At 44.9% G+C, this 204813-nt stretch overlaps 2 protein-coding genes across 3 annotated transcripts; both read right to left on the reverse strand.

Moving 5' to 3' along the window:
* Window positions 1-12654: 12654 nt before the first annotated feature.
* On the reverse strand, window positions 12655-16157 carry zfp36l2 (zinc finger protein 36, C3H type-like 2). Of its 2 annotated transcripts, none has more exons than XM_084338685.1 (2): window positions 15863-16157; window positions 12655-15584 (listed from the first exon to the last, which is right to left on the reverse strand). In XM_084338685.1, exons 1-2 carry the CDS (start codon window positions 15950-15952, stop codon window positions 14349-14351), a joined length of 1326 nt encoding a protein of 441 aa, XP_084194811.1. In that variant the 5' UTR covers window positions 15953-16157; the 3' UTR covers window positions 12655-14348. The 2 variants fall into 2 exon arrangements, with proteins under 2 accessions (XP_084194811.1, XP_084194810.1); XM_084338684.1 differs by having other exon boundaries at window positions 12655-15587.
* Window positions 16158-18489: 2332 nt separating this feature from the next.
* Window positions 18490-183684, reverse strand: LOC311247672 (tRNA (32-2'-O)-methyltransferase regulator THADA-like; the record flags this gene model as incomplete). Its single annotated transcript, XM_084338686.1, has 12 exons — window positions 18490-19258; window positions 19682-19857; window positions 36757-36879; window positions 37732-37882; window positions 46612-46684; window positions 57219-57343; window positions 65210-65742; window positions 82307-82389; window positions 114593-114696; window positions 156002-156170; window positions 168583-168714; window positions 183596-183684. The coding sequence occupies 12 exons, from the start codon at window positions 183682-183684 to the stop codon at window positions 18938-18940; spliced, it is 2079 nt and encodes a 692-aa protein (XP_084194812.1). The 3' UTR covers window positions 18490-18937.
* Window positions 183685-204813: the final 21129 nt, after the last annotated feature.

Consider the following 204813-nt stretch of genomic DNA (forward strand, 5'->3'; position numbering starts at 1 on the left):
AAATTTTGGCCAATCATAGTTGACCATCCAAATCCTTAGTCGGGGACAGCCCTACAAACAACCAATGCATATTCCCTGCTCAGTAAGGAGGCTGTGCGATTTGCGAAGACATGAATGGCAGAATGCAAGGATATGTTATAGACCAATCATTCAAATAAACATTAGGCTGTTTGTAAAATGAAATCTATATATTTCTTTTTTACAGTAAACAGAAGTGTGAGTGTGCATAGTGAAAGATGCACACACACACACACACACACACACACAACACACACACACACACACACACACACACACACACACACACACACACACACACACACACACACACACACACAATCCACAGTTGAGTGAAGGAGCCGTGTTTGCTTGTTCCCTGGTAGTGTGTGAGTAAGCAAGTGCAGCAAGCACTGTGCAGTGTGTGTGTGTGTGTGTGTGTGTGTGTGTGTGTGTGTGTGTGTGTGTGTGTGTGTGTGTGTGTGTGTGTGTGTGTGTGTGTGTGTGTGTGTGTGTGCGTGTGCGTGTGCGTGTGTGTGTGTGTGTGTGCTAAGCAGTAATGAATGAGTGTCCTGAGAGCAGGGGATAAAGGTTGTTCTGTGGACCTGCTCCACTGACCCTTAAAGAGGGCATTGATGGAACGACTGCAGGCCTCACATCAGTAGAACGACCTGCCTGCTGCTGCTGACGACTGCAGGCCTCACATCAGTAGAACGACCTGCCTGCTGCTGCTGACGACTGCAGGCCTCACATCAGTAGAACGACCTGTTGTATTAATTCTATTTGCCCTTATTTTGTGGCTGTAACATTGGAATTATTTGTAAAGAGTGGAGTAAAAATGTGTTATGATGGGTTAGCAAAGTTCCACAGTTTATTTTCCATTTACAGAAAAAACCCTTCAGGGATATGGATCCCACATTCATATGGTCAAACAAATCACACATTGAGCCGTTACATTTAACATACATAAGATTCACATATTTCAGAGGTTCAATGTAGTTTTATACGTGCGTGCGTGCGTGCACACACACACACACACACACACACACACACACACACACACACACACACACACACACACAGGGGGGGGGGGGGGGGTGTACAGATATGGGCAGGGTAATAGACAATAAAAATAGGTAATTGAATTTGAATATGCATATAAAGTATGAATAAAAGTGAACGGTAGACAAAAGGGTGCAGATGAGGGTCTGTATATCCTATAGCCACCGTTAGTTCTCCAGCTGCTTGCAGCGGTCCATGCCTCCGGTATGAGTCTGTGGCTGAACGTGCCTGGCTAGCTCCTCATAGAGAGGTGGGAGGGGTTCTCCTGGATAGCGTCCAGCTGCTTTCTCATCCTCCTCTCTACGACCACCTCTAGTTTGACCAGTTTGACTCGGAGCTATAGCCTTCCTCACCGACTTGTTCAGTTTGTTGGTGTCTCTTGAGTTGATGTTACCCCCCCCCCCCCTCCAGCCTCTCTCCCTCTCTCTCTCTCTTTCTCTCTCTCTCTCTCTCCCCCCCCCCCATGGCTCATTGCGACATGGCCAAGCCGGACCCATGCTGTCCTCATTGAGCAATAACTCCAAACTCACATCAGAGTTAATTCCTTGACCTTAGCGGCCTTTCACCGAGCAGGAATGATGGAACCCCGCGTGGCCGGGCCAAGACAGAATAGGAACGTGGGTTCTGTCCAGAGATGACCCAGTAAATGAGTGGGAAAACCGCAGAGCGTTAAAGAAAGAGAAATAGAAACATCATTAGTGACACAAACACTCATTTCCTGCGGCCCGGCTAGGAGATTGTATCAACACAGAGCTTTGTTTGAAAGCCCCCAGATATGAAATATGGACGTGAGTAAGAGCACTGCAGGAATCCAGCCCACCCTCCCCTGTCAACACACACACACACACACACACACGAACATGCTGTACACATACAGACATGATGTACACACTCACATATACATACCCGCTGACATACACATGTACGCTCAGGGACATAAATGGCTGCTTTTTTTTTTTGACATACACGTACACAGACACACGTGTAACGGGGAAGTCCGTGGGTATGTCCACAGTCACTGAAACAGGTGTGTTGACGGGTGACTGTGGCAGTGCGGGCTGGTAAATTAAACTCACTTCCCCATAACAGGGTTAATAGACGCATAGGTACGGTAGTTAGGAGTGGATCCACTTCTTAGTGCAGCGGTCTGTGTCGTCGCCCGCGGACGCGGGAGCCCCCTGTTCGACTCCCCCTCGGGACATTCTCATTTAACATTTAACATCAAACACAACGCAGACCCAGTATGATCCGTCACAGTGGTGCCCAGTGACCCGGATGTCCTGAGGGGCGTGAGTTTAGGGAGGTGAGTGTAACGGGGAAGTCCGTGGGTATGTCCACAGTCACTGAAACAGGTGTGTTGACGGGTGACTGTGGCAGTGCGGGCTGGTAAATTAAACTCACTTCCCCATAACAGGGTTAATAGACGCATAGGTACGGTAGTTAGGAGTGGATCCACTTCTTAGTGCAGCGGTCTGTGTCGTCGCCCGCGGACGCGGGAGCCCCCTGTTCGACTCCCCCTCGGGACATTCTCATTTAACATTTAACATCAAACACAACGCAGACCCAGTATGATCCGTCACACACGCTCACTCAAGAACGCTGACTTAAGCATGGACAGATTGACACACACACAGACACACACACACACATCTGCTTATCAAATCACATATGCATAGGGTTCAAATATTACAGAGAGGTTCAATATGCTATTAAGGACTGGGTTATATGGATACAAAAAGCATCTTCTCAGCCACACTGTCTGGCCATCTACAAATATGTAACAGTAGAGATGGAACAACATCTTGGCACATTTATGAACATGTCCGAGGCTGCCAAGGATCCAGATGAATATATATACAGTTATAGCCAAGGCCTCTGACATGTGCCTATTATTCATTGCTTATACTTGGCCAGTTTGTCCAAGAGGGCCTGTTGCATATCTGCTGCGTGCACACACACACACACACACACACACACACACACACACACACACACACACACATGCACACTCACGCACGCATGCATGCACGCAAAAACTCATGACAATACCGATATTACCGGTGACACCAGACATTTTACAAAAGGACACTCATTCTGTAGAGCGCTTACTTTGATCTTTAACGTTATGCGGCTACATTGATCCACTGTGTCTGTTCGTCTAAATCTGCTTTTAATTTGTTTTCAATGACTGGTATCCATTTGTTGGACAGACAGAGTTGACGGTAGGTTCTAATTTGAAAAATAAACTAACAGACAGTAAAACCTTCCATCAATTTTCTATCCATTCATTGGCGGATCAATGATGGATCACTGTGGCTGCAGCCTGATTTAGCCTCATAAACATACTGTTGGTGGTCTGGACATGTCCTCAGCTTCTCTCCAGTCAAGCTGCTGTTCTAAATATTGCCAAATCCTCCACTATCATTGTGTCCTTTTTCTCCTTCATGCAAAGTTAAATCTACTCTCTATGTGAAAGTGAGCTAACTTAAGTATTGATAACACGCTTAGTATTTTACAAATACAGGTTCTTTATTTGATGAATGTGGGCACTGATTTGCAAAAATTAACCCCACTCCAGGACCACTCCAGGCCCCTCTTCAGCACCCCTTCAGGACCTCTCCAAGACCTCTCCAAGACCTCTCCAGGACCTCTCCAGGCCCCTCTTCAGGACCCCTTCAGGACCTCTCCAAGACCTCTCCAAGACCTCTCCAGGACCTCTCCAGGCCCCTCTTCAGGACCCCTTCAGAACCTCTCCAGGCCCCTCTTCAGGACCCCTTCAGGACCTCTCCAAGACCTCTCCAAGACCTCTCCAGGACCTCTCCAGGACCTCTCCAAGACCTCTCCAGGACCTCTCCAGGCCCTCTCTAAGACCTCTCCAAGACCTCTCCAGGACCTCTCCAGGACCTCTCCAGGCCCTCTCCAGAACTTCTCCAGGCCCTCTCCAGGCCCTCTCCAGGCCCTCTCCAGCACCTTTCCAGAACTTCTCCAGCCCCTCTCCGGGACCTCTCCAGGCCGCTTGAAGCCTTTTTACAACGCATCGCCGTTCCCGGGTTCCCGTTTTGCGCTCTGATTGGCCAGGTCATGTGACATGAGCGCCAATCGTGGGACGGCAAGTTTCTACACTGGTTAAGCTTAGGCACTCTTCGAAGTTGGTTAAGGTTAGAGTTTGTCTTAGAGCGTGACGGCAAGTTCTTTCGCCGGTTAAGCTTAGGCACTAATTTCGAAGTTGGTTAAGGTTAGAGTTTGTCTTAGAGCATGGCGATAGAACGCCAGGTAGTTTGCAGGCTGTTTGACGCGGAAATGGGCAAACACGCTATTGGGCGCACATGTCACATGACCTGGCCAATCAGAGCGCCGGAAATGCGGATGCGTTGTAAAAAGGCTACACGCCTCCAGGCCCCTCTTTCAGGGGCCTCTCTCTGTGGAGAAGACCTTTCCAGCTGCATGACAATCCCTGGCTGTGCATGGTAATCATTGAGCAGCCAGGCTCATTCACAACGTTATACCCTGCCGCACAGCCATTCAGTCAGCATAGTTATGCTATTTGTACAGTATAAACATTTTGGATGATTATATGTAATTACTCAGTGGTGCATGGACACGCTTACATAAGGCAGGATGGACAGAGAGACACACACACACACACACATATAAACATGCATGCGCACAGGCTGACCTCAAGGATTCTGTTCCATGCTGAAAAGTGTTTACTGAGTAATAACGCAAATGAAAAGACTCTTGGACATCCACACTGCCAAGACCCCCCCCCCCCCCTCACCCCCCTCCAAATAAACACTCCCATTAAACATTTTCGAGTCTCTCTCCCACTTATTGCCATACTCCATAATTTGACTCTGTGTGTGTGCCTGTGTGTGTATACGCATTCGTTTCCGAGCATGCTCTCTCAAACCGCAGCAGCGATCGTAAAGGTTCATTCATCACAACCGCATTCATTACAGAAATCTCATGTGTGGCTCTCTCTGTTAACACTATTGGTCCAAACCTGCAAGTAGGCCAAACGCACATCAACAAACTCCTAACGCTAGCCTCTCACCTCACAGACACTTCCTTATCACCCGCCCAGCTCGGTTGTCAATCACGTGTGAGACCACAGCCAATCTAAGTCCAGCCCCAGTAAACTAGATAGGCCATGTCAAATATTACAGGCCCAACTCCAAATACCCCAGCATATAGACTTTGACCCCACCCACCCTTTCCCCTGTGTGAGATTCACACAGCCGTCATGCTAAGCTGTAAATGCTACATGTATTAAGGTGACACATATAGCACAGAGATAGCGGGTTATTTTCGGGTTCCTATGTAATTGAGTCTCTATATACAGCGAGACACAGTGTCTCAGTCACAAGAGGCTGTGTGTAATCTAGACTGTTAGCTAATCTGGAGTATGGCGGTAAGGTTGGTGGCTTTGTGGCTACTAGCTGACAATCCAATGTCAGTAAAAGTCTACTGGCTGAGCCTCTGATCTGTTTTTTCTTGCTATGTGTAGAGCTTTGGGCCTAATTCCATCTCTGTTTGTTGAGCAATCGGACTGATTCTATTCTGCATGTTGAGCTGTGGGCCTGGTTCTATTTCCATTTCTATATCTTGAGCTGTGGGCCTGTTTCTATTCTACATGTTGAGCTGTGGGCCTAGTTCTATTTCTATATGTTGAGCTGTGGGCCTGATTCTATTCTACATGTTGAGCTGTGGGCTTGGTTCTATTTCTATATGTTGAGCTGTGGGCCTGGTTCTATTCTACATGTTGAGCTGTGGGCCTGGTTCTATTCTACATGTTGAGCTGTAGGCCTGGTTCTATTTCTATATCTTGAGCTGTGGGCCTGATTCTATTCTGCATGTTGAGCTGTGGGCCTGATTCTATTCTGCATGTTGAGCTGTGGGCCTGGTTCTATTTCTATATGTTGAGCTGTGGGCCTGGTTCTATTTCTATATGTTGAGCTGTGGGCCTGGTTCTATTTCTATATGTTGAGCTGTGGGCCTGGTTCTATTCTATATGTTGAGCTGTGGGCCTGGTTCTATTCTACATGTTGAGCTGTGGGCTTGGTTCTATTTCTATATGTTGAGCTGTAGGCCTGGTTCTATTTCTATATCTTGAGCTGTGGGCCTGGTTCTATTCTACATGTTGAGCTGTGGGCCTGGTTCTATTTCTATATGTTGAGCTGTGGGCCTGGTTCTATTTCTATATGTTGAGCTGTGGGCCTAGTTCTATTTCTATATGTTGAGCTGTGGGCCTGGTTCTATTCTACATGTTGAGCTGTGGGCCTGGTTCTATTTCTATATGTTGAGCTGTGGGCCTGGTTCTATTCTACATGTTGAGCTGTGGGCCTGGTTCTATTCTACATGTTGAGCTGTGGGCCTGTTTCTATTCTACATGTTGAGCTGTGGGCCTGGTTCTATTCTACATGTTGAGCTGTGGGCCTGGTTCTATTCTACATGTTGAGCTGTGGGCCTGATTCTATTCTACATGTTGAGCTGTGGGCCTGGTTCTATTCTACATGTTGAGCTGTGGGCCTGGTTCTATTCTACATGTTGAGCTGTGGGCCTGTTTCTATTCTACATGTTGAGCTGTGGGCCTGTTTCTATTCTACATGTTGAGCTGTGGGCCTGTTTCTATTCTACATGTTGAGCTGTGGGCCTGTTTCTATTCTACATGTTGAGCTGTGGGCCTGTTTCTATTCTACATGTTGAGCTGTGGGCCTGTTTCTATTCTACATGTTGAGCTGTGGGCCTGTATCTATTTCTATATGTTGAGCTGTGGGCCTGTTTCTATTCTACATGTTGAGCTGTGGGCCTGTTTCTATTCTACATGTTGAGCTGTGGGCCTGGTTCTATTCTACATGTTGAGCTGTGGGCCTGGTTCTATTCTGCATGTTGAGCTGTGGGCCTGTTTCTATTCTACATGTTGAGCTGTGGGCCTGGTTCTATTCTACATGTTGAGCTGTGGGCCTGTTTCTATTTCTATATGTCGAGCTGTGGGCCTGATTCTATTCTACATGTTGAGCTGTGGGCCTGGTTCTATTTCTATATGTTGAGCTGTGGGCCTGGTTCTATTCTACATGTTGAGCTGTGGGCCTGGTTCTATTCTACATGTTGAGCTGTGGGCCTGGTTCTATTTCTATATGTTGAGCTGTGGGCCTGGTTCTATTTCTATATGTTGAGCTGTGGGCCTGGTTCTATTCTACATGTTGAGCTGTGGGCCTGATTCTATTTCTATATGTTGAGCTGTGGGCCTGGTTCTATTCTACATGTTGAGCTGTGGGCCTGGTTCTATTCTACATGTTGAGCTGTGGGCCTGGTTCTATTCTACATGTTGAGCTGTGGGCCTGGTTCTATTCTACATGTTGAGCTGTGGGCCTGGTTCTATTTCTATATCTTGAGCTGTGGGCCTGGTTCTATTCTACATGTTGAGCTGTGGGCCTGGTTCTATTTCTACATGTTGAGCTGTGGGCCTGGTTCTATTCTACATGTTGAGCTGTGGGCCTGGTTCTATTTCTATATGTTGAGCTGTGGGCCTGTTTCTATTCTACATGTTGAGCTGTGGGCCTGGTTCTATTCTACATGTTGAGCTGTGGGCCTGGTTCTATTTCTATATGTTGAGCTGTGGGCCTGGTTCTATTTCTATATGTTGAGCTGTGGGCCTGATTCTATTCTACATGTTGAGCTGTGGGCCTGGTTCTATTCTATATGTTGAGCTGTGGGCCTGGTTCTATTTCTATATGTTGAGCTGTGGGCCTGGTTCTATTCTACATGTTGAGCTGTGGGCCTGGTTCTATTTCTATATGTTGAGCTGTGGGCCTGGTTCTATTCTACATGTTGAGCTGTGGGCCTGGTTCTATTCTATATGTTGAGCTGTGGGCCTGGTTCTATTTCTACATGTTGAGCTGTGGGCCTGGTTCTATTCTATATGTTGAGCTGTGGGCCTGGTTCTATTCTATATGTTGAGCTGTGGGCCTGATTCTATTCTACATGTTGAGCTGTGGGCCTGGTTCTATTCTATATGTTGAGCTGTGGGCCTGGTTCTATTCTACATGTTGAGCTGTGGGCCTGGTTCTATTTCTATATGTTGAGCTGTGGGCCTGGTTCTATTTCTATATGTTAAGCTGTGGGCCTGGTTCTATTTCTATATGTTGAGCTGTGGGCCTGGTTCTATTTCTATATGTTGAGCTGTGGGCCTGGTTCTATTCTACATGTTGAGCTGTGGGCCTGGTTCTATTCTACATGTTGAGCTGTGGGCCTGATTCTATTCTACATGTTGAGCTGTGGGCCTGGTTCTATTCTACATGTTGAGCTGTGGGCCTGATTCTATTCTACATGTTGAGCTGTGGGCCTGGTTCTATTCTACATGTTGAGCTGTGGGCCTGGTTCTATTCTACATGTTGAGCTGTGGGCCTGGTTCTATTTCTACATGTTGAGCTGTGGGCCTGGTTCTATTCTACATGTTGAGCTGTGGGCCTGGTTCTATTCTACATGTTGAGCTGTGGGCCTGTTTCTATTCTACATGTTGAGCTGTGGGCCTGGTTCTATTCTACATGTTGAGCTGTGGGCCTGGTTCTATTCTACATGTTGAGCTGTGGGCCTGGTTACATGACATTTACACATTTAAGAAGAGAAGATGGTCTCAGGGAAATTAGTTTAGCAGGGGAAGAGAGGGTTACAGACACAGAGGGAGAGAGATGGCACAGGTGGGGGGGTGGAATCCTGGCCGAGTCGGGTAACAACTCATAGATGGGTTTGAGAGTCGGCTGCCTCACAGGGTGCCACGCCATCTTGGAGAGCGGGCAGGAATGTTGTAAGGTAAGGGGAGAGGAGGAATGGAAGCAGCTCATGGCGCTGCTGTGCCTCGTTAACCGTGCGGCCCACACACTCTCCAAGAAACATCCATACAGCAGATCCTGTCTAAAAATGGCCACCGCCGTATAGGATTTACACCATGCGTATTATTTACATTCTGAAAAGAGTAAAGAAAACACCAGTTTGTGAGAACGTTCCACCCGCAGAGACGTGATGTCAGTGCCGCATGGCTGTATACAGGGAGGGACAAGGTAAACAAACACTCCCCCCCCCCCCCCCCCCCCACCCAAAATCTTCTCTTTCCTTCTTTCTCTCTCTTTCTCTCTCAGCCATGCCATTCTTTCCCCCTGACGGCCATGACTGTTGATTCATAGACCCACTGGAGCTGAGAGTCGGGGCCTGACGAGGGCCTAGGACCAATGTTAGTAAACTGTGGAGTGACCAAGGGAAGTAATCTCATCCGACACACACACACATATATATACACAAGGGTGCACACGCACACGCGCACACACATGCATGCACGCACACACATCTACACACACACACACACACACACAGAGAGTGCTGGGTTTACTCTGGCATCTGTGCATGTCGTCAGTGTCGGGGCGGAGCGGCAGCCATTGGCGGTAAACACTCGGGCCTCTCACAAGATGCTCTGTAAATATTTACAGTTAGGCAGACGGCGGGGGGGGGGGGGGGACACTGCACCTCCTCCCTCCCCGTCGCTGTACTTCCAGGTCTAGTACTGTAAAATATCTATAAATCTATCTATCTATCTATCTATCTATCTATCTATCTATCTATCTATCTATCTATCTATCTATCTATCTATCTATCTATCTATATATATTTATATCTATTGTAAAAGGACTATGAAACAGTGTCTACAATATGCCATATCTACTGTTGAGGTTCAATGGTAACCGGCATTCCATTTGTAGGCCGACCTTGAGAGTTCTCTCTCTCTCTCTCTGTCGAGGGAGCGCCAGGAACTCCTACGTGTTGCTATATATGACAGACTCACTGGACAGACGGGAGCTTCTTGAGGCGAACTGCTGGACAGCTAACTGGACCCACCAGTCTCTGTGTGGCATTTCGTCTTAGGGACTCACTGGCTCGAGAATATATTCGGTTGTCTTTTATTCTTTCTGCATCAACTGCTCTGTTATTCTTATTACTTGTGTATGATTAAACTATAAAAGAAATCCACATCTGAATGGAACTCAATTATTTGTCGCGACGGATCCCCCTCTTTCAAAGAGGATCTGGGCACGGTCGGAATCCCCAACAGTACTGGGAAAGCAACAGGACTTTATTCAGCGTCTGTAGAGACACCTGAGCTCACTGCTTACACAGCGTGCACTGGCCATGGAGGTTATATCTTCTTAGACAATATTCTGTCTGATATCCTGACACATCACATGGAGGTTATGCTTATAGCTTCCGAACTATCATAAGAAAAGAGAAGAATCGCTGCTCTAGAGATGGCATAGTGGTTACCCCCCCCCCCCCCCCACACACAAGTGACACACCTGCTCACCTGTGTCTCCCCCTCATTTGCATTGCTGCACTATACACTATTCCATCCATTGCAAGCCAACGCCCCCCCCCCCCCCCCCCCCCTAGCCATTAACTCAACTGGACTGTCACTGTACTATTTACTATTTATTTGCACTAGCACTATTGCACTTGGGACATTGATGTTATATTATTATTATTGATATTATTATTTTGCACATGCTATATTCAGTATGTTTGTATGCCAGTGGTGATGCTCTAAACCCAATTTCCTTGTACCAACAATGACAATAAAGATTCTATTCTATTCTCAACCACATTCTACTGTCTCAATGAAGATAAGATACTGAAGAGAGTATTTAAAACAAATCAGAAGAGGGAAAGAGGTCCAAAGCTACATTAATTGAGTGAATATATGGGGGGGGGGGGGGGGAGAGTAACTCTGTGACCCTCGGATTGTGACATCTCTCTCAGGTCCACTGACCGCTGCCGGCCGACTGCTGGTAAAAGAGACTCTTGGACAGCCACACCTTACCGGGCAGCGTGGCAAAACAATGCCGGTGACGAGCCAAGCTTCCCAAGCATTGCAGTGGAACACAAATAGTCACTTCTAGATGGCGGCAGCGGCGAGGAGAGCGGGGGAAACAGCAGGAGAAGAGGTGGAAATGGGTGGTAGCGAGGAACCGGGGCTCTTCCTGCTCTAATCACAAGTCTGAGTATTTCCTGTCATTGTGGAACCTCCAGACCATTAGCCAGCAAAAACTCCACACATACACCACCATCACACACAATGAAAATACACATCCTTTTAGACATTAGTGCTATACTGTATATGGGGTTTCATACACTCCATCAAAGCTTGCATCTGTTTCTGTGTCGATTAACATATTGAGGCATGCATACTAATATTCCATCTCTAATTCTCTCCCTCTCTCACACACACACACACACACAGACGTCGGTTTGTGGATATAAGTTGGCAAGGACCGCTGCATTGTGTAGCCATTTGGCTCAGATCTGATAAACACTTCATTATGAAATCCAGAGGACACTGTAAATATTTGCAGGCCGCTTATCTGCCTGCCTTATCTTGGCGTGAACTCTCAGCACCACATGGCTCCTATGGGGCCTTTATTTTCTTAATGACTTTCAGCCCTTGATAACTTCACAGAGGGGCCGGGCCGCCCATTGAAAACAGGTCCCTGACAGGCTCCTGGATAACACAAAATGCAGCTTAAAAAACAGCTTGAGATGTCTTCACACTCTCTCTCTGTTTGAGCTAAAGGTACCACTTTCTAACCAACCAACAAGTTAGCAGTTGTCAACAGTAAACACATGAGCTGCATGAATAAGACACACCTAAATAGTGCAATCCATATAAAATACCAATTTAATCATCAATTAACATCCAGTCCGCAGATTTCTACTGACAATCAAAACCATATCCAAATTATATGGAAGATGATTCATTCCATGGGACATTCATTTATGGTACTGGTGAACAGGCGATGCAGCTGTAAGTCCTTATCTATGCGTAAGCCTGTGTAACACATGGTTTCATATCCATCAGGACCTGAGGCATAATCATTCACCCTGACATACATCTCAACACTGACTTCCAGTGTTTACTAGGTCAGGGAGAATGATAATGCATGACTTATCCAAAGAGTATTCCTTATCCTCATGGCAAGAGGCCAGCCAGACGTGCAGTACAGCTTCAGTCTCACCAGACCAGTCAAGTCAAACTACTTTCACCTCCCCTGTGTCGTTTTGTAGTCTTGGGTTGTTCCTCCCTATAGGATAAGGAGGAGGGGGGAGAGCTGTAACTATTCTCTGGAAACCAACTGAAAGCACTGCTGGATGGTCCTCAGTGGAAGCCAAGGACCCATCCAGGCTACATGGTCCTGAGGGCCCCTAGCCAAGTACTGTCAGAGGGCGGCCGAGGCCCCTGAGTGGTCAACGACCAGGGATACAAAGTGTGCAGTGCACACACAAACAAACCTCAAGGCTTTTTCCACTTTGGGGAGGGAAATTATTGTTTTCCAACTGCTAGCTGGATTGTGCGAGGAACATGACGAAGTAGAACTGTCAGTTAGGAGTAGAAATAGCTTCTCGTGTCAAACCAGTACTGTGCATTTCAAACCGTTTCTAAAAGTGACACTTGTTGATTGTACTCCCAAAGCCCAACAACAGGTATTCATCTCACAACCAGCTCATTATCAACTCTCGCCTCGCAGGAAAAACACCCCAGAACAAGCACACAAATCTTTTTTGAAAATGATTTTTATTGGGAGAACTACAAAAAAAATAGTACAGTACAAAGTTAACAGTCTCACACTCAATTTGTAGTGAACTGACTCCCGGAAAAATATTTATATTACAACTCATGTTGTCTTTTTGTCCGTTTTTCTTTTTTGTTACATTCAAAAAGCTTTACTTCTGATAAAAGTAGTCAAAAAGTACATAGTGCGATCCCGATCCCCTGTACCTACTATGTACAAACCAAACGTCTTCAACCACTTCCCCAATCCAGCTAATTCTCAAGACTAGACTAGATTCAATCTCAAAGAGGGGGAAAAAAGCATAGTAGAAAAAGAAAAAAAAGTGAAGGACTGGGGACTTAGAAAAAAAGGTATGGTTGTTGCTCCAGAGTTGTCTTTTTTACAAGTGGTAACAACCTTCAAAAAAATTAAAAGGAAAATTCAGAATCCAACACTACATTCAGTTCAACTTGTGTAATAAAAAGATAAGATGTAGGAAAATACTTTATTTGGTTAATCTTAAGGCATGTCAAGATGGTGAACCCCATAGGTACTACACAATAATACTGGGGCACAAGGGATTGCTACATTCTTTAGCACGTGGCTGGTATCACAGTGTGACCTCGTGCAAACAGAGGGGAAAAACAAATACTTTTTTGGTTAATTTATTGACTTGGGTTCTTTGTCACTGAAGTCAGATCTAGGTAATAAAAAGAAAAAAGTAAGGTTTGGACGGTCTGTACAACCACATTGTTTATACATTCTACAGAAACATTGAAGTAGGGATTCTCAAAAACGCCTTCCACAGCTCTGACAACAACCTCAGGAACAACATCAGCAATCACGCAAACTTTTAATAAACGTAAACAAGGAAACAAAAGAATTAATGAAATAAATATCACATACGTTCTCTTAAATTAAGATTTCTTTTTTTAACTCATTTACAATAAAAATAACCGAGTGAAGTTACAAAAAGGAGAAAAAACCAAAATATATATATTACTGTGAAAAGAACATACACTCCACTTTATGCAGATTAATAATGGCGATCATAATTTAAACATAAAAGAATATAGATCTATTGCTTCATCATACTTGATAAATACAGTATGGACACAAAATTACCAATGTAGCCTATACTTTTCACAAGATAATAAATAAGTTAAATAGTCCATAGCCAGTTATGCACCGCTATGTAATCACTCAAAACAGCTAAAAAAATATATATTCAACCATCAGCAGTGATTTCCCCAAACAAACCAAACTCAAGAGCGCTTTTAACCAAGCAACAAACTAGACTAACCAACCGAACCACTGAGTGGCGCTGTGAGACAGAGTACATACAGTTCTGGAATGGAAGTTGAAGCTTTCAGAAAAACATACTTTGAAAAAAAGGGGGAAAAAAATGTTACTTTGTGTCAAGGCATATTCTTGGCAGGATGGAGGAAATCTGAAACCGCTTACAGTCTCTTCTTGTCAAGTCATGTTACACATCAATCCTGGGAAAGAGTGGCTTGCCTGAGAGCACAGCGGCTGCCATGAATTGCAGCCCATTGGGCAAGTCACTGGTGGAATGCCTTCTGTTGCTATCTACTTTTATACAGCTATCATATTACATAAGAGAAAAAAAAACTAATGCCAGGTCAAGGATACCTTTCATCCGTTGTAAATAGCATGGAGAGAAAAAAAATGATGATTTTAGTCATCTGAAATCGACAGCCTGCTGAAGATTGGCAAACGCCTTCCAGCATCCAAACTAGGAGACTCGGAGCCGCTCAGACTCCCGGACGAGCTGAGGGACCCGCTGGCGTAGCTCTCCCGGTCAGAGAGGGAGCCGGGCGGGCTGGGGGGCGGCTCGAACACCGGGGACTCGTTCAGGCGGCGCTGCAGAGACTGCAAGTGGCTCATGTTGTAGGATGGGGGCGACGGGGGACACACGTTGTTCCCCTGAATAATGTTCCCATAGTAGGCACCGTTGGAGGACTGCAGGTTGGCGTAGCCGTGCGGAGTGTTGTGCACGGCCAGGGGGGCCAGCAAGGCCTTTAAGTCCTGCCCGGGGAAAGAGAAGGCACTGTTGACGCAGGACAGGGAGTTGGGAGACAGCAGCGCGTCCTCGTAGAAGTTGGGCGAGCAGGAGGAGTTGGAGGAGGGCGGCGGGGTGCGGGACGTGGGGCTCTCGAGCAGGGGGGACTCCAGGCCGTGGTGAGTGGAGAAGCCGGAGAAACTCAGGCTGTGGTGGAGCTTTGGTCTGTTGTCGCCCCCCCTCTGGCTGCTGTACCCACCGCCCTGCTGCTGCGGCGCGCCGTCCCCCCGCTGACCGTAGCCGCCGGACCGGGGCTGCTGCTGCTCCCCGCCCGGCACGTTGGCGTTGCTGCTGCTGGGCGCGGGTCGGCGCTCGTCGGCGTTGTGGATGAAGTGGCAGCGGGGGCCGTACGGGCAGAAGCCGATGGTGTGGAAGGTGCGGCAGGGCTCCGTTTTGTACTTGGGGTGGCGAGACAAGCTGCGCAGCTCGTGGTAGCCGTGCGCGAACTGGCACTTCTCGCCGTACTTGCAGGCGCCGTTCTCCTCGAAGGGCCGGCAGAGCTCAGTCTTGTAGCGGGTGGAGTTGATCTGCGAGGCGGGCTTCTGCTGCTGCCCCCGCTGGTCCCCCTCGCTGTAGGCGAGGTCTCGGAACTTGTTCTCCTTGTTCATGAGGGCAGTGGAGCTCGGCGAGCTCTCCTTTAAGTTACTGTAGGAGGAACTCACGGAGGAGTACTTGTTGCTGTTGTTCATTGAGTCCATGTTGCTGGTGGAATTTCGGCGGAAAAATCCCCCCGGCGTGAAGGAGCTGCTGCTGCTGTTGGAGGAGCCGCCCGTCGACAGCGGAGCGCCCACCGCCTTCTTGTCCAGCAGGCTGTTGATGTGGATCGCGTTCATGTTCATGCTTTTCTCTTGCTGCTGTGGACAGAGATCACAACGTTAACGTTAGTAATGCACTTGTAGAGACACAACGGATCATTCTGCATGCATGCAGTTTAGGTACTTAGGACAAACTGCATGCCGTTGCAGGTCAACAGGTTGGTGAATGAGTCAGTTAGTGCAGCTTGTGCACTAACTAATGTCAATCAATGCTGTTCAATATTCAAACTGGCAATCAAGCAATCCAGCTGCGGAGAAAAGTTAAGTCTCCCAAATGCAAACAATTAAAATATTTTCCCATCAGTGAAAGTTACCTTATATAGCATGTCGATATCGTAGAAAGCGGACAAGATAGTCGCAGACATCTCTCTTCCCGAAGTTTGCTGTGGCACTATGTCTCTCATGGAGGACCGAGCAGAATCCCTGGATGCACGAAGTGACTGGAGTAGATTGTGCCACGACTGGTTTTTTGGAAAAAGTTTTTAAAAGTTCCAAAAAAAGTTCATGTGCAAATTCCTGTGGTGGTGGCGGCGAGAGCAGAGGCACAAAAAAAAGGGGGAAAGCAGTTTTTATATTGTTGTGTCGCTCCCCTGGAGAAGCTGAGGCAGAGTGCTTCACTGACTCCTCCGCTGCTGCACACAGATTATATAAACTGCTCCGCGGCGGCTCCGCGACGAGGGGGCGTGGTCACGCTGGATCAAACTTTTAAAGACCACGCCCCTTTACTGTAAAGTCTTCCGTTCACTGGCTGGCCGCCTATTATTACACCACGCCTTGAAACCCTCCCCCATGCCCCTCCCCTCCTCCAAAACATTATCACAACGAATTTGTAAAAGTTTTTTTTGCTTTTTTGGTGGGTGTGCGGTTGGGTGGCTATTACTTTGGAAAGAGTATTACTTTGGAAAGAGTACAATTTGATGTTCACCTTTCGGTAAAAAAAAAAATTAACTCAATTCAAGCATACTCTCTCGGTGTGTGTGTGCGTGTGTGTGTGCGTGCGTGTGTGTGTGTGAGAGAGGGGAGCGACCACAAGTATGGAGAGAGAGAGGAGTACAGACTGAGGGCAGTGCACTTTATAGATTCCAGTGGTTGCATAATCAACTTCCACATGGAAATGTAACCTATTCCAGTATACTATGGGGGGGGGGGGGGGGAGGAGTGACCTACTTTAATCTAGTTTAATTTACACTAAATGAGAAACTGTGATATTTCATATAATAGGTTAAGTTGTGTATCATTCAACCCCACATAGCTAAATTTACTTGTTAAAACACACTTTTTTCTTCTTCAAATCACTTCAAACCACTCTTCCAAGTTGTCTATAACTTGTTTTCCTGCAGCCAGCCAGCCAGCCGCAGCAGCAGACTAAAGGAATGTGGTTCCTTGAAAAAGCGGTGCAACACTGCCCCCTAGAGAGCAAGCTCTGAAACTGATTTGTCAGGCTGGAGCGCCACCTGTTGAGCCAAGGGTGGTGGTTAAGATCTAAAGGTGCACTCTACCACCATGTTCACATTCAAATCATTCCTCTATTCTTCATGCATTCAGTCAGCGAGGAGGGCTTTCAACATGATTGCAATAAGCTACCGTGTCCCTCAGCGTGACGTATCCTTCCAGGATGGCAAAGGTTTCACAGGGAAATGTCAAACTACTCTAAACTTGGAGTTATGACAAGTTCTAAAGCCACAGTGGAAAGATTGCAGAGTTGGCAGAGAAGCGCAGAGCTATATTAGTGCTCCACAAGGCAGATATTTTGGTTAGGAGCATGTAAAATCGCTGCACGACACATATATCGCCATAAATTGCTGGTTTCTGCGACACTATATCTGGAAGAATGCTCTCATAAGAAAAAAATCAAAACTATCCTATTTCTCTTCCCGTCGCATGATTCAATATTCTCTCAAGAGTCGAGCTGCTGAGCTCCAGTGAGAAAGACAGAAAAAAGAAAAAAATAGCAACAGTCAAAAAAACAAATGACATAAGGGCCTGGAATCTACTACTACCAACCCTAAAATTAGTGCCGGGGCTGCCCTCAGCCCGTGTGCTCGTGATGAATAGTTTAATGTCAAGGACGGACAAAAGGCGAGGCTCGTCGCTCCAGAAATCCCTAGAACACGTCCTTCTTCCACAGAAACCGCTCTCTCCAGAGTCCCGACACACAGCTCTGTTTTTACCGTTCAGCCGTTCCAAAACATTACCTCATTTTTACTGTAACAGGGAACACAAGCTAGCAGGGGGGGAGTGGCGCTGTCTCAGAGGGTCTCACGCACATAAGCACATACACATGAACACAAAATAGGCACAGTACATAATACATATATACAGGCACGTGTGCAGACGCAAGCAAACACACACACGAGACACTGGCCCATTGTGCTGTCCTCCTAATTACGTAACCAAGGAAACCAGGGGGAAGCATAAAACCCTGTCCAATGGGAAGAGTCCTCCAGTAAATTAAATATGACATGAAAATAACTCGCATATACAGGAGAAGAGAGATGTGCGTTGAAATAGAACTTCTGTGACGGACGGACGCTGGATGGACTCAAAGGTCTCTCTTCTCCCTCTTCAATTACACTGGCGAGGTTTAAAGCGTCAGATGGCACATTGTTTGGTCCAAAAACCAAAGAGTCAAATGTAAAACATAGTGGACTAGTAGGTAGGAGTCCTCATGTTGAATCTAAACACAAGTTTTGATGCGACACTCTGGTTAACAGAACAGTGCACCAAGTGTTATTTTTCACACGCAGGGCTAAATTAATACTATGCCTCCACACTGTGGCTCAAGACCCTGCTGGCTCTGCTATTGTTGAGGTGCTATGGACGGACGGGGGGGCGCGCGCGCACACGCACGCACACACACGCACGCACACACACACACACACACACACACACACACTCTATTGTCTTTAATTAAATGTAAAAAATGTATAACCTGAGCATAAATGGTGAGATGATCAACTTAAGTCTTTACTTCGTAAAGCATTTGGAATATAAAAAAAACATGCACATACTATCCCTTCTAAATGAAATCAATGTACAATTACAACAATTTTAAAGAAGGGAGGCATGATAACTCAAATCAAAACAACTCCTTGGCATCTACCGGGACAGTGTGTACAATAAGACATACAGTATGTGGCGGCCGTATGGATGAACTAACACAAAGTCAACAACATATTTCTTCTCATTCAGTCAACAAAGTAGGGAAACACTGTATTACAAATGCAGTGTACAGACTCAGGACATGGCTCTGTGATGAGGTTGTTCTTGACAGTTTTTTTTAGCATTTGTTTTGTCGAAAGCCTTAATACTCAGGCTGATGGGAAGCCATTCGTGATTAGCATCGACTTTGGCGGAGCAGTTACCCACTTTCTGGTCCTTTAATTCAACTACCTCAGCTTCCCCAGTACATCCAAAGCCAGAGTGGCCCTCTGGTGGCTGAGAGCCAAGCGAGCGTGCTCCATGGTGCAGGAGAACTGGGGCAGGGCTGGGAGGCCCTCCAGAGCCTGTTGTGAGTCCAGAGCCTGGGCCTCTGCCTGGGCTAACAGTCTGTGGTGGTGGGCCTGATCCAGCTCTATTCTCCCCTGGGTCTGGTTCTGGACGAGGGTCTGAGTGAGCGAGCTGAGGTGTCCGTGTAGCATCCTCACCCACTGGCCGGGCTCAGCCCACAGGTTCAACTCCCCCTTCTCAAACAGGAACTCCTCTTCATCCTGCTCAAAAGTGAAAGTGAAATGAACACGTTATAATGCTGAGTGATTTAAGAACGGTTCATCAGAATCGGAAAGGTCTTATTTATTGCCAAGTAGTTTACACATACAAGGAATTTGATGTGGTCGCATTTGGTGCGACATTAACGGAAAGACAATTAAGGTAGAATAAAATAAAAGGTAGAATAAAATCAAATGGAATTTAAACTACATTTAAATAGAAGTACAATAGAATAGAATAGAATTATAAAATAAAATAGGCCAGGGCTGTACAATTGTGCACAATGTGGTAGAGTATATACACTACTTAGAATAAAAATAACAATACAGTGGGATGGAATATTGAACAATATTAATTGGTATAGGTGACAAATATACGAAGCCTTCTGTGTGACGAAACGATGCTGGTCATGACTAGATTCTCACCAGGGCGGTAGGCTCGGCTGTGTACATCTCACTGTCCCTCTCTCCCTCTCCCAGTAGCCACTCTGCCAGGGTGAGGAGGCCGGCGGGCACCTGCCCCCAGAGATGAAACAGCTGGCACAGAAGCCCTACGCCCATATCCAGAGCTACCGTAGGGCACGCAGACACACCAGACACACCTGGAGACACAAGAATAATTAATCAACCACAGGAAAAATAATTCTATTGGCCATTGGTATGAAAATGCATCAAAACAATTCACTCTTGCAGAGTGGACTCATTAGAACTGGTGTCCTAACAGAAAAGTTCATTAGTATCGTCTCTGAAATAAACCACATGTACGCGGATGAACGGAACTATTTAAACTAGAAACAGCAGGGAAAGTGCTGTAGATACAAAAAAAAAATAAATAAACTGGAAGCGTTTAGACAATGTGTTAGAGAAGTATATTACAACACGACGTCTTGGGTTGTATGTGAATCTGGCTCTCCCACTCTGTGTTTACAGCCTCTGACCCTGGGAACAATACAAGTCGACAAGAGACCGTATGAAGGCGAGCTGCCGGGGCGTACGAATCTGCACCCAATCTGCCGTCTTCCGGCTGGATCAGTGTCAACTTCAGACACGAGGAGTGATGTATGACCGTCTTTACGTTCCAGACTCTGTGTGTGTGTTCCCCTCTGGGTTTGGAAGCCATTCTGGGAAACAAAACTATAACTCATGCAACCGAGCACCATCAAGGGTGTGTGTGTGTGTGTGTATGGAAAAGCATTCTCTTGCGAGCACACACGCAACAGATTTGTCATGCTCGTGTGTGGTACGCACACTTACATGTTTAAACACGTGTACACACACACACACGCGCACACACACACACACACACACACACACACACACACACACACACACACACACACACACACACACACACACACACACACACACACACACACACACACACACACACACACACACACACACACACACACACACACACACACACACACACACACACACACACACACACACACAGACAGAGAGAGAGAAGAAGAGGAGCCATCTTGGGCTCGTACCGTGGTAGGGTTGTATAATGTTTTATACAACAATACATTTAACACCATGGTAGTGTTAAATAATCTAGGGCTGCAACTAACAACTGTTTTGATAATCAATTAATCTGTCAATAATTCATTTGATTATTCAGATAAAAAGAAAAGGAACAAAGTTATTCCATACAACGCTCTTTCAAACTACTTGGAAACATAAATCAAGAGTGCAAAATGTATCCCTTTATAAACAATAAAAAACAATGTTTAAATAATGATGAAGAAAAACCTAAAACACAAACTAAGTGTTAACAGGCTTTAACTGACTTCAACAACAGGCCATGGAGGTGCATCACAAGTTCAGCATAGACCAAACTAATCCATTATAAACTATTCTCATAATCCATTAGTTGTTGATTAGTTGGCGCAGTCCTAATGCAAAATGGGGACATGAGAGTGCGAGGGCACTAGGGCTGTCCCCGACTAAGGATTTGGATGGTCGACTATGATTGGCCAAAATTTGCCGTTAGTCGACTATTGGTAGACAAAAAAAAATGTATCATTCCATTTGGGCTGTGGGGGTGCTTAACACATTCCCTGCCACGCTTATATCCATCAATGTTTGATCACTGCCACCAGTCTAAGCCTATGGAGATGTTTACCTTCTTTGCAGGGCTATAACTTTTTAAATTGTATTGCTAAATTGACATTACTATGGCCCATTCAACATCAATTATCTATCGTTCAGGATGTAGGAACGTTTTACTTTTTCATTCACAGGTTCATACGAAAATACCGTCTAGAATATAAATGTTTTAATCGTTTTCTGCAGTAATTCCTAAACGTGAGATATAGGCATAAACGCATATATAGATGATCAAATGCCGTTTGTTGGCGTTACACGCTATATTAAAAATGTCAACTGTACATGATCCTAAACGTTATGACTGATCATGCGCGGGTGAACGGGGGGGGGGGTCGTTTATAATTCCGTGATCGTTGGTAGATGCTTTATGTAGTATGGGTGATATATTGATCGGAGCAGTTTGCATGGATAATAATAAACAAACAGGCTGAAAGTAACGTCAGCGTCCTCTTACCGTTGGGCGATGAGACTGGAGCAAAAACATCCCACTTATTTGACGGCGATCGCCTAAATCCATTTCCGGTTTGTATAATCATAATACACGGCCAAATCGTATCGATTATTGCGTTATGGCAGCGATCGCTACACAGGGACGTGTGTATACAGTCCCGCAACAATAAGCGAGTGGCCGGACGCATTTCGGAGACGCACCGAGATCCAACCGGCCATTTCCGGTTTGGCAACTCACAGATCATCCACCAGGGGGCAGTATTGAAGCGTTGCAGAGTTGTGCCGGCTCACACAGCATCAGACCAGGCTCCGTGAGGGAAATATGAATACCATGGCGAAAAAATGAAATATGATCAAAATAACGTTGTACGCCGTGGAATGGCAGAATTAGCATGAACTTGAATCACGTTATACGACGTTTTTGGCGCAGGATGTGTTAATGTCTGAAGGAGTCGACTGAAGGCTTCTTGTCCTCTGCAAAAGCATGCAATTGGTCCACTGATGGATACATCTTGATATTTGTCGACTACGGCTCCTTTCGAACGATCGACTAATAGGGGTCAGCCCTAGAGGGAGAACACCTCAAACAGAGGGAGAACACCTCAAGTTTCAAGTTTCTTTAATAGTTGTCATACAGAAGTACAGAATACTTTCATACAAAATGCTTCTTACTGTTTACGCTCCAGAGACTGTGCTAGACAAGATAGTATCAAATAACATAGTATAGCATGTAATTTAGAAGTAGAAAATGAGGTCACAGTGTTCAGTATAGACATATGTACAATGTTCGATGCAGAATAGAACCTGGAACAGAGGGAGAACACCTGGAACAGAGGGAGAACACCTCGAATAGAGGGAGAACACCTGGAACAGAGGGAGAACACCTGGAACAGAGGGAGAACACCTGGAACAGAGGGAGAACACCTCGAATAGAGGGAGAACACCTCAAAACACCTCGAATAGAGGGAGAACACCTCGAAACACCTCGAATAGAGGGAGAACACGACTGCTTTTAATGGCTCCAGTTGTCCATCAGCAACTATGTGAGACACACTGTGTGTGTGAATATGTTGTTCTCCCGCCTTGACCACCCTCACCACAGCTGACACCCAGATAACACCAGAGACTTCAAAAGTCTTTGAGACCAACCAGTCAAAACATTACCATTACCAGCACACACCACACACACACACACACACACACACACACGCACACACACACACACAAGGAAAGCAGATTGTTTTTCTCTACAGAGAGGAGGCGTAAAATCTGAGCAGAGCCTGAAGTCTGAGCGGGGAGGGGGAGAGCCAGCCTGTGAACATTAGAAGCTGTTGATTGTACAGCATTAGTGGAGATTTGGGACGTTGGAAGCCTGAGTGGCATGTTCCTTTCTTTACCAAAAGCTGCCTCTCTTCGGGACAGCCCCGCCTCTGATGTCAGACCAGCCATTTGTCCTAGAGAGGATGGGCCGGTGGCCTTAACTGCTGGCCCCAGGCCAGCCCTCGCAAAACAACACCACAACATTAAGGGAGATAATAGGAAACGTAAGCTGCATTCAAATGCTCTACTTTTTTTTTTCTTTTTTGGAGGTTTCACACTTCATTTAACATGATTTACCTCTGGGCTTTCAGGGTGCAGAACTGCCTTTCTCAAGGGGATTGTCTTTCACAGTGTTATTGGTATTTGTGTTTGGTGTGTATTGTGTGTGTGTGTGTGCGTGTGCGTGTGTGTGTGTGTGTGTGTGTGTACAGGCATGGGTGTCTGTGTAAGTGGCTATTGTTTCTGTTAAGTAGCTGCGTGTATCAGACAATCTTATTTCTGCTGATGACAATGGCAGCAGTGGCAATGTCTTCCAGTCGGTGAATGAATGGCTCGTGGGCAGGACGGTGGGCGCACATTTGGAATTCCGTACGTTGGCACACAATGTGCCCACTGGCACTATTTTTTAAGAATAGAATGGACCCGGGGCAGGGCAGGAGCGTGATGGGCCCGATGTAACCTTGGCAGTGCCTTGCAGCAATTTCACTTCGAGGAATAATAATACAGTATGCTATTGTGTAATGATGACTTCATTCAATAAAAAAAAAGGACTTCAAAGACCATTGGGGCCGAGTGTCCCGCTCCCCGGTCACATCAGAGGTATGCTGGCTGGAGAGACGTTCCCTCCGCCTCGTCTTCTTCTCCAGATGGCTTGATGGCACACGGGGCCCGCTGCCACAACATAGAGGGATGTTTCTGCATGACAGGCAGGCCAGATTCCGGCGGGAAGGGAGGTTGGCTAATTCCCGACATCGATCTGTGGGAGACGTGGACTGGAACTAATTAAAAACTTTTTAAAAATAGGGGGGGGGGGGGGGGGGCATAGAGAGAGAGAGAGAGAGAGAGAGGGGGGGGGGGTAGAGGAGACCTTTGGTGCTCAGTAAAGCCTGGCTTGAGCTTCTGCAGCTGGGAGGTGTCAGATGTCCCATTGAGAGTGTGTGTGTGTGTGTGTGGGGGGGGGGGGGGGGGGGTATTTTTGTGGGCTGTCAGGGCAGTGAATGAAAGAAATCCCCCCCCCCCCCCCCCCCCTCTTCCTTTTGCTGGTCTCATCCTGTTCAGTAGAGAAGTGGGAGGTTTAGCTGCCCCCCCGCTCCAGATCTGATTCTTTCGGAATTGTCAGAGAGTAGAGAGTCAAATCAGAATGATTTAAATGGTAATTTCCTGGTCGGCCACTACAGACTAGCGCTGCCCCAGTGCCCCCCCCCAAACTAACACATAATGAACAACAAAGCACATGACACCACAGACCAGCCAAATAGTGTCCAATAACAGGTTATTAATATATCAAAACCATAGTAATATCCTGTAAGACTTTATTTATTGTTCAAATAACTTTCAGTCAAATTAAGTAGGTTTAATATTTTGCTGAACTGGATGTATTTCCCCAACACAAATTGCCATGATTATGGGTCTTGCTTTCACATCTAAACTAAACTGTTGTTAGATAAGTTTGTAAAATATCCATGAACTCCAAAAAATGGCTTGCAAAGGTCTTTGGGATTGGCCCGTTAACATCCATGAGCCAGGCTACTCTATTATAGCCATGCATCCACTCCACCGCATTCAGTAGCATCGCTCAGCGAGCGATTCTTTGCGAACGGTTCAGCGAGTGATTCTTTGGAGTGATTTGGGGAGGCAGGGTCCGTTGAATCCCTTCACTCTGTTCACTAGTGGCGAATCAAACCGAGAGATTTCAATTCACCGCCAGTGAATGAAATGAAGGGACTGAAATCACTCAATAGTATGCTCCGCCAACACCTGACTCAATTAACTGCTTGTCCTTGGCCAGTACAGAGAGACTCAAAAGGAGCGTCTATTCTAGTTATTATGTTTATTTTTAATACTTATTTTTATAAAAACCACGCTGGCATGGACGTCATACTTCACCATGGACTTATGGTTTAGGTCACGTATGGGCTTAAACTCCGGACTGAAAGAGGAGTTTAACGACACTTTTAGTCAAGATTGGCCATCGGAGATAAGACGAGACAAGGACAAAGACAAAGACGGGGACAATGGAAAAGGCGGAGCGATCAAACGGAAGCACAGAGGACGGAGGAGTGGAATCAGAATCAGGCTAAATAGTTCTGCTTACCGGGCCCGCGATCCCATCGATTCTGTTGGAGAATAAGATGGATGATCTCCGTGCAGCAAGGATTAGATTCCAACGGGACGTGAGGGACTGCAAAATCCTATACTTTTACAGAGACATGGTTGAAGCCATTAACACCGGATCACAAGCTCCAGTGACGTCAGTGAATATGCGGATGTTGTAGTCAGTTTCATAACGTTAGCTGACAACATTGTCCCCACGAAGAAGGTGCAGGTTTTCCCAAACCAGAAACCGTGGGTGGACAGCTCCATCCGAGTGGCCCTGAATGCTCGTGCCGCTGCTTACAACTCGGGCAGAGCATCGGGGAGTATGGAAGAGTACAAGGTAGCAGCCTATATGCTACGCAAAGAGGTTTGGGCTGCAAAACGGCGATATGCGAACAAGATGGAGACACAGATGGCACAGAACGACACGAGAGGCTTATGGCGGGGAGTACGAACGATAACTGATTATAAAGTCAGTCCCCCCTCAATAGTGAGTGCCGATGCCTCTCTCGCGGATGAACTCAACTCCTTTGACGCCAGGTTTGGGGCGAGCAGTGGCGACGTTAGCTCACCGGCTAACGGCGCCACTGACGTGCCGGCTGCTGCGGGGAGGGGGGGGTTCATCCACGGGGGGGGGGACACACACTCTCATTGACAGAACACAGTGTGAGATTAGCGTTCATGGGAGTAAATACTAGGAAAGCTGCAGGCCCAGATGGGACAACAGGACGAATACTAAAGTCCTGTGCAAATCAGCTGGCCCCAGTATTTACATCCATATTCAATCTATCCCTGGCTGAGTCCGTGGTCCCTGCCTGCTTCAAAATGTCCACTATAATCCCTGTACCAAAAAACTCCAGCAGGCCTAAATGACTACAGACCGGTGGCACTCACCTCTGTGGTCATGAAATGGTTTGAGAGGCTGGTCAAGGACCACATCTGTGCCTCTCTCCCTAGTAACATGGACCCACTGCAGTTCGCATACAGGACAAACAGGTCCACTGACGATGCGGTCTCCCAAGTACTACACAACACACTATCTCACCTTGACAGTCAGAAGGGGGGCTATGTGAGATTGCTGTGTTCATTGACTATAGTTCAGCTTTCAACACCATAGTCCCCACCAAACTGGTTGACAAGCTGATCGATCTGGGTCTGAGCTCCGCCATGAGCGCCTGGATCCTGGACTTTCTAAGTGACAGGCCCCAGGCGGTCAGGGTGGGGGGGGTCATACCTCCAGCAAAATCACCCTGAGTATCGGGTACCTGGGAGTCCACATCACAGAGGACCTGACATGGTCAACAGTCACACATAGATTCTGTGGTGAAAAAGGCGAAACAGCGCCTCTATCACCTGAGACAGCTAAGGAAGTTCAGAGTATCGGGGAAGATATTCCACTCCTTCTATACCGGGGCTGTAGAGAGCATTCTGACTGGAAACATCACTGCCTGGTTTGGAAACAGCACGGCACAGGACAGGAAGGCACTCCAGAGAGTGGTGCGCTCAGCAGAGAGTGGTGCGCTCAGCATAGCGTACTACGGGTATTGCACTACCACCCCTGCAGGACTTAGGGCCCTTTCTCACTCACTGCTCTGTGTCGAATCAGACCAGGCTTGCATCAGAAAAGGGTGTGTCTGTCTGAGTGAGAACGCTGTCCCCCGTCCCCGCCCCCCGCTGATTCGTCCCCGGGGGCGCTGAACCTGGACCGCTGAAATAGGTGGTCTCAGGCGCGCACCCGTGGTCGACCAGTAGATCAATGACATTCAATATAATGCATATAATCGATGCAGCAATGTTACTAGTAAAAGCTAACTAGCGTTTAGCCGTTAGCTTAGCGCTATCGTTAAAACGCTCAAAAGCGGACTCTACAACACCATCCATTCGTGATAAAATGGGGTGGGTTATATTGACAAGGCTTGACAACAGAGGTTCAAATATAACTTCATATTTATTAGTTATTTGTTTCTTTATATCAGAATCCATTCTCCAGTCTCCGTGTTAACACTTCCTGTGTTTACATTTCGAGCGTGACATCATCGACTACGGCAAGCTTACAAGCTCAAAACGCAAACCGTAAACAAAACCCAGAGCGCACCCAGACTGAAGTGTGTACACAAACTAGAGGGGGGAGAGGGGGAGGGGGAGTTCGCATCAGATCTCGGAACGGCAGGGCTGTACGTTAACTTTTTTTGCACATAGCACTGGTGCTACAGAGGTTGATAGTTTTGTAGCACAGGCCAAAATCTTGTAGCACAAGTATAAAACGTGTTATATTTGTAACAGTCACAAATGTGCCTATTGTATTTGTGTTATTTAGTTGCAGTGCCATGTTTGGCTGTCATTTAGTATATCGCCATGTGTTATTATTACTATGATACTCTCATATGCTATTTTAAATTAATATCATAAACAACATAAGGAATATTAGCATAATTTTGAGTGGACTGAAGGAATGAGTCAGTGTTAATAGTTTTAAATGCAAATAATTTATTGAAACATAGAAGTGGGGTCGGTTGGGACACACACACACACACACAATGGGGGACCCTGATGTAAACAAGACAAACGTCTTTCTCTGGTCTGCATCCCCTTAACAATTGTGTGTATTGAGCCGTACTGTACCCATTCTGCAATCTGTTAAATAAAGTTTTCATTCATTCACACACACTGTTTCAACTCACCACCCCCGCATCATATTGTAGTCTAGTCTGTCTTCAAACTTCCACTCCTCTCGAAACTTGTATTTGAATATCATCATTATCTGTCCATCCTCAGTTTACTATAATATACTCCTGTCCTGAGTCTTGACTAGTGACTTCATCGTCTTTCCAAACGCACGCACGCACACACACACAGGGAAGGGGAGAGAGTGCCCCCCCATTTCCCTTTCCACACTGTGTCTGCTGGCTCTGCCTGTGATCAGGATTAGCTTGTTAGCTTGCTAACGTTGTAGTGATTGTAATGGTACATAAACGTTAATTTCGGGCGATGTGCGCATAAAGGAATGGCGACGGTGCAAAGCATGTAGATGCATTTGACCCGTTGCGAGAAAGAAAAAACACCACAGACTTATTTCGGGACGTGTAGGCGCACTGCTGTGTTAACGTGCACCAACCGACCAACGCGCTGCTCTGCTTGCAGAAGCAGTGGCACGGATAGGGCGGATACGACTCGTCGAGTTGTCACAAGAGTTTTTTCAAAATAAGAGTATCATATGCACCTGAACGTTGCTAGCTTTCGGAGCCTAGCTGGAGCTGCGCGTGGGCAGAAATGAGACCCGCTACAGGATTTTCAAAATAAGAGTATCTATATGAACCGAATCCCTATCGCACCAGTGCTACTGAAGTTAATCCATCCATCGCACAGACAGCTGTTGCTGTAGCACGTGCGAGATATATGTCGCACTGTACACCCCTGCGGAACGGGCAGAACGGAACGAAATAGAAACGAATAGGGTGAGTGAGAAAGGGCCCTTATATAACAGGAGGTGCAAATCCAGAGCCTGTTGAATAATGAAAGACCCCCACCATCCCAACAACAGCCTGTTCAAGCTGCTGCGGTCAGGCAAGTGCCTCCTACGTACACACACTGCGAGAACAGAGAGACTCCGGCTCAGCTTCTTCCCCCAGGCCATCAGAACACTGAACTCTCCACTCACAAGTACACATGAGCACACACAGACACACAGACACATGCGGCAACCGCTAAAACAATCACTTTAAACAAAATGTCACTTTAAATAATGGAAGTCACTTTAAGGAAGGAGGTATTGTATAGTATAGTTTAGATACATTAAGAGTTAAAATTGTAAATTATATATTGTATAGTAGTGTACATAGGGACCAGTTTCTCAGGAACTTAGCATGTCTTTTTTTATCATGTATATCTTGTGTCTTACCTATTTAATTTATTTCTATGCCTATTTTTATTATTGTATTTCCCCCCCCCCCCCCAATGCGGGCATGACCACCCGCATTTCACTGTATGCCCTGGTATGTATGTGACAAATACATTTTTATTCTTGATTCTATCCCCAGGCCATCAGGATGCTCAATGACTATGAATCACTAACCTAACCAACCATCTTCATTCATTGCACACACACCCACTCACTTTAAACAAGCAGTCACCTTTAACATTCACTTAGACACGTTTAACACATTTTGTACTTCAGTTTGTATATTGTATATTTTGTATAGTGTTTGGACTAAAATAGCTGCCTTGTAATAATTCTGCTATGTCAGTATGGAGTGACATGAGACAAAATGATGGCGTTCATATTGAGTAAACCGGAAACACTGTTCTGGGGCCTGTGTTTTCGAGGGGGCTTTCTCACTAGCCATCCGGGATCGAATCCGAGCACGATCACACCAAAATAAGTGTGATGAGAATGAGAACGCTCCCCCGTCACCGGGGACGCCGATTCGCTCCAAGAAAAGGTGGTTTCGGGTGCGAACCAGTGTCCCCGACAACGGAACGGAGCGTGGTGTGTGCAAGCAAACCTGTAATGATTTCATGCTTGCTTGAATTTTGGGCAGATAATAAAAACATACAGCAACAACTGGACAATACCCACAAAAAAACTACGATATTTATGGGCAATTTGGCGAGTATTTGCGTGCGTGCATGGGTGGGTACAACAGATCAGTCAACAATGTCGAGCTAAAAGTGAAGAAGATAAGGCTTCAATATCTTAAAGTACGGGATGCAGTGCACAAATCAGGCAGCTCATCGGATGACAAGGACACATTTCCGTGGTTTGATGCAGTGGATAAGCATAATCGGCCAAAAACCAACCAGTGATCCCTCCGTTGTTTACTCACTACCCACAGTAACGTGGCCGACGACGGAGCGATCGCAGGTGTGCAAACAAACTGTGCCAAACACGGAGGCGGCTTGCTGTAACAAGTGGTTCTGTTGGTGCTAACCTGCTTGCCCAGAATAGAGTTGTATTCATACTTCAATTTTAAAATATTATTTAGGTCCGTTTGGGATTGTAGTGTAAAACCTGCTCCAACGAGGGAAGCTGTGTTGCAATTTAGCCGAGCGCTCTCTCTCTCTCTCTGTCAAGACACACACACATGAAAACACACAGACACGCACACACAAATTGGCCAGGCTGCGTGTGTCTGTGAGAGAGAGAGAGAGACAAACACAGACAGACATCAGGGCGCAGGGAGCGCTTATTGTTACGTTATCTATTATTAACTCGCTAAACTCTATCGATCTCATTTGATCGCGAAATGCTTTATCCGAGAGCAAGAAGGGTTTAAACCCCAGCTGTAGCAAACCAACTAGGTGCATACGCCACCTGCTGTATTGGAGTGTTGCTCTCCTCAATTGTGCTTGGGAACTAAACGAGGCTGTAGTGTGTACACAGACCAGAGGGGGGCGTGGGAGGGGGGGGGCTATCGCTCTCGAGGACGGAGCGGACCTACCGTGCCTAATGAGAAAACGTCCCAAGTCTACTCCCAGCCAGCGAGGACACACACAGACTTCACTCTCTCTCACACACACACACACACACACACACACACACACACACACACACACACACACACACACACACACAGTCAGAGGAGGGAGACGGTACAGAGGAGCCGAGTGACAGGAAGCATGGAGGTGTGAGATTGAGGGGTGGGTGGGAGTTTAAGGTGTGAAATAAAAACACGCTTTTTACAGCGTTGACTTCCTCCTGGTGGTTGGCGAGAACCAGGGAGAGTGGAGACAGAGGCTGGCCCTACCAGATAGCTCCACTCCATCCATTCAATAACAACCATGGTTAACATTACCATAAAAACGTCAAAGGTTTATGGTCAAAGTTGATGTACTTGAGTACCCTGAAGTCATTGTAATGGTAGTTTTCCTAGAGCCCAGTCGGTGGATCCTATTGTAAGTCAATAGATCAATGGATTAAGTCAATGGATACTCCACAGGGGGGGCTATCGTGGCTGTTCTGAGATCTGTCAGATGCTGGAGACTGCTACCTCTCAAATCTGTGGATTCATGCTAAATCTGATACGGAGGCTTAAATGTTTTTAAAGCAACACAGTGTAGCCTATCCGTTTCATACTGACCTACAGTATGTGTACCACTACCTAGTTACTGGTTTGGAAGATGCTCGTTGACATTCTTCCAAACCCAGGTCCACCAATAACGGTGGATGTATAAATATAAGCCAAGATAGTTCACACGAGTTTGGCTCCGTTTTGCCCTGTGGTGTCAAACAACCACGGCACCAAATTGGATCCAACAAACCCAATAGTTTAAAAAAAAACACACACACAGACAAAAAAACAACAAATGGCTGATTCTGGGCTTGACAACAGCCATGTGTGCTAGATTCACCCAGCAACACTGACCCAGGTTTAACGGGTGAGGGGATCTCTGAGCTAAAAGAGGACACCGTCCGTTTAATGAGTGACCGGTCGGTTTGGTCAGAGCGTCCGCCTCCATTCATCTGGTTCAACCACTGTAAACGAACGAGCCGGGGGGACAGGGCATCATGAATGGCGCATTCAGTCGGGGGCATTTTGTGTTGAGAGTACAGCAGGGTGTAATAGAAGGTTAAAGTGGTTGATGGTTCATTGAAAATGGCCTGGAAAAGAAAAAAGCAAGGGGGACCGGGCAGCAGCAGACAGACGGTCATTAGTAAGACCACTACTGTGTACATTTAACCCTTTCACTACCACACTACATAAGGTTAACCCTTTACTATCACACTAACCATCTGTAGTGGGATAGTAAAGGGTTAACCTTCTGTAGTGTGGTAGTGAAAGGGTTAACACTTTGTCACGTGGCAGTGAAAGGGTTAACCTTCTGTATTGTCGCAGTGAAAGGGTTAACCATTTGGTAGTGCAGTAGTGAAAGGGTTAAACTGCAAATCCGCATGAAAATGCTTTTTCTAGTCCGGGTTTTAAACAAAGATTACCGTCTCGCCCCAACTCATTTAGCATTCTGCCGAGCGTACCCGCATTCCTGTCTTCATACCTGTTAAGTCTGTGGGCCTGTGTTGATGTACAAAGAGAGGGCAGCGAGTGGACTTCTTGTCAACACATCATCTAGCACTCTCCTGGTGTCTTCGCCGTGAAGATTGGAGATTCCCCAACAGCCACACCACCAATCAACCCCACCACACGCACAGTCCTGTCCCTTTGGTCGGCTCTATGTGAGGTTATTCCCTATCCCATCTCTCAGTCACGGTCGCAAAGCCTGCTTATTATAAGAGATCTTGGGCTTGTTTTTCCTGTATGGTCGCTTACAAATATTGGTAGCCGCGGGTTGCGTTTTTTGGGGCTTGTTGATGTAGTTGCTTAGTTGGGCCCAACGTAGACTGTTCCATACATTTTGTGGCCCATTCAGTGACCACTCCTCTGTTGTTAGGAGCCAGACAAGCATGTTTGTGTGCACATTGTCCACTTTACTCCGACTGCCGGTGTGAACCACAGCTATCTGTGAATATTTATTACAGGACTTTTGAGTGTTTGCTGCATGGTGTGTTTTCCTAAATATGCATGTAATGACCGATGAACCAGTGGCTACACATACATTAATTGAGATGGCCAGTCAATTGTTAAAAAGAAAAATGTAGAATTACAAGTTACAAGATAGTTTCAAATGGTTGCAAATACACAATAAATTCATACACACACATATATAAATATAAAAATATATATAAATTGATCAAGTGGCCTCTCTTTCTCAAATTGTGGTATATAAGATTGCCTGTTTCGGGCTCTTTTTTTGGAGAGCCAAGTCGCTTCTTTTGGGTTTGATTCCATAGACCTGGTTGCTTGTTTCTCTCGCGAGATCTGGCAACACTGCTCTCTGCCTGAGTGTGGAAGTCCAGTGGGGGTGAGTAGAGTTTGATTTCAGGCCAAATTAGTGTGGAGTTATTTGGGTGGTGGTGGTATGGTTGGGAGGGGGCGGTTGGGATTGGGGGGGGGGGGTAGATTTGCTCTTCCCGTCCGGGACAATGGCTCCACTGTGGTTCACAGCCTGGCGGTGGTTAACTCACGGATGCACATTGGAACGGACGCACACACACACAAACATACGTTTAGGCACGTGCATGCACACATACACGCACACACACACACGCACGCAAATGTACACACACACACAAACACTTTTGTTTACACTCACAAGGCTGTTAAAGTGTATGTTCTCTGAGAGAGGATGCCTTTAGCCAATTGTACACTTTTATTACACACCACTGATTGTCTATACAGCACTTTAATCCTGTCACACTCCACTGTCAAACAGGAAGTATACTAACTGGTGCTAACTACACTCCTACTGTTTTCCAATATATTGAATAAATAATATAATATTATTGTATTATAGCATCTGTGCAGCCTTGTTTATTCACTGTGTCCATGGAAATGACGATGAACGTAAGGTAAGGTTTCCTTACACAGAAAAGATAGTCTATTTACTTTCCATAACACTACATAACTATGCAACTCATAAATGTTAAGAAAAGCATCGTTTTTGGTTATTACTTATTAGTGATAATCTGTATAAATGCAATTAAAAGTTATTGCAACATTTTCTTTCAAAGTTATTTGGTCGGAGAGGTCCGGATTTGGTAGTTATAAGGCACGTAGCTGCTCTGCGTAGGAGTGTGTTCTATTATTGTTGACCACGAACCAGTGTTTCTTAAACCAAGGCTCAGGACCCGTTTCTGTTGGTTGCTGACATGAAAAGAGTCGTTAAAGAACCCAGGGCGCCTATCGCAAAGAGTAGGGGGTTCCCCCGACATCCTGGCCAAATTCCCAATTCTCTGACGTCAAGGCCACCTAATCATCCCTCCCCCCTTAATTGGCTGATATCAATCCCCGTCTCCTGAGCCGTTCAGCCATTGTGTAGTGTGATGGTGCCAGTGTATGGCAGCCATTGAGCCTGCATAGCCCAATGTTGGGTGCTACTAGTGGTGGTGAAGGAGGCAATTTCCACCCTACATTGTGGGGAGCGCTTTGAGTGTCTAGAAAAGCGCTATATAAATGTAATTCATTCATTCATTCAAGAGCACTAGCATGACATACAATAGGACAATTTATCATCTTTCAATGGGATCATATCGTGACAATATCCTAATATCGACATATCGTGATAGACAATTATGTTGTCTAAATTGATAATAACAAGCACATATTAACTACAATTTCTTTAAATATACTTGAGTATTAAAAAATAGCAGTTTTGGTTTCATGTCACACTTTACCCGTTACCAGTACAATGAGATTACCATCATCAACTGGACTACATAACCCGTGATTTACATAACCCATAGATATCTGGAACGAGTTGCCTCCCCACATTAGGCTGGCCCAAACGCTCCCAATATTTAACCCCCCCCCCCCCCCCCCCAAAACACTGTTCTCCCTAGCATTTAAAAAAATTTTACAGTCTACTGCCGTAATCTGTTTGTAGTTCTGTGTGCATTGTATTGTGATTAGTCTATGTGTTTTTTACTGTATTGATTGATTGTGAAGCACTTTGGTCAACTTTGTTGTTTTTAAACGTGCTATATAAATAAAAGTTGGATTGGATCGTGATGAATCTCCCCAGCCTTAGTCCAAATGGAACACAACCTTTATGGAACCAGTACATACTAGTCCAAGACTACTCTAGAGACCAAGACTATGCTTAAGCTAAACCTATAGCTGTATCTTGGCCCGTATCAGTCAAAGCCGAGCTGTCTTCCAGATCAGAGCTTCTCACCTCTCTGCCAGGACATACATATCAAAGGCAGCCGACACCTCAGCTACTTCACTCACGCAGTTCCAGGTCGTAAAACAATAGCCCCCCACCCTGCTGAAGACACACATGCTGGTCTGGAGCAGGGGACACAGACACAGGGACACACGTGCGTGCCGTGCGCGCACACACACAAATGTTTGTGCAAAATAAATATTCTCTGGGAATTACAGAATTTTTTACATGCAGACAGACAAAGCTACACTACAAACCTATGCTGGGTGTTGCAAGTGTTAATGCTTGTATGTCAGCAGAGCCTAATTTCCTATGTGAGGACCTGTGTCCAGGAGGAAATGAGGCTGTCTTACTGTAAGTTCCAGCCTGTCTGCCTCCCACACGTGTGCACGCGCACACACACACACCTCCAATTGTGTGGTAAAAATGGACAAAGGGGGATCCCCCAGTCTCTCTCACTCACTCACTCACACACACACACGCACACACACACACTATTCAGAGATGAAAACCCAATAATCACACGCAAACATAATCACACACATGCATGACCATAATCGCATACATATGCGCACTCAAAAATAAACAATCACACACATACTCACACACACACACACACGCGCACACACACGCACACACACACACAGTCTCTAATTATACGTATTGTGCTCTCTTCCTGTTCAGAAGAACAGCTCAGTCTTGGTCATTGCTGTTTCTATCCTATCTGATGTGTAGCTGACAGCTTATCGCCCTATCTCACCTGACTCGGCCCTGTGTACATAAACACACCTTAGCGTATGGGTATTGGAGAGAGCAGTAAGGGGGGAGATACCATCGGCGGAGACAATACTCAAGACACAATAAGGGTGTCTCCCTGGAAGAGGCCTGGGAGAGTACAGGAAGTGTGTGTGTCTGTTCTTCTGTTGTTGTTGTTGTTGTTGTTGTTGTTGTTGTTGTTGTTGTTGTTGTTGTTGTTGCTGTGGGTGTTGTTGCTGTGGGTGTTGTTGTTGTAGTAGTAGTAGTAGCTGCTGCTGTGGAGACACTTGAGATGGATGAACAGATGTCAGTCTTCTGATGGTGAGTGTGTGTGAGAGAGAGAGAGAGAGAGAGAGAGAGAGAGGGGGTGAGAGAGAGAGAGAGAGAGAAAGAGAGAGGGTGAGAACATGACCATAGTATGTGTTTCTAGTGAGCTCAGATTGCCGTGGGTGAGGGGAGAGTTTGTGTGATTGTGTGTGTGATTGTGCGTGATTGTGTGCATGATTGTATGTGTGATTGTGTGTGTGATTGTGTGTGTGTTGCGCAAATGCATGCGTGTTTAAAAGGCTGTTTAATTGCGAATCCATTTCTTGAGAACTGGCGTCACCAAATACTTTACCAAACAAACAACGCTTCATCCCAATGACACATTACCACACATGCACGCGCGCACACCAAAGCCCATGTTCCCCCACTGTCAACCTGTTTCTCAACCCTGGTGAGAAACAACGTCACCGTCCCTCCATAACTCCAACATGTGTTTGTGTGTAAGTTATTTATGCTGACTAGTACTACATGCATTTTTGTGTGTGTGTGTGTGTCTGTACCTGTGTTGAGCAGATGTGACGGTGCGTTGGAGATGAAGTCAGAAGCGGCATCTCTAACGTCCTGGTCTTCATCCTGCAGCAAGGTGAACACACTCCTCCACAGAGACATCGTGGCAGGCAGGCCTGAGAGAGAGAGAGACACACATACACACACGCACACGCACACACACACACTCAACTCAGCATGTCTTAAATAACTTGTCTAGCCCACGCTGCGCTCCACTACCACAACAACGGCACGCTAAATAAACAACATCATGGTTTTCTCCACTGCATCATGGTACCATCATAGTGTATTCTCTTTTAGAACGCAATACAGTCCAGATGTAGAGAACAACAGCTGGATGCATTTCAAATGATAGGAAAAAAAAAGTAAAAAAAACACAGATAATTCATCTTCATCTACAAGGAGTTTAATTTTGACGCAATTTAATTTGCCTGGGATGTTATAACACGCATTATAACATTCCTCCTGTGTAGCTCATTGGGTAGAGTGCTTGGCACTCTTAGCATTGCGTTAACCCTTCCAGGGTTAGGGGTTCGATTCCTCCTGGGGCCATGCGGTATGTGCAGGCATGCGTTCGTCATGGGACGGGGTTGCACTCCGTGCAGGGTCAGATAAGTACTCGCTATAAGTACCCACCTGGGCTACTTTGCATATCAATATAGCGCCGGTCGTCAGGTGTGTTAAATACGTTCTCAGATACATTCACACCTAACTTGTTGTGAATGACATGTGTTACATTCCATTCGTAGAGGCAATTAGGCACTGTCTGTAGTCTGTGCTCAAGCGAGGGGATATTTATGCGCCGGGAGCGCGCGTGCACATGGCGCTATTAGGTGCGTGCAACCCCAGTTGATTTCAGGAACGCACGCCTGGGTATGTGCTCTGTGTTGTAAGGCTGGTGGGGACTCACCCAGAGGCAGGCTGGGGCTGGGTATGTGCTCTGTGTTGTAAGGCTGGTGGGGACTCACCCAGAGGCAGGCTGGGGCTGGTGAGTAGAGCGGCCGTACCTCTGACCAGCACCTCAGCAGTCATCAGCTTGACCTCCGCAGGCTGCTCCTCACCGCAGCACGAACTCACTAGCGCCCCCCACTGGGTCAGGCAACCCTCTGCGTGCACACCCTGGACAACAAAGGCCAATTTCGTCACACTTACACAGATAGGCCAAGATATTACAATTATTAAAAGGTACATTTACAAGATTTTTCCTGAAGTTGATCGTTCATGAGAAGGACAAGTGATGATTGGACATAAAACAGGATATAAAGCCTACCAAGAAGCTCAGCCAGAGAAGCCAGATTTCCAGAAACATAACATGTCGGTAGGGTTTATGTCTGATTATCACATGTCCTCCTCACAACAGAATGATAGGTAAAAAAAGGCAAAAAAGGAAATCAAGGAAATGTCGCTTTAAGACAGTCTGATATGTACCGTCTCTTTAAGACAGTCTGAGTCTGAGATGTAATGTCTCTTTAACACTTTGCATGCCACGCCCGAGATTTCTCGGGTTTACCCCCCGCGGGTTGAATGCCCACTCACGAGAATTCTCTATTTTTTTTTTTATCAATCTGAAATCATATTTCATCAACCGTGTCTACTGTTGGCAATTCAGCTACCTCAGGCGCTCAGATGTGAAGAAAGCGCCCCCTATCGTCTCCCAGGTGGTAATTTACCCTTTTGGATTGAACTCAATGAAAATGAATGAGAAAAAAAAACCCGCACTCCACATTTTACTTCTCACTCACGCAGCCGGCATCTACCAGCTTCATGCTGGACTCCCGGAGCCGCGGGGAATATGTGTTTTACTGTATACACGGTGAATCAATAAAAAGATCGATTTTTTCGAATGGCGATCAGGAATTGGAATAATCCATTTGGATACCATCTGATCTCAGGTAAGGAATCTATGTTACAAGTCTAAGGATAATCAGACTCGTTTTCACGGATATATAAGCTTTTATGTGATTATGTGATATCGCTGTTTGACTGTGCACGCCGTCAGGAAATAGGAGAAGCGATTTTCAGCGCACGCCACGAGTGTGCATGCGTACACATCGATAATCGATAATCTAGCGTTTATTTGAAAACGATTCATAAATAGGCCGAACAATGACAACGTTCTAGAATATTCCAGTAAAAGGCGATTATCATGGAAACCGTTTTTTTCTCCGTGAAAACGAGGGGTTTTCTAAATGCTATGAAACGGAAATTAACCGATAAAAAAACAATCTGCTTCGACAATGTTGACTGGAAATAGGTCATTGATAATGCGACGGGCAGATTAGACACATAGCCATAATTTAAAACATAGATTAGGCGATATTAACGTTAACATTGGAGTGGATGTGGGCATTCAAGGGGGTAAAAAGGAAAACACGGCTGGCTCTCAAAATGTTAAGACAGTCTGATATGTTTAGACGGAGCCGAGTAATTCGCTTCATCCGAGCACTTCCAAACACATCTGGCACACTCGATCCATAAGTTGTGCCAAATTATGTCCGGGACCAGATGGACACCAATACTGGAAATCGCGATCAGACAATTGGAATATTCTTTTTGGAATACCACAGACCACAGGTAAGGACTATCTGACATCAATTAACCATCCAGCTGATCGGCTTCTGTGGTGTTCAACACGAATGCCGTTACTGGTCATCAAAGCATAAAAAAACTACCCCCCCCCTTTCATGCATTCATGATGAAACATAAGACCTATTATATACATTTGATTTGGAAATAGTAGCGTGTCCAGGCAAGAAATGCAAACGCTTATAGTAGAATTCACATTGCGCCCTATTACTCGCTTCCCAGGAATTATCCCGGATCACTCTGAAATTATACTTATATTCACCACGGGATAACGCGTGAACGTATGCATGAACAAATAATCTCTTTTTTGCATCTTGGACGGAAGAAAGTCAGTGTCAAATGACCATAGTATTGTCCCCATAGCTATAATATAGAATATAGATATAGCTCTACAAACAAGGTGACGCACTCCTATCTTTAAAGCGTGGCATAGCTACAACGGGACCGGCTAATCCCTGGCGCTGAATGAGTTAAGACAGTCAGAGACGTAATGTCTCTTTAAGACAGTCAGAGACGTAATGTCTCTTTAAGACAGTCTGAGATGTAATGTCTCTTTAAGACAGTCTGAGATGTAATGTCTCTTTAACCTCTCCGTCAGTGAACCGCAAATGACATCACGTCATAAATCAACCTCTCCAGACTGTCTGACAAAATTATAGTTTTTTTTCTCAAACGTATTCAAGTATAATCAGTGTATTCTCTTCCAGAGGACTCCATATCACTCATCTCAACGTAAGAAGCTTAATCAATAAAATGGACGAAATCAGAATAATGTTTGGAAATAGCAAAGCCGCAATACTAACTTTCTCTGAAACAATGCTGGACAGTTCCATAAACGACTCTGAGATTGAAATAGAAAATTACACTGTCATACGTAAAGACAGAAATAGAAATGGGGGGGGTGTATGTGTTTATGTCCGAGCGGACATTTGTTTTAACATGAGGCCCGAGTTAAATCACAATGATATCGAAGCAGTGTGGCTTGATATCATTTTTCCTAAAACAAAACCTCTCTTAATCGGTGTCCTCTACAGACCTCCAACTCAAAATTCATTTTATGATTTACTGGAAGAGAGCTCAGTGGATCTTTGTAAATCTGAGGTGATTTTGATTGGAGATTTTAATACCAACACTCTTAAAAAAGATGCACCAATCTTTAAATCATTCAGAAATTACTGCAACCTACATGACTTAAATCAGCTGATCACTCAAGTCACAAGAGTCTGCTCTTCCACACAAACCATCATTGATCTAATTCTGACATCAGACCAGACCAAGATCTCTAGAAGTGGCGTGATAGAGTGCAGTCTAAGTGACCATCACATCATTTTCTGCACTCGTAAAATTCACAGACCTGTAATAAATTGTCACAACACAATCAGATTCAGATCTCTGAAAAACTACACAAGTGAAGCCTTAAGAACAGCTCTGGACAAAGTAGATTGGACAAATGTACTAAACTGCACATCGACAGAAAAAGCTTGGTCATGCTTTAAAACCACCTTCCTTTCAGTTATTGACACGCTTGCACCCTCAAAGGTGACCAGGGTCAAAGCTAGAACAGAGCCCTGGGTCACTGCCGAGATTCTAAAAGCCATTAGAGTGAGAAATGAGAGCTTCTCTAAATACAGAAAAACTAAAAATGAACAGCTCTTTGAGACCTGTAAAACACTAAGAAATGGAGTAACTAATATGATCAAAAAAGCAAAACGGAACTCTTTTAACGAAAAAATTGAGGAAAATAAAAATAATCCTCAAAAACTGTGGAAGTCTTTAAAAACACTGGGTCACAAGACTAAAACCACAAATCTCAACCTGAAAATAGATAACACGATCATCTCTGACAAATTGAGCGTGGCAAATTGTTTAAACACCTTCTTCACAACTGTTGCTACCACTTTGGTGAACAAACTGCCGATCCACTCTGGCCGATATGGCATACAGCACATCCAGGCCTTTTATAAGGAACTGGGTGTACGTGAAAATGATTTTAAATTGACTGAAGTAACTACTGAAGAGGTTATGAAAAAGCTCAGTATGCTGCAGCCAACAAAAGCCACAGGCCATGACAATATTCCCACCAGATTTCTCAGAGACTCTGCTTCCATCATAGCTCCCATTGTAGCCCATATCACCAACCTCTCCATCAATCAGGGTCACATCCCGCAAGAACTCAAGCTTGCTAGGGTAACCCCTCTATTTAAAAAAGGAAACAAACTAGATCCAGGTAACTACCGCCCCGTTTCTATCCTTTGTTCCATATCAAAGGTAATTGAGAGGCTGGTATATGAGCAGATAGACAACTACCTGACTGAACATAGACTACTGTACCAGTTCCAATCAGGTTTCAGAAAATCACACTCCACTGACACCTGTTTACTGTACCTGACCGATTATATAAAACGGGAGATGGACAAGGGGAACTACTGCGGGATGGTAATGTTGGACTTGCAAAAGGCGTTTGACACGGTCAACCACTCCATCCTACTAGAAATATTGAGAGCGATAGGCTTTGATAGCAAGTCAGCCAAATGGGTCAAGTCCTACCTGGAGGGAAGAGAACAGGTGGTAGACATCAATGGCACCTTGTCCTCGTCCCTTCCAGTGACATGTGGGGTCCCCCAAGGAAGCATTTTGGAGCCTCAACTGTTTTTAATATATATTAATGACATGAAATCGGCATGCAATTGCAACCTGTTCCTGTTTGCTGACGACTCGGCACTCCTGGGCCCTCATTCATCAACGTGTCTTACGCACAGATTTGTGCTTACCCTGTGCGTACGATAATTTCTAAGCAAAGAGTGGGATTCATCAGTTTCAACTTGAACTTGACTCCGTGCTTACGTGTACGCACAGGTCAGAGCACACTTAGCTGACGCCCAGTGGTAGAATATCGTTACTACGCACAAGCGCTCCTCAGTACATGCATTCGTTCCAACGCGGAAATAAAGACACTGGCCGTGTTCTGTATGAGTCTGACCCCGTAATTCATTATAGTTCATTGTGAAATAGCGATATTAGTGTAATTATTGTCAAACCCTAAATAGCATGTGGAATAGGTCTTTCTCTCCGAATGAATGCAGGTTTATATATATAGTGTTATGGGGTGCACTGACTGCGCTCGCAGGAACTGTTTTCAGAGATAGCATCAGATAGGGATGAATGAGGGGCAGTCTAATTGCAGAGAGAACATAATATTAACTAGAGTCCACTACCCGAGACACCTCCTTCATTTGTACCGCAATTTGGGACCCAAATTGGAGCTACGAGCTTAAAAGCTTTTCCGTGCTTATTTGATCAAGGTCCAGCTGCAGAGCCGGAGAGACAGACAGCAGAGAGACAGACAGACAGACAGATAGACAATGTTCCACAGTGTGTGTGTGTGACCACTAGTCTCCTAGTAGAGACCCCCCCCTCTGGACCACCTCCCAGTAGAGACCCCCCCCCCTCTGGACCACCTCCTAGTAGAGACAAGTTTTCTGAAATTTATGTTTATATATGCAAATGAGGCACTTCCCCATTAAATATGTGGACATTTATGGATGCAATAAGGCAAAATGAAGTAAAATGAACAACTAAATGTGTGTTATTGACGTTTTATTGTCACTAGTTTCATAGAAGACATGTTTAGGAAGCAAAATATAACAGAATCTCAAAATCAACAAAAAAGGTATATTTGCCTATTCACCTGCAGTGTCTCGCCTTAATCCTCATCTTCTTCCTAGAGAAGTCTCTACTAGGAGGTGGTCCAGAGGGGGGGGGGGGGGGGGCTGAGTCTCTACTATTAGACTAGTAGTCACACACACACACACACACACACACACACACACACACACACACACACACACACACACACACACACACACACACACACACACACACACACACACTGTGGAACAGTGTCTGTCTGTCTGTCTCTCTGCTGTCTGTCTCTCTGCTGTCTCTCTCAAAATAGTATAAGTGCTATCTTGGCCCTGAGAGTTGCTCTCCGGCTCTGCAGCTGGACCCTCTCAAATCAGCACGAAAAAAGCTATAAGCTTATAAAACGATTTAATATGCTAAACTTCGTTTTAAATTCCTTAATTCACTTTTGTTTATTTCATAAAGATTTTCCCGACATAATGATACCTGCCCCGACCAGATCCGTGACTCTGTTGGATACAGATGAATTATCTACTCAGAAAGCTTATAAAACAATTTAATATGCTAAACTTTGTTTTTAAATTCTTTAATTCACTTTTGTTTATTTCATAAGGATTTTCCCGACATAATGATACCTGCCCCGACCAGATCCGTGACTCTGTTGCGATACAGATGAATTATCTACTCAGAATAGTATTATAAAGTGGCTATCTTTTATGCTGTAGATCACTGCTGGTATATGTGCGTGCAGAACCTTTATTTCAGCGGGGACTGTAGTATTTATTTGACGTTACTGTACAATATATGTGTATTAAAAGACGGAGCTGTCTTTTATTGTATTATAATAATTAATATTAAAAATAGATTAAGAAAGGCATTCTTATTCCAGCATGCATTAATGACACTAACGGGCAACGGCAAAACAGTGGTTAATGGTCTTTATTAGTGTTTGCGGTGTCCAGGCAGCAATGGTCTTTTAGGAAGTTAATAGGTATAATATCCGACAGTGTACAACACCCTCGGTTTAGTCCATTCTTCCACATTTCATGGGGGTGTCCATTACCGTATATGGTTAATCGGGGCGGTTTTGGTATGCAAATACGTGAAAGTGTGCACGAGCCTCGGCGCAGGGCCAAGGTGAGATTCATCATGACAGGTGTGCGTAGAACCTGCGTACGCACGTGTGGTGAATCCCGATTTTCCTGTGCGTACACTCATTCTACATTCTGTGCTTACGTGTGGAAATAGAACATGTTCTACGCACACGTTGATGAATGAGGGCCCAGGTCTCTGACAGGGATAAGTCTAAAGTGGAAAGTGTCCTGAGCAGTGAAATGAAAAAGATCTGCTCTTGGCTCAGTGACAATAAATTGTCTCTACATCTGGGAAAAACAGAGGCTATACTCTTTGGGTCAAACGCCAACCTAAAGAAATCCCAGGGTTTTAAAATTAGAGTAGGTGAAAACGTTATTGAGGATAAAGAGGAGGTCACCTACCTGGGCTTTATTTTAAATAACAAACTTTCTAATGAAAAAATGGCACAAAAAGTTATTACTAAGGTCAATCAAAAAACCAAATTTTTATTTAGAATTTCCTCATTCATAAATAGAATCGCTCTCAGGACCCTAGCTGGAGCCCTCATCCAATGTCACTTTGACTATGCTTGCACTTCATGGTACAGCAACATATCAAAACAAATGAAGACAAAGCTCCAGACCTCCCAAAACAAACTAGTGAGACTCCTGCACAACCTTCACTTTAGGACTCACCTAACGCCAGCCCACTTTAGCAGTCTGGGATGGCTTAGGGTTGAAGAAAGGGTACACCAGCTTAAAATGCTACTGGTTTTTAAAGTACTGAAAGAAACGGTCCCCAAGTACCTAGTAAATTATTTTAATAAAGTAGGAGATGTCCACAAACACGCCACAAGAGGAAGCCCCACGGACCTGGTTCCGCCGAGAGTCAGGACATGCATGGGGAAAGATGCATTTTTTTACTCGGCTACGGTAATGTGGAATGCCCTGCCAACATTCATAAAACTCCTGAACTCCCCTCTCGGATTTAAATCCGCCCTAAAAACATGGCTCAGCAGCAACTCAAATTGGTCTTAAAATGTTTTTTATCTCTTTTATCATAACTTGGCTTTTATTTCTTTTATCATGAGTTGCTTTTAAGGGTTTGCGGATTTTCTTTTAACATTAGTTAACTGTATGAGTTGTCAGGTTAGGTGTTTTTATACACATTTTTAGGATGTATCCTGTCTAGTGTACATGTCCATTTGTGTTTCTGTGCCTTTTTATGTTCCATGTATGGACCACAATGGAAACAAGCCTTGGCTTTATTGTGTTTTATCCATTTTTGACCAGCGTTGTTGACACTGTTATTGTCTTGTCTTTTAAAATGTTTTTTTGTCCTACGATTTGTGTCAAAATAAAGTATTCAATTCAATTAAATTCAATAAACAGCATAACCATGTCACAACAGCAGTTATAATGTATATTATCATCAATACGTTAGTTTACCAATAGGTTAAAGTGTTATTAGATAGATAGTTTTCGTTTTTTCTGTTTAATTTGCTAAAGTCGGCCATTTTGAAAAAAAAATAGCAGAGAATTGTAGTTTTTTTTGCCATTTTGAAGAGGACACCGAGAGCTTTCAATGAGCGTTGGAATTTTTCCGAATGACACTTCCCAAAAGCCTCTATGGGGCTTCAAGCTAATTACTTCTGTATGCATTTTTATAATTTTTTTTTACTTCTGTATGCACTCTTATTACTCGGGATAATAAACCACAAAAAATAACGTTATTGACATATATTGGAGCGCAGTTAGTTTGTCTCCCCTATTTTTAGCATGTAGCAACAATCAGATTTGAAATTAGTTTCAAAATGGCGGCACTCTGGCCAGTATAATAAACCTACTGTACATACAGTAGATTTCATTATTTGTTCTTATGCACGCCTGGTGATACTAAATCCAAATTGAACTCGGGCATTTGAAAGATAAGATTTGGCACAATCCATGTACACGTGATCTCAAGAAGGTACTGAACGAGATCAGTGGCAGTTTTTCATGTCTGGTCATTTTTAGCATGGTGTTATTCACTGTTAAAGATGCAAAGAAAAATCATAATTCATATTCTCCTTTGTTTCATCACAATTTAAGCAAGCCTAGTAATAGACACAATATTTCTGACACTGGTAATACATTCACTGAGGTCCATAGATGTCCCTAGATACCAATAACATGCAAATTGACCTTGTAGAAGTGGAGCAATATTCCATTTACTTAGGTATGTATTTTAGGCGAAACATTTTCAGAAAATAGGGCTTCGGGACAGTCTGAGACGTAATGTCTCTTTAAGACAGTCTGAGACGTAATGTCTCTTTATCTCCACCACACTAATCTCACAAACACAATTAAGTACAATTTCTCACTTGAACTTTGCCATTTCGGTTCTGGGAAGAAAGTAGCAGAAATGCATGCTTGATTAAGGGTTTCCATGGCCACGGCCCTAAGAAGTGCAAGTTAGAAATGAAAGTCGCCAGAGATAATTGTACCCATTGGCTGCGTGTCAACATGGATGGGTGGTTAGGGGAGGTTATCAGTAGCAGTCTTTACCTGGGTGTCAGAGCTGACTAGTTTAACCACCAGCTGAGAGGCCAAGGTCACAGCAGCACAGAACAGCTCCACACTGAAACACAAGACACATTAAATACTTTATTTCAGTCCACAGATCATATATCACACACGTACAAACACATGGGATTCATGGGAACAGTCTCCATCACAGTGCCTGGCTACCCATTAACGGCAGAGATCCAACTAAATCTTGCCAGCTGCTGGTCTCTCCTCCCTAACAGGGCTGCAGTCTAGTGGTAAACCCATATATTGGCAGACGGTTGGTATCAGTGGATACTAGGGCTGACCTTTGAAGCTTTTTATGGCAATCGAAGCTTCGGGGCTTCGAGATAAAAAAATTAATTAATTAATAATAATAATAATTTTAATTTTAATTTTTTTAAGCTTATGTTGTGGGACTTGTACAGCACTTTGGTCAACCTTGTTGTTTTTAAATGTGCTCTATAAATAAAGTGGATTGGATTGGATTAATTAATTAAATTAATTAATAATGAGTCGGGCGGCCTCATTTACGGCTCTCCGTTACACAGCCAACAACATTACATTACATAATTATGTTGCAACCTGCGGCACGGTGGTGTAGTGGTCAAACACTGTCGCCTCACAGCAAGAAGGTCCAGGGTTCGATTCCCGCTTGGGGACCAGGTTTCCGTGTTGCCAGTTACCCAGGTGGGGTATCTCCCAGGCCTTTCTGTGTGGAGTTTGCATGTTCTCCCCGTGCTCGCAAGGGTTTCCCCCCCGATAAGATAAACCCAATGGAAAAACATGCACAACAACAAGATCGCTAACGCTGTGGCGTCCTTGACGAAGACGGACAGGAGCACTTGGATTGGTCCCCTGGCGTGGCTCACGTTGATGCCTGTCTGCTCCCGGCTGCCCTTGGGGGGAAGGACGACGGGATGGGTTAATCGCAGAGACGAATCGCATGCATGCATCGCATGCGTGCCGATTGATGACCTCTGAGCAGGTCCTAAATTATTATTATTATTATTACCTTCGTTAGTTGCATTGGAGGCGGAAGATTTTGCATTTTTTTTTTAAATATATATTCAAATGTTATTTTCCCGTTCGAATCCCATGCCCATCGAACGAAGCTTCGAAACTTCGAAGTATTTAAGACAGCCCTAGTGGATACACGCTTTAAAAAGCACAATTGGTATCGACCTGGTTTTATTTTTTCAGATGATTTGGCCAATTGTGGAATTAGCATTTTTACATTTAGTCATGTAGCTGACGCTTTTATCCAAAGCGACTTACAAGTTCTATACGACAAGTCAGCAGGAAGGGCACAACTCTGGCAGCTAAGGGTAAGTAACATTGTTCGTCAAACAGTGTCGAACTTGAGTGCTACAGACTTGAGTGCATATTAGCATAGTAGGTAATAATATAGGCAAAGTAGATTGCTTGGTAGCAGTACAATGGTTATTATAATAAATTTTTTTGATCCACTTTTTCTCAATTTTTTTCTATTTTTCTCCCATCCCAATTCCACTGTGCCAATTCTTCCCTCCCCTGTCTTGAACGTTGCTCGCATATGCCCCCCACTGGCCGGTTGTAGGGAGGATAGAAGCCTTGCATCACGTGTCCCCTCCGATACACGAGGAGGCAGCCTGTCACATCTTTTTACCTGCCAGCGCGGACTCTCATTGGCGAGGTGTAACGCATGGGAGGCTCACACTACCCCCGCCATTTCCTGTCTCTGCTGTGCAGGCGTCCCCAACGCGTGTATCACTTCCGCAACGGATTTAGTCGGAGTTCGGTTTCCGGGTTCGCCTGATTGGCCACTAAGCCCACGTGACCCTACGCTAGCACGCCCCCCTTGCCCCGCTTACGCCTGAGAGTCACACACAGCTAGCGGCAGCCAGAGAGCCTTGCTACTTCTAGCCGAGTGATGACTGAAGCTCTATCTGTTTCACCTAACAGCACTATTGCTCCGTGATCATAGCCATCCATCTCTAAAGCTAACCACTATTTGTAAAAGCCACAACCATGTTACCATATGTAATAATGTAAATCATTGTGTCGTTGTACATATTGTGTATACACCGTTAGAAGCTAACGTAGCTTAGCTTGGTAGCTGCTGTTGTGCTAACGCCATACCACGACACCCAGCTTGTTAGCCAGCATGAATGCCGATGTAGAAGGCATAGACGCAGGTCGCTTGTTGGCCGGCATGAGTGCCTGATTTGGGGTGGTTCTCTCCTCTTTGTGTGCCTTTGTCCTTGCGGGTGTTCTGCCGGGGGAGCTTGTGGACGCGACAATAGTGGTGGTTGTAGGGTGTTTGAGCTTGTAGCGCTAGTTAGCTCATAGCTACCCAGCTTGTTAGCCAGCATGAATACCCGATTTAAAATGGTTCTCTCCTCCTTGTATACCCTTGTCCTCACAAGTATTCTGCCAGGGAACTTATGGACATGACAATAGTATTTATAAGGTGTTTGATCATTGTGTCGTTGTACATATTGTGTATACACAGTTAGAAGCTAACGATAGCTATGCGCTAACTAGCGCTACAAGCTCAAACACCCTACAACCACCACTATTGTCGCGTTCCACAAGCTCCCCCGGCAGAACACCCGCAAGGACAAAGGCACACAAAGAGGAGAGAACCACCCCAAATCGGGCACTCATGCCGGCCAACAAGCGACCTGCGTCTATGCCTTCTACAGATGAACTCAATGGTACACTGGTTGAAGAAACATGGCTTGGTTTCAAAACCAAATCCTCAACAATACTAAACGACATGGCCCCCTAAGAACCACCAGGGTAAAAAATCGCGCTGAGCCGTGGATGCACTCCGAAATACTGGCCGCTATGAAAACCAGAGACAAAAAATGCTCTGAGTTTCGTAAAAGTCAGTCAAAGCTTACTAAAAGCACGAGCAGTGAACTCCAAGCCCACGTGACTGAACTCAAACTAGAAAGAAACAGACTAAGAAACGACGTAAACTCCATGATCAAAACTGCAAAAAAGAATTTCATCAATGACAAAACTGAGGAAAACAAAAACAAACCATGTGAACTTTGGAAATTACTCAATAATCAACTAGGATGCAGTAAAAAACTTAAAACCAGATTCTCAAACATAAACATAAAAACGGACAACAGGCTCATCACAGACAAGCTGGATGTAGCCAATTACTTAAACATTTTCTTCACAAACATAGCCACAACACTGGTAAACAAACTACCCTCCCACTCAGGGCTTTATGGGGTAGAACACATAGTAGCTTACTACAAAAACCTAGGGGTCCGCAAGGACGACTTCAAGCTGGAAATGGTAACAACAGATGAGGTACTCAATAAACTGAGCGCCCTCCAACCTAACAAGGCCACTGGCCATGACAACATCCCCTCCAAATTCCTCAGAGACTCAGCAGCCGCCATCACCCCAATCATCACACACATAATAAACCTCTCCATAAAACAGGGACACGTCCCCAAGGACTTCAAAATTGCGAGGGTGACCCCTCTGCACAAAAAGGGCAGCAAATTAGACCCAGGCAACTACCGCCCTGTTTCTATTCTCACCTCCATCTCGAAAGTCATGGAAAAAATAGTCTACGAACAGGTCGAAAAGTACCTAGCGGAAAAAATCTAATCTACGAATTCCAATCTGGCTTCAGAACATCCCACTCCACTGACACATGCCTTCTCTATTTGAATGACCACATCAAACAAGAGGTGGACGCAGGCAAATACTGCGGCATGGTCATGCTGGACCTACAAAAGGCCTTTGACACGGTCAATCACTCCATTCTGATTGACAAGCTAAAAGCAATTGGTTTTGATAGTCTATCAGTGAGCTGGATGCAATCCTACCTTGAGGGGAGGGAACAGATGGTGGAGGTAAACGGTACACTATCCCCCCCCCTCACAGTGAGCTGTGGTGTTCCACAAGGAAGCATACTAGGACCGCTACTGTTCCTAATTTATGCAAATGACATGTCGTCAGCTTGTGACTGCAACTTGTTCCTGTTTGCGGACGACTCAGCCCTGCTGGTCTCTGACAAGAACAAGTTACAGGTTGAAAAAACCCTCAGCTCGGAACTAGGCAGAATCTGCATATGGCTCGCTGATAACAAACTATCATTACACATGGGCAAAACAGAGTCCATTCTCTTCGGTTCAAATAACAAACTCAGCAAGACCGACGGCTTCTCAGTTACAGTGGGTGACAATATTGTCACAAGGAAAGATGAAATTACCTACCTGGGTTCCATCCTAGAGGCTAATCTCTCCTGTGACAAAATGGCATCCAATGTAATAAAAAAAGTCAACCAACGAACTCGATTCTTGTACCGGATCTCCTCTCTGGTAAACAAGAATACCCTGAAGACTCTGGCAGGAGCACTCATTCAGGGGTACTACGACTATGCTTGCACCTCATGGTACCAAAGCACCTCAAAGGCGCTAAAAACAAAATTACAAACATCTCAAAACAAACTGGTCAGACTACTGCTTGACCTTACTCCTAGAACCCACCTCACCCCTGCCCACTTTGACAACCTAGGATGGCTTAGAGTAGACGACAGAGTACAGCAACTTGCAATGGGCCTGGTCTACAAGATACACTACACGACCAAGGTACCCATGTACATGGCAAAATACTTCCCAAAGGTCAGTGAATACCACGATCACAACACCAGAGGGAGCTCCACAAATCATGTTAAACCCAGATTCGGCTCAAATAAGGGACTAAACACGTTTAGCAATTATGCCACATCAATGTGGAACGCCCTACCCAAAGCTGTAAAGGAATGTGGATCACTACCCACTTTCAAAACCTCTCTCAAGGGACACCTACGGGAGACTGCAATTCAACACTGGCCCCTGTAAATATCCTAACCCAACCCCCTCCAATGTACAGTCATTTACCTAGTATGGTTTTGTCAATAGTCCAATGTACAATTTTGTTTGTTTGTACAGTGTCTCCCCCCCCCCCCCCCCCTCAATGTACAGTTTTGCCAATGTACAGTAATTTACCTAGTATGGTTGTCAATAGTCCAATGTACAATTTTGTTTGTTTGTACAGTGTCTCCCCCCCCCCCCCCCTCAATGTACAGTTTTGCTTGTTTATACAGTGTGCCCCCCCCCCCCCAACCACCTCCAATGTAGATTACCCAGTATGGTTGTCAATATCCCAGTGTACCCAACCCCCCCCCACCCAACCTCCTCCAATGTACAGTTTCTACGTCAAATGTATATACTCCCTTTTCCTGACTCCTTCTGTATCACAAACAGTACTGTATTTGCAAATCTGGTATGTCATAAATGTATAGATGTAGCAGTACTGACTATCTGTATGTCATGTATGTCATATATGTCCTGATGAATTGAAAATGGGGGACCCTGATGTAAACAAGACGAAAGTCTTTCTCTGGTCTGCATCCCCTTAACAATTGTGTGTATTGAGCTGTACTGTATTGTACCCATTCTGCAATCTGTTAATAAAGTTTTCAATCAATCAATCAATCAAACATCGGGCATTCATGCTGGCTAACAAGCTGGGTGTCGTGGTATGGCGTTAGCACAACAATAGCTACCAAGCTAAGCTACGTTAGCTTCTAACGGTGTATACACAATATGTACAACGACACAATGATTTACATTATTACATTATGGTAACGTGGTTGTGGCTTTTACAAATAGTGGTTAGCTTTAGAGATGGATGGCTATGATCACGGAGCAATAGTGCTGTTAGGTGAAACAGATAGAGCTTCATTCATCACTCGGCTAGTAGTAGCAAGGCTCTCTGGCTGCCGCTAGCTGTGTGTGACTCTCAGGTGTAAGCGGGGTAAGGGGGGCGTGCTAGCGGTCACGTGGGCTTAGTGGCCAATTAGGCGAACCCGGAAACCGAAATCCGACTAAATCCGTTGCGGAAGTGATACACGCGTCCCCAACCGACCTGTAGGAGTTGCTGTTTACAACGTCCAGATTACCACCCATCGACTTCCACCCGCTAACTCTGCCAATTGAGTTAGTATGACGGCTGGCCCAAGCCGGAGGCAACGGCGACAGCCGGAGTCGAACCCGGTGTCTCTTGCGTTGGTGACGAGCGCAATGTCCGCTGCGCCACCCAGCCGCCCACAATGGTTATTATTATTGTAATTTTTCATTTCATATTTATATTGAAGAAGTGTGTTTTTAGTCGACAGCGGAACATTAGTCGGGTTCCAGCCGTCCTGACTGTGGTGGGAAGTCCCTTCCACCCTTGTAGAGCGAGGACCGCTTTTTGTTACCTTTATACAGGTAGAGCTTTGCTTAATTCACGTGTCTAGTGAACAAAAGTTCTGAACACAAACATTTATTTCAGTCAATTTCCCCTTTAAAAACCACATCGGTGCATCAATACTGCAGAGCTTGTCGTAGAAAATAGCATCATGTCATTATAGATCTGTGTTGAGATATCATTTTATTCGACTGTTCCTTTAAGGACTCCGGACTCCAGAGAGAGGATGACTTTTGACCTAATCAGTTAGGAACATTGTGAACATCACCGCCTAGCCAAGGTTGATTCTCCTAACTGGGCCATTTTATACTTTCAGCCATATCTGTTACGTCTATTTCTGTGTATTAATGTACGTTCTGCCAAGACCTCTTGGTCACTTTGCTGGTCAGACTCTTATGTGCGAACATGAGGTCTCTGATTGTAAACTGAACTTTCATTTGTGGCCACAGATGAAATAAACTATGTTTTCTATTTTTAATAACGACTCAGAATGATTTATACAAACGGCTCATCTTTTGTCCTTTAACATTTTCCATAACACGCTCAAACCACCAACTTAAAGTCTACAGACTTAATATCAGGACTCGTCATAGCCAAGGCTGCCGACATGTGTTGACACACACACGCATAACACACCCACACCCACACGCACACACAACACATCCACCTACACATCCATCCATCAACTGTATTGACTTACATTCCACAAAGGACGTGTGCTGGTACTCAACACTACAGTGTGCATCACAATAGACGAGCTGCCATTCAGCCACACGGGAGACAGAGGCAGGCAGCAACCCAATCTCTGTCCTAGCAGACTCTAATCATAACCTTGGGGCCGCTCCAAAGGGAAAGCAGATCCCGGGCCCTGAGATTGTGACCGGCACCAGGGCTTTACCCCGGGCTCAGAGGCCTTTGTAATCCAAACCTTATTCAAGCCGGCTTTCTCTTATCCGGGGCGAGAGAAGCACAGTGGTGGCCTGTCAGACGGAGGTGTGCGTCTTTGTCACTAGGTGTCACGAGGGCCCACACTACACCCACACACAAGTACAATGTGCCGAATAGGTGTATGTGTATGGTTCTCGTGTGACACAGGCTCTATAATGAATTGTACGCACATACGGTATGTGGACACGCACGTGTGTATATATATACATGAAGAGGCCAGTGCTACACACCTGTGCCCAGGTGTGGGGTGAAGGTGAGCCCTAGTAAAACAATATCTCTCCTCCACGGGCGCTGGCTCTGAATACAGGCCTGACAGCCTGCCTGCCACCGCTATGTGAGGGTCCTTTCATGGACAGAAGGAGCCCGAGAGTAATGGAGGGAGAGAGTGTGGTTGCACCTTGCCCTCCTGTACATTCACGTCTCTCCCCATCAATCAAAGCTAATGGGGGGGGGGGGGGGGGGGGGGGATAGCTTTGGGGCTGTTTTGGCAGCCGTCTTTTTGCAGGTGAGGACGGCCATTTTGGGGTCATGCGGTTGCCTCCCCTTCATGCATTTGACTTGAAACTCAATACCTGCATTTGACTTGAAACCCAATAACATAGGAACCGTAATGGACATTCCCCTCCTGAATGCTAGGCTGATCATAGGGGCTGGGGTCAGGGGGAAGCGTTTTTGGATGGAAAAGGGTGGATGTTATTAAGTAGTCGGTGTAACTTAGGAGGGAAAGGGGCATCTGGTTGGTGAAGAGGTAAGCGCACTTCCCGGTAGTGGCACTTCTAGCTCGGTCAAGACGTTCCAATGAAACCCCTCGCCGTCAGGTGAAAAGGTGGTGTAGTGGTTAACACATGTCGCCTCACAGCTAGAAGGTCCTGGGTTTGATTCCCGCTTGGGGACCAGGTTGCCGTGTTGCCAGGTACCCAGGTGGGGTATCTCCCGGGCCTTTCTGTGTGGAGTTTGCATGTTCTCCCCGTGCTCGCAAGGGTGTCCCCTCCCGATAAGAAAAACCCAATGGAAAAACATGCACAACAGATCACTAATGCTGTTGCGTCCCTGATGAAGACGGATAGGAGCACTTGGATTGGTCCCCGGGCGCGGCCCAACGCCGCAGCCCTTGTCTGCTCCCGGCTGCCCTTGGGGGGGGAAGGATGACGGGATGGGAGGTGCAGAGAACATTTCATTCAGCGACTCAGTGCATGTGTGTGTTCCTGTGGGTCGCTCATCGCATGTGTGTGTGTCAAAATCAGCATGACAAATAAAGACTTCTTCTTCTTCTTCTTCTTCTTCTTCTTCTTCAAAAGAAGACGCGGCCGGCGACTCCACATGTATCAGAGCCAGAGGAGAAGGCCAGAAGGAGAGCGCAGCGACCAGGGCCGTGACACACATAGGGAATTGGCACAACGATCAGATCAGTCGTTGAGGTATGCTTTTTGTATCTCTTGTGGCGCAACAGGATCGTAGAAACCGTTCAGCTCATGTGATATCCCATCATACAGATGACCACTAACATCAGGGACTCATCTAAGTATATCAGAAGCAGGCGGAGCGCATTTCCCAACACATTAGATTAGATTAAAATGTATTGTCATTATTTACCATGACAATAACATTCAAGACGTTTTCACAGCGTGTGCAATGCTGTGTTGTTGGTGTAGAGAGAAGGGGATATGATTCAAATGTACAGTATGGTTAATAACACGTACGTTATGGCCCGTTTCACAGCTGTATCCAATCGCTTGCTATAGCAAGTAGCGTATATGCATATAACATTGTTTAGAAACCTATTTTGTCGAGATGTACTCCGTGGATGACATGCTAACATCACGTTACCGTTTACACAATGTCTTGTGGTCTGTAACTTGGCAACAAAGAGAGCTGCTATTGGTCGAGCACAAAATACGTGACCGAACTCGCACCAATTACATAAAATAAAACTCTGTGGTGACAAAGTATCCGTTCGCGGGAAAGATCTAGTCCCGACTTTAAAATTATGATTGCGCAAAACGGGCAGGATTGTAAATGAAGAACCTTTTATCATAACGTGTATAATTCCAACTTGACTTCATCTGTAAATCTGGCACAGTCATAATCACAGTATGTGAAATTGACTTGTGTTTTAGTGCAGACTAAATTTCCATTCCTGTTGGTATTCTTAATCCACTTCTGGTGAATATCTTGCGTCATCTGCACAAAGAATTGTGTCCTCTATCGACGCAGATGAGTCTCTCTCTCTCTTTCTCTCTCTCGCTCGTGTGTCGCAATGACGACTCCAATGTTGGTTCGCTGTTATCGCCCAAAGGACATTTAATAAAACGAGGCATTACAGTACATGTACTGTATTTAGCCAAACACGTTGCCAGAACACCACCATTTCATTTTATAAATGAATTATATAAAAAAAAATGGGATTCAAACCCAATTCACCAGGTTATGAGACATGGCTTAGACTCGGAGACGGGGATAATCCTGCTAAGCCACGGTCTCACACAGAAAATGCATTGAGAATCTATAATGTTATATTACACTAATAACTGGTAAACAAACGTGATGCTGAAAATATACATGTTGACTACTGATTTGACAGGTTTTAACTCTTTAATTATTTTATTCAGCAACATTGCGTGTTTAAACAAACTTATTGTTACCAAAAAGCATTACAATAACAGCGTTGTGATCGCTCCTCGTGATGAATGAACAGACAGGTGCGCGTCGGGCCGTCTAATGAAGTTAACAGACTTTGCGCCTCCTGGCGGGCATATAACAGAACAGAAACCTGGTTTCCTAATTAATTGCCATGCCGTTAGACCACTGTGCGCTCGTCACGGCAAAATGGTTAGGAAAATGAATGGCTGCATCTGTACAGCACAAGTACAGTGCAACGGAAATAAGTTTGGAATCCAACCAGAGTGCAAATGTAACAAATGTAAAGTGCAATAGTAAAATGCAATATACAGGTGATTAAACTGGGTATAAAATATAAATTAATACAACTGAGTGTAGTGCTAATCAGATGTACTGTATGTACAGAGTTGTAATATTAATATGTACAGTGATACAGGTATAAACAGTATGGTAGTAGTCATACTGGCCGGCAGCGTAACTAGTAAGAGTAGGTAAGGTATATGTACAGATAGATATAGTATCTACAGATATGTAAAAGGATACATAGCTAGCACATACTGTACAAAGCTAGTGATCACATGTATGGTGAAGAATTTCCATTCTGATTGGGAATGGTCTCTTCCACACTGTGCACACCTATTCATTGATTGGTTTGACTATCATGGACACCAGATATCCAGCCAACAGCTGCGCCACGACCACCATCACCACCACCACACTGATAGTGTAGCGGGCCTCTGTGAATGATGCCAGGGGGAAGTAGTGGTGTTTGTGTGTCTGTGGGGTCTGACCTGTGGGTGGACTTGAGAGCCAGGGACAGGAGGTGGGTCAGAACCTCTTCATGGGACAGAACCTGATCCTCATCACTCCACCTCAGCTCTCCACTGGAGCCCAATACACACAACACCTTCAGTACCTAGAGAGGAGAGAGAGAGGGAAAGAGAGAGAGGGGGGGGGGGGGGAGGAAAGAGAGATGGAGAGAGGTACATAGAGGGAGGGAGAGGATACAGGGAGAAGGAAGTGAGGGGGAGAGAGAGAAAGGAGAGAAAGAGAGTGAGAGAAGATAAAGAAGGGGCGGGGGAGAGAAAGAAGGTGAGAGGTTAATCAGAAAGGATATTACCACACAGATAGATTCATTCTTTCTTTCTCCACGTCTCTCTTACACACACCCACCCCAGCACAGCTAGTGAGGGAGGGATGCTCAGGTCCATCAATCAACACAGCCTTGGTGTCCTCTCTCTGGTCAGGAACTGGCACGGTGCCACAGGAGGTATTTTTATCATGCTGTGCCATGCCGTTCAGATCCTCCCTACACACCCTAACCACGAGCACACAGCTGCCTCACTCTCTCACTCTCTCACTCTCACACACACACACACACACACACACACACACACACACACACACACACACACACACACACACACACACAGAGATCAGAACATACACATGGGTGCTAAGATGGGTATAAGCACCGTCCATCCGTCCGTCCGTCCATCCATCCATTTAGGTCTTATATTAACTCATTCTGCGCCAAACCCGAGATAGTTCGGGTTTAGAATCCAAGCGTTGAACGCCAAACACGAGATAGTTCGGGTTTAGATCCTTTTTTATTTTCCCATTTAAAACACTTGCGCGGACCTGCCTGTGTCTCCCTGGCACCACTGCCTACGGTAAAATTGCAATGATGATCGAATCCCGACAGGTGGCAGTATTGCCGACCTTTTGAACTGGGTCTCTCAGTTGTCTATCAGTGCCTCGGGCTGCAGGAACCCCCTCCCCCTCAAAGTTAGCAGCACACCGATTTGCTACTGGGATTATTCATTTTGGAGTACCTTCTGACAAAGGTAAGGTCTATTTTAGGTCTATTTTACCGAACCTAAAACATGCTTTTGCGCAGCTTCGTAAAACGATCCCCCCCCCACCCCCTTGATGACTTTGTGTGGAAACATCTATATGGTATATGGTATACATCTATATGGAAATAATATAGGTTTCAGGCGAGTAACCCAAACGATTTGCGCATATGCATATAAGACATCATATCTCACAATCTAGAAAACGAGACTGGATTATTTTGCAACGGGGAGATTAATATACATTATAACTGCTGTTGTGACATGGTTATGATGTTTATACTTGAATACGTTTGACAAAAAAAACGATACTTTTGTCAGACAGTCTGGAGAGGTTGATTTATGACGTGATGTCATGTTAGGACCGGTACCGTCGGGCTTAAGAGGTTAAGGTGGTATTGAGAGAGCACATTATATATATTTTTTTTTTGTATTTTATTTTTTTATTATTTTTTAAACAAACATAAACAAACATGACAACACACGATAAGATATACAAGCATTAATTGTCAGGGCACATCCAATGAGATCACCTTTTAGTTAGTTGTTTTATATAAGATATACCCATAATACCTGTTATCTAAAAAAAAAAACTACACACATATGCTCAGCTCGAACCCCCCCCTCCCGGACCCCACCTTGAGAAGTACCTCCACTATCCCTCGCACCTAACCAGACACTACCATTATAAGCTAGCTTTTATTCTCTCCACCACTTCTAACCACATTGACATTTTGGATTCATTGAGACCCAGAATTCTTGCTGTAGATATTTCATGGTAAATTACATCGAGATATGTAAGAAACCAAACTTTACGGCACATTTTTTCCGGTTGAAACCAGCGTGATGCGATCAACTTTTTGGCTACTGTGATACCCGATAAAACCAATCTCTTTAGCTGTGGATTCACTGCAAACTCAAAAACATCATTCAACAGCAATACCGAGGGGTGTACAGGTATATTCCAAGATACGAGTTTTGATATTTGTTGGGTCACATCTTTCCAGAATGCCTTAACTGGTGAGCAGTCCCAATACATGTGCATAAATGTCCCTTCGTCCCCATTTGTACATTGGGTGCATTTGGAATCTTGTTTGAGCCCCATTCGGCACAGTCTTATAGGAGTCAAGTATGTCCTGTGAATATAGTTAAGATTGATTTGTTGATGATCCGGGTTCCTTGATGTAAGTCGGACATTTGCCCAGGCTCCTTGCCAATCAAAGTCATTTTCCAGGTCTGGTATATCCCTCCTCCAGACAGAGTCAAGTTGGAGGGTTTCATACGAGGACGTTAGTAATTGATGATAAAATTCTGAAACAAAACCTCTCGATGTCTCTCTTGAGTAGAAGAATTTGTGGTATCTGTGGTGTTCAATTGGTCTGTCTAATGGAACACCGTGAGACTTCAAACATAGCTCTAACTGTTTGTGAAAAAGCCATGTGGACTTGGTGAGATTACATTTTTTGCGTATTTCTTTATCACTACAAAAACCCTGTTTGTTAAAAACATCCCCTAATGAGTGTATGCCTTGCTCTTCCCATATAGGGAATCTTATAGGTCGTTTTCCAATTAAGAGAGCATTGTTATTGAATAAGGGAGTATGATTGTGCCATTCTTGTGGGTTAGGATTTCTTTTGTGTGATTCACGCCATATCCGGATCGCATGAGTAATTATGGGGCCAAATTTTCGTTCACAGTGCTTGATTGGTAGTTTAGTGTATGCTATGTCCTTCAGTCTATGTGGGGCTACTATGTTTTCTTCTATTTTTCTCCAAGATGCTAATGCTTGGGAGTCAAACCATGTTGTCAATGGACTTAATGAGTACGCCTTAAAATATAGGAAAAAATCTGGAAATGCCATGCCACCATCTGCTTTATTTCTCTGTGCGGTGGATCTTTTTATACGTGGTGGTTTGTTATTCCAAATAAATTTGTATGTGGAGGAGTGTAATCTTTTCCAGTAACCCTCTGGAGGGGGTAACGGTAGCATTGAACAGAAGAAGTTGATTTTAGGTAGTACATCCATCTTAACTATTGATATCCGTGCTTGTACTGTGTTTTTAAGTTTTGCCCATCTATCAAGGTCGTCTTTGATTTTGTTTTGGATTTTTGTGTAGTTGTGCTTCACCGTTTGTCTTATGGTAGGGAATATTTCCACTCCCAAGCATCTGAAATGTTTTACCATCGGTATCTGTCCTGGGAGGGTTGTATCTTTTTTTGCAGGGGTGTTAAGTGGAAGGAAAGCCGACTTCGGCCAATTTATCTTAAATCCCGATAAATCACCAAAGTCCTCAATCAACTTGAGCAGATGAGGCAATGTGGTGTTGGGGTTTTTCATGAACAATATTACATCGTCCGCATATAAACAAATTTTTTGTTGTGTGCCCTTGATTACGATAGGTTCTATGGATTGGGATTGTCTTATATATTGTGCTAAAGGCTCTAATGAATCCACTTTTTCTCCCCATTTTCTATTTTTCTCCCATCCCAATTTCGTATTATCCAATTCTTCCCTCCCCTGTCTTGAACGTTGCTAGACTATGCCTCCCACTGGTCGGTTGTAGTGAGGACAGAAGCCTTGCATCACGTGTCCCCTCCGGTACACAAGGAGGCAGCCTGTCGCATCTTTTCACCGCAGCAGCTCGAACTCTGTGGCGAGGAGTAACGCGTGGGAGGCTCACGCTGCCCCCGCTACTTCCTGCTTCCGCCGCACCGGCGTCACCAAACCGACCTGTAGGAGTCGCTGTCCACAACGTCCAATCCCCACCCACCGGCTTTCCCACCCTCTAACACTTGCCAATTGTGTTAGTATGAACGACCGGCCAGCCGGTAGCAACGCCGAGAGCTGGGCTCGAACCGAGAGCACATTATATCTTATCATAAAATATAATGTGCCCTCTCAATACCACCTTAACACATTCGGGGCCATTGGGATTAGACTGAGGTCAGCTTGAGTTTCTGTTTCCGATTATTGATTACCAATAACAGCATTTGTTATTGCAACATCATACGCTGACCGGGTGGATGGCTATGAGAACAAGGCCCAATCAGACTGAAATTGACGTCAAATCGCTCTTACCTGTGGCCGGTTGGATTCCAAAAAGAATTTCCCAGTTATTTGATCGCCATCTGGTAGATCGATATGTCCATTGGCTGATGCTATATTCCTTTACTGCATACTGAATTCGGCGTCGCAAAAAGTATTCCAGGCGATCTGGTGAAGCCATAGCTTTAGGCTAACAGAAAAGCTAACCCGGAGCGAAAAAAATTTGACACTCGGTCTGCAACAGGGGAAACTGCATTCTCGAGACAGCGCCAATACCAGGATCTGGCCGGTACTGCACTTTCGGAGTCCCAATATGCCTTTTCCAGCCAAAATACAGCTCTGTGACAACATCCGGGATATTAAAATGGAATAAAAACAAAAACAAGCTTATCATGTATATATACTGTACGTGGTTGGCCGTCAAGCGCTGGCTCCCAATCACATATATATACGTGGTTGGCCGCAAATCGGTTAAGGCTCTCTTCATTCTCACATGCTTCTCCGTCTCTGTGTGTATGCGTGTGCGTGTTGGGCGAGTGTGTGCCTGAGAGGGAGAGATGATAGCGCTGCCGGTAAAGCACGTCATTCTATCTCATTTGACCCGAAATGCTTTATCCGAGAGCAAGAAGGGTTGAAACGCTAGCTATAGCAAACCAACTAGGTATGGCATACGCAACCTGCTGTCCTGCTCTCCTCTTGTGCTTGGGAACGAAACGAGATTGTAGTGTGAAAGCAGGCCAGAGGGGGGGCTATCGCTCTCGAGGACGGAGCGGACCAACCGTTCCTAATGAGAAAACGCCCTTAATCTCAGTGAGATTTACCTGGTTAAATAAAGGACAGGTACAATTTCTCTTCATTTACTGTCCATCTCTGCTGCTGGTCCATCAGGACTCTACTTCTCTCTACCTCCATCCCTCTCTTTCTACATCCTCCTCCCTCTCTTCTCTACCTCCCTCCCTCCCTCTCTACCTCCTCCATCTCTCCTCTACCTTCCTCCCTCCCCCAATCCCTCTCTATCTCCCTCCATCCCTCTCTTTCTACCTCCTCCTCCCTCCATCCCTATCTTTCTACCTCCTCCTCCCCCCATCCCTCTCTCTTTCTACCTCCTCCTCCCTCTACCTCCCTCCCTCCCTCTCTCCTTCTACCTCCTCCCCCTCTCTCCTCTACCTCCCTCTCTATCTCCCTCCATCCCTCTCTTTCTACATCCTCCTCCCTCTCTCCTCTACCTCCCTCTCTCCCTCCTGTTTTGCTTTCCTCGTCACACCTTCAGCGAGGGAGTCGGTTGAGTGAGTCTGAGGAGGAAGGAGTTGTTTTTTCTTCTAAAACACACACAGCCAGCCCAGTGCACATGTTGACATTCTTTCTACATATTTCAATGATTATTATTTCTTTAAAAGCCCCCAGCCTGTTATTAGAGCTTTCAAATAAGCCTGTTTTATAGGCCCGGATCTGTGCGTGTGTGTATGTGCGTGCATATGTAAACAACTGTGATGGAGAGTGTGTGTGTGTGTGTGTGTGTGTGCGCGCGTGCGTGTGTGTATTTGTGCACGTGATCGGTAAAGAGTCGAGCTCTAGCTGGTGATATTAAACCGGTAGCTAGGACTACAGCAGCTGGTCTCGCTGTACCGAGGCTGCAAGACAGCTTTTACTGGCTTCTTTAATGAGTGCCTGTCTTACAATATAGACACACACGCACACACCAACACACAGACTCAAATAACACAGGCACGTGCATACAGGGCAAAGACAGGCATACACACACACAGACCTTCCTAGCCAAAACACGCAAAACTGATAACAATGTTGTCTCACACATACAAACAAGCGTGGATGAATGTTTTTGCGTGCACACTCACATGCACATCCACGTACAATACTTAGTTAATTATATTGATTTGTTATATTGTTTACACTGCTTTTTTACTACCTGTACCCCCCCCCCGCTCCCCATGCTGCTATGATGCCTGAATTTCCCCAAGGGGACCAATAAAGGAATACCGTATCTTATCTTAATACATGGATCTGCTTCCTGCTTCCTCACAGAAGCCCAGACGGCACGCATCAGAGCGGCGCAGTGCTGTGTGTTTTTCATCGGGACTGGGGGGGTGGTTGGTCTCCTATGGACTTAAAAGGCCTCTTTAAAAGGGCACCAGGGCAGCTCACACTAAAGCCTGACCCACTGAGGAATCCACACCCACTCCTGCTCCTCACTCTCCCAGCATGCTTTAGTGAAGCCCTCGGCTCACCATGGCAACAAGCCCGTTGGTGTGTCCTTGGCACCGGGAGGCACGGCTTAACGGGCCGACGCTTAAACATTAACGGCTGGCCTATAAAGCAGGGCTTGGTGCACACACACACGCACGCACACACACGTAGACAGACATACATGCAGAGTATAAACACCAACGTTACTCCTTTAAATGCACACACAATAATAATACACTAGTGTACATTAGGGATGGGTACCTTTCACATTTGAATCGATACCGGTACCCAACGGTACCTTTTTTCGGTACTTTAGTCTCAAGAAATGTAATTTACCTACCTCAGTCGTAAAAAAAAAAATCCAAACTTCAAATAACTACAATTTCGACAGTTTTCGGCTTGTCATTGCTCCGACTGCTTTGTTGTTGAATCAAGTAAAATCCTAGGTAAGCATATATTGTGCTGTGAACGTTGACATGAAAAAAAAAAAGTAAAAAAAAAAAAAAAAAAAAAGTAAAAAAAAAAAAATTTAATAAAAAAGTTATTTTTGTATTTTTTTTTTATTTTTTTTTCGGTTTCTCACTTGATTCGATACTCGGTAGTACCGACGTGTTTCGGTTCGGTACCTCAAACGTACCGAATTCGGTACCCATCCCTAGTGTACATAGACACAGAAATCACACACATGCACGTTCAGATGCTAATGTACTACACACCAGCACACACACACACGGTACAACCAGACACACGCATCTACACAATGATGCCCATGCATGCACGCGCGCGCACACACACACACACACACACACGCCCGCCTATTCCCAGCAGCGCTGACTCCTGTCAGTTTTGGAACAGTGTTAATGACAGGAGGGGCAGAGCGGGGCAGAGGAGAGGAGAGCAGGGAGCTAGCGGTTGGCTGTCCTGCTTTCATGAACACATTGAAATAAGACCCACTGCCCTAAACAGGAAATACAAGACTGACTTTACTCTCCAAAACCTGCCCCCAGTGGAAACTTACCAAACCTCTTGTGTGAATGTGTGATTGAGTGGAACAGAGAGAGAGAGAGGGGGGGGGGGGGGGAGAAGAGAATCAGGGTTTGGCGTGCCTTCCTAGCATCGATTAGTCTCTCACGCGAGCCTTCTGCAATATGGATATGGATGTGTAATGTGCAATCAATTTACAGCAATTGTCATTGTGGCTGAGAGTGATTGCGATGAATGGAGTCCATTTGCTACGGCTCTTCGCCGCGCGATGAAAGGCTCTGGAGACCGTGCTGCTTACGGCCTGCGGTTCTGACGGCTTAGATGGAAGAGATGGAGACATCAGTCAAGGCTTTGCACGGCTGTCACACACACACACACACACACACACACAGAGCAACGCCACACAGGAGATTATCTATGCACGCACATTCACCCATAAACACACCAGACACGTACATAGGCAGTAAAAAAAACTAACAAAGGTCCCCCCATATTGTGTGTGTGTGTGTGTGTATGTATGTGTGTGTGTGTGTGTGTGTGTGTGTGTGTGTGTGTGTGTGTGTGTGTGTGTGTGTGTGTGTGTGTGTGTGTGTGTGTGTGTGTGTAGTGTGTGTGTGTGTGCGTGTGTGTGTGTGTGTGTGTGTGTGTGTGTGTAGTGTGTGTGTAGTGTGTGTGTGGTGTGTGGTCCCACCTTGGCCAGACACTGGGGGTGCATCTCATGAAGAGCCAGACTGGTGAGGCTAGCCAGGGTGGTCTCGTCAAGCCACAGAGGTCTCCTCGTGCCCTCCTCCTCCCTCTCCTCCTGCAGTCTCCTCAGGAGCCCCTCCAGTGCCCGCTCCCTCACCTCGTAGTGCGGGCACCGCAGCAGATGCCCCAAGAGCCGGGGTCCCGGCTGAGGGGCACCCCAGAGATGCGGGAGCTCCACACCGGCACTGAGGGCCAGCCGGGCCAGGCTGAGCAGGTACTGGGTGCTGCCGGGGCCCAGGGCGCTGGAGACAGGGGCACCGGGGGTCAGGGTGCTGGAGACAGGGGCACCGGGGGTCAGGGCGCTGGAGACAGGGGCACCGGGGGTCAGGGCGCTGGAGACAGGGGCACCGGGGGTCAGGGCGCTGGAGACAGGGGCACCGGGGGTCAGGGCGCTGGAGACAGGGGCACCGGGGGCCACCAGCTCAGAGGTCATCAGCACGGCTAGCGTCTCTTTACGGAGATGACCCAGCTCGGAGTCTGAGGAAGGTCAGAGGAACGGTCAGAGGAACAGGTTGAAGAACTGATACAGGCAGCAGGACAAACCCACGGAGACGGATTATCGCAGACACAACTGAAGAATCTCGTACTTTTTTGTGGTTTTTCTATTTTGACTTTTATTGGAGCATCTGGCTAAATGTCTGGAAATGCCCCAGACTGCGGCAACTAAGCAGAGGCCACCTGTGAACTTGACACCCTGGTGAGCGGTGAAGACACAAATAAACAGTAACATGTAGGCCTGTCACGATAACACATTTTGCTGGGCGATTAATTGTCCCAGAAATTATTGCGATAAGTGATATTATTGCGGTTTTGAGAGAAATAATTTTTTTGAGAAATGTATTTCCCAAAAGTTTTCAATAAACTTTTTTTTTTTTTACTAATATAATGATAATAGCATAATAATGCAAGGAAACCGTTTCAAAGTGCAATAAACCTTTATTTAACATTGGAAGACATTTTAAATATCCTAAATTACTACCTAACCAATCAGATATGAGGTAGCGTCAGAAGCAGAGTAACCTCGTTCCCAGTTTTATCTCCGTGAGAGCAATGATAAAACGAGCAGAGCAATGTGTGTGGACAAGAGGCAGGTTGCTACGTTTACTGTAGGAAGGGGCTTTTAGACCCATGTTTTTATTTTTTGCTTCGAAAAGAGGGACGTGGGACATTAGGTAAAATGGCTGTGCAGTATACAACCAAAAGCGGGACACCTGGTCACCCTAATTGTGGCTCACGTTTGTTTACTGTGGCTCGCGGATTATGTGATGGGCAAGCTACTTGGAAAATGTAGTAAGCTACACTGCCCTGTCAAGGCAGACCGCAGTAACTTCAAAAAAGTGAAACTGAGAAAAATGGCTTTAAAGTTTTTTGACTTGCCATCCAAAATGTGTTATAGGTAGATAGATGATAGTACCCAGATTTAACATGTATTAATGAAGTAATCTTTAGGCATACAAAAATATGACATAATTATTTTAATTAACCCCCAAAAAGCAGATACTGCACTCTGCTGCACAGTTCCCTTAAATAATTATACAGGTAATGTACAGGCAAAGTGCAGTAACTTCAAATACAATGTTGTTTTCCCTCCAGCTTTCATAACTTAACCTAGCCATTTTATTTGGATCATCATCATTCCAATATATTCAGGTGTTAAATTTCATTTTCAAAATGGCTAGGTTAAGTTATGAAAGCTGGTGGGAAAACAACATTGTATTTGAAGTTACTGCACTTTGCCTGTACATTACCTGTATAATTATTTGAGGGAACTGTGCAGCAGAGTGCAGTATCTGCTTTTTGGGGGTTAATTAAAATAATTATGTCATATTTTTGTATGCCTAAAGATTACTTCATTAATACATGTTAAATCTGGGTACTATCATCTATCTACCTATAACACATTTTGGATGGCAAGTCAAAACACTTTAAAGCCATTTTTCACTGTTTGGAATTTACTGCGGTCTGCCTGGTTTTTGAGTGTGATTTTGTAGTTACTGCAGTTTTTAAAACCCCATATCTCCAAAACTGTGCGACATTAACATCTGAAACTTGGTCACAAGATAAAACATTTATTGACAAGTTCAATTTCACTCATAACTCAATTTTGACTTTTTTTGAGTTACTGCAGTCTGCCTTGACAGGGCAGTACAGTACCAGTTACTCTCGATTAAAATATAGCTCAACAATAATCAAATAAACACAAATATATACTATCTCTATTGGAATGGAGACTTTTCAGCACAGGATAAACTAGGGATGGGCAAAAAAAAACAGATCGATTGATCACATGATGTACTTGAGTACTCGTGGAGGAAAACGCTGTACAAAATAAACATCTTTTCCGGTGTTTTAGACTTTGCTCTTTTATTTTGAAACCCACCGACCGGAAGTATTGTTGTTATTATCCTAGCAGAACCTATGAGCGGACAACTTGTGTCGTCCGGTTCTGTGTTTTTGAGCTAATGATAAAACAAATGTTGAGATTGTTGGTGAACAACTAACTTTAGGTTAGTTTTAACGTTAGCTACTAACGTTAGATGCAGCTACTACAGGCAATCAACGATGAGGAGGAAGCGTCATAGCATCAACGCTAGATCTTTAATCTTTATTTAGCAGTCCAGTTTCTCCAGGCAGTAGCGTATAGCGTTTGTTCACGCTACATCACTACTTGGGTCTAAAAATAGCTACACTACAAAGAACGCTACTTGGTTCAAAAGGAGCGACGCTACCATCACGCTACTGAGAAATGTAGTTAAGCTATGTAGCGTTGCTACTGCCCAACATACGCATGGTGCTCACAGGAGCTCCCGTGCTGTACTCTGTAGTAACGTCAGCGGCCCGCCTCCCCACACGGAGAGGTACTGGTTCCCGCCTCATTAAAACAAACACGCAAATAGCAATTAATTGCGCCCGTCAAAATCATTGCATTCATTTTCATTATTGCGCGATAAATTGATTTATTGCTTATTGCAACAGGCCTAGTAACATGCATGCACACGTGCACACACACACACACTTTCCTCTGAAATATAAGCATAATCCAGTGCTGGGGCAGTTATTGAGTAATCCAAGAACATTCTAAAGTCCCACTCCACCCTGCAGCACTGCTCCAAGACTCCTCACAGCCAACTCAATTAGTCCAACACACGCACACGCACATGCACACGCACACACACACACACACACACACACACATACACATACACATACACACACACGGCTTAAGAAACCCAGTGCAACTCAATCTGGCCCCCGAGCAGCACTCAACACGGGCCCAACAAAAGAGCGGGAAATGCCGCATTCCCCCGGAGATGGGCCGGGTTACCGTGGAGACGGGCCAGGTTACTATGGAACCGGATCCTCAAAGGGGGTCTGGCGAGCCACATTGAACGCAGCCTAATGGTCATAATGGTGGGGAGGACAGTAATAACAGTAATGATGGAAGGAGGAGAGAGAGGGAGAGAGAGGGAGAGAGAGAGATGAGGATGACTGGAGAAGAATGGGAGTGTCAGAGGCAGAGAGTGGGGTCTCTGTCAAGCTAAAATGAAGGGAAAATGAAAAAAGAGTGGTGTGTGCGTGTGTTTATTATTATCGTCATCGTAATTATTATTAGGGAGAAAGGACAGTGTGCCCCTATTGGTTATTGAGTTATACACTGTGTGCCATAGTTAAAAACAGAAATTAAGTCTTGCTTTTCTAACATTTCATACCTTTATTTAAACTCGAAAGGCAACTGAGGTTTCCCTCATTTACAGTCACATCGAGTGTCCATACAGAAAGTTAACCAAAAAAACAACAACATATAAATCATAACAATAAGACAACAAGGCAAGGCAAAAAGTAAGGATAACAATTAAAACACGTACAACTTTATTGACAAAGGTTGGAGGATCAAGGATTTAAACTCTGCAACAGAGGGGAGAATCTCACACTTTAAGGACTGTTGGGAGTTCAATCCCATGAGCTAAGGCAGTGCTTCTCAAACTTTTTCTGTCAGGCCCCCGTTCGGCGGACCAAAATATTTTGCCCCCCCCCCCCGCCCCAACAAAATAGTCATGAAATGGGCCATGTTTAAATTGATTGAAATAACACCAATATCGTGACCTTTAAAATTGACAACACCTTCCCTCGCGAGAGACACCTTGCCTCGCTGTGAAACAGCACTGCAGAATGGTCAGCTCCCATCTCCTCACACAGTGCAGAGAACAGGCGCGCTTTCAGGGGTCGGGTTTTGATGAAATTTACCACGTTTATAACTTCTGTCAAAACCTCATTCAGCTCAGGGCTAAGCTGTCTTGACGCTGGCGCCTCTCTGTGAATTTACAGTGCGTCCATTGCGCGTTTGGCGAGACCCCCTTGATGAGCGCCTGTAGCCCCCTCCTTTTCCCTGCCATGGCCTGCGCACCGTCAGAGCAAAAGCCCACACACTTCTCCCATTTCAGTCCATGTTCTGTCAGGTAACTGTCAATAATTTTGAAGAGCTCATCAGCTGTCGCTCTGTTTTTGACATATTTGCAAAACAGCAGATCTTCACTCAGTGACTGGGAATTTACAAAGCGAACATAGGAAATAAGCAAACAGTCTTTATTGCTGCCAGTCTTTGACAAGGCAACACGCATGTCATCCTCAAGGCTCAACTAGGCCCTATATTTTGTTTTCAGATGGATGAAAAGCCAGCTTCACACAGATATGTGGTGCTGAATGGTATCAACATCTTAACTGCTGCATCATGAGATACTTGGTACTCAGCACCACACTCTGGAACTAGCTCTCCAGGTGGTATCAGATGAGATTTCAATGAGTTCTTCCAAGAGTTTGGATGGAGATGTGTCAGGAAGCTTTGTCTCAATGTTGTCTGTAAATTTTTTTTTAATCCAGAGTAACTTGGTGATCCTTTTCTGTGTTTTATTAAATAATGATTTTCAGATTTTGAGAAATGGTCAAACTTATCCAAATATGGTATTTTCATGGAGAACAGTGCAGCTGCAACAGATAGCACTTTAGTGATAATTTTCTGTAATCCAATTTTTTATTTATTTTTTTATCTCAAGGCCCCCCCTGTCATGCCTCTGCGCCCCCTCTGGGGGGCGCGCCCCACACTTTGAGAAACACTGAGCTAAGGGTATCATACACACACACCTACACACACAAGTTTGCATGCACACGCACACACAACTTAATTCATTGGGAGCCAATGACAAAAAAAGTCGGGTTAACTCGCCATTGCTTGAACACCAATCACGAGAAAAGTCGGGTTTTAATCGTTATTTCTTTTATTCGCTATTGCCATTCATAATTCATCGAGGCAGGCTGTGCATACTGTTCTGAATGTGTCTGAGTTGGCAGACGGTCAATACTGGCCTCTAACGCCTTCGGCCGCTATTGCACTCCATTTGAAACGATGTAGTTTGTTTTCTGGGCCGAGCTGAGCCGGGCGGGGGTTTAAATACTCCGGCAGGACCAGTGTTTACAACGATGCATCAACTAGCCCCCCCCCCCCCTAGTTCATATGCAATGCAGACCTCCGCGACCAGTAGGTACTTGGAATGGCAATCAGATAATTGGATCTTTTTTTTTCATTACATCAGAGACAAGGTAAGAACACTATATATCCAATCTTGCGTTGATCTGATATTTCTTTCTCCCGTGATTGAAGCTGTCTGTGTGTATGTGCTGTTTACCGTTGGTGGCGGTGGGGGGGGGGGGGGGGGGTCCAAGCCCCATTTCATGGGTGCATGAGGAAGGATAATAACGATAATATAGCATTGATTTCAGGAAGATTCGATAATCAGGCGAAAAATTACAACGTGATAACTGGATTTCACTAAAGGGCTATTATCGCATATTTTCCTGCGATTACAAAAAATCACCCAAACTATACTATTCAAAACGGTATAAAACGGAAATGTACGGATGAAAAAAACAATAAGTTTTTTGCATGTTGACCAGAAGCAACTCACTGACAATCGACAGTGTTATTAGATCCATAGCTATAATATTTCATATATTTTAAGCACTCGCAAGTTTCGCAGTCTCCCCATTGACTTACAGCGATGGCGTTTTACCCAGAAGGTATGAGTTAAGAGCACCAGAGCGAAGTCAGCGGCAACAGGAGGAGAGGGAGGTGAAGGAAGAGACGAGACTAACAAGGAGAAACCTACACTCAACTTTGCTCCTCCGTATACACTCATTAGAGAGATGCAGACACACAGAGAGGAGAGAGGGAGAGAGAGGCAAGGAGAGGGGAGAGGGAGAGAGAGAGGGAAGGGGAGAGGGAGAGAGGGGGAGAAAGAGTGGGAGGGACAAAATCATTAATGAGAAAACAGGCTTTTATAAAAGTAGCAGAATTTGAGCAGTTGAGAGAGAGAGAGAGAGAGAGAGAGAGAGAGAGAGAGAGAGAGAGAGAGAGAGAGAGAGAGAGAGAGAGAGAGAGAGAGAGAGAGAGAGAGAGAGAGAGAGAGAGAGAGAGAGGCCATGGTGATGCAGTTAGGAAATTAAATGTTCTGTGTGTGTGCATGTGTGTGTGTGTGTGTGTGAGTGTGAGTGTGAGTGTGAGATGTGAGTGTGAGTGTGTGTGTGTGTGAGTGTGAGTGTGAGTGTGTGTGTGTGTGTGTGTGTGTGTGTGTGTGTGTGTGTGTGTGTGTAAGAAACTGTGTATTGAGGAAGATAGTAGTCCTGTGCTTGTGTGTGTACCCTTCATGCCAGCAAGTCCTCTCAAACCATTGTGAAAACATGGGACGAATTCCAGTAAATCTGTTTAGATTTTTGTAGATCAATTCGAAAATTATAAAGCCAGAGCCTCTTCATCCCACCAGACACCCATCCACCCACCCACACACACACTACATGCCCTGTGAGCTGACACACAGACACAGCAGCACCCAAGATAATGAACTACTAAATACTACACTTCCCATCATGCAGTTATTTAAAAAATATATTATACCACAGTCTAACAAAAACATATCTGAAAATACTATTCAAAAATAAAATAAATAATAATTTGACTCTCCTATGGTTATATGTTGTACATCATTGTGTGTGTATGCGCACACAGTATGTATGTGCATGCATGCATATATGAGAGAGAGAGAGAGAGAGAGAGAGAGGAGAGAGAGAGAGAGAGAGAGAGAGAGAGAGAGAGAGAGAGAGAGAGAGAGAGAGAGAGAGTGAAAGAGAGAGAGAGAGAGAGAGCATGTGAGCCTTGTATGTGAGAGGACCTTATTCCAAACACAGGTCAAATATTTAAACAAAATGAAACCACAACATTTGGTTTAAATAAACCAGCCCTGGCCTCCGCGGGACGGCTTTTGGGAGGTGTGTATTCACTCCTCCTGCTGTATTTGGACGGAGGGTCAACAAACAGGGCTTTTGGGCAGACTTAATTATCCTATCCGAGATGTAGCGTAACAGCCAAGGGCAGGCCAAGACCACAAGCATTTCCTTCCTTAGTTCTTAAAAGTGTCTGAGAGAGAGAGAGAGAGAGAGAGAGAGGGATAGAGAGAATAGAGAGGATATAGAGAGGGAGAGAGAGAGAGAGTGCGAGAGAGAGAGAGAGAGAGAGAGGAGTGAGAGAGGGAGAGAGAGCCAGGAGAGAGCACGCCTGTGTGACTGTCAGAGTGTGTGAGTCTGAGGTTTGTGTGTGTTTGTTATGCTATGAAGTGTAGTGGAACAGGTGTGTGTGTGTGTGTGTGTGTGTGTGTGTGTGTGTGTGTGTGTGTGTGTGTGTGTGTATGAGCCTCCGTATGTATGTGAGGACGTATGTACGTGTGTCTTTGTGTGTGCGTATGTGTGAGTGTAGTGTATACATTAGGGGCTTGGTTAGACATGTTCTGATGTGTAAGGCCATGTCCAGACGAAAAAGATTTAGATCTTTTTAGTTTTCATTTCGTTTTCATTTAAAAAATGTTTTCCGTAAAAACGAAATTGTCTCAAGAAATAAGTGCGTGCCACAAATGTACAAAATAAATGTCTTTCCTGTTTTAGACATCGCTCATTTATTTTGAAACCCCCCGACCGGAAGTGTTATCGTTGTTTTAACTAGCGGAACAACTTGTGTCATCCGGTTCTGTGCTTTTGAGCTCACGCTAGTTTTCCAAAGGAGAGGAGAGAGAGACCGCGGCTCACACGCGCAAAATGCAGCTACAAGCAATCGATGATGAGGATTTTAATCGGCAGGAGAGAGAGAGCGTGTCAAAGCCGTATATAATATGGTGCGGTCGTAGCCACGACAGCACAGCTCGAACTACCTGTTGTATTACATTTATTGATTGATGTTTAACTTGTCCCTGTGTCCAGTCCTTTCGACTAGCAAACGTTGTCTGTATTTAACGTCACCTCAGGATACCACTGTCTTATTGTAGCAAAAGTTGTCTGTATTTAACGTTACCTCAGGATACCACTGTCTATTGTATTTAGTTGGTTAGCTATTTAGCTAATGTTGATAGCATTGAATAGCATCAACACTAGCTGGCTGGCTACAGCTGGCATCGTAAATCTCAACACCAGCCATGGGAATACTATTTACTAAATTATGGAGGCTTTTTAATCGTCGAGGTAAGAGAGGATTTGTCATGATCAACTGAAGGCGTATGCTATGGAACAGTATGTGCTTGGCTACTACTTGGGTTTTCAGAAAAAGGCCCGCGGGGCTGTACACTGCGATGATCTCGTCGCAAATTGCCCCTTAATTTGGCCGTTGCGAGTTGGAAATATTATTTGGGAGCAACGTTGCGAGTTGTGATTTCAACCCTTCATTCGCATTTCACTCCTAAATTAATCCATACAAATTGGATACATTTAAAAAAAAAACATTAGCCTACAACCAAGGCTGTACAGTGCGACACAATGTCGTGGTGCTATGAAAGAATCTGTCGGCAATGAATGAACTTACTGCGATCACCGATAGCCTGAGTGAAAAAAAAGATTTGCGTGTGGAGTGAATCTGGGTCACGCTATATACTTGGTACTTGTAGTCTATCGTGCGATTAAAGACCATGTCACTATCTGCGTAGTCTATACATCCAACACCAAATCCCATAATTCCTAGCAAAACGAAACTGAATGTGGCCTCTCTTCCTTTCAATATGGACTATTGCATCGCCAAAGAAGCACCTCATTTCAATACATTTAAGACGCAAATTTTGCTCTGCAAGAACAACGGAGTGGATATCAGTCCATCTTATGACAACCACGTCCGATGTGGAGAGATGATAAGATGATGATGATTGACGTGATGATGTGAGACGGGGACACGGACACTTCTAACGTTCAGGTTCAGCTATGCATTAGGTGAGTAGTCCTACCGTAAGAGCCTCATACGGGTCAATTAAACCTTTTTGATTAGTCTTTCCTTCCAGCTAAGTTGGACTGAACATTTCACTGTCAAAAGCGCAAATGTAAATAAGGTTGCGTCGCAACACGGTTTTCAAAATAAAGGTCACATATACAAATACCTCTCAATTCTTATTAAAAAAAGTCCCGGATATACATAAACATTAATTGGCATAGATCTCTATAAACGGCCCAACACATTGATCACTTTAGGCACACACTGAAACCAGTAACATCACAAATATGAAGCAGGTAATTACCCATACAAATAATAAACCTTTCATGGGGTTATTTACAATAATAATTCATTTGATTTCTAAAGCACTTTTCATTGTGAAACAAATGTATGCAGAGTTTCTTGTCCTCCTGATTAATGCAATGGTGTGTGTGTGTTGTGGTGATCTCATTCAAGGAGCACTACACAAGCGCGCGCACACACACACACACAGTTTGTTGTTTTTGTTCTATTAGTGATTTACACACTTTCTCAGTTGGTTCATTATAAAAGATACAAACCTGAAAACAAACGCACTTAAATGTTAAATAAAAGGACCACAGTAATGAGGCAGGAGGAACATATTTTTTTAATAATGGTAAAATTGTTATTAAAAAATGTGCCCCTAAAAAATATTTTTTGCCCCTAAATTTCTCATTTAGGGGCAAGTGTGCCCCTAGTGAAAAAGCTTAGCGTACAGCCCTGGCCCGCTATGTGACGCTAACCTCTAGCTAGTATCGTATCGTGTATTTCATCACAGTAGCCTCCCGGTGTTTAATAAACACTTCTAGCCAGGACATATCTGGACATATAAGACATATATGTATCATGTTTATTTTTGTTGGCTGGGTTTGCGCATACGGATTAAGGGAGATGTCAATCTGTTGTCAACGGTGGTAGTACAGGCGCAGTACATTTAGCTGTTAAATCAAAATCAAGCTCAATAGCTTCTGTAACACAAATGCAACTACTCTGTACGATGCCATTGTTGTTGTGATGTTGGCTGAGTTTGCACATGCGGGTTAAGGGAGAGGTGGGCTATCGCGTCATCGGTTCAGGAAAATATGCGTATAGGCTTGTAAAGATGGCAACGCAAGGGGGGCGTCTTCAGATTTGCCCACTCTGGGAGCCGGTTTCAGAAAATAGCGTATTCAGGCCCCCAGAACGCAGTTCCGTGTGGATGAAAGGTGCATACAATAAAATACTTTGACTGATACGACCGAAATCGGTTTGGTCTGGATATGGCCTAAGTCATGCTGCTGACGCACTGAAAAGCCCCATCGTGTGTGTGTGTGTGTGGCCACTTAAACATATTTCAACAATGGCATCATCAGCGGGCATACATACATATATATATATATATATATATATATATGACATACTAAAACAAGAGTTTACCATAGCTCACTAAAGGATGACAGTGAAAGTATACTTTGCCATGTCAAATACACATTACGCAAACAGAGTAGACAGACACGCGCATGCACACACACATATGTGCATATACACACACACGTGCACATACACAGCTGGAATTTACATCAGGTTCCACCACGAAAAACAAATCCCAGACGCTACGTGTGTGTGTGTGTGTGTGTGTGTGTGTGTGTGTGTGTGTGTGTGTGTGTGTGTGTGTGTGTGTGTGTGTGTGTGTGTGTGTGTGTGTGTGTGTGTTGCAGATGTGAGTTGAGCAGCTTGACTCAGCCTTGTTCCTGTGGTGGAGCTTCACTATTAGCACGAGTCCTCCTTCTAATTACCTTAAAAACCGTGTGTGTGTGTGTGTGTGTGTGTGTGTGTGTGTGTGTGTGTGTGTGTGTATGTTTGTGTATGCACCCAGTCCAATCCTCAGTCACATCCAGTAATAATGGTGTTTGATTTAACTTCAGGATTACGCTGCTAACAAACACATGTTCTCTCTCTCTCTCTCTCTCTCTCTCTCTCTCTTCTCTCTCTCTCTCTCTCTCTCTCTCTCTCTCTCTCTCTCTCTCTCTCTCTCTCTCTCTCTCTCTCTCTCTCTCTCTCTCTCTCTCTCTCTCTCTCTCTCTCTCTCTCTCTCTCTCTCTCTCTCTCTCTCTCTCTCTCTCTCTCTCTCTCTCTCTCTCTCTCTCTCTCTCTCTCTCTCTCTCTCTCTCTCTCTCTCTCTCTCTCTCTCTCTCTCTCTCTCTCTCTCTCTCTCTCTCTCTCTCTCTCTCTCTCTCTCTCTCTCTCTATCTCTCAACTCTCAGCCCCAACTGCTATTTTTACTGGCCTGGCTGGTAAGCAGCAAGAGGAGGAATGATGGAGGGAGAGATGGAGGGGGGTGGAGGTGGGGATTGGGATTTTTACGACTTTGGAAGGATCAAATGGGCCGCCGCAGAGAAATACATGTGGGGAGGAGACCCCACCCCCCAAACACACACACACACACACGCACATGCACACACACACAGCCTCAGAGACTGGTGCTCAGTACCGGGAATGTCTGGAGGAAACTGGCCAATAAATAAGTTCCTACTTAGTGCATGATGCCAGTTAAAAAGAGGAGGGGGAAAAAACAAGAAAGAGGGAAAAAGAGAATTAACAGAGGGAAGCAATAGTTGTGATTGGAGGATCAATAAATTAGGACGGGGCTTGAATTAGGTCCATTATTGTTCACCTCTTTTCCCACTGGTGTATATATGCTATGTATATGTATATACGCTTTAAACCCTGCTGCTTACAATAGGACTGGGGAAAGACAGACTTTTACGTGGTTTGTTTGAGACATTGAGATTCATCTGTAGGACAGATTTGATTTGATTTTATTACCCATTAGCTGGTGCCATGGCAACCAGCTAGTCCTCCTGGGGTCCACACAAAACATACAAAAACAATTACAAAACAGAATTATTAAAAGTCAGTACTCAACACACAATGCACAACGAAACTAACAATTAAGATGGCTAGAATTACATGCAAGCAAAGAAACAGAAAACAAAAAAAACAAAAGAAAATACTTTCCAGTGTTAAATACAATTTAAGATTGTTTTTAAAAGTGAATCTTTTTAAGAATTGCTTTCAAAATGCTCATCAATGTTACTAAAACATCAATTTCACCATACCTTTTAAAAAGAAAAAGAAAACACAAAGTAAACAGAAGGAAGACAGGACAGAGAGGCACTGAAAGACAGATCAGAGAGTGAGAGAGACAGGGTGATAGAGAGTGCAGGAGAGAGACACAGTGATGGAGTGATACGAGTGATAGAGAGGGACAAAAAGACTAAGTGAGAGACAGTGATAGAGAGAGACACAGTGATGGAGTGATACGAGTGATAGAGAGGGACAAAAAGACTAAGTGAGAGACAGTGATAGAGAGAGACACAGTGATGGAGTGATACGAGTGATAGAGACAAAAATACTAAGTGAGAGACAGTGATAGATAGAGACAGAAAGACTAAGTGAGAGACAGACCAACAGAGAGACAGAGTGATAGCGACAGACCAGAAGACAAAGTGAGAGACAGAGTGACAGAGACAGTGATAGAGAGAGGCAGGACACTACAGTGATAAGAGTGATAGAGAGATAGACAGACAGACAGAGACAGAGTGATAGAGACAGAGCTACAGACCAATAGAGACAGAATGACAAAGACAGAGCGACATAGACAGAATGACAGAGACTGAGTGACAGAGAGAGACAGAGACAGAAGGACAGAGACCAAGTGACAGAGAGTGACAGAAGAACAGACAGAGTGACAGAGAGTGACAGAGAGACAGAAGAACAGACAGAGAGTGACAGAGACAGAGAGACAGAGACCGAGTGACAGAGAGACAGAAGGACAGAGACAGAGTGACAGAGACAGAGAGACAGAAGGACAGAAACAGAGAGACAGAGACAGAGAGACAGAAGGACAGAGACAGAGAGACAGAGACAGAGAGACAGAAGGACAGAGACAGAGAGACAGAGACAGAGAGACAGAAGGACAGAGACAGAGAGACAGAGACAGAGAGACAGAAGGACAGAGACAGAGTGACCGATAGTGACAGAGACAGAGAGACAGAGACCGAGTGACAGAGAGACAGAAGGACAGAGACAGAGAGACAGAGACAGAGAGACAGAAGGACAGAGACAGAGAGACAGAGACAGAGAGACAGAAGGACAGAGACAGAGACAGAGTGACAGAGACAGAGAGACAGAAGGACAGAGACAGAGAGACAGAGACAGAGAGACAGAAGGACAGAGACAGAGAGACAGAGACAGAGAGACAGAAGGACAGAGACAGAGTGACAGAGACAGAGAGACAGAAGGACAGAGACAGAGAGACAGAGACAGAGAGACAGAAGGACAGAGACAGAGAGACAGAAGGACAGAGACAGAGAGACAGAAGGACAGAGACAGAGAGACAGAGACAGAGAGACAGAAGGACAGAGACCGAGTGACAGAGAGACAGAAGCACAGAGACAGAGACCGAGTGACAGAGAGACAGAAGGACAGAGACAGAGAGACAGAAGGACAGAGAGACAGAAGGACAGAGACAGAGAGACAGAAGGACAGAGACAGAGTGACAGAGACAGAGAGACAGAAGGACAGAGACAGAGAGACAGAAGGACAGAGACAGAGTGACAGAGACAGAGACAGAGTGACAGAGACAGAGAGACAGAAGGACAGAGACAGAGTGACAGAGAGAGACAGAAGGACAGAGACAGATAGACAGAAGGACAGAGAGACAGAGACCGAGTGACAGAGAGAGACAGAGCAACGGAGAGAGAGAGAGAGAGAGAGAGAGAGACAGAGCGACAGAGAGAGACAGAGTGATAGAGAATGTGTGTGTAAGCATGCAGGGAGCGTTTGGTGTGAGTTTGTTATGTAAGGGCCAAGAGGGCCGGCCCTGAATGTAGGAGCTTGTTTTAAGAAAAGCCCAAAATGTTTCCACTGCCGACTGGAGCATGTGTTCAGCACATGGTCAGCCAAACATGCAGCCCCCACCCCTCTCTGTGTGTCTCTCTCTCTCTGTCACTCTCTCTCTCTCTCTCTCTCTCTCTCTCCGTCTATATCGCTCCTCCTTTAACTGGGTCATAGGCACAATCGCACCATCTGTCAGAAAGAGCGTTCGCCTTTGGTTTCACATTCTTCCACTCTGGAGACCCCTAACCGCCCTGCACGCACACACACGCGCACACCGCACACGCACGCACGCACGCACGCACGCACACACACACACACAGAACTACACTAGACATGCAGCCAACTTGTGTCAACAGTCCAAACAGAAAGCGCGGGACAGCCTCTCTCAGTGGGGCCTGTTGGGAGCTTATGCTCCTATTGCTCCTCAGCAACTGGTAGAAAACACACTGGCTACATAGTGAGAAGACAGACCTAACAGCAGGTGATCAGGATGGCTCTAGTACAGTGGTTCCTCATCCCAAGGACGCCAGACTGATAGGTGATAGGCCGTGGATGCCCATTTCATAATGTTTTGTCGCAGCGACCCGCCTCAAGATATCAGTTGTTAGACACAATTTCATCATTCGTCCTTCGGATGAGACGTTAAACCGATGTCCCTTAAATTGATAAAGCAGATGATGATTCAAAATCTTGCTATGCATTTTCTGAACCTAACCAATATAAATTGCTGCACCATGTCTTCTCACATAACATTGGCATGTGTTTCAAAAAGCTCATTTTCACCAGATAAGGGACACCACTACACTACATAGGACTACACCCCACCATGGCAGCGATGCTGATTGAGGACATACATAGAGATTGTATGACAGCGCCACTCTAATTACCATATTCACAAGGCGGCCATTCTCCCCTTTAATGGTCATGCTCAGGTTGGGATTCATAAAAGGGATCCCAACCTGAGCAATACATGAGAGCAAAATTTCCGCTGTGTGAATATGGTCACTTCTAACAAAGAACATGACAGTGAAATGAAACTGTTCCCTGTTATGATAAGGATCCTGGGGTCCCCAGGCCCCACGTTAACACATTCAGTGCCAGGCAGTAGATGGGTCCCGTTGTAGCAATGCCACGCTTTAAAAGATAGGAGTGCGTCACCTTGTTTGTAGAGCAGCTATAACTATATTCTATATTATAGCTATGGATACAATACTATGGCCCATTTGACATCAACTATCTATCGTTCAATATGTGAAAAAGAATACATTTTTTCATCCATACATTCCCGTGTTATACCGTGGTGAATATAAGTATAGTTTTAGAATGGTCTGGGGTAATTCCCGAAATGCTGAGCTAGAGCCTTATACGTGATACATACTATAAGTGTTGCCGTTTCTTGCCTGGACACGCTACTATTCCCAAATCAAATGTATACAATAGGTATTATGTTTAATCATGAATGCATGAAGGGGGGGGGGGGGTCGTTTCTGATTATTTGATTGCCAGTAACGGCATTCGTATTAAACACTAAAAACGCTTATCAGCCCGATCGGTATAAGCATTGCACGATCAAGCTAAAATTGACCTCAGATAGTCCTTACCTGTGATCGGAAGTATTCCAAAAATAATATTCCAATTGTTTGATCGCCATCTGGTATATCCGATGTCCATTTGGTCCACGACATAACCCACCACAACATATGGATCGAGGATATTTGACGCGCTTCAATGCAACCGAGAGAACCGCTCCACTCGCCCGACCCAGAAAACTGCACCCGGAGACATTTGAGGGCAAGATATAAGGTTTCAAAGGGTGCTCGATACCGCCGTCTAGCTGGATGCGGCCGGTATTGCACTTTGGCGATCTCAGACTCATTCCCTATGGTAACACCAAGGTCCCTGGATGAATAATGAATACAAATATTGAAAAAAAGAAAAAACAATCCAAAAACGACGTTTTACGTTTTTGGCACTGAAAGCCAAATGAACATTGGAAAGGTTTCCATTTTTGCACAAAATGAGTTCCCTTCTATCACTAACATTATTGTTTAAGCATTTTTGGTTGAAATGAAATTCGACGTAATTATTTTACAATTAATTGCGAATATTTTCATGTTGAGCTATAGATTGTGGATGAATACGCACAGAAAGGTACACCATGCAAATGTTCATGCTTTATTTGTTTTAAACGAGACGATTTAGAAATGGGCAATGGGGAAATACGTTGCAATTTTGCGAGGTGGACCGGCCGGAAACCGCAATGATGTAACCACTACACCTCCCTATAGTGGACCAGTTTTCATGAACAGAACTATTCACTGAAAATATCCTACTGTGGGACTGAAGTCATTGACTGGCAATGGTTTCTACCCTGGTCCTTACCAGGACATTTCTCTGAAAAGAAGAGACATTTCACATCCACTGGTTGTAAGAAAAGTCTTGCTCGCTAATTAATCCCCATTTCCAACCCCGCCTGCATCCTCCATTGGCACCTAAGTCTGGCAGCTAGCGAGGCCCAGGCTGACCGCTGTTTTCCATGGCCTCATTGGTTCCTAATGAAGGGCTAAGGACACATTTCCTTCGACCACTTTTATTGCAGTGTGCTAGTCACCCTGTACTTCCAAAGGTAGAGTATGGCACCGACAATGCTTGGGTTAGCGGTTTGATTCCCTGTGTAGCGCAATAGGTAGAGCATGGCACCAACTTGACCAGGTTTAGGGGTTCCCACTAGGGCCACCCAAACAAATAAACAAACAAATAAAACACTACGAACTGAGGGCACAATAAAAAAGTCTCCCACAAATTATATGTATGTTACAGTATATATATTATATATATAAGTGCACCCACCAGTGAGAAGGCCTGTCAATGGTCCACACAGAATGACCAGGACATCCAGATAGGCCCCTCTGGTCACCACACAGCTGTTCTGCCTGAGAGAGAGAGAGAGAGAGAGAGAGAGAGAGAGAGAGAGAGAGAGAGAGAGAGAGAGAGAGAGAGAGAGAGAGAGAAAGAGAGAAAGAGAGAGAGAGAGAGAGAGAGAGAGAGAGAGAGAGAGAGAGAGAGAGAGAGATTTTGTTTGATTTTAGAAAAACATTTATTTACATATTTCTCATTACAATGTACAATGTAATTGTATGTCAATACAATTAAAAACAACTAACTACACATTATATCGGGCAACATATGTCCCCATCACACTTAAAACCACATGAGATCTCACAATAAAAAAAATGCTAAAATACACCTGTCCGTCTGCAACACAACAAAAAAAACATTGAAGCTCCACCCAAACAAAAAAATATCCATACTCCCATTCAACACATAATATGTCATCAAGAACAACATATGAGCAACCCAAAAAGGTCCCGTCAGTCCATTTGTGTCAGTTTTTATATCCAGCTCATGAAAAAAAAGATCCCCTTCATCAGGACCTTCCGTTCCACCGAAATAATCCTGCAACAGGTATTGTTCCCCGACGCTCCGCGCTTCAGTCCAATCGTCCAGACAGACCCTGTTGTGACAGGCCGTCCTCAGCCCCAATAAAGAAGCCACTTCCTCTGACCCGGCTACATTCACAACATCTTTCAGTGTCATTGTCCCAACTGCTTGCAGACACTGTCCAAGCCCAGGTCTACTCCCTTCCTGAATGTCCAGCCGGGCTCCACACATCAGAAGCTCCATTATCATGGTAACACTATATTATCCATTTTTCTGAGCTTCTGCACAATCTTTCTTAGTCTAAAAACTTCCTGGGAAGTGTACCCCCCACAGTTCTTCGACCTCATTTGAGTCCTTGCTGAAAAAATAAACATCTCCAAATCTTCAAAAAAATCTTCCACTTTGACACTTCTCAAATTTTTTGTTGTGTGCAGGAACTTCTGTATCTGCCTGACTGCATAACATTTTTTCCGTTGTGAATCAGACACTTGAGAAGCATTTGGGAACTCATCTTCCTCAACACTTGAGATGTCATCCCCCCATTGTTTTTCAACTTCATCCTCGTCCATACTGGACTGAGAGGAACCTGTGCCTTCTATGACCAAACTTGTCACTCTTTTTTTATCCTGAGAGCCCACCCCTCCATCACTTCCCACCACGCCATCCACTGTCTGACCGTGTACATTGTCCACCACATTCAAATGTTCCCCTATTACTTCACTCGTCAAATTTGTTTGATTCCTTTTTTTACCCTGACGCGGTGTTGGGCTTGGGGGGACAAAAAAACCTCTGCTCTCCTCTGTTACCTCGCCACTTGTTGAAGGGGGGGCAGCATCTCTGATTCCCACCTCCTTACCTACACAACCACTGGTTGAGGGGGGAACAGCGTCTCCCACCCCACCCTCCTCTGTACCTGCACCACCCGCACCACCCCCTGTTATCCCACAGTCGCCACTAGTTGAGGGGGGGGCAGCTTCCCTCACTCCTCCCTCCTCTGTACCAAGGCTCTGCTTCGTACCTGCTACACCGGTTCTGTGGCCCTGCAGCTGAATACTATCTGCTGCGCTACTGTCGGTCTGCAAAAGGACTCTATTTACATTGCTGCCGTTCTGCAGCGGGACCCTGTTGTCGTCACCGCTCTCTGCTGCGCGCTGCACCACTCCCCCCTCCTCTGTACCACTACCTGCGCTGATCTCAGCCCCGCGCTCCTCTTGGGGCTGAAGCGGAGATCGCCTTGCCCCTCTCCCCGCACAATCGCGGGAGATATGACCGAGTTCCCCGCATTTGAAACACTTCCCCGAATTACCAGAACTCACAAAAACCACATAATCAAACTCATCAACCTTTATCTTAAAAACCAACTCAAGCTCCTCTCCGCTGTTGTTTAGAATCATTAAAACCTGTCGCCTGTGTGAGACAACATGCTTTAAAAGCGGAGATCTACATCCCGACGACATTTTTCTTATAGGGGAAATTATCTTCCCATGTCGTGCTAGTTGACTTCTCAATAGTTCATCACTGATGAACGGCGGAACGTTGGAAATAAAGACATTTCTGCCTGGTGTGGAGAGCGGCTCTACAGAAAGAAAAGCCCCGTCAACACTTATCCCCGATTGAACCAGTGTGTGCACCTTGTCCAACGAGTCAAGAAAAATCACTACTCCTTGATTCATCTTCGCAGCTGATTTAATGCTTTTATGTCCAACAATACTTCCAACTGCCAAACTGCAGTCCTCTACTGATACATTAGGAACAGATATCTTAATACCATGCTTTCTACCAATTTTGGAAAAGTCCATATTGGCGTCTGACGTCATCCAGCAGCACAGCCTGGCCGATGCGGCCAAACAAACAAAACACTCCCACTTAACCCTATACACACCAAAACACACAGCAAACCAACACTACCCTTATAATACAATATCCCATAAACAAATTAACAAAATAGACAGATAAAGATAGAAAAAAAAAACTCACTACACCTCCAACCTCTCCAACCTCATTCCCAGCATGCACCGAGAGAGAGAGGAGAGAGAGAGAGAGAGAGAGAGAGAGAGAGAGAGAGAGAGAGAGAGAGAGAGAGAGAGAGAGAGAGAGAGAGAGAGAGAGAGAGAGAGAGAGAGAGAGAAAAAAACCTCAATAAGTACTCGTTAGGGCTGGACGGTATGGTCTAAAATGTATATCACGGTATAATTTGAAGCATAGACGTAACGGTATATATCACAGTATATTAACTTATCTTAAAATGTCTATATAAATGCTTCTGAAGGGGTAAAACACTGGTATGGCAGCTATTACTGTACTCTTGTATTACTAGGACATATTTCACATAGTACAGAGGTATTTTAAGAACATTTATTGTGCAAAACTGCAATAGAAAAATGCAAAACCTTTTCTCAAGTGTCTGCAGGCAGGTAACGTAACGCGTATCTTGGATCCAGTGCTTTGACCATTACATGTCTTTAAAGCCCTTTCTATCCACAGTTTGAAAAGGAACCATGTCATTACACAAGTAAACAGTGACAGTGTTTGTTATGTCGTTTAACTTAACTTAAAACGTAAATAATCAAAAATAATACAATTATTCTGTTACAGCTGCTGAGCTATACTATAGCTAATGGCAATCAATATCTTCCTTTTGAATGAAATAGGTTTAAGAATCGAATCAGTAGCAGAGAGAGAGAGAGGGATGGGGAGACAGAGTGAGAGAGAGAGGGAGGGAGAGAGGGGGCTGCTGCTAGAGTGGAGCTAACGTTGGCTTGCTGAATCTACATCAACAGGCTGCTAGGAGTGGAGCTAACGTTAGTTTTCTGAAGGCTACATCAACAGTTAAGGTTTTAGCGAGACGTGGGCATTCCAGAATGGCGAGGATGCAAAGCATGTTAGACGATTGGACCCGTCGCAGAGTTTACATTACACATTAGGGCTGCAACGATTAGTCGACATAATCGACGATGTCGATTATAAAAAATCGTCGACGAGAAATTGTTGCGTCGATTAGTCATTAAAATTTTTTTTTTTTTTTCTTTTTTTTTTTTTTTTTTTTGGTGCTCTACCTATCTTTGTGAGAGTGGCTTCTCAGGGTTCCAGACAACATCATAACATGATGATCCCATAGCAAATTTTGGACATTGAAAACATTGTTCCCCTGCAGGAGATGATGATCAGACTAGACACACAATACATTACACACGCACTCCTCTCACTCACACACAGCGATCAGAGTAAGACACACACATACACACTCCTCTCACTCACACACAGCGATCAGAGTAAGACACACACACATACACACTCCTCTCACTCACACACAGCGATCAGAGTAAGACACACACACATACACACTCCTCTCACTCACACACAGCGATCAGAGTAAGACACACACACATTCACACTCCTCTCTCTCACACACAGCGATCAGAGTAAGACACACACACATTCACACTCCTCTCACTCACACACAGCGATCAGAGTAAGACACACACACATACACAAATTACACAGTACACACCTCTCACTCACACAGCGATCAGAGTAAGACACACACACAAATTACACAGTACACACACTCCTCTCACTCACACAGCGATCAGAGTAAGACACACACACATACACACACACACGGACTCCTCTCACACACAGCAAACAAAAGTTATTTAAAGTACACTTCCACTTTAATTTGTATTATTTAATTTATTTATCTTGTTATGAGTGATTGCTGTATTGTTCTTCAAATACATTTTCATTTAAAGTGGCTTAAAGATCCAAATTCAAATGTTTCATGAGTCATTATTTTAATTTGCTATGGGATCATCATGTTATGATGTTGTTGTTTGGTCCTGACAAGAGTCTCAAAGTCTGGGGTGATGGTAGACAAGCAACTCTGAGGTCATGCTCAATGTCCAATCTGTTCCTCTGCTCTGTCTTCAGCTGGACCAGAGCTGAGAAGCCACTTTCACAAAGATAGGTAATTAAAAAAAAAAAAAGAAAAAAAAAAAAAAAATTTTGTTGTTGTTTACATTGGTTTTCGATTAGTCGACTAATCGAAAAAATAATCGGCAGATTATTCGACTACCAAATTAGTCATTAGTTGCAGCCCTATAACATAGAAACTGCGCGACTCGGGAGAGAAGTTGTCACACAGCTGTGTGCAACGCAGGGCTAGTTCGCTTCTAGAATTGAAGGTCCGCTCTGTTCCGTGTCTATTATGTAAGGGATAATGTATAGCTACGAGGTCATTGTCGCAAAATAATTGACCGACACAGAGTTTAGAACACAGAGGCGCCTCGCAGAGGTGTTCTTTAAACGTAGTGAAGGTAAATTATTTTGCGACAATGACCGAGTATAGGCTATACATTATCCCGCTTATTACATGGCTAACTTACTAACAATATACCTAATTCATTTTACACCATCGACGAGACGAGATCAAATGCTGACGCAGTTCTGTTCTGTCTCTTCGCTGTCATCGCCGGCAGCTTCGCCAGCAGCCGGCAGGTGTGTCTGATTGGCTGCACTGATGCAGTGTGTGTCAGTGGGCTTGATTGCTACAGCTGCGCACAGTGGTCATTATTGCTCGGCAGAGGTCCGTTATCGAGTAATAACGGACCTCTGACGAGCGCTATTGACGAATCACAATCAAGCATTTCGGCGAATGTTAAAACGCCATGTAATAAGAAATGATAATTGCGCGTTGACACGCCCACTACGCAAAGCCTCTGTGCTCCTAAATAATGTTTCCAGTTCGCACATATCTATTTTGCGAGTGAAATAGTCACACTGTAGAGCCCTGCCTCAGCAAGCTAACGTTAGCTCCACTTAGCAGCCCCCTCCCTCCACACTGTGGTTACGTCATTGCTACTTTAGAGTTGCTCTACCGGTCACAAGGTATTATAGTCAAAATTCATACCGTAGCCGTTTATACAGTCCACCCCTAGTACTCGTATTGTAAGTTAGTATGCTGCTCTTCTTTCATAGACCTTTTCAAACTTGACAATGTAAACATTATAAATGGGCCCAAATGTATTTCTTGTTGCAGTGTTTGTTAATACAACAGCTGACAGACCACTGCACTTCCACGTTACATTGAGCTCATGGAGGAGAGAGCATGGGGAGAAAATGTATGAATGTGGATGAGAGCCGACATTAATTCAGTTTCAGTTTCAGTTTAAACTGTATTTGAACAGGGACAGCACACATTAATGAACATAAAGTAAATGTGTGAGACAGTGTTAGCCTAAGCTCATTTTCAACTGTGGTCCCTGGGCCTGGTGTTAAAAAGCCGCTACTAGCTAGTTGTAGCTAGCTAGTAGCTACGGGTGTGGGGGTGCTGGAGACATGATCCAATAGACTTTTATACGCATGAGTCTCCTGAACACGGAGTGACCAATCCCAAGTTGATCGGCACTTTCTCGGCCAAGCTATAGTAACTTTTTCACACCTACTCCCGAACTACGCATGCGCAGATTGATGAACCTAGACTTCGTGGGCAATCTGCGCATGCATAGTTCGGAAGTAGGTGCGGAAAAGTGAGAAAGTGCCGATCGACTTTGGATTGGTCGCTCCGTGTTCAGGATCCCCACAGCCGTAGCTACTGTACAACCACTTAACACATTGAGTGCCAACGACGAGAAATCTCGTTATTTAATCGTAAAAAAATCTATTAGCGATTTCCATAAATCTTTCATCAATCTAGCCTCACGTTACCATTGGGGATCTATCTGAGCTCGAACAGGGAAAATACCGCCCCCTATCGTCTCTCCGGATGGTATTGCACCCATTGGATTGGACTGAATGAAATGGATGGGAAAAAAAGAGTCCAGAATCCACATTTGACTTGTCAGGCATGTAACCGGAGACGATCCCATTCATTGCCGAGCTGCCGAACAGCGTGGAATATGCGTTTCCAGTACCCAGCGTTGGATCAATAAACGCGATCGATATTTGGAATGGCGATCAGGAATTGGAATAATATTTTTGGAGAACATCTGATCTGAGGTGTCCCATATGTGTGTGTGTGTGTGCTGATCAGGAAATAAGATAATAGATTTTTCAGCCGGCTTCTCTAGCGTGCATAAGTACACATATACTATCGATAATCTAGCGTTTATTTGAAAACGATTCATAAATAGGCCGAAAAATTACAACATGTTTTGTGTATTCCACTAAAGCGCGATTCCTGCAGAATCACCTTCTTTTCTGGAAGTTTCCAAAAACGAAAGTTTTTCAAAATGGTATAAAACGGAAATGTACCGATTAAAAAACAATCCGTTTCGACAATGTTGACTGCAAACAAGTCATTGATAAGCGACAGGCGTATTAAGTGGTCCGCACACGGTGGGCGATTTTTGCCAGGCGACCGATTTTTTAAGCGACGCGACCGACAGAATTATATCGCCTCCATTGTTATGAATGAGAGAAGCCACACGGCAGGAGATTCTGAAGCGACGGTCGCGCAGCTATTTCTGTGGCCTGGCTAAAAATCGCTTCGATCCTATTTTTTTTGACGACAGCAGGCGACACAGCAAGGACAATGAGGAAATAACATGACTTCTACAGTAGAAGTAGTACAGAAGTTCTACTGGTGTATCATTTGTACACCATTAATTTATCAATACATTCATTGATCAATAACCTACGTATTATTACAATGCTACTTATGTTCATTATTATTAACAGGAACAATTTAAATAAATAACGTTAGTTGGAGAAGCTATAGTGGCCGCTTGTCATTAACTAATAAATGAACAATGCGCCACGATGCACCTACTAGTGTTTTTGTACTCGGGTAACAAAATAAGTTGTGGGTGTTGACAGAGTTTAATGTCCAGGCTGCAGCTGATGTAGTTTATAAGGTTTATTGTCCAAAGAAAATGATGGTTGAGAACAGAACAGTTTGCGTCTTCAGTGAAAAAACATTCTCTCTCAGCAGGTGCATAATACTTGTCCCATCGGTGCCTAGTTGAACGTATTGTAGCGATCAGTCATGCAGTAATGTCAGGAAGAATGAGGAGAGGTTGTATTCGTATATATATGGTGGTTTAATTCCAGCTCAATATGGGTTTTACAAGTTAATACTTCCCTCGTAAAGCACAACACAGCTACCTGCTAATACGCTAGCTTCAACCTAACATCCGGTCCGTCCTCCTATATCTCCCTCCGGGGGGAAACAAGTAACCACACCCCCAGCTAGACAGAGCGACACATTATTATACCTGTGAACGGTCGCCTCTGGTGTAGGGGGCCAGGCGATTGTTGTTGAGCGACAGACGATCGCATCGCCGTGTGCGGACCACTTTAGACACATAGCCATAATTTAAGATATAGTTTATGCGTTCGCAAATGTGCTCGCCCTCCCATTGACTACAGCGCCGGCACTCAAGCGCTAAATCGTGCGCCCCCTGCTGGCACTCAAAGTGTTAATGGCAAGGCTCTCATCCACATTCATTCATTTTCTCCCCCCGCTCTCGCTCCCATGATTTCAGAATACCAGAAGTGTTGCGGTGGTCTATAATACCATGAACTAAATACCTCCACCTTCATACTCTACTATGAACTAATGACCTCCACCTTCATACTCTACGATGAACTCAAGACCTCCACCTTCATACTCTACTATGAACTAAAGACCTCCACCTTCATACTCTACTATGAACTAAAGACCTCCACCTTCATACTCTACGATAAACTCAAGACCTCCACCTTCATACTCTACTATGAACTAATGACCTCCACCTTCATACTGTACTATGAACTAATGACCTCCACCTTCATACTCTACTATGAACTCAAGACCTCCACCTTCATACTCTATGATGAACTCAAGACCTCCACCTTCATACTCTACTATGAACTAAAGACCTCCACCTTCATACTCTACGATAAACTCAAGACCTCCACCTTCATACTCTACTATGAACTAATGACCTCCACCTTCATACTGTACTATGAACTAATGACCTCCACCTTCATACTCTACTATGAACTCAAGACCTCCACCTTCATACTCTACTATGAACTAAAGACCTCCACCTTCATACTCTATGATGAACTAAAGACATCCACCTTCATACTCTACTATGAACTAAAGACATCCACCTTCATACTCTACTATGAACTAAAGACCTCCACCTTCATACTCTACTATGAACTAAAGACCTCCACCTTCATACTCTACGATGAACTCAAGACCTCCACCTTCATACTCTACTATGAACTAAAGACCTCCACATTCATACTCGACGATGAACTAATGACCTCCACCTTCATACTCTACGATGAACTAAAGACCTCCACCTTCATACTCTATGATGAACTCAAGACCTCCACCTTCATACTCTACTATGAACTAAAGACCTCCACCTTCATACTCTACGATAAACTCAAGACCTCCACCTTCATACTCTACTATGAACTAATGACCTCCACCTTCATACTGTACTATGAACTAATGACCTCCACCTTCATACTCTACTATGAACTCAAGACCTCCACCTTCATACTCTACTATGAACTAAAGACCTCCACCTTCATACTCTATGATGAACTAAAGACATCCACCTTCATACTCTACTATGAACTAAAGACATCCACCTTCATACTCTACTATGAACTAAAGACCTCCACCTTCATACTCTACTATGAACTAAAGACCTCCACCTTCATACTCTACGATGAACTCAAGACCTCCACCTTCATACTCTACTATGAACTAAAGACCTCCACATTCATACTCGACGATGAACTAATGACCTCCACCTTCATACTCTACGATGAACTAAAGACCTCCACCTTCATACTCTACCATGAACTAATGACCTCCACCTTCATACTCTACCATTAACTCAAGACCTCCACCTTCATACTCTACTATGAACTAAAGACCTCCACCTTCATACTCTACTATGAACTAAAGACCTCCACCTTCATACTCTACTATGAACTAAAGACCTCCACCTTCATACTCTACTATGAACTAAAGACCTCCACCTTCATACTCTACTATGAACTAAATACCTCCACCTTCATACTCTACCATTAACTAAAGACCTCCACCTTCATACTCTACTATGAACTAAAGACCTCCACCTTCATACTCTACTATGAACTCAAGACCTCCACCGTCATACTCTACTATGAACTAAAGACCTCCACCTTCATACTCTACTATGAACTAAAGACCTCCACCTTCATACTCTACGATGAACTAAAGACCTCCACCTTCATACTCTACGATGAACTCAAGACCTCCACCTTCATACTCTACGATGAACTAATGACCTCCACCTTCATACTCTACGATGAACTAAAGACCTCCACCTTCATACTCTACGATGAACTCAAGACCTCCACCTTCATACTCTACTATGAACTAAATACCTCCACCTTCATACTCTACGATGAACTAAAGACCTCCACCTTCATACTCTACGATGAACTAAAGACCTCCACCTTCATACTCTACTATGAACTAAAGACATCCACCTTCATACTCTACTATGAACTAAAGACCTCCACCTTCATACTCTACTATGAACTAAATACCTCCACCTTCATACTCTACTATGAACTCAAGACCTCCACCTTCATACTCTACGATGAACGCAAGACATCCACCTTCATACTCTACGATGAACTCAAGACCTCCACCTTCATACTCTACGATGAACTCAAGACCTCCACCTTCATACTCTACGATGAATTAAAGACCTCCACCTTCATACTCTACTATGAACTAAAGACATCCACCTTCATACTCTACTATGAACTAAAGACCTCCACCTTCATACTCTACTATGAACTCAAGCCCTCCACCTTCATACTCTACTATGAACTAAAGACCTCCACCTTCATACTCTACTATGAACTCAAGACCTCCACCTTCATACTCTACTATGAACTAAAGACCTCCACCTTCATACTCTACGATGAACTAAAGACCTGCACCTTCATACTCTACTATGAACTAAAGACCTCCACCTTCATACTCTACTATGAACTAAAGACCTCCACCTTCATACTCTACGACTAAAGACCTCCACCTTCATACTGTACTATGAACTAAAGACCTCCACCTTCATACTCTACTATGAACTAAAGACCTCCACCTTCATACTCTATGATGAACTAAAGACCTCCACCTTCATACTCTACGATGAACTAAAGACCTCCACCTTCATACTCTACTATGAACTAAAGACCTCCACCTTCATACTCTACGATGAACTAAAGACCTGCACCTTCATACTCTACTATGAACTAAAGACCTCCACCTTCATACTCTACTATGAACTAAAGACCTCCACCTTCATACTCTATGATGAACTAAAGACATCCACCTTCATACTCTACTATGAACTAAAGACCTCCACCTTCATACTCTACTATGAACTAAAGACCTCCACCTTCATACTCTACTATGAACTAAAGACCTCCACCTTCATACTCTACGATGAACTCAAGACCTCCACCTTCATACTCTACTATGAACTAAAGACCTCCACCTTCATACTCTACGATGAACTCAAGACCTCCACCTTCATACTCGACGATGAACTAATGACCTCCACCTTCATACTCTACTATGAACTAAAGACCTCCACCTTCATACTCTATGATGAACTCAAGACCTCCACCTTCATACTCTACGATGAACTCAAGACCTCAACCTTCATACTCTACTATGAACTAAAGACATCCACCTTCATACTCTACTATGAACTAAAGACCTCCACCTTCATACTCTACGACTAAAGACCTCCACCTTCATACTGTACTATGAACTAAAGACCTCCACCTTCATACTCTACTATGAACTAAAGACCTCCACCTTCATACTCTACGATGAACTAAAGACATCCACCTTCATACTCTACTATGAACTAAAGACCTCCACCTTCATACTCTACTATGAACTAAATACCTCCACCTTCATACTCTACGATGAACTAAAGACCTCCACCTTCATACTCTACGATGAACTAAAGACATCCACCTTCATACTCTACTATGAACTAAAGACCTCCACCTTCATACTCTACTATGAACTAAAGACCTCCACCTTCATACTCTACGATGAACTAAAGACCTGCACCTTCATACTCTACTATGAACTAAAGACCTCCACCTTCATACTCTACTATGAACTAAAGACCTCCACCTTCATACTCTACTATGAACTAAAGACCTCCACCTTCATACTCTACGATGAACTAAAGACCTGCACCTTCATACTCTACTATGAACTAAAGACCTCCACCTTCATACTCTACTATGAACTAAAGACCTCCACCTTCATACTCTACTATGAACTAAAGACCTGCACCTTCATACTCTATGATGAACTAAAGACATCCACCTTCATACTCTACTATGAACTAAAGACATCCACCTTCATACTCTACTATGAACTAAAGACCTCCACATTCATACTCGACGATGAACTAATGACCTCCACCTTCATACTCTACGATGAACTCAAGACCTCCACCTTCATACTCTACGATGAACTAAAGACCTCCACCTTCATACTCTACGATGAACTAAAGACATCCACCTTCATACTCTACTATGAACTAAAGACCTCCACCTTCATACTCTACTATGAACTAAAGACCTCCACCTTCATACTCTACGATGAACTAAAGACCTGCACCTTCATACTCTACTATGAACTAAAGACCTCCACCTTCATACTCTACTATGAACTAAAGACCTCCACCTTCATACTCTACCATTAACTAAAGACCTCCACCTTCATACTCTACTATGAACTAAAGACCTCCACCGTCATACTCTACTATGAACTCAAGACCTCCACCGTCATACTCTACTATGAACTAATGACCTCCACCTTCATACTCTACGATGAACTAAAGACCTCCACCTTCATACTCTACGATGAACTCAAGACCTCCACCTTCATACTCTACGATGAACTAATGACCTCCACCTTCATACTCTACGATGAACTCAAGACCTCCACCTTCATACTCTACTATGAACTAAAGACATCCACCTTCATACTCTACTATGAACTAAAGACCTCCACCTTCATACTCTACTATGAACTAATGACCTCCACCTTCACACTCTACTATGAACTAAATACCTCCACATTCATACTCGACGATGAACTAATGACCTCCACCTTCATACTCTACGATGAACTCAAGACCTCCACCTTCATACTCTACTATGAACTAAAGACATCCACCTTCATACTCTACTATGAACTAAAGACCTCCACCTTCATACTCTACCATGAACTAATGACCTCCACCTTCATACTCTACTATGAACTAAAGACCTCCACCTACATACTCTACTATGAACTAAAGACCTCCACCTTCATACTCTACTATGAACTAAAGACATCCACCTTCATACTCTACTATGAACTAAAGACCTCCACCTTCATACTCTACCATGAACTAATGACCTCCACCTTCATACTCTACTATGAACTAAAGACCTCCACCTACATACTCTACTATGAACTAAAGACCTCCACCTTCATACTCTACCATTAACTAAAGACCTCCACCTTCATACTCTACTATGAACTAAAGACCTCCACCTTCATACTCTACTATGAACTAAAGACCTCCACCTTCATACTCTACTATGAACTAAAGACCTCCACCTTCATACTCTACTATGAACTAAAGACCTCCACCTTCATACTCTACTATGAACTAAAGACCTCCACCTTCATACTCTACTATGAACTCAAGACCTCCACCGTCATACTCTACTATGAACTAAAGACCTCCACCTTCATACTCTACGATGAACTCAAGACCTCCACCTTCATACTCTACTATGAACTAAAGACCTCCACATTCATACTCGACGATGAACTAATGACCTCCACCTTCATACTCTACCATGAACTAATGACCTCCACCTTCATACTCTACTATGAACTAAAGACCTCCACCTTCATACTCTACTATGAACTAAAGACATCCACCTTCATACTCTACTATGAACTAAAGACCTCCACCTTCATACTCTACCATGAACTAATGACCTCCACCTTCATACTCTACTATGAACTAAAGACCTCCACCTTCATACTCTACTATGAACTAAAGACCTCCACCTTCATACTCTACTATGAACTAAAGACCTCCACCTTCATACTCTACCATTAACTAAAGACCTCCACCTTCATACTCTACTATGAACTAAAGACCTCCACCTTCATACTCTACTATGAACTAAAGACCTCCACCTTCATACTCTACTATGAACTAAAGACCTCCACCTTCATACTCTACTATGAACTCAAGACCTCCACCGTCATACTCTACTATGAACTAAAGACCTCCACCTTCATACTCTACGATGAACTAAAGACCTCCACCTTCACACTCTACTATGAACTAATGACCTCCACCTTCATACTCTACGATGAACTAAATACCTCCACCTTCATACTCTACGATGAACTCAAGACCTCCACCTTCATACTCTACGATGAACTAATGACCTCCACCTTCATACTCTACTATGAACTAAAGACCTCCACCTTCATACTCTACTATGAACTAAAGACCTCCACCTTCATACTCTACTATGAACTAAAGACCTCCACCTTCATACTCTACGATGAACTAAAGACCTCCACCTTCACACTCTACTATGAACTAATGACCTCCACCTTCATACTCTACGATGAACTAAAGACCTCCACCTTCATACTCTACGATGAACTCAAGACCTCCACCTTCATACTCTACGATGAACTCAAGACCTCCACCTTCATACTCTACGATGAACTAAAGACCTCCACCTTCATACTCTACGATGAACTCAAGACCTCCACCTTCATACTCTACTATGAACTAAATACCTCCACCTTCATACTCTACGATGAACTAAAGACCTCCACCTTCATACTCTACTATGAACTAAAGACCTCCACCTTCATACTCTACTATGAACTCAAGACCTCCACCTTCATACTCTACGATGAACTCAAGACATCCACCTTCATACTCTACTATGAACTCAAGACCTCCACCTTCATACTCTACGATGAACTCAAGACCTCCACCTTCATACTCTACGATGAACTCAAGACCTCCACCTTCATACTCTATGATGAACTAAAGACCTCCACCTTCATACTCTACTATGAACACAAGACCTCCACCTTCATACTCTACAATGAACTCAAGACCTCCACCTTCATACTATACTATGAACTAAATACCTCCACCTTCATACTCTACTATGAACTAAAGACCTCCACCTTCATACTCTACTATGAACACAAGACCTCCACCTTCATACTCTACGATGAACTCAAGACCTCCACCTTCATACTCTACGATGAACTAAAGACCTCCACCTTCATACCCTACTATGAACCAAAGACCTCCACCTTCATACTCTACTATGATCCAATGACCTCCACCTCAATACTCTACTATGACTCAGACATCCACCTTCATACTGTGCTCACATTATCAAGAGGTTTATTTGTCACATACATAGTGAAATGCGGGTGGTCTTGCCCGCATTGATTGTGCAAAATACAATATAAAATAGGCATAGAAAAAATTAAATAGATAAGACACAAGATATGCATGGTAAAAAAAAGACATGCTAAGTTCCTGAGAAACTGGTTCTTATATACACTACTATGCAATATACAATTTACAATGTTAACTCTTACTGTATCTAAACTATACAGTACCTCCTTCTTTTAAAGTGTTTAAAGTGACATTTTGTTTAAAGTGATTTTTTTAGCGGTTGCCGCATGAGTGGTGTGTGTGTGTGTCTGTGTGTGTGTGCTGTGAGGGAAAATTATTTATGTATGATATCTCATTTATAAATGTACAAAATTCACAATTAGATATATTTCATCTCAGAGTATAAACTGACTGTCTGTCCCAAAAACCTAGTGCAAAGGTTCGCTTATGCAAACAAGCCATTGTTTGCACAAGCTGACTGGCCCCAAATCGTACACTGCCCCCCACCTTTGTGTTATCATGTGCCGAAGTAATTTCTATAAACCCTGTCTGCCCGTCCTCAGAATCATACCACTATTGTCACTGCCTTTGTCATCATGACCTCAAGATGACATGACACACTTGTACCCCCCTGTACTGGCCCTGTGTAAACATTACACCACTGCTCCCCTTGGATGGGACTTCTTTAACGTGCATGTATTGGATTGGATGAACCACTATAATCTATGTGATTGGATGAAACAATATCATATCATCCTTGCCCACTTTTACCCTATATAAGCTGTATTCAAATGTTCATTCAAGTGTACAACTCGGGGGAGAGCATTTTGTGTGCTCTGCTTTGACTTGTCACCATTTTGTATTCTGCAGAATATGATAAATAAATCACTTTTGACTGTGAAGACTCTGTATCCAAAGCCATATTCATTTCATGCATTTCAAGAGTTTATGACGACTTTTTATTCCACAACAGTGCTCATGTGTATTTGTGAATGGAGAGTTCAGTGTTCAGTGTTCTGATGGCCTGGGGGAAGAAGCTGAGTCGGAGTCTCTCTGTTCTTGCAGCGTGTGACCGTAGGCGCTTGCCTGACCGCAGCAGCTTAAACAGGCTGTTGTTGGGGTGGTGAGGGTCTTTCATAATTCTGCAGGCTCTGGATTTGCACCTCCTGTTATACAAGTCCTGCAGGGGTGGTAGTGCAATACCGTACGCTCAGCTGAGCGCACCACTCTCTGGAGTGCATTCCTGTCCTGTGCCGTGCTGTTTCCAAACCAGGAAGTGATGTTTCCAGTCAGAATGCTCTCTACAGCCCCGGAGTAGAAGGAGTGGAGTATCTTCCCTGATACTCTGAACTTCCTTAGCTGTCTCAGGTGATAGAGGCGCTGTTTCGCCTTTTTCACCACAGAATCTATGTGTGTTGACCATGTCAGGTCCTCTGTGATGTGGACTCCCAGGTACTTGAAACTGCTCACCCTGTCCACGATAGCCCCGTTTATCCACAGCGGTGTGTGTGTCCCCTGCTGTACTCTCCTAAAATCGACGATCAGCTCTTTGGTTTTACCAATGTTCAGGAGTAGGCTGTTGTCCCGGCACCAGTGTGCCAGTTCATCAACCTCCTCCCGATAGGCCTTCTCGTCATTGTTAGAGTTCAGCCCCACCACCACGTGTCGTCCGCAAACTTCACTATGGAGTTGGAGCTAAACCTGGCCACACAGTCATGAGTTATGAGTTGATTAACACATTATGTGCCACGCCTCTTCCGGGAAACGGCTATGCTCATGCCACCCATTAAACCAATGTAGTCCGTCACCTTGTTTGAAGAGCTATAACTATATTATAGCTATGGATGCAATACTATAGTCATTTGACACTGGGTTTCTTCCGGTCAAGATGCAAAAAAGAAAAAAAATTCGATCCATACGTTCCCGTTTTATACCGTGGTGAATATGACTATAGTTTCAGAATAATCCTGTCTAATAACAGAAAACGACGCTATGCAGCAATACGTGCAATTCACTAAAAACGTTGTCGTTTCTTTCATGGACTAGCTAGTAGCTACTATTCTCAAATAAAATCTAGATTATAGGTATTATGTTTCATCATGAATGCATGAAAGGGGGGGTCGTTTTTTTTATGCTTTGAACGTCACCAACGGAATACGTTACACAGTACATTACACACATACGCTCCGATCGCAATGAAGGAATTCTTGGATCAACGCAAGATTGATATCATATAGTCCTTACCTTCACTAGGATGTACCCCAAAAAGAATATTCCAATTATCTGATCGAGATTCCAAGTATTGGTGTCCATCATGTCGCCAACATAATCCACCACACATCATGCATCGGGAGCATTTGACGCTTCTCAATCCGATCGTTATAACCGCTCCGCTCGCCCGACAAAGAAAAGTGAGCCGGGAGACATTTGGCCATTACACAGGCCAAGATACAAGGTTCCAAAGGGTGCTCGATACCGCCGTCTAGCTGGATGCGGCCGGTATTGCACTTTGGCGATCTCAGACTCATTCCCTATGGTAACACCAAGGTCTCTGGATGAATAATGAATACAAATATAGAATAAAAGAATAAACGACCAAAACCCGAGATATCTCGGGTCTGGCAGCCAACGCATGTCGAGTTAACCCGACTTATCTCGGGTTTGGCAATTAATGAGTTAATTACAACAACACGGTTATAGGTGAAATATTTTTAAATGGAACAGGTGAGCCAAGGTGTAAACCTGGCCTCACTTACATTTCATATCAAAATGATAATATTTGAAAATCTAATTCAAGCCTATTCCTCAAGATGAAAAGAGCCAATAATTCAACAACAACCGCATTGGCGATGATGACAGAGTTTGTAACCCAACTCGGGCGCAGAGAGAATGACTTGCACTCCAAACAATCTACAAAGCCACTGTTACGTGTGGGTGTGTTTGTACCCTGATCAGGTGTTCCCCAGTGTGATGTGTGATGTCTGGTTGTAGTCCCCTGTCCTGGTCTTGTAGTTCTTTGTCGTTTCCCTCCCAGGTGTATCAATTTGTAATCAGCCCAGGTGTTTCTTGTCTCATCATCCCCTTGTGCATAATGTGTTCTGTTCTCCCCTGTGTGTGGTGGCTGATCCTGTCTGTACAGTCCTGTCCATTGTTTCCTATTATTTTGATGTTATCCCCTCACCTTTAAAACCATGGTAATTATAATTAAACATCTTTTTGTTACTTTGGCTACCGTTTCATATTATGTTTCATTGACAAGACAACGAGCACTTGATAGTAGTCAATGGTAATGTAATGTTCTTTGCATCTTTGACAGTGAATAACACCATGCTAAAAATGACCAGACATGGAAAACTGCCACTGATCTCATTCAGTACCTTCTTGAGATAATGTGTACAAAAAATCTAAGGAAATGAATAAAGGGAAGATGATTAAACAGAAGGTTTTGTAGATACAGTACTGAATTCTTCCATCCGGACCAATGCAATTTGAAATATTATTATAGAATATAGAATAGCAGGCTTATAAATTACCTTATTATAGCCAATTCGCACATTTATGGATTGTGCCAAATCTTATATTTCAAATGCCAGAATTCAATTTGGATTTAGTGTCACGAGGCGTGCATAAGAACAGATAATGAAATCTACTGTATTTATGCCAATAACGTTAAGTTCTGTGGTTTATTATCCCGAGTAATAAGAGATATTAAAAAGATTCATACAGAAGTAATTTGCTTGAAGCCCCATAGAGGCCTTTGGGAAGTGTCGTTCGGAAAAATTCCAACGCTCATCAAAAGCTCTCGGTGTCCTCTTCAATATGGCGTACAAATAATACAATTCCCGATGTTAAATTCTTCCAAAATGGTCGACTTTCGCGACCAAAACAATAGAAAAACGAAAACGAAAACCTATCTAATAACACTTTAACCTATTGGTAAACTAACGTATTGATGATAATATACATTATAACTGCTGTTGTGACATTATGATGTTTATACTTGAATACATTTGAAAAATAAAACAATAGTTTTGTCAGACAGTCTAGACAGATTGATTTATGACATGTCATTTGCGGTCCACCGATGGACCGCACGGGTGGAAGAGCTTAAACAGAGCGCAATCCACATTTTTAAATACGGTTGACAGTTTGTGTGTGCAGCCCATGTTTTAGACCCTTCTTGTTAAAAGGTGATCTCCAATACGGAGTGTTTCCAGCCAGCTAGGGCAGCTGGGCTATTTTTGCGTAGACCCTTCCTTCGCCTGGTAGGCACACCAGATGCTGGTCGGGGTGTTATGAGACCCTGTCAGGAGCCATCTCCTAGGCCGGTGTGTGTCAGTGGTAGTTATATATGGGGTACATAGTGAGGGATGGAAACATTAAAGGGATAGGTTTGTAGTGAAACACACAGTATTTGTTGATCTTTGCGAGTATTTTGAAATGTGGATGCTTAAGAATGTTAGTGACTGTGCAATTGTAATTGTATAGTGAGTAATGTTGAGTGGGTGTTCAACTAAGGACCCTAAACATTACAGTAGTGAAACGGTGGCCAGAGTTGTTAAAAGCAGGCTGTGCAGACGGTTATGGTGAAGCCCATTGTTATATATATTTTATTTTTGTCCCATGTTGGGTACGTTTATCATAATTTGTTTATTTTTTCTCTTTCCTTATTGTCTGATTTGTGCAACTACACTAGGACAATAATGCCTCTTAACTTGGAGGATTTTGTAGCCAAACCAATGGTTGCCAAGTTAAGTTTATGCACTAAAGAGGACTTATTGGTAATAGTGGGTGACTATGGGATAAAAATTATCCCAAGTACAAGGAAGCAGCAGCAGAAACTAGAGCTGATTGAGGCTTTAATTAAAAAAGAGGTTCTTGAGTCTTCTGCTCGTGATCTTCCAGACAAGGAGGAGGTCGCAGGTGAACTTGTTTCTTCTAATCAGCTGGAGCTCAGAAGGTTTGAGCTAGAGTTTGAAAATAGGAAATTAGAGCGAGAGCATGAGGTTCGTGAGGCTGAGCGTGTGCGCGCTCAGGAGACTGAGCAGGCTGAGTGTGCGGCTCGTGTGCGCGCTCAGGAGACTGAGCAGGCTGAGCGTGCGGCTCGTGTGCGCGCTCAGGAGGCTGGTGAGCAGGCTGAGCGTGCATGTGAACGCGAGCATGAGCTTGAAATGAGAAGAATTGGGTGGGTAGGGCGCCCAGAACAACATGAAGATAGGTTTGATGTTGCCAAGCACATGCGTCTTGTTCCCCAATTCTTAGAGAAGGATGTTGATGAATATTTCTTGGAAATACTACGAGTCATCTGGCCTTGTGTGAGCGGCCAGCGCACTGTGTGGTCTGTTGCAAGTTCCTGTTCAATGCGAAAACCAATATATGGCAAAAAAAGTATGCAGGGAACATTGATTGGTTCATTTACCCGTGATCACAAAGATCTGATGAGAGAAAATTGCCCTTCATGTTCTAGTATATTGAGACACTGGAGACCTTTTTCATACGTCAGTAGACTATCTTCACGGATGAATGAATGAATGAATGAAAACTTTATTTAACAGATTGCAGAATGGGTACAATACAGCACGGCTCAATACATACAATTGTTAAGGGGATGCAGACCTGAGAAAGACGTTTGTCTTGTTTCCATCAGGGTCCCCCATTTTCAATTCATATAGACATATATGACATACATGACATACAGATAGTCAGTACTGCTACATCTATACATTTATGACATACCAGATTTGCAAATACAGTACTGTTTGTGATACAGAAGGAGTCAAGAAAAGGGAGTATATACATTTGACGTAGAAACTGTACATTGGAGGTTGGGTGGGGGGGGTTGGGTACATTGGGATATTGACAACCATACTGGGTAATTTACATTGGAGGTGGTTGGGGGGGGGGGGGGGGGGCGGGGGGCACACTGTATAAACAAGTAACACTGTACATTGAGGGGGGGGGGGAGGAGACACTGTACAAACAAACACAATTGTACATTGAACTATTGACAAAACCATACTAGGTAAGTGACTGTACATTGGAGGGGGTTGGAATGATTGGGTTAGGATATTTACAGGGGCCAGTGTTGAATTGCAGTCTCCCGTAGGTGTCCCTTGAGAGAGGTTTTGAAAGTGGGTAGTGATCCACATTCCTTTACAGCTTTGGGTAGGGCGTTCCACATTGATGTGGCATAATTGCGAAACGTGTTTAGTCCCTTATTTGAGCCGAATCTGGGTTTGACATGATTTGTGGAGCTCCCTCTGGTGTTGTGATCGTGGTATTCACTGACCTTTGGGAAGTATTTTGACATGTACATGGGTACCTTGGTCGTGTAGTGTATCTTGTAGACCAGGCCCATTGCAAGTTGTTGTACTCTGTCGTCTACTCTAAGCCATCCTAGGTTGTCGAAGTGGGCAGGGGTGAGGTGGGTTCTAGGAGTAAGGTCAAGCAGTAGTCTGACCAGTTTGTTTTGAGATGTTTGTAATTTTGTTTTTAGCGCCTTTGAGGTGCTTTGGTACCATGAGGTGCAAGCATAGTCGTAGTACCCCTGAATGAGTGCTCCTGCCAGAGTCTTCAGGGTGTTCTTGTTTACCAGAGAGGAGATCCGGTACAAGAATCGAGTTCGTTGGTTGACTTTTTTTATTACATTGGATGCCATTTTGTCACAGGAGAGATTAGCCTCTAGGATGGACCCCAGGTAGGTAATTTCATCTTTCCTTGTGACAATATTGTCACCCACTGTAACTGAGAAGCCGTCGGTCTTGCTGAGTTTGTTATTTGAACCGAAGAGAATGGACTCTGTTTTGCCCATGTGTAATGATAGTTTGTTATCAGCGAGCCATATGCAGATTCTGCCTAGTTCCGAGCTGAGGGTTTTTTCAACCTGTAACTTGTTCTTGTCAGAGACCAGCAGGGCTGAGTCGTCCGCAAACAGGAACAAGTTGCAGTCACAAGCTGACGACATGTCATTTGCATAAATTAGGAACAGTAGCGGTCCTAGTATGCTTCCTTGTGGAACACCACAGCTCACTGTGAGGGGGGGGGATAGGGTACCGTTTACCTCCACCATCTGTTCCCTCCCCTCAAGGTAGGATTGCATCCAGCTCACTGATAGACTATCAAAACCAATTGCTTTTAGCTTGTCAATCAGAATGGAGTGATTGACCGTGTCAAAGGCCTTTTGTAGGTCCAGCATGACCATGCCGCAGTATTTGCCTGCGTCCACCTCTTGTTTGATGTGGTCATTCAAATAGAGAAGGCATGTGTCAGTGGAGTGGGATGTTCTGAAGCCAGATTGGAATTCGTAGATTAGATTTTTTTCCGCTAGGTACTTTTCGACCTGTTCGTAGACTATTTTTTCCATGACTTTCGAGATGGATCTTTAGACCGCAGTGGAAACGCAGACAACAATGGGACGAACAAACCTTTTAATTCCTCGAAATGTAGCTCCTGGAACTAAGCATTCAGGGCAGTTTGGGTCCAAACGGGGCAAAAGACAGATGAAGATCTGCCTTAGACATGTGCTTATCTTATGCCACATTACACATTTTCCATTAAGCGGTTCCCGGTGCTTAGATTTACGTCCTCAATAGGTAAATTTGGTGTGCAGCATGAAACAGTTTCACGTCAACAGCCATTCTGTTAACACATTCCCTGCCACGCTTCTATCCATCAATGTAGGATCACTGCCACCAGTCTAAGCCTATGGAGATGTTCACCTTCTTTGCAGGGCTATAACTTTTTAAATTGTATTGCTAAATTGACATTACTATGGCCCATTCAACATCGATTATCTATCGTTCAGGATGTAGGAACGTTATACTTTTTCATTCATAGATTCTTCCAAAAATACCTTCTAGAATATAAGTGTTTTTATCGTTTTCTGCAGTAATTCATAGAACGTGAGTTATAGGCATAAACACATATATAGATTATCAACTGCGGTTTATTGCCGATACACGCTATATTAAAAAAATCAACTGTACATGATCGTATACGTTATGATTCATCATGCACGGATGAAAGGGGGGGGGGGTATGTGACTGCCGGACGGATTTCCCAGATGCACCGAGATCACCAGATCCACTTCCGGTTGTAACTCGCCCGATCATCCACCAGGCGGCGGTATTGAGGCGTTGCACTGTTGTGCATGGTCCCACTGTATCACCAGAGGCTGGGTGGCGGAATTATGAATGCCATGGCTAAAAAATTAAATATGATCTCAATAACGTCGTACAGCGTGGTCTGGCAGAATTAGCATGGCCAGCAAACACGTCGTAAGCCGTTTTTGGCGGTCAATGTGTTAATAGACGCATCACACAGTAAGAGACACCCCATGCTGTGTAATAATACATCTATTTTATATAGCGCTTTTCCAGGTGCTCAAAGACGCTTTACATGGGTAGAAGAGACAAAACTATGGCAAAACAAAAACAGAACAAAAATAATACATGACAAAATAAAATAAAACTGACAGAATTAGAGGTCAAAAGCAAGATTGAAAAGGTGGGTTTTGAGGACTGATTTAAAAGATGTCAGGGTGTTTGCATCACGGATATGGCTAGGGAGGGCATTCCAGAGGGAGGGGGCAGCAGCAGCAAAGGCCCTGTCACCTCAGGTCCGGAGCTTGGTCGTGGGAGGTGTTAGGAGGTTGGCATCAGCAGACCTAAGGCGACGGGTGGGCGTGTGGAGGTCGGACAGGTAGGGAGGGGCAAGGTTGTTGAGGGCTTTAAATGTGATGAGAAGTATTTTAAATTGTATCCTGTATTTGATCGGAAGCCAATGGAGGTTGTGGAGAACAGGGGTGATGTGATCAGAGCGACGTGTGGAGGTGAGCATGCGGGCAGCAGAGTTTTGGACATATTGGAGTTTATTGAGAATAGTGTTTGGTGAGCCGTAGAGGATGCTGTTACAGTAATCCAGTCTTGATGAAATGAATGCATGAACCAGTGTTTCAGCAGCGGAGAGTGATAGGGAGGGGCGGAGACGAGCAATGTTCCGGAGGTGGTAGAAGGCCGTTTTGGTTATGTGGTTCACATGGGGGAGGAAAGAAAGGGTGGAGTCCAGGATGATGCCAAGGTTACGGACGTGAGTGGAGGGGGTGACAATGGAACCATCAATATTTAGGGAGAAATCCTGGGTGTGGCTGGTGAGGGATTTTGGACCGATAATGATGATTTCTGATTTATTGCAGTTTAGTTTGAGAAAGTTATTTTGCATCCATGTTTTGATATCTGTGAGGCAGGTGGTGAGGGTGGAGAGAGTGGCTGGAGTGATAGTCTTGGTGGAGAGGTAGAGCTGAGTGTCGTCTGCATAACAATGGAAGCGGAGGCCATGTTGGCGGAGAATCAGACCAAGTGGAAGGATGTAGAGGATGAAGAGCAGGGGACCAAGTACTGAGCCTTGGGGGACACCATGAGTGATGGGGGCAGTGGGGGATTTGCAATTGTTGATGGAGATGAATTGATGCCTGTATGAGAGGTATGATTGGAGCAAGGTGAGTTCAAGTTCAAGTTTCAAGTTTCTTTAATAGTTGTCATACAGAAGTACAGAATACTTTTATACAAAATGCTTCTTACTGTTACGCTCCAGAGACTGTGCTAGACAAGATAAGTATCAAATAACATAGTATAGCATGTAAATTAGAAGTAGAAAATGAGGTCACAATGTTCAGTATAGACATATGTACAATGTTCGATGCAGAATAGACGTAACTGAGTTACCATATAATCAGTGGTGCAGTGCTGGGCAACCACGTTGGCCTCCGCCCATATTACGACTGCACCCCTGCATATAATATACAATATACTATGCAGTGTACTAATTAAGCATTACATCACGCGCAGGAGTGGTTTGTGAACAATAAACCATGCCTAGGGGTGGTCGTTAGACCCCCCTAGGCATGGTTTATTGTTCACAAATCACGACTGCAAGTGGTGTAAAGCTTTTATACAACTGCCAGATTCATCCAACCTTATTGCTATACAATAAACACACATTAATCGAAGATTTATTGAAAAAACCATCCGCCAGAAAAAGTAGTTCCCACAACTACAAAAAAGACAATTTGCCTCCATGTGGAAGCAGCTCGGAAGTGCATCCAACCAACTAACACATCCAACTGTGTATTATTGGAATGATTGAGAGAAGTTGCCTCATGTGGAAGCAGCTCGGAAGTGCATCCAACCAACTAACACATCCAACTGTGTATTATTGGAATGATTGATTGAACATTTTATTACCAGATGCAGAATGGGTACAATACAGTACGGCTCAATACACACAATTGTTAAGGGGATGCAGACCTACTTTCTATAGAACTTCATTCTTAGATGCTTCTATAGAAAGTAGGTAAAACAAATTAAAAAGTTTTCTTTGCCCTATAGGAAAAAAAAGTTTTCTTCGCCCTATTTTTAGCAATCAATCAATCAATCAACTCAATAGGCCATGCTCACTTAGAACAGCGCAGCACCCAGCTCTCTCTCAGTCTGACTATCCCCCGCATTGCAGACAGGAGTGTGTGTGTGTGTGTGCGTGTGTGTGAGTGTGTGTGTGTGTGTGTGTGTGCGTGTGTGTGTGTGTGTGTGTGTGTGTGCTTGGGGTGGGTGGAGACTGAGCCAGCGTCGGACAGTGTGAGAGTGAGGGCTGCAGTCAGAGAGAAGGGAAAAGAAATTGAAAAAAAAATTGCAAATTAATCAATCAATCCGCGATTTTTCTTTTGTTACACAATGATTCAAGACCCATCAATTACATCATCCAACATTGTTTAAAGGACTAAGACATTCGCTGTGACAGAATCGCTTGATATTTAGTCGTTTAGTCGTTATCATCATATCCATTTGTTAAATTATTGTCCGGCATCTTGTGATCCGGCGGAGTGATGTGATATGATTCGGTTGTGGGCGGGTCCTGGGCCAGCAGCGTGGAATTGTGAAGAATAAACACGTGTAAAATGACTGTTTCAGCCAATCAGAATCGAGAAATTTGCATGCCGTTGTATAATATACAATACTATATAGTGCAAACTATAGTGAGGGGGATTCCGGAGATGCCAACAGAGGACTGGAGACGAGTGATGAGGATGGGGTGACTGATGGTGTCAAAAGCAGCACTGAGGTCTAGGAGGATGAGGATGGAGAGGGAACCAGAGTCGGCAGAGAGGAGTATGTCATTGGTGACCTTTAGAAGAACAGTTTCGGTGCTGTGTCTAGTGCGGGATACGGATTGAAAGGTATCATAAAGGTTATTGTTGTCGAGGTAGGATTTTAATTGGAATTAATAAATGACCTTTATTTATATAGCACCCTTCACAGCACGAATGCACAGGGTGCTTTACACTACAGCTTAATATAAAAAACAAAATAAAACAAAATCAGAAATAAATGACTACAACAGACAGCAGTTAAAAACAGTGAAACCAGATAGAAAAAGTAGAATAAAAGAATTTGGATAAAATCAATGGCTCGCTCAATGATTCTTGAGAGGAAGGGGAGGTTGGAAATGGGGCGGAAATTATCAAGGGTTTCAGGTAGGGATGTCCGATATTATCGGCCTACCGATATTATCGGCCGATATTGGCATTAAAATGTGATATCGGAAAATATCGGTATCGGTTTTCAATTTCTTTTTATTATTATTATTATTATTATTATTTTTTTTTTTACATTTCTATAACCTTTATTTACCCAGGCAAGCAAGTAAGAACAAATTCTGATTTTATTTATTGTCAAAAGCATGCATAATGTTATGTTAATTCCACAACAAGACATATGTAATGTTAATTACCTGAAATTATTCAGTTTTTTGGGGGGGGAAACCCTGCATATATCGGTATCGGTTGATCGAAAATTAAGAGTTGGACAATATCGGTATAGGTAAAAAAGCCAATATATCGAACATCCCTAGTTTCAGGGTTTTAGTAAGGGGGTGACAGAAGCAATTTTGAGGGTGGGGGGAAATAGGCCAGTGGTCAGAGAGGAGTTTACGATGGAGGTGATTAGGGGAGAAAGGGCAGGGAGACAAGCCTTGACTAGGATGGAGGGGATAGGGTCCAGGATGCAGGTTGAAGTTTTCATTGTAGAGAGAATGGAGGATAGGTCCGATGCAGTGATTTCAGTGAAGGATGTAAAAGGGGAGTTGGGCGGTGGAGGGGGGTTTGAATCCGGAGGGGAGACAGTGTTGGCGGAGGCATTTGTTAGTTGGGTGTGGATTTTGTCAATTTTTGTTTGGAGATGTGACAGATAGGAGACGCATTTACTGACAGTGAAGGAATAGGAGATTGTGTCAGAGGGTTTAAGAAGTGTGTTGATGGTGGAAAACACAGTGTAAAACAGCCTCAGATATAAAGTGTGTTGTGTCATAATACTGTGGTTAAATCACGCAGTATAAAAGGTGTATTTGGTAGGTTTTGTTCACATGAATCCAACCTGTACCAGGGGTTTTCGGATGCCAGCATGGAAACCCTGTTGACTTTCTCTCCATATTCTTCTGACAGAACAGGGTGGGGAGTTGGGGAAAGCTGCAACTCCTCAAGCAAATCTAAATGTACGGGAGGGACTGTATAAACGTGAGTCTAGGCGCAGTGCTGATTAGAAACAACAACACGTTCGGGGCCGGCAGAAGAGTTCACTGCCATTGTAGTTGTATAATGTGCATGTGACAAATAAAATACTTCAACTTGACCTTCGAAGACATGGTCGCCTCTAAAATGTCGATCTTTATGCACAGCCAATCAAAATGTTATCATGCAAAAGCCAATCAAAATGTCACCGCTGGAGTCCAGCAGCCAGGAAACAACAAATCAGAGAAGTTGGAAGTCTCCAGACCTGTGATTTGGGTCTGGCTAATATTGACCTGGCTTATTGCCAGCAGTCTGTTCAAAGTTTTTCCAACAAGTGTTTGGTTTGTCTGGGCATCTGAACCTGGGTCAGTGGCAATCTGGTCTGCTCAGTTCAAGTCAAGAAAAGGTGAACCAAGTCTCTCTGCTGCGCAGTGAGCATCAATAATTTAAAGGGATATTTTTTTAAGTTGTCAGGTTCCAGCAGTCTTACCCCCGGACCTATGGACTTTTTCAGGAATTCAGTGCTTTTGCACCGCAGGGACCAGGGGTCTAAGTAGAAGTTCTGGGAGATTATTTCCCCCCCCAAAAGACCCTGCTTTGGGAAATAGGACTTTTCCGAAATAAAAATAAATGTTTTCTTAACTCATTCAGCGCCAGACCCGATGATAGTCGGGTTATCTCGCCAGCGGTTGAGCGCCATACCAGAGTATAGTCGGGTTTTCATAGTTTTTTCTTTTATTCGATTTTTTTATTCTATGCAATGTCACGGACCTCTGTGTTACCATAGGAAATCATTCTGAGATCGCTAGAGTGCGAATACCGGCCACATCCTGCTAGGTGGCAGTATCGCCCACCCTTTGAAACCTTTTTTCACACTGGGTGTTACATCTAATTTCTTCCGGGCGCAGCATTTTGGTTCAGGCAAGTCTAGCGGTTCACCCGATCACATTGAAACACGTCCATGGCCGCTCGATGCATGTGTTGTGCCGGATTATGTCGGGGACCCGATGGACACCAATACTGGAAATCTCGATCAGACAATTGGAATATTCTTTTTGGGATACCTCCTAGTAAAGGTAAGGACTATATGACATCAATCCTACTTTGATCCAACCATGATTTCACATCGATCGCAACGATCATATGTAACATACTCTAAAGCGTATGCTGTTGCTGACGATCAAAGCATCAAAGAACGACCCCCCCCCCCTTTCATGTATTCATGATGAAACATAATACCTATTATATACCTTTCAATTGGAAATAGTAGCGTGTCCAGGCGAACAACGCGAACGCTTGTAGAAAAATTCACATATTGCTCCATAGCGCCGTTTTCAGGAATTAGCTATACAATATTCACCACGGTATAAGTAAGGGATAATGTATAGCTACGAGGTCATTGTCGCAAAATAATTTTAGAACACAGAGGCGCCGCGCCGAGAAATAGTTCCTTTACTGATCATTAGAAAATGGCAACTTTAGCAATTTTTTTAAAAAAGCAAGTACCTTTGACACAGAAAAATATATTACACAGAATAATATTGCTGTATAGTTTGTTTATAGTGTGATATTTAGACTTGGTCCTCAAAATGTATGGAAGTGAATGAGGAGCCGGACACCTGGGAGGAATGGTGGTGTTGACAGCAGTGGTCGCTAGCTTACTTGTAGATGACTTTAGATAGAGGTAAGACTGCAGAACTTTGAAGTTCTACTAAAGTGAAATATCCCTTTAAGCATGTTCCCCATTTTATTTTCTTGCGTGACTTTAGCACTGCCACAGCGGCAGACCAGACCGTAGCTCAGAATAGCACTTTTCTCAATAAAAAGTCAAGTGTAATTAAAGCACGATAGTGTGATTCACAACCAACAAGTTCCATTTCCAGAGGAAGTGAATGTGTTGCTGTTCCCTCTCGAAGATGAGGGACTTGGTGTCGCAAAACAAAGCTAGTTACCTTGAATAGACAAATCCATTATTCATAAAGTCCTGCACATTAAAATGTGTAGATATGGTGTACATAAAAACCCTGGAAATAATTTTTCGTGCTAAGAGTAAAAGCCTACCAGTTTGTATTCAATGTCTCTTTCAACCAAGAGAAGGAAAGTATAATTTAAGAGGGTTATGTATTCTTAAAACATGTAAAAAGGTAAGAACTAATGTAAAAGCTAGATGTGTTTCAATTTTGAGAGTTAAATTATGGAATAGCCTTAGTGACAGGTTGAAGTTGTGTACTTCTCAGGGGAGATTTAAAAAAAGCCTTAAAGGATAAAATAATTCAGGAGTACAGTTTTGAGTAAAACATCAAACATTTGTTTTTTTCTTTCAAAAAAATTATATCTTGCAGCATATTTTAAGTTTTTCTTTCTTATTTTAAAATATATTTAGTTTTTAAGAATTTGTAAGGGATAGGCAAACATAAGCATTCCTTTTTCGGTCGTTGATTTTGGATTTTGTGTGTGAGCTTGCCTTGAATATGTACATTTGTGATTTTCTTTTCTTTTTCTTTTGTAAGTCAACACCGCTGTGTTTGATTCGTCTGTAAACAAGACCGAAAAATAAACTTCATTCATTCATTCATTGTTGTCAATGATGAGCAGATCATTTACATTTGGTGCTTTGTACTATGAGACATATGATGTAATTAAAGCAGGAGAGTAGACTACCATCTTTACTTACGCAGCTCATCCTGTGAACACTATGCCAGAGGAAAACAACAAACCTCAGTCTCATGAATGGGCCCACAGCTGAATAAGACGTGTGTACATGTGTGCTTTTGTGTGTGTGTGTGTGTGTGTGTGTGTGTGTGTGTGTGTGTGTGTGTGTGTGTGTGTGTGTGTGTGTGTGTGTGTGCCCGTGTGTGTGCGTGTGTGTGTGTGTGTGTGTGTGTGTGTGTGTGTGTGTGTGTGTGTGTGTGTGTGTGCCCGTGTGTGTGCCTGTGTACTTTTGTCGATGGCGCATTCTACAATTTGGGACAGTCACATGAAATGCCCGCGGCTTTACGATAACACATGTGAATATTTCACTCATACACACACACACACGGTAGGAACGGGCCCTGCTATACTGCAGCCGACGTGTGTTTGTGTATGTACGCTAACACGGTTCTGTGACATCATTAAAGAGCAGTGTGTGTAAATATACATGTGCGTAAGTGCGAGTGTGTCTGCCTGTATAATCTGTGAGCATAAGAGACACCACGGTGTGTGGGCACGGGGAGCGTGTGTGTGTATATGTGTGTATATGTGTGTTCACGCAAGCGTGTTGAGCACAACGCTGGGAAAGGCCACAAGCCTGTGTGTAAGAACAAGGGAGACAGTGTGTGAGGTTGACGTCACACTTTCATCACTCAGATATTAATAACTAACACACGCACGCACACGCACGCACACACACACACACACACGCACATGGGGCATGAAAAGAGGCCTGGGGGAGGGAGGGAGGGTGTGTGTGTGTGTGCGTGCGTGTGTGTGGTTTAAGTGAGAACAGACTTGCTCAGGGATGAGCCCTCGCAATTCAACCTGGCTGTGGGAATACACTATGTATGTGTGTGATTGTGTGTGTATGTGTGTGTGTGTGTGTGTGTGTGTGTGTGTGTGTGTGTGTGTGTGTGTGTGTGTGTGTGTGTGTACAGTATGTGTGTGTGTGTGTGCGGTGAAATTATAAAAACAGGCCTCAAGAACTGTAGCTCATCAGATCTCAATCCAAACAATACACTGGAGAGCATTCTAATAGGCTGGTGTGGACCCGTTATAACCGCCGCGGGCCAAGATCAACTCCATTGAGCTATGCGAGCGCAGACGGCCATCTTTATAGCGCGGACTCACCCGGGGAGCCAGGAAAAGTCCACAGTGACACAGAGCAGAAACAGCGCGAGAAGCCAAAAGCCCTGCGCCGACTGACTCACTCACTCACAGGCACAGCAGACAGAACAATGCATTCCGTCCCTCTGGAAGAGGTGGCTCCGCTTCAAATTAGTGGTGTTTTGGAGAGAGGACGCTTTCTCTTTTTCTAGACAAAGATTCTCTGACCGGCGGTGTCCTCAGACGTGGGCGACTCCGAGGCGGTGTGTGATCAAACGAGACAAGACGCCGGGGGGGGGGGGGGGGGGCGCGCGCTCTGGCGAGCAGGAATTCACCTGGTCATCTTAATAAAGGCTCATCAGTGAAGCCGAGCGGATCTAGCCAGGGTTAGCGTGCTAACCCCCACCCCACCCCGCGCCTTATCTGCCGTGTGTCTCGCCGAAGGAGGCCAAGGAGCTGGGAGTTACCTCCGCCAGGCAGGGGGTTGTCAGGGGTAATCTCTGCCCCATCTCTGGGGCCTTGGACTGGGGCGGGAGGGCCAGGAGGTAGGCAGGTGGGGGGTCCGGGGGCCGAAACAGCGGGCGGTAAGCTTTGAAATGGAAGCCTGCGCGGGGCGTGGAGCGGAGGTGAGCGGGGAGGGGACGGACGGTGGGACAAGGAGCTATTCTTCTGCCGAGGGAGGCTGAGGAGAGGAGTGGATGCTTATCTAGGTCCCACTGTGTGTGTGTGTGTGTGTGTGTGTGTGTGTGTGTGTGTGTGTGTGTGCGTGTGTGCGTGTGTGTGTGTGTGTGTGTGTGTGTGTGTGTGTGTGTGTGTGCGTGTGTGCGTGTGCGCACAAGCAGCTCCAATTACCTAGAGGCGATCCACATGCGCTGGCATAGGGCCTTGCTGATGTCACTTCCTGCTGGCAGGGGTCTGTGCGAGTCCGTCTGGTAGGATCGCAGCAGGAAGAGCACCTACACGCAAACACGCGCACACACACACACACACACACACACACACACGGTAGAAGAACAAGTTAGCACATAATATGCACTAGCAGGTATGACAGAATCGCCAAGGAGGGAATAAATTCAAAACAATATCAACCCTTTTCTCAACACCATACATGTTTGTGTTGTGTTGGGCCCGGGAGAGAGAGAGAGAGAGAGAGAAGGGGAAAGGCATTACGTCTGAGAGCCTTCTTTCACTCACACTTTCCTTTCTGCCTTATGTAATAGTAGGTATGACAGAGAGCTACTGAGTCTGATTGTAGCAGGTGGAATGGTGGCTGGAATCTTCTGGGGCCAGGACTCGGGCAGGCTGGCTGGCTGGCTGGCTGGCTGGCTGGCTGGCTGGGGTGTGTATTCTGGGCCTGGGTAAGTATACTCTTTACGCCGGGGCCACGGCCACAGGCCAGGAGGAAGCCATTCATTACGCCGTACAGGGAAGGCAACATGGGGGAAAACCAGGCCGACCACGTAGCACCAACCCTGGCCACTGTGTTCTGGCCTGCCCCTCTCTTCTCCTTCAGCCTCCACGCCCAGGCAACACCCACTGGCTCACACAAACCTGTGTGTGTGTGTCTCTCTCTCTCTCTCTCGCTCTCTCTCTCTCTCTCTCTCTCTCTCGCTCTCTCTCCATCCCTGCCCCCCCAGTAGCTCTGGCTGGGAAGTCCCTTCTTGGGAGTCTCAGCCGGCTTGATCCAGCCCGGCATGAAGGAAAAGGGAATATTTATAGAAAACGATTTATAGAAAGCCTCCCTGTTCCTCCTCCCAAAGACAGGCCGTGGAGCAACACCCGGTGTGGGAGGAGATGAGACGGAGCTAAAATGAATGGAAGAAGATGATTTCCACAGTCCTTACATTCTCACTAATCCAATTCCAAGACTGCTCCATTACATATAGCACCGTTTGCATGACCAATATCTGCCAGTATCCAGGTTTCAAAGTTTCTCCTCTCTCTCTCTCCTCTCTCCTTTTCCCTCTATATCTCTTCTCTTTGCTCCTCTATATCTCTTCTCTTTGCTCCTCTATATCTCTCCTCTTCGTTTCCCCTCTATATCTCTCCTCTCTTTTCTCCTCTATATCTCTTCTCTTTGCTCCTCTATATCTCTCTTCTCTTTGCCCCTCCATATCTCTCCTCTTTGCACCTCTATATCTCTTCTCTTTGCCCCTCTATATCTCTTCTCTTTGCCCCTCTATATCTCTCCTCTCTTTTCTCCTCTATATCTCTCTTCTCTTTGCCCCTCTATATCTCTCCTATTTGCTCCTCTATATCTCTCCTCTTTTCTCCTCTATATATCTCCTATTTGCTCCTCTATATCTCTCCTATTTGCTCCTCTATATCTCTCCTCTTTGCTCCTCTATATCTCTCCTCTTTGCTCCTCTATATCTCCCCTATCTCCTCTTTGCACCTCTATATCTCTTATCTTTGCTCCTCTATATCTCTCCTCTTTGCCCCTCTATATCTCTTCTCTCTTTTCTCCTCTATATCTCTCCTCTTTGCTCCTCTATATCTCCCCTCTCTCCTCTTTGCTCCTCTATATCTCTCCTATTTGCTCCTCTATATCTCTCCTATTTGCTCCTCTATATCTCTCCTCTTTGCTCCTCTATATCTCTCTCCTCTCTCCTCCCCTATATCTCTCCTCTCTTCTCTTTGCTCCTCTATATCTCTTCTCTTTGCTCCTCTATATCTATCCTCTCTTCTCCTCTATATCTCTCCTCTCTTCTCTTTGCTCCTCTATATCTCACCTCTTTGCTCCTCTATATCTCTCATCTTTGCTCCTCTATATCTCTTCTCTTTGCTCCCCTATATCTCTCCTCTCTTCTCTTTGCCCCTCTATATCTCTCTTCTCTTTGCTCCCCTATATCTCTTCTCTTTGCTCCTCTATATCTCTCCTCTTTGCTCGTCTATATCTCTTCTCTTTGCTCCTCTATATCTCTCCTCTCTTCTCTTTGCACCTCTATATCTATCTTCTCTTTGCTCCCCTATATCTCTCCTCTCTTCTCTTTGCCCCTCTATATCTCTCTTCTCTTTGCTCCCCTATATCTCTCCTCTCTTATCTTTGCTCCCCTATATCTCTCCTCTCTTATCTTTGCTCCCCTATATCTCTCTTCTCTTTGCTCCCATGTATCTCTCCTCTCTTCTCTTTGCTCCTCTATATCTCTCCTCTTTGCTCCCTTATATCTCTCCTCTTTGCTCCCTTATATCTCTCCTCTCTCCTCTTTGCTCCCCTATATCTCTCCTCTCTCCTATTTTCTCCCTTATATCTCTCCTCTCTTCTCTTTGCTCCTCTATATCTCTCCTCTTTGCTCCTCTATATCTCTCCTCTCTTCTCTTTGCTCCTCTATATCTCTCCTCTCTTCTCTTTGCTCCTCTATATCTCTCCTCTTTGCTCCTCTATATCTCTCCTCTCTTCTCTTTGCTCCTCTATATCTCTCCTCTCTTCTCTTTGCTCCTCTATATCTCTCCTCTCTTCTTTGCCCCTCTATCTCTCCTCTTAGTTTTTCCCTCTATCTCTCCTCTATTATTTTCTCCTCTATCGCTCCTCTCCTTCACCTTTTTCTATTTCTGAATATCTTATTTGAATGTCCCAGGTTTATATTTGGTGAACTAAAACAAACACAGTGGGACTTATATATAGTTATATATATATAGTAAGGAAATGTGTTATTTGGGTTTTTTATATATTTCCTCCATAAGTAAATAGATCTACCAGCAGCCAAGCCCGACATTTAAAGCACTTAACCGGCTGAAAACGCATTACGTAAAAAGAAATTTGGGCAATCTATTATTTTCCAAAATATTTCCAATGTGTGGAAAAAACACATTTCCAGGTTGTGTTCATGTCCCCCGGGAACGTGACAGAACACACAGACTGTAGAGAACATGACAGAACACACAGACTGTAGGGAACGTGACAGAACACACAGACTGTAGAGAACGTGACAGAACACAGACTGTAGGGAACCTGACAGAACACACAGACTGTAGAGAACGTGACAGAACACAGACTGTAGGGAACCTGACAGAACACACAGACTGTAGAGAACCTGACAGAACACACAGACTGTAGAGAACCTGACAGAACACACAGACTGTAGAGAACCTGACAGAACACACAGACTGTAGAGAACCTGACAGAACACACAGACTGTAGAGAACGTGACAGAACACACAGACTGTAGGGAACGTGACAGAACACACAGACTGTAGAGAACCTGACAGAACACACAGACTGTAGAGAACCTGACAGAACACACAGACTGTAGAGAACCTGACAGAACACACAGACTGTAGAGAACCTGACAGAACACACAGACTGTAGAGAACCTGACAGAACACACAGACTGTAGAGAACCTGACAGAACACAGACTGTAGAGAACCTGACAGAACACAGACTGTAGAGAACCTGACAGAACACACAGACTGTAGAGAACCTGACAGAACACACAGACTGTAGAGAACCTGACAGAACACACAGACTGTAGAGAACCTGACAGAACACACAGACTGTAGAGAACCTGACAGAACACACAGACTGTAGAGAACGTGACAGAACACACAGACTGTAGGGAACCTGACAGAACACACAGACTGTAGAGAACCTGACAGAACACACAGACTGTAGAGAACCTGACAGAACACACAGACTGTAGAGAACCTGACAGAACACACAGACTGTAGAGAACCTGACAGAACACACAGACTGTAGAGAACGTGACAGAACACACAGACTGTAGAGAACCTGACAGAACACACAGACTGTAGAGAACCTGACAGAACACAGACTGTAGAGAACCTGACAGAACACACAGACTGTAGAGAACGTGACAGAACACACAGACTGTAGAGAACCTGACAGAACACAGACTGTAGAGAACCTGACAGAACACACAGACTGTAGAGAACCTGACAGAACACACAGACTGTAGAGAACCTGACAGAACACACAGACTGTAGAGAACGTGACAGAACACAGACTGTAGGGAACGTGACAGAACACACAGACTGTAGAGAACCTGACAGAACACACAGACTGTAGAGAACCTGACAGAACACACAGACTGTAGAGAACCTGACAGAACACACAGACTGTAGAGAACCTGACAGAACACAGACTGTAGAGAACCTGACAGAACACAGACTGTAGAGAACCTGACAGAACACACAGACTGTAGAGAACCTGACAGAACACACAGACTGTAGAGAACCTGACAGAACACACAGACTGTAGAGAACCTGACAGAACACACAGACTGTAGAGAACCTGACAGAACACACAGACTGTAGAGAACGTGACAGAACACACAGACTGTAGGGAACCTGACAGAACACACAGACTGTAGAGAACCTGACAGAACACACAGACTGTAGAGAACCTGACAGAACACACAGACTGTAGAGAACCTGACAGAACACACAGACTGTAGAGAACCTGACAGAACACACAGTCTGTAGAGAACCTGACAGAACACAGACTGTAGAGAACCTGACAGAACACACAGACTGTAGAGAACCTGACAGAACACACAGACTGTAGAGAACCTGACAGAACACACAGACTGTAGAGAACCTGACAGAACACACAGACTGTAGAGAACCTGACAGAACACACAGACTGTAGAGAACCTGACAGAACACAGACTGTAGAGAACCTGACAGAACACACAGACTGTAGAGAACCTGACAGAACACACAGACTGTAGAGAACCTGACAGAACACACAGACTGTAGAGAACCTGACAGAACACACAGACTGTAGAGAACCTGACAGAACACACAGACTGTAGAGAACCTGACAGAACACACAAACTGTAGAGAACCTGACAGAACACACAGACTCTAGGGAACCTGACAGAACACAGACTGTAGAGAACCTGACAGAACACAGACTGTAGAGAACCTGACAGAACACAGACTGTACAGAACCTGACAGAACACAGACTGTAGAGAACCTGACAGAACACACAGACTGTAGAGAACCTGACAGAACACAGACTGTAGAGAACCTGACAGAACACACAGACTGTAGAGAACCTGACAGAACACACAGACTGTAGAGAACCTGACAGAACACACAGACTGTAGAGAACCTGACAGAACACACAGACTGTAGAGAACCTGACAGAACACACAGTCTGTAGAGAACCTGACAGAACACACAGACTGTAGAGAACCTGACAGAACACACAGACTGTAGAGAACCTGACAGAACACACAGACTGTAGAGAACCTGACAGAACACAGACTGTAGGGAACCTGACAGAACACACAGACTGTAGAGAACCTGACAGAACACACAGACTGTAGAGAACCTGACAGAACACACAGACTGTAGAGAACCTGACAGAACACACAGACTGTAGAGAACCTGACAGAACACACAGACTGTAGAGAACCTGACAGAACACAGACTGTAGAGAACCTGACAGAACACACAGACTGTACAGAACCTGACAGAACACACAGACTGTAGAGAACCTGACAGAACACAGACTGTAGAGAACCTGACAGAACACAGACTGTAGAGAACCTGACAGAACACATAGACTGTAGAGAACCTGACAGAACACATAGACTGTAGAGAACCTGACAGAACACACAGACTGTAGAGAACCTGACAGAACACAGACTGTAGGGAACCTGACAGAACACACAGACTGTAGAGAACCTGACAGAACACATAGACTGTAGAGAACCTGACAGAACACACAGACTGTAGAGAACCTGACAGAACACACAGACTGTAGGGAACCTGACAGAACACACAGACTGTAGAGAACCTGACAGAACACACAGACTGTAGAGAACCTGACAGAACACATAGACTGTAGAGAACCTGACAGAACACACAGACTGTAGAGAACCTGACAGAACACACAGACTGTAGAGAACCTGACAGAACACAGACTGTAGAGAACCTGACAGAACACACAGACTGTAGAGAACCTGACAGAACACACAGACTGTAGAGAACCTGACAGAACACACAGACTGTAGAGAACCTGACAGAACACACAGACTGTAGAGAACCTGACAGAACACAGACTGTAGAGAACCTGACAGAACACACAGACTGTAGAGAACCTGACAGAACACACAGACTGTAGAGAACCTGACAGAACACACAGACTGTAGAGAACCTGACAGAACACACAGACTGTAGAGAACCTGACAGAACACACAGACTGTAGAGAACCTGACAGAACACAGACTGTACAGAACCTGACAGAACACACAGACTGTAGAGAACCTGACAGAACACACAGACTGTAGAGAACCTGACAGAACACACAGACTGTAGAGAACCTGACAGAACACAGACTGTAGAGAACCTGACAGAACACACAGACTGTAGAGAACCTGACAGAACACACAGACTGTAGAGAACCTGACAGAACACACAGACTGTAGAGAACCTGACAGAACACATACTGTAGAGAACCTGACAGAACACACAGACTGTAGAGAACCTGACAGAACACACAGACTGTAGAGAACCTGACAGAACACACAGACTGTAGAGAACCTGACAGAACACACAGACTGTAGAGAACCTGACAGAACACAGACTGTAGAGAACCTGACAGAACACACAGACTGTAGGGAACCTGACAGAACACACAGACTGTAGAGAACCTGACAGAACACACAGTCTGTAGAGAACCTGACAGAACACACAGACTGTAGAGAACCTGACAGAACACACAGACTGTAGAGAACCTGACAGAACACACAGACTGTAGAGAACCTGACAGAACACAGACTGTAGAGAACCTGACAGAACACACAGACTGTAGAGAACCTGACAGAACACAGACTGTAGAGAACCTGACAGAACACACAGACTGTAGAGAACCTGACAGAACACACAGACTGTAGAGAACCTGACAGAACACACAGACTGTAGAGAACCTGACAGAACACACAGACTGTAGAGAACCTGACAGAACACAGACTGTAGAGAACCTGACAGAACACACAGACTGTAGAGAACCTGACAGAACACACAGACTGTAGAGAACCTGACAGAACACAGACTGTAGAGAACCTGACAGAACACACAGACTGTAGAGAACCTGACAGAACACACAGACTGTAGAGAACCTGACAGAACACAGACTGTAGGGAACCTGACAGAACACACAGACTGTAGAGAACCTGACAGAACACAGACTGTAGGGAACCTGACAGAACACAGACTGTAGAGAACCTGACAGAACACAGACTGTAGAGAACCTGACAGAACACACAGACTGTAGAGAACCTGACAGAACACACAGACTGTAGGGAACCTGACAAAACACAGACTGTAGAGAACCTGACAGAACACACAGACTGTAGAGAACCTGACAGAACACACAGACTGTAGGGAACCTGACAGAACACAGACTGTAGAGAACCTGACAGAACACAGACTGTAGAGAACCTGACAGAACACACAGACTGTAGAGAACCTGACAGAACACAGACTGTAGAGAACCTGACAGAACACACAGACTCTAGAGAACCTGACAGAACACAGACTGTAGAGAACCTGACAGAACACACAGACTCTAGGGACAACACAGCAACAGCAACAGAGTGCGGGGTGCAGCTTTATGAGGACAGGGCAGTGCTAAATGTGAAACAAATCAAATTCTATTTGTATGGCTTTTTTTTTACTGGGCCGTTTAACGGCCTGTGTTGCGTGCGTGTGTGTGTGTGTGTGCGTGTGCGCGCGTAACGAGCGTCGCTCCTTTTGGGCCTGGTAAAAATAGTGGTGGTGTATATGAGGGCCTGTTAGACTCTGTTATCAGGCTGCCCTGCTGTCCCTCCCACTGCCACAACCACAGCACTGACTGACCACACACACACACACACACACACACACACACACACACACACACACACACACACACACACACACACACACACACACACACACACACACACACACACACACACAGTCCAGTGAGTCAACTGAGTCTACCGACACACGGGCAGCACACATACTACACTGTAGGATCACACAAGCACAAAGGCACACTCAAAAAGGTAATTTATGCATAAACAACGTTCAGGGTCTTAAAACACAGAAACAACTAATCCTGTTTCAGTCTATATAACCTTGCTCTCACACAAACAACAATATACAACTCCAGACACGTGCTTGGAGACAAACAAGCCATTTAGTGGTGTGTGTGTGTTTGTGTACGTATGTTTGTGTACATGTGTTTGTGTACGTGTGTTTGTGTACGTGTGTTTGTGTACGTGTGGGGTGGTGAGGGGGGGAGGGGGTGTAATGACATCCTGGACCAACTGAACTGTCCCCCAGGGACTTGTCCTGGGGAGGGACATTTATATATTTGTATTGGTGAATGTGACCGACGTGTGGATTCATGCTGCTAGCAGCAGGACATTGTTCAGTCGTGTCGACCGCAGCGCTGAGGACACGTTGCTATCTGTGCTCTTGAAACGGATGCTGCCTTTATCTATTTATGTAGACGGGGTCTTTTAACCCTTTCACTGCCACACTACAGAAGGTTAACCCTTTACTATCAACCGTCGGTAGTGTGATAGTAAAGGGTTAACCTTCTGTAGTGTGGCAGTGACAGGGTTAACCGCCTGTTGTGTGGCAGTGAAAGGGTTAACCTTCTGTGTATTGGCGCAGAAACAGATGCTTACGACACATCCTGGGAATCTACTGGCCAAACACCATCACAAACGAACAGCTCTGGCAAACCACTCAACAAGAACCACTTGAAACCCTAATCAAACGCAGGAAATGGGGCTGGATTGGACACACCCTGAGAAAACCATCCTCCAACACAACCAGGCAGGCCTTAACCTGGAACCCACAGGGGAAGAGAAAGCCAGGAAGACCCAGAAACAGCTGGAGAAGGTCTGTCAAGGCGGATCTCAAGGAAGAAAGAACATCATGGAAGGAAGTAGAGAAAATCGCCCAACACCGAACCAGCTGGAGAGATTTCATGAATGACCTATGGTCCCCAAAGAGCAAAAGGGTTTAAGTAAGTAAGTATTGTCGCAGTGAAAGGGTTAACCGTTTGGTAGTGTGCGGCAGTGAAGGGGTTAATATCCAACTGCGTTTACCCATTGCCAGGTTTTGGAATTGTATGTGCAAATAAAGAAATGGTTTAAATCAGGGGTCTCAAACTCAATTTACCTGGGGGCCGCTGGAGGTAGAGTCTGGGTGAGGCTGGGCCGCATCAAATATTCCACAAAAAAAAGGGTTTCAAGTATTCAAAAAAAAAGTACAACTGATCCAATCTTCTCAATCTTTAGCAATAACATTTCAGAACATGAACAGTTCTTCAGAACATGAACGGTTCTTCAGGCTTCTCAGTGGTGTCAGTGGACTCATCCACAGCTATGGAAATGCACTGTGCATTTTTTTTAATTCTATCACAAAGCTGTTTAATCAAATCACCAGCCAGTATTTCAGTTATTCTGGTTGCTGTGCGATCTGAGGGGGATTTGCTTTTGTGGGGGGGGGGGGGGGGGGGGGGGACACTATTATTATCTTTTTATTAATATGGTTTTATTATTATCCTAAAGTAAGTTAATGTAGATGACTCAAAAGTATAATTGCCTGTATTATAAAAAAATAGGTAGAAACCATATTATGCGTTTTCATCAATAAATAAATGCCCCAAATCTTTTTATAGATTGGGGGCCCCACATTTTTTAATAGATTGGGGGCCCACAAATTGATTCTTTCATGGGGCCCAGAATCTCCAGCTACGCCCCTGGCTGGGATTCAGGATGAACGCATCTTTTTCCGTCCATTCACCTTTGAATTGCAGTCGACTTTTCTTTTACTGACCATCTTTGAAAATACCATATTTTTCTGCTGGCTGCCTGCTGGCGAAAATAGGCTAATAGCTACATTTATCTCACAGAGATAAAACTGGGAGTGAGTTTACTGTAGATGCGCTGTCAACTCTGCTCCGACTTGAACTGAAAGTAGACGACATGCAGTCCGTGAAGACCCGCCCTACTCCCCTACTCTGCCTCTGATTCGCAGACTGTGGGTGAGGGGGAAAAACGCTGACGGGACGCGTATGTGATTGGACCAGACTCGTACACCGACAGACAGTGGCAGTGCAGCGGGACATGCAGAGCACTGCTCGCAGTCAGAGGAGCGAGGATGCATTTGCTTCCACTTTACTTAATATCACTCCGGAATCACGTTTCAACCAAGTCACTAACATAACGTTGCTGTCATGAGCCTGCGCTATGGTAGTCTACAAGTGATAAAACTTCCAACTCTCGCGCAACGACTCGGCAAACAGTTGCGCGCGGGCCGCATTAACACTACACTTTGATGTCCAGTAGGGGGCCGCAAAATATCATCCCGCGGGCCGCAATTGGCCCGCGGGCCGTGAGTTTGAGACCCCTGGTTTAAATGTTTGTGTGTGTGAGGGGTGAACCATGGGGACAATGAACTCCAAATAACTAAGTTATACCTTATTGCTAATAATATCACTACTGTGCTACTTTCTGTAGCATAGCGCTGAGTCCAAGTATCTATGGCAAGAAAGAGCTACGGAGCTATGGGCTGGAAGCTACCACTTAGGGCGGCACGGTGGTGCAGTGGTTAGCGCTGTTGGCTCACAGCAAGAGGAGTCCTGGGTTCAAATCCCAGCAGGGGTTTGACCAGCAGGTGGCCTTTCTGTTCTCATGTTCTCCCCGTGTTTGCGCGGGTTTCCTCCGGGTACTCCGTTTTCCTCCCACACCAAAAGGTTTCCTTGACCAAGGTACTCTGGCATCATAACTGGAGTGGGTCCACCGGGCACTGCACTATGTGCGGCTGCCCACTGCTCCTAAATAGTTAGGATGGGCCAAATGCGGAGGAGGGATTTCCCCCACAATGATTAATGAAGGTTCGACTAACTAAGGCTACCACCACAGCTGCTTCGCTATAATGTTAGTATATTATAGTTCTGAGGTGTACCAGTCGACAAGTTAAAGTAAGCTTTGAAAAAGAAAATAAGGTCCAAGGCGCTTGTCTGGCAAAGCCTTTATTGACATGGCCACTTAGTACATTTGAATCTAATCTAAGTGGCCATGTTAATAAAGGCTTTACTGTTACATTTGCACTCTGGTTGGATACCAAACTTATTTTAGTTGTACTGTACATTATACAGCACAACATTATACTGTACATTATACAGCACAACGAAAATAAGTTCCAACCAGAGTGCAAATGTAACAGTAAAGTGCAACAGCAATATACAATGGTTCAACTGGGTACAAAATATACAAATTAGTACTACTGAGTGTAGTGCTAATCAGATGTACAGTACAGAGTTGTAGTGAATGAATGAATGAATGACTTTATTTGACAATATAAAAAATAAACATGTGACAGAAGAGCACAGTCGGGATATACTGCCAAGGATGAAACACAAAAAAGCTCAGAGCTTATTTCCATTGTGGTCCTTGTAGGGGGGTGGGGGAATGTGATGCTTAACACATGCATCATACAAAACGTGACATCACAACACATCACATATACCATTTAACATTTATATACATACAGACTCATACAACATGCAAGGGTGCCTTAAGCTAAGTCTCTAGGTATAGTCCCTTTTGAGCCATGTCTTCAGGCTGGACTTGAATCTAACGGCACTGTCTATGGTTTTCAGTTCACTGGGCAGACTATTCCAAAAGACAGCTGCTGAATATAAAAATGACTCCTAGTAATAACACTATGACACTACCGGCCAGCAGCATACTAGAAAGAGTAGAATATGTACAGGACTATGTGCAGGTAAGTACAGGCAGGTGAGGATAGGTATATATGCAGTGAGAATAAATATATGTATATATATATACAGTATATGTATATACAGCATTATAGTACATGCAATCATACAGAGATATAGAGGGTTATGTGCAGGTGTACAAGCAAGTATATAGGGGGGTTATATGCAGGTATATTCAGACAAATATGGGTATATTAGGGCTGCAACTAACGATTATTTTGGTAGTCGACTAATCTGTCGATAATTTTTTCGATTAGTCAACTAATCTAACGATTATTTCTGTCACACCCTCCATCTCCGCTTCCTGTGGGCGCGGCTCCTTTTCCGGGCTCTTAGCAGACTTCTTAGTTTAACATAACAGACCGACAGTAAGTTTGGGGGAACTAATGGGATAACTGGGGTTGCAACAAAAGTGCAACTAGGGCTAAAAACACAATGAAATAAAATAAAATAAAATAATAATAATAATAATAATAATAATAATAATAATAATAATAATAATAATAATAATAATAAAAAATATATATATATATATATATATATATATTTTTTTTAAACGACGCATCGACGCAAATATTCCGCGCCGACGAGTTTTTATGATCGACGTCGTCGATTATGTCGACTAATCGTTGCAGCCCTAGGGTATATATAAATATAATACAAAATATATAAATGTAAATGTGCTGTATATACAGCACTGTTGTACATTCTATCATACAGAGTATATGGGTAGACCGTGAAAGTAGTAGGTAGGCAATGGAGTCAGAGTTCAGAGTTTATTCATGGTGAAACTAGATATAGACACGAGTTGTGCATGTTAAAACAGAACTGGGTTACAACTTACAACCCACGTGCAGCGGCACAAGCCTTCTTCTCCAGGGCGTTAAAATAAGGTTGTTGTTGGGTTTTTTTGGGACCGAATTCATCCTAAGAAGAATGTAGTGGATTTCCGATCAGCACTGAATCATAGGGGAGAAAGCAGGGGATTAAAGGAGCGTTGACGGCTGTGGTCTGAGACTAAAAGAAAACTAGCTAATTACAAACTGATCACCCTGAGACCTTCATAAGCCAATCTACAGCGTGTAGCCCTTTGATGCTGTCTACAGTTACATAAACACAATTACACTGGATATTATCATCTATTACCAACCATGCATTGCACTAAGCTAATAAGAACATCTTACCCTTAAAAAAGGAAAAGCTGTCGACAGGAAATCATGCCATTGTTGTTGGCCTCATTTAACTACACTCTTAGAAAGGCCACCCCCCCCCCCCCCCCACTCTTGGAGGGAGGCGACTATAACAGTACTTCCCAAGGAGGGTAAAGATAAGGAATTATGTAGCTCGTTTAGACCAATATTGATTGTTAACGTGGATTATAAACTGTACGCCTCCATTATCACGAAAAGATTAGCAAGCAAGAATAAAAGTAAACGTCGCTTAACAAATCCAATCACCTAGAGCGCGGTACACGCCAAGGATGTCCATGTAGCCCCGCCCTGTTCGCGATTTTCATTGAACCGCTAGCCCAAGCAATTAGGGAAGACCCCAATATATCAGGTATTAATATAAAAGAAACAGAGCATAAGATAACATTATATGCGGATGATGACTTAATTTACTTAAAAAACCCTAGTCTGAGTCTCCCTAGACTAATGGACCTTATTGAAACATATGGTCAACATTCGGGATACTAAATAGAAAATAATCCAGTCTTTTTTCCTAGATCGCGATATATGACGTGTTATATGCATTATGCCCAAATCGTTCGTGTTGCTCGCCTGAAACTCCAAATATTTCCAAATCAAAAGGTATATACCATAATGTGTCTTCACAAAATCGGGGGGTCGTTTTACCTCGAAACTGCGATCGTTACCAAAAGCATGTTTTAGGTTTGGTAAAATACGACACTGATCGGTACAAAAGCATGTTTTAGGTTAAAAAAAAAACAGCAGGTTACCTAAAATAGACCTTACCTCAGTCAGAAGGTACTCCAAAATGAATAAATCCCAGTCGTCCCATCGCGATCGCAATTACTTCTGTATATTGGGCATGGCTATCATACGGGAAACAATAGGTTTGAGGCATCAAATCTCCGACCGATTGCTATGTCCTGATTCACTTTGAGGGGGAAGCAGCCGGAGGTAACTCAGTACTGGAAGACAACTGATATCCCCAGTTCAAAAGGTAGGTGATACTGCCACATGGCGGGATTCGATCGTTGTTGCAATTTTAACGTAGGCAGCTGTGCCAGGGAGACACAGGCAGTTCCAAGCGAGTGTTTAGAATGGGGATCAAAGGAAAAATATCAAAGGATCTAAAAACGAGAAAACGAGTTTTTTTGGCGCTCAAGCATTGGCGACGACACACGAGTATACTCGTTTTTGGCGCCCAATGAGTTAACAGCTAGCCAAGCTGCTCGTGTAGCGACAGCTTCCATGAAGCAGTAAAGGAGATATCAGCCCTTTCTGAGAAGAGCTCAATTATAAGTGGTGTTGCCAGCTCTCTCAGATTGGCAGGGAGGCTCCTGGATTCAGCCTCCGTCTCCTACAAACTAAGAAATCCAATCCACAATGTAAAAAAATAAATAAAAGAAAATGAAAAGTGACCTAATCCAATCACGTGTGCTGTCAGACTGCGTGGTTCACATCCTCAACGTGTTCTCTCCCCACAGATCCAGAGAAAGAACATGTGTGACTGTGAGTTGATGCAATGTGACTAAATAAAACCACACAAGGTTTGGATCATAGCAAGGTGTGTGTTCGTGGTTTTACAAAGTCTGAGTAGCCAGTGCAATTTCCTGCACGTGTAACTATAAAGATAAGTCAAAGCAATAACCTACAATCCTCAACCCTGGGATTTTATAGCACTGTGTGAGTTGGCAACGGTAACCTTCATTGTAAGAGAAAAGCTACTTCTACAGACCACTTTGAGCTTGATTTTAAAACATCTTGATCCAAAACAATAGTTTTCTATGATGAAAATGAATGGCACTCTGCATCACATTTTATGAGATATTTGGGGTAAATCTGGTGTATTTTAATAATTATTTGGAATTTGGAATAATATTTTATATTATAATAATAATAATAATAATTTGGATAACTTGTAAAAATCGAAATGCTAATGCCCTAAAGAATGCAAATTCCTTGCCATCAGGTGCTAACATCACCTACTGCTAAAGGAGTAAACAAATTAAAAATCTTCCCAAAAACTAAAGAAATAGGCTGCAAAATGTAATACTCAAGTCATAAATGAAGCTACCTAGCCACACACCTCGAAGGTATTGATAGTTTGAAATCTCATAAATGTTTCCATCGACTACAGATAAAGTGGGAATTTGGATACGGCACTCCAAATATGGTCAGATTCAAGTGCATTCCTGCTGCAACTTCTCAGGGGTCTATGCAAACACTACCCTCACGGCTCCTCTAAAGACCGCCCTCCATCCAGCAGATCTGGGTAGGTTTACACTACTTCAGTGTAACACCAGGACAAACACTAATAATGACACTAATGCTATGGCCGATCCAAAGCAATGGTTCATAAAACTAGCATCACAACCGGCTTGTCTGAGCCTCACATTCCTCTGCGCTTTCAGCTTGGACTGTTATCTCAGAAGGCTGAGCCTGACCGCTGGCAAGACACAGCAGATGAAACGGCGGATAAAGGAGGGGATCAGCCGAGGAGAGAAGAGCAGGAAGAGGACTCCGGCATCGCTGCTTCCATTATTAACTTGAAAGAGGGAGGGAGAAATAAAGAGATGGTCTACAGACGAGCCTACTCGTCCTCCTTGGCCCCCATTTAGCTTGTGTTGTGGAAATACACAAAGGATTACTTCCCGTTAAATGAGCCCCTCAAAAACACTACGGGCTGGAGGCCTTCATACGTCGGCCCCCAAGCCGCGCATTGCAGGCCGGTGGTGCCGCCGCTGGCGCGTGTCGTGAGAGGAGTCCGGTGTCGGGTTCTGTTAGTGCTGGTCTGTCTGGCGGGCTCGTTAGGCCCGGTTCAGGTTGTGTCAACAGAGGTTTGGGGCAGGGTGGTTCCGAGCTGGCTCCCGGAGTGGTTAGTGGGTCTGCTATGAATGATGAGGATCTCACCTCTATAGCTACTGGTGCATGGTACTGGGGAGGGACAGTATCTACTGGTGCATGGTACTGGAGGGGGGACAGTATCTACTGGTGCATGGTACTGGGGAGGGACAGTATACTGGTGCATGGTACTGGGGAGGGGGGACAGTATCTACTGGTGCATGGTACTGGGGAGGGGACAGTATCTACTGGTGCATGGTACTGGGGAGGGGACAGTATCTACTGGTGCATGGTACTGGGGGGGGACAGTATCTACTGGTGCATGGTACTGGGGAGGGACAGTATCTACTGGTGCATGGTACTGGGGAGGGGGACAGTATACTGGTGCATGGTACTGGGGAGGGACAGTATCTACTGGTGCATGGTACTGGGGGGGGGACAGTATACTGGTGCATGGTACTGGGGAGGGGGACAGTATACTGGTGCATGGTACTGGGGAGGGACAGTATCTACTGGTGCATGGTACTGGGGAGGGACAGTATCTACTGGTGCATGGTACTGGGGGGGGACAGTATCTACTGGTGCATGGTACTGGGGGGGGGGACAGTATCTACTGGTGCATGGTACTGGGGAGGGACAGTATCTACTGGTGCATGGTACTGGGGGGGGGGACAGTATCTACTGGTGCATGGTACTGGGGGGGGGGACAGTATCTACTGGTGCATGGTACTGGGGGGGGGGACAGTATCTACTGGTGCATGGTACTGGGGGGGGACAGTATCTACTGGTGCATGGTACTGGGGGGGGGGCAGTATACTGGTGCATGGTACTGGGGAGGGGGGACAGTATCTACTGGTGCATGGTACTGGGGAGGGGGGACAGTATCTACTGGTGCATGGTACTGGGGGGGGGACAGTATCTACTGGTGCATGGTACTGGGGGGGGGGGGACAGTATCTACTGGTGCATGGTACTGGGGGGGGACAGTATACTGGTGCATGGTACTGGGGAGGGACAGTATCTACTGGTGCATGGTACTGGGGGGGGGACAGTATCTACTGGTGCATGGTACTGGGGGGGGGACAGTATCTACTGGTGCATGGTACTGGGGGGGGGGGGACAGTATCTACTGGTGCATGGTACTGGGGGGGGGGGGACAGTATCTACTGGTGCATGGTACTGGGGAGGGACAGTATACTGGTGCATGGTACTGGGGGGGGGACAGTATCTACTGGTGCATGGTACTGGGGAGGGACAGTATCTACTGGTGCATGGTACTGGGGGGGGACAGTATCTACTGGTGCATGGTACTGGGGGGGGGGACAGTATACTGGTGCATGGTACTGGGGGGGGGACAGTATATACTGGTGCATGGTACTGGGGGGGGGACAGTATCTACTGGTGCATGGTACTGGGGGGGGGGACAGTATCTACTGGTGCATGGTACTGGGGGGGGGGGACAGTATACTGGTGCATGGTACTGGGGGGGGGACAGTATATACTGGTGCATGGTACTGGGGGGGGGACAGTATCTACTGGTGCATGGTACTGGGGGGGGGACAGTATCTACTGGTGCATGGTACTGGGGGGGGGGACAGTATACTGGTGCATGGTACTGGGGAGGGACAGTATCTACTGGTGCATGGTACTGGGGGGGGGGACAGTATCTACTGGTGCATGGTACTGGGGAGGGGGGACAGTATCTACTGGTGCATGGTACTGGGGGGGGGACAGTATCTACTGGTGCATGGTACTGGGGGGGGGACAGTATCTACTGGTGCATGGTACTGGGGGGGGGACAGTATCTACTGGTGCATGGTACTGGGGGGGGACAGTATCTACTGGTGCATGGTACTGGGGGGGGGGGACAGTATCTACTGGTGCATGGTACTGGGGGGGGACAGTATCTACTGGTGCATGGTACTGGGGGGGGACAGTATCTACTGGTGCATGGTACTGGGGGGGGACAGTATCTACTGGTGCATGGTACTGGGGGGGGACAGTATCTACTGGTGCATGGTACTGGGGAGGGACAGTATCTACTGGTGCATGGTACTGGGGAGGGACAGTATACTGGTGCATGGTACTGGGGGGGGACAGTATACTGGTGCATGGTACTGGGGGGGGGACAGTATACTGGTGCATGGTACTGGGGGGGGACAGTATACTGGTGCATGGTACTGGGGGGGGACAGTATCTACTGGTGCATGGTACTGGGGGGGGACAGTATACTGGTGCATGGTACTGGGGGGGGGGGCAGTATCTACTGGTGCATGGTACTGGGGGGGGGGGCAGTATACTGGTGCATGGTACTGGGGGGGGGGACAGTATACTGGTGCATGGTACTGGGGGGGGACAGTATCTACTGGTGCATGGTACTGGGGGGGGGACAGTATCTACTGGTGCATGGTACTGGGGAGGGACAGTATCTACTGGTGCATGGTACTGGGGGGGGGACAGTATCTACTGGTGCATGGTACTGGGGAGGGACAGTATCTACTGGTGCATGGTACTGGGGAGGGACAGTATCTACTGGTGCATGGTACTGGGGGGGGGACAGTATCTACTGGTGCATGGTACTGGGGAGGGACAGTATCTACTGGTGCATGGTACTGGGGAGGGACAGTATCTACTGGTGCATGGTACTGGGGGGGGACAGTATCTACTGGTGCATGGTACTGGGGGGAGGGACAGTATCTACTGGTGCATGGTACTGGGGGGGGGGACAGTATACTGGTGCATGGTACTGGGGGGGGGGACAGTATACTGGTGCATGGTACTGGGGAGGGACAGTATACTGGTGCATGGTACTGGGGGGGGGACAGTATCTACTGGTGCATGGTACTGGGAGGGGGGACAGTATCTACTGGTGCATGGTACTGGGGAGGGACAGTATACTGGTGCATGGTACTGGGGGGGGGGCAGTATCTACTGGTGCATGGTACTGGGGAGGGACAGTATACTGGTGCATGGTACTGGGGGGGGACAGTATACTGGTGCATGGTACTGGGGGGGGACAGTATACTGGTGCATGGTACTGGGGGGGGGGACAGTATCTACTGGTGCATGGTACTGGGGGGGGGGGCAGTATACTGGTGCATGGTACTGGGGGGGGACAGTATACTGGTGCATGGTACTGGGGGGGGGGACAGTATCTACTGGTGCATGGTACTGGGGGGGGGGGCAGTATACTGGTGCATGGTACTGGGGGGGGGACAGTATCTACTGGTGCATGGTACTGGGGGGGGACAGTATCTACTGGTGCATGGTACTGGGGGGGGGGACAGTATCTACTGGTGCATGGTACTGGGGGGGGACAGTATCTACTGGTGCATGGTACTGGGGAGGGACAGTATCTACTGGTGCATGGTACTGGGGGGGGGGACAGTATCTACTGGTGCATGGTACTGGGGGGGGGGACAGTATACTGGTGCATGGTACTGGGGAGGGACAGTATCTACTGGTGCATGGTACTGGGGGGGGGGACAGTATCTACTGGTGCATGGTACTGGGGGGGGACAGTATCTACTGGTGCATGGTACTGGGGAGGGACAGTATCTACTGGTGCATGGTACTGGGGAGGGACAGTATCTACTGGTGCATGGTACTGGGGAGGGACAGTATCTACTGGTGCATGGTACTGGGGAGGGGGGACAGTATACTGGTGCATGGTACTGGGGGGGGACAGTATCTACTGGTGCATGGTACTGGGGGGGGGACAGTATCTACTGGTGCATGGTACTGGGGAGGGACAGTATCTACTGGTGCATGGTACTGGGGAGGGACAGTATACTGGTGCATGGTACTGGGGGGGGACAGTATCTACTGGTGCATGGTACTGGGGAGGGACAGTATACTGGTGCATGGTACTGGGGGGGGACAGTATACTGGTGCATGGTACTGGGGAGGGACAGTATCTACTGGTGCATGGTACTGGGGAGGGACAGTATACTGGTGCATGGTACTGGGGGGGGGACAGTATACTGGTGCATGGTACTGGGGAGGGACAGTATACTGGTGCATGGTACTGGGGGGGGGGACAGTATACTGGTGCATGGTACTGGGGGGGGGGACAGTATCTACTGGTGCATGGTACTGGGGAGGGACAGTATCTACTGGTGCATGGTACTGGGGAGGGACAGTATACTGGTGCATGGTACTGGGGGGGGGACAGTATCTACTGGTGCATGGTACTGGGGGGGGACAGTATCTACTGGTGCATGGTACTGGGGGGGGGGACAGTATCTACTGGTGCATGGTACTGGGGAGGGGGACAGTATCTACTGGTGCATGGTACTGGGGAGGGACAGTATACTGGTGCATGGTACTGGGGGGGGACAGTATCTACTGGTGCATGGTACTGGGGAGGGACAGTATACTGGTGCATGGTACTGGGGGGGGGACAGTATACTGGTGCATGGTACTGGGGAGGGACAGTATACTGGTGCATGGTACTGGGGGGGGGACAGTATACTGGTGCATGGTACTGGGGGGGGACAGTATACTGGTGCATGGTACTGTACTGGGGAGGGGGTTCTGAGGACAGTATCTACAGCAAACACAAGTGTGTGTTAGGAAATTCACTTTTTATTTTTTTGTCCATGTGAACTACATGATACCGTCAGTACAAAATGCATTTTAAATCAAATGTAAACTAAATGTAGCTTTTTTTAATTATTATTATTTATTTTTTACCCAAGGAAGATTTCCTGAGCATGTATACTTTTTGCTTGCGGCACTCTCTTAGCCTATGTTCGAAGCTAGTAGTAGTAGTAGTTTATTCAGTCATCACACAATACAATAATATGCACAATCATTTAAAGGATAACTACAACATTTTGGGAAATTAGCTTATTTAACATCTTCCCTGGAGTTAGACAAGAAGATACATACCTTTTTTGTCTCTGTGCGTGCATTTAGCTTTGGGAACAGACGCTCCGTTAGCATAGCTTAGCTTCATCACTGGAAGTGAGGCGGGACAGTACCCTGACGTTCCCTACAGGTTTGTTGATATTCTCATTCCTTCAAAGGATCTGAACCGATTGAAGTTTATGGATACCATGACTTAAAATCCTCTTACCTTGACGATTAAAAGCCTCCCCAATTTAGAAAACAGTAATCCAATGGCTGGTATTGATAATGTACTACTAACTACTGGACGCTCGGAGCTAACCGGAGATAACGCAGAACATGATGTGTAAAGCAAATATAATGACTTCCTTTCTGGGGTTTTCAAAATAAAAGTGCAACGTTTATAGCAGCGGAAAACGTTTATTTTGTACATTATCTAACGTTAACACAAACCTAAACTAACGTTACAACTAACCTAAAGTTAGTTTGAGAAGCCACTTTCACAAAGATAGGTAGTAAAAAGAAAAGAAAAATAATAATAATAATTTTTTTTGTTTACGACCCATCAACGCAAAAATTCTGCGTCGACGAGTTTTTATGATCGACGCCGTCGATTATGTCGACTAATCGTTGCAGCCCTAGTCTGGACAAAGCTTTAGTTATGAAACACAACTGGGAGCTTTATACCCTGTACAACCAGTCCTGCTGGCCACTGAGAAACTCCACTAGAGCGGTTGGGAGTTAACTGCCTTGTCCAAGGGCACTGCAGTGGCAGTTGATGGGGGAAGGCAGAGGGTTATTCATTCACTTCCCCTTCTCAGATTGTACTCTCTGCAAGCAAACTGGCCAACGTGTGGCCTTTTCTAATCTGTACTCTACAGCTGTGTCAACAATCCATTCCTTCATGGTCCCGGAGCTGTCCAGTACAGCATTGGTCTGTCTGTCCGTCTGTCTGAAATTTCACCAATCAGTGATCACAGCTGATGATTTCACTGACATCACACACTGACGTGTAGACTCATTAGAGCTGATTATGTCACCGACACTCACATGCTGAAACAGCTAGCCCAGCCAGCAAGCCATGACAAGAATTAATTCCATTCACAGATACAAATGTATCTGACAATCTTTGTGTATGCCAGGAACCAAGCTACATTCACCAGGCAGCAACACACAGGAGCAGGGACGTAGACCGACATTTGGAGGGGCTATTGCTCTAAACTTGAAAAAGGGCACCCCCCCTTATATATAAAAAGAATCTCACCCTTTAGTGTGAAATGTTTCAACCGTGGGGGCTCTCCAGAGGGGCAACTCAGCCAATCAGAGTAAATGGGCTGTTGCGAATCTGCAATAGCTGCAACCACATACGTGCACTGGTGCACACATTCACACACACACACTTGACCTCCATGCCAAATGTAAAAATAAAACTGTGGCCACTAGAGGGTGGGGACACCTTTGCAGACAAACATTCACTGACATTAACTAAGTTAATCACGATTAGCTTTAACGTTTTTTCCTTTCAAGGATATGGCAGCTAGCAAGTTTATTTAATGTATGCTTCATTACATTGATTGCCTACCATCTCTACGCCATTGTTAAGACTATCGGTCTTGTTTTACTTTCAGGCAAATCTTTGCCCCTAGATCCTCTGTTAATTTCTTACCCTGTGTGTGTGTGTGTGTGTGTGTGTGTGTGTGTGTGTGTGTGTGTGTGTGTGTGTGTGTGTGTGTGTGTGTGTGTGTATGTGTGTGTGTGTGTGTGCGTGCGTGCGTGCGTGCGTGTGTGTTTATGTATAATGCGTGTGTATGTATGTATACAGTATGTGTGTGTGTGTGTATGCCAGTGTGCCTCTATGAATGTGTATATGTATGTGCATGTGTGTGGGGTGGCTACGTGGCGTAGTGGGCAAGGCGCTCGCCACGAATGACGGAGACGCTGGGCTTGCCTGTTCGAGCCCAGCGCTCCACATTGCTTTCAGTTTAGCTGGCCGTCCATACTAATACACATTGGCCGTATTAGGGGGTGGGAAACTGATGGGTGGGGATCGGGCATTGTGGACAGCGACTCCTACAGGTCGGTTGGTGCGCCTGCGCAGTAGAATCAGGAAGTGTCGGGGGCAGCGTGAGCCTCCCACGCGTTACTCCTCGCCACTGAGAGATCGAGCTGCGCAGGTGAAAAGATGCGACTGCTGTTACCTCAAGTACCGGAGGGGACTTGTGCTATGTATGACTTAGTCCACATTGCAGCCGGCTTGTGGGAGGCAAGAAACAGCGTTCGTGACAGGGGAGGGTTGAATTGGATGATACGAAATTGGGATGGGAGAAAATATAGAAATGGGAGAAAAAGTGGATAAAAAAAAAATGTATGTGCATGTGTGTGTGTGGCGCGTGTGTGTGTGCGTGTGTGTAGGTGTGTGTGTGTGTAGGTGTGTGTGTAGGTGTGTGTGTGTCTGTGTGTGTGTCTGTGTGTGTGTGTGTGTGTGTGTGTGTGTGTGTGTGTGTGTGTGTGTGTGTGTGCGTGCATGCGTGTGCATGTGCGTGTGTGTGTGAGAGACAGTAAAGTAGGACTGCTTGCCTCGAAGTCTCTGATGGTTCCCAGCTCCCACATTTAGTCTACCTCTCTGTTGTTCTCTGTTGGGGAATAATAGGGGAAGCCATTTCTCCCCAAAGCAAAACATCTGCGACCTGTTACATGTACACACACACACACACAACACTGGACAGAGTACATTAACATACACTAGACAAGCCCCGCAGCCGAACACACTGTCCTCATCATCTCAGTGTATAAACAGGCCTTCAGTATGCAGCGAGTGCACACATGCAAAAAAACACACACGTGGATGAAAATGTGAGACAAAAAAAATGTCATTATAAAAACAAAAAAGGCACAAACCCGTCAAGGCCCGGGGAAGTTTAGAGAACTTTGGGCCCAATCGGGTTCAGGCGGGTTCTTTCTGGTGCCACGTCTGTCTCCTGACCTCTCTCTGTCACCTAAGACTGTACACACAGTCCATAGCATGCAGACTGATCCATATCTCCTCCAGCAGTTGCTTCATCGTACAGTGTGATGCTCCACTCCACACGTCGTACACTGAGTGATTCTCGTCCCGAAGAGCCAACATACCATCCTCCTGCTAACAGCCCTACCACCGGCCCTCCTCTCCTCCCCCACACGGCCCAAAAACTCTATCTGACTCCAGCATCTCCACAACACTCCCACGTGGCGATGGTGGTCTCCTGCTCCATCTGACTCCAGCATCTCCACAACACTCCCACGTGGTGATGGTGGTCTCCTGCTCCATCTGACTCCAGCATCTCCACAACACTCCCACATGGCGATGGTGGTCTCCTACTTTATCTGATTCCAGCATCTCCACAACACTCCCACGTGGTGATGGTGGTCTCCTGCTCCATCTGACTCCAGCATCTCAACACTCCCACGTGGTGATGGTGGTCTCCTACTCTATCTGACTCCAGCATCTCCACAACACTCCCACGTGGTGATGGTGGTCTCCTGCTCTATCTGACTCCAGCATCTCCACAACACTCCCACGTGGCGACGGTGGGTCTCCTACTCTATCTGACTCCAGCATCTCCACAACACTCCCACGTGGTGATGGTGGTCTCCTGCTCCATCTGACTCCAGCATCTCCACAACACTCCCACGTGGTGATGGTGGTCTCCTACTCTATCTGACTCCAGCGTCTCCACAACACTCCCACGTGGTGATGGTGGTCTCCTGCTCCATCTGACTCCAGCATCTCCACAACACTCCCACGTGGTGATGGTGGTCTCCTACTCTATCTGACTCCAGCATCTCCACAACACTCCCACGTGGTGATGGTGGTCTCCTGCTCTATCTGACTCCAGCATCTCCACAACACTCCCACGTGGTGATGGTGGTCTCCTGCTCTATCTGACTCCAGCATCTCCACAACACTCCCACGTGGTGATGGTGGTCTCCTACTCTATCTGACTCCAGCGTCTCCACAACACTCCCACGTGGTGATGGTGGTCTCCTACTCTATCTGACTCCAGCGTCTCCACAACACTCCCACGTGGTGATGGTGGGTCTCCTGCTCCATCTGACTCCAGCATCTCCACAACACTCCCACGTGGTGATGGTGGTCTCCTGCTCTATCTGACTCCAGCATCTCCACAACACTCCCACGTGGTGATGGTGGTCTCCTGCTCTATCTGACTCCAGCATCTCCACAACACTCCCACGTGGTGATGGTGGTCTCCTACTCTATCTGACTCCAGCATCTCCACAACACTCCCACGTGGTGATGGTGGTCTCCTACTCTATCTGACTCCAGCATCTCCACAACACTCCCACGTGGCGATGGTGGGTCTCCTGCTCTATCTGACTCCAGCGTCTCCACAACACTCCCACGTGGCGACGGTGGGTCTCCTGCTCTATCTGACTCCAGCATCTCCACAACACTCCCACGTGGTGATGGTGGTCTCCTACTCTATCTGACTCCAGCATCTCCACAACACTCCCACGTGGCGATGGTGGTCTCCTGCTCCATCTGACTCCAGCATCTCCACAACACTCCCACGTGGTGATGGTGGTCTCCTGCTCCATCTGACTCCAGCATCTCCACAACACTCCCACGTGGCGACGGTGGGTCTCCTACTCTATCTGACTCCAGCATCTCCACAACACTCCCACGTGGTGATGGTGGTCTCCTACTCTATCTGACTCCAGCATCTCCACAACACTCCCACGTGGCGATGGTGGGTCTCCTGCTCTATCTGACTCCAGCATCTCCACAACACTCCCACGTGGTGATGGTGGTCTCCTACTCTATCTGACTCCAGCATCTCCACAACACTCCCACGTGGTGATGGTGGTCTCCTACTCTATCTGACTCCAGCGTCTCCACAACACTCCCACGTGGTGATGGTGGGTCTCCTGCTCCATCTGACTCCAGCATCTCCACAACACTCCCACGTGGTGATGGTGGTCTCCTGCTCTATCTGACTCCAGCATCTCCATAACACTCCCACGTGGTGATGGTGGTCTCCTGCTCTATCTGACTCCAGCATCTCCACAACACTCCCACGTGGTGATGGTGGTCTCCTACTCTATCTGACTCCAGCATCTCCACAACACTCCCACGTGGTGATGGTGGTCTCCTACTCTATCTGACTCCAGCATCTCCACAACACTCCCACGTGGCGACGGTGGGTCTCCTGCTCTATCTGACTCCAGCATCTCCACAACACTCCCACGTGGTGATGGTGGTCTCCTACTCTATCTGACTCCAGCATCTCCACAACACTCCCACGTGGCGATGGTGGTCTCCTGCTCCATCTGACTCCAGCATCTCCACAACACTCCCACGTGGTGATGGTGGTCTCCTGCTCCATCTGACTCCAGCATCTCCACAACACTCCCACGTGGTGATGGTGGTCTCCTGCTCTATCTGACTCCAGCATCTCCACAACACTCCCCACGTGGTGATGGTGGTCTCCTGCTCTATCTGACTCCAGCATCTCCACAACACTCCCACGTGGTGATGGTGGTCTCCTACTTTATCTGATTCCAGCATCTCCACAACACTCCCACGTGGTGATGGTGGTCTCCTACTTTATCTGATTCCAGCATCTCCACAACACTCCCCACGTGGTGATGGTGGTCTCCTGCTCTATCTGACTCCAGCATCTCCACAACACTCCCACGTGGTGATGGTGGTCTCCTACTCTATCTGACTCCAGCATCTCCACAACACTCCCACGTGGTGATGGTGGTCTCCTGCTCTATCTGACTCCAGCGTCTCCACAACACTCCCACGTGGTGATGGTGGTCTCCTGCTCTATCTGACTCCAGCGTCTCCACAACACTCCCACGTGGTGACGGTGGGTCTCCTGCTCTATCTGACTCCAGCATCTCCACAACACTCCCACGTGGTGATGGTGGTCTCCTACTCTATCTGACTCCAGCGTCTCCACAACACTCCCACGTGGCGATGGTGGGTCTCCTACTCTATCTGACTCCAGCATCTCCACAACACTCCCACGTGGTGATGGTGGTCTCCTACTCTATCTGACTCCAGCGTCTCCACAACACTCCCACGTGGTGATGGTGGTCTCCTGCTCCATCTGACTCCAGCATCTCCACAACACTCCCACGTGGCGATGGTGGTCTCCTGCTCTATCTGACTCCAGCATCTCCACAACACTCCCCACGTGGTGATGGTGGTCTCCTGCTCTATCTGACTCCAGCATCTCCACAACACTCCCACGTGGTGATGGTGGTCTCCTACTTTATCTGATTCCAGCATCTCCACAACACTCCCCACGTGGTGATGGTGGTCTCCTGCTCTATCTGACTCCAGCATCTCCACAACACTCCCACGTGGTGATGGTGGTCTCCTGCTCTATCTGACTCCAGCATCTCCACAACACTCCCACGTGGTGATGGTGGTCTCCTGCTCTATCTGACTCCAGCGTCTCCACAACACTCCCACGTGGTGATGGTGGGTCTCCTGCTCTATCTGACTCCAGCATCTCCACAACACTCCCACGTGGTGATGGTGGTCTCCTACTCTATCTGACTCCAGCGTCTCCACAACACTCCCACGTGGTGATGGTGGTCTCCTGCTCCATCTGACTCCAGCATCTCCACAACACTCCCCACGTGGTGATGGTGGTCTCCTGCTCCATCTGACTCCAGCGTCTCCACAACACTCCCACGTGGTGATGGTGGTCTCCTACTTTATCTGACTCCAGCATCTCCACAACACTCCCACGTGGTGATGGTGGTCTCCTGCTCTATCTGACTCCAGCATCTCCACAACACTCCCACGTGGTGATGGTGGGTCTCCTACTCTATCTGACTCCAGCGTCTCCACAACACTCCCACGTGGTGATGGTGGGTCTCCTGCTCTATCTGACTCCAGCATCTCCACAACACTCCCCACGTGGTGATGGTGGTCTCCTGCTCTATCTGACTCCAGCATCTCCACAACACTCCCACGTGGTGATGGTGGGTCGCCTACTCTATCTGACTCCAGCATCTCCACAACACTCCCACGTGGTGATGGTGGTCTCCTACTCTATCTGACTCCAGCGTCTCCACAACACTCCCACGTGGTGATGGTGGTCTCCTGCTCCATCTGACTCCAGCATCTCCACAACACTCCCACGTGGCGATGGTGGTCTCCTGCTCTATCTGACTCCAGCATCTCCACAACACTCCCCACGTGGTGATGGTGGTCTCCTGCTCTATCTGACTCCAGCATCTCCACAACACTCCCACGTGGTGATGGTGGTCTCCTACTTTATCTGATTCCAGCATCTCCACAACACTCCCCACGTGGTGATGGTGGTCTCCTGCTCTATCTGACTCCAGCATCTCCACAACACTCCCACGTGGTGATGGTGGTCTCCTGCTCTATCTGACTCCAGCATCTCCACAACACTCCCACGTGGTGATGGTGGTCTCCTGCTCTATCTGACTCCAGCGTCTCCACAACACTCCCACGTGGTGATGGTGGGTCTCCTGCTCTATCTGACTCCAGCATCTCCACAACACTCCCACGTGGTGATGGTGGTCTCCTACTCTATCTGACTCCAGCGTCTCCACAACACTCCCACGTGGTGATGGTGGTCTCCTGCTCCATCTGACTCCAGCATCTCCACAACACTCCCCACGTGGTGATGGTGGTCTCCTGCTCCATCTGACTCCAGCGTCTCCACAACACTCCCACGTGGTGATGGTGGTCTCCTACTTTATCTGACTCCAGCATCTCCACAACACTCCCACGTGGTGATGGTGGTCTCCTGCTCTATCTGACTCCAGCATCTCCACAACACTCCCACGTGGTGATGGTGGGTCTCCTACTCTATCTGACTCCAGCGTCTCCACAACACTCCCACGTGGTGATGGTGGGTCTCCTGCTCTATCTGACTCCAGCATCTCCACAACACTCCCCACGTGGTGATGGTGGTCTCCTGCTCTATCTGACTCCAGCATCTCCACAACACTCCCACGTGGTGATGGTGGGTCGCCTACTCTATCTGACTCCAGCATCTCCACAACACTCCCACGTGGTGATGGTGGTCTCCTACTCTATCTGACTCCAGCATCTCCACAACACTCCCACGTGGTGATGGTGGTCTCCTACTCTATCTGACTCCAGCATCTCCACAACACTCCCCACGTGGTGATGGTGGTCTCCTGCTCCATCTGACTCCAGCATCTCCACAACACTCCCACGTGGTGATGGTGGGTCTCCTACTCTATCTGACTCCAGCGTCTCCACAACACTCCCACGTGGTGATGGTGGTCTCCTGCTCTATCTGACTCCAGCATCTCCACAACACTCCCACGTGGTGATGGTGGGTCTCCTGCTCCATCTGACTCCAGCATCTCCACAACACTCGGCGGCATTATCGCAGGTCCATCGGGGGGTGGGGTGGGTGTTTTCATAGTCAAAACTCGTTGGTACACTGCTGTCCTGATTTTCCAGCCTAATCGGGATACGACAAGTCATTGTTCTTGGTTTTGCTTTAGATTCCACTGCTTTAGATTCCGTGGCTTTTCCATGAACGCTCCGCGGCGATGATTGATTTGAACGTTCCAGGCGCTATTTTGGCCAGCAGCCACAGGAATCACTTGCAACTTGTTACTTAAGTAATCAGTCATTTAAGGAATCGACAACAATACGTTATTTGGATTACTGTTCCTTCTGAATTTACCAACAGACACGCTTGATAATTTGAACATGTGAAAACAAGATGAACAACAAATTCCATGACTTTTTCACATCTTCTATGACCGTAGGAACCTTGCTATTATGCTTAATGTACTTTATTGCCAGCTTATCACGTTATATTTCAGGAATTGTGCCTGTGCTCTATAATGTTCACAAACTATCTTGTGCTTTCTATGCTTCCGAGTCTGCTAGTCCTGTCGACAGCACCCCAGGACGTGTAGGGCTTTCTAACATGTGTTCGTTGTGTTTCAAAATAATTACTTGTATAAGTGACCAATTGGTTTGCCTCCTTTTGATTGACAACTGCGGACTACCACTCATGTCTATGCGTTGTCCGTGACACCAACACTCAGTTGAGACCATCAAGAAGTGCACATAGCCTTGGCAAAGAGCCTCTACACCCTACGGGGAGAGCCACAATGCCTCATGTACAGCTCTATGCAGAGCTGGTTTAATGTATCACATAAACCAGTTCAGTATAACTGGTCTGCCTCACTGGTCTAATCAGGGTGTCTACATGTATCTGCAAGTACAATTTAAGATGCCTTTTAATGCCACCTTTTAATTCAATTTAAGGCCAATTCTGCAATAGAAATAAGCACCAAATGTGAAAATATAGACATTGTCTTTTGAGTAAATAATATGCATATTGTCAGTTTAAAACGAGATTTGGCTTTAATTATATGAATCACTACTAATAGCCAAGAGCCAGGGTCTGAAATTAATGTTTTGGCTCACCTGCCAAGGGCTCCTGTATGCCTATTTTCCCACAACAGTGTATTGGGCTACTTGTAATACTACTGTGGTTTGTTGAGTTGAACTTGTGTAGGCAGATATACAGATACAGCCTGACACCACTACAACACATGGAGACAAATTCATTATCAAAGAAAATATTATTTCAAATTGTACTCTTTCCCCAAAGAAATAAGTACGACGCTGTGGTCAACATAGGACCTGCTGAAGCCTGGCTCTGTATCTTGTCACTGGTACTGTAGGCTTGTTTATTGCTCACCTCTTGGCAATAGCACTGTGGACTACATGATTACAGATATGGACCCAGCCTCTTGTAGTGCATTCAGTCAGCCCCCCCCCCCCCCCATCACCTTTGTCTGACCATAGCCAGATCGCTTCTTGTTAAAAGGTACACTATGCAATTTCAGAGGAGGGGGATTTGTTTGCTGGGCCTGCAAGACATTTAGTGCAATTCTTAGAATTATTCTATCTTATGTTATCATAAATGAAAACAATAGATTTTAGGCACGGTGAACCAAGCATAAGCTTTGAATATGTTTGTTAACAATTGTGCGCCCTGCCTTTGTAAAGGACAGCCAGGAAATAGTAACTTTTCCGGTATAGCTTTCTAGCTTCAAACAGTGTTCCGGGGATCCACTGTTTCCTCCGAGGACAGTTTGTTTATTCGGTTATGAAAATAAACCTTAGTAATGATTCACTTCTGACTAACAAAACTACCTAGTGCACCTTTAACTATGACAATTAAATTACCCTTCAATACCGGAGATGACAATTACCCTTCAATACTGCAAGGCTCTAATCTAACATGTTATAAGAACGCCCTTGGGGCTAAAATGTTTAAATACACCAATGACAGATTGAGTTTAATTGAAGAGTCCATAAAGTCCAACTCCTTCTGGGATTACTGGAACTCCCTTTCAACACCCAAACCAGCAGAACCAATGATCTCTTTGAAAATCCCTGTAGACACAACACCAGAGACCATCACAATTAAAGATATATTACAAATACTGGAAGCAATAGTAAAGGATAATCAAAACCCACACGACACCAACATTACAATACAAGGGCCAAGAAAGGAAAACTCCTTGAAAAGGGAATAAGGCATGTGGTCACTCTCCTACACAGAGAGCTGGACGACGTTCCACTGGCAAACATCTATGTCCAAACAGGAAGTAAACTAACCAGTGCTACTTTTACTCGTAATATTATATTATTGCCCCCCCCCACCCATATTTTTGTCTCTTTTATAAATATGAACCGAAAATGTGTTATATAATTTAATGTCACAGCGCCTGTGCAGCCTTGTTTATTCCCTGTTCGGCAACAATGAACGCAGCCATAAACGTATGATTTCCTTACACAGAAAAGACATAGCACTATAGTACGTCTGATAGATACATCACTGCATAACTCGTAAATGTTCAGTCAAGTAAAATTGTTGGTCGTTAGTGATATATCAACATTGTAGTCGTATTTTCTTTCAAACAAACCTTGATGCCGTATGTCCCGATTTGGTACACATTTCTGCCCTCTTGGGCAGAAGACGTGTTTCAAAGGTTGTGACGTAAAGGCACAGAGACAGCTATGCATAGGAGTGTGGGATGTGGTGCAGATGGCATTCCAAATAACATTCTTAAGCACTGCACAGGCAAATGTCAATTGGTGATTTTACAATTATACAATGCTTCCTAACATAGGATACTCGTGAGATCTGGAATAGGCGACTCATTATTCCCAGACACAAGAGTGGGGACAAATTTCACCCTCAAAATTACAGAGGCATTTGTGTAAACAGCAATCTGGGCAAGGTTTGTTTACTAATTCGAGAATTATCGTGAGGTTCTGAACCCGAGTCAAATTGGATTCTTGTCCAAATTCTACTGACCACATCCATACCTTAACAACCCTAAATGACACCCATGTGCACGGAAACAAAAAGAAAATGTACTCCTGCTTTGTTGACTTTCAAAAAAGCAATCGACTATATTTTTGGTATGAGGGCCTCCTATACACATGAATAGATAGCGGTGTGGGTGGAAGAAACATATGATTGTATAAGATCTATGTATACAAATAATGAATGTGTTAGAATTGGACAACAAAGAACTGAATATATACCACCACATTGTGGGGTTAGGCAGGGCTGTAGCCTCAGCCAGACTTTATTCAATATTTATATCAATGAACTTGCCCAAAAATTACAAGAATCCACAGCTCCTGGTCCCGCTCTCCTTGATAGAGAAGTACAATTCCGTATGTATGCAGATGATTTAACCCTCCTGTCAACCACTAAAGAAGGTTTGCAGGAGCAACTAAATATTCTTAACGACTTCTGCCAGACCAGGCGCCTCATTTATCAAAATGTTCTTTGGCTTTATCTTCTTCACTATTTTTCATTCGTACGATCATTTAAAAGAATATGATATATATTGGAATGAGGATTATATATGTAGCATTCATACTTTGGGTAATGATAGAAAATAGCTTGTACTGTATCACAGAAATTGGCGAAAGTTCAAATACAGTTCAGATCTTGACATCAAGATGACTTATTAAGTTATTAATAAATAACAACTTTGACTTGGAGTTGGTTGTAAGCGCTAAATTTGTGCATAAAAGCTTTTCTTATAAATGTGGCCCCAGGACACAGAGTCAATTTGAATAAAACTAAAGTAAAGATTTTCCAAAAAAGATCCACCTCTCACCTCTCCTACCATTATAAAGCCCTTCAGTGCAAAGAGCTGATCCTGGGGTTCACATCATACCTGTACATACATCTGATTAGCACGACACTCAGTAGTACTCATTTGTATATTTTGTGCCCAGTTTAACCACCTGTACATTAATAATAATTCATTTATTTTGTATAGCGCTTTTCAAAGACCCAAAGTCGCTGACAATAGGCAAAAAAGAAACAAAGAAAACAAAGAAACATAGAACCACAGGGAAACGGAGAACAATAAGAATACACAGGAACATAAAACCATGAGTAACAGATAACAAATAGGGGAGTGAGTAGGGGAGACAGTCGGGAGGAGAGTAAGGGAAAACCAAGGGGGGTGGGGGGGGGCAGGAGAGGACAGAACGTAGGGCAGGGGAAAATGGTGGTGGGTTGGAGGAGGGTGGTTATGGGTAAGGAAGGTTGAATGCTAGGGAGAACAGGTAGGTTTTGAGTCTGGATTTGAAGGTGGAGAGTGAGGGAGAGTCTCTGATGGTCTGAGGGAGGGAGTTCCAGAGTCGGGGTGCAGCTCGTGAGAATGCTCAAGCATTATTGTTGTTGCACTTTACTGCTACATTTGCACTCTGGTTGGACGCCAAACCTCTTTTCGTTGTACTGTACTTGTGCTGTATAATGACAATACATTTGAAGCTAATCTAATCTAAACCACTAGGCCTCAGGACAGCCATCGGTTCATCTGGCCCAACCGAATTATAACATTATACTATATGAAACATAGTGGAAAGTGGATTACTTGTATGTGTTATATGTATATTACCCTTGCTTTGGCAATAAGTACTTTGGTATTTCATGCCAATAAAGCCTATTTTATTAATAGAATGTCATTTTTTGTTGAACATTCTGCAATCTGTTAATAAAGTTTTCAATCAATCAATCAACCAATCAATATCTTGAATCTAATTGGCAACAGCCAATCCCACGACAGTGGACGGTAGTCATTAGGGACAAAGTTTGAGAACACGAATAGCAAAGACCAAAGACGATGCTTTCAAACTCTTGTTGATTTCACCAAAGATACATTTTACCGGCATTTGGCGTGTGACGTTAATTTTGGATCCTGCTTACAGTGTTCAATATATACTAGGGATGCTCGATATTGGCTTTTTTACCGATACCGATATACCGATATTGTCCAACTCTTAATTTCCGATACCGATATCAACCGATATCAACCGATACCGATATATGCAGGGTCCCCCCCCCCAAAAAATGGAATAATTTTAGGTAATTAACATTACATATCTCTTCTTGTGGAATTAACACAACATTATGCATACTTTTGACAATAAATAAAATCAGAATTTGTTCTTACTTGCTTTTCTGGGTAAATAAAGGTTATAGAAATGTAAAAAAGAAAAAAAAATACAAAAAAAAATTGAAAACCGATACCGATATTTTCCGATATCACATTTTAATGCCGATATCGGCCGATAATATCGGTAGGCCGATAATATCGGACATCCCTAATATATACATATGTAAGACCTTTTCAACCAGAATGTCGCAAGCTAAGGGACCTCCCCCCGGCCTCCAGCAAGACCGAAGTACTGGCCCCCTTTTTAGAAATCAGACTAAATGTTGGGAATATGACAGTGTGAGCTCCATGCTCTCCACTCGTCCCGGCTACCCCAAACTTTTAAAGCACCCACCCTACTAATGCACTACTGGAGACTCACTTCAAACCTCTCCACAGCTGCCGTCGTCACAGAGACGCCGTCTGATCCAATGTGAACCATGCTGTAGATAATTTAGTCCTTGTCTTATAATGTGGGGAAGGAGACTGGTGTGTCAATGGGATTCAGTGCAAACAGAGAGACAGCGTGTGTACTGGGAGAGACAAGACAGAGAGTCTGTGTGTACTGGGAGAGACAAGACAGAGAGTCTGTGTGTACTGGGAGAGACAAGACAGAGAGTCTGTGTGTACTGGGAGAGACAAGACAGAGAGTCTGTGTGTGTGAGAGAGAGAGGGGTACACTGGGACGGACAGACAGACAGACAGACAGACAGACAGACAGACAGACAGACAGACAGACAGACAGACAGACAGACAGACAGACAGACAGACAGACAGACAGACAGACAGACAGACAGACAGACAGACAGACAGACAGACAGACAGACAGACAGACAGACAGACAGACAGACAGACAGACAGACAGACAGACAGACAGACAGACAGACAGACAGACAGACAGACAGACAGACAGACAGACAGACAGACAGACAGACAGACAGACAGACAGACAGACAGACAGACAGACAGACAGACAGACAGACAGACAGACAGACAGACAGACAGACAGACAGACAGACAGACAGACAGACAGACAGACAGACAGACAGACAGACAGACAGACAGACAGACAGACAGACAGACAGACAGACAGACAGACAGACAGACAGACAGACAGACAGACAGACAGACAGACAGACAGACAGACAGACAGACAGACAGACAGACAGACAGACAGACAGACAGACAGACAGACAGACAGACAGACAGACAGACAGACAGACAGACAGACAGACAGACAGACAGACAGACAGACAGACAGACAGACAGACAGACAGACAGACAGACAGACAGACAGACAGACAGACAGACAGACAGACAGACAGACAGACAGACAGACAGACAGACAGACAGACAGACAGACAGACAGACAGACAGACAGACAGACAGACAGACAGACAGACAGACAGACAGACAGACAGACAGACAGACAGACAGACAGACAGACAGACAGACAGACAGACAGACAGACAGACAGACAGACAGACAGACAGACAGACAGACGAGGAAGTGAAATGGCCGCAGGGCAGTAGGTGTCAGCGTCACTATAGGATAGGGGGCAGGTATTAATAAGAATTTATTCTTCTTCCTGCTCCTTTTCGCTTATGGGTGTATTTGATTATTATAATAACTAAATGAATTATAGGAATTTGTAATGAACTGTAATACACTACCATGTGTAGCCGGTTCAACGCTGAACCTGCCACTACTTCCCAGGTGGGGTATCCCCCAGGCCTTTCTGTGTGGAGTTTGCATGTTCTCCCCGTGCTCGCAAGGGTTTCCCCCCCGATAAGATAAACCCAATGGAAAAACATGCACAACAACAAGATCGCTAACGCTGTGGCGTCCTTGACGAAGACGGACAGGAGCACTTGGATTGGTCCCCTGGCGCGGCTCACGTTGTGCCTGTCTGCTCCCGGCTGCCCTTGGGGGGGAAGGACGACGGGATGGGTTAATCGCAGATACGAATTGCATGCATGCATCGCATGTGTGCCAATTGATGACCTCGGAGCAGGTCCTAAATTATTATATTAAATTATATTATTTATTACTTCGACCATGGCTTGAGTGGGAGTCGAACCCCGGGCGTCCGCACCGGGGCCAGCATCGCAAACCGCTGCGCCAAGAAAGGAATTCCCTCCTAAGCGCTCAGTTTGGATGCCTCTGGGGAGTGAGTTTTACTTCCATGTACCGTAGTCACACTATCGCGGTACATTTCCGTTACACATGTGCGAAACAAAATTAAATGAAATTAAATGAAACTATCTCCCAAACATACAACATTAACTAACGGTTTCCTATCATCATCTCTCTCTCGCTCTCCTTCTACCTAGAACACAGACGGTCTGCTCTGTACTCCTCTCCCTGAGAGAGAGGGAGAGCAACAGAGAAATAGAAAGGGACAAAGAGAGAGGTAGAGAAACAGAAAGAGATGATGATATATAGATAAATAATAGCAGAGGGGGAGAGACAGGATGACAGAGAGAGAGAGATACAGAGAGAGACAGACACACAGACAGAAGGGGGGACAGACATAGAGAGAAATAGAGAGAAATAGAGAGACAGACAGACAGACAGACAGAGAGACAGAAAGAGAGACAGACAGACAGACAGACAGACAGACAGACAGACAGACAGAAAGAGAGAGAGAGACACACACACACATATCTGGGGAAGCTCTACACATGGCAGCCATGACAGGAAAGCAAACAAAACCCTGCTCCTCCAGAGTCTCCCCTAAGCCTTTGAGAGCCACCCCCCCCCCCCGCCCCTACAGTAGACATCTCTGCAGACCAGACCAGACCGCTATCAAACCATAAGTGCTTCATCAAGGCGGGAGAGAGATCCTGAATAAACCGGTTGGTTCTTGGGGCTGACCCCCGGGCTCCGGGCGGCCTGTGTTCCAGCCCACTTGCTCCCACCGGCACCATTCAATAAGAGGCCTGGGTAGTGGAGTCTCCCCTCCTCCCCCTGGACGTGTTGATATAACCGGGACACTGTTTGGTTGTGTGCGCTGACAGAACCAAACACTCGTGTTTACCCAGCGCCCGTCACACACCGCGATTATGGCCTTGTCTAGAGAGAGGCTGTGTGTGGAGGCTGGAGTGAGAGAGATGACTGTGCGTGTGTATGTGCATGTGTATGTGTGTGTGTGTCAGATTAAGTATCAAAGCTATGGACACCATGATCTATATGTTTGTATGACAACTAGGGCTGTCGTGGTAACCGCATCAGTCAGTGTGTCAAGGCACCCGCGGGATGGAGAACAGACAACCGCGGCAACCAAAAAAAAAAAAAAGGGGGGCGTGATAATATTTTTTTTTATCCACTTTTTCTCCCATTTTCTATTTTTCTCCCATCCCAATTTCGTATTATCCAATTCAACCCTCCCCTGTCTCGAACGCTGTTTCTTGCCTCCCACAAGCCGGCTGCAATGTGGACTAAAGGCCTCTACATGCTACAGCAAATTCAAAGCAACTTCAACACAACATCGGCGCGATTTCAGCGCGCTTGTTGCAGACAGTCTTGTAGACTGTGTTGCGAGGACGTTGCGTACCTGTCTCCAAAATCTAATCTAAAGACCCGTTGCGTTGGTATTGCGTAGCAGTGATTGGTTGGTAGTGAATGGGGGCGGGGCTGTCTGTCACTTCTAGTGTTTTCCTGGCTCGAGACCAAAAGAAAACTTTCTGACAGGAGCTCGAGACCAAAAGAAAACTTTCTGACAGGAGCTCGATAGCTAGTGTATTGTTTCATTACACTTGTTTAATTGTTTGTTTAAAATGAATCAAATGCAGGAACGTATTGCAGAGGAGGTCCGAAAGTACCAACATTTATATAATAGCGGGTCTAAAGACTACAAGGATAGCATTATGACGATGAATCCGTGGAAGGAGATTGGGGAAACAATGGGGATGGACTGGGTTGATGTGGCGATATAACTATATTACACTATATACAAGAACACAAGCGAAAACAAACATAAACAGGGCTATTATTATACTAACGATGTATGGTTGAGAAGGGAAATCCGTTTGTAATTGCTAGAGTGCGCACCTTCGGCTGCCCAAAGTATTCAGGCGGGCTGGGCGCGCTCGAGCCGCACATCCGGGGTACATTTTGTTGCATCATAGGCTGCGCGTTGATTTTGCAGAAGCATAAAGGTAATGTGTCTGCAACACCGTTGCTTTGTCGATGTTGTGTTGAAGTTGCTTTGAAGTTTCTGTAGCATGCAGAGGCCTTAAGTCATACATAGCACGAGTCCCCTCCCGATACTCGAGGTAACAGCAGTCGCATCTTTTCACCTGCGCGGCGTGATCTTTCAGCGTCAGGGGTCTGCGCTTTGGAGGGGCGCCGCCCCCATCGCTTCCTGATTCTACTGCGCAGGCGCACCAACCGACCTGTAGGAGTCGCTGTCCACAACGCCCGATCCCCACCCATCAGTTTCCCACCCCCTAATACTGCCAATGTGTATTAGTACGGACGACCAGCTAAACTGAAAGCAATGTGGAGCGCTGGGCTCAAACAGGCGAACCCAGCGTCTCCAGTATTCGTGGTGAGCGCCTTGCCCACGGCACCACGTAGCCGCCCGTGGGGTGTGATCATTTTAAACTCGGTTAATTTAATGACGAGACGTCCGTTTTCCAGTAGCATGAGCTAACTTCACGTTTCCATAGTTTACAACTCACAGATGAAAGGATTTATTTTCATATCCCGGACTCGAGCCCCCAATGTATAAGGTATTCCTGTATTAATCTGAACCGTAGTAAAGTACAGGGGAGCGTTCTCCCTCCCGGGCCGAAGTGTACAGGGGAGCGTTCTCCCTCCCGGGCCGAAGTGTACAGGGGAGCGTTCTCCCTCCCGGGCCGAAGTGTACAGGGGAGCGTTCTCCCTCCCGGGCCGAAGTGTACAGGGGAGCGTTCTCCCTCCCGGGCCGAAGTGTACAGGGGAGCGTTCTCCCTCCCGGGCCGAAGTGTACAGGGGAGCGTTCTCCCTCCCGGGCCGAAGTGTACAGGGGAGCGTTCTCCCTCCCGGGCCGAAGTGTATTAACCTGAACCGTAGTAAAGTACAGGGGAGCGTTCTCCCTCCCGGGCCGAAGTGCCGGTCATGTAACTTGCTCAATGTTATTGACTAACGTAACGTTACACGCAAATGTAGCGCTGCCTCTCTCTACCGACCCCGCTACACTCTGACTAACCCCTACGCTCACTTCGTTAATGTTATCATAGCTATTATGATCTGTAATGTCAACTGGATAACGTTAGCTTTGTTTGCAAACGTTAGCGTTCGCTATCTATGATGTTAGCTATAGGCTAGCTATCTATGACGTTAGCTATTAGGCTAGCTATCTATGACGTTAGCTATAGGCTAGCTATCTATAACATTAGCTATTAGGCTAGCTATCTATGATGTTAGCTATAGGCTAGCTATCTATAACGTTAGCTATTAGGCTAGCTATCTATGACGTTAGCTATAGGCTAGCTATCTATAACGTTAGCTATTAGGCTAGCTATCTATGATGTTAGCTATTGGCTAGTTTCCCCCAATGATTGATGACACAAGTTGTGATATTTAACTAGCTATGTATGTGCATTCAAATTCACTAACGTTAAAATAGTGTTATAATAACGTTAAATGTTCGCTCAAATAACGTTAGTTTTAAGTTGGAGAAGGGATGTGTGACTGCTTGCTGCTTGCGTAGACCTACAGTATTATATCCCACAACGCATCACTCTTAAAGGAGCAGGCAACACCCTACTACTTTTATCACATTTCAGAACGTTGAGGGACAAATGGATAGATTATCAAACATGTTTAAAATAGTTTCGGGTAAACTTGCATGTCTTAATAATAAAAAATATATATACAGGTATATTAAAAAATAATACAATTTAATTTGTTTTAATAGAAGTGCGGTACCACCGCATCCTGCGGTGATTAGCCACACACACAACCGTGGTGAGAAAATGTCATACCGCGACAGCCCTAATGACAACATGATCTATATGTTTGTATTTTTTACATACATGTGTGTGCATGTTTATCACAACCATATCCATCCATTGCATCTACCAAGCATGATAGAATGTTGTGTGTGTTGTGTATGTAGATACTGCAAATCTTATCTCTGAATGGCTGTCATGTTCATCTTTATGCAGATGACACTGTTATGTATTTTAGATGCACTTATTAGTCTCAAATTGGTGCTAAATGCTAGTAAAATAAAATGTATGTTGTTCTCTAGAGCCACATATATAGTTTACAATGAATGTGATCTACTGTGAATGTGTCTGACGTTGAAAGAGTCACAGAATACAAATACCTTGGCTTGATGAAAGATTTACATTTAAATACTATGTGGGTATTCTTGCCAGTAGATTGCGGCAAAAGATTGGATTTTTATTCAGGAACAGAGCCATATTCCAAATCATTAGCAGAGAAAGAGTTGTTGAAGAAGCTTTCCTGTCTGTTTTGCATTATGGAGATGTAATTTATAGCCATGCGGCAGCTTCCCTTAAGCCCTTAAGACTCCGTATATCATTCAGCCATCAGATTTATCACCGGTGATAGCTACAGTATATTATACAGTAGGATTGGATGGTCCTCTCTGGTGGAGAGACGAGATTGGCATCTGCATCTATATCAAGCCATAATTGGAGATTGTCCAAATTATATTACTTCTTTATTGGAATTTACCAATGGATCCCATGGTACACGAACCAATGAATGGTGGAACGCCCTGCAGGGGACGTTGAAATGAGGTGCACTAGTGTCCATCGGTCGATTTAGAGCACTGGTGACCAAGTTTGTACAGTTTGATTTATTCATTTACTTATGTACTTTGTATAACATTTATGATGATTATGTGAATGTAAATGCTCGACGACAATGAACATGAGGGCTGTCCCTCAGTATAATCTTCAAGATTATTAATTATGAAAGATTGAATTGAATGAAATTCTCATTCATACCACGCATCTACCCCAAAAAGTGTGTAGTGTGTGTGTATGTGTACAGTATGTGTGCGTGTATGTGTACAGTATGTGTGTGTGTGTGTGTGTGTGTGTGTGTGTGTGTGTGTGTGTGTGGTACTGCACCTGCAGCAGCGTTCCATGGATGTGGTTGTGTTGCCTGGTGGCACCAGGCTCCAGGGGCAGCTCCTGCAGCAGTGTGTGGACAGTGGAGGGGATCTGCGTCACCAGGACGAATGGGACCAGAGCACGGGCCGCCATCTCCCTGGTACGGTACACTGCAGAGCGACCACACCTGGAATACACACACACACACACACACCATAAACATTAGGGCTGACCTTCGATTTTTTTTTGGAATTCGAAGCTTCGGGGCCAAGATTCGATTTTAATTCGAAGCTTCGAAATAAAAATAAAAGAAAATTTAAAAAAAAATTAAAAAGATTATATATTTGTTTATGTTGTGGGACTTGTACAGCACGTTGTTCAACTTTGTCAGTGCTGTAAAGTTTAAACCTTTTTAAATCTTAGACAAACAAAACACTTTGCTTTCATGAAATATTGTAAGCCGTCATTTGAGGCTTTATAAAAGCAGTACAATGAACACAAATCTGTCAGTGCCGAGTCCGACCTCATCTTAAATAACAAACAGCATTGCTTGTTGTAGTTAACAAAGAGAGGCAGAGTTGATTTTGCAATTTTTTTTAAAGAATAATAATAATAATAATAATAATAATAATATTCATATTATTATTATTATTATTTTTTTTTTATATAATAGAATTTTATTTTCATATTCGAATCCCATGCCCATTGAACGAAGCTTCGAAGTATTTAAGACAGCCCTAATAAACATTAAGAAAATCCACTACAGGAAAATGTTTACGACAAAAAAAAGAAAAGCTAGAATGGCACTCATATGCTCAGATGCTACACCCACTACAGCACAGCTAGACCCGCCCACCAGTCGTGATTGACATAAGTAAGAGAATACCAGGAGACTGAAGAAGACTTGTTATAATATTGTGTAGTCAGAGTAGACTTCAATGGCTAAAACTTTAACCTTGACCATTGCCATCACACATTTGTCGATTCAAAAGAAGAAAAACATCCATGGCTGATTGTCAACCTATCCACCTAGTTTGAGAGAAATCAAGCAAATGAGAAATGTGCGAGTTACTGTGGTTAAGGATGGATGGACACGGACGGACGGACGGACGGACGGACGGACGGACGGACGGACGGACGGACGGACGGACGCACGCACGCCCCCAGCCAAAACAGACTGAAGTAAACTAATTACTTCAAACTATTCAAATCATTCTCCAACACTTAAGAGTGAGCATATCCTGTTTCAATTAAGCTCACAGAGATTAAATAGACACCAACACACAGTAAATTCCAGTACGCAGGGGTGAGAATGCGGCCAGTCACTCTAGGCGGAGGTTAAAATTAGTCTTGTTTACAAGCTGATAGTGTTTCCGCCTCCAGTGTCATAACACGACCATGGCAGCCACGAGGGAGAGACGTGACCGAGACATGAATGAGACCAGGGAGGGAGGGAGGGGGGAGAGAGAGAGAGAGAGGGAGAGCTAAAGAGAGAGGGAGCTATAGAGAGCTAGAGGCTATCAGACAGACAGAGCTGTTGACTCCTCTCTCCCATCTAACTCTCCCTCCTCCTGGATGCCCTGGAGGCCCATGACCAACCATATCCACAGGAACTGTTTATACACACACACACACACACACACACACACACACACACACACACACACACACACACACACACACACACACACACACACACACACACACACAAATGGAAGAAAAGGGCAAAGGAAGATGGGGAGATGATGCTAAAACATAAAGAGGGGCAGAAGGAGGAATGGTATGCGTGCGTGTGTGTGTGTGTGTGTGTGTGTGTGTGTGTGTGTGTGTGTGTGTGTGTGTGTGTGTGTGTGTGTGTGTGTGTGTGTGTGTGTGTGTGTGTGTGTGTGTGAGAGAGAGAGAGAGAGTCAGGACTGTTTGGTTGGGGAGAGGGGCTGGACATGACGGCAGTGAAGCAGGGTAGTTTAGTGGAGGCGCTCTGCTCTGTGGTGGAAAGAATCCTACGAAAAGGTTCCAGAGCAACGAGGGAACGTCCATCCATCACCCCAATGGAATGCAGAGATGAGGAGAGAGAGAGAGAGAGAGAGAGAGAGAGAGAGAGAGAGAGAGAGAGAGAGAGAGAGAGAGAGAGAGAGAGAGAGAGAGAGATGATGGAAGAGAGAGGGTTAAAAGCAATAGGAAGAGGACAAAGTCGTGGCTGTTTGAATGAACATGTAAATGGACTGCATTTGTACGTCAACTGTCAACAAATGCTCCTCCACCTGCTGTCACATAGCTCCATGGCGGAGAGACAGACAGACAGACAGACAGACAGACAGACAGACAGACATACAGACAGACAGACAGACAGATGGACAGACAGACAGACAGACAGACAGACAGACAGACAGACAGACAGACAGACAGATGGACAGACACACACAGAGACAAACAGAGAGACAGCCAAAAGTTAACAGCATACTTCCATTCTCAACTGTGAATGTACATGCACACATGTGAACATATGCGGATCTGGGCAGGCACAGGCACACAAACACACACACAAACACACAAACACACAAACACACAAACAAACATGCACCTCTAATGACCAATCCCTATGTCGGCCCCTCCGCCATGCACAGCCCCCACCCCTAGCCTCATTTGGGCCCCATATGTTAACTATCAGTGCTAATTTGTCCCATTAAAACTCTTTGGAGAGGAAATGACAGTTTGGAAGGGTGTAATTTTAGAAACAGGGCCGTCCCCTGGCCATCCCCATGGGGTCAGGACACAGACTGGGGACTGAGAGGGCGGGGGCTCATATGGGCCTCATTTTGTGGGCCTGGCGGCGCAGTTTCCTCCAATCCGACTCCTCAGTGCGTTAGCTAAACAAGCCGACGCCGAACGGAGTCTGTCGCTGAGGAATGCGGGTGGCTAGCGGAGTAGCGACGCGTTCAAATGAAGTGAGTAGCCTATGGGTGATCCCGATGGAGAGATGAGGTAGAGAGAGAGAGAGAGAGAGAGAGAGAGAGAGAGAGAGAGAGAGAGAGAGAGAGAGAGAGAGAGAGAGAGAGAGAGAGAGAGAGAGAGAGAGAGAGAGAGATATATAGAGAGAGAGAGAGAGAGAGAGACTGGAGAGAGACGCTGGTTCTGGATAAGAGGAGATAAGTTATTATCAAAAGACCCTGAGGATGAATGAATGAATGAATGAAAACTTTATTTAACAGATTGCAGAATGGGTACAATACAGTACGGCTCAATACATACAATTGTTAAGGGGATGCAGACCTGAGAAAGACGTTTGTCTTGTTTCCATCAGGGTCCCCCATTTTCAATTCATATAGATATCTATTGGCACTGCCAATAGAGGAAAAGAGAAAGAGATATACAGAGGGGGAGAGAGAAAGTAGGAGAGAAAGTTAAAAGATAAATTAACATTAAAAGGAAGGGGAAAGAGAGCAAGACAGGTAAGAGTCGAGCTCAGCTCCAACCAAATGTGACAAATGTGTCTAGTCATACTCCTCCTCGTCCTCCTCCTCATCACTGTCGTCATCTTCCTCATCAAAGGGTGCAGGTATGGAGCAGGATAGCGGCTGAGCCCGTGAAAGAATGCAAGAGATCATAGAGGGAAAGGTTGACACAAAGACAAAGTGAACGGCGTGATGCGAGGGAGAGGGGGGGGGGGGGGGGGGGTATCTGTAAGGGTGCATCTTGCTAAAGTAGGAAGAGCTAAGTAAAATCCTGCAGACGCTGGGAAGAGGCGGAGGAGGCGGTGGGTGATGGTGAGCGACCTCCCCAGACACGTCCACACGCGCGCAGGGAGGATTGAGGAGGGGGGCGGAGAACCAGGGCTCGGGCCAAAGCAGCCAGGGCCTTGCTATTTTTAACATCCGCGACATATGGGCTTCATTTGGTGGTGGACATGCAGCGCTGCATACCTCCACTGATGGGGAGGGGCCGGTCAGTCAGTGCTCAGCCCTGGGCCTGTTAGCTTCAGCTCTCACTTCCTAGGATACTCTGCTGACGGTATGTCTACCACTGAAGAGAGTGGAGTATTGTAGTGATATTGTAGTAGTATTACTACGGCGTTCATATATAAATCAATTAAATATATTTATATCAAAAAACGACATATGATTTTAATGATAAAAATCATTAGCAAAAAACTATTTGACCATATACATTTAATTTTGGCTGTATATACGTTGAATCTGAAAGAGTTTGACTTGTTTATGATTATACATGTGAACACAACTTAAACAGCATCACAATGCGTTCAAAAAACTGTTCACTCTCAAATCAAGGCAATACGAAGATGAGAAGAAATCTCTCCAGTCCCATGGTTTGGATTTCAGAAGCGGGGGGGGGGGGAGGCCACCCATGTTTAGATTTAGAGTTAAATTATTTACTCATAATGGTGTAGCGAAGAGAGAGAGAGAGAGAGAGAGAGAGAGAGAGAGAGAGAGAGAGAGAGAGAGAGAGAGAGAGAGAGAGAGAGAGAGAGAGAGAGAGATAGAGAGATAGAGAGATAGAGAGATAGAGAGATGCAGACAGTTTTGGGGAGCAAGGTGCCCCTTCTTAATAAACATACTGGTAAATGCAAATTTTTGGAAGACAACTTTTAGCGTGATTACATTAATGTGGAACACTGGAAAGTAAATTGTAAAGCTAACAGGAAGGCTAACTCCCACAGTTCATTTTACCAGGTTTGAATGATGTTTGATTGTCTTGTTTTCAGGGTAACAGTAAGCTACTTATTCTATTATTATCTTCACAATGGCCTTCTTCTGTGTATGCAAAGGCAATTCTACTCAAATATAAGGTTTGCCAAAACTCGATATTCAACAGAGCATAGCTGTCTGGACACACGAGAACAAAGGAATGAGGGTTTTGTGCGAAAGCCGTCATTCTCCTCTTTCCAACGGTGTAAAAAAAAAAACTTGTTAAAAGAATTAAAAACCTTTCAGAGGGCGAGCAAGCCTGAAGATAATATCTTATACAACAACAGTAACACATGCCAAGGAGCCTGATGTACATCATCTTTTCTGTGAGCGGAGGGGGAACGCTGACGGCTCTGCAGCAAGGCCTCACTAGGGAGAGAGGAATGTACACAAAAGTCACTTCAGATCAGTCAGGACGTCTTTTCCCATAAACACACATGAGCTGCATTGGCCAGGGCCGAGGCTGGGATGGTGAAACCATTAGACTGCCTCTATTCCTTCTGTGGTTAGCACGGACACATGGACACACGCACGCACACACACACAGATAAGCACACACACACATATACAGAGATAGTCACAGACACAAACACACACCACTCAAGTGCTTTGAGTGCCGTTATCTAGACCGTCACAGAGCATTCCAACCTCAAGGTCCTCTCTCTCGTTATTATAATTACGTGCCATCGCACAAATAAAGTGACCATTTATTGAATTGAAGATCATTTTGAATACCTATCTTATCAAGTTAAAGGAACAGGCCAACTTTTTGGGAAATAAGCTTATTTGCCATCTACCCTGGAGATTAGGGCTGTCTTAAATACTTCGAAGCTTCGAAGCTTCGTGCGATGGCACAAGCTTCGAACATAAAAAAAAAATCGAAGTAAAAAAAAAAAAACATTTTTTTTTTCAATTTTTTTTTTTTTTACTTCGATTTGTGTGTGTGTGTGTGTGTGAACTACCCATCCCAGTTAGGACAGCCGAATCCCGTCCAATCTTTCGCCGTCGACTAAAGACTCACTTCTTCAACCATTATCTGAAATGATAAAAAAATAAATAAAAATCTAACCGTGACTAACCTTACTGTCATGCACTTGTCCTAATAAACTAACCTACACTGTAACACGCAACACTTTGATGAACATTGTTACTCAGCTGATAGAGTTGTACCCTTCTTGCTGTCTTGTCGTACAGAACTTGTAAGTCGCTTTGGATAAAAGCGTCAGCTAAATGACTAAATGTAAGTGTGTGTGTGTGTGTGTGCGCGCGCCTTGTAGAATTCCACACATAAGAAAGAAAGATACTGGGATGAATAAACAAAATAGGAAATAAAATGTAGAAATGCATGCAATACATAAATAAATATGAATCTCCATATATGAAATATAACATTTAGATAAGGTGCTACTGAGATGTTTTGGTGAGTTCTTTGTTTTTTTGTGGAAGTTGCCCTTCTTAAAAATGCATGAACATTCACTGATAATTGGTCTGTAGTGGAGTCTACAAGGTCTACATTGCCGGACCATGTAGAATCCGGACCTTGTAGACTGACATAATTCTGTGCATAGTTTAGTCTACACAGGCCATATTTCAAATAATCAAAATCTTACTTCATTCATCTTAAACATTCTTGATTTGGGGGATTGGTAGTTCCCATAAAATCTGAAGTTGTTCAAACGACAACAGCGATCCACCTTGAATTAAATCACACAGCCGAGTGAAACCTTGTTGGATGCGTCACAGTCACGAAAGGGGCTACTTAATTAATTAATCCAACCCACTTTATTTATAGAGCACATTTAAAAACAACAAAGTTTACGAAAGTGCTGTACAAGTCCCACAACATAAGATAAACAAATAAAAATAAAAAAATATTAAAAAAAAAATATTAATTTTTTTTTCTTTTTTTTTTTTTTTCCGAAACTTCGAATTAAAATCGAAGCTCGGCCCCGAAGCTTCGATTGCCAAAAAAAGCTTCGAAGGTCAGCCCTACTGGAGATACTTACACTTTTCTTCTCTGTGCATGCATTAGGCTTTGGGAACAGCCGCGCCGTTAGCCTAGCTTAGCATCATTCACTGGAAGTAGGTATGCCAGTGTAGCCTAGTTCCCCAACAGTCACGAAATGCACTCCAAATACAACTCAAACTTTCCTGTAAACATGTTGTGACCTGTGTATTTACCACGTGGAGAAGATTTTTTTTGTGACATTTTCGTTTTCTAAGCAGATATATACTATATTTTGTTTGCAGTCACCACAAAACCACAGTTTTTCAAAAATCAACAGGGCTTTTGAGGTGATGAAATCACTGCGCCCAGGCAGCAGTGGTTCGGCAAAAAAATATTCGGAGTATATATCTGCTTAGAAAATGAAAATGTCGAATTATTAAAAAAAAAAAAATTCCACGTGGTAAATACACAGCTCACAACATGTTTACAGGAATGTTTTGGAGTTATATTTGGAGAGTATTTTGTGACTGTTGGGGACTAGGCTACGCTGGCACACCTACTTCCAGTGAATGACGCTAAGCTAGGCTAACAGTGCGGCTGTTCCCTAAGCCTAATGCATGCACAGAGAAGAAAAGGGTAAGTATCTGCTTGTCTCCAGGGTAGATGGCAAATAAGCTAATTTCCCAAAAAGTTGGCATGTTCCTTTAACAACAACAACAACAACAACAACTGGGTTGAGCAAGGGGCCAGAAAGAGGACACGTGCACACAGATGGTGTTAGGACCATGGGGTACCACCTCCGCCAGGAAAAACCCTGTTGGTCGTCAGTAATTCAATATTCCTTCCGAGGTGATACTTTTTCCAGTTCCCCCTCACAGTCCATTGAATGAAAAGCAAATAGCATTATGTAACATTATGTATAGCGTCTGCACATGGCATTTGCTTAAATAGAACAATTAAATAAAAAATGTTTGGGTAAATCTGTAGTTGAACTAGAAAGATTGCAAAAGCCAATCATTTTGAAGCTTTTTGGCATGTTTTGATACCTTTTGGCTACTGTACGTTCAGACTGCAGGCAAAAGTCCAAATCAGATTTCTTCATAACAGTGATAGGCCTACTGCAGTCCTACTTCAGATACAGGTCAGATTTTTTACAATGCAACCTCAGTCATTTCGAAATTGATGCAACCTTTACCTCACTGTAGATTGACATTAGTAGCAATTATTTGCTGGTGGGAGTCACTCGGTGAATACAAACAGCTGTGATGGAGGTGGTCAGTGGAGGGACAGGGAGGTGTTTACCTTGTAAGTATTTGGGGGCGATACTTCTATACAAGCAAAACATGAGGGGATGTATCATAACCGGTCCGTGTTTGAAAGTACAGTATATTGAAAAAAACAAATGGCTATCTTTCACCTCCTCCTCGCCCCCATTATCATCTGCTCACAAATTAACTGGCCTCCACTGCACATCAACTTGTAAATTAAACCATAAACTGGGAATCCAGCGTCCTCCATGTTTACTTCCAGTTCAGGAGCTGAGAAATGAATCAGAATTGAGCTATTATGTCTTGCAGTGTAAATGTAGCATTTGAAACCTTACAATTGACACTGGTATCCATCCCTGCATGTGCACACAGGCCCACACACACACACACACACACTCTCTTTAATGCTAAACTATCTGGTGTAGTGCGTCATCCTCTGTATTTTTCCTCTCATGGCCTTGTTATGAGAATGATACTTCCCTGTCACTCCGCTCCACATAATCTGCTCCAGTGAGACTTACCTAGCCAGGGGACAGGACGTTCCATTTCTGGGGGTGCACATAATCGGTGTGCGAGTGTGTGTGTGTGTCTGGGGGTTCATGTGTGTATGTGTTTATTCTATATGTTTAGATAAATGAATGTACAGTATAACCTTGGAGATGTTTGTTATTATTATACAGTGTGGTGAAAGCTATAGTGTACAAAGATATAAACCTTTGTATGTGTAAGGGATACACATACAGTACAGAATAAGATCTGTACCGTGCGTGTGCGTGTGTGTGTGTGTGTGTGTGTGTGTGTGTTTGTGTGTGTGTGTGTGTGCGTGTGTGTGTGTGAAGGGGTGTGTTATGGGACGAGCAGGTCCTATCGCAGGTGCAGTGGAGGAACACGTTCCAATAATATTTGTGTGTTTCTCCTGCTCAGCAATGTGAAAAATGTGTGCCGTTAACCGTAGTTTCCCATCCGTCTGCCCTGGTAACTCCCCCAGAGCGGAGAAGCCAAAGACAGGGATTCTAGGAAATGCAGGGAGACACGCAAACATATATATGGTACTCAGATACACAGACGTAGACACACAAACGCAGGGTAGAGAGACAAGAGACACAAGCAAACACACGGATCCGCTAACAAACAGACGCCAAGCGTGCTTTTGAGATTACAAAGGTGTTTGGTGTTGTTGGCCCATGAAAACACATACGGACTAACAAACCCCCACTGAGCCACTAACTCCCCTTCCACACACAACACACACACACACACAGTCACAAAGATGCTTTGGCTACACTTTTGAGTTTCGTCTTGGTGGCCCACAGAATTACATAGACTCACAACCTCTTTCCCTCTCGCTCTTCACCTACCAAACACACACACAGTGCTTAGACTACATGTATTGTCTTGGTAATTAAAGGTATCCAACTGCATTTGTTATGTTCCAACTGGCTTTTATGTTCATATTTCCACTCAAATTGACATTTATTTTATTATCCTACCTCATAATATAACCTTTGCAAAAGTAAATTTTCGACATTTTCTTTGCTCTCGCAATGTTTACATCCCATCCATGCCTCCTTTGATTGACAGGCAGTTAGCGTGTTAGATTTGTGCCGGAAGATACACAATTCTCTGGGGACCCCTTTTCTTTTCTACTGTGCTCTGTAGCAGCAAGTTATACATCGTCAAAATGGCCCTTTGTCTTTGTCACAGCCCAACTATGTCACAGGATGACTGGGCCTGTTTTGTTAAAGGCATTTTGTAAATAATTGATAGCTTGGTCATGGTGTATACTGCCCTGTCAAGGCTAACCACAGTAACTCGAAAAAAGTCAAAATTGAGTTATGAGTGAAATTGAACTTGTCAATAAATGTTTTATCTTGTGACCAAGTTTCAGATGTTAATGTCGCTCAGTTTTGGAGATATGGGGTTTTAAAAACTGCAGTAACTACAAAATCACACTCAAAACCCAGGCAGACCGCAGTAACTTCCAAACAGTGAAAAATGGCTTTAAAGTGTTTTGACTTGCCATCCAAAATGTGTTATAGGTAGATAGATGATAGTACCCAGATTTAACATGTATTAATGAAGTAATCTTTAGGCATACAAAAATATGACGTAATTATTTTAATTAACCCCCAAAAAGCAGATACTGCACTCTGCTGTACGATTTCCTTAAATAATTATACAGGTAATGTACAGGCAAAGTGCAGTAACTTCAAATACAATGTTGTTTTCCCTCCAGCTTTCATAACTTAACCTAGCCATTTTGAAAATTTCATAAATAATCCTTAAATAATTCGATTTCGCTATGGCTTTCTCAGAAGCAGTTTTCAACCATGTTCTCCGGATGTCCACAGGCCAAGGAAAAACACAAGAGGAGTGTGTAGCGACTGTGAAAGTGAGTGGTTCACACAGAGAGAGTGTATATTGCATCTTATATATTAGATATTGACAGGCTGAGTTTGTCTGTGAAGATTGCGAGACACGACTGCTTGTATCTTCTGTTGCTGTGGATCATGGTACAGTGTGTTAATTGAACACATTTGCTGTTGTTCTCTGCCATGCTCATGGGCAGGACCAAACAACATGGACCACACTGTGCTCAAGTGCAATATCAATACGTTTTTCAAAGCCTGGATTTTGAACTAAATTAGATCAGAGTCCACTTGTTAAAGGACCATACAAGTCTTTTTGACATGTGGGTTCCAAGTCATTCTTGCCTTGATACAATAATACATGTTTTGTGGTGGTTATGTTTTGCCAATTCACCACTGCCATAGGCTTAAAGTGTGTTTGAAAATGAAATTTAACACCTGAATATATTGGAATGATGATGATCCAAATAAAATGACTAGGTTAAGTTATGAAAACTGGAGGGAAAACAACATTGTATTTGAAGTTACTGCACTTTGCCTGTACATTACCTGTATAATTATTTAAGGAAATCGTGCAGCAGAGTGCAGTATCTGCTTTTTGGGGGTTAATTAAAATAATTACGTCATATTTTTGTATGCGTAAAGATTACTTCATTAATACATGTTAAATCTGGGTACTATCATCTATCTACCTATAACACATTTTGGATGGCAAGTCAAAAAACTTTAAAGCCATTTTTCTCAGTTTCACTGTTTGGAAGTTACTGCGGTCTGCCTTGACAGGGCAGTATATGTCTGTGCTGCTCATTTGTTGATAATACATATTTAAGTATTTAGGTACAGGTGTGTGTGTGTGTGTGTGTGTGTGTGTGTGTGTGTGTGTGTGTGTGTGTGTCTACATGAACTTTTGTGTTCGTCTGTGACTGTGTGCATGTTTCCGTCTGAGGTGTTTGGTCTTGTTTGCCGGGTACAGATACTGACTGCTGAAATGTAATTTGTTCAAATCAAATGAAACATTTTATGTAATGTCTAATATAACATGCTCTCGCCCCTCCCACTCTACAAACCCACACCGTTTCATAATCGCAAATGTATTATCATACTCGATACTCCTAATCTTGGGTATAGCAGCTTTTATTCTTGTGAAATAATGATAATCGACCCACCTCCAATTGTTAATCAAGTTAAATAGCCTGACATGCAGTGGTGGAGGAAATACACAGTTCCTTTACTTAAGAAAAAGTAGAATGAGGAGGCGGCTGGGTGGCACAGCGGACATTGCACTCGTCACCAACGCAAGAGACACCAGGGTTGCCTCCGGCTTGGGCCGGCTGTCATACTAACTCAATTGGCAGAGTTAGCGGGTGGAAGTCGATGGGTGGTAATCTGGACGTTGTGGACAGCGACTCCTACAGGTCGGTTGGGGACGCCTGCACAGCAGAGACAGGAAATGGCGGGGGTAGTGTGAGCCTCCCACACGTTACACCTCGCCAATGAGAGTCCGCGCTGGCAGGTGAAAAGATGTGACAGGCTGCCTCCACATGTATCGGAGGGGACATGTGATGCAAGGCTTCAAAAAAATAGAAAAAGGGTAGGAAGATTGGATAAAAAAAAATTTAGAATGAGTACTCTGGTAAAAGTCCTCCATTCAAATTCTACAAGTACTTGCTATTGAATGTACTTAAGTATCTAAAGTAAAAGTATGCAAGTATCTAAAGTAAAAGTATGCATTCTACATGATGTTTGTGTATTTCAGTGATTGGGAACATTCAACCCTCGATCCATTTACCTATACAGGTTATGTTGTGGTATGTGGTCCAGTTATGCTCCTCTGATTATGTCCTTTAGAAGTTGACAGGCTTCAAATGTGAAAGTATCCATTTTTGCCACGTTTTCTCTGCAAAACCATTTTCTTAAAACGAACTACTAACTGATGGGTTCAGATAAATGTAGTGGAGTAAAAAGTTAAATATTCCCTTTGAAATGTAGGAGTAAGTTCCTTAAAATAATACAAGTAGCTCGAAATTGTACTTAAGTACAGTACTTAATACAAATACTTGTCCACTTCTGACATGGGAAAGTAAAAAAAAGTACTTTCAAAGAAGTTTAGAAGTTCTGTTCAAAGAAGTAAAGACGTTTACCCTCCTGTCTGTGTTCAACTATGTCGGGGTGGTGGTGAGCAGGCATCCCTCTGTTTCTAGGGGTCACAAACCAAAAGGGTTGAGAACCAGTGTTCTATGTAGGTGCAGCTCAGGAGGGGCACCTCTCTCAGTCGGGGATGTCTCTGTGCAGCAACGCATGCCTCACCCACCTGATGATGAATGGCATGAACGGTGCCAGTCCCAGGGGAGAGGAGGAGCCATCCATGGGGGAGGGGTACAGTCGGCCCAGGACCAGCAGCAGCAGGAACAAGCTGGGATGTAGCTTCACCTGACCACTGTCACTACAGCGGGGGCACACACACGCACACACGCACACACGCACACACACACACACGCACACACACACACACACACACAGAACATAATCAGAATGGTCTTTATTGCCAAGTATACTTTACACATACAAGGAATTTGCTTTGGACGTTACTGGTGCGACATTAGCGGACGGACATTAACAGACAGGTAATATAATAAAGTGGTGGAGTAAAGTAAAATGAAATATGAGCTAAGTTAAGCACAATAGAATAATATATTTATGAAATAAAATATAGGCCAGGGCTGTACGACTGTATAATAGGTTGAATAAAATTATGTGCGATATAAACTAAGTTAAATATAGCTCAATAGATAGATAGGCCAGGGCTGTGTAACTGGGCAGTGGTCAATTATACAATTATATACACTAATTAGAATGAAGTAACAATACAGTGGGCAAGTATATAGTCCAGTAGGGGTGTGTTAATGTAACACAGTGGGGGGGGGGGTGTCAGTGAGGGTCCCGAGCCTTGTTGATGAGGCTCACTGCAGAGGGGAAGAAACTGTTCTTGTGGCGTGAGGTTTTGCCACAATGGTAATGAGCACTAAAGCAGCACAATGAACGCTCCTACACAGGGATGGCACTTTAAGACATTTAGAATGTTGGTTTCAATGTGGAATGTGGGAAACCTTCCATTTTAGGTGAAACTAAAATGCCACTTTCTCCCAAAAATAGGACAAGGTGAAAAACAATAACCAACTGAGATTATCTTCATGCAGCCCAAACACATTCCGCCTAGGAAGGACAGTTTGACATTAGTCTGGCCCTACATCTCTTGAATAAAATCATAACATTATGGAATAAAAAAAAAAGGGCAGATGCAAGCTACTGAGATCAGGCTAGTGGGCTAGAACTGACCACAGACTAGAACTCACCACAGACTAGAACTGACCACAGACTAGAACTGACCACAGGCTAGAACTGACCACAGACTAGAACTCACCACAGGCTAGAACTGACCACAGGCTAGAACTCACCACAGGCTAGAACTGACCACAGGCTAGAACTGACCACAGGCTAGAACTGACCACAGGCTAGAACTGACCACAGACTAGAACTCACCACAGGCTAGAACTGACCACATGCTAGAACTGACCACAGACTAGAACTGACCACAGACTAGAACTCACCACAGGCTAGAACTCACCACAGACTAGAACTGACCACAGACTAGAACTGACCACAGGCTAGAACTCACCACAGGCTAGAACTGACCACAGACTAGAACTGACCACAGACTAGAACTCACCACAGGCTAGAACTGACCACAGGCTAGAGGACTAGAACTGACCACAGGCTAGAACTCACCACAGACTAGAACTGACCACAGGCTAGAACTGACCACAGACTAGAACTGACCACAGACTAGAACTGACCACAGACTAGAACTGACCACAGACTAGAACTCACCACAGGCTAGAACTCACCAATAGCAGGCTAGAACTGACTACTCCTCACTCCTAAAACCCACCTCACCCCTGCCCACTTTGACAACCTAGGATGGCTTAGAGTAGACGACAGAGTACAGCAACTTGCAATGGGCCTGGTCTACAAGATACACTACACCACGAAGGTACCCATGTACATGTCAAAATACTTCCCAAAGGTCAGTGAATACCACGATCACAACACCAGAGGGAGCTCCACAAATCATGTTCAACCCAGATTCGGCTCAAACAAGGGACTAAACACGTTTCGCAATTATGCCACAATAATGTGGAACGCCCTACCTAAAGCTGTAAAGGAATGTGAATCACTACCCACTTTCAAAACCACTCTCAAAGAACACCTACAGGAGGCTGCAATTCTAAACTGGCTCCTGTAAATGTCCAAACCCAAACCCCTACAATGTACAGTCCCCCCCCCCCACCCCACCTACCCAACCCCCTCCAATGTACAGTTCCCCCCCCCCCCACCCCACCTACCCAACCCCCTCCAATGTACAGTTTCTTCCCCCCCCCACCCCACCTACAGTTCCCCCCCCCACCCCACCTACCCAACCTCCTCCAATGTACATTTTTTTCCCCCTCAAATGTATATACTCTCAAATGTATAATGTATATACTCTCTTTTTAGAAACTCTGTCTATTAATCAGAGTTTCCGACACCAGGGTCTATATGACAGGCGTTGTACTCATTTGTAGATCTGGTATGTCATAAATGTCTGGATGTAACAGTCTATATGAATTGAAAATGGGGGACCCTGATGGAAACAAGACAAACGTCTTTCTCTGGTCTGCATCCCCTTAACAATTGTGTGTATTGAGCCGTACTGTATTGTACCCATTCTGCAATCTGTTAAATAAAGTTTTCATTCATTCATGCATTCATTCATTCATTCATTCATTCATTCATTCATTCATTCATTCATGTATGTCACGTTAGGGCTGGGCGATATGGAAAAAAATCATATCGCGATAACGATATGATAATGTTATCATATTTCTCGATATCGATAATTATCGAATTGTTATAAGTATTAAAAAAAAATATATATAGCTGGTCGTCCGTACTAATACACATTGGCCGTATTAGGGGGTGGGAAACTGATGGGTGGGGATCGGGCGGTGTGGACAGCGACTCCTACAGGTCGGTTGGTGCGCCTGCGCAGTAGAATCAGGAAGTGTCGGGGGCAGCATGAGCCTCCCACGCGTTACTCCTCGACACTGAGAGATCGAGCTGCGCAGGTGAAAAGATGCGACTGCTGTTACCTCAAGTATCGGAGGGGACTTGTGCTATGTATGACTTAGTCCACATTGCAGCCGGCTTGTGGGAGGCAAGAAACAGCGTTCGTGACAAGGGAGGGTTGAATTGGATGATACGAAATTGGGATGGGAGAAAATATAGAAAATGGGAGAAAAAAAGTGGATAAAAAAAAAATATATATATATATATATATATATATATATATTAGTGCTGTCAGGCGATTAAAAAAATTAATCTAATTAATTACAGGATTTGTAATTAATTAATCTAATTAATCGCATTTTAATCGCATAACCATTTTATGCCTGATATTCCATATTCTATAATCATATTTCAAATTGCATGTGTCCGGATGGCAGAATTCAGTACTGTATCTACAAAACCTTCTGTTTAATCATCTTCCATCTATTAATTTGCTTAGATTTTTCAGGTCTGGTCAATTTGAGCATAGTGTTATTCACAGTCAAAGATAAAAAAAAAAATTGATATTCTCATTTGGTTCATTACAATTTACTCAAGCCTAGTAACAGACACAGTATTTCTGACACTGGGAATACATTCCCTGAGATCCATAGATGTCCCTAGAATCAGATACCAAGAACATGCAAATGGACCATATAAAAAAAGTCTGTAATGTGTATTCTACGTTCTTATGGAATGAATGAGATAAAAAAAAAAGTTATTAAAAAAAAAAAAAAAAAAAATCTTTTTTTTTGTAATTAATTTTGAGTTAATTTTCATAACGCGATAATTTGCTGTGTAATTAATTAATCTAATTAACGCGATAAACTGACAGCCCTAATATATATATATATATATATATATATATATATATATATATATATATATATATATATATATATATATATATTTTTTTTAGCAACAGATGTATGTTTATTTTGCAGCAATTCTTTGTCATTGCCACCATCTTTAGTGTTACATCCCCTCACACTCCGATTCTCAGGCTGCAGCTGGTTTAAAAGCTAAAGTAAACCAGCTTCTCTGCTGGTTGTGGCTCCAGGGGAGTTGAACAGTTCTGGCTCTACTAGTTTATTTTCGATCTTTTGGCGCTTTTTTGGTGGACAAACCACCGCACATGTGCACCGTGACTCGTGACTGGAGTCTAGTTCTGCTAGCACACATAGCCTACTGTGTACAGACGGTTTCAAACTGTATTTTAAATTAGAAGGCAAACAAAATAAATGGACAAGAGAAAAATAAATCTCAATTTGGTCAGTATTGTCATTTGGACAAGCAAAGCAAAAAACTGACCACAGGCTAGCGGGCTAGAACTGACCACAGGCTAGAACTGACCACAGGCTAGAAGGCTAGAACTGACCACAGACTAGAACTGACCACAGGCTAGAGGACTAGAACTGACCACAGGCTAGCAGGCTAGAACTGACCACAGGCTAGAGGACTAGAACTGACCACAGGCTAGCAGGCTAGAACTGACCACAGGCTAGAACTGACCACAGGCTAGAACTGACCACAGGCTAGAACTGACCACAGGCTAGAACTGACCACAGACTAGAACTGACCACATGCTAGCGGGCTAGAACTGACCACAGGCTAGAACTGACCACAGGCTAGAACTGACCACAGGCTAGAACTGACCACAGGCTAGAACTGACCACAGACTAGAACTGACCACATGCTAGCGGGCTAGAACTGACCACAGGCTAGAACTGACCACAGGCTAGAACTGACCACAGGCTAGAACTGACCACAGGCTAGAACTGACCACAGGCTAGAACTGACCACAGGCTAGAACTGACCACAGACTAGAACTGACCACAGGCTAGAACTGACCACAGGCTAGAACTGACCACAGGCTAGAACTGACCACAGGCTAGAACTGACCACATGCTAGAACTGACCACAGGCTAGAACTGACCACATGCTAGAACTGACCACAGGCTAGAACTGACCACAGGCTAGAACTGACCACAGGCTAGAACTGACCACAGGCTAGAACTGACCACAGACTAGAACTGACCACATGCTAGCGGGCTAGAACTGACCACAGGCTAGAACTGACCACAGGCTAGCGGGCTAGAACTGACCACAGGCTAGAACTGACCACAGGCTAGTGGGCTAGAACTGACCACAGACTAGAACTGACCACAGGCTAGAACTGACCACAGGCTAGTGGGCTAGAACTGACCACAGGCTAGAACTGACCACAGACTAGAACTGACCACAGGCTAGAACTGACCACAGGCTAGAACTGACCACAGGCTAGAACTGACCACAGGCTAGAACTGACCAGAGGACTAGAACTGACCACAGGCTAGAACTGACCACAGGCTAGAACTGACCAGAGGCTAGAACTGACCACAGGCTAGAACTGACCACAGACTAGAACTGACCACAGGCTAGAACTGACCAGAGGCTAGAACTGACCACAGGCTAGAGGACTAGAACTGACCACAGGCTAGAACTGACCACAGGCTAGAACTGACCACAGGCTAGAACTGACCACAGGCTAGAACTGACCACAGGCTAGAACTGACCACAGGCTAGCGGGCTAGAACTGACCACAGGCTAGAGGACTAGAACTGACCACAGACTAGAACTGACCACAGGCTAGAACTGACCACAGGCTAGAACTGACCACAGGCTAGAACTGACCACAGACTAGAACTGACCACAGGCTAGAACTGACCACAGACTAGAACTGACCACAGACTAGAGGACTAGAACTGACCACAGGCTAGCGGGCTAGAACTGACCACAGGCTAGCGGGCTAGGGACTTGTCCATCTCCTATATCATCTCATCCTATTGCAGCAAACTCCAGTCATTCATAATGGATCTCCAAGTTAGCCTCCAAAGAGCAGTAAATAAAAAGCTTTTACAGCATTGAAGGAAGACGGGAGAAACTTCATAAAGTGGGGATTAGGATAGGAGGAAGACAGAATTGAATAAATTCAACTGAAATGTATAAACTACTCAACTACAGTGGAAAAACAAGCAGAGAGAGAGAGAGAGAGAGAGAGAGAGAGAGAGATGCCTAAGTACTGAAGGTAATGTAATAAAGTGACTAATGTCTGACTCATCTGGAGCGACCAGGCAGGTTTACTGTATATATGTGTTTAGATCACCTGGATCACATAGGAACATTGGAACACCTGGTGGGGAAATAATATCATAGGGTTCTGAATACTTTGCCGATGATGTCAATTGTCAATCTGTGTAGAGTCCTTTCTCAGTCCAACCTCGGCCCTGAAACAAACACCTACTCCACACATTGCACTCAAAGTAGGCGACCCGGTATGACATGGATTGTGCCCAGAAGAACACTAACCCATCCATTCTACATCCATTGCACACACATCCACATGCACACACTCACATTTAGACACTTTAAACACTTTTTAACACTACACCATATACCATATTTAATCTATTTATTATAAAAATATTTGCACTACCTCTCTACCTCTGTTTAGCATTTTGTATATTTTGTATAGTGTTTGGTCTTTATTCTTTTACTTTTTGTACTGTATGAAGCACATTTTAGGATGTTCACTGTAATGTATGTGTACCTTATATGTGACAAATAAAACAAAACTTGAACTTAAAGTCATTGGTAGAAACATTTTTAAATAGGGCCAAGGGGTTCAGAATTGTGAACTTTCCCTTTAAGAGTCCAGATGGTCATAAGAGTGTTCCTCCACACGCACATGTACCGTTCATCCCCATAGATTCTTCTATCGTGTGACACATATTTCAGATCCTAAACCACCCACAGGTCCTGTCCAGCAGCCCTCCCCTCATCTGTCTTTCGTTTTAGCTTTTCACCTCCATCCTTCTCTCTCTCACTCCAACTCAATATCCCTCCCTCCATCCATCTATCTATCGCTGACTCCCTCCCTGACTCACTCGGAATGGAAACTACATCTTGCTGCCAGCGGCTTCACAGTTTCATGCTTTGCTGTGTCCTTTTGACACACTCCCAAGGAGGAAGGGAGGGAGGAAGGGAGAAAGGGACGGAGGGAAAAGGAAAAGAAAGACGGAGAGAAAAGTTTTATCAAGGCTATATCAGAGACAGTGGATCTCTCTGTGTGTGTGTGTCTGTGTGTGAGAAAGAGATTATGTGCATGTGTTTACATGCATGTCAGTGTACACTTGTGTGCAATTAGAGGCTGCTGATTCATGCGAGATATATATATATAGAGAGAGAGAGAGAGAGAGAGAGAGAGAGAGAGAGAGAGAGAGAGAGAGAGAGAGAGAGAGAGAGAGAGAGAGAGAGAGAGAGAGAGAGAGAGAGAGAGAGATAGAGTGAGTGTGTATGTGTGTATGTGTGTGTGCGTGCGTGCGTCAGTGCACACTTGTGTGTATATTGGGATTGCAGTGAATTAATGTAGAGTGTATGGTGTAGTGTGCGTGTGTGTGTGTGTGTGTGTGTGTGTGTGTGACGGCAGCAGGACTTGCTCAGGGCCCTTCCATAGTCATGAGGATCTCATAGAGCAGCAGAGGGAGATCAGACCTCCTGCCAAAACAGCTTGTGCTTTTCATTATTCCATTCTAAAATACACACACACACACACACACACACACACACACACACACACACACACACACACACACACACACACACACACACACACACACACACACACACACACACACACACACACACACACACACACACACACACACACACACACACACACACACACACACACACACACACACACACACACACACACACACACACACACACACACACACACACACACACACACACACGTAGAACAACCCGCTGGGACGGGCGTGCGATCGGCGAGATGGGGAAATGTAATAGCAGCCTAATTAGGAGCCGGTCTAATGTGCTTAGCGTCCCAATTTAGTCACGACGACACAGGCCGGCCAGGATGTGATGTCATAGAAGCACCCGGGAGGGAGGGAGGGAGGGAGGGAGGGAGGGAGGGAGGGAGGGAGGGAGGAGAGAGGCGGGCGGGGGGGGGGAATTGCTAACATATGAGGCTTTGCATGAGATGGAACTGGAGACGGGGCGAGGGAGATGGAGATGGAGGGATGAAGAGATGGAGAGACAGAGGAGAGAGAGGAGGAGAGATACGACAGATAGACAGTGATTAAGTGTTGAGACGTGAGTGGTGGAGGTGCAGGTGGAGAGAAGAGGTGGAGAGAGGAGGTGTAGAGGGAGGAGGAAGTCACAGATCGGAGGAACAGAGCTCCACATGTCCACCTCCTGGGCTGAACGATGGAGGGAAAACATTTAATTACAATTCATCTGACAAATATTGCACTTTGGATACAATTCTCAATATTAGACGGAATTATATTTTTGAGTCATTGTTTAAGCCTTTCACGACCACACTACAAAGGGTTAACACGTTCACTACCACACTACAGACGGTTAACCCTTTCACAACCACACTACAAAGGGTTAACCCTTTCACTACCACACTACAAAGGGTTAACCATTTCACTACCACACTACAAAGGGTTAACACGTTCACTACCACACTACATACGATTAACCCTTTCACTACCACACTACAAAGGGTTAACCCTTTCACTACCACACTACAAAGGGTTAACACGTTCACTACCACACTACAGACGGTTAACCCTTTCACTACCACACTAAAGACGGTTAACCCTTTCACTACCACACTACAAAGGGTTAACACGTTCACTACCACACTACAGACGGTTCTGTATCGTTAGTGGCTTAGCTTGGCATCACTACTGCACTATCTCGCGTACGTGCACGCGTACTGAATAAACCACAAATGTACCTCTAATACCAGTATTAGTCTGACCACACCCCTCATCAGCTTACCTTCATAAGCAGGTGTGTGGTCACCTGCTCTCCTCCTTCTCGCTTTCACCACAAGGAAGAAGTGCCTCGGTAGATCCCCACACTTGACACCATGATGGAAGAAATTGGATTAGGAACAGCTTGGGAAACAAGGATACGTTGACATCATATCTTTATTTTCTCTCTCACTATTTTCGAGAAAATACGGCGATATTGTCTTCGTACTGGAGTGTCTAGAAGATGATGATCATTCTAAAAACCCTCCACCGGTTTTCGTATTGGGAGCACGCCGCTGCATGCTTCTCAACTGCAGTTCCTTGCTGTGTTTGTTGGGGTGAAACCTGTCAGGCCACAGCTGAACTGTCGGACATGCCGCTGTTGTGAGGAGCGGTGCGTTCCAGGTTGGGTGAGTAGTGTTTGCTGGCGGGCTCCACTTGTCTGTTAGTGCTATGGGGGCTACTTGACAAAGTTTATGGAAACCGGCCCCAGGCTAGGGTCCTTTGTTTAGCCGCCTAGGCGACAGAAGACCTTGGTCTGGAGACCATTATAGTTTTAACTAGTGGGCCGCGACCATTGACACTGGTGATCCCTGTGTGTTCTGGACGAGTGGATTCTCTCTGTCACCGTGTTAAGGCCCCATCTTTCATATCCAAATGAGAGTATTCCTTCACGAGGGGATATGTGCATGTAATGTGCGATAGCGGCAGATTCATGTTCAAAGTCAGCTATACAGGCCAGTTGGTACTGTGCTGATTCCGCCGGACGTGGTAATGTCACCGTTGTGAAGCGGTGTTGACGTCTTGTTTTCTCTTTTCTCTTAAAAAGTGAGGAGAGGTTCAGAACGGCGGCCTGTCTGGGTGAGTGTTATGTCATTGTTTACATGTTCATAGCTTACGGTTAGCCGGTCAGTGGCCTGGCGCGGGGTAGCTTAGCTTCTCGCGCGCCGCCGGGAGCTCGCTTCTGATCGCGTGCGTCGTTAGATCGGCGTCTCGCGAGCGGAAGCAATAGCACCCGAACGGTTGGAGCAGCCGTTAGCTTGATGCTATTCTGTTGAACGTGCTTTGATTTTAACATGTTTTACACTCTTGACCACGACGTCATCCTTGACAGGGGATGTTCGTCGACCCTGCCCTGAGCCTGGACGGGGATTGCGTCAACAAAGAGGACTGTAGCGACTGGTTGGAGCGGCGACGCTGCCCGGATCGAACAACACAGGACGGCTGTGTTCTACGGTGTCTTGTGACTGCACTTCGCTGATCTGCGTTCCGGGTAGGTACGGGGTTGGCCAGACCTCATAACACGTCTTCTGGTTTTACTTTGCTAAATGTATTGTGAATAACGGTGTTTTTTCCCAAAACGTGTGTTGTTGCAATGCATTTGGGATACGTTGCGGGTTATGTGTGAGCTGTTTTTGTCACTGGCAGTTAGCTTCTCCGTGCAGATCGTGATGTATTGATCTGGTTGTTGTGTGAGAAACATCATGGTGTTTATGTGTACCGTGTACTCACTACTAAGGCAACTAACCTATGAAGCTATGCTTGGTGACAAGTGAGTAAAAGAATGTTCTTTCTCAGACTGTAATGACAATGAACAGTGAGTTCACACATTAACAGGTTTTCCTGTTTTAACTGGCCGTATTGAGGGTAAAATAGGAGGATTGTGTTTTCCCCCCCGGTTCCCTGGGGACTTTATCACCTCCTATCAGACATGTTGTGCATTAATTGTGTCTTTTGTGTGGTAGGGATACGATGTAACTCTTAGCTTGATTGCTGAGGTTGTGCTAAATCAGCTGGAGAAACTTATTTCCTAAAGGGAAATTGGTTTGGTTGCTGTCATGTGTGCTTAGCAAGGCCTGTGGTCGATACTAATCAAGAATGATGTATTCTCTCATTGTGGAAAAAAACGGCGTTCCTCTGTTGAGTGTTTTTGCCATTTTTTGTAGGTGATGATGGGTTGTGTGTGTCATGTGACCTACAACTGGGTTGTACTGGCCACAGAAGCACATGTGTATGTTGGACCGGGGTTCTTAGAGCCCTCTCTATTCTGTGTTTTTCCTTAGTAAAAATCAGATAGCAGGTTAGCTCATGCGCTGTGTGGAGCTGTGAAACGCTTCATAGAGCTGACTATGACTGTGTCATATTCTCTTTTTGTCGTTACGTCGTATCATGGGTGTGGGGTCGTAAAGGGGTGAACTGGTAACCTCTCCCCATTGTTCTGTCGGTCAGGGGTACACACCCCTGTCCTTCAAGGTTCCCGTCACGTGGCGGTTCGGCACGGTACGGGGGGGGGGGGGGGGGGGGGGGGGGGAGGGAGTTCCTGGTCCCACGGCCTGGTATATTGGGCGTGTGCACCGCAGGAATTCCCCCGCCATAGAGTACGTCACCGTGCGCGTCTCTGTTGGTAGGACTTCCGTGTGCTGTTCAGGTCCATGTGATGGATCTGTTTTCAGGGGGGGTGGTCAGGGCTCCTCCTCACCAAGCGCCTATTCAGGCCTTCTGTGAGTTCGGACTCCTTCTTCCATGTGAGGAAGCCTCCATCAGAGTACAGAGCCTTCCTCCTCAGATTGTCAAAGTGAGTGGACCCTCTAGAAGGGTCCTTTTCTATTGTATGTATATTCGATTCAATTCGTTTATTGAGTGTGTATGGGTTCAGTGCCTCTTCCCCGGAGGCCCTAAAACCAGTTTTTTACATGGCTCAAGGTGCAATATATTCTTTTCAATCTGTACAGCTCGCGTGGGAAGTCTCTCTGGGGATCCCCGTCTCTTTCCTATGGGAGGGTGGTGGGATGTAAAAATGTGAACATTTTTTACCCCGGCTGTGTTGTGTAGACTGGGATACATACTGTTGATGCTTCCTTCTTTCTATTCCAGAAGTGTTGGAGTTAGGGAGTGTCACACCCCTCTTGTCGTTCCCCTGGGCGCCTTGGGGATTCAATGACAGGTCTAAATAGCCTGTTCATTGATGGGGGTGTGTCCCGACGCACGTATAGTGCTAGCTCGCTGTAAACAGGCGATTGACTGGCACGCCTTGGTTGCTTGTGGTTGAAACAGCGTTTTTATAAAGCAACTGAGATGGGGGTTTTTCCTCTTCCGACGACCACATCCCATGACCTGGGTGGGTTGTCGACGGATTCTCGTTCATGTCTGGGGGATGATGACGGGATGGATCTGAACATATGTAGTGGGGTCTCACGCCCTTGGGGTGGGCCACCAGGCGCGGTTCGTCCGAACGTCTGGGTGGCGCCTTCTTTTCATGTTAAGATCAACACGCATATCTGCCCTTCTCCTGGAGTAGGCATGTCGGCGTGGTTAGGGCACGGGACTGGTTCTGGTCACGCTGGTCCAGATCAGTTGAACCCGTTGTCCGCCGGGGATGCAGATCTGCTGTTCTGGTACCCTGAGGGACTTGGGCTTTTTTCAGGGGGGAAAATGCCAGGTCGGTCTGGGTGTCACAGGGTTAAGCGCTATGGAGACCCTGGTTGGGTATGTTTTTACTCAGCACTGTCGTCATGGCTTACAGCCATGCCATTCTGTACGCGCTCGATCTCGTCGGATCTCGGCCGCTACACAGGTTGGTCCTGGTTAGTACTTGGTTGGGAGACCGCCGGGGAATACCAGGTACGGTGTGCTTAGGGGCTGGTTCTCCATTATTTTTCGCTCCTCTCTCACGCATGGCGAAGAGGGGCCTGTGGGGGTGGTTTTTTGACCTCCTCTGGTGACCCTGTGCTTCCCGTACCGCCAGGCCCGGTCCGAAGTGATGTTTGCGACCCGTAGGCCTGGGTTAACCCTTTTTGGAAACTGGAACACTTGTACTGCGGTATAGCCGGTGTATACCCGCAGGTGTGTTTTGGAGTTTTTTCTTGAGGGGTTATAGGAACAGCCACCGCATTGGGTAACACCGAGGTGGTTGATTCCCTGGTGTGTTGGGGCAGTGTCAACTCCCGGGTTCACCGTTTGAGGGTGCCCCTGCACGTTCATGACGTCTGCCAATCGTGTCAGCCTTCTCTGCCTCGACCCCTCTGGGTGGGGGTTGTTAAATGGAGGCTTGGTCATGCAACACCGCCAGCTTACGCTCCTTCCGCCGGGGCGGCTGTGTTCAGCTGTCCCCTCTGGCGCCTGTCTCGTCCGCAGTCTCCAGGCTAGGGTTAACAGCCTGTTGCCTGGTTTTCCCCGGTGCGCTGCCTGCTTCCGTTGGTTAACCTTTTTTGTGTGCTTACGGCCATGCTGACTGCCTGTTCTGCAGGGTCAGTGTGCCAGGCGGTGTACTATTGGGGGGACGGGGCCCGCTCGGCTTACGGCCATACCGACCTGAACACGCCCGATCTCGTCCGATCTCGGAAGCTGGGCAGGTTCTGGCCTGGTTGGTTCCGCCTGGGAATACCAGGTGCAGTAACTGAGGGGCCTTTGTCCGAATACGCTGGCGATGTGGGGGGCGGGGCACTACGTGCCCACCTGGTGGGGTCTTGATGCTGGCATCATGGACTTCTCCGGGCCCCCATTCTAGGGAGTCCAGTCCTTTTGGTGGGTCTGGGTCTTCCTTCGTGCTCCGCTGCTACGGCCTTGCCACGGGGTTGGGTTTGCCCTTGACCCCGTGATTCTGGGGGCAGTAACGAGGTTGTTCCTCCGTTCGTTCCCGGGTGGCATGCGGGTTGTGCGTGTGTGTAGTCGTGGGGTCAAGCCACGGTCTGCTCACCCTGTGCGTTGAGTTGCTTGAGTGCCTCTTCGCACGGTCGGGTCCGTTGCCCTCCCGTGACGTCCCTAATAGGGGGGCTACCCTCCATTAGGGGGGGTCGGGGGGGCTCGGCCCTCCCTGTTCTGATGGTTTTGGGGGGCTGTCAGCGGGGTGTATTTGTCAGCCAAGTGGCTCCGCTTGGCCTCCCTTGTGCAGTAGTGATGCCAAGCTAAGCCACTAACGATACAGAACGTTAGGTTATGACTATAACCAAGTTCTGTTAGTTAGGGGCGATGCTTGGCATCAGACGGCCGCTGCAGCCCTTGTCCTCACCTTGTGGTGAAGCTTGGGAAGGAGGAGAGCAGGTGACCACACACCTGCTTATGAAGGTAAGCTGATGAGGGGTGTGGTCAGACTAATACTGGTATTAGAGGTACATTTGTGGTTTATTCAGTACGCGTGCACGTACGCGAGATAGTGCAGTAGTGATGCCAAGCATCGCCCCTAACTAACAGAACTTGGTTATAGTCAACCCTTTCACTACCACACTACAAAGGGTTAACACGTTCACTACCACACTACAAAGGGTTAACGCTTTCACTACCACACTACATACGGTTAACCTCGGCTAACCTCATTGCTCGACTAACGTGATTCTGAGTCTATTAATAGCCATAGTCAATAGTTTTGTCAACTGACTGACGGGTTGATTTGATTGGCTGAACTGTAACATTTTGTTTGCCACATATCTGCATATTCCTTCCGCAGATGAAGGCGCTTGTGCGGGAGAACGTCTTCAAATCCAATGCTTATTCAAAGGCCAAAGAATATTATTTTGCGAATATCATTGCGATGCCGGAAGATACGCTTATCACTTCCCCAGAAATTACTCGTAAGTCATTCAGCATTAAAAACAAACAAACCGAAACAACTCGTATACTAAATAATCAGACTAGACTAACCCGACCAGTGGGTAGCACTGTGTGTAAAACATACAGCAGAGAGGTTGCATGAGAGAAGGGTGAGGGTTGTGTACAACTTGCGCTGTAGGCTTGAACCACAAAGTGCTACTTCCACCCCGGCGGTGCTCTGCCCTACGGTGGCGCGCGGTGCGGTCGGGCCGTTTGGGTGGTGAGACACACCATCTGTGAAGCGACTAGGAACGTGTTCCCTGGGAATCTGGTTAACTTTTTTAAGAAGAGGGGGCAAAGGGAAGAGAGGAAGTGTGAGAGAGAGAGAGAGAGAGAGAGAGAGAGAGAGAGAGAGAGAGAGAGAGAGAGAGAGAGAGAGAGAGAGAGAGAGAGAGAGAGAGAGAGAGAGAGAGAGAGAGAAAAGCATTCAATTAATTGGATTCCGATTAAGATAGGGTTGACTGGGGAGCGATTGTAAAGTCCAAAAGCTTTTAAAAGAGGAGTTAAGAGCTCAATTGAGCGAGATAACAAGGACAATGAACTCCTCCCCATCGCTCCATCTCTCCCAGGAAACTGTTCATCACGGCACCGGCTTAACCAGTTTAATGAAGCCGTTCCCATTGGTTTTAATCTACCAGGAGCCAGGAGGAACCAGAGGAGGCTGAGAAAGGATTCTGTGTGTGTGTGTGTGTACGTACGTGCATGTGTGTGTGTGTGTGTGCGTGTGCGTGGTGTGCGTGTATGTGTGTGTAGCCATATCACCTGTCCACCGTGGCAGCGGCCTCCTCCAGCTGACTCAAGAGGAAAGGATAGAGTGCTGGAAAACGAGTGAAGAACTCACGGCCTGTCATCCTGAGAGAGAGAGAGAGAGAGAGAGAGAGAGAGAGAGAGAGAGAGAGAGAGAGAGAGAGAGAGAGAGAAAGAGAGAGAGATCATTTTCATTATTCTTCTAGTCCTAGCATAGTATATCTACTAGTATAATGTACTCATTATCCTGTCCCCTTTTCTTCCCCTTTCAGACTTTTTTTGTTTGCAAAACATTACATTTCTTTATAAAAAAAATTAAGAAAAAAGAAAAGATGAATAAATTAGTGTGCTCAGAGAGAGAGGGTGAGAGGGGGGGGGCAGGAATGGGTTAGATTCCATACAGTAAAAGCATGCATGCTGTAGATCTGATGACATAAGCTACATGATTCAGTGCCATCAGAACAGTGGGAAACAAACTCTAACTATTTCCACTACAACATCAGCTGCACTTGGCTCCGTTAACCATTTGTAATTACACCGCTTCCTCTGTGTGCCAAAAGGCAAAGAGAGAGAGAGGGGGGGGGGCAGGAAAACAAGCTGTTAGACCACTTCCTGTGTATCAAAGTATTGTTGCACGGCTGGATAGACCTCATTAGGGGGGGGGGGGGGGGGGGGGGGGGTCTCAGGGGCAGCTCAGCCAAATTATACCGAACGATAACAGAACCATTACCAAAGTAGAAGAGTGTGCAAGTATCCTGGTATCCTAGTATCGTGGTATCCTAGTATCGTGGTATCCTAGTATCCTGGTATCCTAGTATCGTGGTATCGTGGTATCCTGGTATCCTAGTATCGTGGTATCCTAGTATCCTGGTATCCTAGTATCGTGGTATCCTAGTATCGTGGTATCCTAGTATCCTGGTATCCTAGTATCGTGGTATCCTAGTATCCTGGTATCCTAGTATCGTGGTATCCTAGTATCCTGGTATCCTAGTATCCTGGTATCCTAGTATCGTGGTATCCTAGTATCGTGGTATCCTAGTATCCTGGTATCCTAGTATCCTGGTATCCTAGTATCGTGGTATCCTAGTATCGTGGTATCCTAGTATCGTGGTATCCTAGTATCGTGGTATCCTAGTATCGTGGTATCCTAGTATCCTGGTATCCTAGTATCGTGGTATCCTAGTATCCTGGTATCCTAGTATCGTGGTATCCTAGTATCCTGGTATCCTAGTATCCTGGTATCCTAGTATCGTGGTATCCTAGTATCGTGGTATCCTAGTATCCTGGTATCCTAGTATCGTGGTATCCTAGTATCGTGGTATCCTAGTATCGTGGTATCCTAGTATCCTGGTATCCTAGTATCCTGGTATCCTAGTATCCTGGTATCCTAGTATCCTGGTATCCTAGTATCCTGGTATCCTAGTATCGTGGTATCCTAGTATCCTGGTATCCTAGTATCCTGGTATCCTAGTATCCTGGTATCCTAGTATCCTGGTATCCTAGTATCCTGGTATCCTAGTATCCTGGTATCCTAGTATCCTGGTATCCTAGTGACCTACCGTGGGCTACTAAGAATGCCAAATTGGTCCAATATGCAGATGACTCCACCTTGTATTATGCTTCTCCATCAAATGGTATGCTTAACCAGGGGGCGAAATTAAAGCCTGCCGCCCGCCAGGGGCGCTCAGTTTTTACCTTTGGCGCTTGCCACTGAGAGCCCTGCCCGCCGTGTGGCGTGCGGACGTGTAGTTCATAACGATACTCTTATTTTGAAAATCTGTGCGGGTCTCATTTCCGGCCCAAGCGCAGCTAGAGTCATAATATCGATGGCTCCGGCAGTTAGTAGCATTCGGTTCGTATGATATTCTTATTTTGAAAAAAAACGTGGCAACGAGTCATATCCGCCCAGCCGGGCCAGCCCTGCAGCGGGATACTATTGGCTTCTGCTCGTATCAACACAGAGCGGCCCGCAGCTCTAGTGCCACTGCTAACGTTAAGCTCTCAGAATGGTAGCAGCTCGCCCGCAGCATCTAGTGCTAACGTTAAGCTCTCAGAATGGTAGCAGCTCGCCCGCAGAATCTAGTGCTAACGTTAAGCTCTCAGAATGGTAGCAGCTCGCCCGCAGCTCTAGTGCTAACGTTAAGCTCTCAGAATGGTAGCAGCTCGCCCGCAGCTCTAGTGCTAACGTTAAGCTCTCAGAATGGTAGCAGTCTGCTCTAGTCTAGATCGGACCTCCATGAGCTGCATAATACCTCCGTTCCCTCGTTAGCTAGCTCGCGTTAGCTAGCTCACGTTAGATCGACCTGTCCCAGTAAACTAAATTGTCTTAACGTTATCTACCGGGCTAGCAGTAGCTACAGATAGCTCCTGATATCAATGTCTTATAACATTAATTGAATGCGTATTCTAGCTGAGGGCATGTTGAATGTGATTTGACAAAATAACCGTAACGTTAAAAATAGGGTCCAGCTGCATCACCGGAGCATCCTTGCATGCTGAATGTAGGGTCTAGCTGAATATAGGGTCTAGCTGCAGGGCCGGAGAATCCTTGCTGGAGCTGGAGGCTACTCAAGTATACACACAGACAGTGGAGCTGTTTGCAGATAGCAAGCATTTTGACTTATTGCGTGGTGGCGATGTCTCGCAGATAATACAACTACAAGTATGATTATATAATATATATTTTATTTAAAAAAAATTTTTATATAAAATATATATATATATATATATATATATATTTTTTTTTATATTTTATTGTGTCAAAGAAAAACATTTTACATTTAGGTATAGTAAGTGTACCCACATACACATACACAACTGCACCTGTCCATACTTACATACGTACATACACACACAAATGTACATACGCATATTGCAATCTTTTTTTTACCCATCACCCATACAAAAAACAAGAGACAAAAACACAAACAAAGGGGCGAGCACCAGCATAGATCCCGGACCGGCACACATCCAACATCCATCCCTACCCGTCCCCACACACACACACACAAGAAAAACAACAAACAACAACAACAATAATAACAGCAAACAAAATAAGAAATTAATAGAAAAAAGAAACCAACCAAAAAACTAAAAATTTTAATAAAATAATAATAATAATAATAATAATAATAATAATAATAATAATAATAATAATAATAATAATAATAATAATAATAATAATAATAATAATAATAAGTAAAAGGCTTGAATTTTCATTGTAGGTATAGCTGTAGGCCTAAGGGGTGTTCCCCAGCAATTTATCAGTAGATCATCACTGTTTCATGTTACTTAAAATCTTCCTTAAAGACTGATCTGTCTGTCAACTAGTACCCCTCCATAGTTTAAAGAGACCCCATCTTTTTCCCAGCATATTTTCATTCTTATTGATTTTGTAGGTTACCTTTTCCATACTATATATGTCCTCTACAGTTTCTAACAATTTGTTTACTTTCGGGGGTTCAAGTTTTTTCCAAGCTCTTGTAATTTGTTTAAGTGCTGCAGCTCTCAAAATAAAAAAAGGTATAGTTCTTCTTTTTGTAGGTTTTTGGGGCGTGTTCCTAAGAGTATATCATGTTTTTCTATACCCACTTCTCAAACATCTGTTCCATTATGTCTAGAATATCTGACCAGTAGATTTGAATTTTTTTACATGTAAAGAAAATATGTGTATGGTCAGCATTCTTCTCCCCACACTCCCTCCAGCAGCCGGGATCATTTTGTGCGTATTTGGACATACTCGATGGTGTTCTAAAGTACCTCATATTTATTTTCCAAGCATACTCCTGCCAAAAGGGTGATTTTATGTAATGGAAGATATCTTTAAAGCTTTGATTCCACTCCTTATCTGGTATGTTTGTTTTCAGTTCCTTCTCCCATTTATTTTTAATATCGCTTAAATCTTCAATTTTGTTTTCTTGGAGCATTTTGTAGATTTGTCCAGTTGTGTTTTTGAGGTTATGGCTTTGTTGAGTCTTTATCATGTATTTCAGTAGGGGGTGGAGATCTTCAAGAGTTTTAATTTGGACTTTTTCTCTTAAGTAGCTTCTTACTTGCAGGTATCGGTGAAAGTGATTACTAGGACAGGCATATTTATTAGCTACATTTTCAAAATAATCCACTCCTTCATTGTACATTTGATAGAAACGTATGAGGCCCTTAGCTTCCCATGTCTTAAAAAAACCGTCAATACTGTTTGGAGAAAAATCTGGGTCCCATGCTATTTGTCTTAAGCAGATCATTTCTTGTTCCTTAATTTTATTTATTTTACATATTTCCCTCCAGATTTTAAATGTGTTATATATAGAGTAATTGTGTATTTTGATCTGTGCTTTTTTATATCTGGAGAAGATCAATGTGCTGAGTGATTCCACTAGATTCAACTCAATTGACTTCCATTTGGGTCTCATCTCGTTTTTCATCCATATTAGAATCGGTTTTACCTGTGCTGCGTAATAATAATTAATTAAATTTGGTAATGCTAGTCCCCCTCCTTCTTTTTTTTGTTGCAAGATTTTGAGTTTGACTCTAGGTTTCTTTTCATCCCATATAAATTTTCTCAGCAGCCCCTCCCAAACTTTGAAACATTTAGGTGTTATGTATGTTTTGGAATAAAAATAGAAAACGTGGCAAGATGTTCATTTTAATAATATTAATTTTTTCAAATAAAGTGAGAGGTACAATTTTCCACCTATTCAGATCTTCCTTTACAGAGTTCTCCAAACTTCCATAATTACACTGATGTAGATTGTCTAGGTTATTAGGTATAGTTATTCCCAGATATCTCACTTTGTTCCGGTCCCATTTAAAGTTAAACTGTTTTTTGAAGTCTTTCTCCAAGTGGTCACCTACTTCCATAGCTTCAGTTTTATTTAAATTAAGCTTATATCCAGACAGAACTCCATAGTTTGTAATTTCATTGAGTAACTCCGGTAGTGAAATATATATATCTGTAAGATACACTATGATGTCGTCCGCGTACAGTGCTAGTTTATGTTCATCTTCCTTTATTGTGAGACCTTTTATCCTCATATTTTTCCTTATGCTTTCGGCTAAGGGTTCTATGCATAAGGCAAATATTTGGGGCGATAATGGGTCCCCTTGCCTTGTCCCCCTTTTTAAAATAATTTCGTAGGGAGTGTCCCATTCACTCTTACTCTTGCGTTAGGTTCTTTATATATTCCCTTAATCAATTTAATAAAAGTTTGGTGGAATCCAAAATTCTCACATACTCCAAATATGAAGGGCCATGACACCCGATCAAAGGCTTTTTCAGCATCTAATGTCAATGTCAGCATTTGTTGCTTTGTTTGTACTGCATAATCAATGATATTAAGAGTACGCCGCACATTGTCGCTTAGGAGACGATCTTTAACGAATCCCGTTTGGTCCAAGTTAATTATATTAGGTAGTATATGTGAGAGTCTGGTTGCTATAATTGATGTGAATAATTTTTGATCTACATTTAAGAGCGATATTGGTCTATACGATGCACAGTCTGTCGGGTCTTTTCCTTCTTTAGGTATAACAGTAATGATTGCAGAGTTCCATGTGTCCGGCCAGTTTCCTGTTTGTAGGATCTCATTAAAAACTCTACATAAGATGGGAGTAACTAGGTATCTAAACTCCCTGTAGAATTCGTAAGTAAATCCATCACTTCCAGGACTTTTTCCCGGTTTACCCTTCTGGATGACCTTTAGGATTTCTGTCTCTACTATTGGTTGTACTAATTCATTATTTTGTTTAACGGACACTGTGGGAAGGTTTAAAATATCTAGGTATTGTTTAATTTTCTGTGGGTCCACACCTATTACTTCTGGAGTGTAGAGGTTTTGATAATAATCCTTAAAACATAATGCTATTTTCGATTTCCCCCTCTTATATGTGGAGTTGTTATCCATGATAGTGGCTATTGCAGTTTTTTCTTTCTGTTTCTTTAGTTTAAATGCTAATATTTTCAGTGCTTTTGGGCTGTTGTCATAATATGTTTGCCTACAGAGCATGAGATTCTTTTCAATGTCATGTATTTCTATAGTTTCCAATGCTTTTTTAGCTACGTTCAATTGTATCTGTACTTCTTTGTTCCTCCCTTTCTCATGTTCTTCTTGTAGTTTTTTTTACTTTGTTTTCCAGTACCATATTTTCTCTATCTCTTTGCTTCTTTTTCCAGGATGAATATGCTATGATTTCTCCTCGTATTGTTGCTTTTGCAGCTTCCCACAGTATTGTGGATGTCACTTCTCCATTGTCATTGATCTCAAAGTAAGACTTCATGCTATGTTTTATTTTCTCCTTGAAGTCCTGGTCGCCAAATAGGGAGTTGTTTAACCTCCAAATCGTTTCCCCTCGTTCCATCTTCAAGTTTAATTCCATTATGATTGTCTGATGGTCTGCTATAGTTATAGGTGATATTTCACATTTTGTGACCTTTGAAATCTCATTTTTAAACATAAAGAAGTAATCTAGTCTTGAATAGACCTTATGTGCATTGGAATAAAAGGTGAAGGCCTTGCCTTGGGGATGTAGACAACGCCAAACATCCAAAAGTCCCAACTCTATTTGGGTTTTTCTTAATAACACTGCCGCTTGTTCCGATTTATGTTTTATTCTACTTTGGGTGTCTACCTTCTGATTCATCACCAAGTTGAGGTCTCCCCCCATTATGAGTGTTCCCTTCACCTCTGTCATTATCAAGGATATGATTATTTTCATTAGATCTGCTCCTTTTCCAGGCGGATTGTAGACATTAATCAAAGTTATTTGTTGTTCTTCTATTTCCCCCGTAACCAAAACATATCTTCCTTCCTTATCTCTGATACATTTTTCTTTATTAAAAGTGAGGTTATTTTTTATGAGGATTGCCACTCCTCTTTTTGCTGATGTGTGAGAGGAGAAGAATACTTGGGCTGAGGCTAATTTCTCCAACTTTGCATGTTCCACTTTGGTCAAGTGTGTTTCCTGAAGGAAGATTATTTCTCCTCCTTCCTTCTTAAGTTTTTGCAGTATCCTCTTCCTTTTTATTGGGTTATTTAGGCCATTTGTATTGAGAGAGATTAATTTAAGTGTCCCCATTGCACTGCTTTTGAGGCTCTTTTCTTATATATGTATTCAAAACCTTTAACCAAAAAAATAAAAATAAAAAAAATGTAGATAACTGAAACTTTGTGTACAAGAACACAAACATAAAACACAAACATAACACCCAACAGTGAACTTCCAATTTCTGCAACCTCTAACCGGTTACAGGAGATATTCCACATTATTAAGGTTATGTGGAAAGAGGGGTTATCATTAAGTAACCCCTGCCACAAGGTGGTGAGTGTGGCTATAGTTATGGGACAAAAGGTTGCCATATCTGCATGGTAGACGGCATATATATATTTTTTTTTAATCAAAAAAATGTTGGCAGGTAAGAAATATGCTTGGCGGGTAGACTCTTCCCATCTACCCGCCACTGGCCTGTGAGTCAAAAAGTTAATTTCGCTCCCTGTGCTTAACCCTTTATCTGCCAGGGATTATTCTGATCTTATACAGTCCTCTGCCAGCTCTATTTGTCTATGGAGATGTTCCCCTTCTTTGCAGGGCTATAACTTTTTAAATTGTATTGCTAAATCGACATTACTATGGCCCATTCAACATCAAGTATCTATCGTTTAGGATGTAGCAACGTTCTACTTTTTCATTCACACATTCATACTAAAATATGGTCTAAAGTATAAATATGTTTTTATCGTTTTCTGCAGCATTCCATAAAACGTGAGTTATAGCCACAAATACATATATTAGCTCATCAAATGTAGTTTGATACCGATTGATGTCAGATAAAAAATTTCAATTGTACAAGGTCCTAATCGTCATGCCTCATCATCTGCTGGTGACCGGAGGGGGGGGGGGGGGGGGGTTTATAAGTCTATGGCCGACGTTAAATGATTCATGTACTATGGGTGATATGTTGATCGGAGCAGTGTGTATGTTTAATAATAATCAAACACGCTGAAACTCACCGCGGCTTCCTCTGACCGTTGGGTGATCAGCGTGGAGCAGAAATATCGCTATTATGGGATGTTGTTATATGCGATCCATTTCCAGGTTGTATACTACTATATACGTCCAAATCATGTTGTTTATCGAGTTATTGGCAACGGATCGCTATCCAGTGTATCAAGCTGGAGTCCCGCTAACGATAGCGAGTGGCCGGACGAAATATGGGTGAGCACCACTTCCGGCGCGTCACTTCCGGTTTTGGCGATTCGCCGATCGGCCACCAGATGGCGGTCTTGAACCGTTGGAGAGTTGAGAGGAGATCAACAGCAAGTCTCAAGTCTCCGTGGGTGAAATATGATTGCCATAACAGATTTTTGAAATATTGATCTCAAAGACGCTGTACAACGTCATTGGCAGATTACGCATGGCGAAGAATGACGTGTTAAGTCGTCCTTGGCGATTAAAGGGTTAATGAGGTCCTGAGCAGAGAACTTAATGATGTGAATGATTGGATAGTAGCTAACAGGCTTGTACTGAACATCTCTAAGACAAAAAGCATGGTGTTTGGATCGAGGCACGGGTTGTCTTGTAACCCAAAGCTTATTTTAAATTCATGTAACTCTATCGTTAAGCAAGTTGAAAGCGTTAAGCTCCTTGGAATGACACTGGATAGTACTCTATCTTGGTCAAACCACATCACTAACATTGGCTCAAAGATGGGAAGAGCTGTAGGCATTGTTAGAAAATGTGCTTCTTTTGTTGATCGTCACAAACCACCATTGACCTCATTTTGACCTCTGACAAGTCCATGATCTCCAATAAAGGTGTGATAGCATGCGGGTTAAGTGATCATTATATGATTTTCTGTACCCGCAAAAAGCTAAAACAGAAGGCCGGCTGTCACAAAACAGTCACATCTAGAGACCTCAAAACTTACTCTAGATAGGCCTTTAACCTAGAACTGGGGAGCTTGGACTGGTCAGATGAACTCAGTGGTACACAGGTTGAAGAAACATGGCTTGGATTCAAAACCAAATTCACAACAATACTCAACAACATGGCACCCCTAAGAACCACCAGGGTTAAAATGGATGCACACTGAAATACTGGCCGCTATGAAAACCAGAGACAAAAAATGCTCTGAACTTCATAAAAGTCAGACAAAGCTTTCCAAAAGCTCAAACAGTGAACTCCAAGCCCACATGGTTGAACTAAAAATTCAAAGAAACAGACTAAGAAATGACGTAAACACCATGATCAAAACCGCAAAAATAAATTTCATCAACGACAAAACTGAGGAAAACAAAAACAAACCCCGCGAACTTTGGAAATGACTCAATAATCAACTAGGCTGCAGTAAAAAACTTAAAACCAGATTCTCAAACATAAACATAAAGACGGACAACACGCTCATCACAGACAAGCTGGATGTAGCCAATTACTTAAACATCTTCTTCACAAACATAGCCACAACACTGGTAAACAAACTACCCTCCCACTCAGGGCATTATGGGGTAGAACACATAGTAGCATACTACAAAAACCTAGGGGTCCACAAAGACGACTTCAAACTTGAAATGGTAACAACCGATGAGGTACTCAAAAAATTGAGCGCCCTCCAACCTAACAAGGCCACTGGCCATGACAACATCCCCTCCAAATTCCTCAGAGACTCAGCAGCCGCCATCACCCCAGTCATCACACACATAATAAACCTCTCTATAAAACAGGGACACGTCCAGGGAGCAAAATTAACTTTTTGACTCACAGGCCAGTGGCGGGTAGATGGGAAGAGTCTACCCGCCAAGCATATTTCTTACCTGCCAACATTTTTTTGATTAAAAAAATATATATATATATTTTATATAAAAAAAATATATATACATTTACATTTAGTCATTTAGCTGACGCTTTTATCCAAAGCGACTTACAAGTTCTGTACGACAAGCCATCAGGAAGGGCACAACTCTATCAGCTGAGCAACAATGTTCATCAAAGTGTTGAGTGCTACAGTGTAGGTTAGTTTATTAGGACAAGTGCATGACAGTACGGTTAGTTAGGGTTAGATTTTTTTTTTTTTTTTTTTTTTTTTTTTTTTTTTAATTCAGATAATGGTTGAAGAAGTGCGTCTTTAGTCGACGGCGAAAGATTGGACGTGATTCGGCTGTCCTAACTGGGGTGGGTAGTTCATTCCACCATTGTGGGGCAAGGACTGAGAATAGGCGACTTCTCTTTGATGACCCTCCCGGAGCTTGGATAGGAGTAGGTCTGAGGCGGCCAGAAGATGCAGAGCGTAGGGGTCTTGAGGGTGTGTAGTTAGAGACCATTGACCGGAGGTAGGCGGGAGCGGTTCCCTTTGCCGCACGGTATGCTAGGTCGAGGGCCTTGAAGCGGATTCGTGCAGCAATGGGGAGCCAGTGCAGGTCCCTAAGAAGTGGGGTGACATGGGCCGACTTCGGTAGGTTTGAGATCAGGCGGGCCGCTGCGTTCTGAATGAGTTGAAGAGGCTTAGTGGCAGTGGCCGGGAGGCCAGCGAGCAGTGCATTGCAGTAGTCGAGGCGGGAGATGACTGTTGATTGGACGAGGAGTTGGGTGGCTTCTTTTGTCAGGAAGGGGCGTATCCTTCTGACGTTGCTCAGGAGGAATCGGCAGGTTCTGGTCGTCGCTGCGATGTGAGCAGAGAAGTTCAACTGGTCGTCGAGGACAACACCAAGGTTCTTGGCGGTCGGGGACGCAGTCACAGCTGCATTCTCGACTGTGATTGAAAGGTCGGTTAGGGGGGAGGATTTGGCCGGCAGGTGGAGCAATTCTGTTTTGCTTAGGTTCAGTTTGAGGTGGTTGGACGTCATCCAGGCTGAGATGTCGGACAGACAGGCCGAGATCCGCACAGAGACGTGGATATCTGAGGGAGGGAAGGAGAGGAAGAGTTGAGTATCGTCGGCATAACAATGGTAGGAGAAGCCATGAGACGTGATAATGTTACCCAGTGATTTAGTGTAGAGGGAGAAGAGAAGGGGTCCTAAAACCGAGCCCTGGGGGACACCCGTCCGCAGGGGGCGGGTGGCCGACAGGGTCCCTCTCCATGACACTTGGTAGGAGCGGTCATTGAGGTATGATGACAGCCATGTCAGCGCAGAGCCAGCCACTCCCATTCCTGCGAGGGCCGCAAGGAGGATCTGGTGGTTGACTGTGTCGAAGGCTGCAGATAGATCTAGGAGAATCAGGACAGAGGAGAGGCCTTTCGCTTTTGCTAAGTGTATAATATATATATATTATATAATCATACTTGTAGTTGTATTATCTGCGAGACATCGCCACCACGCAATAAGTCAAAATGCTTGCTATCTGCAAACAGCTCCACTGTCTGTGTATACTTGAGTAGCCTCCAGCTCCAGCAAGGATTCTCCGGCCCTGCAGCTAGACCCTATATTCAGCTAGACCCTACATTCAGCATGCAAGGATGCTCCGGCGATGCAGCTGGACCCTATTTTTAACGTTACGGTTATTTTGTCAAATCACATTCAACATGCCCTCAGCTAGAATACGCATTCAATCAATGTTATAAGACATTGATATCAGGAGCTATCTGTAGCTACTGCTAGCCCGGTAGATAACGTTAAGACAATTTAGTTTACTGGGACAGGTCGATCTAACGTGAGATAGCTAACGCAAGCTAGCTAACGAGGGAACGGAGGTATTATGCAGCTCATGGAGGTCCGATCTAGACTAGAGCAGACTGCTACCATTCAGAGAGCTTAACGTTAGCACTAGAGCTGCGGGCGAGCTGCTACCATTCTGAGAGCTTAACGTTAGCACTAGATGCTGCGGGCGAGCTGCTACCATTCTGAGAGCTTAACGTTAGCAGTGGCACTAGAGCTGCGGGCCGCTCTGTGTTGATACGAGCAGAAGCCAATAGTATCCCGCTGCAGGGCTGGCCCGGCTGGGCGGATATGACTCGTTGCCACGTTTTTTTTCAAAATAAGAATATCATACGAACCGAATGCTGCTAACTGCCGGAGCCATCGATATTATGACTCTAGCTGCGCTTGGGCCGGAAATGAGACCAGCACAGATTTTCAAAATAAGAGTATCGTTATGAACTACACGTCCACACGCCACACGGCGGGCAGGGCTCTCAGTGGCAAGCGCCAAAGGTAAAAACTGAGCGCCCCTGGCGGGCGGCGGGCTTTAATTTCGCCCCCTGGACACGTCCCCAAGGACTTCAAAATTGCGAGAGTGACCCCTCTGCACAAAAAGGGCAGCAAATTAGACCCAGGCAACTACCTCCCTGTTTCTATTCTTACCTCCATCTCGAAAGTCATGGAGAAAATAGTCTACGAACAGGTCGAAAAGTATCTGGCGGAAAAAAATCTAATCTACGAATTCCAATCTGGCTTCAGAACGTCCCACTCCACTGACACATGCCTCCTCTATTTGAACGACCACATCAAACAAGAGGTTGACGCGGGCAAATACTGCGGCATGGTCATGCTGGACCTACAAAAGGCCTTCGACACTGTCAATTACTCCATTCTGATTGACAAGCTAAAAGCAATTGGTTTTGATAGTTTATCAGTGAGCTGGATGCAATCCTACCTGGAGGGGGGAGAGAACAGATGGTAGAGGTAAACGGTACTCTACCCCCCCCCCCCCCTCACAGTGAGCTGTGGTGTTCCACAAGGAAGCATACTAGGACCGCTACTCTTCCTAATTTATGCAAATGACATGTCGTCAGCCTGTGACTGCAACTTGTTCCTGTTTGCGGACGACTCAGCCCTGCTGGTCTCTGACAAGAACAAGTTGCAGGTTGAAAAAACCCTCAGCTCGGAACTAGGCAAAATCTGCATATGGCTCGCTGATAACAAACTATCATTACACATGGGCAAAACAGAGTCCATTCTCTTCGGTTCAAATAACAAATTCAGCAAGACCGACAGCTTCTCAGTTACAGTGGGTGACAATATTGTCACAAGGAAAGACGAAATTACCTACCTGGGTTCCATCCTAGAGGCAAATCTTTCCTGTGACAAAATGGCATCCAATGTAATAAAAAAAGTCAACCAACAAACTAGATTCTTGTACCGGATCTCCTCTCTGGTAAACAAGAATACCCTGAAGACTCTGGCAGGAGCACTCATTCAAGGGTACTACGACTATGCGTGCCTATTAGCCTACAAGTTCTCATTTTGTATCTTTAAAAATTGATATTTATTGTATGTTTTAGTTAATTATTTTTTTTTTTTTTTCTATAGCATCTGTGAAAGTAGCTTATTTGCTATATCCTAAATCGTTGTTTTTATCTTTTGTATTGATCTATGCATTAACTGTAAAAAAGTCAACCAACGAACTAGATTCTTGTACCGGATCTCCTCTCTGGTAAACAAGAATACCCTGAAGACTCTGGCAGGAGCACTCATTCAAGGGTAGTACGACTATGCGTGCCTATTAGCCTACAAGTTCTAATTTTTTATCTTTAAAAATGGATATTTATTGTATGTTTTAGTTAATTATTTTTTTTTCTATAGCATCTGTGAAAGTAGCTTATTTGCTATATACTAAATCCTTGTTTTTATCTTTTGTATTGATCTATGCATTAACTGTAAAAAAGTCAACCAACAAACTAGATTCTTGTACCGGATCTCCTCTCTGGTAAACAAGAATACCCTGAAGACTCTGGCAGGAGCACTCATTCAAGGGTACTACGACTATGCGTGCACCTCATGGTACCAAAGCACCTCAAAGGCGCTTAAAACAAGATTACAAACATCACAAAACAAACTGGTCAGACTACTACTTGACCTTACCCCCAGAACCCACCTCACCCCTGCCCACTTTGACAACCTAGGATGGCTTAGAGTAGACGACAGAGTACAGCAACTTGCAATGGGCCTGGTCTACAAGATACACTATACGACTAAGGTACCCATGTACATGTCAAAATACTTCCCAAAGGTCAGTGAATACCACAACCACTACACCAGAGGAAGCTCAACAAATCATGTTAAACCCAGATTCGGCTCACACAAGGGACTAAACACGCTTCGCAATTATGCCACATCAATGTGGACCGCCCTACCCAAAGCTGTAAAGGAATGTGAATCCCTACCCACATTCAAAACCGCTCTTAAAGAGCACCTACGGGAGGCTGCAATTCGAAACTGGCCTCCGTAAATGCCCAAAACCCCCACCACCTCCTAATAGACAGTCTCCTCCCCACCGCATGTATATATTCCCTCCCCGCCGTATGTATATTTCTCTCCCACCCACCCACCCCCTCCTAATGTACAGTCCCCTCCCCATCATATGTATATACTCTGTCAGGATCTAGGGGTAACAGTACTGTATATTTGAATACCGTTTGTCACAAATGTATCAGTACTAAATACCTATATGTCCCTATGCAATAAATGTCATGTATGTTGTGTATGTCATAAATGTCTATATGAATGGAAAATGGGGGACCCTGATGTAAACAAGACAAACGTCTTTCTCAGGTCTGCATCCCCTTAACAATTGTGTGTATTGAGCCGTACTGTATTGTACCCATTCTGCAATCTGTTAAATAAAGTTTTCATTCATTCATTCAGAGTCTAGTCCTGTGTCATGTTGATTATTGTTCGGTGATCTGGTCATCTGCCACCAAAGGTGAGATCAGGAGACTACAGGTAGTCCAGAACAGGGCAGCACGGTTGGCTTTGGGTTGCTCACTAAGGTCCAATGTCAACCGTATGCATGCTGGTCTCTCCTGGCTCACAGTTGAAAAAAGGTTATCGTCTAACTCAGTGGTTCCCAAAGTCGGGGTCGCGACCCAAAGGTGGGCCGCGAGCAGCCACGGATGGGCCGCGAGATGATTTAAAAAAAAAAAAAAAAAAAATCTTTTTTTTATTTTTATTTTTTTTTATTTTTTTATTAAATTTTTTTTTGTCAGGCCACTGAACTTAGAAGCAGGCCAGGACAGTGTTTCTAGTTGTATTCTAAAATTCTATTCTATTGTATTCTAAAATGTGACTATATGGTTTTATATTAACTTAATAAATAAACAAAAACGAAAAATCTACTTATTTCAACGAACATTTCAAACTAAATAACAGATTATGCACATAAAACGCTGAAAACAACCGAAGCAACAATAGTATTTTAATGAGGCTATTATTATTATCATTATTATTTTGCAACAAGTTAGCCCTCTCATAAATAGCACATATAAATGAATAACTAACTTGAACTAACTTAATAGGATTGAAGTGATATTTGGCTTAAAAAATCGGTCGCCTGGCAAAAAAAAAAAAAAAAAAAGCCTGACGATGTGCATTGGGCCGCGGCTCTCTGACGCCTTATTTTCTGGGCCCCGGCCTGAAAAGTTTGGGAACCCCTGGTCTAACTCACTTGTATTATGTAAATCAGTCATTAACAGCAAGACTCCATATTTTGTGTTTGAGCAACTTGTTTACAGAAGCTCTATACAAGACCATAATACAAGAGGGGCCAGAAATGGAGGGGGGGGGGCATCCGCGGGGGGGCGGGGACGCTCTCTCATTGACGGTACACAGTGTGAGAAGAGCATTTATGCAGGTGAACACCAGGAAGGCGGCTGGCCCAGATGGAATAACAGGACGCATACTCAAGTCCTGTGCTAACCAGCTAGCCCCTGTGTTCACCACCATATTTAATCGATCCCTGAAGGAGTGAGTGGTCCCTGCCTGCTTCAAGATGTCTACCATTATCCCGGTACCAAAGAAACCCTCCCCAGCAGGTCTCAATGACTACAGACCGGTGGCACTCACCTCTGTGGCCATGAAATGTTTCGAGAGGCTGGTCAAGGATCACATTTGTGCCTCCCTCCCCAGCGATATGGACCCTATGCAATTTGCATACAGGCCAAACAGGTCCACTGACGATGCGGTCTCCCAAGTACTGCACAGCACCCTCTCTCACCTGGACCGTCAGAAGGGGGGCTATGTGAGACTGTTGTTCATTGACTACAGCTCAGCGTTCAACACCATAGTCCCCACCAGACTGGTGGACAAGCTGATCGAGCTGGGTCTGAGCTCCGCTCTGAGCGCCTGGGTACTGGACTTTCTGAGTGAAAGACCCCAGGCGGTCAGGGTGGGGGGTCAGACCTCCAACACCATCACCCTGAGCATCGGGTCCCCCCAGGGCTGTGTTCTGAGCCCCCTGCTGTACTCACTATACACACACGACTGTGTGGCCAAGTTCAGCTCCAACTCCATAGTGAAGTTCGCAGACGACACCGTGGTGGCGGGGCTGATCTCGGACAACGACGAGAAGGCCTACCGGGAGGAGGTTGAGGTACTGGAACGCTGGTGCCAGGACAACAGCCTGCTCCTGAACATTGGTAAAACCAAGGAGCTGATCGTGGATTATAGGAGAGGACAGCAGGAGACACACACACCACTGAGGATAAACGGGGCCACCGTGGACAGGGTGAGCAGCTTTAAGCATAGATATATATAGAACACTAGATAGCTTGCCCGCGCTGCCGGCCAATGGAGAGCGACGTCACTGAACCGCCGCCATCTTGCGGGGGTCAGCCTTGAGTGAGAGTGAGTGAGCTGCACAGACAAAAATACTCATAACTCTCTTTATTGATGGATTTACAAACGGTTTGGTTTATTACAAGCATTATTAACGTGGCTATGATTCAAGCGGTTTGTAAAAAAAAGTAAGTATGCAGTATCATAACTACATATTTGATGTTTATAGCAAACCAACCAGTTTGTAAATCCGTCAATATTTCAGCGAGTTATGAGTATTTTTGTCTGTGCAGCTCACTCACTCTCACTCAAGGCTGACCCCCGCAAGATGGCGGCGGTTCAGTGACGCTGGTGACTCCGCCTTAAGCTATCTAGTGTTCTATATATATCTATGGCTTTAAGTACCTGGGGGTCCACATCTCAGAGGATCTGACATGGTCAACACACATAGACACAGTTGTAAAAAAGGCGAAGCAGCGCCTCTACCACCTGAGACAGTTAAGGAAGTTCAGAGTATCGGGGAAGATACTCCAGTCCTTCTACTCCGGAGCTGTAGAGAGCATCTTGACTGGAAACATCACTGCCTGGTATGGTAACAGCACGGCACAGGACAAGAAGGCCCTACAGAGAGTGGTGCGCTCTGCCGAGCGTACCACGGGTATTGCACTACCTCCCCTGCAGGTTCTATACAACAAGAGGTGCAAATCCAGAGCCTGCAGAATAATGAAAGACCCTCACCACCCCAATAACAGCCTGTTCCAGCTGGTGAGGTCAGGCAGACGCCTGCGAACACCAGCTACTAGGACAGAGAGGCTTCGGCTCAGCTTCTTCCCCCAGGCCTTCAGAGCCTTGAACAATGAACACTGAACGTCACAGAACACTGAACCCTACACACACAAGCACACATTAGCACACACACGACACACACGCTGTGCACGCTCGCACACTAGCAGCCACTTTAACATGAGAAAGCACTCACTCATGCTGCACACGCCCACACTTATGGCCACAAAGAAAGGTCACTTTAAAAATAATATAGTAACAGTGTATTGCACTACCTAGGGACCTAGCATGTCCTTCATGCTCTGTAAATAACTATGTACAAATACCGTGATGTCCCACTATGTTACCTGTTTATTGCACAATGTTGTCTATTGGATTCTATTATATGTTGTACTACTGTATTGCACATCGTTGCGGGCAAGACCACCCGCATTTCATTGTATACTTGTATGCTGTGACAAATAAAACTCTTGACTTGACTTGACTTGAAATGGTCAGTTTGTACTCCCTCGTCCTAGAACCAATGCTTTAAACTAAGCAGTCTTTTATTTATAGGTGCATAACACTCTGGAACAACCTACCTAGTTATCTCTACACTTTTAGTAAATCGATTTTTTTAAATAAACTCAAATCTCAATTACAGCTGTTGCCTTAATGTGTATTGCATTTGTGTATGGGTTTTTGCCTATTAGCCTACAAGTTCTCATTTTGTATCTTTAAAAATGGATATTTATTGTATGTTTTAGTTAATAATTTTTTATTTTTTTCTATAGCATCTGTGAAAGTAGCTTATTTGCTATATACTAAATCCTTGTTTTTATCTTTTGTATTGATCTATGCATTAACTGTTTTATGTATTGTGTTGTGTGGACCCCAGGAAGACTAGCTGGGAGCCATGGCACCAGCTAATGGGGATCCTTAATAAAAACTAAAACTAAAAACAAACTAGTATCCTGGTATCCTAGTATCGTGGTATCCTAGTATCCTGGTATCCTAGTATCCTGTGCATGAGGTCACAATGACACATAAAAAGGTCTGAATCAGACATTCCAGCGTCTCAATAAGTTAACTATACTAGAACATGATCAGAGCTTCGGGATTAAAGTTAAATGAGCACATCGATGTACCCTGCAATGTTTCCTACTATTTTGCCATATATTGGTCCTCGTATTGTACATGCAACAGACTGCAGTCCAGAGGACCAATGCAAGGCTCTGTTTCAATTGACAACCTGTTGAGTTAAAGATAGTTTAGTGGGCTGCTAAGTTAACATCAAGGCCATGGCTACATTGATCAGTCAATGAACGGATAGACATTTGAGGGAAGGTATTACTGTCCTTTGGTTTATACATTGGTTTCCAGAGCAGCCCTGTGTGGAGCCTGAGTGACGTGGTTTCCAGAGCAGCCCTGTGTGGAGCCTGAGGGTGACGTGGTTTCCAGAGCAGCCCTGTGTGGAGCCTGAGGGTGACGTGGTTTCCAGAGCAGCCCTGTGTGGAGCCTGAGGGTGACGTGGTTTCCAGAGCAGCCCTGTGTGGAGCCTGAGTGACGTGGTTTCCAGAGCAGCCCTGTGTGGAGCCTGAGGGTGACGTGGTTTCCAGAGCAGCCCTGTGTGGAGCCTGAGTGACGTGCTTTCCAGAGCAGCCCTGTGTGGAGCCTGAGGGTGACGTGGTTTCCAGAGCAGCCCTGTGTGGAGCCTGAGGGTGACGTGGTTTCCAGAGCAGCCCTGTGTGGAGCCTGAGGGTGATGTGGTTTCCAGAGCAGCCCTGTGTGGAGCCTGAGGGTGACGTGGTTTCCAGAGCAGCCCTGTGTGGAGCCTGAGGGTGACGTGGTTTCCAGAGCAGCCCTGTGTGGAGCCTGAGGGTGACGTGGTTTCCAGAGCAGCCCTGTGTGGAGCCTGAGTGACGTGGTTTCCAGAGCAGCCCTGTGTGGAGCCTGAGGGTGACGTGGTTTCCAGAGCAGCCCTGTGTGGAGCCTGAGGGTGACGTGGTTTCCAGAGCAGCCCTGTGTGGAGCCTGAGGGTGACGTGGTTTCCAGAGCAGCCCTGTGTGGAGCCTGAGGGTGATGTGGTTTCCAGAGCAGCCCTGTGTGGAGCCTGAGTGATGTGGTTTCCAGAGCAGCCCTGTGTGGAGCCTGAGTGACGTGGTTTCCAGAGCAGCCCTGTGTGGAGCCTGAGGGTGATGTGGTTTCCAGAGCAGCCCTGTGTGGAGCCTGAGTGACGTGGTTTCCAGAGCAGCCGTCTTGCTTCGCCAAACAGTGAACATTGGAAATAATCTTCACCTAGAATCACAACCCTGCTTAGCTTACACAATGTTGTTGTAACCAAGAGGTTCACTGAAACAAACAAAATGTGTGCATTGATCACTAATACGTGTTTCTACTAACGTAATTTAGTGCTGTAACATCTCGTAGAACTAACGTAGGTTTCATGTGAGCATTTCCTGGTTGCTAAGATGAAGGTGGCCTAGTAATCGGCAAATAGTGAACATTAAATACTTAACCTGCTAACATAATACTGTTCTTTTTTTGCATAGGTATATCAACAACAATAGGTTCACTATGACATGTTGTAAGCAGGTGCCAGAGAGCTGTGTAGTATCGTCCTCTTGCGTCCAAAATGTGTAACTTTATACTGAAAATTATATTTCAATGGACAATATAAAATATTAGATGATTTAGGTCCATGGCGTTCATCCAAATCGGCCCTGTAGTTTGAGAGATTAGCTGCGGAAAGAGACGACACACACACAAACAGACAGACAGGCGCGACCGGCGCATACTCTTATACTTAAAACTACACAAACGTACAAAAACCATACCAAAACATACCAACATTTAACTGAACTATAGCAAAACATACTTACATTTTGGTATAGTTTGGTATGGTTTTTGTACTTTTGTGTAGTTATGAGATTATGCACTTGGTTGCGTCCGTCTGACTGTGTGTGTGTGTGTGTGTGCCACATATCAGTAATTCAACTATCCGACTCGAAATAGCTTGAAAAAATGTTTACATTAATTGTGTGCATTGCCGTATATGACTCTTACGTTATTTACACACGCATCCGTCCATAAACTGACAAACTTTATTTCAAGCTGGCAACCTCATTCAACCCCCACACCAATAAAGTCTTTATTTAACCCCGTCCGTCTAAATCAAGACACTCCTAAACGGAAGAGGTCTAGTCTGCCAAGCACATGACCTAAAGACACTGCCTTTCCACCACTAGTAACTCCTTAAACACACACACATACATGCATATACACAGACACACATATATACATGCATTCACACTCACGCACACATACATATACATACACACACACACACACACACACACACACACACACACGTATATACACACTCACACAATTACACACATCCCCCCAAAATGTCCACCAGGCCTGGTCTGAGTTAGAGTCGGGCGCCGTCATGGTAACGAGGCGAGTCGTGTATGCGGGCGTGTGTGTGTGTATGTGGTGGCCAGTGTATGTCAGGGCCAGTCACAGTGCGACAGGGACAACGGGCAGTAGATTGGGAGTGACATGGTCCAATATGGTAACAGTTAGTCTTGTACAAAGCATCTTGTATTCACTCTCTGTGGATTACACACAGAATACACCCCTCTGGCCCCCCCGCTAACCTGTCCATCACACACACACACACACACACACTCCTGACCACTACCCCTCACCTCTCAACTCTGCATGCACTCCTCTCCCTCTCTCACACAAACACACACCCTCAAACACAAGATGACAGGAACACACACACACACACACCACGATAACACACTCACAGAAATACACTCTCAAGTGTGCAAAAACGCCCCTGTGCAAACATGTGCATTAACTTACCGGTACACACACACACACACACACATTTGCCTTGCCCTGGTACGACCTTGTTCAAGCCCCTGGGAGTGTTCTGAGAAGTCAGCTTGCTATCTGTTGAGCTGAAGGAACTCTAAACAC

The sequence above is a fragment of the Notolepis coatsorum genome (genome assembly GCF_963971535.1).
Source record: "Notolepis coatsorum genome assembly, contig: SCAFFOLD_380, whole genome shotgun sequence".
In the NCBI taxonomy this organism is placed as follows: Eukaryota; Metazoa; Chordata; class Actinopteri; order Aulopiformes; family Paralepididae; genus Notolepis; species Notolepis coatsorum.

Excerpts from the sequence above, each read along its gene's own strand:
- zfp36l2 (XM_084338684.1), bottom strand. The coding sequence starts at position 15,952 with ATGAGAGACATAGTGCCACAGCAAACTTCGGGAAGAGAGATGTCTGCG. Across the intron at positions 15,588-15,862 it reads ATATCGACATGCTATATAAG|CAGCAAGAGAAAAGCATGAA; the intron begins GTAACTTTCACT and ends CTCTGTCCACAG.